Genomic DNA, 288,358 nt, shown 5'->3' on the forward strand with positions numbered 1-288,358 from the left:
CCATCTATCATAAAAGGACCAACCTTGGTGCCTTAGACCCATTGGTATGGTGAGAAACTCACCTCTCATGAATGTAGAACTAACAAGCTAAGATTAGCTAATCCTCCATGTGATGATCCAAATCAACAACCTATAATCATCACGTGATTAACTCGTCAAAATCCCATAGACACCCTTAATGTCAACCCTGGTCAACATTCAAGGTCGACAGTCCATGTTGACCTCTACTCGTCGAGTGCATCCAACAAATCATCAAGTTTTCTGAGTAATTCCTCTACTCGTTGAGTTACCTACGTAACTCACCGATTCCTTCCAAAAACTCATGAATACCGAACCAAAAACTCATGAAGCCGAAAACCCATGACAACCGAAAACTCATGAAACCGAAAACGGGTAAACTCTATTCGACTCGTTCAGTCTCCTTCAAGTTCAGCCCTTTCCAGTGGTATCTAAGATCCCAAACTCCAGATCCAAAATCTCCTAGTGCAGATACCACGTAGAGTTGCAAACTTTATGTGCATGCAAGGTCCACCAAGGCTATAACTTCAAAACTAGGCTTCCTACAAGGTTCTCATGCATGGAAAGAGGTTAAGCTAGATAAAGTGAGTGACTTTATGTCCTTGGGGACCTAGAGAAGTTCAGATCTAGAACCATTTCCTTGTGATAAGTTTGACCCCATTTTGCACTCAAAAGTGACCACATTCAACCATGAAATAAGACCTAAGTAATTAGAGATCAAGGTGGTAACTTTTTACGTTTAATGAATGCTCACAACCTGTACGAAACATCAACTTAACTCGAAGTTTCGAGAAATAGCAAGGGGGGTTTCAAAAATTAACGGGTTGCACAACAACCTAAAAACCTAACGAAAAAGCGGCCAAGGCGATGAAGAAATACTTCACGAAGCGTTGCAGTTTTACTATGAGGAAGTCGGAAAACCATTCAAGTGGCACGATTGTTTGAAACTATTGGTCCGAAGTCCTAGGTGGAAAAAATATGAGCGTGATTTTATTTTTGGAGTCCAACAATCAAAGAGCACGAAAACAGGCTCTAGTGGTTACACAACCTCCTCCGATGCTTGGGTCGGTCAAGATTTAAATCAGGACGACGAACTCGAGCTAGAAGAAATTGAACGCCCAATGGGTAGGGACAAAGCGAAGAGAAGGGGAAAAGGGACTAGTTCGAGTGCATCTGATTTCAGCGTGGGCATTGATGAAATGTGGAAGATAACATTGTCGTTTGATCGATATAATCTAAATTTCTCCGAACGTTTGGTTTTCGACAAAGAAAAAGAAGAAACATGGAAAAAGGAGCGGATGGAGAGACAAGAAATGGAAGACATGAAGTTTTTGATGGAAAACGTCGATCATCTCTTGGGACTGGCTCTCGAGCTCGTAATGAAGAAGACAGAAAAAATTTTGAAAAAATATTTTCTGTAGGTCGTTGGTGGTTTGTTTGATTTTTAGTTTATGTGTGTTTTTTTTATTTTCTACTTTTTTATAATTTAGGTTTAATGTAAGTTTTATTTAAATTAAAAATTATAATTCATAACAAAAAAATTAATTTTATTTAAAAAAAAAAAGAAAAGTGAGGGAAGGGCTTCCCTTCCACTCCTTGGCTTTTAGGTGAGGGAAAGGAGAGTGAGGGAAAGAAGGGTATGGCCCACCAAAAGTGAGGGAACCTTCCTTCCCACTCCTTCCAGTCTAATACATTGGTCCATGCAATTATCCAATGGTTAACCGAACTTTGACTTGTATTCCCCCCTCCCCCCCAAAGAGTATGAAAACATGAAAAATAGTAGGGTATGAAGCTCACCTTGGGGGTTTCAAGATGTAGATGAGGAAGATGAAGAATTTTTGAATCCTAGCTTGATCTTGGAAGGGATCTCGAAATAGTGGTTGTTCTAAGCTCCATATTCATGAAAATGGAGTTGTAAGAAAGATAATCTTAGTATAATTTAGAAATAAAAATATTGAGTTTAATATAAACTTACCAAGGAGCCTTGAATCGATGTTTGATGGTGAAGAACTTTGAAAATTCTTGAGAGAATCACTAGAGATCTTGAGAAGAAATGAGATGGAAGGAAGTTTTGAAGTAAAAGTGGTGGGGAGATATGGTGGTGGTTTGGCCTAGATAAGGGAAGAAGAGAGAGGAGATAAAGATTTTACATGTTGGGTATTCACTACTTGCATGGAAGCATGTAGGGTAATTAGCCTAAGTATTTGTATTGTAATAATGATGTGTCAACACAAGTCAACCCTATCTAATTTGTTTTTTTTCTTTTTTTTTTTATTATGAAAATTCGACCGGGTTTATGTAAAAAGAAAGAAATTGGGCTTGTTTTGGAAGGGTACCTGAAAACACATTGGCCCAATAAGGATTTTTCGACCCATGATGGACCATATATGGGTTTTTGGTTCAAGGAGGTTAAATGGCAAGCTTTTCGACCCAAGAAGGTCAAGTGAAGGAGTTTTCGGCCCAAAAGGGGCTCATTAGTGGTTTTCGGTCTTGGGAGGCCCGTTAGAGGGTTTTCGGCCCAAAATGATATCTAATGGAGGTATTTGGCCCACTTTGGTCTAAGAAAGATGATCACGACACAATAAGGCCCAATAAGAGTCTTACAGCCCATAAGGATCATGTTGAGGGGTTATTGGACCATTAAGGCCCAATAGGAGGGTCTTGGTCCATTAAGAGGTTTGGACCGAGAAAACTTGGGTTAAGGCCCAAAGTTGAGTGAAGATAGTTTATTGGGTTAGAATTTAGGCTTACACGAGGAAATTTTGATTTGAAACAAAATTTCGGATGTATAAACTTGTATAGTATTGAAATTTGGCCTATACCAAAATCAGGGTTACAAGATTACACATAGAAATTGTCTTATACAAAGATAGAGATCCTAGCCCTAAATTTCTAGTGGTGACAAGCTGGAGAGGATCAGGGGAGAGAACGCCCGATTTGTGCACGATAGTCGGGGATTATTGACCCGATGCGGTAGCGTAGGGGTGTAAATGAGCCGAGCCGAGCCCGAGCTTGACCAAGCTCGAGCTCGGCTCGTTTAATTTTGAGGAAGCTTGATTCGAGCTCGAGCTCGATTCGAGCCTTAAAATGAAGCTTGGGCTCGGCTCGTGAACAATTTAGTGGGCACGCGAGCCTAATCGAGCCTAAACAAGCCTCCATATATATATATATATATATATATATATATATATATATATGTGCGTGTGTGTGTGTATATATGTGTGTGTGTATGAATGTATGTATGTATGTATATATATATATATATATATATATATATATATATATATATATATATATATATATATATATATAGGCTCGTTTAAGCTCGTTTAGGCTCGCGAGTCCACTAACTGAACCTCGGCTCGAGCTCGTTTAATAAACGAGCCTCATATTTAGGCTCGAGCTCGGCTCAGGCTCATTTAATTCGATCTCGAGTCGAGCTTTTAACGAGTCGATCCCGAGTAGCTCACGAGTAGCTCGGCTCACTTACACCCCTACGGTCGGGTATGGGTTCCGATGTCTGGTGGGGCCAGACAAACGGTTATGGAGGAGGCTCATAAGTGTCACTTCTCTATTCACCTGGGAGACACTAAGATGTACTGGGATTTGAGTTTGAGCTACTGGTGGCCGTGTATGAAGCGAAAAATCACTTGGTACATCGAGATGTGATTGACCTGCAGGATGGTCATGCCCGAGCATCAAAGGCTACATGGCAAGCTGCAACCTCTAGAGATTCCCATGTGGTAATGGGAATAGATCACGATGGACTTCATGACCAAGTTGCCAAGGACGGCGAAGGGATTTGATGCCATATGATTCATCGTGGATCGATTAACCAAGAGTGCCCATTGCTTGGCAATATGGGAGAGCTCATCGGCCGAGAAGTTGGCCAACGTGTATGTCCGCGGGTTCGTTGCTCGCCACAGAGTTCCGGTCTCTATTGTTTTCGACCGTGATGTTAGATTCACCTCCCACTTTTGGCAGAAGTTCCACGAGGAGTTGGGCACGCGACTGCACTTTAGTACAACTTATCATCCGCAGACCGATAGCCAGAGTAAGCGGACCATATAAACCCTCAAGGAAATGTTGAGGGCTTGTGTCATTGACTTCGGTGGGAGCTGGGATTCCCATATACCCCTTGAAGAGTTCTCCTACAACAATATCTATCATTCCAACATTAGCGCCCAACCTTTTGAGTTGCTGTACGGGCGGAGATGTCGTACCCCGGTCTGTTGGGGTGAGGTTGGTCATAGAGTGATGGGATGAACAGAGGTAGTATTAATAACTACTGAAAAGATTCAGTAGATTAGACAGAAATTGCAGACCGTTCAGAGTTAATAGTAGAGTTACACCGAAAAACGCTGATCTGAGTTGGAGTTTCAAGTCAGTGACATGGTACTCCTGAAGGTCTCGCCCTGGAAGGGTGTGTTCCACTTCAAGAAGAGGGGGAAATTGGGTCCCCAATACATCGGGCCGTTCAGGATCATTGCTAGCGCTAGCATGGTGACGTATAGATTAGAGCTACCAGAGGAGCTAAGTCAGATCCACAACACTTTCCATGTGTCTCAATTGCGAAAGTGAGTATTAGATGAGGAAGTGGTGGTGTCATTGGATGACATACAGGTCGAAGAGCGCCTGAACTACGTAGAGAAGCCAGTGGCCATTTTGGAGAGAAAATTGAAAGTTCTACGGAACAAGGAAGTTCCTTTGGTAAAGGTACAATGGGAACACCAGAGGGGATCTGAGTGGACTTGGGAGCCGGAGGCTGAGATGCGGGAGCATTACCTAGAGTTGTTGACCGCAACGAACTTCGAGGACAAAGTCTAGTTCATGTGGGGGAGAATTGTAATACCCCGACTCTCAGGTATAAACTTTACACTTTTTATTTTCATTTTAAAAGGTTAACTTGACGAGTTGGATGTCATGACTCATTGAGTAGGAATGAATTTAGCCGTGTGTTGTAAGAGACTAACTTGACGAGTCGGAGGAAACGAATCGACGAGTTGGAGTTAGAGGATGAAACCCTAAATTTCCAAGGTTTTGCACCCTATTTAAAGGATCATTTTCCCCCTTAGCCTCCCTTACAACCATCGCTTGAGTCTAGAAACCCTAAATAGTTGCTTACTCTCCATTTGTGTGATTTTTAAGCTTTGAAGGTGGCTGTGGAAGTAAGATCTTGAAGCTCTAAAGCTTGGAATAAGAAAAAGGTTGTGGATCCGAGTCCTACTTCATCTTAGAATCGTTTTTGAGGTAAAAAGTCATTACCTTGACCTTCTTCTAACTAGATCTATTCATGTTTGAGATTTAGGGCTATTTTAGCAATGTTGATGATTCATTTTGGGTAATAGGTATGATTTGAAGTTGCAACTTTAGATCTAGGCTCATCTTGGCTCTTGAAGTCATAAAGCTTTAGTCTTTAATAAGTTAAAGCCTTTTCCTCACTTAGAACCTCATCTTTAGCTTGATTTTGACCCTTAGCACCTTGCATGTATGTAAAGTTTTCCACTTTACGTAAAAAGTATGCCCTAGGAGCTTAGATCTACAATATGGAGCTTTGGGGTGGCTTATAAGAATCTGAATGAAGAAAGGACAGAAGGGACTCGGCGAGTTGCATGGCCAACTTGGCAAGTTTGATGAAGATTAACCTTGATGACTTCTGCATGGAGTCGGCAAGTCAACGAGATGACTCAACGAGTCAAGAAGGGTTTTCCCTGACATTTGGACACGCATGAACTCGACGAGTTGCCTAGGAACTCGACGAGTTAACTAGGGTCTTTATGATTTCTTCGAGTCTGGAAGGACTCGACGAGTCAGTGAACTGCACTCAACGAGTGGGTCAACATGGACTGTTGACCTTGACCGTTGACTCTAACTTTGACCAATGGTTGACCAGGTTGACTTCTGGGGCTATTTTGGTAATTTAGTAATTTATGGAATTGGATCATTTATGGGTGTAGGTTCCGGTGTTAGAGTTGTATTTGGAGGAGGTTGATACTATCACTTCGGACTACTTGCGAGGTGAGTTGTCTTTGCTATACTAGCAGGGTCGAAGGCACCAACGCCGACCCTTTACGGATTTGTATCCGGGTTATTGCATGATATGATTATTGATTTACATCCTAGTAATTAGGATGATGATATGCTTAGTGACCTGGTTAGGTCGATATCCTGGTATATAGGATGATGCTTTGTTAGTAACCAATTAGGTCTGTATCCTGGTTATAGGATGTTGCTATGATTACTGATCTATTAGATCGGTTTGACTGTTATATATGCTAGCGTATGATATATATGTGCACATGTTTGTTTGATTGGAGGTTGGGTTGAGGCAGTTAAGCTTTGTGCTGAAGGCCAACATACCCATGGCGGTCCGGATAAATGAAGGCCCAACAAAGGGATTCAATTAGACTGAAGGCCAAGCGAGCGATTCGGATAGGTTGTAGGCCCTGTGAGGCGGTCCAGACTTGCCGAAGGCTCGGAGAGCGCTCCAGATAGGCTGAAGGCCTGTGAGGCGCTCCAGTCAGGCTGAAGGCTCATTATGCATGGTTTTTGCTTATATGTTATGTATATGTTTTATGACGTTGGTATTTTGGGGTTAACTCACTAAGCCTTCGAGCTTACATTGATGATTGATTCTGGGATACTCCGACATTATACTATTTTGGAAACATGTTTTGTAATAATCATTGGTTTTGAAAATGTTTTAAAAAGTTCAAATTTGGCATGATTTTTATGGATGTTACAAATAGTGCACCGTACCCCATACAAACAGTGCCTCCAAATCTTGAGGGAAAACACCACTCCCCCCAATTCCACGTCGTGAGTGGGGTAATTCGCCTTGTAAGGCTTCAACTGCCTCAAGGCGTAAGGTATCACATGCCTTCTCTACATCAGTACCGTGCCTAACCCTGAAATCGATGCATCAATAGTACACCACCAAATTATCTAACACCTCTGGTAGTACTAGAATCGGCGCCTCGCATATTCTCCGTATCAGGGTCTCAAAAGCCATCTACTGATCCATGCCCCACCGAAATGTCACATTCCTATTGGTCAAGTGAGCCAGAGGCACTTTAATCTTCGAGAAATCCTGAATGAATCTCCGATAATAGCCTGCTAGACCCAAAAATATACGGATCTCGAAAGCATTTTTCGGTACTTCCCACCGCATCACTACCTCAACCTTGGCTAGATCAACCGAAAAGCCCTCCTAGTTGATGATGCACCCCAAAAATTGTACTTCTCATAGCCAAATATCACACTTGGAGAAATTGGCATACAACCTCTCCGCCCTCAGGGTCTCCAATACCTCTCTTAAATGCTGCTCATGCTGCTCCTTGGTCTTAGAATAGACTAGGATATCATCAATTAAAACGATCACCGACTGATCCAACATCGGTCTACACACTCTGTTAATGAGATCCATGAACACTGCTGGGGCATTGGTGAGCCTAAATGGCATCAACACAAACTCATAGTGCCCATAACGAGTCGTGAAAGCTGTCTTTGGTATATCCTCATCCCGAATCCTCATATGATGGTATCCCGACCGAAGATCAATCTTGGAAAACCAAGACGCACCCTACAGCTGATCGAACAAATCATCGATCCTCGGTAACGGATAACGGTTCTTCACCGTTAGTTTGTTCAGCTCTCGATAATCAATGCACATTATGTGTGATCCATATTTCTTTTTCACAAACAAGATTGGAGCTCCCCACTGGGAACTACTCGGTTGGATAAACCCTCGGTCTAGCAGCTCCTGGAGCTGCATAAATGTCACACCCCAAAACCAAGAACGGCGGAAACGTTCTGGGGTGGAGAACGTCATATGAAGTATCATAACAGTGTAAAGTAGTAAACAAGCAACAACATCATCCATTGCATTAGATGTAAAGTTTTAATACATGTGTGTTCTTTCATAATGTACAACAATAAAATGAATAATCAAAGTAAGACGAGTCTTGACTGTGCTCCGTCTTCTCAAAAACCTGGCCACCGTACCTATCTAACCGATGACTTGAGAATACAAGTTATTTTGAAAGCGAGTATCAGCCTAAAGCTGGTGAATTCATAAGTATTTAGGTGTTATTGTCTTGTTTTGGAATGCTGTTATGAATGTCATGTAAATCTTTAAATGGAACAGTTGATATAAGTATGAAATATAGTCTTCTACCAAGACCCGAATGTTTTTGTAAGTAAAAATGATAGCTTTTCCTTCTTTTTGACTATTACAAACAGTAGTTTGTCTAACTCATCGTTTATGTGAACGTATCACAAAATAAAGTAAAATAGGAAAAGATATGATAGTCTTCTACCAAGACCCACATGTTTTGCTATGAAAATGATGGTTTTTCCTCTTATTTGACTATTACAAACAGTAAATAATCTTCTCATCGTTTATGTGAATGTATCACAAAATAAAGTAAATAGGAAAAAGTACTAATGTAAGTGTTATCACTGGGTACTAGGACTAACACACCATCGCAATAAGCAAAAAGTTTAACCTAATAAACATCCGAAGATTTTACAAAAAAAGTACTAATGTAAGTATTATCACTGGGTACTAGGACTAACACAACATCGCAATAAGCGAAAAGTATAACGTAATGAACCTCCGAAGATTGTCCAGAAAAAGTACTAATGTAAGTGTTATCACTGGGTACTCGGACTAACACAACATCGCAATAAGCGAAAAGTATAACCTAATGAACATCCGAAGATTGTCCAGAAAAAGTACTAATGTAAATGTTATCACTGTGTACTAGGACTAACACAACATCGCAATAAGCGAAAAGTATAACCTAATGAACATCTGAAGATTGTCCACTTATCCTCTGTAGCAGAAGCAGGGGGCAGGAAGGGTTAGTCCCGTAATCGATCTACCTAGTATAAGTATTAACCTTAGACCTCCGTAGATGGTCATCAACCACTGGTGCTAATCAGTTGGGATTCGGAATGGTTAGTCCCGCCTAGATATCCCGTTGAACTGGGATAGAAAAGACAATTTACACAGAAAGTACTAATAAAATCATCCTCGCAAGCCGAGATATAAGTATTCATGTAAGCGTGTTCATGTATCATGTAAGCATATGTAAACATACTCATGTATCAGGTAAGTATATGTATACATACTCATGTATTAGGTAATGTACTGGTATAGACTCATGAATGAACTGACTCTTGTGTGGTTCCTTGTAATAGGAATAATGTTTTGTTTCTTCTAACTATCCCTATGATAATTAACTGGAAAGTAATTTGTTGTTCACGTAGATTTATGCACCTTCGTTACACCAGGGTGTGGGAAACTGAACGAAGGATGAAAACTATAACATCAATACATATATAAGAACATATGCGTATAAGTGTAGTTTTGCTCAAGAAGGTAAAAAATAATGGTTTTGCAAGATATCTAAGAGTTTTGAAACAATAATAAAAGTGACTTGATGTCATTTTATATAAACCTTTCAAAACTAATACATTTGATAACCAAGTATTTGTAAGATATAAAACCATTTCATGCATCACATTTTGTAGTATGTGAAATCTGCTGGATGAAAACACAGTTATAAAATACATATGAGTGATTTAATAACATGCTGTTGTCTACTTGTATTCCCCCCATTAAAGCATTTAAAAACATTTAAAATATTCATTTAGGGGTATGAACTCACCTGTTGTGGGTCATACAGATGAACTGATGAGGTAGGACTGCTAGGTGTGAATTGGAGACTTTAGACACACACAATGGTCCTAATTACATATGAAGACATATGTATATAAACAATTAGTGATTAATACACTAGTTAAACATGTATAAACATCCTAATGCGAGGAAAACATTTTTGGTCAAGTGCTAGGAGGCTAATGGGTTGCAACATAGGAGTACAAGACCTCTAATGGGAGTTTATGGCCAAATGACCATATGTTTTGGAGTTTACGGAACACGGGAGTAAACTCCTGGCCGTAAACTCTCAATAAAATCCCTAAATGAAGCCTAACATTTATACAACTCATGTGGTGAATTGCTTCTAGGCTTAAACAAGTGTTTGGGCCTCTTTTTAACTCCATTTAGGAGTTCACGGCCTTGGGACCACTCCCCCATGAGTTTATGGCCGTAAAATCATGGTAAGGAGTACCATTTGATGTTTTGAGGTTCCTAACACTTCAAGGATATGAGCTATGTTGGGTTCTAGGCATAAGGAAGGAGTTAGGGTGCCATTTGTCCCATCTATAGGGGTTTACGGCCCAAGAACTTGTCTTGGCCGTAAACTCCTTTATCCTTGTGATTCCTTATGGTTTCTAGGTTATAAACACCTTAGGGTACATGTCTAGATTAGTCTCTTGGCTTAAGGAAGGTTTTTAAGGCTTTAAGGCACTTAAACATGGAGTTCACGGCCCAAGAACTTCCTTGACCGTGAACTCAATTTCATCCTTGTTTCTAATTGATTTTGGTGTTCTAAACATGCAATGGTAGTCCCTAGGTTGAGTTCCAAGGCTTTGAGGGACATTGGGACTATTTTGGCCCTTAAAATGGAGTTTACTCTCCAAGTGTTCTTGGGCGGTAAACTCCCAAATCTTGGGGTTTTGGTCCGATTTTGATGTTATATAACACAATCTAAGCTATATAATGTAACTAGATCGAAGTACTCATGATTTAGGATAAAAACCCGAAGATCCGTGAGAGAGAATTTGGCTTTTCTCTAATTGGAAATGTAACTAATGAATTATTTGGTTCAGATTTCTATATATAGTCCTGAGATTTTTGGGCAGAAAATATTTTATTCCCGGATGAACTCTAATATCCTAGAGTATTGGAATTACAGTGTTGCACAAAACCCTAGTGCATGCACTCTCCTGATATCTCCTTAAGTGTAAATCCTAAAAAACTCAAACTTATACCCAAAGTTTGGAATTTTACTGAAACTGTTCTAACTTCTATTGGCTTGATATGGTTTATTCAGAATGGAAATTTCGGGTTGTCACATCATCCCCCTGTTAAAGGGAATTTCGTCCTGAAATTAGAATTTAGGCGAGGAAGTAAGTAGAAGTGATCGAGTTGTTAGGTGAATTTCCTAATCGATTGGTTCTGGCGCTCTTAAGTGAAACCGGGTTCTCGGTTGGTATCCCAACAAACCTTCACTAACGGGCGACAACGTTGCTTCGTCCGCTTGACCACTCGGTCGAGGGTCACTACGGTTTTGATACGAAGGTGAGGATCTCATAAATCTCGATCTCGTCGAGAGGGCTTACAAAAGTCCTAAATGGATAGGTACTGTTTCAAGTTCGAGATACGAAGGGCAAGATGTATGTTACTGAGTTTGCGGAGTAGGCCTAGTTTGTGAGATACAGGACCGATTCTGGTAAGAATCTCGGAGGTCCTAACTATATTGGATTTAGCTTTCCACGCTTTACGAAGCGTATTTAAACCATTCCTAGAGTGAGGTTTCTTAAAGAATTTGGTCTCTCACTTGGAATTCCAAAAGGTTCTTTCTATATTAACTTCCCAGTCAAGGGGCACCCCTCGCTGGGTCAAAGTCAAAAGGGTTTCTGTAATTTGCGAGGAGTTCTGGATGGACTATGATAGTAGGTCTGTAAGACCTAAGATTTGGCGAATTTTCCGTCGGTGACTACGGTGCCGACAAATTCCCAACGGTTTTGGATAACTTGCCAGAGTACTCAAAAATTTCCACATCACTAATAGTGTGTCTCAGGAAATTTGACTCTTTAATTCCAAAACTCATGTTCAGAGAACTTTGCGAAAAGTATCTCCGAGGGTAATGTTTCCATGGGATCTTTCTTACTACGAGGGTAGATAAGTAAGTCATTACATGGAGAAATGACGAACTGATCCTAGTAAGAAAGACGTACTCCACTCATTTAGTTAACGAAAACTATGGGCATATTAGTCCTATCCGAGGGGTATCACTACGGACTCGAAGTGTCCGCATCGAGTTCGGAGGGTAGTCTTTAGGACATCCTTCCCTAACACTCGAACTGGTCATATTCAGATCTCAGATCCATTTCGGAAAGTAACTCTTTCCCTGTGTTTGTTCAATCAACTCATCTATGCGAGGCAGAGACAACGATTTCTAAAGGAAATCTTAATGAAGTCTCCAGTCGTTGAGGTACATATGATGCACTCCGTCGACTTCTGGTAAGAATAAGACCGGAGCTCCTAAGGGTGAGAAGTCTGGTCTTCTAATTCTATCGTTGAGTAGTTCGCTGTGTTGTCTGGGCTGTTCTTGTATCTCCATAGGTGTTTAGACTATAAGGCGAGCTGGTTATAAGAATCATACTGGGTTCTAAGTTTGTTCCTATGCCAATGCAATTAGTCATACTCTCGGACAGTCTCCGTCCTGAAGTTCATATTAGAATTCATACCTGGTTCAATGATCACAATCTCGTGTATACGAGTCGTATATAATTAAGATTGAAAAGGTAGTCGAATAACTGATTCTTCCTTAATCTCACATCCCATCGAGGGAAAAGAAGTTAAAGTGGAATCATCAATTCTAAACCTGTAGAACATTGGTTATATATCACTCTCATGTATACATTCTTCAGTGATAGATCAACCATATGAATCCTTGAATTGAACTTGACATACTGCACGAGTAATACTGTGGGGATTCCTTCGGAAAGGAAAAGAACTATAAGGTACTCCATGCACGAGTACCTCGGTGTTCTGATATGACGGCTTCGCTAAAAGACGTCTACTGAGAAAGAGATGTACTTATGAAGCTGGTATTGCGAGGATCGAATTTACTCGAGTCATATGATAAAGTCGGAATCATATGGAAACTAAAGACATTAGATTTGAACATAAGGCGTTACAGACAAAACACAACAGTGCAACCATTAACAGAGTTACTGTACTTTTAGATTTACTACAAGACTATTGCTGCGAACAAGGTATACTACAAAAGACAAGTATACGCAGCACGAGCATCCCTAAACGGACGGGATCCCGCAAAAGATAAGACTCTGGTTGCACTTGTTTTGGGATGGTTCATAAGTTTGTTACAACGTAACGCCTAAATTACGTTAACGTGGGTCCGGAGTAGATTCTCCTGCGGCGGTGGTCGGTAGCATACTGCCGTCTGTGCCAGCATCTGCTGCCTCTGGGCAGTTCCTTCTGTAGTGACCTATCTTGCCACAACCGTAGCAAGCTTGGTTTACACTAGTGCTTGGCACCTGGGTGGGCTGAGTTGTTGGAGTCTTGCAGTAACGGGCTGTATGCCCCTTCCTGTTGCAGTTAGAGCACTGCATCTCCTTGCAAGGTTCGTGGTGGTGGAAGCTGCATTTGTTGCACTTCGGGAGAGTTCCAACATAAAGTTTGGCTGGTTTAGGGACAATTGGGATGCCCGAAGGGATGGTAGTAGGAGGTACTGATGTCGTGGCTGTGAAGGTTGTTACTAATGGTTGTTTCCTATTCGCCCTTCGAAGCGACTTGTCCTTAGAATTAGTCACCGTTTGTTACTCTTGGTCTTAGGACTCGAGGTTTCATGGTAGTTTGTTGTTCGTTGCGGTGCTGGATTGTTACTTGGATTGGAATTGTTGTTAACAATCCCGCTAACACTTGCGTTGTTAGCGCTCAGGTGGGTCAGAATAGCTGACACGGCAGCCGAGACTGCAACTTGAAAGGTAGCTGCATCAATCTGAAGAGTTGGTGTTTGGTTGATGGGCTGATCGTTTTTCTTGGGCGACATGATTCTGTTATACTGAAAGAAAATGAATTTGTGAGCGAAAATGGTTGAACCTATACGTAGTTCGATCGCTCATGCAAAGAATGGAAGTATGTTCTCTAAGGTTCGACCTACATCCCTATGATGCAGTCCTATTACCGAATGGAAGTATGTTCACGAAGGTTTGACCTACATCCCTATGATGCAGTCCTAGAAAAGATCGGAAGTAAGTGCGTACAATGGTCTCAAGATGTTTGTTGTTCGAGCCGAGGTATGGTTGGTTGGTGAATAATATGATCCAACCATCTAAAAGAGACTTGGAGATGTCTCCGGAGTCATATTGCTATAGTCTGATGACTTGACTAGAGCATGTTTCAAATAGACTCTGATGAAAGTATGATAAGGGTATTTGAATAAAGAATGACACAATAGTTAGCCGATTGTCAATATCTTTGATATTCATGACGTACAAGTTCGGGAAAATGACCTTGTAAAAAGGTCTTACATCATATCCAACGAAGATAGTTCTTGACAACATAAAGAACTAACCAAAAGTACTTACAGTACAAGATAGTTTTATAGAAAATGCCACGTTAGGCATAGACAGAAACACGATTCCTTTCTAGCAAGGAATATAAAGTAAAGTATCTACTACTAGCGACGGTCATCCCTCTGGTGAAATCTCAGTTCAGCCAGTTGGCGTTCCACATCAAGTAGGTGTCTTTCGTACACCCTCTGGCGTACTCGAAGTTCTATGACTTCGGCTCGTGATTCAGCCAGTGCTTGCAGCAAGGTCTCATGGTCTCTCTCAGACCTCTCATGAGCATGTTCAAGGCGATTGGTGCGAAGCATATGCATTCCTCCATTTGTATCCAGACATTCCACCCATGGAGGCGTCGGACCATGAAAAGCCGGACGTGGGTTAGGAATTGGAAAGGGAGCTGCCTGGGGTAGGTTCTCAACCTCAGGTTCGGAGATAGCACCGTCTGAAAGGTCGTTAGCATGGTGATCATTCAGAGGGATCGGATGATTATTATCTGGTTCTTCTCCAAACCACCCAGCAATAACCTCGTTCGGAAGGAACAGGTTGCCGTGGGGATGGAATCCAGCCATGTTATCTACGCGAGAATTTGGGGTAAGGAAATAATTATTAGACGAATTATCTAGATAATTATTTAGGAACTCTTCTTTAGTTACATCGCTATTTGTAAAGTGCATACCAGTTATATGTAATCAACACAGGATAGGCCTTCGAATAAGTGACCTTAACTCCAAATTCACAAGGAATAGGGGTAAAGCAAAAATTTCACTGATTCTAAGTCTATAACATCCTAGTTACATATAACTTTAGTGTATCCACTTAGCAACTATCAACTTGGTAATGAAGATCCCGCTTTAGTTCTCAAGTATAAAGTACTTATAGTAACACAAAACACCCTATGGTATTTCAGACTTAGGTTCTGTTATAATGTTCTCATTGTGGTAATGTTGGTAAGTTTTTAGACTTGTTGCCATATCACAACCATTCTTGGGCATGTGCTAATCACTCCTAGGAGCAACATAGTTGATCAGGCTATGCCACTCCCAAGACTGACCATACATCCCCGAGCTTACCTGTGATATTCAACAATCGCAATACTTTTGTTCTTGTCATTGTGACACAGATTTTAGTATGAATGCAGGCACGTATACTTTGTTAAATATTTTATTATTTAAAAGTATATTCTCTTAGACAAAGTGTTTTAATCCCAATGTATTTATAGTTAGTATATCTTTTATGGGTCGATATACTATATTCACTATAAACAATGCTCTGATACCAATCTGTCACACCCCCAAACCAAGAACGGCGGAAACGTTCTGGGGTAGAGGACGTCATGTGAAGTATCATAACAGTGTAAAGTAGTAAACAAGCAACAACAACATCCATTGCATTAGAGGTAAAGTTTTAATACATGTGTGTTCTTTCATAATGTACAACAATAAAATGAATAATCAAAGTAAGACGAGTCTTGACTGTATTCCATCTTCTCAAAAACCTAGCCACCGTACCTGTCTAACTGATGACCTGAGAATACAAGTTATTTTGAAAGCGAGTATCAGCCTAAAGCTGGTGAATTCATAAGTATTTAGGTGTTATTGTCTTGTTTTGGAATGCTGTTATGAATGTCATGTAAATCTTTAAATGGAACAGTTGATATAAGTATGAAATATAGTCTTCTACCAAGACCCGAATGTTTTTGTAAGTAAAAATGATAGCTTTTCCTTCTTTTTGACTATTACAAACAGTAGTTTGTCTAACTCATCGTTTATGTGAACGTATCACAAAATAAAGTAAAATAGGAAAAAAATATGATAGTCTTCTACCAAGACCCACATGTTTTGCTATGAAAATGATGGTTTTTCCTCTTATTTGACTATTACAAACAGTAAATAATCTTCTCATCGTTTATGTGAATGTATCACAAAATAAAGTAAACAGGAAAAAGTACTAATATAAGTGTTATCACTGGGTACTAGGACTAACACAACATCGCAATAAGCGAAAAGTTTAACCTAATAAACATCCGAAGACTTTCCAGAAAAAGTACTAATGTAAGTGTTATCACTGGGTACTAGGACTAACACAACATCGCAATAAGCGAAAAGTATAACCTAATGAACATCCAAAGATTGTCCAGAAAAAGTACTAATGTAAGTGTTATCACTGGGTACTAGGACTAACACAACATCTCAATAAGCAAAAAGTATAACCTAATGAACATCCAAAGATTGTCCAGAAAAAGTACTAATGTAAGTGTTATCATTGGGTACTAGGACTAACACAACATCACAATAAGCGAAAAGTATAACCTAATGAACCTCCGAAGATTGTCCACTTATCCTCTGTAGCAGCAGCAGGCGGCAGGAAGGGTTAGTCCCATAATCGATCTACCTAGTATAAGTATTAACCTTAGACCTCCGTAGATGGTCATCAACCACTGGTGCTAATCAGTTGCGTTTCGGAATTGTTACACCCGCCTAGATATCCCGTTGAACTGGGATAGAAAAGACAATTTACACAGAAAGTACTAATAAATCATCCTCGCAAGCCAAGATACAAGTATTCATGTAAGCGTGTTCATGTATCATGTAAGCATATGTAAACATACTCATGTATCAGGTAAGTATATGTATACGTACTCATGTATTAGGTAATGTACTGGTATAGACTCATGAATGAACTGACTCTTGTGTGATTCCTTGTAATAGGAATAATGTTTTGTTTCTTCTAACTATCCCTATGATAATTAACTGGAAAGTAATTTGTTGTTCACGTAGATTTATGCACCTTCGTTACACCAGGGTGTGGGAAACTGAACGAAGGATGAAAACTATAACATCAATACATATATAAGAACATATGCGTATAAGTGTAGTTTTGCTCAAGAAGGTAAAAATAATGGTTTTGCAAGATATCTAAGATTTTTGAAACAATAATAAAAGTGACTTGATGTCATTTTATATAAACCTTTCAAAAGTAATACATTTGATAACCAAGTATTTGTAAGATATAAAACCATTTCATGCATCACATTTTGTAGTATGTGAAATCTGCTGGATGAAAACACAGTTATAAAATACATATGAGTGATTTAATAACATGCTGTTTTCTAATGGGAGTTTATGGCCAAATGACCATATGTTTTGGAGTTTACGGCCCAGGGGAGTAAAATCCTGTCCGTAAACTGTCAATAAAGTCCCTAAATGAAGCCTAACATTTATACAACTCATGTGGTGAATTGCTTCTAGGCTTAAATAAGTGTTTAGGCCTCTTTTTAACTCCATTTAGGAGTTCACGGCCTTGGGACCACTCCCCCATGAGTTTACGGCCGTAAATCATGGTAAGGAGTACCATTTGATGTTTTGAGGTTCCTAACACTTCAAGGATATGAGCTATGTTGGGTTCTAGGCATAAGGAAGGAGTTAGGGTGCCATTTGTCCCATCTATAGGGGTTTACGGCCCAAGAACTTGTCTTGGCCGTAAACTCCTTTATCCTTGTGATTCCTTATGGTTTCTAGGTTATAAACACCTTAGGGTACATGTCTAGATTAGTCTCTTGGCTTAAGGAAGGTTTTTAAGGCTTTAAGGCACTTAAACATGGAGTTCACGGCCCAAGAACTTCCTTGACCGTGAACTCAATTTCATCCTTGTTTCTAATTGATTTTGGTGTTCTAAACATGCAATGGTAGTCCCTAGGTTGAGTTCCAAGGCTTTGAGGGACATTGGGACCCTTTTGGCCCTTAAAATGGATTTTACTCTCCAAGTGTTCTTGGGCGGTAAACTCCCAAATCTTGGGGTTTTGGTCCGATTTTGATGTTATATAACACAATCTAAGCTATATAATGTAACTAGATCGAAGTACTCACGATTTGGGATAAAAACCCGAAGATCCGTGAGAGAGAATTTGGCTTTTCTCTAATTGGAAATGTAACTAATGAATTATTTGGTTCAGATTTCTATATATAGTCCTGAGATTTTTGGGTAGAAAATATTTTATTCCCGGAATGAACTCTAATATCCTATAGTATTGGAATTACAGTGTTGCACAAAACCCTAGTGCATGCACTCTCCTGATATCTCCTTAAGTGTAAATCCTGAAAAACTCAAACTTATACCCAAAGTTTGGAATTTTACTGAAATTATTCTAACTTCTATTGGCTTGATATGGTTTGTTCAGAATGGAAATTTCAGGTTGTCACAGTAAATTACTCCTGCATCTTGGTTGGTGCTAGCCGGTACGGTGGCTTTGCTATCGGAGCGGCACCCTCCATCAAGTCAATACGAAACTCCACTTGCCTCTCCGGAGGCACTCTTGGTAAATCCTCGGGAAAGACATCCCGAAACTCCTGTACAACCGGCACACTTCCCACATCTGTCATGGTCTCGGCGCCTGCGATTTCCACTCTCCATGAATAACCAGTTCTCCCTACTTGGGGTTTGAAAACTTACTAACTGGCACTCTCAATCGATCATGGCCCCATTAAACACCAACTATTCCATTCTGACAATCACCTTCAGCCCTCACAACGGTATCGGGACTAGTTCAACCCGAAACCTCTCTCCAAGCACGCTCAAGACACAGTCCCGATACACCCTCACAACACTCACAGTGCGGTCATATGCAATCTCAACCTCGAGCGGGGAATCCAAAGTTTTCAGCACATCTTGAAACTTTTTGATAAGCATAAGAGACACAAATGATTGGGTAGCTCCCGAGTCGAACAAAACGTGAGCCAGCATACCATTGACCAAAAAGGTCCCTATACATATGCACAATGTACACATAATCAATGAAATTGAATATAGAGTAGAGAAGAATAAACACGTACCAGCCACAATGTCAGGTGCTTCCTGAGCCTCCTCGATAGTCAACTAAAATGTGCGGCTCTTCACCGCTGGAGCATTCGCCTTAGCAGCGCGGCCATCAGTAGTCCATATCGTGGCAGGCGTAGGCATCGCCACTGCTCCTCCCCCTCCCTACAACCTTGGACAATCGGCCCGCTTATGGTTGGTCTGGTTGCAATGAAAACAAATCAAGCCATTTTTGGGGAAATCCTTACTTAGGTGGCCCTATTGGCCACATGCCTAGCATCCCGAGCCTATTATCCAACAAGCTCCACCAAGCGGCTTACCTCACTTGGAACATTGGCCACGACACCGTTGTCCCATACTGGATGAATCCGAGGTCTTAGGCTTTTTAGCCTGACCTACTGCTGTCTGTGCCTGCTCAGGCTTCCGCTGGGTGCGAAAGTCCAACTCCATGTCCCGTTCACGGGCCTTCTCCACCATCTCATTCAGGGTTTCGCAACCTGTGAAGCTCACAAAATCCCGAATATCATCCCTCAACATGGAATGATACCGTGTCCTCCTCATGTCTTCATCGGTAACTTACTGTGTGATCAACAATGCTCGTTCTCGAAACATGGCGGTGATCTTCGCCACAGTATCGGTAGTATGCTGGAGCTCCTGGAACTCTCTCATCATCCTCTGCATCTCAGTGGGTAGTGCAAACTCCAAATCAAATTGTAACGACCGGAAAATACAACCAATTTTAAATTTTTCAAAAACAGCTCGATTCCATTAAATCTTTACAAAAAGGTTTTCATTACAAAACATTTAACGTATTCCTGGAATCACATTACTACAAAATCATGAGGAGCGGTACGATCACGCCTTCGCCTTGCCACGGTCTCCTGAAGAACCTGAAAAACATAAAACCACACCTGTAAGCCCGAAAGCTTAGTGAGATATCCCCAAAATTCCAACCACATACACCATACACGCATAACATGCCACAACATATCAGATCACAGAACAACCATGCACTTCGGGTCTATTGTGTGACTGGTCCGCCGCACCGGCCTACAGTCCACCTGGTCCACCCTCTGAGTCTAGCCACATACATCGAGTCTACAGTGTGATTGGTCCGCCCGCATCGGGCCTTCAATCCACCTGGTCCACTCTCCATATACATCGAGTCTGTAGTGTGATTGGTCCTCCCGCACCGGGCCTTCAATCCACCTGGTCCACTCTCTGAGTCTACAGTATGACTGGTCCACCCACACCGGACCTTCAGTCTGCCTGGTCCACTCTCCGAGCCTCGGCATGTCTCGTTTGCCCTCTTGGGGCCTACAGCCTATCCGAACCGCTCGCTGGGCCTTCGGGACAACCGGTCCACCCTGGGTATCTTGGCCTACAGTACAAAGCAGGACCCGCCTCAACCCAACTCCAGTCCAAACAACCATGTGCACATATACATACAATCATATAGAAATTCACAGTCAACAAACAGATCAAACAGATCACATAACATATCATCATCCTAACCAGGATACCGACCTAACAGGTCACTAGCATAACATCTCCCTATCTCTCAGGATACCGATCTCAATCAGGTCTCTAACATATACCACCCTAGCTCTCAGGATGCAAACATATCACAACAACAACATAACAACAACTACCCAGATCTTAATCTGATAAGGGCCGGCCTTGGTGCCTTAGACCCTGTTGATATAGTGAGGATAGCTCACCTCGAAACTGCCGGCTGAAAGGATAAGATCCCGTTGCTCCAAGCTCCGACACGAACTCCTCCACTGAACACCAACACACTCAACTCAATAGATACCCTTAATTACCAAAATACCTCTGAAAGACAACTGGTCAACCTTTGGACAAGGTCAAAGTCAACCCCTGACTGATTCTACTCGCCGAGTCAACCCGATGACTCGCCGAGTCCCCATACTCAGAACTTCCCTCAATCCGCGACCTAACTCGCCGAGTCACCCCGAGACTCGTCGAGTCCAACAACTCTGAGTCCACTCGCCCACAACTTACCGAGTCATCCCTTGACTCGCCGATTGTCGACTCAACCAGAAAATATTGGGACTCTTCGACAAGACTTGCCGAGTCCAAGAACAGACTCGCCGAGTCTAAGGCTATCTTCAACCTACTCGCCGAGTTGTTCATACAACTCGCCGAGTTCCAGGCCATCTTCATCCAACTCGCCGAGTTGTTCTTCCAACTCGTTGAGTTCCAGCTCATCTTCAAGCAACTCGTCGAGTCCACCCATGTGACTCGCCGAGTACCATCGGTATGAATCCATACAGAAGCACTCCAGGCCATGCAATTTATCCAAAACATAGATCTAGCCTCCTACAACCCATCCATCATGTAAAGTGGCAAACTTTACGTGAATCCAAAGAGATCTAGGCCTTTAACACTTCAGGGCTAGGGTTTGGGACATGATAGCCTCACTACACACTTGAACATAGGGACTTTCAGGCATTCCAACCCTTCTCCATTCCAGATCTAAGGTAGCAACCTCAGATCTAACGTCTAAACTCCAAAACACCAAAAGATGAACTCCCCACAAACCCCATAATGAAGAATCCATAAGACTAATAGCCCAAGGACGAGATATTACCTCAAAAGAACGCCCCAACTGCAATGGAACTCGAATCCAAGCAAAGCCCCTTGCACCAAGCCTCTTCTTCTTCAAGATCTCTTCAACAACATCCTCTCCAAGCTCCAATTCACTCAACAATGGGGTTTCTCCATGAAATTAGGGTTTTTGGGACTCAAGGGGGTGATAAGGAGGCTGGGGAGGAAACATAATGTTCCTTATATAGGGATCAACTTCCGGATTTAGGGTTTTCTCCATTCAGCGCCTACTCGCCGAGTCCAATACACTGACTCGCCGAGTCGGCCACTTAACATGCGACCAAGTCGCGACTCTACTCGCCGAGTCCACCCATGGACTCGCCGAGTCTATCTTTCCCATTTTACTCTTTTAGCCCTTCAACTTTACTCTTGCTATTCCGGGATGTTACAATTCTCCCCCACTTACATTAGGCTTCGTCCTCGAAGCCTGCAACAACTCAACTCCCAGCAATACTCCTGCCATGCACCACCTGGCATTAATCCAACTAGGTTTCTCAATACACAACCATAGAACCAGAAACTTGTTTTCTCCTTCCTTACGGTGTCCTGACCACCGTCTCGAGCCGGGCACCGGATGTACCCTCTGATAATCACACTCAATCAATCGAGAATTACCCATCATGCATCACTGCTCCAAATCTCAACAATCACTAGACCATATGGGCTAGAAAACCATGAACCATCGGATCCCCGATCCGAATCTCACTCTATCCATTCCATGTTGACGAAAAGACCCATCCTTCAATCTCAGAGCAACTCCCACGAGTTCTTATCTTGCAATCACATACACATGCTGAACTAGCTCTAGCACCCTCAGGTTGGGAAAACCCGATACACTGATGATATCCTCAAACATCCCCCAGGATGAACCACTAATACATACCCAATACCTTGATCAGAATCACACTAAGAGCCCAAGACTCTCTCCCTGCATCCCTTCCGAGCCTCTTGGCTCTACACCTGCGGAATTCCCTCCGCGACCTCAACAGACATCCCAAACCGTATGAGCTTCTATTCTACTGCCGCAAACATGCTGCTCGATAACCATACTCGAATCACTCTAACCATAACTCTGCTCTGCCGCTTTCACTTTCGTGAACTTGCACTCCCTCTCGGAGTTACACACCTCTCTCTTTTCCTTACCAAGGAATCCACTTGGCCACATTGTCACTCCGACAAGTGTCACGGTGCTTGCCCAACGCTACACCACCCTTTTTTAGCGTATCCGCTATCCATGCAACACACATGCTCTGAATCTGCTCACAAGGACTCTCGAGTCCATGCAGCATCTCCACTAATCAAGATCAATACCCGGGGCCAGACCTCCTGATGCTAACACATCGCAACATACTCAATCCATCTCCTCAACCGGACTAGTAATACCTGCAGAGACTTCAGCATGACTGGACCGCCTCACCAGGTCTTCAGCCAATCTGGACCACTCTCAGAACCTTCAGCCAATCTGGACCGCTCTCAGTGCCTTCAGTTTGGCTGGACCGTTCTCCGAGGCTTTGGGCTGACTGGTACGCCTACCGACCTTCAGTCTATCCGGACCGCTCAACTAGCACTCATCATTCCGAGTTATCACTCCCGGAAACCCTCCTATGCGCACTGTTCTAGCCCTTTAAGGGTTCTGAACTCTGTCTCAATCACAAATGCTCGATCCCGACCTGCTCCCAGGCCCTCCACAATATAATGCCCTAGGTCTGTATCCCGCCCCGCATGCCCGACACTTGCTCCTATCAGCCTATACTCTGGGCTGACAGAACACTGCTGAATCCCAACAGCTAAGCACCCTCAAATACTCATCGGTCTCCCGGAGAATTCTCTAATTCTCCCCCACTTGTAGCACTGATTAACAACCATCGGTCGCCATCACCGACCTCCAAGAACAACTCTGCACAAAGAAAACACTTACATGCGGACTGCTTCCCACAAGCATAAACAACCTTAACAAGATCCCACATCAACACTGATTATCTCGCTCGAAAGAAATTCAATCTGCATCTAACTACTCCTCAGAAAGAAGATGCTACCCGGCCTTCAAACCAATGCCAGGCTCCCACTAATAACTCTCATGGATGATAACCAATGAAATTCCCAAAACAATAACCCATAACCAAACCACAACCCTCGAAACGACGAATACCACATCGAAAACCAAACAAAATACTAGCACATAAACAATACACAACAATAATCACAAGATTACAAGAAAGAAACATACCCGCAGCTGCATCCGGCACTGCTCTGACCTCCTCTGCCGCAAGCTGATAAGCACGACCCTGAGCCCTTGGGGGCTCTGCTCCACCCTGACCTCCACCAGTGATCCTCAAAGTGGCCGGTGGTGGAGCTTGCACCGGTCCTGCAGCAAGCTGTGGACAGTTGACCCTCAAGTGTCCAATCTGATGACAATGATAACAGATCCTCAAATCCCGAATCGGCGCTGACTGCCGACAATCCCTCGCATAGTGCCCCTCCTTTCTGCACTTGCGGCATGCACCACCGGACCTACAAACTCCGGTGTGACTCCTCCCACACTTCCCACAAGTGTGGCTGCTCAGATCCCCCACTCCAACATCAATGGTCTTGGACCGTTTCGGCGCCGGCTGCGACTGCACCGGAGCCTGCCTCAGCTCACGCAACTGCAACTCAATCTCTAACTCACGCCGCCTAGCGGCCTCCTGCAACTCCAACAAGGTCTCGCACCTCTGGGCAGACACAAACTGTCTGATGTCCCTCTTGAGCATGCTCGGATATCGAGACATCTGAGCCTGCTCCGAAGCGAACTCTGGGCAAAACATCGCCCTCTCAGTGAACATCCTGGTGATCTCAGTCACCGACTCCGAACCCTGCTTCAGCTCAAGGAACTCCTGAGCCAATCTCTCCCTCTCAACTTGCGGAACATAACGAGTACTGAACATCTCCCTGAACTGATCCCATGAAACCGCAGCCCTCTGCGCATCCGAATATGACCCCGTGGTCAATCTCCACCAATCCTTCGCCCCAAGCCTCAATAGGTTCAGAGCACACATCACCCTCTGATCAGCAGGGCATGAACACGTGAAGAAACACCCCTCCACGTCTGATAACCACCTCATAGCAACAATCGGGTCCTGAACTCCATCGAAGGTGGGAGGTTCGTATTATCGAAGTCCCGATACTGAAAGCCCCGACCAGCTCCTCCCCCTGCCGCCGCTACAGCCGCTGTAGCCGCCGCGACATCTGTCTCTGCGAGAGCCGCATAACGCTCATCAAAATACTCAACCATGGCGGTCTTGATCGACCCAAACAGCTCCGGCAACTCAGCCCGGATCAACTCAGCAATCTCATCACGCAGGATCTCACGAATCCTCGCATCCAACTCACACGTGCTCATTTGACCGATAACCTTAGGCGGTACTGATCCGCCCGGAACTCTCTCTCCTGCTCCTGATCCTGATCTGGATCCACTCTCATCATGCCTCGGAATCTCCATACTGAAAAACACCACACAAAATCTCAGACTCTTCCCACTATCCTGGGATCCAACTCTCTCAACCCAACCCTAGAGATCATGGTTTCCCTGATACGCGTATGGGTCCTGTGCTTTCAGTAGTACGGGCCCATACTACCTTCCACACCTACCCATATTTGTATGAAGTACTACCACAACACCCTAGAGAAACATGCATAACAACGCTCAACCCTCACCACTAGAGGAACACTGAAAATCTCCCATAAGGGACCCTAGGCTACAAGCATCACAAATCAGGCAACATTATCATGAAATCCTGAAGATCCCTAGCCTATCACTAGCATGCTGTTCTATCAAGCTCAAAAACAAATAACATGCATGGTATTTTGGGGTTACTTACTGGCTCCGGCTGATCGTACCTCCGCGTCCTCCCTTACTCATTTTGAAAACCATTTTAAATAATCTTTTGCAAACTCTCCTCGATTTGAGACTGGAGTCACACGAATGTTCTTCCAATTCACTCAAACCAAGGCTCTGATACCAACTTGTAACGACCGGAAAATACAACCAATTTTAAAATTTTGAAAAACAGCTCGATTCCATTAAATATTTACAAAAAAGGTTTTCATTACAAAACATTTAACGTATTCCTAGAATCACATTACTACAAAATCATGAGGAGCGGTACGATCACGCCTTCGCCTTGCCACGGTCTCCTGAAGAACCTGAAAAACATAAAACCACACCTGTAAGCCCGAAAGCTTAGTGAGATATCTCCAAAATTCCAACCACATACACCATACACGCATAACATGCCACAACATATCAGATCACAGAACAACCATGCACTTCGGGTCTATTGTGTGACTGGTCCGCCGCACCGGCCTACAGTCCACCTGGTCCACCCTCTGAGTCTAGCCACATACATCGAGTCTACAGTGTGATTGGTCCGCCCGCATCGGGCCTTCAATCCACCTGGTCCACTCTCCATATACATTGAGTCTGTAGTGTGATTGGTCCTCCCGCACCGGGCCTTCAATCCACCTGGTCCACTCTCTGAGTCTACAGTATGACTGGTCCGCCCACACCGGGCCTTCAGTCTGCCTGGTCCACTCTCCGAGCCTCGGCACGTCTGGTCCGCCCTCTTGGGGCCTACAGCCTATCCGGACCGCTCGTTGGGCCTTCGGGACAACCGATCCGCCCTGGGTATCTTGGCTTACAGTACAAAGCAGGACCCGCCTCAACCCAACTCCGGTTCAAACAACCATGTGCACATATACATACAATCATATAGAAATTCACAATCAACAAACAGATCAAGTAGATCACATAACATATCATCATCCTAACCAGGGTACCGACCTAACAGGTCACTAGCGTAGCATCTCCCTATCTCTCAGGATATCGATCTCAATCAGGTCTCTAATATATATATATCATCCTAGCTCTCAGGATGGAAACATATCACAGCAACAACATAACAACAACTACCTGGATCTCAATCCGATAAGGGTCGGCCTTGGTGCCTTAGACCCTGTTGATATAGTGAGGATAACTCACCTTGAAACTGTCGGCTGAAAGGATAAGATCCCGCTGCTCCAAGCTCCGACACGAACTCCTCCACTGAACACCAACACACTCAACTCAATAAATACCCTTAATTACCAAAATACCTCTGAAAGACAACTGGTCAACCTTTGGACAAGGTCAAAGTCAACCCCTGACTGACTCTACTCGCCGAGTCCCCATACTCAGAGCTTCCCTCAATCCGCGACCTAACTCACCGAGTCACCCCGAGACTCGTCGAGTCCAACAACTCTGAGTCCACTCGCCCACAACTTACCGAGTCATCCCTTGACTCGCCGATTCTCGACTCAACCAGAAAATATTGGGACTCTTCGACAAGACTCGCCGAGTCCAAGAACAGACTCGCCGAGTCTAAGGCTATCTTCAACCTACTCGCCGAGTTGTTCATACAACTCGCCGAGTTCCAGGCCATCTTCATCCAACTCGCCGAGTTGTTCTTCCAACTCGTCGAGTTCCAGCTCATCTTCAAGCAACTCGTCGAGTCCACCCATGTGACTCGCCGAGTACCATCGGTATGAATCCATACAGAAGCACTCCAGGCCATGCAATTTATCCAAAACATAGATCTAGCCTCCTACAACCCATCCATCACGTAAAGTGGCAAACTTTACGTGAATCCAAAGAGATCTAGGCCTTTAACACTTTAGGGCTAGGGTTTGGGACATGATAGATTCACTACACACTTGAACACAAGGACTTTCAGGCATTCCAACCCTTCTCCATTCCAGATCTGAGGTAGCAACCTCAGATCTAACGTCTAAACTCCAAAACACCAAAAGATAAACTCCCCACAAACCCCATAATGAAGAATCCATAAGACTAATAGCCCAAGGACGAGATATTACCTCAAAAGAATGGCCCAACTGCAATGGAACTCGAATCCAAGCAAAGCCCCTTGCACCAAGCCTCTTCTTCTTCAAGATCTCTTCAATAACCACCTCTCCAAGCTCCAATTCACTCAACAATAGGGTTTCTCCACGAAATTAGGGTTTCTGGGACTCAAGGGGGTGATAAGGAGGCTGGGGAGGAAACATAATGTTCCTTATATAGGGCTCAACTTCCGGATTTAGGGTTTTATTCAGCGGCTACTCGCCGAGTCCAATACACTGACTCGCCGAGTCGGCCACTTAACACGCGACCAAGTCGTGAATCTACTCGCCGAGTCCACCCATGGACTCGCCGAGTCTATATTTCCCATTTGACTCTTTTAGCCCTTCAACTTTACTCTTGCTATTCCGGGATGTTACACAAATTGTCGAACAAACTCAGCCCACGTCATCTCAGCCACACCGGCTGCTCTCACCTGGCTAGTAACCTCCCCCACCAGTCTTGGACTCTGTCTCTCAGCATACATGAAGCAAAACCCACCTTTTCCGCATTCGGGCAAAAACTCGTGCGTTGGGCATTCTCGATATGCGCCAACCAACATCAAATCACAATGGGGTCCCTGACCCCGAAAAACTCTGGCACTCCGCATACCTTGAACTCCCGAAATGAAGGAACTCGGGCGCTAACTTGGCCTGCAACAATCTCGACTCTAAATTCCCTGAGCCTTTCCTCCATAATCTCCATCATACCCTCCTTGACCGTCCAAAAGATAACTGGGGTAGCATTAAGGATGCCCCTAGTAACCTCTGCAGCAATAAGCTTACGCAACCTCTCGTCGATGACCTCGGTAATGTCACCTGACCTGACCTGGCCCCGGATCCAGATCCCGATCCTAACCCCCCTACTCCAAATCGTGTCATCACCATACTGAACTGCAATGCTGTAAGCCATAATGATCAGTATGCCCAAATAGGGGATCTTTCCATACCGTTCCTCCTCAGAGCTTTCAGATTTAACATTGGTTTGGATACAGGTCCTGTGCTTTCAGTAGTATGGGCCAGATACTACCTTCCACACCTATTTGTACCTTCTACAAAGCTCTACCTTATAACTCCAATTCGTCCCAAAACAAATCATATCCTATAGACTATCGCATATCTCAAATCCTAGGTGATCCTAAGATTTGCTCTACTCATATCAATCCCATCAATCATAACAGGTTGCCTTTATGCATGCAAATTATACACAGAAAATGATCAAATTGACTTTCGAATAATAGATTCTACCCTAGGACCACAACCAGACGAGGAACATGAAATAAGGCCAAATTAACCATTCTAAGGCTATAAGCTCCTAACCATATACAACTTTAAGAGCATACACATCGCAAGTTCCATACGATTATCATAACACAAATATCAGTATAACATGGCTAACATATTGGGGAAACTACTTACTTAGCTCGACCGATCACGCGCATTGCACTCTCCTATTTTCCATTCTTTAAAAGTGTTAACTTTCATTTTATTTTTGAAAATAATTTTACCATTTCCTTAGTTTGAGTCCTGACACACCCAATGGTGTGCCTGAATCTCTCAAACCAAGGCTCTGATACCAACTAGTAACAACCTAATTTTCAAAATAAAATTTTCATTTTTAATTAACCAAAATATCTCCACAAACCATGAAGTTTCTAAATAAAATTGTTTCCAAATTTCATAACGATTACAATATTATTTCAAATCATCAGAGTGTCCCATAAAATGTCTGAGAGAGAGTGCATGCCGTGCCATCAAACCTTGCCTTGCCCTTGGGATCAGATGTACCTGAAACAAATCTACAAACTGTAAGCTAATGCTTAGTGAGTTCCCTAGATCATACCCCACACATGATCCTCATAACGCATATCATATTAGCTATAAAATCTATCTCTACCACATAAGCCATGCATACTAACATACAAGGATGCCGTGGGCTCCTCCCATGATCTTACTCCAGGATGCCATGGGCTCCCCACATGGTCTTACACCTAAGTGCCATGGGCTCCCCTCATGGTCTTTAGCTGAAAAGTGATGGGCTCCCTTACATGGTATTACATCCAAGTGTCATGGGCTCCCCCATGGTCTTAGCTGGAAATATATGGGCTCCCTAACATGGTCTTACATCCAAGTGCCATGGGCTCCCCCATGGTCTTTCCCTGCAATTATCATATATATATATATATATATATATATATATATATATATATATATATAGCTAGCATATTACCAAACATATCTAACTATCATACCACATATCTCTACACAACAAGTATACCATCTATCATAAATTGGGTGTACCTTGGTTCTTTATACCCATTGGTATGGTGAGAAAACTCACCTCTCGTGAATGTAGAACTTACAAGCTAAGACTGGCTAATCCTCCACGTGATGCTCCAAATCAACAACCTATAATCATCATGTGATTAACTCGTTAAAATCCCGTAGACACCCTTAAAGTCAACCCTAGTCAACAATCAAGGTCGACAGTCCATGTTGACCTCTACTCGTCGAGTGCATTTAGCAACTCGTCGAGTTTTTGGAGTAATTCCTCCACTCATCGAGTCCCTCCAAAAACTCATGAATACCGAACCAAAAACTCGTGAAACTAAATACTCATGACAACCGAAAACCCATGACAACCAAAAACTCATGAAACCGAAAACGGGTAAACCCGATTCGACTCGTCGAGTTAGCTAAGGGAAACGAAGAGTTCCTTCAGTCTCCTTCAAGTTCAACCCTTTCCATTGGGATCTAAGGTCCCTAACTCCAAATCCAAATTCTCCTAGTGCAGATACCACATAAAGTTGCAAACTTTACGTGCATGCAAGGTCCTCAAAGGCTATAACTTCAAAACTAAGCTTCCTACAAGGTTCTCATGCATGGAAAGGGGTTAAGATGGATAAAGTGAGTGACTTTATGTCCTTGGGGACCTAGAGAAGTCGATATCTAGAACCATTTCCTTGTGATAAGTCCAGATCTGAGTTTGACCCCATTTTGCACCCAAAAGTGACCACATTCTACCATGAAATGAGATCTAAGTAATTAGAGATGAAGGTGGTAACTTTTTACCTTTAAATGAATGCTCACAACCTATAGATGCTGGATCCTAAGCTTTCTTCCTCATTCCAGCTCTTCTATCTACAAGTTTCCTTCTTCAAAGGCACAAATTTCATTCTCTCAGGTTCAGACACTGTGACAACTCGAACCTTTTTTAGTCAACGATAGTCAAATCCCGTTAAATAAAATTTTGAATTTTATTTGTTTTGTTAAATTCTTGTGGGTTAGAAAATCATGTAAATTATATAAATACAATTTATATAAGAGTCCGAACCAAAAACACGCAAAAAATCGGGTTTTCCTTCAAAAATCAGCAAAAATCCCGTCAGCGTTGCATTTACGGCCATAAACCCTTAGCCGTAAACCCTGGGCGGTAAACCCGTTTACGGCCGAGAAATTATTTCCGACCGTAAACCCAACCGGTATAAAGGTTTTTCCCAGAGAGATTTATCATTTTTCATCTTTTTCACCAAAAACACCAAGAACACCAAGAACAGCCTTCAAATCTTCAAAGGATGCAAACAGTTCACGGCCGCAAACAATTCCCTGCCGAAAACTCGTTCACGGCCGTAAACCCTAGATTCCAACCGAAAACAACCTTGGAACCGTGAACCTTGGCTGAAAACCCACCTTTCCCATTTCAAACAAGTCTCGGTAACATTCCTAAACCAAAAGCAAGTGTTTTCCAACACTATAATTAATGGTTTCACTAACTAAATACAATTATGTGTTTAATTATCATTAGGATACTGTTAATCCCGCATTCTACAACTCGAGGGTCATCTTTCCGATATTGCTGTCGAGCACGTGCACATAATCAACTGTGAGTTCATACCCCTATGCTTTTACTATTTTTAACACTTTCAAAGGGCGGGGGGGGGGGGGGGGGGGGGAATACAAACCAAACACAAATAATTTTTGTGATCTTATACAAAGGATTTCAATAGAATTAAAACTTATGCAATTGATATAACCAAGATATCACTACAGTTTATAAAATATTTAGATATTTATCCCTTTTGTAACATGCTGAGCATAAGAGAAGTTTACAACTTACAATCATAATTGCATAGTTTTTCAAAACAATACATGAACCAAGTACATAACATGCATGCAAACTATAAAAGGTATAGTTTGGGATTTCAATACACAGTTTTACCAATTTCAGAGCTTATACATTAACAAACATATAGACTACGTAGATATAGTTTATGGTATACATTACTACTTTCTGAACACAAGAGTACAACACTTAATAATTATTTAAGTATAATTATTTTTACTCTACAAGTATACATACAGTTTCAAGTACAAGAGAACAATACAACACTACACGTAAACTAGTTAATACAGGGTTGTGAGGTACTACTTCAATTGTACCCCTTTGGGGTGCGGGCTAAATCCTACCATAGTGTAACGAGAGTCTCCTGGAGTGAGAGCGTGAGATTTGTGAATAGATCTATTTGGGACTAACAATCCCACACCTAAACTGCTAGCTAAAGTTAGGTAGGCATGCCCGGGGTGACAAATATCATACCATTCTGACACCTGAAGAACGTCGCAGAGGTCACTAGTCATATCAAGCATGGTTATACCAAACTCACAACAATATAACTAACCTTTGTTTACGGGATTTCATTCTTCATTAGTTTTATTTTAATTAATAGAACTACTATACACTACACTGGAGGATTTAAGAGGATACAATACATGGTTTTATTTTAATTAATAAAACTACTATACATTACTGGTGATATCCAAGGTTTTCAAACAATGGTTTCTCATACGAAATAACTTTATACAATACCGCTGGTGGTAACAAGGCATACAAACAGTCATTTTCATATGCTATTACAGAATACAGTAACAAACATACATTTTGGTCTTAGGGTTTAAGACTACTTTTCATTACTATAGAAAATATTGGATTTTCTTGAGAAACATACAAACATTTTTCAGATTCAATGACACATTTTCATTAACAAGAACATTCTTATAAACTCACCAACTTATATGTTGACACACTTTCAAAATCGGTTGTATTCTCAAGAAATCAATAGACAGGTATTTCCACAAGCTTTTGAGAAGACGGAGCACATAGAGAAATGTCTTTTACTCTTTTGTTATATTTTGTTGTATACAAACTTTGTATCAAACAAATGTATATATCTTATTTATTTAACATAATGGTTGTATTTAATTTGATTACTATGATGCAATTGTTATGATCCTGTACATGATGTCCTCCGCCCCCGAACGTTTCCACCGTTTCGGTTTGGGGGTGGGACATATTGGTATCAGAGCTATTGTTTATAGTGAACTAATTATGTTGAACCTTACATGGTATACAACTATAAATGCTAAGGGGCTGAAGTGCTCTGAACTAAAAATATACTTTTAGAAATCTAAGCATTTTATAAGAATTATACAAGTATATATACATACCAGAAATAGTATCACAGGTAGAACAAAAAAAAAGTATTTGGATGTAGGACACTACAGTTAAACCTGAATAGTTATCTAATCATGTTTGGAATAAATATTGCCTGATCAACTATATTTATTGGAGACACGACCAAAATGTGTTTGGGAGTGATGTTGGTGTTACAGCAAGCTTAAAACTTACCAAACTCTATACAAAAAGGGAACAATAGAACAGAACACACAACTTAAAATATTGTAGGAGTATTCTATATAGAGCCGAGCACAGTGTAGAGATTCATTCTAAGTGTTGCTACTTATTTCTTTGCTAGCGATAATTTACTTGTAATGGTAGCCTTCCCTTGTATATCGCTTAGTAGAACACTGTATCTATCAGTTTGAGATATATCTTGTGGAATATTACCTGACTCTGAATTTTAGAGGACTTACCATCCTCTTCTCCTTGATTATTTTAGAGAAAGATGCCTCCGAAGAAGACAGCCAGCAGAAAGAACAACAACCCTCCAACAAATTCGCCGCTGCCACCTCCTCAGTACGATCCATGTGTTTTTCAAGCAGTAGTGACAGCCGACGTGGCTGCCGCTATGTCCCAAATTAATACAAGTGGTACAAGTGGGGCGGGTAGTGGTGCCCCTACATAAATTCTTGGTGACAGTCATGGTCACACAAGGGAGTGCACGTACAAGGATTTTACAAATGGCAAACCATGGTCTTTCGATGGCACTGGAGGTGTCATTGTTTAACCCGATGGTTCGAGAAGACCGAACCTATCTTCGAGATGCTTGCCCTGATTCCAGCAAGGTGAAGTTTGCAATGTGCACCTGTTGGAATAGTGTCTAAGGCTACAACTATATTAGGCAAGTATTTGACCCGGTTGTGCATGGTCCTTTTGGGTTGCCTTCACCATAGCAACTTGATAGGATGATTTATTAAGAGAGAATAAATATTATTAATATATTATGAGAATAATATAAAGAATAATAATATTGTTATTTGATTAATATAAGTCATAGAATTAATTAGAATTAATTTGGTGACTTAAAGAGATTAAATTAATAAGAGGGTATAAACTGTCAATTGTTTGATAGTTAAACTTTAGACTTTAAATCCATATTGGATAGGGGTTGGACGAATTCTAGAAGCTAAGGATAGCTTAAAATCGTCCAAGGCTATCTAAGGAATGGATTTGGATTGCTTTAAGAGAAGATTATCCAACTAGGGTTTAAGTTGTAACCCTTAAGGAGTCTACAAGTATAAATAGACCCTATGGCAAAGGGAAATCGGCACTTCATCTAAAGTAGAGAACCCCTGGCCAAATTCCCTCCCCTCTCCTCTCTCCCAAATCATCCTCCTTTCTATTTGGTGTTTGTAAGCCATTAGAGGAGTGACAATTGTGACTCTAGAGCTCCAAGACAACAAGATCAAACAAGAGATTCAAAGGTATGATTCTAGATCTGATTTAGTATTGTTCTTATACCTAATTAGTCATTAGAAGTCTTGGATTCAAAGCATGTTTAACTAGAAAGCCTAGATCCAAGCATTAGGGTTTTGCATGCGCACATAGGAAAGTTCTTATGGCTAAAACCCATCAGTGGTATTAGAGCCTAGCTTGGTTTTCATTAAATTGTTGCTTGTTTGTTTGAAACTTAACTGAAAAATTCGATTTTTGTGTTTCTGAGTCATGGACTCGGCGAGTTCCATAGTGGACTCGGCGAGTTGGCCTGACTCGGCGAGTCCCTTGGTGCACTCGGCGAGTCCAAGCGTCAGGAATGGCCAGATTCGGGATTTCTTCATGATTATCTTATGGAAACTTACCTTAATCATATTAGATCAACCCTAATCCGATTTTTTGATATATATGACTATAATCTTGATCTAATTAAAGATATTTATCAACTAATAAAATATTTAATTTCCTTATATGATAATTAATTAATTATTTTGATTATTTTGGTAATTATCTTGAAAGAAATCTTGAATAAATCAAATATAGATAATTAGGAAATTAATTGTTAATTAAAATTATTTGTTATTTGATCCTCCATGTTTTAAATGTTTAAAACTTGTCCTCAAGTTTTGAAATTTATATTTTGTGATTAAAAGTTTTAATTTAGACAATTTAAATTTCAAACCCTAGATTTTAAAAGGTTTAAAATACAACCCTATACTAATATAATATTACAAGAATATTTTGTATATATATATATATATATATATATATATATATATATATATATATATATATATGTATGTATAACTAAAATGCTAGCCTTACAGTTAGTAGGCCCCATTCACGAAGCCGATCTATAAGGTGGGTATAAGGTTGCGGCCTATAAAATGGCGCTTAATGGGTGTACACTCACACCCACCGTTTGCTGGATCGGCGGAGGGTCGTTAGCCGAACGGGTAAGATAGGGCAACCTCATCCTCTCATTAAAAGTATAATAAGTAATACAAAGTAACTACACATTTTAAAAAAATTTCCCAATCTTAGTTACTTTAGGAAAAGTGAATTGATGCAATCCCATGAAATTACACTTTGCACCCTTGCTAAGAAGTTAGTGGAGCGTGTGTGGTTTACCGACACACTAATTGGTTCTAAGCAAAGGTGGCAAAGGGTGATTCATTGTTTATCATAGTTCGATGGAGCGTGTGTGGTTTACCGGCACATCGAATAGGTGATCGTTACAATGAAGGCACCATGTGAATTTGCATGGTAATTCACACCCGCTTTGTGATCCTCGGTATCCCAGTCACAAACTAGAGGGGCATATCGAGATTTAAACATGCCATTGAATAGTTTCAATGAATCTCATCCGAACCTAGGAATTCTCAATACATTTAAGTCTTATAGTTAGTTTTTTTTATGGTGGAGAATTAGTGAATCGTCATTCACTTACCTTCAATTTATTTGCATGTTAGATTACGGCATCCCTTTTCTAATATGTAAATATTGTTGTTGGATCCTAGCCCTAATTTTTCTTATTGGGTGATAATTAGGGATTCATATTCTAATCTATCTTTGTCCTTTCTATTTGTAGATGTCGAACGCAAACAACGTTGCTGCTAGTTCTTTCACATTGATGAGCGTTTGCCAAAAGGTCACTTTCGATGGAACGAACTTTAGCGAATGGATAAGATACATTCGCACCATTGCTCGCTATGAGGATAAGGAGTATGTCCTCGATGAGAAGCTCGAGAAAATCAACCCTGAAATCGCTACTCCGGCTGAAATGACCACTTTTGAAACTCATGAGCGCGATGCAACGAAGGTACATTGCATCATGATAGCCACCATGAACTCCGAATACCAAAAGTCCTACGAGGACATGTACCCGTACGAGATGCATCAAGACTTATTGGAGAGATACCACCAAAACGCGATACAAGAGCGTTATGAGATTTTCACTAACATGATTTCCACTAAGATGGGTCATGGAGAGTCTCTTACCGTGCACCTGCAAAAGATGCAAAGGTATGTCGACCGCCTTCGCAAGTTAAATGTTGACTTTGGGGAAGACTTGGTGATCGACATGGTGCTTCGCTCTTTGCCTCCGATGTACAATTAATTTAGGATGACCTACCACATGAACAAAGAGGAGGTCGCCCTAAGCAAACTCCAAGGTCTCTTGAGGGTCGCTGAGAGCAACTTTAAAGACAAGTCTGTTGCACCAACTCCCAATCCACCCGCTGCTCCTTTCTTGGCTATTGGTCAAGGAAAGGGAAAGAAGAGGAAGGCTTCGTCTAAGAACTATCGCAAGGTTAAAGCCCGAGATGGTGCCTCTTCTAGTGGGACCAAAGTTGATCCCGCTAAGCCCTGCCCTAACCCTAAGGAGGCAGAGTGCCACCACTGCCACAAGATAGGACATTGGAAGAGAAGCTGCCCAGAGTACCTGCAAGCCATCAAGGAAGGAAAGATCAAGCCATCTTTCGCAGGTTTATACACAATTAAATCTAACGATTCTAATCATGCTATTTCTTGGGTTCTTGATACCGGTTGTGGTTATCACATTTGTTCTAATGTGCAGGGACTAAGAAGAAGTAGGGATGTGGAGCAAGGAAGGATCAATCTAATCATGGGGAACAGAAGATCGTCGCCTGTGACCAAGATTGGAGTGTATTCTTTAGTGCTTAGGAATAATTTATGTTTAGATTTGAACAATTGTTGCTATTTTCCAGAAATGGCTAGAAACATCATTTCATTTCATGGTTTGTTTAGTTTTAGATTTTCTTTTAATAATGAGAATGGTTCTATTTTGGCTTATCTAAATGGTGTCTTTTACTTTGAAGCTATACCATGTAATGGAATATATGAAACTGTTATGATTGTTGATAACTTAGGAAATGATGTTTTAAACATAGATTCTTCCACTAGTATGGATAAAGCATCCTTGTGGCATTGTCGTCTTGGACATGTCAATAAGAAACGCATAGCCCAACTCCAAAAGGATGGAGTGTTGGAGTCATTCGACCTTAGGGAAGATGACACGTGCGAATCTTTGTTGCTTGGAAAGATGACTAAATCACCCTTCACGAGTACGTGTGAAAGGGGTGAGGGTCTATTGGACCTAATACATACCGATGTATGTGGACCGTTTAGATCAACCACGAAGGATGGGAACCGCTTCTACGTGACTTTTACCGATGATTATAGTAGATATGGGTATATCTATTTAATCAAGCAAAAGTCAGAAACCTTTGAAAAGTTCAAAGAGTTCAAGAATGAAGTGGAGAATCAATTGGGCAGGAAAATCAAGATGCTTCGATCCGATCGAGGAGGAGAGTACCTAAGTCTTGAATTCCACGATTATCTCAAGGAGTGTGGAATAGTTTCACAATTGACGCCTCCTAGGACACCGCAGTTGAATGGTGTGGCAGAAAGGCGTAATCAAACCTTATTGGATATGGTTCGCTCTATGATGAGTCGTGCTTCACTACCTATCTCTTTTTCGGGGTATGCCTTAGAGACTGCCGCCCATATCCTTAACCAAGTCCCTACTAAGAAGGTTGCCAAAAAACCTCACAAGATGTGGACAGGGAAAGCTCCCTCGTTGGCACATATCAAGGTTTGGGGTTGCGAGGCTTTTGTAAGACGAGATACTCACAACAAGCTCGAACCATGAAGTGAGCGATGTATTTTCATCGGCTACCCACAAAAATCCTTTGGATATCTCTTCTATAGACCGAAGGACAATGTTGTCTTTGTTGCGAGGAGAGGAGTTTTCCGAGAGCGAGAACTCATAGGCCAAGGAGACAGTGGGAGGAAAATCGAGCTTGAAGGGATTCAAGAGTCGATAGATGAAGGAACCTCTACCACTGGCACTCAACCCGAGGAGGAAACTCCGGTTGAACCGATTGACGAGTCCTTACCTCTTAGACGTTCCGATAGAGTTAGAGTTCATCCCCAGTTTTATGGTTTTCATATTACTACCGAAGGGGACATGTATATTAGTGATGGTACACTAATAAATCTTGATGAACCTAATAGCTATAAGGAAGCCATGGCAGGTCCGGAGTCTGCGAAATGGAAAGAGGCAATGGATAGAGAGATCCAATCCATGTATGATAACCAAGTTTGGAATTTGGTTGATAATGTGCCCGGACGTAACACCGTTGGGTGCAAATGGATCTTCAAGAAGAAGACCGACGTGGATGGAAACGTACACACATATAAAACGCGATTGGTTGCGAAGGGCTTTACTCAAACTCCCAGAGTTGACTATGATGAGACCTTCTCACCAGTTGTGAAGATAAAATCTATTAGAGTGATGCTAGTAATTGCCGCATTTCATGATTATGAGATTTGGCAAATGGATGTCCAGACCGCTTTCCTTAATGGAAAGTTGGCTGAGGATGTTTACATGGCTCAGCCAGAGGGGTTTGTGGATCCGAAGCATCCTAATAGAGTGTGTAAGCTTGAGAAGTCCATTTATGGACTTAAACAAGCGTCTCCCAAATGGAATCTTTGCTTCGATGAGAAAGTCAAAGAGTTTGGATTTGTACGAAGCAAAGATGAATCATGTGTATATGTCAAAGCCAGTGGGAGTATAGTTAGCTTCCTCGTTCTATATGTCGATGACATATTACTCATAGGAAACGACATCCCGACTCTGCAGGAAGTTAAGTCCTGGCTCGGGAAGTGCTTCGCTATGAAGGACCTCGGAGAGGCTTCTTACATTTTGGGAATAAGGATAGTTAGAGAAAGAAGTAAGAGACTAATAGGACTTAGTCAGAACACTTACTTAGAGAAGGTACTAAAACGTTTTAGTATGGAAAACTCAAAGAAGGGAGAATTACCGATACAAAGTAATGCCAAGTTGAGTAAGACTCAAAGTCCGAGTACCGAAGCTGAAATAGCAGAAATGAGCCGAGTACCATACGCTTCCGCAGTTGGCTCAATCATGTACGCTATGACTTGTACTCGCCCTGATGTAGCCTTCGCTTTGAGCATGGTTAGCAGATATCAAGGGAATCCTGGCAGAGCCCATTGGATTGCGGTGAAGAATATCCTTAAGTACCTTCGGAGGACGAAGGAATGGTTCTTAGTCCTTGGAGGGAGTGATGACTTGAAGGTGCGAGGGTATAGTGATGCCAGTTTACAGACCGACAGGGACAAGTACCGTTCGCAGTCGGGCTGGTTCTTTACCCAGAATGGAGTAGCAGTGACATGGAAGAGTTCCAAGCAGGAAACTGTAGCTGATTTAATGTGCGAATCAGAGTACATTGCAGCGAGCGAAGCGTCGAAGGAGGCAATATGGCTGAAGAACTTCATTGGTGACCTTGGAGTTGTACCTACCATAAAGGAGCCCATGGAGATTTTCTGTGATAACGAAGGAGCGGTTGCCTTGACCAAGGAACCAAGGGATCATGGTAGATCTAGACATATCGACAGAAAATATCACTTTATTAGACATCGTGTAGAAGAAGGACAACTCGTAGTGAAGAGGAAATCATCAGAAGATAACCCAGTAGATCCGCTTACAAAGGGACTGAGTAGGGTTAAACACTTGCAGCATGCTAGGAGTATTGGGCTGAAGGATGATATTAGCATAGATTAGATAGTATTAGAAACGTATAATAGATAAATGTAATTAAATTTTGATGATTAAATAAAGGAGTTTTATTTATGAGTAATGTTACTGTCTTATGTTAATTGTTTAGCTATTGTTTCACTTTGCATGTTTTGACTTCCAGAATAATTGAGTTTATTAGGAATAATCGAATTATTCAAATTGTCCACAATCGTTCATATGTTGGAAGTAGATATGAATGAAGATTGTCATGAATTGGTATATAGATTGTCTAAATGGTATTAGACATAGCAAAGGGTTGCTGCAATGTTCATGAGTGCTTATGAACTAGTTTTGAGCATTGGAACAAACCCGCGCTTGTTGGAATCACCTTATGGAATATGATATAAAAGGGTGATCGCAAGACGATAATATCATATAGTCTTAAAACCTAGATATATGGTTTGTTATTTGTTAATTGATTATACATTGATAATGCGAAAACGCATCAGTAACTCGGTGCTATAAAACGCATTGTTGTGTATAGTTGGTTAATGAATAAGTAAATGCATATAAGTCGAAGTTTATCTGTAACTTTTATCTAAGAAGGTAAAAGCGATATCTCGGCCGCTCGATGATTTGATTTGACTTATGTGCCGGGCCCGGTCAGAACTGAATTGATGTGTTCGATTAAGTTCTATGTCAAATAAATCAGAGATCTAGAAACCTAAATGCTTGACTAATCATTCCATATAATTGTCAGCATGATATCTAACAGAGGACTGTACGATCCCTTATCTAAAGGACAAGATTGATTAGATCAGATTTTGACAGCGTCTTTGAGAGCTACGATTGCAAATCGAATTATACTTGTGCATATAGTTACTAGACTTATCCAAGTGGGAGACTGTTGGAATAGTGTCTAAGGCTGCAACTATATTAGGCAAGTATTTGTGTAACATCCTGGAATAGCAAGAGTAAAGTTGAAGGGTTAAAAGAGTAAAATGGGAAAGATAGACTCGACGAGTCCATGGGTGGACTCGGCGAGTAGAGTCGCGACTTGGTCGCGTGTTAAGTGGCTGACTCAGCGAGTCAGTGTATTGGACTCGGCGAGTAGGCGCTGAATGGAGAAAACCCTAAATCCGGAAGTTGAGCCCTATATAAGGAACATTATGTTTCCTCCCCAGCCTCCTTACCACCCCTTGAGTCCCAGAAACCCTAATTTCGTGGAGAAACCCCATTGTTGAGTGAATTGGAGCTTGGAGAGGTGGTTGTTGAAGAAATCTTGAAGAAGAAGAGGCTTGGAGCAAGGGGCTTTGCTTGGATTCGAGTTCCATTGCAGTTGGGGCGTTCTATTGAGGTAATATCTTGTCCTTGGGCTGTTATTCTTATGGATTCTTCATTATGGGGTTTGTGGGGAGCTTATCTTTTAGTGTTTTGGAGTTTAGAGGTTAGATCTGAGGTTGCTACCTCAGATCTGGAATGGAGAAGGGTTGGAATGCCTGAAAGTCCCTGTGTTGAAGTGTGTAGTGAAGCTATCATGTCCCAAACCCTAGACCTAAAGTGTTAAAGGCCTAGATCTCTTTGGATTCACATAAAGTTTGCTACTTTACGTGATGGATGGGTTGTAGGAGGCTAGATCTATGTTTTGGATCAATTGCATGGCTTGGGGTGCTTCTGTATGGATTCAGACCGGTGGTACTCGGCGAGTCACATGGGTGGACTCGACGAGTTGCTTGAAGATGAGCTGGAACTCGACGAGTTGGAAGAACAACTTGGCGAGTTGGATGAAGATGGCCTGGAACTCGACGAGTTGTATGAACAACTCGGCGAGTAGATTGAAGATAGCCTTAGACTCGGCGAGTCTGTTCTTGGACTCGACGAGTCTTGTCGAAGAGTCCCAATATTTCCTGGTTGAGTCGAGAATCGGTGAGTCAAGGGATGACTCGGTGAATTGTATGCGAGTGGAATCAGAGTTGTTGGACTCGACGAGTCTCGGGTTGACTCGGCGAGTTAGGTCGCAGATTGAGGGAAGTTCTGAGCATGGGAACACGGCGAGTCATCGGGTTGACTCGGCGAGTAGAGTCAGTCCGGGGTTGACTTTGACCTTGTCCAAAGGTTGACCAGTTGTCTTTCAGGGGTATTTTGGTATTTAAGGGTATTTATTGAGTTGAGTGTGTTGGTGTTCAGTGGAGGAGTTCATGTCGGAGCTTGGAGCAGCGGGATCTTATCCTTTCAGCCGGCAGCTTCGAGGTGAGTTATCCTCACTATATCAACAGGGTCTAAGGCACCAAGGCCGGCCCTTATCGGATTGAGATCCAGGTAGTTGTTGTTATGTTGTTGCTGTGATATGTTTGCATCCTGAGAGCTAGGATGGTATATGTTAGATACCTGATTGAGATCAGTATCCTAAGAGATAGGGAGATGCTATGCTAGTGACCTGTTAGGTCGGTATCCTGGTTAGGATGATGATATGTTATGTGATCTGTTTGATCTGCCTGTTGACTGTAAATTGCTATATGATTGTATGTATATGTTCACATGGTTGTTTGGACTGGAGTTGGGTTGAGGCGGGTCCTGCTTTGTGCTGTAGGCCAAGATACCCAGGGCGGACCAGGTGGATTGAAGGCCCGATGCGGGCGGACCAATCACACTGCAGACTCGATGTACCTGGAGAGTGGACCAGGTGGATTGAAGGCCCGGAGCGGGTGGACCAATCACACTGTAGACTCGAGGTTTATGGCTAGACTCAGATGGTGGACCAGGTGGACTGTAGGCCAGTGCGGTGGACCAGTCACACAGTAGACCCGAAGTGCATGGCTGTTCTGTGATCTGATATGTTGTGGCATGTTATGCGTGTATGGTACATGTGGTTGGTATTTTGGGGATATCTCACTAAGCTTTCGGTCTTACAGTTGTGGTTTTATGTTTTTCAGGTTCTTTAGGAGACCGTGGCAAGGCGAAGGCGTGATCGTACCGCTCCTCATGATTTTGTAGTAATATGATTCTGGGAATACGTTAAATGTTTTGTATTGAAAACCTTTTTGTAAAGATTTAATGGAATCGAGCTGTTTTTGAAAAATTTAAAATTGGTTGTGTTTTCCGGTCATTACAAGTTGGTATCAGAGCCTTGGTTTGAGTGAATTGGAGGAACATTCGTGTGACTCCAGTCTCAAATCGAGGAGAGTTTTCAAAAGAGTATTTAAAATGGTTTTCAAAATGAGTAAGGGAGGATGCGGAGGTACGATCAGCCGGAGCCAGTAAGTAACCCCAAAATACCATGCATGTTATTTTTTTTGAGCTTTGATAGAACAACATGCTAGTGATAGGCTAGGGATTTTCAGGATTTCATGATAATGTTGCCTGATTTGTGATGCCTGTAGCCTAGGGTCCCTTATGGGAGATTTTCAGTGTTCCTCTAGTGGTGAGGGTTAAGCGTTTTTATGCATGTTTCTCTAGGGTGTTGTGGTAGTACTTCATACAAATATGGGTAGGTGTGGAAGGTAGTATGGGCCCGTACTACTGAAAGCACAGGACCCATACGCGTATCAGGGGAACCATGATCTCTAGGGTTGGGTTGAGAGAGTTGGATCCCAGGTTAATGGGAAGAGTCTGAGTTTTTGTGTGGTGTTTTTCAGTATGGAGATTCCGAGGCATGATGAGAGTGGATCCAGATCATGAGAGGGAGTTCCGGGTGGATCGATACCGCCCGAGGTTATCGGTCAGATGAGCACGTGCGAGTTGGATGCAAGGATTCGTGAGATCCTGCGTGATGAGATTGCTAAGTTGTTCCGGGCTGAGTTGCCGGAGCTGTTTGGGTCGATCAAGATCGCCATGGTTGAGTATTTTGATGAGCGCTATGCGGCTCTCGCAGAAACGGCTGCCACGACGGCTATAGCGGCTGTAGCGGCGACAGGGGGAGGAGCTGGTCATGGCTTTCAGTATCGGGACTTCGATAATACGAAGCCTCCCACCTTCGATGGAGTTCAGGACCCGATTGTTGCTATGAGGTGGTTATCAGACGTGGAGGGGTGTTTCTTCATGTGTTCATGCCCTGCTGATCAGAGGGTGAGTGTGCTCTGAACCTGTTGAGGCTCGGGGCGAAGGATTGGTGGAGATTGACCACGGGGTCATATTCGGATGCGTAGAGGGCTGCGGTTTCATGGGATCAGTTTAGGGAGATATTTAGTACTCTTATGTTCTGCAAGTTGAGAGGGAGAGATTGGCTCAGGAGATCCTTGAGCTGAAGCAGGGTTCGGAGTCGGTGACTGAGATCACCAGGATGTTCACTGAGAGGGTGATGTTTTGCCCAGAGTTCGCTTCAGAGCAGGCTCAGATGTCTCGATATCTGAGCATGCTCAAGAGGGACATCAGACAGTTTGTGTCTGCCCAGAGGTGAGAGACCTTGTTGGAGTTACAGGAGGCCGCTAGGCGGCGTGAGTTAGAGATTGAGTTGTAGTTGCGTGAGCTGAGGCAGGCTCCGGTGCAGTCACAGCCAGCGCCGAAACGGTCCAAGACCGTTGATGTTAGAGTGGGGAATCTGAGCAAGTGTGGGAGGGGTCACACCGGAGTTTGTAGGTCTGGTGGTGCATGCCGCAAGTGCGGAAAGGAGGGGCACTACGCGAGGGATTGTCGGCAGTCAGCGCCGGTTCGGGATTTGAGGATCTGTTATCATTGTCATCAGATTGGACACTTGAGGGTCAACTGTCCACAGCTTGCTGCAGGACCGGTGCAGGCTCCAGCACCGGCCACTTTGAGGATCACAGGTGGAGGTCAGGGTGGAGCGGAGCCCCCAAGGGCTCAGGGTCGTGCTTATCAGCTTGCGGCAGAGGAGGTCAGAGCAGTGCCGGATGCAGCTGCGGGTATGTTTCTTTCTTGATATCTTGTTATCTTGTGATTATTGTGGTATATTGTTTATGAGCTGGTATTTTTGTTTGGTTTTCGATGTGGTATTCGTTGTTTTGGGAATTTCGTTGGTTATCATCCATGAGAGTTATTAGTGGGAACCTGGCATTGGTTTGAAGGCCGGGTAGTATCTGCTTTCTGAGGAGTGGTTAGATGCAGGTTGAATTTCTTTCGAGCGGGATAATCAGTGTTGATGTGGGATCTTGTTAAGATTGTTTATGCTTGTGGGAAGCAGTCCGCGTGTAAGTGTTTTCTTTGTGCAGAGTTGCTCTGGGAGGTCGGTGATGGCGACCGATGGTTGTTAATCAGTGCTACAAGTGGGGGAGAATTGGAGAATTCTCCGGGAGATCGATGAGTATTTGAGGGTGCTTAGCTGTTGGGATTCAGCAGTGTTCTGTCAGCCCAGAGTATAGGCTGATAGGAGCAAGTGACGGGCATGCGGGGCGGGATACAGACCTAGGGCATTTGATTGTGGAAGGCCTGGGAGCAGGCCGGGATCGAGCATTTGTGATTGAGACAGAGTTCGGAACCCTTAAAGGGCTAGAACAGTGCGCATAGGAGGATTTCCGGGAGTGATAGCTCGGAATGATGAGTGCTAGTTGAGCGGTCCGGATAGGCCGGTAGGCGTACCAGTCAGGCCGAAGGCTCGGAGAATGGTCCAGCCAAACTGAAGGCACTGAGAGCGGTCCAGATTGGCTGAAGGTTCTGAGAGTGGTTCAGATTGGCTGAAGGCCTGGTGAGGCGGTCCAGTCATGCTGTAGACTCTGCAGGTATTGCTAGTCTGATTGAGGAGATGGATTGAGTATGTTGCGATGTGTTAGCATCAAGAGGTCTGGCCCCGGGTATTGATCTTGACTAGTGGAGATGGTGCATGGACTCGAGAGTCCTTGCAAGCAGATTCAGAGAATGTGTGTTGCATGGATAGCGGATACGCTATAAAAAGGTGGTGTAGCGTTGGGCGAGCACTGTGACACTTGTCGGAGTGACAATGTAGCCAAGTGGATTCCTTGGTAAAAGAAAAGAGGGAGGTGTGTAACTCCGAGAGTGAGTGCAAGTTCACCGAAAGCGGCAGAGCAGAGTTATGATTAGAGTAATTCGAGTATGGTTATCGAGCAGCGTGTTTGCGGCAGGGGAATAGAAGCTCATCCGGTTTGGGATGTCTGCTGAGGTCGCGGAGGGAATTCCGCAGGTGTAGAGCCAAGAGGCTCGGAAGGGATGCAGGGAGAGAGTCTTGGGCTCTCAGTGTGATTTTGATTAGGGTATTGGGTATGTATTAGTGGTTCATCCTAAGGGATGTTTGAGGATATCATCAGTGTATCGGGTTTTCCCAACCTGAGGGTGCTAGAGCTAGTTCAGCATGTGTATGTGATTGCAGGAGGAGAACTCGTGGGAGTTGCTTTGAGATTGAAGAATGGGCCTTTCCATCAGCATGGAATGGATAGAGTGGGATTCGGATCGGGGATCCGATGGTTCATGGTTTTCTAGCTCATATGGGACGAGTGATTGTTGAGATTTGGAGCAGTGATGCTTCGTGGGAAATTCTCGGTTGATTGAGTGTGATTATCAGAGGGTACAGCCGGTGCCCGGCTCGAGACGGTGGTCAGGACACCGTAAGACGATAATATCATATAGTCTTAAAACCTAGATATATGGTTTGTTATTTGTTAATTGATTGTACATTGATAATGCGAAAACGCATCAATAACTCGGTGCTATAAAACGCATTGTTGTGTATAGTTGGTTAATGAATAAGTAAATGCATATAAGTCGAAGTTTATCTGTAACTTTTATCTAAGAAGGTAAAAGCGATATCTCGGCCGCTCGATGATTTGATTTGACTTATGTGCCGGGCCCGGTCAGAACTGAATTGATGTGTTCGATTAAGTTCTATGTCAAATAAATCAGAGATCGAGAAACCTAAATGCTTGACTAATCATTCCATATAATTGTCAGCATGATATCTAACAGAGGACTGTACGATCCCTTATCTAAAGGACAAGATTGATTAGATCAGAGTTTGATAGCGTCTTTGAGAGCTACGATTGCAAATCGAATTATACTTGTGCATATAGTTACTAGACTTATCCAAGTGGGAGACTATTGGAATAGTGTCTAAGGCTGCAACTATATTAGGCAAGTATTTGTGTAACAACCCGGAATAGCAAGAGTAAAGTTGAAGGGTTAAAAGAGTAAAATGGAAAAGATAGACTTGGCGAGTCCATGGGTGGACTCGACGAGTAGAGTCGCGACTTGGTCGCGTGTTAAGTGGCCGACTCAGCGAGTCAGTGTATTGGACTCGGCGAGTAGGTGCTGAATGGAGAAAACCCTAAATCCGGAAGTTGAGCCCTATGTAAGGAACATTATGTTTCCTCCCCAGCCTCCTTATCACCCCTTGAGTCCCAGAAACCCTAATTTCATGGAGAAACCCCATTGTTGAGTGAATTGGAGCTTGGAGAGGTGGTTGTTGGAGAAATCTTGAAGAAGAAAAGGCTTGGAGCAAGGGGCTTTGCTTGGATTCGAGTTCCATTGCAGTTGGGGCGTTCTTTTGAGGTAATATCTTGTCCTTGGGATGTTATTCTTATGGATTCTTCATTATGGGGTTTGTGGGGAGCTTATCTTTTGGTGTTTTGGAGTTTAGAGGTTAGATCTGAGGTTGCCACCTCAGATCTAGAATGGAGAAGGTTTGGAATGCCTGAAAGTCCCTGTGTTCAAGTGTGTAGTGAAGCTATCATGTCCCAAACCCTAGCCCTAAAGTGTTAAAGGCCTAGATCTCTTTGGATTCACGTAAAGTTTGCTACTTTACGTGATGGATGGGTTGTATGAGGCTAGATCTATGTTTTGGATCAATTGCATGGCCTGGGGTGCTTCTGTATGGATTCAGATCGGTGGTACTCGGCGAGTCACATGGGTGGACTCGACGAGTTGCTTGAAGATGAGATGGAACTCGACGAGTTGGAAGAACAACTCGGCGAGTTGGATGAAGATGGCCTGGAACTCGGCGAGTTGTATGAACAACTCGGCGAGTAGGTTGAAGATAGCCTTAAACTCAACGAGTCTTGTCGAAGAGTCCCAATATTTCCTGGTTGAGTCGAGAATCGGTGAGTCAAGGGATGACTCGGTGAATTGTGTGCGAGTGGAATCAGAGTTGTTGGACTCGACGAGTCTCGGGTTGACTCGGCGAGTTAGGTCGCGGATTGAGGGAAGTTCTGAGCATGGGAACACGACGAGTCATCGGGTTGACTCGGCGAGTAGAGTCAGTCAGGGGTTGACTTTGACCTTGTCCAAAGGTTGACCAGTTGTCTTTCAGGGGTATTTTGGTATTTAAGGGTATTTATTGAGTTGAGTGTGTTGGTGTTCAGTGGAGGAGTTCGTGTCGGAGCTTGGAGCAGCGGGATCTTATCCTTTCAGCCGGCAGCTTCGAGGTGAGTTATCCTCACTATATCAACAGGGTCTAAGGCACCAAGGCCGACCCTTATCGGATTGAGATCCAGGTAGTTGTTGTTATGTTGTTGCTGTGATATGTTTGCATCCTGAGAGCTAGGATGGTATATGTTAGATACCTGATTGAGATCGGTATCCTGAGAGATAAGGAGATGCTATGCTAGTGACCTGTTAGGTCGGTATCCTGGTTAGGATGATGATATGTTATGTGATCTGTTTGATCTGCCTGTTGACTGTAAATTGCTATATGATTGTATGTATATGTGCACATGGTTGTTTGGACTAGAGTTGGGTTGAGGTGGGTCCTACTTTGTGCTGTAGGCCAAGATACCCAGGGCGGACCAGGTGGATTGAAGGCCCGGTGCGGGCGGACCAATCACACTGCAGACTCGATGTATGTAGAGAGTGGACCAGGTGGATTGAAGGCCCGTTGCGGGCGGACCAATCACACTGTAGACTCGAGGTTTATGGCTAGACTCAGAGGGTGGACCAGGTGGACTGTAGGCCAGTGCGGCGGACCAGTCACACAGTAGACCCGAAATGCATGGCTGTTCTGTGATCTGATATGTTGCGGCATGTTATGCGTGTATGGTGCATGTGGTTGGTATTTTGGGGATATCTCACTAAGTTTTCGGGCTTACAGTTGTGGTTTTATGTTTTTCAGGTTCTTCAGGAGACTGTGGCAAGGCGAAGGCGTGATCGTACCGCTCCTCATGATTTTGTAGTAATGTGATTCTGGGAATACGTTAAATGTTTTGTATTGAAAACCTTTTTGTAAAGATTTAATGGAATCGAGCTGTTTTTGAAAAATTTAAAATTGGTTGTATTTTCCGGTCATTACAATTTGACCCGGTTGTGCATGGTCCTTTTGGGTTGCCTTCACCATAGCAACTTGATAGGATGATTTATTAAGAGAGAATAAATATTATTAATATATTATGAGAATAATATAAAGAATAATAATATTGTTAATTGATTAATATAAGTCATAGAATTAATTAGAATTAATTTGGTGACTTAAAGAGATTAATTAAATAAGAGGGTATAAACTTTCAATTGTTTGATAGTTAAACTTTAGACTGTAAATCCATATTGGATAGGGGTTGGACGAATTCTAGAAGCTAAGGATAGCTTAAAATCGTCCAAGGCTATCTAAGGAATGGATTTGGATTGCTTTAAGAGAAGATTATCCAACTAGGGTTTAAGCTGTAACCCTTAAGGAGTCTACATGTAAAAATAGACCCTATGGCAAAGGGAAATCGACACTTCATCTAAAGTAGAGAACCCCTGGCCAAATTCCCTCCCCTATCCTCTCTCTCAAATCATCCTCCTTGCTATTTGGTGTTTGTAAGCCATTAGAGGAGTGACAATTGTGACTCTAGAGCTCCAAGACAACAAGATCAAACAAGAGATTCAAAGGTATAATTCTAGATCTGATTTAGTATTGTTCTTATACCTAATTAGTCATTAGAAGTCTTGGATTCAAAGCATGTTTAATTAGAAAGCCTAGATCCAAGCATTAGGGTTTTGCATGCGCACATAGGAAAGTTCTTATGGCTAAAACCCATCAGCACCTTCATCGACAGACCACTAACTTGGTGGAATGGACACGTCAAATCCCTAACTCTTCCGGTAGCTAATGCCATGAGTTGGGAGGACCTGAAGGAACTAATGCTCGCTGAGTAGTACCCATGGGGTGAGACGCAGAAGCTAGATCATGAGCTCTGGAACCTAAAGATGAAGGGCTCATACATTGTTGCTTACACTGAGAGGTTCATTGATCTTGCTCTGCTCTGACCGGGGATGGTCACCCCGGAGAGTAAGAAGATAGAGAGATTCATATGGGGGTTAACTCCCCCAACACAAGGAAATCTCCTGGTTGCTAACCCGCTGACGTTCGATAGTGCCAAACGATTGGCACAAACTTTGATTAACCATGAGGATCGCCAGAATCCCGTACCAGCAACCCACGAGCCACCCAAGGAGAGCGGTGGAAATAAAAAGTTCTGGAACAAGCAAAAGGGAAAATCTGAAGGGTTTTAGGCATTCTGAAACTCCTAAGGTTTACATGCAACCCTAGAAACCTTGGATCTATGTTTTACTAAGATACATGCAAAAATGATTTTCAAAGGTTCTTAACTTTACTAGCATTGCATGGGGAACTTTAAAACATAAATGCTAGTAGAAGAACATACCTTTTAGTTGGTTGGATTCCTTGAGAACCTTGTGAGCCTATCACCCCAAGTGTGTGATGCCTCAAATGTCTCACACAACACCACAACACTTGGAAAAACTTTGAGAGAAGTACACTTACACCTCAAAATCAGATAGCCCTCTATTACTTGCTTGTAGTACCGATTTTGGTCATCCATGGGGTCTTTATATAGCTGTGTCACAAATAGGGATACACCATTTAAACCCTAATTGTCATGGCTTTTCAAATTCCATGATCCATGGGTTTGTAACCTCCATGGACTATCCATGGAGAACCTTATGGATTTTAACCCAATCTATACAAACCATGGATCGTTAGCCCAACTATACAAGAATAGATGATTTACACAATCAACCCCATATATTTAATTAGTCTCTTTTTGATCACTTAGTTAATTAATTCCAAATTAATTCTTTGATCAATACTAATTAAATAATATTATTACTATATTAGAACTTATAATATATTAATAATTCCTAAGTGTCCTTTCTCTTATTTAGTCTATACAAGTGTTGCAATGCCATGCAACCCAAATGGACCATGCTAACCGGGTGAAGTACATTCTAGGAAATAGTTATGAACTTAGACACCTAATACAACAGTCTCCCACTTGGATAAGTCTAATTACTATATCTGCAAGAATGACCTCAGGAACCGATCAACAATCGTAGCTCTTTCAAGGTCTCGCAAAACTGAGATGATGATGATACAGCATTTAATATAAGTGATCATGTAATCCTCTATTCTAGATATCAGCCAGTCAAATACATGGAACAATGTCTTACTTTTTGTCCAATAGTTGTTTCCCGATTTCCGATTTGTTTGACATAGAACTTAATCAAACACATCAATTAAGTTTTGAACGAGCCCGGTACATAGTTCAAAACAAAATCATCTAGGGGCCCATATATCGCTTCTAATACAACAAGGAATAGATAAACTTCGACTCATATGCTTGTTCTACTACTTGTTGAATCATACACAAAGGTACGTTTTATAACATCGAGTTACCAATGCGTTTTCATACAATCAATGTATAATCAACTCATAGTCAACAACTCATACCTCTAGGCTTGAAGACTTATATGATATTATCGTCTCACGATTAGTAGAGATAAATTCCATGAAGTGATACAAGTAAGCGTGGGTTGAATCTAATACTCATAACTTATGAGCACTAATGAGTGTTGTAGCACCTCTTACTATGTCCAACAACTTAGACATCTACAAGACAAATCATGACAGTCTTGATTCATATCTACTTCCAACGTATGACTGACTGTGGAGAATTTGAATAAATGATATACCATAACATAATTTTTCTAGAAGTTAAAACATGCAAAATGAAATAATAATAAGTGATTGACAAAAGATAGGAACACTTATACTTATAAATAAACAACAACTTTTATTTATCATCAAATGTCAAATACATTTTACTAATTTCAAAGCTATCTAACTACTAAAACTAATATCATCCTTCAGCCCTATGCACCTCGCATGCTGGAGATGCTTAACCCTACCCAGTCCCTTCGTGAGGGATCTGCTGGGTTCTTATCCGATGATACCCTCTTTGCCACGAGGAGTCCTTCTTCTATTCGATGTCTGATGAAATGATATTTTCTGTCAGTGTGTCTAGATCTCCCGTGATCCCTTGGTTCCTTGACTAAGGCAACTACACTTTCATTATCACAGAAAATTTCCATAGGCTCCTTTATAGCTGGTACAAATCAAAGGTCTCCAATGAAGTTCTTTAGCCATATAGCCTCATTTGCTGCCTCGCTTGCTTTTATATACTCTGATTTGTAGGTTGAATCAGCCGCTGTCTCCTGCTTGGAACTTTTCCAAATTATTGCTCCTCCGTTTAAGGTAAAGATCTAGCCTGGCTGAGAGCGGAAAGTATACCTATCAGTATGGAAGCTAGCATCAGTATACCCTACTACTCTCAAGTCATAATTCCCATCGAGGGTAAGGACCCAGTCCTTAGTCCTCCGCAGGTACTTGAGAATGTTCTTTACTGCAGTCCAGTGAGCGTTGCCAGGGTTCCCCTAATATCTGCTGACCATGCTCAATGCGAAGGCCACATCAGGATGAGTACAAGTCATATCATACATGATCGAGCCTACAACAGAAGCATACAGTACTCGACTCATCTCAACTATCTCAGCCTCTGTACTCGAGCTCTAAGTCTTACTCAATCTGGCGTTACTCTGGATCGGTAACTCTCCTTTCTTGGAATCTTGCATGCTGAACCTATTCAGCACCTTATCCAAGTAGGTACTCTGACTAAGTCTGATTAGTCTTTTACTCCTGTCTCTCAAAATCCTTATCCCTAGGATATAGGCAACGTCTCCATGGTCCTTCATAACGAAACACTTCCCAAGCCAGGACTTAACCTCCTGCAAGGTTGGGTTGTCATTTCCCATGAGTAGTATGTCATCCACATACAATACCAAAAAGCTAACTATACTCCCACTAGCCTTTACATATATAAAAGATTCATCTTCACTCCTCGAAAAGCCAAACTCTTTGGCTTTCTCATCGAAACAAAGATTCCATCTGTGAGGTTCTTGTTTCAATCCATAAATGGATTTCTCAAGATTACACATTTTATTAGGGTACTCTATGTTAACAAAACCCTCTGGCCGATTCATGTAGACATCCTCAACCAACTTTCCATTAAGGAAAGTGGTTTTGACATCCATTTTCCATATTTCATAATCATAAGGTGCAGTAATGGTTAACATAACCATAATAGACATAATCTTCGCTATTGGTGAAAAGGTCTCATCATAATCAACTCCCCGAGTTTGAGAAATGCCCTTTTCAACCAGTCGCACCTTATAAGTGTGTACATTACCATTCATGTCGGTCTTCTTCTTTAAGATCCATTTGCACCTGACTGTCTTACGACCTGGTACATTGTCAACCAAGTTCCAAACTTGATTATCATACATGTACTGTATCTCACTGTCCATAGCCTCTTTCCACTTAGCAGCCTCAAGGCCTGCCATGGCTTCCGTGTAGCTGTTAGGTTCATCCAGACCTATAAATGTGTTATCACTGATAAGTTTATCACCTTCCACAGTAATATGGAAACCATATTAATGCTCAGGTGAATTCCTAACTCTTGTGGAACGCCTCAGAGGTACAAACTCATCAGTCGGATGAACAGGAGTTTCCTCCTCAGGTTGATTGCTAGGGTTTGAGGTTCCTTCACCACTTGACTCTTGAATTTCTTCAAGGTCAATTTTATCCCCACAGTTTCCTTGGCTTGTGAACTCTCTCTCACGAAAGACTCCCCTCCTTGCTACAAAGACCACATAATCATTGGGTCTGTAGAAGAGGTAACCAAAGGATTTTTATGGGTAGCCGATGAAAATACACCTCTCACTTCAGGGTTCGAGCTTATCGTGAGTCTCGCACCTCACGAAAGCCTTGTAACCCACAATATTGATGTGGTCCAAATTGTGAATTTTCCGGTCCACATCTCATGAGGTGTTTTGGCAACCTTTTTAGTAGGGACTAGATTAAGAATATGTGCAGCATTCTCTAAGGCATACCCCCAGAATAAGATTGGTAGCGAAGCTCGACTCATCATGGAACAAACCATATCCAATAAGGTTCGATTACGCCTCTCAGCCACACCATTAAGTTGGGGTGTCCCGGGAGATGTCAATTGTGAGACAATCCCACATTCCATAAGATTGTCAAGGAACTATGTACTAAGATACTCACCACCTCGATCGGATCGAAGCATCTTAATGTTCCTGCCCAATTGATTTTCCACCTCCTACTTAAACACTTTGAACTTTTCAAAGGTTTCTGACTTATGCTTGATTAAGTAGACATATCCATATCTACGATAATCATTAGTAAAAGTCACATAAAAGCAGTTAGCATCCCTTGTGGCGGTTCTGAAGGGTCCACACACATTAGTGTGTACTAGATCCAACAAACCTTCAACCCTAGCACAAGAACCAGTGACGGGTGATTTTATCGTTTTTCCAAGTAAACAAGATTCACAAATATCATCCGACTTTAGGTCAAATGACTCTAAGACTCCATCCTTTTGGAGTTGGCCTATGCGTTTCTTGCTTACATGTCCAAGACGACAATGCCATAGTGATGCTTTATCCAAGTTAGTTGAAGAATCAATACACAATACATTATTTCATAGGTTATCTACAACCGATATAGATTCATACACACCATCACAAGGCAATGCTTTAAAATAAAGAACATCATTAAAGAAAGCATTAATACTGCCATATTCATTATTAAAAGAAAGGGTAAACCCTTGTTTGTACAAAGCATGAAAAGAAATAATATTCCTCGCCATTTCAGATGAGTAACAACACTTATTCAAATCTAATGTTAACCCACTACTTAGCAACAAGGTATAAACTCCAATCTTGGTGACATATGATGCTTTCCTATTCCCCATGATTAAGCTTATCTTCCCATGCTCCACATCCTTACTTCTTCTTAGTCCCAACAAATAAGAACAAATATGAATACCACAACCGGTATCAAGGACCTAAGAATTAGAATAGGGTGAGTTATTAGACAATATAGTGTGAATACCTGCATGGTTGGGTTTCACTTTCCCATCCTTCACATCTTGCAGATACTTTGGGCAGTTTCGCTTCCAGTGCGACTTTTCATGGCAATAGAAGCATTCAGCCTCTTTAGGATTGGCAGAAGGAGTGACGGAACCTTTCTTGGTTCTAATTGAAGAGGATCCATCAAGGGACTTTCCCTTGCTACCCTTCGAAGGGCTTTTCCTCTTCTTCCCTTTGCCTTGCCCGATTGCCAAGACAGGGGCCGCGATAGGAGTAGGAGTGGTAACAACCGATTTACCCTTAAGACCACTTTCGGCGGTTTTCAAGAGTCCTTGAAGTTTGCTGAGTGTAACTTCCTCATTTTTCATGTGGTATGTCATTCGGAATTTATCAAAACTAGAAGGTAAGGAGTGCAAAATGATGTCAATTGCCAACTCCTTGGGGAAGTTCACATTTAGTTTCAGCAAACGGTCCACATACCATTGAATTTTCTGTAAGTGGCCTGTGATGGGTTCACCATCCTTCATCTGGGTTGTTATCATGGAGCAGATGATGTCATACCCCTCTTGGCGAGTACTTTGATGGTAGCAGTCCATCAAGTCCTAGTGCATCTCAAAAGGGTAATAGTCCTCGTAGGACTTTTGGAGTTTGGCTATCATGGTGGCCAACATGATACATGCCACTTTCGTGGCATCTCTTTCATGAGTCTGGAATTTAGCAATCTCCTCAGGAGTAGCAGATGACTCATTAAGTTCCTTTAGCTCCTTGTCGAGACATATTCCTTGTCCTCATAACGAGTGACCATCCTGATGTTCCGGATCCAATCCATAAAGTTGGAACCATCGAAGATGACTCTCCTACAAAGGTTCATGAGAGAGAAGGAGCCGATAGGGTTTAAGCCAGAAGCAGTATTGTTGGATGACATCTGAAAAAGAAATACAAGTTTAGATTAGATATAAGGACAATCCTTAATAAGACACCCAAATGTAATATTAAGGCTATGACCCAACATAATATCTTATAACTTAGAAGAGGGATGCCGTAATACAAGTTATAAAATATTTGAAGGTAGATGAATGACGATTCACCAATTTCCACCATGAAAAACAAAATAAATTATTAGGTTTTAATTGGTTTTGAAACTCCTAGATTCTTTGAGATTCATTGAACTTTTCAATGACATATTTCAATCCCGAGTGTGCCCTTCAAGTTTTGTGACCGGGATGCCGAGGATCACAAAACAAGGTGTGAAGTAACCATGCAAATTACTTGGTGCCCTTAATGTTTATCACTCAATCGGTGTGCCGGTTAACCACACACGCTCCACCGACCTATGATACCTTAAATCATCCTTTTCCTACCTTGTTAAGTCCAAGTTAGTATGCCGATTAACCACACACACTCCATTAATGACTTAAACAAAGTGCAAAGTGTAATTTCATGGGTTAGCACCTTATTCACATTTTCCTAAAGTAACTAAGATTGGGAATTTATAAAAGCATTTAGTTACTTTAGTATCATTATACTTTTAATGAGGATTAAAGTCATTGTCCTACCCGTTCAGCTAATGACCCTCCACCAGTCAAGGAAGCGGTGGGTGAGAATGGACACCCATTAAGCTGCCATTTTATAGGCAACAACCTTATACCCCCTTATAGACCGGCTTCGTGAATGAGGCCTACTAACGGTAAAACGACTTTTTTGTAAGGGTTGAATCTTAAATTTTTAAAATTCTAGGGGTTGCAATTAAAGTTTTTAAAGTGACTGTACATGTTCCAAAACTTGAGGGCAAGTTTTATAACTTTCAAAAAAATTTCATCTTTCATAACTTATGAGTTAATGGTTTATTAAAATGAGAGACTTTTCATTTTATGTAACCTATGTGTTTCATAAAGGACTTTAAAAGTGTGACTTTTGGTAATCCATAACCTGAGGACAAATTATGGATTCCATTAAAACACATCAAGATAAAGAATTAAACTACCAAGCAAGTTACAAATAATTCCTATGATCTTCTAAATTCATAAGTTCATGAATGTTCATATCAATGATTTCAAGAATCATAAATAAACCATACAAAACTTGAAATTTTGATATTAACCATTGAAAATGGATTAGCATAACCATTACACCATCTAAAACAAGTTTTACAAGACCAAAATAGTTTACAGTAATGTTTCCAGTCCATTTCTAGCAGCAAAACTCGAAAATCTGCAATCAGGGGCTCCTACTCATCGAGTGCATGAACCTACTCGACGAGTAGGATGATATTACACATGAACTCGTCGAGTCCCCCCATGGACTCGGCGAGTTCACTCAGCAGATATCGCATTTTTGAGTTTTTCCAACAAGTTTGCATTAAGTATCAAGTAAACAAACCTAGGCTCTTATACCACTGAAGGGTTTTAGGCATTCTAACACTCCTAAGGTGTACATGCAACCCTAGAAACCTTGGATATATGTTTTACTAAGATACATGCAAAAATGATTTTCCAAGGTTCTTAACTTAACTAGCATGGCATGGGGAACTTTAAAACATATATGCTAGTAGAAGAACATACCTTTTAGTTGTTTGGATTCCTTGAGAACCTTGTGAGCCTAGCACCCCAAGTGTGATGCCTCAAATGTCTCACACAACACCACAACACTTGGAAAAACTTTGAGAGAAGTACACTTAATTACACCTCAAAATTAGCTAGCCCTCTATTACTTGCTTGTAGTACCGATTCTGTTCATCCATGGGTTCTTTATATAATTGTGTCACAAGTAGGGTTACACCATGTAAACCCTAATTGTCATGGCTTGTCATATTCTCTGATCCATGGGTTTGTAACCTCCATGGACTATCCATGGAGCACCTTATGAGTTTTAACCCAATCCATACAAACCATGGATCATTAGCCCAACTATACAAGAATAAATGATTTACACAATCAACCCCATATATTTAATTAGTCTCTTTTTGATCACTTAATTAATTCCAAATTAATTCTTTGATCAATACTAATTAAATAATATTATTAATATATTAGAACTTATAATATATTAATAATTCCTAAGTGTCCTTTCTCTTATTTAGTCTATCCAAGTGTTGCAATGCAATGCAACCCAAATGGACCATGCTAACCGTGTTAAGTACATTCCATAAATAGTTATGAGCTTAGACACCTAATCCAACAAAAAGAAAGAATGCACTAACGGCATATTCATAGGCTGTACCCTTACCCTGAACGATTATTCCTTTCCCATCGATCTTATGCCGGTCTCCATTAAGAGCTTCAATGTCATCATCGACATGGACTGGATAAGTCTTCATCATGCAGATATTCTTTGTTTCGAAAAAGCCATTTGTCTCAATCTACCAAATGGCAAAGCCCTCATCATCTATGGCGATAAACTCAACACAAACCTTCATATCATTTCGTGCATACCAGCCCAAAAATATATGTGAAAGGAGTGTCATGCAACCTTCCTGATATCTTCCCTAAATTTCTTTTAGGAGTTCCTCCCGAACGCCAAGTCGAGTTCTGTGACAATCGTCAATTTTCGGTTAAGTCAAAGTCAAATAAAGTCAGCATGTCAAACTGGTTAACTCAATTAACCCTTGTATACTAGGGTTTACATCGTGTTTACTATTCTACAACACACTATCTTTATGCAAAAGTATCAGTTTGAGTCTTCACAAGTTAAAAAAATCTAAGCCCTAATCAGGGTAAGTGATGAAAGTACTCGATAAAACATTATTACATACCCCTCGGGGGTGTATAACATTCATAACGAGGCTTAAACGGGGTTTACAAACCTTTCGTTGCGAAGCTAAACATCCAAAAAGGTCACAAATGAAGTCCCTATCAATATCTATTTATCAATCTCTCTCTCTCTCTCTCTCTCTCCCAAATCTCTCTCATAACCTTCCTCAACTTTTTATAATCATTTGGGATATCCCGACCCTTATCGGAGCCAAAAACCGCGCAAAACGGGAAGTTCATTCGAAAAACAGCCATTTAGGGCCGAACCCTCTTAGAGGTGAACCCTGCTAAGAACCGAAACCATGGGAACCGAAGATGTCAGAACCAAAACTGATTGTACCGAAGCTCTAGTGAACCGAACCACCGAGAATGAAACCGAAGTTCGCTTCTCACGCCTTTTCCTCGCTTCTCTTCCAGCTTTCTCCTTCGCTTCTCGTATACCCCACTTGCAGTCCCTCTGACGTCTCGCTTGTGAGATTTCTCGGCCGAACCACCTCTCGGTTCTCATCAGTGCCCGAAGCTCCCTTCGTTTCTAAGCAAGTTAGGACCAAACTTCGGTCCTGAGCTCCGAATTTTGCAGATTTCGCTTCTTGATCCCGGTTTTCGAGTATTTTCGCGTTTTAAGCCCGTTTTTCATGATTTTGACGTAGGATTTTCACCCAAACTCATATTTTGGCATGAGACCCTAAATATTCATAATTTAAACACACTTTAAGGGAAATCCATGTCTAACAATAATATCTAGTGGGTAAAATATTGAGGTGGAGTGTTGACTTTGCCTTAAATTTATGACACAAGCAACATCCCATACCCACTCTATGACCACTCTCAGTCACTATTCATGCTTTATGTCACCAACCCCATCATCCCTAGTCTCTTCCTTGTCCCCTCACACCTTTCCCCAACAAGTTATCTTGAACAAAGGCTGAGAGTTCTTTATCTCACCTCCAAGAAGCCCTTTCTTACACCTAAGGATAACACATTTCTCTCTCACTTTTTCTCTCCAGAATTCGAAATTCCCAGGAAGATCTTGAGCTTTTCCTTCACTTTTGGTAAGTATATTCATCCTACACTTAGGTATTCTACAATCCTTATTCCAAATCATAGATTTCTTATATAATAATCAACATATTTGTTCCTAGATCTTCAAATCATCGAATATATTCCAAGTGTTCTTGACTTGGAAACTACTTTTCTTCATCATCCATATTAGGGAATTACTCAAGGTGAGTTCATAACCCCACATTTTCATGTTTTAATCAAGTTTTAGGGGGAGAATACAAGTTAAAATACCAACAACATAACTAAACTCAAACATCAGCTTTCAACAGAAAAGTTAATGTTCATTCACGAACCGTTTTGAACATATTACACTTTTTAGTTTTAAAATTGTATTAGGTGAAAATAGTTCAGGTTTATACCTTTAAAATGGCTACTTTCAAATGTTCATACCATTTGTCTACAATTTATGGTGATTTTTTACAAAACCGTCTATCACTGTGGCTATGAATTCGGACCAGTTTGTAAATATGAACATTTTCAGACAAGTTAGATATGTCTAAAAATCATAATAAGAATTATGAACAAACTAGACACATTTTACAAACTCTAAATGTTTACGGAATCAGTTTTCGTCTTCGTATGATTTTTTTGTGATTTTTCCAAAATAGTGCAGAAAAGTTAAAAACTAGTTAACAGCTTACAACTTTCATAACATCGGGTGTACCGCCCCTTCCTAGACAAGTTTGTGATAGTATTCTTAGATGATATACCTGTTTATTATCATAGTAAGAAAGATCATAGACAACACATGAGGCAAGTTCTTGAAACTTTAAGGGCGGAGAAGTTATGTGCAAAATTTGCAAAGTGCAAATTCTGGATCAGAAAGGTAACTTTCCTCGGTCACATAGTTAGCGAAGAAGGCATACACGTGGGCCCATCTAAAATTAAGGTGATCGAGAATTGGTCAGCACCAAAGACGCCCACAGAAATCCGTCAATTCTTTGGTCTTGCTGGCTACTATCGCCGGTTTATCCAGAACTTCTCCAGGATTGCTAAGCCTCTTACCACCGTGGCTTAGAAAGGTGTAGCCTTTAAATGGGGAAAGAAACAAGACACTACGTTCCAAACATTGAAGCAGGCCTTATGCAGCGCACCTATCTTGTCTTTTCCAGAAAGGACGGAGGACTTCGTTGTCTACTGTGACACATCCAATCAAGGCCTAGGTTGTGTGCTCATGCATCGAGGAAATGTTATTACTTATACCTCAAGACAGCTGAAGGCACACAAATTCAATTATACAACTCATGATCTGGAGTTGGGAGCAGTGGTCTTCGCATTAAAGATATGGAGAGATTAACTCTACGGAACCAAGTGCAGTGTCTTCACCGACCATAAAAGTCTACAACACATTTTAGATCAGAAGAAGCTGAACATGAGGCAACGACGATTGGTAGAGCTACTCGATGATTATGAGTTTGAGATACGCTATCATCCTAGTAAGGCCAATGTGGTAGCGGATGCCCTCAGCCGGAAAGAGTACTCAGGTCGCAAAGTGAAGGCACTAACAATGACCATCCATTCCCATCTGTCCGCCCAAATCATAGAGGCTCAGCTGGAATCCTTGAAACCATAGAACATGTCGGATGAAGCTTTCAGGGGAATGGAAAAGAACTTAGAGATCAAGGGAGACAGAGTTTACTATTTCATGAACCAGATCTGGACCACGAAGTTCGGTGGTTACATGGAGGTTGTCATGAACGAAGCTCACAGGACTCGATACTCCATTCACCCAGGTTCAGATAAGATGTATCTGGATCTCAAAAAGCTCTATTGGTGGCCAAACATGAAAGCAGAAATTGCTACCATCGTGGGCAAGTTCCTGAATTACGCCAAGGTGAAGGTGGAATATCAAAATCCCTCAGGTCTACTTCAACAGCCAGAAATACCTGAGTGGAAGTGGGAACGGATTACGATGGACTTTATCACTAAATTGCCCAAGACCTCGAGTTACTATGACACTATCTGGGTAATCATCGATAGATTGACTAAGTCCGCCCACTTCTTGCCAATCAAATAAATATACAAGATAGAGAGACTGACCCGAACCTACATCTAAGAGATAGTTTGTCTATACGCGGTGCCCGTATCCATTATCTCTGATCGGGATAGCAGATTAACCTCAAGATTTTGGCAGTCACTGCAGAAGGCTCTTGGAACTAATCTGGATATGAGCACAACTTACCATCCACAAACTGATGGGCAGAGTGAGAGAACAATTCAAACGCTAAAGGATATGCTGAGAGCATGTGTTATCGATTTTGGCAAGTTGTGGGACACCCATTTGCCCAGGCCGATTTTTCCTACAACAACAACTATCATACCAGTATCAAGGCTGCTCCATTTGAAGCCTTTTATAGACATAAGTGCAGATCCCCTCTGTGCTGGGTTGAAGTTGGTGACACGCAGCTAGCTAACAGACAAGTCCCCGATGACACTCTCACTGGCCCGGGAATCTTTCGAGAAACCACAAAAAAGATCGTGCAAATCCGAGAACGAATAAAAGCCTCTAGAGATGGACAACAGAGCTACGCCGACCAAAGACGAAAACTGTAACGACGTGATTTTTCAAAACAATTTTTCATTTTTAAAACATAACATATCTCATAAAGAAATCCTAAAACTCAAATGTTACAAATTATATCTCAGAAAACATATCCCAGAATCTCAAAATACATAACACATAACGCTCAATCAGTGTGTACAGATCATGCCGACGCCTTCTCGCGATCCTCGCTGGTACCTGACACACATAACACATAACACGGTAAGCATAAATGCTTAGTGAGTTCCCCAAAATACCACATACAGCACATAAGCCACTCGAGGCTATAACTCGGTTTGACCCTCTAGTCAATGTGTCTCAGCGGGACCCTCCAGTCCCGTAGCTTGTTGGACCCTCTGGTCCGGTCTAGCTCGTTAGACCCTCCGGTCCGGTCTAAATCGTTGGACCCTTCAGTTCGGTCTGATCGATGACCCTCTGGCCTCATGAGTCGTTGGACCCTTTGGTCCGGTCTATATAACACATACCATACATATAACACAATGCACATAAATCTCAAACATACACAAACACATAAGACCCTCCGGTCTGTACATAGATACCACTCTTGGTAATGTATAGTGAGAAGACTCACCTCGTAAGATGTCTAGAAAACTCTCGTGCTCGAATCCCTTATCTAGCCTCCGCCTATCAAATGATAACATCTCTAATTAATACTCTCTTTATTTTCTCATCTCTAAAGAATGGGTAGAAGACCATTCTACCCCTCCATGGCCTTTCTTGAATCAGTTGACCAAAACCCTAAGATAAGTGGAAGTCAACTCCAGTCAACGGTCCATCTTTGATCAGACTCGTCGAGTGCACTCGAGTGACTCGACGAGTCCATGCGTGTTCTCAGAATCCTCCTAAGGCCTCACTTGACTCGTCGAGTTAGCCTCTCAACTCAATGGGTTACCACTGGTCACGAATCGCGGGGTAACCCGATTCGACTCGTCGAGTTCCCTTATGGACTCGGCGAGTTTCCTCCATGGCAACACTCATTTGACCTTCTGAGGTCAGATCTGTTTATCTAACGTATAGATCCGTCCTTCTAAAATCCAAAAGCCATGTAAAGGTTCAATCTTTATGTCCATGCACCATACATCAAGCTCTATTTGATGAAATAGCTCTTAAAATGACAACCTAGATTCCAAACTCCAATGGGATTGCATAAAGCTAGATGATTTGGACTCTCTGGACCTAGAAGGGTCCATATCTATAACTCAAACTTGCAAGAGGGGTTTGAGGCATTCAAAACCCCAAAAAATGAAGTGATCCAAGCCCTAACCCGAAAAATGGAACCTACACAATAGAGAAGAAGAAGGGTTCGATTTGGTACCTCAGAGTAAAGCTTCTTGTCTGGTTATGGACTCGGGGCATGGACACCAATCCAACTATCTTTCAAATCTTAATTATATACGATCTGTATGCACGAGGAAAGGACAGATGGACCAAGCATGAATCCTACCACGAACTCCAAGACAGAGCTACCCAGGACTACAAACGAACATTCTACCATTCAAAACAACCTAGTCATGCAATCCGAACTCATACACTCCCTATCAATCTAAAAAGCATACGCAACGACAAAAACCCGTTGGAGCGACAATCGGGGACCAGAAATCCATTTAAAGGGAGAAGCAAGAAACCACGTTCCAAGAACTAACACAGATCGTGTGTAAAGCTCTGATTATACCCCTACCAGAAGGAACCGAAGACTTTGTGGCCTGCAACGATGCATCAAACTAGGGATTATGGACTATTCATTTTTTCCACGGGATACATGTGTTAATACAACGAGTAAAGGCCTTCTTTTATGCCACGGGAAAGTTAAGGACGTACGGGGTTGGCTACGTCACTCATAACCTTGAATTAGGAGCAATACTAGTCACCTTAGAAACCTAGATGCCCTATCTCTACGTCACGAAATGTACAATTTTCATCGACCATAAGAACCCAGAAGGCAAGAGTGGCAGGGCACGTTATTCTATGAACCAGATCCAGACGCCAAAGTTGGTAGACTCAGAGACATCATCACAAACGAAGCACACAAGAACTCGCTACTCCGTTCATCCAGGCTAGACAAAAGTGCGGCCTACCACCTACAAACCGACGAACAGAGGGAAAGAGCTGTTCAAACCTTGGAGGCATGCCAAGAGCTTGTGTGATTGACTTCGGTAAAAGAGTGGGATACCCACTTACCATTCATTGAATTCTCATACAATGACAACTATCACCCTAACATTTAGGATGCTCCATTTGAAGCTCCTTACAACCGCAAGTACAGATCCCCTCTGTGCTAGGCCAAAATGGGTGTCATCCGGTTAGCTAAGGGACACATCCCTAACGGTACCCCCCATTGGCCGGGGAAATCATAAGAGAAACTAAATAGAATATTGACCATATCCGAGGGCAATTAAAGGCTTCCAGAGACAGACAAAAGAGTTATACGGACAACCGACGAAAGCCTTTGAAATACCAGGTCGAAGATCGATTAATATTAGATGTCTCGCCCTAGAAAGGCTTGTTAAATTTCGGTAAACGTAGGAAATTGAATCCAAGGTATATTGGGCCGTTCAGGATCCTCGATAGGGTGGGCCCGGTAGCATAACAAACTTCGAATACCTCAAGAACTCAAAAAAAGCACACCCTACATTCTATGTGTCAAACGAAAGAAGAAATTGTTCGACGAAAGTTTCCACTTCGTGGGGAAACCGATAGAAATCAAGTTGCATCCCTATTGTGAAGTTCCATTGGAACGTAAAACGAGGACCCGAGTTCACCTAGGAATGCGAAGACCAGATGGAACAAAAATACTTGCATCTTTCCCCAACCTTCGAAGTCCCAGTCAAAGTGCTAATTTTGGGACGAAATTCCTTCTAACGGGGGGATGATGTGACAACCGTTAATTTCCGGTTAAGTCAAAGTCAAATAAAGTCAACATGTCAAGCTGGTCAACTCAATTAACCCTTGTATATTATGGTTTACATCGTGTTTACTATTGTACAACACTATCTTTATGCTAAAGTATCACTTTGAGTCTTCACATGTTCAGAAAATCTAAGCCCTAATCAGGTTAAGTGATGAAACTACTCGATAAAACATTATTACATACCCCTCGGGGCATATAACATTCATAACGAGGCTTAAACGGGGTTTACAAACCTTTCGTTGCGAAGCTAAACATCCAAAAAGATCACAAAAAAGTCCCTCTCAATCGCTCTTTATCAATCTCTCTCATAACCTCCCTCAACTTTTTATAATCATTTGGGACATCCCGACCCTTATCGGAGCCAAAAAGCGCGCAAAACGAGAAGTTCATTTGAAAAACAACCATTTAGGGTTGAACCCTCTTAGAGGCGAACCCTGCTAAGAACCGAAACCATGGGAACCGACGATTTCAAAACTGAAACTGATTGGACTGAACCTCTAGCGAACCGAACCACCGAGACCGAAACCGAAGCTCGCTTCTCACGCCTTCGCCTTGTTTCTCTTACTGCTTTCGCCTTCGCTTCTCGCATACCCCGCTTGCGGTCCCTCTGACGTCTCGCCTGCGAGATTTCTCGGCCGAACCACCTCTCGGTTCTCATCAGCTCCCAAAGCTCCCTTCGGTTCTAAGCAAGTTAGGACCGAACTTCGGTCCTGAGCTCTGAATTTCACAGATTTCGCTTCTTGATCCCGGTTTTCGAGTAGTTTCACGATTTAAGCCTGTTTTTCATGATTTTGATGTAGGATTTTCACCCAAACTCATATTTTGGCATATGAGACCCTAAATATTCATAATTTAAATAGATTTTAAAGGAAATCCATGTCTATGAATAATATCTAGTGGGTAAGATATTGAGGTGGAGTGTTGACTTTGTCTTAAATTTATGACACAAGCAACCTCCCATACCCACTCTATGACCACTCTCAGTCACTATTCATGCTTTATGTCACCAACCCATCATCCCTAGTCTCTTCCTTGTCCCCTCACACCCTTCCCCAACAAGTTATCTTGAACAAAGGCTGAGAATTCTTTATCTCACCTCAAAGAAGCCCTTTCTTACACCTAAGGATAACACATTTCTCTCTCAATTTCTCTCTCCAGAATTTGGAATTACTAGGAAGATCTTGAGTTCCTCCACTTTTGGTAAGTATATTCATCCTACACTTAGGTATTCTACAATCCTTCATCCAAATCCTGGATTTCTTATATAATAATCATCATATTTGTTCCTAGATCTTCAAACCATCGAATATATTCCAAGTGTTCTTGACTTGGAAACTACTTTTCTTCATAATCCATCTCAGGGAATCACTCAGGGTGATTTCATACCCCCACATTTTCATGTTTTCTTCATGTTTTAGGGGAGAATACAAGTTAAAACACCAACAACATAACTAAACTCAAACATCAGCTTTCAATAGAAAAGTTAATGTTCATTCACGAACTGTTTTGAACATATTACACTTTTTATTTTTAAAAATTGTATTAGGTGCAAATAGTTCATGTTTATACCTTTAAAATGACTACTTGCAAATGTTCATACCATTTTTCTACAATTTATGGTGATTTTTACAAAACCGTCTATCACTGTGGCTATGAATTCGGACCAGTCTGTAAATATGAACATTTTCAGACACGTTAGATATGTCTAAAAATCATAATAAAAATTATGAACAAACTAGACACATTTTACAAACTCCCAGAGTTTACGGAATCAGTTTTCGTCCTCGTATGATTTTTTTGTGATTTTTCCAAAACAGTGTAGAAAAGTTAAAAACTAGTTAACAGCTTACAACTTTCATAACACTTTGTAACTTGTTGAGCAAAGTGTATATCTTTGATGACTTCATATTTTGTATATGTTTTCTGTTGTGGTACATTTAAATAACATAAAACTTCTCACTGATTTTGAATTTTATTTGTTCCGTTAAATTCTTATGGGTTAGAAAATCATTTAAATTATATAAATAAAATTTATATAAGAGTCGGAACCAAAAACACGCGAAAAATCGGGTTTTCCTTCAAAAATCAGCAAAAATCTCATCAGCGTTTGCGTTTACGGCCATAAACCCTTAGCCGTAAACCCCTGGCCGTAAACCTTGGTCGGTAAACCCATTTATGGTCGAGAACTTATTTCCGACTGTAAACCCAACCGGTATAAAGGTTTTTCCCGGAGAGATTTCTCATTTTTCATCTTTTTCACACAAAAACTCTCCCAAGTGCTCCCAAGAACCTCCCAAGAACATTGATATCATCAAGATCAAACTTTCAAATCTTCAAGTTTTTCACCAAGAACACCAAAAACACCAAGAACAACCTTCAAATCTTCAAAGGCTATAAACAGTTCACGACCGCAAACAGTTCCCAGCCGAAAACTCGTTCACGACTGTAAACCCCGTTCACGGTCGTAAACCCGAGATTCCAACTGAAAACAACCTTTGAAATGTGAACCTTGTCTAAAAACCCACCTTTCCCATTTCAAACAAGTTTCGGTAAAAGCAAGTGTTTTCCAACACTATAATTAATGGTTTCACTAATTAAAATACAATTATGTGTTTAATTATCATTAGGATACTGTTAATCCCGCGTTCTACAACTTGGGGGTCATCTTTCCGATATTGTTGTCGAGCACGTGCACATAATCAACTGTGAGTTCATACCCCTATGCTTTTACTGTTTTAAACATTTTTAGGGATGGGGGGAATTCAAATCAAACACAAATAATTTTTGTGAACTTATACAAAGGATTTCAGCAGAATTAAAACTTATGCAATTGATATAACCAAGAGATCACTACATTTTATAAAATATTTAGATATTTTATCCCTTTTGTAACATGCTGAGCATAAGGGAAGTTTACAACTTACAACCATAATTGCATAGTTTTTCAGAACAATACATGAACCGAGTACATAACAAGCATGCAAACTATAATATGTATAGTTTGGGATTTCAATACACAGTTTTACCAATTTCAGAGCTTATACATTAACAAACATATAAACTATAGTAGATATAGTTTATGGTATACATTACTTCTTTATGGACATAAGAGTACAACACTAAATAATTATTTAAGTATAATTATTTTTAATCTACAAGTATACATACGGTTTCAAGTACAAGAGAACAATAAAACACTACATGTAAACTAGTTAATACAGGGTTATGAGGCACTACTTCAATTGTACCATTTTCAGGGTACGAGCTAAATCCTACCACAGTATAACTAGAGTCTACTGGAGGGAGAGCGTGAATTGTGAATAGATCTATTTGGGACTGACAATCCCACACCTAAACTGCTAGCTACAGTAGGCAGGCATGCATGGGTGACAAATATCATACCATTCTAACGCCTAAATAATGTCGCAGAGGTCACTAGTCATATCAAGCATGGTTATACCAAACTCACAACAATATAACTAACCTTAGTTTACGGGATTTCATTCTTCATTAGTTTTATTTTAATTAATAGAACTACTATACACTACACTGGAGGATTCCATGGGATACAACACATGGTTTTATTTTAAGTAATAAAACTACTATACATTACTGGTGATAGCCAGGGTTTTCATATAATGGTTTTTCATACGAAAGAACTTTATACAATGCAGCTTGTGGTAGCCAGGCATACAAACAATCATTTTCATATGCTATTATAGAATACAGTAACGAACATACATTTTGGTCTTAGGGTTTAAGACTACTTTTCATTACTAAAGAAAATATTGGATTTTCTTGAGAAACATACAAACATTTTTCAGATTCAATGACATGTTTTCATTACCAAAAACATTCTTATGAACTCCCTAACTTAAATGTTGATACACTTTCAAAATCGCTTGTATTCTCAGGAAATCAGTAGACAGGTACTTCTATGAGCTTTTGAGAAGACAGAACACATAGAGTCACGTCTTTTACTCTTTTGTTATATTTTGATGTATACAAATTTTGTATCAAACATATGTATATACCTTTATTTATTCAATGTAATGGTTGTGTTTACTTTGATTACTATGATGCAATTGTTGTGATAGTGTACATGATCTCCTCCACCCCTGAACATTTCCGCCGTTTCGGTTTGGGGGTGTGACACACATACTCAAAGAAGCTCAAATATGCGGCTAGGGTTTCTTTCTGGACCAAAAGGGAGGCTACAATGAACTATAAGTCCTTTAAATAGGTACTAGCCCCTAAAATTTAGGGTTTTCCTCTACAACACGTACTTTTCAAGTCGGCCTTCCGACTCATCAAGTTGGGTCGAAATGCTGCGTCCATCAAAATGTCTCTACTCAACGAGTTGGTCTCCCAACTTGTCGAGTCCATGCACAAAACCCTAAAACTTAATTAAGTAGTACCTGGAACATGTGTTATAGATTTACATGTGAATTTAATGGTGGTAAATAGGTAAATTAAAGATTGGAAAATTGTTATGAGTCGAATACTACATATGTAGATATGAAAATTCAAGATTGGGATTGGAATTGAAATCGGAATGTGAAATTTTGGTAGGGCGGAATGGATTTCAATACTAAAAATGAAATCTTTATTTATATTTAAATATTTTTTTGTTTATTGTAAATGCATAAAACAATTTTTTTTTATTTTTATTAATTTTTGTATATGCAATGAGAGCATTTTGGTCTTTAATAAAAAAGAAAAAATGAAAATATTGAGTACCTTTGATGGAAGTAATCATGGCCATGAAAGTCTATTGCACATTGGTGGAATCTTTTGAACCAGTTTCAGGAAATGAATTCCAAGTTCAATTAACTAGAAATAAAGAACAAAAAAATTAAATATAGAAATTACTTTTTCTTTGTGTAATTCAAGTGCTCAAAAGTTGTTATACTGTGAACAAAAATAATTCAAGTTAATCATTATACATAATGATGAAGTGGTAAATCTTTATGTTCTAACAAATGCCTGAGAAAAGATCATTTGAGATGATAATATGAGTATATGATCGTCATCTAAAAAATTTTATATAAAAATATGGAGTTTTATAATGAAAATGAGTGATTCTAAAATGTTGACCTCAAACAAAATGTCTATTCTATTTTATGTGGATTAAAAAGGGTGATTTATCCTAAAAAATCACATAACGCCCAAACATAATGAAGATACTGCTATATATGCCATCTCTAGATCTATAAAAACTTATATCTTAATTTCAACAAATGTATAAGCCTTTGAATCCATTCTAAATTTCAATCGCAAGGTTATATTTAATTCATATATAGACCTTGAAATCGAACATATTTTCTATCAACTTCAGATATTATATTCAAAATTAATGTATGTTCCATTAAATTTTAGGTCACGATGTAGAGAATTGCCAAATGCCAATCTGCCAAGTTATTTTACTTATCAGAAAAACACAAATGAATTAACTAGATGAAATCATGTTTTGTTAAATAAACAAGCATCAAAGTTTTCACACACAAAAAAAATCAAATATCTATAACAATAGAATTCAATTCCGATGACGGATAGTTGAACATGAAATTACAGTGATTATTTGCAATTTATCAAGATTCACTATCATTTCGTTTTATTTTTGAACATTTTATGCTTATTACAGTGATTATTTGCAAGGTTCATCTATGATGTGGTTTTAATGTGTAAATATTTACTTGGTGAACAATACTAGAAAAGCATGTTGTCAAAAGCATGTTATCCCCATTTCAGAAAGGAAAAGCGTTCATCATTGTGTTGAAATTCAAGGTACATGTTTGATTGAACAACAATTGCACTTCTTGAAACATCAACTTCAACTGAATGGTCAATCACAAGGTCTACTGACACCTGGGAAATATGAAGATTTGAAATAATTAAAAGCTATTGATGCTTTAAAAAAATATGTGAAGTGGATAATTAGAATATTACCTACCAATGAGTTGATCATCTTAGAGTCACCACTGAGTCTGTTCATAGCATCTCATATACAAGCAAGGTCAAATACAACTAGAACTCCAGGAAAATCCTAAGAAAATATCATGGATTATTATAAATGAACAAAGGAATGCAAAGTTGTATACTTGTATTAAGCCAATATACCTTGATATTAAAGCAAAGCAACTAAATCTGGTTCATGACTTTCGTCGAGAAACTTGTGTGCACTTCAGAAAACCTGGCACTTTAAATACAAATTGACTATATTTTCACCAGACGGGTCTATGTTAAAGCAAACAACAATATTCATAAGGCCACACATGTAGGAAAAGAGCACTAGAATTTTATATTTTCACAAAAATGTTCTTCTTAATAAGAAACCTTCTAAACTCTAAGTAATTTTAATATCACGTACTGTATTGAATCCGATAACTAACTCATACGAACAAGCATATAGGTTGTCAACTGAATTTTGGTAATGCAGAAAAGAAAAAGTGAAATCTGATCTAAAAAACCGAAGAATTGCAGAAAAATAAAAACGTTTGTTTAGACAACTTCTAGTGGAGGAAAATTGAGACCGAGATCGAGAGTTAAGGATCATCTTCTTCGTTCAGGCCTTCAATCCATATAGGAGGCCGAGATGAAGTCGGCGATTATAGTGTACTTCGGGGAACGAATTGATGGAGGATAAAATGATTCAAAATTGCATCTGTGTGTGTGTGTGAGAGAGAGAAAGATATATATATATATATATATATATATATATAGAGAGAGAGAGAGAGAGAGAGAGAGAGAGGATATATACGTATGTTTGGAAGTCAGTTTTTACATTCCTAAATTGCCTTTTGTTTGATTTATTTAACATGTCACTTCTCTTTAGTTTTTAACTTATTTACAAAAACTCCACCTTGCATCTTGATCATTTTTTTTGATCTAGTGGTTTAAAATTAATTTTCACGTTTTCAGGAAACTATAGGTTCTCAAATGATCCTATATATATATATATATATATATATATATATATATATATATATATATATATATATATACAGGGGCGAAGCCAAGAATTTTTTTTAGGGTGTTCCTCATAAATTATAAAACATCCTAACATATATAAATTACAACATCCACAAAAACATATATCTTGATTAGCAACATCTACAAACATATATAAATTACAAATTTACTAAGGCCATCGACGAGTTTTCATTTTATCAAACATATTGCTGATATCCTGATTAGCAACATCCGTAAAAACCTCCTTTTCAATATAAGTAACCAAGTTATCATTTATCCATTGATCTCCCATTTTATTACGTTTCCTGTTCTTCACAATCTTCATAGTGAAAAACGATCTCTCAACTGTTGCTGTTGAAACCGGTAACGTCAACGCTAATTTGATGAGCAAGTAAACCATAGAGTACACTTTATCCCTTTTTGTTTCAACCATCTTCTGTGCAAGTATCACCAATTCCATTTAGATTCAAAAACTATGACGAATTCAACATATCAAGAATATATGTTTCAAGTTGATCATCAAGCATCTCCAAGTCTATATCTAAAAAAATCATTTGGATATAAACGAGCTAGTTGAATCAATTTGTTTTTGTTAAAAGCTACAAAAGAGTTGTTTGGATTGAGACATGCCATGAAAAGAAGTAATTTGGTGCCAGTCTCACTAAAACGACTCTCTAGTTCCATGTGTTGCAAATCAATGACATCATAAAATAACTCTACATGATAGTAATGTAAGTTTGTCATCTTTGGATATTTTCGTCATGACCGTCCACGAAGTAAGAACATTGCATCCATGTTGCAAACATCAATCTCGTGTTTTTCACCAAACAATGTAGTCTGAGTGAGCATAGAATCCCATCCAATATCCCTCAAATTTTGCATTTGCATCTTGCAAATTCTAACCAAGTTCATTGCATTTACAATATCTTGGTGTTTCCTTTGCAATGCTTGGGACAACTCATTAGTAATACCCAATAATTTTTTCATGAAATGTAGAGAAAATATGAAATCAAAGGTCTCCAAGGAGTTAATTAGCATATCAGCTTCACATTTTTGTTCTGGGGTTGCTCCATCTTCTGCAATAATCTCAAGCACATCTAAAACAAATGGAAACAATGAAATTATACTTATCAAAGTACAAAAATGGGATCCCTAACGTGTCTCCCGATTTGATAAGAGATGTTTCTTGATTGAGGCCTTGACCGCTTATGATTTCACCTAAACCAAGTGCGTCGATAACTTTGGAAGCTTGCTGTTCTCGAAGACGGTCAAGACGCTTGCAAGAACCTCCAACAACATTCACAACATTGGTTAGCAACACAAACAAAGAAACTATTTTCGAATTATTTTTCGCCATGGCTACAAGAGTAAGTTGAAGCTGATGAGCAAAACAATGAATATAATATGCACTTGCATTTTCATTCAAAATCAGAGTTTTAAGACCACCAAGTTCACCTTTCATATTACTGGCCCATCATAACCTTGTCCGCGCAAACTGGAGATGCTCAACCCATGTCTTGAAAATAAATTATCGAGTGTCTCTTTAAGTGTAATAGCTGTAGTATTTGGGACATGCTCAATACCTAAAAAGCATTCAATTACACGACCTTCCATATCTACATACCGCAACACAACACTCATTTGTTCTTTAATGGAAATGTCACAAGATTCATCCACAAGGAGAGAGAAAAAAAGATTCACCAATATCATTTATAATGATCTTCGTTGTTTCAATTGCAGCTGCATGAACAATGTCCTTTTGGATATCTAGTGAAGTCAATTTCATATTCGAAGGAGCGTTATTGAAAGTAACAACTTTAATGCTTTGATTATGATCAGCTAGAAATTGCAACAACTCTATGAAGTTCCCTCTGTTATTTGAAGTTTCACTTTCATCATGGCCTCTAAATGCAAACCCCTGTCTTAAGAGAAACGAAATACAACCAATTGATGCATCCAACCGTATATCATAGTCTATTGCACTTTGTGTTGAATGCTTTGCGAAAGCAACATCAACGCATTGTTTGTTGTTTAATAAATCCTTGCACTTGGCCCAAGCTTGGTTGTGGACACTGTTGAAACCTCCAATATGACTAGTTAATTTTTCCTTATGTGCCCAATTTTGGAATCCCATACCAACAAACGTTTCACCGCCTCCTTGTGCTCCAACATATGGTTTGAACAAATAACAACATAAGCAATATGCATCATTTTGATTTATACTATATTCTAGCCATGTTGAATATTCTTTAACATTAAACCAAGCAACATTTAATCTTCGTGTTTTTTTTCCAAAAAGAATGTAAGGAAACTCGTGTGACTTAGGTTGGCAAGGCCCTTTTAAGAAGTATGCTCTTCGAACCTCGTCCCGGACATTAGGATCATAATCTAAAATCCTATTCCTCTTTCCAGGGTCTGAGGGAAGATCTTCTAAATTGATTTTCACATGGCTATGTTTAGAAAAATCAGCATTAATGTCTCTGATGAATCCGTAAGTTTTCTCTTTGTTAAATATTTTTCCATGCCTGTTAAATGATAAGTAATCAATAAATAATTAGCATTGATTCTTATAATATACACAATAATAAATAATAAACATTGCTCTTTAAAGTAAACAGAAAACAAAAAGAGAAGATGGGGTTGGATAAAAAAGAAAGATATTAAAGTAAATAATAAACATTGCTTTTTGATGTTTCTGTTACTTCTGTATGCTTGCAGAATTAAAAAATATATATATAAATAATATATATATTGAATAGAAAATAAGACTGTCATTTTATCCTTTTATTACTATTAAAAAAAAGGTAAGGATTCTGCATCTTTTCCCAATCTCCACAATGGAATTCTAAATAAACTAAGAAAAAAAGACTTTCTTGCCCACTTGGAGACAAGAAACATATGAATGCATATCCTATTTACTCTTACTTTCTTGCCCACTTGGAGACAAAAACATATGAATGCATATTCTATTTACTCTTACCTGTGTCTACCTAAATGAAAACAATTATTTAACTATGGAGTATCTCACATGGCTTATATAAAACAAAATATAATAATAATTGGTAAGCAAATACCCTGGTACCTACGTCCCTAATTTTTGTTAATAATACAAATTATTAAGATCAATAACCTGATTGCTTGCTGCCTTGCTCCAATCTCCAACTCTTGCTGCCGGTGCAAAGTTCAATTAAGCGATTAGAACGAGGACGATGTCAGAACTCTTCCTCGCTCCACCCTTCTGATTTGGCGCTGATTTGAGAAAAGGGGATTATTGGTTTCCGATTAATTAATTTGGTATTAAAAGGTGGGCCTGGGCTAGTAAAAAAAATCATAATTTCAGGGTCGACATAGGCTCACTCTGGTTCTAACGTGGCTCCGCCAATATATATATATATATATATATATATATATATATATATATATATATATATATATATATATATATATATATATATATATATATATATATATATATATATGATCTTCAAATCGAATCATTTTTCTCTTTGTATTGATTGAAAAACATTTACCTAACATCTTAACAAAAAGTAGTTTACGATTCAATTCATCTCGTTAAAGTTGTCGAAAGTTATGCTTGAATGTTTTGTGTGAAATGATCGTACCTGTCCCATCAAATAATGTCAATTCACAATCCACTAACACATTTACAACTTCATTCTCTTAACTATTGTTACTTTGTCCCATCAAATAATGTCTTAGACATATTTCCACATCATTTAAGCATATGTATTGGTTAATCTGACTTATTATTTAGCATATCAATTTTTTCAGTAACTTTTATTTAATAAAAAGTTTTAGTAAATAAATTTTCTTTAATATCTTAAAAAGTTTTTTTTTTTTCAATTTTAAGTAATTTATCATTTATCTATATTAAAATTTTTATTAAACCGTTTGTATCATTGTCGTTTTTTTTTTTCTGAAACTATAAAAAATTATAAAACTATAAAAACGATAAAATATTATGTAACCATGATATTTTATAATATTTGATATTTTTAATATTTACAATTTTGACAACTCTTTTTAAATTATATAACTTTTTTTATAAAATATATTTATTTTTGTTTTTCGTTATATAAATTGGCTGATAAATAAAAAAGAATATCTAAATATCATTGAGATATAAAATATAATCATGAAAAATATTAAACAATTAATAGATAATAAATGTTTGGAGTGACTTTAGGAAAAAAAAATTATTCTCTAAGACTGAAGGGATTGGTAACATTTGATAGCATGTGCTAAAGCATTGTCATATTATCTTTTTTTTTTGGACACCTAAGCATAATATGATGATACGAAGTACTGATGTTTTTTTCTTTAATCAAATAAATGTTTATTTAAATAATATAAACTTTAAAATAAAATACAAGTTGCTAAGCTGGAAGTACAACCAGCTGGAATAAATTAAAAGCTCAAATGGGACCACCTTTCTTCCTCTTACTGTTCTCTTTCTTCTGGTCAAGGGGATAGCGTACCAATTTTAACCTAGAAGCATAGCGACCATGTAAATGTGTAGTAGCGAGGATGCCACATAGGCTCAACAAAGGTTGTGGCGATGCCACTCCCTCAAGCCTAATAATAAAAATATTTTCAAAAAACTTTTTAAAATAGTAAAAAACTTAATAAAGCTACCATAGAAATACTCAAACTCGCCCAATCTTCTCTGCAAAATGTCGACATGCCCTTTTGTAATAAAAAAACTTAAAATTAATTTTGTTTGGAAAGGATGAATAATATAATATATAAAAAGAGGCACATGTAGCAAGGAGCTAGATGAGGCAAACAACAAGGTTTACCAAAAGAATTTTACAAAATAAGGAAATGGGAAAAACACAAACCACTTCACATACATGAATTATACTTTCCACTATGCTTGCACCAGGTGTACACCAACGAGTTTACACCACGATAGTATGAGATTGTACTATCTTGGGCAATTGCCCAAATTAACACAAAAATAATGTAGCAATAACTTATGGTCTCTTATGGCGTATTTAGAAGGTGAAATTAAAATGATAAAATCAGATGTAATAAAACCTTTTATTCATATTTATTGTTTATTATACATTACATATGATCAATAACTTGATTTTTAATGGACAAACTTCATTTCGTTTCTAAATAATATTTTAATAACTAAATCATGCATTAGTTTTTATTTATTTATTTATTTTTTAAATAAGCCAATAACCTGGTAAAACATATATCAATTACTTCCTCGTAATTGTTCCCTTTCTCTAAACTCTCACTTATATTTTTCACATTTGGTGTGTGAGAAATATGAAGACTCCTAGGCACTCTCATTTCTAAGTAGCTTAGGTAGCTAGTGTTTGTTTTCTAAGCAGCTTAGGTAGTGTTTGTTTGGAGATAACTGGATTAAACAAAATGTTAAAATTATCAAATTACCCTAGAAGTTTGCATTACTTTTTTTTATCATAAAATAATTGTAAATAAATAGACATCACATATAAAATATTAATAATTATAACTGTATATTTGTATATGAAAAAGTTAAAACATAATTTAGATGTATATTTTTATTACATACATAAATAAATATACTAAAGCGAACAAAAACAAAGACTTCAAGACATCCCCATGTGTTTCCATCATTTCTTTCCACTCATCATATCCATGTCCACCCACACACAGGAAGTACGAATCTGCTATATAAGTGTTTTCTTTGTCAATCGATATCTCCAACAACGTTACCCTTCGATACCTCCTTTCTAGCATCACCACCTATCTCCGACGTTTGTTGCAACACTGTAGAGGCTATTTCCGGCGACTAAATCGCGACTCTTTCTACTCATCAGAATAAAGAAATGAGGAAAAAATCCAATTCCCATTCCACCATCAGTCCTCCTTCAACCTTAAACCTTTCTTTATTCTTCGCTTCTATGATCGTATCTCATCTTCCTTCATCTTCTCGGGTTTCCATCTTGTAATTATCGGGTTCGCTACTCTTTATTCTCTTGATCTAAACTTAAGTTCTACATATCCTATTGAATGATGTTTGTTTTGAATTTATCAATCTATCGTTACACTCGCACACAAGTAATTTTGATTGTATTTTGATCGAATCTAGGAAAACAAGTTCATCTTCCCCGTTTTTGGTTTGATTGTTGGTTGTTTGTTATTTGTAAGTTTCACTCGTAAACTTTGGCACCTACTGAAACTGTTCACAGATCTTATTATATAGTGCATTTCAATGCAACGTTGGAATGTATTTTTTGAGTTTTAATAACACAACCCTTTTTTATATGAAAACTTGTTCGATTTAGCCTCTTAGGATGAATCACCAAATATTGCTAGCTCTTGATAGGTTTATGCATAATCTGATGGGTGTTTGATCAATGTGGGTTAACTGTAGTGGAAATGAGATGAAAAACAGTTTATTATTTTGCCAAAAGTTGTAATATTTTTTTCAACCATTATAGTCTTTTAGACAAATGATGCCATAATCATGGTTTTTCACTTTTTCTACAGTTCGACTTATGCATTTGAGAAAGCTCATAAGTTGGATCCGACTTCAAAACTGCCCTTCTTTAGCAGCTTGAAAGGGTAAGCATTCTCACTCTTTAATGGTGTTTTGCCCTCTCTTTTATGTTTTTAGCATTTCAATCAATGAAGAATCCTATTTCATTTTGATCAAGAACATGATGCTGATAAGGCTGTTGACAGGTGAGTCTTTTAAGATGCATCATTTACATTATGTTTATTCTCAGTTTCTGTACTTATTCCCATTTTACTTACCTCTAAAGAGCCCTACAATTTACAATATAGTAAATCTTTTATTTATATGACCAAAACCATTTTAAAGGCATGACCCATGGTTGTGGCCTTGAGACCTATTATGTAGAAATAAAAAGGAAGATGGTGATTAATAGAATACAAAAGCATAGAAAAAGGATTTCGTATTGCATGTTAAAAGTTAAAACTAATAAAGGATAAATTCACTTTCTCCTATCATCTTATAAGTTGAAGAAAGAACAAAGGGAGACCTAAATCAAAGTCCCATGTAACATTTGCTCTTTTGTTTTACACCATAGTAATCAGCATAAAAAACTTGTATCTCATGTTATTTTCGAAACATCTAACACAGAAAGTCTATTTTGTTTTCATATTTATTTGTTTTTTTGGGGGATTAAAGATAAAACAATTATATGGTGTCTGAGAAGCAAAATAACAGGGGGTTTTCTATAATTTGGTACAAACATGGGCTTTCTTGAAGCTACATGCAACATACCTGCAGATTGACTTGCCGCCTATATATAACTTCTAAAATGCCACGCGGTGACCAAACTTCCACATAAATTAAATGTAATCTCTAATCCTTGCAAAATAAAACATATTAAGCATCACCTTGCATAAATTGGTTTTTTTGATAATTAGGATGAGGAGGGCATCCACGTCTTTTCCAGAGACAGGTACCACCCCTTTCCGGACATAAAATTGTAGTTGTCTTATTAACAATCACTGACATGGAGATATGGTTGCAAAAGGTCTAGAGATTGACATGCATACCAATTTCCTTCACTGATGGGGAATCCTTGATGAAAAATGTGTGAAGTGAAGTTCATTAACAATTCTCTAGAAAATGAATTTAAATACAATAATAATGATTGGTTTTTGGTGCGTAGGCTTCACAAGCATATCAAGAAAAATGAATGGAAAAAAGTAGGGTTATAAACAAATCGAACAAGCAGTGGGTTTGTGTTTGTTTATGTTTGTTTAGTTGATAAACGATTATAAATGAACATAAACAAACACAAAAATGAACGAACTTAGAAGAACACAATTGAATATTAAAGAACATAAACGAATAAACAAACAAACTTAAACGAACATAAACAAACAAACTAAAACCAGCACAAATAAACTTAAACGAACTAACACATACAAACCCGTGTAGTATAATATATGTATAATAAAATAAATGAACAAATAGAAACAAACGAACGAACGTAAATGAACATAAAAGAACAAACGTTCACGTACATAAACAAACCAACGAGAGCATTGTTCGTGTCGTTCGTTTAGCTAAATGAATGACATATCTTGTTCATGTTCGTTCGTTTATTAAAAAAACAAATATAAACGAACTTCCCGCCGAAAGGTTCACAAATTGTGAAATTAAATGTTCCGTTTGTTTACAGCCATAGAAAATCAGATTCAATGTTCCAAACTATAATGGTGAAGATTCATAGGGAAAAGCCAAAACTATAAGCTCTTACAAGAATTTGAATTGCTATTTAAATTGTTGGATAATAGTAGCGGTGACAACATAGCTTTCTTGACTTTCAAGATCTTATTTGACACAATAAGATCTTACAAAATCTCATATTGTGGATGCTATTAGATGATGAAGGGACCAAAACATGAAAAAATCGATATAGGGATTAAAGTTACAACCTGATTTCTATAGGGAGAAAAATAAAGAAAGTCAAAATTGGAGAGCAAAATTGTAAGTCATATGTGTGTCTCGCACCTACTCAGTAACCACTCACTAAGTCCAAATTAAAAGAGAGCTAGTAAACCCTCACAAATTACTTATTAGATTAAAAAATGTCAACCTTTCTTTAAACCTTAAGCATTATTTCTTTCTTCTTTTATTCGAATGGCATATTTGTTTTGGTAACAATTACTTTTGCAGACAAATGTCTAGTCATTGTTTGGCTGACAATTGCAGACAATTATGCTTTTAAGAACATCCCCAGTTTCGCGTTTACAAAAGGCATTTTACGTTCTCTTGTATTACCAACTAGATTTGAGGGTCTTTTATAGGATAAAGGTGGTTGTGGTTTCAATCGGTACGATTATTGGTGGTGTCACATGTGATTACATCAGTGGTGAAATGGAGTGCCAAGACAAATCCTATAAACAACCCGCTACGAATATTGTTCTCAAATATCAATATAATCACCAAGGGGCTTGCAATACTATTATGTCGACCTCTCTGTAGGCTTCAACTATCCAATGCTTATGGAGACGACCGATAGGTTCTAGCCCACATAGTTGTCCAAAGACGGGTTGCATTGATGATTCAGTGCTGTCCATTAAAGCTTACTTTGAGTTGGGAGAAGGATGTAAAAACTTTTGCACACTAATTTCAAAATCTTCATGCCAATTAAAAAATGTGTTCGAATCGGCATGTTCGAGAAATTACTACACCAAGATTGACGAGCATTTTATGTGTCGTATACTATCCAACTATACAATAACAATTTGCCATGGCTTTATCCACTATTCAATTTAGTGAAATCAGCTAAAGTAATTCCCCCCCTTTGCTATTTAACATTTAACATTGGGGTTTTCTTATTGTGAAAGTAGCAAATATGTAGGAATTTAGTACACTGAAAGACATGTAATCTAGGAAGATATGGGTAGCGAATCCAAAACACCCATTATTTCGACATATTCCTTACAAACTTCACTCACAACAAAGAGAGGGGGAGGATAAAAGAGTTTAAAAATTTACAAAATATAAGACCTCAAATCCTTGAGGATGAAGAAACAAATGCTCCTCATAGAGCTATCAGCAATCGAACAAAAAATCAACTTGTATGAACAAGTAACAACGGTCACCGATGTACCGAAAAGCGAAAGCTTAGCAACAAAGGCTATTCCAGTGCAAACGACACCTGGTAAAGAAACAACAAATTCATTGAAAAAGCTGATGCTTTGCTAAAAAGCATAATAAAGGAGACAACTACTCCTCTTCCACATGGAAAAACTAGCTTGTTGGTTAATTCCAACCCTTGTACTGAAGGAATCAGTAAAATGACAATTTTGTCACCTACTAACAAATCTGTGCAAGGGCTCAAACCAGATTACAAAAAGGCTCTTAACAAAGAAGCTGAAATATTCTGTGTAATCTACAAAGGGCCACACGCCGGAATACATACAGACTGGGGAATTACAGAGACCTTTTGCAAAGTCGATAAAGTAACATGCAAGAAGTTCAGAAATGAAACAAGTGCACGACTTAGTTTTGCCACCTTCAATGACGAAGCCAATCAAACCAAAAAACCTCTTTTAAAGCCGAAAGTCCAGAAGATCAAAGAAGAGCACAAAGATCAAAGATTTGACATCCCAAATGACGTCGAATATGAAGTCCACAACCCTGCAATCTCCTTTGAAGATTTCAGAACAATCTGGAGTAAAGCTAGAGCGGCATGCCCAGAAGATCTTATCTACGAAAGATTTTTCACAACAGATAAGAAAACCAAAAGTTTGTACAACTTCCTAGAAGTAGCAGATCTAAGATTAATCCAACAAGCCTTTTCGGCAGGATTAATAGACAATATCATCCAAGCTGCAATTTACAAGAACTAAAATTCTTCCCAACCAGTATGATAGAAACCATTAAGAATTTCCGAAAGAAAGTTGTCAAAGAAAAAGATGATCCAATTTACATCAGAGTCATCTCCTCTCTTCCAGAATAGATTCAAGAAGAAAGAATTGCCCCTTATCACTATCTAGAAATTGGCTTAGCAAAAGCTAAAAAAGACATCGAACAATCTCGACCCACGAAAGACAAAGATCTCTCGTTCGAAGAAATCCTTCATCAAAATCATATCAACGGCCTTAGAAGAATTTCTGAAAAGATCATTGAGATAATCTCTGGATCAAAGAAAAAAGTTACAAATTCACACTGTATAATCACTAGCTGGAGCTATGGCAACACCAGTAACAAAGACCTTGAACGAGCATCAAAATTCGGAGAACAGTTCATGAACAACAACTTTGATGCATCTACCACTACAAGACAAATCTTATGTAGGCATGCAGAGTAGTTGTTTGAAGACCATCATTGCAACTACTACAAAAGCAGTAATTCCTCGACAAATGAGGGTCCCTCCTCTGAAGATGACAAATCTTGATCATCTTAAAGAAAGATGCTTCACGCGTCCCCAGTCACTCAAGAAAATAATGCCTCCTACATTATTAAAAAAGATGCTCCGACATCAAAACGATGATAAAATCTTCGATCTAAAAGCAGCTAGCTTTTCCAGCTGTCCATAATAATGTAATCGTAAGTGGATAGAAACGTCATACCTGACGTAATAAGCAATTATCATACCCTCTCAATGTGTTTATAAATTAAGAGTTATGTTTTCATTAGGGGACATCACAACTACGAGTGCAACAAAAACACTCTCTATCCTGTAAATTTTCAAATTAATGTCTTGTGAGTAAAATCTCCCTTAGAAGGGAGAAGATGTAAAATATTGTAAGAGTACTCCCTTTTTGGGAACTCTTTTATCAATAAATCCACGTTTTGTTATACTTGAGTGTTCATACAAAAATAGAGTCATGAAACCTGTAAGTGACAGAGTGTCAGGTCGACGATGGTCAACAGTACCGCATACATGAAAGCAACAGGGAAAGCAACCACACAGACCAAAGGATGACACAGGGTTGCTTGAATAGTTTCTATCTATGTAAGTATAACACCCACTCCAAAACACTTATTGATTAATGAGTTTTCTCTTCACAAATTTTGCATCTATTCCCTTATGATTAAAAAAATCGCACACTACCCAAACTGGTATCAAATCCTTGTTAAAAATGGCATTACATAATAATAAAACACTTTACAATGAAGTTTTTGAAGGAATTCATAATATCGAGATTGAAAATTCTCATCATAAAGAAATAATTTTCAATAATAAGAAAAATTTAGTGCATATAAATTTCAGAATTCTACAAGCACAAAATAAACACACTCATGAATATATACCAACCATGGTTACTATACGTAAGTATCTCCTTCATAAGCAAAAAATACATCAAGAACACCTTGATAAAGCTTTAAACTCAGTTTCAGAACACAGAAAAAGGATTTTAACTTGTTAACAATTCTTAAAATGAATAAAGAAATTTTCAACAATTCTGAAGAAAATAATTCAGAAGAAAAACAAATCTTAACTTATGTTGAAGATGAAGACGACTTTCATGCAAACCTTTTAATAAAACAAGACATTCTCTCTCAAGTTAAGAAAACAGATTTAAAAATAAAGAAAGAAAACATTTTCAAAAATGTTTCTTTTAAACTTAGTATTTAAAACCTCTATAGAGGAAAAATGAAATTTTCTACTTTGTTAGTACTAAAAAAATGTCTGTAGACATAAAAGACACAATAGGAGCTGTTTTTCTACCCCTTTTGACTAAGGAGCAAATAAACAATAACTTGAAAAGTATTCCAGTTGAGATTAGATCAAAAATAAGAATGGTCCAGATCGGAGCTGTAAAATTTTTGATAAAATCCCAAATCCAAGCAGGAATAAATTCTCCCATAAAAATGGCCTTAATTGACAATAGAATCACTGACCGACAGGACTGCATCTTAGGTGCTGCTAAATTAAACCTTGCTTACCAAAAGTTTTTGTGTTCAGTCTATCCAAAGTTTTCTCTGGATTTGAAATCTGCAAATATAGATAAAACCTTATCTTTTATACATCACTTTGATAGAAGTGACCTTATGAGTCCAGGTGAGAAACCATTTACTATAACCTATCTCATAGCATATGCCCTGATCAATAGTCACCATAGCATAGACTACAAGAAAGACGAGTACATCGAACTTGACGACGTCATCTCAGAAATTGGCAATGTCAAAGATAAGCAATTCTGCGAGATAAATCCTCAAGAAAACTCTTGGGTTTTAAACATAGCTAGAAATCGATATTCTGATGTAGACTATCAATTTTTAAACACAAGTTTCTTATTAAGTTACTATCTTTTCTTTCTGAGCTTTCTCCTATGTGGAGTGAATCCATAGAAATTATTGGTCTAAGAGTTTCTCCTAGAGCTTTTTTCTTTCTAGCTATGTTTAAAACCCAAGAGTATTCTTGAGGATTTATGTCGCATAATTGTTTATCTTTGACATGACCAATTTCTGAGAAGACGTCGTCAATTTTGATGTACTCGTCTTTCTTTTAGTCTATGCTATGGTGATTATTGGTCAGGGTATTTTTTCCTATTTGGACATTCATTAGCGTAGTGTCCTTCTTCGTTGCAGATCCAACATCTAATTTTTTTCTTTCCTTGTGGGCAGGAAGTATTCTTTTTAGGTGTTTCTTTCAAAGATTTTTTGAAGTATTTTCCTGGAGAAAATCTTCTCTTTTTCTTCTTCCAAAAAGATTTGTATTTCTTTTTATCTTTATACTTGTTTTTAGTATAGGTTTTCCTTCTGATATCAAAATCTTTGAAGTCAGACAGAATGTTACAACAATCTTTGCTTATAGTTTTAAGTTTTTGTTGTTTATATCTGTCTTGACATATTCTGTCAATTTCTTCTTTTGCAATTTTTGTTGCATAAGAAAGACTGGTTTGCTGAATTCCTCCAATGGCTTCTTTTTTTCCATCTTTCAGTACATATTTCTCCAATGATTGGTATTTTCATAAGATAAGCAGATATCCATTGTCAATATTCACTTCTCTGTGGAATATCATAAATATATGATTCATATCTACATGTGTATTTGTCAAGGAGACAAATATCATGTAACTGGAGTTTTGTCATTGAGACTCTTGCTATGTCGACTTTCTTATTTATAGTGAAGTCTTTATTGGAGACATAATATAGTCCTAAGAAGGTAGTGTAAATGACATTTATAATACTATCAAAAAGGTCTAATCCATGTAATTCCTCATTCCAATTATTATTTCTAAGGAATTTTTGCACAATTCCATCAGTCTTATGTTCTAACAGTAGGAGAACATTTTTTGCATTTCCAAATTCATCTGGGTTTGTTTGTAAGATTAGTGAAATCTCAGTAACCCATTTTTCTATAACTCTTTCTCTGAGTTTTAAGTATTTGATACAATCAATATTGAGTACATTGATCGTATTGCGTCCTTTACCACTTATTGGAATACCATTGCGGACAGGCATTTTGAACTCATACTTCTTTTTCTTCTTTCTCTCACCTCTGTTTGTGGCCATATATGAAGATTCTGCTTCCATTTCTTCGTTGCTATCCGAGTATTCGAACTTGACAGCGTTTATGTTAGGATTGTCTTCCTGTTCTGATTCGGTATCAGGTTCATTTACTTTGTCTACTTTAAAGCATTGATCAAAAAGTTGTGGCTCTTTTTGATATAGTTCTTCACATTCTTCAGTTTCCAAGGATAAAAGCTGAATGAGTTTTTGGTCAGGTTTATCATAGTCTTCATACTGAAGATTAAATAAATATTTCTCGAGTTGCTCGGAGACTTTTTGTTTCATTTTTTCTCCTTCCTAAAGATATCAATCTTCTGGGAGTCTTTTGAGCTACCTAAGTCTGGGTTTCCAAAACTAGGATTGGGAGGTGAGTATTTCTTAAGACCTGAATATTTTCCAGGTTTGGTTTTTTGCTCTATGATGGAAATATTCTTGATGTGTTCAATAATGTCTTTATTACAAGGGCAAAAATCAATCTTTTCAGGTAACTCTTTAGTAATGTCTGCAATAATTTTTGCAGATGCAACTTCTAACTGGGTAGTGGTTACGTATTTATTGACTGTTAAGTCAAAGTTTATGATCATCCCAACTATTTTTTCTTCAAGGAGGTTGATCGATCTATTGAGCTCGGCTAGCGAGGTCATCCTATCAGTTGTTTTAACTGGTCTTGTATATTAGTGATCTTAAGGTTGGTTTCCTTAAGAGTGCCTTCAATATTTTCCCTTTTTGCAACTTCTTCCACAAACTGATTATTTTTTAAAGAGTTTTCTAGGAGGATAGAATGTTTATCAATAGATTTGGTTAATTTAATAGTCAACCTATTTTGATTTTCGATTGTTTCGGATAATTTTTCAAAATCTTTTTTGGCAAAATCATTTTTAAGGGAAGCTAAATCACTTTTAAATTGATTAAAAGGTTTTTTATTTTTTGAAATATCTGTAGAAATATCTTTTGAAACACCAAGGTAATGACTTATTTTTGAAGTCTTTAAAAGACATCTTGCAATGATCTGGTTGAGATTATTGCAATGATTTACAATTGTTTGAATACCAACTTTTCCAGAAGTAGAGAAAACGTATTCTTTCTTTTCAGTATTGTCGTCAAGAGTTTTAATTTTAATTGTTTTACCTTTTTTATAAAAATGAGGAAAATCTATTTTATTACTCATTTATGATCTTAGTGATTTGTTTGATATTCTGACGTAGACTATCAATTTTTAAAGACATGTTTCTTATTAAGTTACTATCTTTTCTTTCTGAGCTTTCTCCTATGTGGAGTGAATCCATAGAAATTCTTGGTCTAAGAGTTTCTCCTAGAGCTTTTTTATTTCTAGCTATATTTAAAACCCAAGAGTTTTCTTGAGGATTTATGTCGCAGAATTGCTTATCTTTGACATGACCAATTTTTTAGAAGACGTCGTCAAGTTCGATGTACTCGTCTTTCTTGTAGTCTATGCTATGGTGACTATTGGCCAGGGCATATTCTATGAGATAGGTTACATTAAATGGTTTATCATCTGGACTCATAAGGTCACTTCTCTCAAAGTGATGTATAAAAGATAAGGTTTTATCTATATTTGTAGATTTCAAATCCAGAGCAAGCTTTGGATTGACTGAAAACATAAACTTTTCGTAAGAAAGGTTTCCTTTAGCAGCACCTAAGATGCAGTCCTGTCGGTCAGTGATTATGTGGTCAATTAAGGCCATTTTTATGGGAGAATTTATTCCTGCTTGGAATTGAGATTTTATCAAAAATTTTACAGCTCCGATCTGGACCATTCTTATTTTTGATCTAATCTCAACTGGAATACTTTTCAAGTTATTGTTTATTTGCTCCTTGGTCAAAAGGGGTAGAAAAACAGCTCTTATTGTGTCTTTTATGTCTACAGACATTTCTGTAGTACTAACAGAGTAGAAAATATTATTTTTCCTCTTGAGAGGATTTAAAATACTAAGTTTAGAAGGAACATTTTTGAAATTGTTTTCTTTCTTTATTTTTAAATTTGTTTTCTTAACTCGAGAGAGAAGATCTTGTTTTATTAAAAGGTTTCCATGAAAGCCGTCTTCATCTTCAACATAAGTTAAGATTTGTTTTTCTTATGAATTATTTTCTTCAGAATTGTTGAAAATTTCATTATTCATTTTAAGAATTGTTAAAAAGTTAAAATCCTTTTTCTGAGTTCTGAAACTGAGTTTAAGGCTCTATCAAGGTGTTCTTGTTGTATTTTTTGCTTATGAAGGAGATACTTACGTATAGTAACCATGGTTGGTATATATTCGTGAGTATGTTTATTTTGTGCTTGTAGAATTCTGAAATTTATATGGACTAGATTTTTCTTATTATTGAAAATTATTTCTTGATGATGAGAATTTTCAACCTTGATATTATGAATTCCTTCAAAAACTTCATTGTAAAGTGTTTTATTATAATGTAATGCCATTTTTAACAAGGCTTTGATACCAGTTTGGGTAGTGTGCGATTTTTTTAATAAGAAGGGAATAGATGCAAAATTTGTGAAGAGAAAACTCATTAATCAATAAGTGTTTTGGAGTGGGTGTTATACTTACATAGATAGAAACTATTCAAGCCAACCTGTGTCATCCTTTGGTCTGTGTGGTTGCTTTCACTGTTGCTTTCATGTATGCGGTACTGTTGACCATCGTCGACCTGACACTTTGTCACTTACAGGTTTCATGACTCTATTTTTGTATGGACACTCAAGTATAACAAAACATGGATTTATTGATAAAAGAGTTCCTAAAAAGGGAGTACTCTTACAATATTTTACATCTTTTCCCTTCTAAGGGAGATTTTACTCACAAGACATTAATTTGAAAATTTACAGGATAGAGAGTGTTTTTGTTGCACTCGTAGTTGTGATGTCCCTTAATGAAAACATAACTCTCAATTTATAAACACATTGAGAGGGTCTGATAATTGCTTATTACGTCAGGCATGACGTTTCTATCCACTTACGATTACATTATTGTGGACAGCTGGATAAGCTAGCTGCTCTTAGATCGAAGATTTTATCATCGTTTTGATTTCGGAGCATCTTTTTTAATAATGTAGGAGACATTATTTTGTTGAGTGGCTGGGGCTTCGTGAAGCATCTTTCTTTAAGATGATGAAGATTTGTCATCTTCAGAGGAGGGACCCTCATTTGTCGTGGAATCACTGCTTTTGCAGTAGTTGCAATGATGGTCTTCAAACAACTACTCTGCATGCCTACATAAGATTTGTCTTGTAGTGGTAGATGCATCAAAGTTGTTGTTCATGAACTGTTCTCTGAATTTGGATGCTCGTTCAAGGTCTTCGTTACTGGTGTTGCCATAGCTCCAGCTGGTGATTATATAGTGTGAATTTGTATAATTAACTTTTTTCTTTATCCTGAGATTATCTCAATGATCTTTTCATAAATTCTTCTAAGGCCGTTGATACGCTTTTGATGAACGATTTCTTTGAACGGGAGATCTTTTTCTTTCGTGGGTCGATATTGTTTGATGTCTTTTTTAGCTTTTGCTAAGCCAATTTCTAGATAATGATAAGGGGCAAGTGTTGCTTCTTGAATCCATTCTGGAAGAGAGGAGATGACTCTGATGTAAATTGGATCATCTTTTGCTTTGAGAACTTTCTTTCGGAAATTCTTAATGGTTTCTATCATACTGGTTGGGAAGAATTTTAGTTCTTGCAAATTGCAGCTTGGATAGATATTGTCTATTAATCCTGCCGAAAAAGCTTGTTGGATTAATCTTGGATCTACTCCTTCTAGGAAGTTGTACAGAATTTTGATTTTCTTATCTGTTGTGAAACGTTCTGGATGGAGGACGTCTCGTATAGTATCACAACACAGTAAAAAAGTAAATAACATCATCCATTGCATTAAATATATAATTTAATACAAGTGTGTTATGTAGTATATAAGACACCAAAACATAAATCAAAATATAAGATGAGTCTTGAATGTGCTCCATCTTCTCAAAAGCTAGCATCGGTACCTGTCTACTGTTGACTTAAGAATACAAGTTATTTTGAAAGAGTTTATCAACATTAAAGCTGGTGAGTTCATAAGTATTTAGTTTCAATGTTTGTATCAAAATGTTTGAATTTTTGTTTGAAGTATGAGTTTGTCAACGTTTGTAGTAAAAGTATGTGAATGTTTGTAAGTGTTTGTAAAAGTTTGTAACTCCTAGAAAATCCTATATTTTCTACTAAAAGTAGCCTTCTACCTAGGCACAACTGTTTTGTATGTTCGTTTCTTGTAAAAGTGTGTAATTTTCCCAAGTGTAACTATCATTATCAAAATATAGTTTGTACATTAATGTTTAAGTGAAGTAATCACCAAATAAATGTAAAGGGTAAATTAATTTAGTACTATAGTGTTGTATTATAGGAACTACTGATGTACTAACTACCTTAAACCGGATTTATATCAAGGTATTATGTGATTAATTGTACCATACTATCGACTGGAAAACATGACAATGTAAGTCGTCAAAAGGTATGACATTTGGCACCCGCAGACCTGCAGGTCCGGCTGTTGCTAGCATCAAGGTGTAGGATAGTCAATCTAGTATAGATCTATACGCAAACTCATGCTCTCCCTCCAGGAGATTCTATTTACAACTCGGGCCATGACAATGAAGGCATGCTCCGATACAGTGGATCACATTTATGTTATCGTATACTTGTATATGTTCTCATTATATATTGTTGTATATGTTCTCATCATAGTATAGCTGTATATGTTCATAGTATTGTTGTATATGTTCTCATAGTAATATGTAATGACTCATGAATGAACTGATTCTTGTATGCTTCATTGAACTAGAAGTAGTAAGTAGTATAACTCTAAACTATACCTATTATAGTTTATTAGTACTCTTGTTTGTATGATTGAATGTATTGAACTGAGATAAAAGTCTTTATATCTATACATATATACATAATATATAACTAAGGGTTCAACGACACTCGGACAAACAACCGGGTACTTTAAGACCACAACCAAACAAGGATAGGAAGTAAAGTGGGTTATCTTTCCTAAGTCCTTCAAACCTTATTTATATAACTATATATGTAATAGACATGGTTTTAACAATATATAAGTTTGAAAACTGTAAAAGAAAGGTTTAGTATTCAAAAGTGAATTTGATAAAGAGTTTGATGTGTAAAATAGTTTGATAAACAGTTTGAAGTCATTTGTTTGGTAAAACAGTTTAAAGTATGTAAAATCCATTTGTATGCTAGTTATTAATCACATGTGATTGATCTAATAACTAACATGGTTTAACTTGTATCCCCCATAAAGCATTTAAAAACATTTAAAAAGCATTTCAAAGGTTAATTAAGGGGTAGTAGTGAGTGGTTTGTTCGGAAGTGTCGGACAAGGTGCTAGGTGTCAAGTGAGGACTTGAACACACACTATGGTCCTAGTTAACATATAATAATTATATATGTATCTAATTAGTCAATTAACAACTAATTAATGAAGTTAAGACACCCTAGGACATGGAAATACTTTGATTCAAGTGCTATAGGTACCAAAGGGTTGCATCTAAGGGTTGTATGGCATGGCATTGGAGTTTATGGCCCAAGGACCACTCCTTATGGAGTTTACGGCCCATGAACATTTCCCCATGAGTTTATGGCCGTAAACTCATGGTACTAAGTGTCATATTGTGTTTTGAAGTCTTATAAGTCATGATTGCACATCCAATGATCAAGTCCAAGCCTTAGGAAAGCATTAGGGGCACATTAAGGCTACATTGTGGAGTTTACGGCCAAAGGACCATATCCTTAGGTGTTCACGACTGTAAACTCTCATGGGGACTTGTTTTGATTGGTTTTTAAGGTCTTAAACACTTCTAGGAAGGATCAAGGTTGGCATCCAAGGCTTAGGAAAGGACTAAGGTCCATTTAACCACCTTAAGAGGGGTTTACGGCCCAAGAACATCCTTGGACATAAACTCCTTTGTTCTTATGATTCTTGATGATTTTCAAGTGTTATCAAGTTCATATTAATCACACAAGAAGCTAGGGCAAGTGTACTTACAAGATAGAGGCTTGATTTGGTGTTTAAGGTCCAAGAACACTAGTGTGTGTTATTGGTGTTCTTGGTGTTTTGAAGAACACTTGAAGATCTAGCTAACAATCAAATATGAATGGATGAAAGGATGTATAACAAGTTGATGTTAGGTTATAACAACAAATCAAGTTGAGAAACACTTACGTTTTCGGAAGATCGGGTGAAGAACGTGATGATAGTTGAGAGAGAATGGGGAGTAAACTTGAGGGTGGAAGTAAGAAATGAGGAGTTTGGGGAGTAAACTCATGTCTAAGCCATGAGTTCACGGCCACTAGGGAGTTTACGGCCCAAACTATAAAAGTTTGGTCGTGAACTCCTTATTAGGGTGGTATGTGTGGTTTTGTAACTCCAAGACCCGAGACGGTACTTCCTTTCCTTCGTTCGTTTAAAGAATAAACACTAAAAACACTCAAACGGACTTTTAAATTGGCTAAAAATTATTAGAAATGTAATTGAATTTTAATTGAAGTGATTGACTTTAGAGTTTGTCCGAATGAAAATTTCGGGTTGTCACATCATCCTCCCGTTAAAGGGAATTTCGTCCCGGAATTTAAGTTTAAGCAAATAAAATAGTTACAAATAACTAAGCGAATAGATGAGGATATTTCAATTTCATTTGATCCTCGCGCTCCCATGTGAATTCCGATCCTTGCTTGGCGTTCTAACAAACCTTCACAATCGGGATACGACTTTGTTTCATCTGCTTGACCTCACGGTCCATGATCTTTACATGTTCTTCCACGAAGTTGAGGCTCTCGTTGATCTCGATCTCGTCGAGTGGGATTACAGGAGTCTCGTTGGACAGACACTTTTTCAAGTTTGAGACGTGGAATGTAGAATGTACGTTACTAAGTTCGTTGGGTAGATTGAGTTTGTAAGCTACAGGGCTGATTCTAGCGAGAATCTCGAAAGGCCCTATGTACCTTGGATTGAGCTTCCCACACTTTCCGAAGCGTATCAAGCCCTTCCAGGGTGAGACTTTCAAAAGAACGCGCTTTCCCACCTGGAATTCCAAAGGTTTCCTGCATTTGTCGGCGTAGCTCTTCTGTCGGTCTCTAGAGGCTTTCAATCATTCACGAATTTGAACGATCTTCTCTGTTGTTTCCCGAATGATTTCCGGACCTGTGAGAGTGCTGTCAGGAACTCGTCCTTTAGCCAACTGGGTGTCACCCACCTCAGCCCAACATAGAGGGGATCTGCACTTCCGGCCATTGAGGGCTTCGAATGGAGCAGCCTTGATGCTCGTGTGATAACTGTTATTGTAGGAAAATTCGACAAGGGGTAAGTGAGTATCCCATGCCTTCCCAAAGTCGATCACATAGGCTCTCAACATATCTTCCAGTGTTTGGATGGTTCTCTCACTTTGTTCGTCGGTCTGAGGATGGTAGGCTGTACTCATGTCTAGCCTCGTTCCTAGGGAACTTTGTAGTGACTGCCAGAACCTCGAAGTGAACCTACTATCTCTATCGGAGATAATGGATATAGGAACACCATGCAGTCGTACGATTTCCCTAATGTATGTTCTCGTAAGCTTCTCCATCTTGTCAGTCTCTTTGATAGGTAGAAAGTGTGCAGACTTGATCAATCTATCGACGATGACCCATATGGTATCAAGTCCACCCGTTGTCTTGGGCAACTTGGTTATGAAATCCATAGTGATCCGCTCCCACTTCCATTCTGGTATCCCCGGTTGTTGTAGAAGACCGGAGGGTTTCTAGTATTCGACCTTAACCTTTGCGCAAGTAAGGCATTTACTCACGAAGGTAGCAATCTCTGCTTTCATGTTAGGCCACCAGTATAACTTTTTAAGATCCAGATACATCTTATCTGAACCTGGGTGGATGGAATACCGAGTGTTGTGCGCCTCGGTCATAACCAAGTCTCAGAAGCCACCATGTTTCGGTGTCCAGATCCGGTCCATGAAATATAAGGCTCCGCCACCCTTGGCTTTTAAGTTCTTATCCATTCCTCTAAGGGATTCACCCGCCACATTCTCAGGTTTTAAGGCTTCAAGTTGAGCCTTCTGAATTTGTGTAGACAAGTGTGAATGGATAGTCATTGTCAACGATCAGACTCTTCGACCAGAATATTCTTTCCGACTTAGGGCGTCTGATACTATGTTGGCTTTACCTGGATGATAACGAATTTCGCATTCGTAGTCATTGAGTAGCTCGACCCACCGTCGTTGTCTCATGTTGAGCTCCTTCTGATTGAGTATGTGTTGTAAGCTCTTGTGGTCTGTAAAGATGATGCTCTTCGTACCATACAGATAGTGTCTACAGATCTTCAGGGCAAACACAATTGCCCCCAGCTCAAGATCGTGTGTGGTGTAGTTGACTTTGTGTGTCTTCAGCTGTCATAAGGCATAGGCGATGACCTTACCTCGTTGCATCAGAACACAACCGAGCCCTTGGTTGGATGCATCACATTATAAAACGAAGTCTTCTATTCCTTCGGGGAGGGATAGTATCGGTGCGGTGCATAAGGATCGTTTCAGCGTTTGAAACGCTCTTTCTTGTTTCTCTTCCCAGTCAAAGGCCACTCCTTTCTGGGTCAGTGTAGTAAGAGGCTTCGCAATCCGGGAGAAGTTCTGTATGAACCTGCGTTAGTAGCCAATGAGACCTAAAAATTGACGAATTTTTGTAGGCGTCTTCGGTGCTGACCAGTTCTCAATGGCCTTAATTGTGGATGGGTCCACATGGATTCCCTCTTCGCTAACCATGTGTCCTAAGAATTTGACTCTTGGGATCCAAAATTCACATTTAGAGAACTTCGCATAGAGCTTCTCCGTTCGTAAAGTTCCTAGAACTTGTCGTAGGTGATCACCATGTTCTTCCTTACTTCAAGAGTAGATCAGGATGTCATCAATGAAAACGATGACGAACTGATCCAAGTAAGGACGACATACTCTATTCATTAAGTCCATGAACACTGCGGGCGCATTGGTCAATCCGAATGGCATCACCACGAACTCGTAGTGTCCGTAACGAGTTCGGAAGGCTGTTTTTGGAACATCCTCCTCTAGCACTCGTAACCGGTGATATCCAGATCTTAGATCAATTTTTGAAAAAGGAACTCGCCCCTTGCAGTTGGTCAAATAAATCGTCTATGCGAGGCAGAGGGTAACGATTTTTGACCGTCAGTTTGTTGAGTTCTCTGTAGTCGATACACATACGGAATGATCCATCTTTCTTCTTAACGAACAAAACCGGTGCTCCCCAGGGTGAGAAGCTTGGTCTAATAAAGCCCTTGCTGAGTAGTTCGTTAATTTGACCATATAGTTCCTACATTTCTGTTGGTGCTAAGAGGTAGGGCGATTTGGCTAGTTGGGTAGCTCCTAGGACTAAGTCGATTTTGAACTCGACCTGTCGTTGCGGAGGTAATCCTGGTAGTTCTTCTGGAAAGATGTCGGGAAAGTCGCTCACTACCGGAATGTTCTTTAGTTCCTTCGTTTCTAGTCTCGTATCGACAAAGTGAGAAAGGAATGCACAATATTCCTTACGTAGATACTTCCGTGCTTGAATACTTGAGATGATACGAAGACTCGTTCTGGGTTTGTCGCCGTAGATGATGAGAGTTTCGTTAGCCGGGAGGTTTAGATAGACTGCTTTCTTGTAGCACATGATGTCGGCACGATGAAGACTCAACCAATCCATGCCGTTGATGACGTCGAAGCTTTTAATCGAGACCGGCATAAGGTCGATTGGAAATGAATGGCTATTTAGAGTTAGGGTACATCCTATGTATATGCTATTTGTGCTCTCAGTTTTTGATGGGTTTTGAGCATTCTAACACTTCCTAAGTGTACATGCAACCCTAATAACCTTGGATCTATGTTTGTCTAATTATCATGCAAAGTTGAATTTCCAAGGTTATATTCCTATCTAGCATACATGGGGAACAATTTAACTTGAATAACAGATAGAATAACTTACCTTGTTGTTGCTTGTGTTCCTTGAAACCTTGTGAGCCTAGCACCCCAAGTGTGATGCCTCAAATGCTTCACACAACACCAAATGCTCTTGGAAAAACTTATGAGAGAATACACACTTCTTAAACTCGGCCAAGCCCTCTAGTTTCTTAGTCTAGCCGATTTTGGTGGAGAATATGATTCTTATATAGTGTTGACACATCTAGGGTTACACCATGTAAACCCTAATGTGTCATGACTCTTCATTTCCATGACCCATGGGTTTGTAACTCCCATGGAGCATCCATGGAGCATCCTATGGGTAGAACCCAACTTGATAATCCATGGAGCCTCTTAGCCCACTATACAAGATATGGATGATTTACATAATCAACCCATATATTTAATTAGTTCTCTTTTGACCACTTAATTAATTCTGAATTAATTATTGATCAAACTAATCAAATAATATTATTAATATATTAGAACTTATAATATATTAATAATCTCCAAGTGTTATTTCTCTCATTCAGTCTATCCAATTGCATGGTGCCATGCAACCCAAATGGACCATGCCGGGTCGGGTCAAGTACATACCAGAAATAGTTATGGACTTAGACACCTTATCCAACAGTCTCCCACTTGGATAAGTCTAATAACTATTACTGCAAGTATGACTTCAGGAACCGATCGGCAATCGGAGCTCTTTTCAAGGTTTCTCGGAACTGAGAAGATGATGGTACGCCATTTAAGATAAGTGATCATATAATCCTCTGTTCTAGATATCAGCCGGACAAATACATGGAACATTGTCTTGCTTATTGTCCAGCATTTGTTTCCCGATTTCCGATTTGTTTGACATAGAACTTAATTGAACACATCAACTTAGTTCTGACCGGGCCCGGTACATGGGACAAAACAAAATCATCGAGGGGCCCACATATCAACTTCTAATCCAAGAAGGAACAGATAAACTTCGACTCATATGTTTGTTCTACCACTCATTGATTACACACAAGAGCACGATTTATAACATCGAGTTACTAATGCGTTTTCGTACAATCAATGCATAACCAACTTGTAAGTAACAAATCATATCTCTAGGTTTGAAGACTTATACGATATTACCGTCTCATGATCACTTGAGATAGAATTCCATGAAGTGATTCCAGTGAGCGTGGGTTGAGTCCAATGCTCAGAACTTATGAGCACTCATGATTGTTGTAGCCTTGTCCAAGACCTCTACAACCAAACATGACAGTCTTGATTCATACCTACTTCCGACATATGACTGACTGTGGGGATTCGAATAATATGTTATACCAAACAAAATTATTCTGGAAGTCAAAACATGCAAAAGAAATATAGTAAACGATCGACAAGAGATAGCAACACTTTACTCATAAATAAAACATTTTATTCATCATCAAATGTCAATTACACTTTACAAATTTCGAGGTTATCTAACTTCTAAATCTAATATCATCCTTCAGCCCTATGCTCCGAGCATGCTGAAGATGTTTAATCCGAGTCAGTCCCTTTGTGAGGGGATCTGCCGGATTCTCACCTGATGATACCCTCTTTGCCACGAGAAGTCCTTCTTCGATCCGATGTCTGATGAAATGGTATTTTCTGTCGATGTGTCTGGATCTCCCGTGATCCCTTGGTTCCTTGGCTAAGGCAACAACACTTTCACTATCACAGAAAATTTCCATTGGCTCTTTAATAGCTGGTACAACTCCAAGGTCTCCAATGAAGTTCTTCAGCCATATCGCCTCCTTTGCTGCCTCACTAGCTGCAATATACTCTGATTCACAAGTAGAATCTGCCACTGTCTCTTGCTTGGAACTCTTCCAAGAAATTGCTCCTCCATTTAGGGTAAAGACCCAGCCTGACTGAGAGCGGAAATTATCCCTATCAGTCTGGAAGCTAGCATCACTATACCCTATTACTCTCAAGTCATCACTCCCACCGAGGGTAAGGACCCAGTCCTTAGTCCTTCGTAGGTACTTGAGAATATTCTTTACCGCAGTCCAGTGTGCCTTGCCAGGGTTCCCCTGAAACCTGCTAACCATGCTCAAGGCAAAGGCTACATCAGGTCGAGTACACGTCATAGCATACATGATCGATCCTACAGCCGAAGCATAAGGTGTTCGTCTCATCTCTGCTATCTCAGCCTCAGTGCTAGGGCTTTGTGTCTTACTCAATCTGGTGGTACTCTGGATGGGTAACTCTCCTTTCTTGGAGTCTTGCATGCTGAATCTCTTCAGCACCTTATCCAAGTAGGTACTCTGACTAAGTCCAATTAGTCTTTTACTCCGATCTCTCAAGATCCTTATCCCTAAAACATAGGCAGCTTCACCAAGGTCCTTCATAGCGAAACACTTCCCAAGCCAGGGCTTTACTTCCTGCAGGGTTGGAATGTCGTTTCCTATGAGTAGTATGTCATCCACATACAATACCAAAAAGCTAACTATACTCCCACTAGCCTTGACATACACACAAGATTCATCTTCACTCCTAGTAAAGCCAAATTCCTTGACCTTCTCATTAAAGCAAAGATTCCATCTGCGAGGTGCTTGCTTTAATCCATAGATGGATTTCTCAAGCTTACACACTCTATTAGGGTACTTGCTGCTGACAAAACCTTCTGGCTGACTCATGTAAACATCTTCAGCCAACTTTCCATTAAGGAAAGCGGTTTTGACATCCATCTTCCATATTTCATAGTCATGAAATGCAGCTATGGCTAACAGAACCCGAATAGACTTAATCTTGGCTACCGGAGAAAAGGTCTCATCATAATCCACTCCAGGAATTTGAGAGAAGCCCTTTGCAACCAGTCTAGCCTTATAAGTGTGTACTTTACCATCCATGTCGGTCTTCTTCTTGAAGACCCATTTGCACCCTACTGTCTTACGACCTGGTACATTTTCAACCAAGTTCCAAACTTGATTGTCATACATGGATTGTATCTCGCTATCCATAGCCTCTTTCCATTTAGCAGACTCGGGGCCCTGCCATGGCTTCCTCGTAGCTGTTAGGGTCATCTTGACTTACTAGTGTCCCGTCACTAATAAGTGTCTCACCTTCTGCAGTAATATGGAATCCATAGTAATGCTCAGGTGCACTCCTAACTCTCGTGGAACGCCTCAGAGGTACAGATTTGTCAATTGGCTCAACAGGAATTTCCTCCTCAAGTTGAGGGCTAGAGTTTGAAGTTCCTTCACCACTTGATTCTTGAATTTCTTCAAGATCAATTTGCCTCCCACTGTTTCCTTGGCTTATAAACTCTCTTTCTCGAAAGACACCTCTTCTTGCTACAAAAACCACATTGTCACTAGGTCTGTAGAAGAGGTAACCAAAGGATTGCTGTGGGTAGCCGATGAAAATACACCTCTCGCTTCGAGGTTCGAGCTTATCATGAGTCTCGCGTCTCACGAAAGCCTCGCAACCCCAAATCTTGATGTGGTCTAGTTTAGGTACTTTACCAGTCCACATCTCGTGAGGAGTTTTGGCAACTTTCTTTGTAGGGACTAGATTAAGAATATGGGCGGCAGTCTCTAAGGCATACCCCCAGAATGAGATTGGTAGCGTAGCTCGACTCATCATGGAACGAACCATATCCAACAAGGTTTGATTACGCCTCTCAGCCACACCATTCAACTGTGGTGTCCTGGGAGGTGTCAATTGTGAGACAATCCCACATTCCCTAAGATAGTCGAGGAACTCTGAACTAAGATACTCTCCTCCTCGATCGGATCGAAGCATATAATGTTCCTGCCCAATTGATTCTCGACTTCCTGTTTAAATTCCTTAAACCTCTCGAAAGTCTCTGACTTATGCTTGATTAAGTAGACATATCCATATCTACTGTTATCATCAGTAAAAGTCAAATAATAACGATTAGCATCCCTTGTGGCATGTTTGAATGGTCCACACACATCCGTGTGTACAAGGTCCAACAAACCTTCACCCCTCTCACATGTGCCTGTGAAGGGTGACTTTGTCATTTTTCCAAGTAAGCATGATTCGCAACTATCATCTGACTTTAGGTCAAACGACTCCAAGACTCCATCCTTTTGGAGTTGGCCTATGCGCTTCTTGCTTATATGTCCAAGACGACAATGCCATAATGATGCTTTATCCAAGTTATTATTAGTAGTAGAATCAATACACAAAACATTATTTCCTAAGTTATCTACAACAGACACAGCTTCATACACACCATTACAAGGTAATGCTTTAAAATAAAGAACATTATTAAAGAAAGCATCAATAGAACCAACTTCATTATTAAACGAAAAGGTAAACCCTTGTTTGTACAAAGCATGAAAGGAAATAATATTTCTTGCCATTCCTGGCGAGTAACAACATTTATTCAAATCTAAACTAAACCCACTACTTAGCGATAAAGTATAAACTCCAATCTTGGTGACAAGTGAAGCTTTCCTATTCCCCATGATCAAGTTTATTCTTCCTTGCTCCACATCCTCACTTCTTCTTAGTCCCTGCAAGTCACAACAAATATGAATACCACAACCGGTATCAAGGACCCAAGATTTAGAATGGGGTGAGTTATTAGAAATGATAGTGTAAATACCTGCATGGTTGGGTTTGACTTTCCCATCCTTCACATCCTGCTGGTATTTTGGGCAGTTTCGCTTCCAATGAGCCTTTTCATGGCAATAGAAGCATTCAGCCTCTTTTGGGTCAGAAGAAGGAGTAATGAAACCTTTCTTGGTTCCACTTGAAGAAGAGCCATCAAGGGTCCGAGCCTTGGTACCCTTCGAAGATCTCTTTCTCTTCCTCCCTCGACTTTTCCCGATTGCCAAAACCGGAGTTGAGTTTAGAGTAGGAGTGATAGCAACCGACTTCCCCTTAAGACCTGTTTCTGCAGTCTTGAGAAGTCCCTGGAGTTTGCTGAGGGTGACTTCTTCCTTGTTCATGTGATATGTCATGCGGAATTGATCATAGCACGATGGTAAGGAGTGCGAAATGATATCTATTGCAAGCTCCTCAGGGAAGTTCACATTAAGCTTCAGCAAACGATCCACATACCTTTGCATTTTCTGCATGTGGCTCGTGACGGATTCCCCGTCCTTCATCATGGTTGTTATCATGGAGCAGATGATTTCATACCTTTCTTGTCTTGCACTTTGATGGTATCTTTCCATCAAATCTTGGTGCATTTCATAAGGGTAGAAATCCTCATAAGACTTTTGGAGTTCCGCTGTCATCGTGGCCATCATGATGCAAGCCACTTTCGTAGCATCCCTTTCATGTGCCCGAAAGTCAGCGATCTCCTGAGGAGTTGCAGTGGTCTCATCAATCTCCTTAAGCTCCTTGTCAAGGACATATTCTTTGTCCTCGTAGCGGGTAATCATTCTGATGTTTCTGATCCACTCATTGAAGTTGGATCCATCAAAGGTGACTTTCCCACACAAGTTCATGAGGGTAAAGGAGCCATTGGGATTAGAGCCAGAAGCATTGTTGGAAGACATCTGAAGAGAAGAGAACAAGATTAGTTTAGATATAAAAGAGTCCTTAATAAAACACCCAAATGTAATATTAAGGCTAGGACCCAATCAAAATATAATATAACTTAGAAGAGGTATGCCGTAATCTAAGCTATACCATATTTGAAAGGTAGGTGAATGACGATTCACCAATTTCCACCACGAAAACCGCAATATTTAAGTATTAGATTTTTTGATTGGTTCTTAGAAATTCCTAGATACTTTGAGATTCAATGAACTTTTCAAAGGCATGTTTCAATCTCGAGTGTGCCCTCCAAGTTTTGTGACTGGGATACCGAGGATCACAAAACGAGGTGTGAAGTAACCATGCAAATCACTTGGTACCCTTAAAGTTTATCACTCAATCGATGTGCCGGTAAACCACACACGGTCCATCGATACTATAATAAACCCTAAGTCACCCGTTACCTACCTTGTTAAGTCCAAGTTAGTGTGCCGGTTAACCACACACGCTCCACCAACAACTTAATCAAAGTGTAAAGTGTAATTTCGTGGAATAGCACCTTATTCACATTTTTCCTAAAGTAACTAAGATTGGGAATTTAATAAAACATTTAGTTACTTTATAATATTCATCATACTTTGAATGAGAATTTGTAAGTCCTTGTCTTACCCGTTCGGCTAACGACCCTCCACCGGTCAAGCAAGCGGTGGGTGAGAGTGGACACCCATTAAGTCACCATTTTATAGGCAACAACCTTATACCCACCTTATAGACCGGCTTCGTGAATGAGGCGTACTAGCGGTAAGACGACTTTGTTCTTATACATATATATAATTATTAAATAATAATATAAGTATAAGGATTGGTTTTTAACTTTTAAAACTCTAAGGGTTGGAACTAAAGTTTTAACTTAACTTTACTTGTTCCAAAACTTGAGGGCAAGTTTTTGTAAACTTTCAAAACTTTTCATATCTTGTAACTTATGAGTTTAATAGAGTAATAAAATGAAGACTCTTCACTTTTCTAACTCTTGTGTTCTTTTAATGGTATTTTAATCCAAGAGACTTTTGGTTTTCCATAACTTGAGGACAAGTTATGGACTCCATTAAAACACATTATGATCAAGAATTAAACTACCAAATAGGTTACAAATAATTCCTATGATCATCTAAACATCATAAGAACAAGAATATGAATATGAACATCTTCAAGAATCAAAATCACATTAAACTTTGTAATTTTTGATAACTAGTTGTTGTAAATGAGTTAGCAAATACATTACACCATCTAAAACAAGTTTTCAAGTACCAAAACAATTTAGGGTAATGTATCCAATCCATTTCCAGCAACTGAAGTCGAAATTCTGCACTCTGTCGACCCTACTCGCCGAGTGCATGAACCTACTCGCCGAGTAGGTTGAAGATACAAGTGAACTCGACGAGTCCCCCCGTGGACTCGACGAGTCCATTCATTAGACAACAAGATTTTCGACTTTTTTCAACTTTTAAGCACAAATAAAAAGCAAACAAGCTTAGGCTCTGATACCACTGATGGGTTTTGAGCATTCTAACACTTCCTAAGTGTACATGCAACCCTAATAACCTTGGATCTATGTTTGTCTAATTATCATGCAAAGTTGAATTTCCAAGGTTATATTCCTATCTAGCATACATGGGGAACAATTTAACTTGAATAACAGATAGAATAACTTACCTTGTTGTTGCTTGTGTTCCTTGAAACCTTGTGAGCCTAGCACCCCAAGTGTGATGCCTCAAATGCTTCACACAACACCAAATGCTCTTGGAAAAACTTATGAGAGAATACACACTTCTTAAACTCGGCCTAGCCCTCTAGTTTCTTAGTCTAGCCGATTTTGGTGGAGAATATGATTCTTATATAGTGTTGACACATCTAGGGTTACACCATGTAAACCCTAATGTGTCATGACTCTTCATTTCCATGACCCATGGGTTTGTAACTCCCATGGAGCATCCATGGAGCATCCTATGGGTAGAACCCAACTTGATAATCCATGGAGCCTCTTAGCCCACTATACAAGATATGGATGATTTACATAATCAACCCATATATTTAATTAGTTCTCTTTTGACCACTTAATTAATTCTGAATTAATTATTGATCAAACTAATCAAATAATATTATTAATATATTAGAACTTATAATATATTAATAATCTCCAAGTGTTATTTCTCTCATTCAGTCTATCCAATTGCATGGTGCCATGCAACCCAAATGGACCATGCCGGGTCGGGTCAAGTACATACCAGAAATAGTTATGGACTTAGACACCTTATCCAACAGTTTTCCCATTAGCCATTTCTATAGTGAATGGTTCCTTAAGTGTGCGTGGTTTTTGTTTAAATAGGCAAGCAAATTTATGATTCACGAAGCTTCTCTCTGCTCTGCTATCAAATAGTATGCATTCATAAGAGTTATCGAGGAGAAACGTACCAGTCACCACCGTAGGGTCAACAACTGCTTCCCTGTGGCCTAGAGCCTGAACTCTTCCCGCTCCACTGACATTTCTTGCTTTGGGGCAGTCCCTTTTGTAGTGGCCCACCTCACCACATCCGTAGCAAGCCTGGCCCATACCAGCGCCCGGGACTTAGGTGATCGGTCTTGCCGAAGATTTGCAGAAACGGACAATGTCTCCTTTCTTGTTGCAGTTAGAGCACTGCATTTCACGGCAGGGTCCGTTGTAGCGGAAGTTACATTTGTTGCACTTTGGCAAACTTCCAACATACTTCCTTATTGGAGTAGCTGCGGTAGGTTCGATCGCAACATGAACCGCCACGACTCTCTGCTTTTTAGTAGCTCGTTGTTTCTTCTTGTCATCCCAGAACTTCCGCTTATTGTTAGCGGGTTTGGAGGGTTCTGAGATGGCCAGGGTTGTTGTTGATGATGGGGATTGGACTCCATGATCGATGAGTCGTTGTGCCAATCGTTTGGCACTGTCGAAGGTAGCAGGGTGTGAAGCTAAGGCATTTCCCTGATACGGAGGCACCAGCCCCCAGATGTACCTCTTGATCTTTTTCCTTTAGGTGGGAACCATGTTGGGACAGAGGGCCACCGGTTCACTGAAACTGGTGGTATACACGACTATGTTGGAGCCCCTAATGGTTAGGCTCCACAGCTCCTATTCCAATTTATGGATCTCGCCCCTCGGGCAGTACTCCTCAATCATGAGGTCTTTCATAGTTTCCCAGCCCATGTCGTTTGCCACTACAAGAGTGAGTGACTTGACATGGCTGTTCGACCATGTCAGGGCTTTCTCCTCACAGGTGCAAGCGGCAAACTTGACCTTATTTGCGGCAGGGCAGGAACAAATTTCGAAGACCGAATCCGTCTTCTCGAACCATTGCGAGAGGGCAATGACTCCGTCAGTCCCCTTGAAGGACTTTGGCTTGCAGTTAGTGAAGTCCTTGTAGGAGCACTCTCTCGAGCGCACAAGGAGTTCACCTTGAGTAGAGTTAACAGGACTTCCACCTCTGCTGGCATCAGTGGAGTGATATTGAGCCATGGTAGTTGCCACTGCCGCAGCTACTACAGCATTCAGAGCTGCGGTATCGATTGCCGAAGGAGGTGGTGATGGAGGAGGTGGAGGATTATGCCTTGTTGGTTTGCGAGGAGGCATCTTTCAACTATAAGTTTATAAAGATGAATGGAATAGTTAGAGTCAATTGTAAGCATAATGAGAGTGTTCCATGGGCTAAATCGCCACAGTCCAATAGTTGAATGAGTGTACATTTTGAAATATCAGTATAGCAGAAGAGTAGGAAAAACACAAGAGTGCAAATTTTTCCAACATATTAGATAAATGCCAATATTACTGGTATTACTGATGTAAACGAGTTCGGGAAAAACGACATAACAGTAGGTCTTACATCAAACCATATGAGGGAATATGTTTGATAGCTTAGTAGACCAGATAGTGTACTGAAAGATAGGAATATTTTACAGACAAGTGCTTCATAGAGCACAAATACGAAAGGCTATTCCTTAATCAAAAGAAAAGATGTGCTAGACATCTTTTAACAGCGATGGGAATTCCTCGGGCGAACCCTAAGGTCTTCCATCTGACGGACCACTTCTTGGAGGTGTCGTTCATGAGCCCTCTGGCGAACTCCAAGTTCTGTGACTTCAGCTCAGGAGGCAGCTAGCTGTTGCTGCAGAGTCTCATTAGTCCTTCTGGTCCTTTCCATCGCCACTTCGAGATGGCGAATGCGGACCGTGTTGACACCAGTGTTGGCATCAATCTCCACTACTCGGCCGATGGCTACTCGACTTTGCTCCACATTCCGAGCAATTCTACGGGCCATGATGGGTAGGGCTCGATCAGCCGAGCCACCCTCGCTTATGTTTTAGAAGCTTCGGTCCCCGTTGTAGGGTAAGGGTTGACCATGTTCGTCGCTCCAGCGATTCAAGTTTGTTGCCCACAAGAGTGTGGGTCCCTGAAATGTTGGTCGGGGGTTGTTAATTGGGGCTTGACCTACTTGAGGTAAGTTGTTGACTTCGGGCTCGGAGTCAGATCCATCCGAGAAGCCTTCAGTGTGATGATCATCCAAAGGTATTTGATGCTCATCATCAGACTTTGCTTCAAGCCATCCAGCATTGCCGTGGGGTGGAAAGTACGGGTCGCCATAATGATGGAATCCAGCCATGATATCTACGCGAGAAAAGGGGTATAAGAATCTTATATAAATAGACTTACTACTTAAGATAATTATTAGATGATCTTTATCAGTTATGTCAATACTTGTGTAGTGTATACCAGTTATATGAAATCGAAGTAGGATAGACCTTCGAATAAGTGACCCTAACTCCAAATCCACAACCAAACAAGGACAGGAAGTGAAGCAAAGTGTGACAACCCAAGTTGTCCCGTTACATTTCCCCGTTACCGTTAACGGAATATTCCACTGTATAAAAGTTCCGTTAATTAGAAGGCATCAATTTAATAAACATTCCATTTGATTACCTTTAACATGCCGTTAAGTCGTGATAAAAGGAAATAAAAATACAGGACACACATTTTCATTCATTTAGAAAATGTCAAGTTTTATTATTACGACCACTAAATCGGGTGCGACCAAAAGCCCCGTTTAACGGCAGTATCGGGTAAAATTCCACGGAGCCCCGACTGTGAAACCTATATATGGGTGAGTGGAGTCAAATGGGAGACTTTTTACACTCTCTCTCTATACTCTCTCTCTAGACCCGTTTTCGCTCCGAATTCGCAACCAAACGCTTCCAATTTGTAAGTCCGCTTACCCTAACTTATTCTAAGCGTATTGATTTATGTTTAAAGCCCAAAAATCATCCAAGAAGGCATAAGATAAGGAGTTTACGGCCCAGGAACATTCTAGGGCCGTAAACCCCTAAAAAGGTTCTAAAAATGCCTTTAAACTTGTCCGTAAGCTTGGAAATAATTATGGGATATAGCCTAGGGGTGTTTAAACATTAAAATGCATGATTTTAGGACTCAAACAAGAGTTTACAGCCCAAGCACAAGCTTAGGCCGTAAACTCCTCAAAATCATGTCAAAAGTGCCCCAAAACACTCCCAAACTCATCCTAGGGCTTATTACATAATTTAGGGACTTATCCTCTTGAGTTTAGACCCTTGAAACACACCAAAATGAATTAAAGAAAAGAGTTTACGGCCCATGAATAGTCAAGGCCGTAAACTCCGAAAAATCATGCTCAAAGGTGTGATTTTGCCCCCCTAATGACCTTAGACATTTACCATAAACTACTAGGAGGGGATCTAAGGACTTAAACCCAAGAAAATGAGACATTTCTTGGAGTTTACGGCCCAAGCATTATCTAGGCCGTAAACTCCCCAAAACCCCCTCAAATGTTGGTTTTAATCCTCCAAAATAGCATCACACTTCATTATAAATCACTAGAAAGGCATTAGAGGCTTAAAACTTCACTAAACTCAAAGATTGAGAGTTTACGGCCGTAAACTCCCTTGGGAGAGTTCCTAGGCTGTAAACTCCTATAAAGTACCCTTAGAAGCCTCAAATCCAATCATGCCTTTGAGGAAAAGTGCTTAGAATAATTCTATGAACAAGCTAGAAGCATCAAACACCCAAGAAATTGACCTTGGGAGTTTACGGCCGTAAACTCCCTTAGGTTGGGCCGTAAACTCCTTGTTTGGTCCATTTTGGTGTTTTAAATCCATTTACACACTTGATATGTGAGTATAGCAAAGTCCCACAACTAATAGGAGACCCTTAGCACCCTTAAACGCTACCCGGGACCCTAAACACTCAACCAAAAGTGTTTTCCACTCCTTTGAGTGTGTATAACTGTTTAATTAGTATATTATATGCTAATTGTATGTGAAAATATGTTATCATATGTTAAAATAGGTCCTTGTGTGTGTTAAAGTCCTTGCGTGACCCCGAACGCCCAAACGGCACTTCCGTCGGACCTACTTACACCAGGTGAGTTCATACCCCTGAATGAACCTTTTAAATGCTTTCAAATGTTTTATAGGGGGGGGGGGATTACAAGTTAAACATGCCAGTTATCATATCAATCACATGTGATTGATAACCCGCATGCACTAGATTTTTGCCAATATACACTGTTTTTACGGAGTTGGACGTTATAACGCTTTTCAGTTGTTTTAAAACTCTTACTTATACCTTTTAAACTAAATTCATTCTAAACTGGTTGGTGAAAGATTTTCCAAGATTTTCAAACATATTTTACAAAAGAATACAATGTGTGAAATTTTCTATTCGTAAAGGCTTTTCATTAAGATTCCTTTTCACGCATATACTTACTTTAAGTTACTGCCACTTCGCTTATACTTATTTTATACTCTTACTCAGTAATGCTTTCACTTCCTGAAGTCACTTATACCTGATGACACTTATACTTATTCACACTCTTACTTAGTGATACGAGTCTACTTCACTTATACTTGATACGCTCTTCCTTCGCTTGTGGTCATCTCCACTTCGCGATGCGCTTATACTCATTCGACACATATACTTCACTTGTGACCGCTCTTACTTCACTTAGTGCCGTCTCTACTTCGCGATGCGCTTATACTTATTCGACACTTATACTTCACTTGTGACCACTCTTACTTCACTTGTTAGACACTCCTACTTCACGAGAATCACTTTTACTTGATACCCACTCGAGCATAGTTAGATGTATGTCTGTGCTTGTATAGAAGCATATAAATAATGGTTGAAGGACTTAGGAAGGTTTGCCCGCCCTATTTCCTTTTCTTCGTTGAGATGTGGTCTGGTGGGATCGGATATCCATCCGAAGGTCGTTTGATTCATTAGTTATATACTATGTATACAAGCTTAGACATATGGGTTACTTCAGTCAATTCAGTTAAGAGTCTCTACCTCTATTTTATACTTTCATTAGCAACCCACTATTGGGAAGTCTCTACCTCTATTTCAGCACTTTCATTAGAAACCCACTATTTGGGATGCATCTTCAGGACACGACCTTCTCCGTCGTCTAGTTGGTAACCAGAGTCTCCTGTAGGGAGAGCGGACATTGTGTGTATAGATCTATACGGGATTGACAACCCCGCACCCTGACTGCTAGCTACAGTCCACGGCCCACCAAGCCAAGGGGTGACAAATGTCACATTCTATAGATGCTTGTAGGGCGTCTGGAACTCTAGTCAGTATGGTTACGAGTATCCTGGGTTGCCTTATAATTCATGGCTTTAAGGTAACGGCATGTCGTCAGCAATTTACACTGTATGATGATGTCACTTCTCAGGTTCACACTGTTACGACCTTGCTAGCTGTATCTTTCATTTGATACTGTCTGGGGTCTATAGTCTCTGTTTCGACCTTGCTAGCTGTATCTTTCATTTGATACTGTCTGGGGTCTATAGTCTCTGTTTCGACCTTGCTAGCTGTATCTTTCATTTGATACTGTCTGGGGTCTGTAGTCTTTGTTCTGACCTTGTGAGAGATACCTTTCATTTGGTATCGTCTTCGGTCTATATTCGCTGTTTTAGACCTTACCCGCCGTACCTTTCATTTGGTACCTTCTGGGGTCTATGTCTCCCCTTTGTTAGACTGAACCAGGCGTGTCGTCAGTTCGATACCCTCCTGGAGTCTATGATTCTTTGCCTTAGTCAGCAGTCCTCACTGCTGAGGCATATGTTATTCCCTGACGTCTCCTGCCTTCTTTAATAATCAAATTCAGTATTTGATAATAATAGCAATTAAGGGAAAACTAACTCTTACCACAATGCACTGAAACAGTCTTGGTAGAAGGCTGCCTTATTAAAAGAAAATATAGGATTTTCTGGAAAGGACACTGAAGCGCTGAAAACACTTAAACTACTACTTATTAAAGTTATTTGACTAAATGACACTAAATACTTATGAACTCACCAGCATTTGTAAAAATGCTGATACTCGCTTTTCAAATAACTTGTAATCTCAGGTCAGCAATTAGACAGGTACATCCCCGGAGCTGCTGATGAAGATGGCTTAAGTACCTTGCTGCACTTTATATAAGTTGCTTGTATTACTTTGATACTATGTAATGTAACCATGTAAAATTATTCTATTAATGCAATGTTTTGTTGTACTTTGATTACTATATGCATGTGTTGTGATACTTGACATGACGTCATCCACCCCAGAACGTTTCCGCCGTCCCGGTTTTGGGGTGTGACAGATTGGTATCAGAGCATTGTTTATAGTGAGCTAAGTATATCAATTCATAAAAGATATACAGCCTATAAATACAATGGGATAGAACACTCTGACCAAGAATTATACTTTAAAATATAACCATATTTTACCAAAGTATAATGACATCCAGAAATCTAAACACTCGAACAAAAGTATCATAAGAAGGACAATAATAAAAGTCTTCGGATGTTGAGCACTACCGTCAAACCTGGGCAGTTATGTAATCGTAAGCTGGGATAAATGTAACCTGATCAACTACATTTATCCGAGATGCGATGAACGTGTGCTCGGGAGTGATAGTGGTGTACAACAGGTCTGAAACTTACCAACTAGGAATGCTAGAGCCAAACATAAAGTTAAAATACTATAGGAGTATTTTAGAACGCTAAAAGATCCACACTAATCCCAGAATCATAATCAGAAGATAAGACTCAATCAAGAATTAAAATACCATGGGGGTATTTTAGAATCTATAAACAACCTTGCGTGAATAACTAAAAAGATCCTTGTTGATATACCTACAACTACAGAGGGTATACTTCGAAGATTTTATATAATAAGGATCCCATAGGCTAAGAATGTGTGGTTTCGCTCTGTTTTCTTTTCCTCGTTGGGATGTGGTCCTAGAGTAGTATCACATATTCGAAGGCCTATCGGATCTAAGCTATATAGGATTTGTATACCCTGTGTAATCGTAGCAGGACTCGATATGGATCATACAGTGAAATGTTAATAATCCCTTAGGATTCTTTAGACATTTCCATTCTCGCGCGAACCCTATAGAAAACCCTACCCACTTCAGTGCTTGACAGAAGAGTTGATTACGACCCCGAGGAGATTCATTGAGAAGATTCCCTGTTTGGAAATGAATGAACTGGGTCGAGACTATTGAATGCAGCAAGTGCCCATATTCTCTTAGGGACAGTGGTGAGAGATTCGCCTAAACTTCGGAGATTCCCAGTCACCCATCCTGAAGTGATGACACCCACAGTTGGAATCAGAAGGAAGGCGGAGTAGAAATTCGATATGTCCATATGAGAAGAGAACCCTAGGAAACTACCCCAAAGGAAGCCAACGCCGATTCTAGTCAAAGATACGAGGCAGACCGAGGGAGCCAGTGCATGGAAACCCGGGAATTGTCTTTTCCTCGTGTTCGTCACACTAATAAACCCTTAAAATAATGCAATTAGGTGAGTTAGTGGCTACACTAATCACGCTATGTGTTAGGTAAATCGTCGTTTCCCGTTGCCAGATACACGATTAGGGCGGATCCCCACACCTTTATTGAGAGTGCTTAGCCATAAATTTTCATGAGCCTCTCTTTCCATGATTTCGTTCCGAACCGTTCTCAATTCTCCCCAGGCCGGAGAGTGAAACCTTTCCAAGTATAAAGGTAACTTAGTAGGAACGAATCGCATCTTATGGCCTTTTCCGATACTCATACTCTTACCTTGATTACCAGGACTACATCATAGGGATGTAGGTCGACACTCAGACAACCAGTACCCGAGGCAAGGGAAAAATTTATGCCCAATACGTTCAAGACAGAAATGTCTAGGGTTAGCCATCGACTCTCATTACCTTGTATTCTTTTCCGTGAAGGAAAACCATGCCACCGAAGAAGCGTAACCAGCCCTCAAGCAAGAAACCTACTCTCTTATTCGATGAAGCTACGTTCCAAGCTGTAGTCTCAGCAACCGTAGCAGCTGTCATGGCTCACCTGAATGCTAACACCGCCAATGTTAGGAAGGGCCCTGTCGGGATTTCCAATCCTGGCGATAGACAGCAGCAGCCAACACTTCCACACTCAGCCACCCAAGAACCTCCACTGAACCCACTAAAGAGAAAACTCAAGATAGAGGAGGGAAGTACCTCGGCTCCAGGATCTTCCGAAGGGCAACGAGCTGAGGCAGTCGATACCCCTATAAATCCTTCCCTCCCGACCTTAAGAAGACCATACCTAGGAGACCTTCCCCACTGCAGCAAGTGCAGCTACCATCATCATGGTACCAGCCGGGAACTCTATTGTGCTAGGTGCCACATGTTGGGGCATACTGCTCGTGTCTGCAGAACCCCGGTTGAGTTCATTTCACCAACCACCAATGTGGCGACCCGTATAGTTTGCCACCTATGTGGTAAAATGGGACACTTTAAGAGGGACTGCCCAACTGAAGAGAAAGACAAAGACACAGAAGGATCCTGACACTACTGCTTAGGAAGAAGCAGCAAGGAAACTCGTTAGATTTTTGGTACGTCTCTCGATCCCGAATAACTAAGCTAAGAACAATAAAAGACTAATTGAAGTATAAATTCTTTCCAGTAAGGCGAAAGTCGCAGCACTATTATAAAATTTAAAATTCATTAGGTAAAACTATGATGGCTAAACATATACGTTACGGCCATGTATATTTGAGATGGACAGACCTAGAGTGAGCGAATGCCGCCTCATTTCCTGTTCCTCGTTTGGTTGTGGATTTAGGGCGGGGTCGCTCAGTCAACAGTCCTCCCCACCTTAAATATACATGACTAGTATATGTGAGGCGATTGTAGAAATGCCTCGTGAGAATCCATTCAAGAAAAGATACTCTATTCGGAAGCACTCAGAACTCTCTATAGTTCCGCGTCGACTCTAATCGGTCCAAGTATCCGCAGTAGTGATACATAGGACGAAACCCTGAGATGCCTAGAACTTGTGTGCCTGTTCGGCACATGACTCTATCGATCTTCACTTTATATCATGTCGAAGTGTGCCAACTTCGACGACTCTATTGATCATGGTTTGACTTCGTGCAACCATGTGTACATTCTTAGTGCTGTGAGCTTTCTCCATAGCCATATCGGCAAATAAAGGTTCCTCCGAACCCGAACCTAACACAAATAATCGCATCTAATGCAATCCGTCAATCGTCCCTCTTATCTCAAACCTTCCGAAGTACTCAAGTGAGGGTACCCCACGCCGTCGATCGACCCCTCGTAGTCAAATGAACACCAAAGTGAAAGGCACTGCAAATACCTCAGAAAACGACAACCATCCGAGGCATACCCCGTAGATTCCCCTAGGTGACCCTCCTCACCTCACACATCAGGTTCGTGAACCCAGAGAATAGAACTCATGAGGCTGACCACTATAACCAGGTATACTGCTGGCATCCATCAAGTATTGGCAGTTAAGCCAATCATGAACTCTACCACGAACCTCTTCGCAAAACGCTTTCACCCTATTTCATAACATAGGAGCCGGAGTCGAGAGAAACACTGCGGGATGAACTAGTAAAGTCCCGAGTGATGAAGAACCTATACCCACTAGATTTGACTTAAGCCGAGAAAACTTAGAACCTTCGGAAGAGTAGTTGCAACTGATGCTCTAACTACTTAGGCACCTTGTCCACCCAGTTATAGACAAGTGGTGCTTATCATCCTCCACCCTCTCGCAAGGAGGAAATCGTCGTCGCCCTATAGACGATGAATTATATTTTCTGAAGTAAACACTAGGATACCGAGAACCACAGGATAACCTTCGCAGTCAAGAATACTTGGTCAAGTGTGAAGGTAGCTGCGTTAAATCTCATGACCCGGATCCCGAAGAGATTATAGACTCGACACCAGCCTTGGTGTTAGTCGAGGGGTTATGCAAGAGCACGCACTCTCCACACTAGAATAAACCACAGTCTTAGAGATTCCTTGGGCTAATAGGTGTTCCACGAATACTATCTCAAGCAGAGATAGTAGAACCACCTCCCGAGATAGTCCAACACTCGTCTGGAGAAACCTTATCTCCCCGACCCCCAGAGTTTCCGTATCTCAAGGTTCGTTAGTGCAGGTCCATTTTGCACAATGCTTGAGATGGACACTCTACAGCAAACCGATAACCATAGTCACGCAACCCACTCAACGATCTAGAAAGCCTCTATTAGCCAGTTGGTAGAAAACACGAAACTGAAGACCACTTGAGATTCCTAAGAACCAACTCGAAGGACTACACTACCAGTACGAGAGTGAACGTTAGGAACTTCGGAATGGCGATCACGCCAGTGATGATCTTGCCATAGAAGTACACTATGTTCTAAGTACTGAAAGGCTCTACCCTTCCGAGAGCATAGGACCATCCGAGAATACTCATGGAGACATGGTCCAACCCTTTTCAGGACGCTCCTACCTTCGGATATGCCACAAGATTCACACCCGATCGACCCACTTCTTAGACTTGATATGTGATTTCCCGACAACACCCTTCGTTCCTCACTCACCTTGATAGAATCCATCGAGAACCCTGACTTCATAGATACACCAGTTGGAACCCGCTAGCTACACTAGACGGAATGCGCATCCCGTATGTGAAGGTCTGTGAGAATGACAAACACAGACTAGAAATCACTTGGGAATGCGAGGGCAACCGTATAGGAAGTACTCCCTTACCTCCACTCGGAAATTCATACCTACTTCCTTGCCAAGACCTGAATTTCGGGACGAAATTCCCTCTAACGGGGGGATGATGTGACAACCCAAGTTGTCCCGTTACATTTCCCCGTTACCGTTAACGGAATATTCCACTGTATAAAAGTTCCGTTATTTAGAGGGCATCAATTTAATAAACATTCCATTTGATTACCTTTAACATGCCGTTAAGTCGTGATAAAAGGAAATAAAAACACAGGACACACATTTTCATTCATTTAGAAAATGTCAAGTTTTATTATTACGACCACTAAATCGGGTGCGACCAAAAGCCCCGTTTAACGGCAGTATCGGGTAAAATTCCACGGAGCCCCGACTGTGAAACCTATATATGGGTGAGTGGAGTCAAATGGGAGACTTTTTACACTCTCTCTCTATACTCTCTCTCTCTAGACCCGTTTTCGCTCCGAATTCGCAACCAAACGCTTCCAATTTGTAAGTCCGCTTACCCTAACTTATTCTAAGCGTATTGATTTATGTTTAAAGCCCAAAAATCATCCAAGAAGGCATAAGATAAGGAGTTTACGGCCCATGAACATTCTAGGGCCGTAAACCCCTAAAAAGGTGCTAAAAATGCCTTTAAACTTGTCCATAAGCTTGGAAATAATTATGGGATATATCCTAGGGGTGTTTAAACATTAAAATGCATGATTTTAGGACTCAAACAAGAGTTTACGGCCCAAGCACAAGCTTAGGCCGTAAACTCCTCAAAATCATGTCAAAAGTGCCCCAAAACACTCCCAAACTCATCCTAGGGCTTATTACATAATTTAGGGACTTATCCTCTTGAGTTTAGACCCTTGAAACACTCCAAAATGAATTAAAGAAAAGAGTTTACGGCCCATGAATAGTCAAGGCCGTAAACTCCCAAAAATCATGCTCAAAGGTGTGATTTTTCCCCCCTAATGACCTTAGACATTTACCATAAACTACTAGGAGGGGATCTAAGGACTTAAACCCAAGAAAATGAGACATTTCTTGGAGTTTACGGCACAAGCATTATCTAGGCCGTAAACTCCCCAAAACCCCCTCAAATGTTGGTTTTAATCCTCCAAAATAGCATCACACTTCATTATAAATCACTAGAAAGGCATTAGAGGCTTAAAACTTCACTAAACTCAAAGATTGAGAGTTTACGGCCGTAAACTCCCTTGGGAGAGTTCCTAGGCTGTAAACTCCTATAAAGTACCCTTAGAAGCCTCAAATCCAATCATGCCTTTGAGGAAAAGTGCTTAGAATAATTCTATGAACAAGCTAGAAGCATCAAACACCCAAGAAATTGACCTTGGGAGTTTACGGCCGTAAACTCCCTTAGGTTGGGCCGTAAACTCCTTGTTTGGTCCATTTTGGTGTTTTAAATCCATTTACACACTTGATATGTGAGTATAGCAAAGTCCCACAACTAATAGGAGACCCTTAGCACCCTTAAACGCTACCCGGGACCCTAAACACTCAACCAAAAGTGTTTTCCACTCCTTTGAGTGTGTATAACTGTTTAATTAGTATATTATATGCTAATTGTATGTGAAAATATGTTATCATATGTTAAAATAGGTCCTTGTGTGTGTTAAAGTCCTTGCGTGACCCCGAACGCCCAAACGGCACTTCCGTCGGACCTACTTACACCAGGTGAGTTCATACCCCTGAATGAACCTTTTAAATGCTTTCAAATGTTTTATAGGGGGGGGATTACAAGTTAAACATGCCAGTTATCATATCAATCACATGTGATTGATAACCCGCATGCACTAGATTTTTGCCAATATACACTGTTTTTACGGAGTTGGACGTTATAACGCTTTTCAGTTGTTTTAAAACTCTTACTTATACCTTTTAAACTAAATTCATTCTAAACTGGTTGGTGAAAGATTTTCCAAGATTTTCAAACATATTTTACAAAAGAATACAATGTGTGAAATTTTCTATTCGTAAAGGCTTTTCATTAAGATTCCTTTTCACGCATATACTTACTTTAAGTTACTGCCACTTCGCTTATACTTATTTTATACTCTTACTCAGTAATGCTTTCACTTATGCCTGAAGTCACTTATACCTGATGACACTTATACTTATTCACACTCTTACTTAGTGATACGAGTCTACTTCACTTATACTTGATACGCTCTTCCTTCGCTTGTGGTCATCTCCACTTCGCGATGCGCTTATACTCATTCGACACATATACTTCACTTGTGACCGCTCTTACTTCACTTAGTGCCGTCTCTACTTCGCGATGCGCTTATACTTATTCGACACTTATACTTCACTTGTGACCACTCTTACTTCACTTGTTAGACACTCCTACTTCACGAGAATCACTTTTACTTGATACCCACTCGAGCATAGTTAGATGTATGTCTGTGCTTGTATAGAAGCATATAAATAATGGTTGAAGGACTTAGGAAGGTTTGCCCGCCCTATTTCCTTTTCTTCGTTGAGATGTGGTCTGGTGGGATCGGATATCCATCCGAAGGTCGTTTGATTCATTAGTTATATACTATGTATACAAGCTTAGACATATGGGTTACTTCAGTCAATTCAGTTAAGAGTCTCTACCTCTATTTTATACTTTCATTAGCAACCCACTATTGGGAAGTCTCTACCTCTATTTCAGCACTTTCATTAGAAACCCACTATTTGGGATGCATCTTCAGGACACGACCTTCTCCGTCGTCTAGTTGGTAACCAGAGTCTCCTGTAGGGAGAGCGGACATTGTGTGTATAGATCTATACGGGATTGACAACCCCGCACCCTGACTGCTAGCTACAGTCCACGGCCCACCAAGCCAAGGGGTGACAAATGTCACATTCTATAGATGCTTGTAGGGCGTCTGGAACTCTAGTCAGTATGGTTACGAGTATCCTGGGTTGCCTTATAATTCATGGCTTTAAGGTAACGGCATGTCGTCAGCAATTTACACTGTATGATGATGTCACTTCTCAGGTTCACACTGTTACGACCTTGCTAGCTGTATCTTTCATTTGATACTGTCTGGGGTCTATAGTCTCTGTTTCGACCTTGCTAGCTGTATCTTTCATTTGATACTGTCTGGGGTCTATAGTCTCTGTTTCGACCTTGCTAGCTGTATCTTTCATTTGATATTGTCTGGGGTCTGTAGTCTTTGTTCTGACCTTGTGAGAGATACCTTTCATTTGGTATCGTCTTCGGTCTATATTCGCTGTTTTAGACCTTACCCGCCGTACCTTTCATTTGGTACCTTCTGGGGTCTATGTCTCCCCTTTGTTAGACTGAACCAGGCGTGTCGTCAGTTCGATACCCTCCTGGAGCCTATGATTCTTTGCCTTAGTCAGCAGTCCTCACTGCTGAGGCATATGTTATTCCCTGACGTCTCCTGCCTTCTTTAATAATCAAATTCAGTATTTGATAATAATAGCAATTAAGGGAAAACTAACTCTTACCACAATGCACTGAAACAGTCTTGGTAGAAGGCTGCCTTATTAAAAGAAAATATAGGATTTTCTGGAAAGGACACTGAAGCGCTGAAAACACTTAAACTACTACTTATTAAAGTTATTTGACTAAATGACACTAAATACTTATGAACTCACCAGCATTTGTAAAAATGCTGATACTCACTTTTCAAATAACTTGTAATCTCAAGTCAGCAATTAGATAGGTACATCCCCGGAGCTGCTGATGAAGATGGCTTAAGTACCTTGCTGCACTTTATATAAGTTGCTTGTATTACTTTGATACTATGTAATGTAACCATGTAAAATTATTCTATTAATGCAATGTTTTGTTGTACTTTGATTACTATATGCATGTGTTGTGATACTTGACATGACGTCATCCACCCCAGAACGTTTCCGCCGTCCCGGTTTTGGGGTGTGACACAAAGATCACAGATTCTGAGTCTAAAACACCTGAATTTCATATAACCTTTGCGTATCCACTTAACGACTATTGACCCACTTGATAGAGACCTTTTTAGTTCTCATATATGTGATTATAGTAACACAAAATACTCCTATAGTATTTTAAACTTATGTTCTGTTCTAGTGCTTTCATTGTAGTAGTGTTGGTAAGTTTTTTTTAGACTTGTTGCCATATCACAACCATTGTATGGCATATGCTAATCACTCCTCGGACCACCATAGTTGATCAGACTATGCCACTCCCAGGACTGACCATACATCCCCGAGCTTGCCTGTGATATTCAACAATCGTAATACTTTTGTATTTGTCATTGTGACACTCGTTTTAGTATGAATGCAGACTTGTATAATTAGTTAAATATTTTATTATTTAAAAGTATAGACTCTTGGTCAGAGTGTTTTAGTCCCATTGTGTTTATAGTTAGTATATCTTTTATGGGTTGATATACTTAATTCACTATAAACAATGCTCTAATACCAATCTGTCACACCTTAAAACCGAGAACGGCGGAAACGTTTTGGGACGGAGGACGTCATGTATAGTATCACAACACAGTATAATAGTAAACAAGTAAACAACATCATCCATTGGATTAAATATATAATTTAATACAAGTGTGTTCTGTAGTATATAAGACACCAAAACATAAATCAAAATATAAGATGAGTCTTGAATGTGCTCCATCTTCTCAAAAGCTGGCATCGGTACCTGTCTACTGATGACCTGAGAATACAAGTTATTTTGAAAGAATTTATCAGCATTAAACCTGGTGAATTCATAAGTATTTAGTGTCAATGTTTGTATCAAAGTGTTTGAATCGTTATTTGAAGTACAAGTTTGTAAACGTTTGTAGTAAAAGTATGTGAATGTTTGTAAGTGTTTGTAACTCCTAGAAAATCCTATATTTTCTACTAAAAGTAGCCTTCTACCAAGGCACAACTGTTTTGTATGTTCGTTTCTTGTAAAAGTGTGTAATTTTCCTAAGTGTAACTATCATTATCAAAATATAGTTTATACATTAATGTTTAAGTGAAGTAATCACCAAATAAATGTAAAGGGTAAATTAATGTAGTAATGTAGTGTTGTATTATAGGAACTACTTATGTACTAACTACCTTAAACCGGATTTATATCAAGGTATTATGTGATTAATTGTACCATACTATCGACTGGAAAACACGACAATGTAAGTCGTCAAAAGGTATGGCATTTGGCACCCGCAGACCTGCAGGTCCTGCTGTAGCTAGCAGCAAGGTGTAGGATAGTCAATCTAGTATAGATCTATACGCAAACTCACGCTCTCCCTCCAGGAGACTCTAGTTACAACTCGGGCCATGACAATGAAGGCATGCTCCGATACAATGGATCACATTTATGTTATCGTATACTTGTATATGGTCTCATTATAGTATAGTTGTATATGTTATCATCATAGTATAGTTGTATATGTTCTCATCATAGTATAGTTGTATATGTTCTCATAGTAATAAGTAATGACTCATGAATGAAATGATTCTTGTATGCTTCATTGAACTAGAAGTAGTAAGTAGTATAACTCTAAACTATACCTATTATAGTTTATTAGTAAACTTGTTTGTATGATTGAAACCAACAGGGAAAGCAACCACACAGACCAACGGATGACACAGGCTGGCTTGAATAGTTTTGATCTATGTAAGTATAACACCCACTCCAAAACACTTATTGATTAATAAGTTTTCTCTTTACAAATTTTACATCTATTCCCGTCTCATTAAAAAACTCGCACACTACCCAAACTGGTATCAAAGCCTTGTTAAAAATGGCATTACATTATAATAAAACACTTTACAATGAAGTTTTTGAAGGAATTCGTAATATCAAGGTTGAAATTTATCATCATAAAGAAATAATATTCAATAATAAGAAAAATTTAGTGCATATAAATTTCAGAATTACAAGCACAAAATAAACATACTCACGAATATATACCAACCATGGTTACTATACGTAAGTATCTCCTTCATAAGCAAAAAATACATCAAGAACACCTTGATAAAGCTTTAAACTCAATTTCAGAAGTCAGAAAAAGGGTTTTAACTTGTTAACAATTCTTAAAATGAATAAAGAAATTTTCAACAACTCTGAAGAAAATAATTCAGAAGAAAAACAAATCTTAACTTATGTTGAAGATGAAGACGGCTTTCATGCAAACCTTTTAATAAAACAATACCTTCTCTCTCGAGTTAAGAAAACAGATTTAAAAATAAAGAAAGAAAACATTTTCAAAAATGTTCCTTCTAAACTTAGTATTTTAAACCCTCTCAAGAGGAAAAATGAAATTTTCTACTTTGTTAGTACTAAAGAAATGTATGTAGACATAAAAGACACAATAGGAGCTGTTTTTCTACCCCTTTTGACTAAGGAGCAAATAAACAATAACTTGAAAAGTATTCCAGTTGAGATTAGATCAAAAATAAGAATGGTCCATATCGGAGCTGTAAAATTTTTGATAAAATCTCAATTCCAAGCAGGAATAAATTCTCCCATAAAAATGGCCTTAATTGACAACAAAATCACTGACCGACAGGACTGCATCTTAGGTGCTGCTAAAGGAAACCTTGCTTACCAAAAGTTTATGTTTTCAGTCTATCCAAAGTTTACTCTGGATTTGAAATCTGCAAATATAGATAAAACCTTATCTTTTATACATCACCTTGAGAGAAGTGACCTTATGAGTCCAGGTGATAAACCATTTACTATAACCTATCTCATAGGATATGCCCTGACCAATAGTCACCATAGCGTAGACTACAAGAAAGACGAGTACATCGAACTTGACGACGTCTTCTCAGAAATTGGCCATGTCAAAGATAAGCAATTCTGCGACATAAATCCTCAAGAAAACTCTTGGGTTTTAAACATAGCTAGAAATAAAAAAGCTCTAGGAGAAACTCTTAGACCAAGAATTTCTATGGATTCACTCCATGTAGGAGAAAGCTCAGAAATAAGAGATAGTAACTTAATTAGAAACATGTCTTTAAAAATTGATAGTCTATGTCAGAATATCAAACAAATCACTGAGATCATAAATGAGTAATAAAATAGATTTTCCTTATTTTTATAAATAAAGGTAAAATAGTCAAAATTAAAACTCTTGACGACAATACTAAAAAGAAAGAATATGTTTTCTCTACTTTTTGAAAAGCTGGTGTTCAAACAATTGTAAATCATTGAAATAATCTCAACCAGATCATTGCAAGATGTCTTTTAAAGACTTCAAAAATAAGCCATTACCTTGGTGTTTCAAAAGATATTTCTATAGATCATTCAAAAAATAAAAAACCTTTTAATCAATTTAAAAGTGATTTAGCTTCCCTTAAAAATGATTTTGCTAAAAAAGATTTTGAAAAATTATCTGAAACAATCGAAAAACAAAATAGGCTTACTATTAATTTAACCCAATCTATTGATAAACATTCTATCCTCCTAGAAAACTCTTTAAAAAATAATCAGTTTGTGGAAGAAGTTGCCAAAAGGGAAAATATTGAAGGCACTCTTAAGGAAACCAACCTTAAGATCACTAATATACAATACCAGTTAAAGCAACTAATAGGATAACCTCAATAGCCGAGCCCAATAGATCGATCAACCACCTTGAAGAAAAAAGAGCTGAGCTGATCATAAGCTTTGACTTAACAGTCAATAAATACGTAACCACTACCCAGTTAGAAGTTGCATCTGCAAAAATTATTGTAGACATTACTAAAGAGTTATCAGAAAAGATTGATTCTTGTCCTTGTAACAAAGACATTCTTAAATACACCAAGAATATTTCCATCATAGAGCAAAAAACCAAACCTGGAAAATATTAAGGTCTTAAGAAATACTCACCTCCCAATCCTAGTATTGGAAACCCATACTTAGGTGGCTCAAAAGACTCCTAGAAGATTGATATCTTTAGGAAGGAGAAAAAATGAAACAAAAAGTCTCCGAGCAACTCGAGAAATATTTATTTAATCTTCAGTATGAAGACTATGATAAACCTGACCAAAAACTCATTCAACTTTTATCCTTGCAAACTGAAGAATGCGAAGAACTATATCAAAAAGAGCCACAACTTTTTGATCAATACTTTAAAGTAGCCAAAGTAAATGAACCTGATACTGAATCAGAACAGGAAGACAATCCTAACATAAACGCTGTCAAGTTCGAATACTTAGATAGAAACGAAGAATTGGAAGTAGAATCTTCATATATGACCACAAACAGAGGCGAGAGAAAAAAGAAAAAGAAGTATGATTTCAAAATGCCTGTCCACAATGGTATTCCAAATAGTGGTAAAGGACCCAATACGATCAATGTACTCAATATTGATTGTATCCAAGACTTAAAACGCAGAGAAAGAGTTATAGAAAAATGGTTTACTGAGATTTCACTAATCTTACAAACAAATCCAGATGAATTTGGAAATGCAAAAAAATGTTCTCCTACTTTTAGAACATAAGACTGATGGAATTGTGCAAAAATTCCTTAGAAATAATAATTGGAATGAGGAATTACATGGATTAGACCCTTTTGATAGTCTTATAAATGTCATTTACACTACCTTCTTAGGACTAGATTATGTCTCCAATAAAGACTTCACTATAAATAAGAAAGTCGACATAGCAAGACTCTCAATGAAAAAACTCCAGTTACATGATATTTGTCTCCTTGACAAATAAACATGTAGATATGAATCATATCTTTATGATATTCCACAGAGAAGTGAATATTCAAAATGGATATCTGCTTATCTTATGAAAATACCAATCATTGGAGAAATCTGTACTGAAAGATGGAAAAAAAGAAGCCATTAGAGAAATTCAGCAAACCAGTCTTTCTTATGCAACAAAAATTGCAAAAGAGGAAATTGACAGAATATGTCAAGACAGATATAAACAACAAAAACTTAAAACTATAAGCAAAGATTGTTGTAACATTCTGTCTGATTTCAAAGATTTTGATATCGGAAGGAAAACCTATACTAAGAAGAAGTATAAAGATAAAAAGAAATACAAATCTTTTTGGAAGAAGAAAAAGAGAAGATTTTCTCCAGGAAAATACTTAAAAAAATCTTTGAAAGAAACACCCAAAAAGAATACTTCCTGGCCACAAGGAAAGAAAAAATGTAGATGTTGGATTTGCAACGAAGAAGGAAACTACGCTAATGAATGTCCAAATAGGAAAAAGTACCTTGACAAGGTCAAGGAATTACAAACTGCTAATAATGGAGGCTATGAAGCTCTTGAAGAAGAATACGATGGTATACAACATGTTTTTATTCTACATGTTGATACTAATTCCTCGTCATCCTCAGAAGAAGATGAATCAACTACTGATGACTCAGAATAGCCTTAAACAGACTCCACCTTTTAAGAAGGGAGAGGTTAACTATTTTTTTTGCAAACCTCTAGAAAAATAATGATTCTCTCTTGAATCTCACTAATCCAAACTCTATTTATGTTTATACTTTCCTTAACTTCAAAGGATATAAGAAATTTAGGGTACACTGCTTTGTAGACACAGGTGCATCCTTATGTCTTGCAAGCAAGTTCATCATTCCAGACGAACTATGGGAAAATGCACCCAAAGAAATTATCGCCACTATTGCAAATGGTGACACCATAAAAAATTAATAAAGTTTTCAGAAACATTAATCTCGAACTTGCAGGTGAACATTTCAACGTTCCCACTATTTATCAACAAGACTCAGGAATTGATGTTGTAATTGGCAACAACTTCTGTCAAGTCTATAGACCATTCATACAATAGATAGATAGAATTGCCTTTCATCTTAACAACGATATGGTAATTGTAAAAATGGTTACTGAAGCTTTTAGTAAAGGAAAACTAGGTTTTCTTGAAACCCGGAAAAAGGGTTCTAAAGAAAAACAAATTCCAGGTACCAATATAACCCAAGAAGGAATTATTGGAGAAATGATTGTTTCTGTCCAAACCACCATTTTCAAACATATAGAAGATCTTCTTGAAAAAGTTTGTTCTGAAAATCCTATTGATCCAAAAAAAAAAAACAAATGATGGATGAAGGCTTCAATCAAGCTCATTAATCCTAAAACAATTGTCAGTGGAAAACCTATACTTCATTCTCCACAAGATAAAGAAGAATTCTCCAAACAAATCAAAGAATTACTTGATATGAGATTAATCAAAGAATCAAAATCTCCTCATATGTCCCCTGCTTTTCTTGTTAACAAAGAAGCAGAGAAAAGAAGAGGAAAGAAACACATGGTTGTCAACTACAAGGCAATCAATGATGCAACCATTCGAGATTCGCATAATCTCCCTAATATGCATGAGCTCTTAACTCTACTATGGGGAAAAATATTTATTCAAGTTTCGACTGCAAATCTGGGTTCTAGCAAGTCCTACTTGATGAAGAATCGCAGCTACTCACTGCTTTTACATGTCCTGATGGGCTCTTTCAATGGAAGGTACTACCCTTTGGGCTTAAACAAGCTCCTAGTATTTTTCAAAGACACATGCAGAACGCCCTTCAAGGTCTTGAAAGTTTATGTACTGTATACATTGATGACATCATGGTCTTCAGCAAAAATGAACAAGAACACTATGTTCATGTTACCCAGGTTCTCAAAACCATTTTAAAATATAGAATAATACTTTCACAAAAGAAAGCTCATCTTTTCAAAACAAAAATCAATTTTTTGTGCTTAGAAATAAATGAAGGCACTCATTGTCCTCAAAAACATATTCTTGAACATTTACATGATTTTCCAAATGTTTTAGAAGATAAAAAACAATTGCAAAGATTTCTTGGTGTCTTAACTTATGCTAAAACATATATTGAAAAACTTGCAGCCATGAGAAAGCCCTTACAGGCAAAATTAAAAAAAGATGTCATTTGGAATTGGTCAAACACTAATAAAGATTACATCTAAAAGATAAAGAAAATTTTAATCAATTTTCCAAAGCTTTATCTTCCGAACATTGAAGATAGTTTAATTATTGAAACTGATGCTTCTGATGAATTTTGGGGAGGAGTTTTAAAAGCCAAAAATTCCAAAAACGAAGAACAAATTTGCAAGTACACCTCTGGCAGTTTCAAAGAAGCCGAGAAAAACTATCATAGCAATGAAAAAGAATTACTCGCTGTAAAAAGAGTTATTACAAAATTTGTTGTATATTTAACACCGGTAAAATTCCTGGTCCGTATAGATAATAAAACTTTTACTTATTTTCTCTGCACTAAGATTGCAGGAGACAACAAATTAGGCCGACTAATACGTTGGCAAGAGTGGTTCTCTCGATATATTTTTAGTGTAGAATATCTTGCAGGAGATAAAAATGTACTGGCAGACTGTCTCACCCATGACTTCAGGTATGTCTTACATCATCCATGATCTTACTTGCTCCTCTCGAGCCCTATAAAAGGATATGATCCCCACGACATATTCCTTACAAAATTCACTCACAAAAAAGAGAGGGGGAGGATAAAAGTGTTTAAAAATTTATGAAATGGAAGACCTCAAATCCTCGAGGATGAAGAAACAAATGCTCCTCATAGAGCTATCAGCAATCGAACAAAAAATCAACTTGTATGAACAAGTAACAACAGTCAACAATGTACTGGAAAGTGAAAGCTTAGAAACAAAGGTTATTACAGTGCAAACGGCACCTGGTAAAGAAACAACAAATCCGTTGAAAGCTGGTGCTTTGCTAAAAAGCATAATAAAGGAGACAACTACTCCTCTTCCACATGGAAAAACTAGCTTGTTGGTTAGTTCCAACTCTTGTACTGAAAGAATCAGTAAAATGACAATTTTGTCACCTACTAACAAATCTATGCAAGAGCTCAAACCAGATTACAAAAAGTCTCTTAACAAAGAAGCTGAAAGATTCAATGTAATCTACAAAGGGCCACACATCGGAATACATATAGACTGGGGAATTACAGAGACCTTTTGCAAAGTCGATAAAGTAACATGCAAGAAGTTCAGAAATGAAACAAGTACACGACTTAGTTTTTCCACCTTCAATGACGAAGCCAATCAAACCAAAAAACCTCTTCTAAAGCAGAAAGTCCAGAAGATCAAAGAAGATCACAGAGATCAAAGATTTGACATCCCAAATGACGTTGAATATGAAGTCAACAACCTTGCATTCTCCTTTGAAGATTTTAGAACAATCTGGAGTAAAGCTAGAGCGGCATGCCCAAAGGATCTTATCCACGAAAGATTTTTCACGACATATAAGAAAACCAAAAGTTTGTACAACTTCCTAGAAAGAGCAGATCGAAGATTAATCCAACAAGCCTTTTCGGCTGGATTAATAGACAATATCTATCCAAGCTGCAATTTGCGAGAACTAAAATTCTTTCCAACCAGTATGATAGAAACTATTAAGAATTTCCGAAAGAAAGTTCTCAAAGCAAAAGATGATCCAATTTACAACAGAGTCATCTCTTCTCTTCCAGAATGGACTCAAGAAGCAACACTTGCCCCTTATCACTATCTAGAAATTGGCTTAGCAAAAGCTAAAAAAGACATCGAACAATCTTGACCCACGGAAGACAAAGATCTCCCTTTCGAAGATATCCTTCATCAAAATCGTATCAACGGCCTTAGAAGAATTTCTGAAAAGATCATTGAGATAATCTCAGGATCAAAGAAAAAAGTTAATTATACAAATTCACACTGTATAATCACTAGCTGGAGCTATGGCAACACCAGTAACAAAGACCATGAACGAGCATCCAAATTTGGAGAACAGTTCATGAACAACAACTTTGGTGAATCTAACACTACAAGACAAATCTTCTGTAGGCATGCAGAGCAGTTGTTTAAAGACCATCATTGCAACTACCGCAAAAGCAGTGATTCCACGACAAAGGAGGGTCCCTCCTCTGAAGATGAAAAATCTTCATCATCTTAAAGAAAGATGCTTCACGCGGCCCCGACCACTCAAGAAAATAATGCCTCCTACATTATTAAAAAAGATGATCCGACATCAAAATGATGATTAAATCTTCGATCTAAAAGTAGCTAGCTTTTCCAGCTGTCCACAATAATGTAAGCGTAAGTGGATAGAAACGTCATGCCTGACGTAATAAGCAATTATCAGACACTCTCAATGTGTTTATAAACTGAGAGTTATGTTTTCATTAGGGGACATCACAACTACGAGTGCAAGAAAAACACTCTCTATCCTGTAAATTTTCAAATAATCTCCCTTAGAAGGGAGAAGATGTAAAATATTGTAAGAGTACTCCCTTTTTGGGAACTCTTTTATCAATAAAGCCATGTAAGTGTGAGAGTGTCAGGTCGACGATGGTCAACAGTACCGCAGGCATGAAACCAATAGGGAAAGCAACCACACAGACCAAAGGATGACACAGGATGGCTTGAATAGTTTTTATCTATGTAAGTATAACACCCAATCCAAAACACTTATTGATTAATGAGGTTTTTTTTACAAATTTTGCATCTATTCCCTTCTCATTAAAAAACTCGCACACTACCCAAACTGGTAAAATTTGGGTACTATGCGATTTATTTAATGAGAAGTGAATAGATGCAAAATTTGTAAAAAGAAAACTCATTAATCTAGAAGTGTTTTGGAGTGGGTGTTATACTTACATAGATAGAAACTATTCAAGCCAACCTGTGTCATCCTTTGTTTTGTGTGGTTGCTTTCACCGTTGCTTTCATGTATGCGGTACTGTTGACCATCGTCGACCTGACACTCTGTCACTTATAGGTTTCATGACTCTATTTTTGTATGGACACTCAAGTATAACAAAACATGGATTTATTGATAAAAGAGTTCCTAAAAAGGGAGTACTCTTACAATATTTTACATCTTCTCCCTTCTAAGGGAGATTTTACTCACAAGACATTAATTTGAAAATTTACAGGATAGAGAGTGTTTTTGTTGCACTCGTAGTTGTGATGTCCCCTAATGAAAACATAACTCTCAATTTATAAACACATTGAGAGGGTCTGATAATTGCTTATTACGTCAGGCATGACGTTTCTATCCACTTACGATTACATTATTGTGGACAGCTGGATAAGCTAGCTGCTCTTAGATCGAAGATTTTATCATCGTTTTGATTTCGGAGCATCTTTTTTAATAATGTAGGAGGCATTATTTTCTTGAGTGACTGCGGCCGCATGAAGCATCTTTCTTTAAGATGATCAAGATTTGTCATCTTCAGAGGAGGAACCCTCCTTTTTCGTGGAATCACTGCTTTTGCCGTAGTTGCAATGATGGTCTTCAAACAACTGCTCCACATGCCTACAGAAGATTTGTCTTGTAGTGGTAGATGCATCAAAGTTGTTGTTCATGAACTGTTCTCCGAATTTGGCTGCTCGTTCAAGGTCTTTGTTACTGGTGTTGCCATAGCTCCAGCTAGTGATTATACAGTGTGAATTTGTAACTTTTTTCTTTGATCCTGAGATTATCTCAATGATCTTTTCAGAAATTCTTCTAAGGCCGCTGATATGATTTTGATGAAGGATTTCTTCGAATGGGAGATCTTTCTCTTCTGTGGGTCGAGATTGTTTGATGTCTTTTTTAGCTTTTGCTAAGCCAATTTCTAGATAGTGATAAGGGGCAAGTGTTGCTTCTTGAATCCATTCTGGAAGAGAGGAGATGACTCTAATGTAAATTGGATCATCTTTTGCTTTGAGAACTTTCTTTCGGAAATTCTTAATGGTTTCTATCATACTGGTTGGAAAGAATTTTAGTTCTTGCAAATTGCAGCTTTGATAGATATTGTCGATTAATCCTGCCGAAAAGGCTTGTTGAATTAATCTTGGATCTATGCTTTCTAGGAAGTTGTACAAACTTTTGGTTTTCTTATCTGTTGTGAAAAATCTTTCGTGGATAAGATCCTTTGGGCATGCCGCTCTAGCTTTACTCCAGATTGTTCTGAAATCTTCAAAGGAGATTGCAAGGTTGTTGACTTCATATTCGACGTCATTTGGGATGTCAAATCTTTGATCTCTGTGATCTTCTTTGATCTTCTGGACTTTCGGCTTTAGAAGAGGTTTTTTGGTTTGATTGGCTTCGTCATTGAAGGTCGAAAAACTAAGTCGTGCACTTGTTTCATTTCTGAACTTCTTGCATATTACTTTATCGACTTTGCAAAAGGTCTCTGTAATTCCCCAGTCTATATGTATTCCGATGTGTGGCCCTTTGTAGATTACATTGAATCTTTCAGCTTCTTTGTTAAGAGACTTTTTGTAATCTGGTTTGAGCTCTTGCATAGATTTGTTAGTAGGTGACAAAATTTTTATTTTACTGATTCCTTCAGTACAAGAGTTGGAATTAACCAACAAGCTAGTTTTTCCATGTGGAAGATGAGTAGTTGTCTCCTTTATTATGCTTTTTAGCAAAGCATCAGCTTTCAACGGATTCGTTGTTTCTTTACCAGGTGCCGTTTGCACTGGAATAACCTTTGTTTCTAAGCTTTCACTTTCCGGTACATCGGTGACTGTTGTTACTTGTTCATACAAGTTGATTTTTTGTTCAATTGCTGATAGCTCTATGAGGAGCATTTGTTTCTTCATCCTCGAGGATTTGAGGTCTTCCATTTCATAAATTTTTAAACTCTTTTATCCCCCCCCCCCTCTCTTTTTTGTGAGTGAAGTTTGTAAGGAATATGTCGTGGGGATCATATCCTTTTATAGGGCTCGAGAGGAGCAAGTAAGATCATGGATGATGTAAGACATACCTGAAGTCATAGGTGAGACAGTCTGCCAGTACATTTTTATCTCCTGCAAGATATTCTACACTAAAAGTATATCGAGAGAACCACTCTTGCCAATGTATTAGTCGGCCTAATTTGTTGTCTCCTGCAATCTTAGTTCGGAGAAAATAAGTAAAATTTTTATTATCTGTACGGACTAGGAATATACAACAAATTTTGTAATAACTCTTTTTACAGCGAGTAATTCTTTTTCATTGCTATGATAGTTTTTCTCAGCTGCTTTGAAACTGCCATAGGTGTACTTGCAAATTTGTTCTTCGTTTTTGGAATTTTTGGCTTTTAAAACTCCTCCCCAAAATTCATCAGAAGCATCAGTTTCAATAATTAAACTATCTTCAATGTTCGGAAGATAAAGCTTTGGAAAATTGATTAAAATTTTCTTTATCTTTTAGATGTAATCTTTATTAGTGTTTGACCAATTCCAAATGACATCTTTTTTTAATTTTGCCTGTAAGGGCTTTCTCATGGCTGCAAGTTTTTCAATATATGTTTTAGCATAAGTTAAGACACCAAGAAATCTTTGCAATTGTTTTTTATCTTCTAAAACATTTGGAAAATCATGTAAATGTTCAAGAATATGTTTTTGAGGACAATGAGTGCCTTCATTTATTTCTAAGCACAAAAAATTGATTTTTGTTTTGGAAAGATGAGCTTTCTTTTGTGAAAGTATTATTCTATATTTTAAAATGGTTTTGAGAACCTGGGTAACATGAACATAGTGTTCTTCTTCATTTTTGCTGAAGACCATGATGTCATCAACGTATACAGTACATAAAATTTCAAGACCTCGAAGGGCGTTCTGCATGTGTCTTTGAAAAATACTAGGAGCTTGTTTAAGCCCAAAGGGTAGTACCTTCCATTGAAAGATCCCATCAGGACATGTAACAGCAGTGAGTAGCTGCGATTCTTCATCAAGTAGGACTTGCCAGAACCCAGATTTGCAGTCGAAACTTGAATAAATATTTTTCCCCGTAGTAGAGTTAAGAGCTCATGCATATTAGGGAGATTATGCGAATCTCGAATGGTTGCATCATTGATTGCCTTGTAGTTGACAACCATGTGTTTCTTTCCTCTTCTTTTCTCTGCTTCTTTGTTAACAAGAAAAGCAGGGGACATATGAGGAGATTTTGATTCTTTGATTAATCTCATATCAAGTAATTCTTTGATTTGTTTGGAGAATTCTTCTTTATCTTGTGGAGAATGAAGTATAGGTTTTCCACTGACAATTGTTTTAGGATTAATGAGCTTGATTGAAGCCTTCATCCATCATTTGTTTTTTTTTTTTGGATCAATAGGATTTTCAGAACAAACTTTTTCAAGAAGATCTTCTATATGTTTGAAAATGGTGGTTTGGACAGAAACAATCATTTCTCCAATAATTCCTTCTTGGGTTATATTGGTACCTGGAATTTGTTTTTCTTTAGAACCCTTTTTTCGGGATTCAAGAAAACCTAGTTTTCCTTTACTAAAAGCTTCAGTAACCATTTTTACAATTACCATATCGTTGTTAAAATGAAAGGCAATTCTATCTATCTATTGTATGAATGGTCTATAGACTTGACAGAAGTTGTTGCCAATTACAACATCAATTCCTGAGTCTTGTTGATAAATAGTGGGAACGTTGAAATGTTCACCTGCAAGTTCGAGATTAATGTTTCTGAAAACTTTATTAATTTTTTATGGTGTCACCATTTTCAATAGTGGCGATAATTTCTTTGGGGGGCATTTTCCCATAGTTCGTCTGGAATGATGAACTTGCTTGCAAGACATAAGGATGCACCTGTGTCTACAAAGCAGTGTACCCTAAATTTCTTATATCCTTTGAAGTTAAGGAAAGTAGAAACATAAATAGAGTTTGGATTAGTGAGATTCAAGAGAGAATCATTATTTTTCTAGAGGTTTGCAAAAAAATGGTTAACCTCTCCCTTCTTAAAAGGTAGAGTCTGTTTAAGGCAATTCTGAGTCATCAGTAGTTGATTCATCTTCTTCTGAGGATGACGAGGAATTAGTATCAACATGTAGAATGAAAACATGTTGTATATCATCGTATTTTTCTTCAAGAGCTTCATAGCCTCCGTTATTAACAGTTTGTAATTCCTTGACCTTGTCAAGGTACTTTTTCCTATTTGGACATTCATTAGCATAGTTTCCTTCTTCGTTGCAGATCCAACATCTGTATTTTTTCTTTCCTTGTGGCCAGGAAGTATTCTTTTTAGGTGTTTCTTTCGAAGATTTTTTGAAGTATTTTCCTGGAGAAAATCTTCTCTTTTTCTTCTTCCAAAAAGATTTGTATTTCTTTTTATCTTTATACTTCTTCTTAGTATAGGTTTTCCTTCCGATATCAAAATCTTTGAAATAAGACAGAATGTTACAACAATCTTTGCTTATAGTTTTAAGTTTTTGTTGTTTATATCTGTCTTGACATATTCTGTCAATTTCCTCTTTTGCAATTTTTGTTGCATAAGAAAGACTGGTTTGCTGAATTTCTCTAATGGCTTCTTTTTTTCCATCTTTCAGTACAGATTTCTCCAATGATTGGTATTTTCATAAGATAAGCAGATATCCATTATGAATATTCACTTCTCTGTGGAATATCATAAAGATATGATTCATATCTACATGTTTATTTGTCAAGGAGACAAATATCATGTAACTGGAGTTTTTTCATTGAGAGTCTTGTTATGTCGACTTTATTATTTATAGTGAAGTCTTTATTGGAGACATAATCTAGTCCTAAGAAGGTAGTGTATATGACATTTATAAGACTATCAAAAAGGTCTAATCCAATTATTATTTCTATGGAATTTTTGCACAATTCCATCAGTCTTATGTTCTAAAAGTAGGAGAACATTTTTTGCATTTCCAAATTCATCTGGGTTTGTTTGTAAGATTAGTGAAATCTCGGTAAACCATTTTTCTATAACTCTTTCTCTGCGCTTTAAGTCTTGGATACAATCAATATTGAGTACATTGATCGTATTGGGTCCTTTACCACTATTTGGAATACCATTGTGGACAGGCATTTTGAAATCATACTTCTTTTTCTTTTTTCTCTCGCCTCTGTTTGTGGTCATATATGAAGATTCTACTTCCATTTCTTCGTTTCTATCTAAGTATTCGAACTTGACAACGTTTATGTTAGGATTGTCTTCCTATTCTGATTCGGTATTAGGTTCATTTACTTTGGCTACTTTAAAGTATTGATCAAAAAGTTGTGGCTCTTTTTGATATAGTTCTTCGCATTCTTCAGTTTGCAAGGATAAAAGCTGAATGAGTTTTTGGTCAGGTTTATCATAGTCTTCATACTGAAGATTAAATAAATATTTCTCGAGTTGCTCGGAGACTTTTTGTTTCATTTTTTCTCCTTCCTAAAGATATCAATCTTCTGGGAGTCTTTTGAGCAACCTAAGTATGGGTTTCCAATACTAGGATTGGGAGTTGAGTATTTCTTAAAACCTGAATATTTTCCAGGTTTGGTTTTTTGTTCTATGATGGAAATATTCTTGATGTATTTAAGAATGTCTTTGTTACAAGGGGAAGAATCAATCTTTTTTGATAACTCTTTAGTAATGTCTACAATAATTTTTGCAGATGCAACTTCTAACTGGGTAGTGGTTACGTATTTATTGACTGTTAAGTCAATGTTTATGATCAGCCCAACTCTTTTTTCTTCAAGGAGGTTGATCGATCTATTGGACTCGGCTATTGAGGTTATCCTATCAGTTGCTTTAACTGGTATTGTATATTAGTGATCTTAAGGTTGGTTTGCTTAAGAGTGCCTTCAATATTTTCCCTTTTGGCAACTTCTTCCACAAAATGATTATTTTTTAAAGAGTTTTCTAGGAGGATAGAATGTTTATCAATAGATTGGGTTAATTTAATAGTAAACCTATTTTGTTTTTCGATTGTTTCGAATAATTTTTCAAAATCTTTTTTAGCAAAATCATTTTTAAGGGAAGCTAAATCACTTTTAAATTGATAAAAAGGTTTTTTATTTTTTGAAATATCTGTAGAAATATCTTTTGAAACACCAAGGTAATGGCTTATTTTTGAAGTCTTTAAAAGACATCTTGCAATGATCTGGTTAAGATTATTGCAATGATTTACAATTGTTTGAACACCAGCTTTTCCAAAAGTAGAGAAAACGTATTCTTTCTTTTTAGAAATATAAAGAACACTAAAATCCGAATTATAACAAAGAAGTTATGACCAACCTAAGATTCACCACAAAACCGTCAATACGATTAAACGTAAAACGCGAAGTTTTAATAAAATACTTTTTAACCTTAAGTATCTTAATGAAAATCGTAGATATCATTAAACCGTGAACATACATAAAAAGAATGCCCAAATCTGACTTCGTATTGGGAAGTTATGATTTTTCGAAGTTTCGGATGTAGTAGTAGATAGCTAAAATCTTGAAATAGAGATCGAGGGATTTTTGACCGAAACAATCTAAATGAGAATCGAAGACCTCAACAACGGTAGTACAATGGTAAAAAGTCTGTCGAAAACAGACATCGGATAAAGAAGTTACGGATTTTTAATGGACCTTTCGTGTCCCGGCCGGTTAAAAATAATATAGTTAAAAATAAATTCAAAATTAGCCAACGAAGTCTAAATGAAAGTTGTAGAATACATTCTCACCTACGCGAGCATATAAATAACGTCAGAAACAGAGCTCTTATGCGAAAGTTACGGAATTTACAAGTTCGAGGTGCACAAACCGGGACGAGTTACGCCCAGCGTATCCTCGTACGCCCATCGTACTCGGGTGCTAGGCTTCAGATCCTCCATGTCGCCCCTCTACGCCTCTATGCCCCGTCCCATCCTAAGTCCGACAAACGAGGATGCGGTCATGCATGACGTCTGGTACGTCCTACGTAACCCGGAGTTACGCCCCGCGTACCGAGGGTTTCCAGCCCCGCGTACCGAGGGTTCCGGGTATAATTGCTCATTTTCTCTCATTCTATTGCGTTTTTACCCCTTTTTGCGTGAAAGAAATATCCCGAAGCCCTGGTCTTCGCATTCAAGTCCCGAAGGAAGTTTTTACACTCCCGAGATTCCCGAGAAATCCGTTTTCTCCTGTCGAAGTTATGCTCGGTTTTCATCTCACCTCTTCACTCTATCAAGTGAGTTTATACCCCTATAACTACGTTTTCAATTGCTTTGTAAATGAATTTATACACTTTTAAGAGGGGGGGATACAAGTAAACACACGATTATCCTCGTGTGAAAAACATCAATCTCTTGCTATACTTTTTGTTATAATCAATCTTATGTGATTTATAACTACCATACAAAAACATTCTCATACAACGTATCATGATAACACTTTGTCTTTTGGAATGAAACATATCATTATATAAATATCAAACACTTTATTTATATTCTGGGTATGAATGTTGAATAATGTTGTACTTTATATACAAAGTCGACACTACTCTAGGGTTTACCATACAAACAAAACATACTTTTGGAAAAACTATAATAGGTATAGTTTACTAGATATTCATGAGATTTTACATACTATAAGTACTATATCAAGTAAATACTTTCATATACAAGAACAAATGGACTTTTCATACGTAAATCTATTTGATACTAAGTTTTGTGAGACATTCAACTTCACATACTTTCAATTATGCAGTTAAAGTCATGTATTATATACCATAATCTCTTGTTGGGAGAGCGTGATATTTGTGTATAGATCTATACGTGATTGACAATCCCGCACCTAAACTGTTAGCTACAGTTAGACCGGCAGGTCTGGGGTGACAAACGTCATAACATTCCAACGCCTGAAGAACGTTGTTACACCCAGTCTAGGTCAATAGCATGGAAATAAAACTCACATGGAGTATTAAAAACATGATGATTTACGGGGTTATCAAATGTCTTAGTAATTTTATACATACTTAAATCTGTTATTCTAGACATGAAAAACTACTAATGCATTACAGTTTTAGAACTTTTAAACTACCACACACTCATTGAAAAATATTGGATTTTTCGAAAATAAACTCAGTGATTTTATACCAAACTTACAAATTTTATACATAAACGCTAATGAACTCACCAACTTAATTGTTAACACTCTTTCAAAACTACTTGTATTTCTCAGGGATTCAGTAATACAGGTAAACCCCAGCTTTTGGAGAAGGAACGCTAAGGCGTTAGTTTAAAACTCATTTTTGTCATCATATTGTAATTTATTTTGAACCAACATCATTCAACATTGTAACTTTTAAATTATATATATGATGGTTGTTTTACTTTCTTTACTATGTATACAACTGTTACGATACTACATGAAGTCATCCGCCCTCGAACGATTCCGCCGTTCTGGTTTGGGGGTGTGACAGATTGGTATCAGAGCATTGTTTATAGTGAACTAAGTATATCGAACCACATAAGATATACAAACTATAAATACATAGTGTGACATCCCCAAAATCACGGCCAGAAAAGACCGGTTTGTTTATGCTTTGTTTAAAAATCAGAGTAACATTTTAAATAAAAGTGTTGCGGAATTTGTCCCAAAACAATAATATGATAAAGATTTATCAAAAGCATTTCCATAGAAATGTATTTCATTAAAAGACTCGGGATGTCATGTTCGTACAGATCAAAAGCATAAACAGTACAATACAAGCCTTACTACATTATTTCATATCTACAGGCCTATATCCGTAATCCCTCGTCCAAACATCATATATATGCTCAAGCGCCACTACCTGTAATACATAAAACTGAGTGGGTCAGGCTTGGGAGCCTGGTGAGCACATAGGGTTTTCAACCCACAATAAATAGTTTATTAATTTCATCAATCAACAATAACCCGATTACCCGTTCCCGTTATCCTCACTTTACGTCCCTAAACACCTATCATAAGGGACCTAGCCTAAGGATCATCATCGGGACGGACACTACTACTAAGGGGATTCCTCAGCAATAAATGTCCTAATAGGCAACCATGTGGGGGATGGAGTACATCTGGTGAGCACACAGTTCAAATAAACACACAGTTCAAATAAACACCTACAGGTTGCGAGCCTGCTAGTGTTCCACTGGACTGTCTAGAATAGTCCGTGGTCGTCATCTATACTCCGCTAGATGACTGGATCATCAATAACATCTATAACGAGGCCTCTCATTATTTTATTTTGTCACACAGCAACTATTACATCTACCCATGTTTTACCCAACACATTTTGTAGATATAAAATACATATACAGTTTAAATCTTTGAAAACATGTATAAAACGTTCATCCAACATAGATAGCAAGTATTCAGATAATATGCACAAATAGCACGTAATTTATATTAAATACTTCATATCTATGTGTAAGTTGAAAGTAAATATGCACTCACCTGAAAAGGTGGTGATTCCGAACTCAGACAGCGCTTCGCTTCTTAAAAAGAATTTTCTTCGACGAAACCTAGTATTATTACCACTAGAGTTTAGTTTATTATTCGTCGAGACTAATTAATAGTCTAGCTATTATTATTATTATTATATAAGCGTCAAAAAAATACTTATATAACCCATAATAATAGCCCAAGTATTTATTATAAGTTCCTAATAACGTTACTATAATTAAATAAAAGCTATATTAAAAATAGCGTAGGCGTAGCTCACTTACAGCGGGTTTTATAGAAAACCGGGCTTTGCTTGGAGCAGCGTTCCCGAGCCGAAAAGCTCTTCTTCTCGGAGCCTTCGAGCACTCCGGGGCTTCCGCCTCGTGCTAGGGAGGTTCCCTAGGCTTTTCGGGGGATTTCGGGGCTAGAGAGAGGTTCTAGAGAGAGAGAGAGTAAAGAGAAGAAAGAATGGGAAAGGTGTGAAGAAAATGAGGGTGGGAGAGGTGATATTTATAGGGTGAAATGTGGCTGAACTTGGTGCCACATGTCACCATCTGGTGGCAAGCCTTGGGGAGAAAGCAATGGCCAAGATTGTGCCACATCACCCATTTTCGCACAGCACACTTCCGACTTCTAAAATCCGTAACTTTCACATACGACCTCCGTTTTTGACGTTCTTTATATCCACGCGTAGGTAATAATAAGATCTACAACTTTCATTTTGACACCGTCAGCGAATTCTCGATCGATCTTAAATTTAACAGTACAAGGAGATTATACTGTTAAACGTCTGCGTAAAATTAATAACTTCTACATATGGACTCTGTTTTTGTCTGTCTTTTTACCGTTGATTTCCTATTAATGAGATCTTCAACTCTCATTTACGTTGCGTAAGCCAAAAACCGCTCGAACTAAAATTCGAGTTTCAGGCCGTGCACTGCTAAGCCGAATCTTAGAAAAATCATAACTTCTTCATACGAAGTCAGATTTGGGCGTTCTTTTTATCGATGTTCTTAGTTTAACATATTCTACGACTTTTGTTTAGATTGATAAGGCTAAAAAGTCTTCTATCGTAAATTCACTATTTACGTCTCCCGGTGTCGTGCCGGTTTTGCCGTAAAACTTCGGCGGGCCATAACTTCTTCGTTATAGCTCGGATTTCGGCATTCTTTATATGTACGGAAACCTTGAGACGTATTCTACAACTTTATGTAGAGATATCAGGATTATCTCACACTTTAATTTTGACGCTCATTTTTATTCTTTATTAATTATACATTTATAATTAAATAATAAACACATAAACACACATAATTCACATAATACTCAAATATTTTATATTTATTACTTCAAAAAGAGTTACAATAGTTGATCTAGACTATTACATTGACAAAAATGCTTAGCCCTGAAAACCCGGGCGTTACACATAGGGACTAAAACTCTCTGAAAAAACATTTTTACACTTAAACTGCATTTCATTTAGCTTAAGTTATTTGGGACGTAAAAGCACAAATACATGCATACAACGAGTCATTTTCATAGTTAGAACTATACAAGAAGTATTAAGACAAGTTGGACACTACGACTAGGCCTCGGAATATGTAATTGGATTTGGGACGAATATAGTCTGATCAACTATATTTATCCGAGATCGGACTAATGTATGTCGAGGAATGGTCGTAGTGAGAAACAAATCAAAACTTACCAAATTAACACTAGTATCAAACATACAAACTTAAATACTATAGGAGTATTTGGTAAATACAATAGTTTAACTTACGTATTTAGATGTACATGTTTTAAATTCTAGACAATTCTCATATCTCTATTCTCGCACAGACACAATGGCTGGATTCCACCCACCAGGGGACCCCTACTACCCGAATCAGGGCAATGGAGGATGGGTAGAGGAGGACCCCGGAGAGGACAAAGAACCCATAGAGTTGGAGGAAGGGGATGACTCTGGGACAGACTCAGAACCAGAAGTAATCAACCCACCAGTTGCCCAACCTCCCGTAGTTAGGAGGAGCTTTCAAGGACCAACTCCAATTTGGGGAAGTCACCTTCACCATTGGAGCCAACAGCAAGGAGTACGTCCTCCCTACGGTATGTGTCGGGACTTTTACGACGTCAGGGATGGAGGTTCAACCGACCGAGCACTCCCAGCCATGGTAGGCAAACTAGCCAACCAGTCCTATCAATCCGGGGTCCAAGCAAACTGGATTCGTGAAGTCAACGTGGAAGTACAAGTTCACACTTCCGACATCCATCGACTGGACAAGTTGCAGGATGACGCCCAAATCTGCGCCGACACATTCCAAGCACAACTGATTGCAACCCTCTCTGAGATAAGGGAACAGCAAGCCGCCTTCGATAGGCGCCTTATGGAAGCAAAGCAATCAGACACGGATTCGAGCTCCAAGCGCAACCTACGTCGCAAGTAGGACTTGCCCGAATCCCAAAATTTTGTGATAGAATAGGAACTCGGCTAAAAGTATTACTTTTCTTTAACTTCTGTATCGAAGATCCTTAGAAGGGTCGAAATTTTCCTAACTTCAAATGTAACTCAACGTATGTTTAATATATATGAAGAAATTCCTTTGTGTGTTAATTCTTTGAATACCACTCAGATTCATAAGTTTATCTATCATTATGAAAACTTTTGTTATGAGTCAAGTTCTAAAACCTTGGGTAGGACTGTCGCATTTATAAATTGATAACATAACAAATGTATTAACGCACAACTTCCAATCATTAAAAACTTACGTTCTTCATTCTATTTCTTTAGCAACACGATGCCGCCTCGTAGATCTACACGCCGTGTCAACAACGCAACACCACCACCACCACCACCACCTCCATCAACGGATAATGCCGCCTTGATAGCTGCTGTAACAGCTGTAGTGACAGCAGTAATGGCACAGATGAGTAATAATGGGTCCGGAAGTGGAGTAAATAGCTCTATGAATGGCCAACACCAGGGTCGTTCAGGGGATTGCAGTTTCAAGGACTTCACCAATAGCAAGCCCATAACTTTTAACATATCTGGAGGGATAATGGATCTATCACAATGGATAGAGAAAACAAAAGCGGTTTTCGAGATCTGTGCATGTCTGGAAGTGAGCAAGGTAAAATTTGCCGCTTGTACATTCTCCGAGAGAGCTCTGACATGGTGGAATGGCCACGTCAAGTCACTAACTCAGGTAGTGGCAAATTCTATGGGCTGGGAGAATCTAAAGCAAATGTTAATGCAAGAGTACTGTCCAAGGGGCGAAGTACAAAAGCTAGAACAGGAACTTTGGGGCCTTACTATGGTAGGCTCGGACATCACGACCTATACCAATAAGTTTAGTGATTTAGCAATCCTTTGCCCAGGAATGGTTGCGATAGAGAGCAAGAAGATCGAAAGATACATCTGGGGACTGTCGCCCCAGATTCGAGGAAGTGTACTAGCTTCCAAACCAGTCACGTTCGATAGCGCCAAACAGTTGGCACAAGCTCTCGTTGACCATGGAATCTGTACAGGCTTCGTAACTGCTGTCCCGGAGCAGACCATAGGAAACAACAACAACAACATCAGTACCAACAACAACAGCAAGAAGAAGTTTTGGAACAAGAGGAAGAGTCAGTTTTCACAGGAACCTTCTAAGAAGCAACAAATAGTGGCAGTCCATGCCGCTACTACCCCCACTGCTGCTCCTGTTACCTCTGCACCAGCAAGGCAATACGCTGGGAACCTACCGAAGTTCATCAAATGTAATTTCCATCACGACGAAAATTGTCGGGAGATGCATTGCAACAACTGCAACAAGAAAGGGTACACTGCCCGTTTCTGTAAGACACCGGCACGACCAATCACCAAAGTCCCTGGAGTCGGTGTAGGTCAGGCGTGTTATGGGTGTGGGGAGGCTGGACACTACAAGAGGGACTGCCCTAAGGCAAGGAAGGCTGGCGACATGGGAAGAGTGCTGGCAATAGGGCAGAACGAAGCAATAGCTGATCCCACGGTGGTTATGAGTACGTTTCTCCTCAATAACGCTTATGCATGCATACTCTTTGATTGTGCTGCGGAGAGGAGTTTCGTGAGTCGTAAATTCAAACACATACTAAAACAGAATCTGCAATCACTCAATAAGATATTTACAGTAGAAATAGAAAACGGTAGAACAGAAAGCACAAACGATATGTACATAGGTTGCACGCTAACTCTAAATGAACATTCATTTCAAATCGATCTAATGTCGATCACTATATAGAGCTTTGATGTCATCATCGGTATGGATTGGTTAAGCCTACACCATGCCAATATACTCTGTCACGAAAGGTTCGTTCGCCTAAATCTGCCAAACGGCGAAACTCTTGTCATTTATGGTGACAAACCCGGTAAGAATTTACAAATCATCTCTTGCGTCAAAGCCCAAAAATACCTGCGTAAGGAGTACCATGCCTTCTTAGCCCACGTAGTAGATAAGGAGAAAGAAGAGAAAGACCTCAAAGACATTCCAAAGGTCTCCGATTGTCCCGATGTCTTCCCTAAAGATCTTCTAGGACTCCCACCAGAACGACAAGTCGAGTTCAGAATTGATTTAATCCCCGGAGCTACCCCAGTAGCTAAGTTGCCGTATCATCTAGCGCCAGCTGAGATGCAAGAATTATCCAGCCAATTAAATGAACTACTCAACAAAGGATTCATCAGACCGAGCTTTTCACCCTGGGGAGCACCATTTATGTTTGTAAAGAAGAAAGATGGATCTTTCTGCATGTGCATCGACTACCGAGAACTCAACAAGCTCACTATCAAGAACCGATATCCCCTACCACGCATTGACGACTTGTTCGACCAACTCCAAGGAGCGAGTTATTTCTCAAAGATTGATTTGAGATCCAGGTATCATCAGCTACGAGTCTTGGAAGGAGATGTTCCCAAAACAACCTTTCGAACTCGTTATGGTCACTACGAGTTTGTAGTGATGCCCTGTGGATTAACAAAGGCACTGGCGGTGTTCATGGACTTAATGAACTGAGTGTGTTGTTCATTCCTGGAAAAATTTGTGATCGTGTTCATAGACGATATACTCATTTATTCAAAGAGTAGATAGGAACATGTTCAACACCTCCGACAAATCTTGGAAACTCTAAGAAAAGAGAAGCTATACGCAAAATTTTCAAAGTGCGAATTTTGGATATGGAGAGTAGATTTCCTAGGTCATGTGGTTAGCAAAGACAGGATACACGTGGACCCTTCCAAACTCAAGGCAATAGAGAACTGGTCAGCACCAAGAACCCTAACGGAAATCCGACAATTCTTGGGCCTTGCTGGCTATTACCAAAGATTTATACAAAACTTCTCGAAGATTGCTAAACCACTTACCACCTTGACGCAGAAGGGTGTAATTTTCAATTGGGAAGAAAGAAAAGAAGTTTCATTCCAAACACTGAAGCAGGCACTATGTAGCGCGCCTATATTATCCTTTCCAGAAGGAACAGAAGACTTCGTGGTCTACTGTGATGCATCTAATCAAGGTCTTGGATGTGTTCTAATGCAATGAGGAAAGGTCATCGCCTATGCCTCGAGACAACTCAAGACGCATGAGGTCAACTACACTACACGCAACCTCGAACCGGGGGCAGTCGTTTTCTCCTTAAAGATTTGGAGACACTATCTCTACGGCACAAAATGCACAATCTTTACTGATCACAAGAGCCTTCAGCACATCCTCAATCAAAAGGAACTCAACATGAGATAAAGACGATGGGACGAACTGTTGAATGACTACGAATGTGAAATTTCTTATCATCTAGGAAAAGTGAATGTGGTGGCTGATGCTCTTAGTCGAAAGGAATACTCAGGCCGCCGAGTGAAATCCTTAACCATGACGATCCATTCACACCTGTCCACGAAAATCAAGGAAGCTCAGATGGAAGCCTTAAAATCAAAAAATGTGACGAGTGAAGCCTTAAGGGGAATGGATAAGAATCTTGAGGTTAAGGGCGATGGAGTTTGTTACTTCGTGGATCGGATCTGGACACCGAAGTTTGGTGGATTCAGAGACGTTGTCATGAACGAAACTCATAAAACTCGATACTCAGTGCATCCAGGGTTGGACAAGATGTATCTGGACCTCAAGAAACTGTATTGGTGGCCGAACATGAAAGCAGAGATCGCTACCTATGCGGGCAAGTGTCTGACTTACACCAAAGTCAAGTTCGAGTACCAAAAGCCATCCAGATTACTACAACAACCTGAAATACCCGAGTGGAAGTGGGAGTGAATAACCATGGATTTCATAACCAAATTACCCAAAACAGCAGGTGGTCTAGACACCATCTGGGTAATCGTCGATAGATTAACAAAATCCGCACACTTCCTACCCATAAAGGAAACCGACAAGATGGAGAAGCTAGCTTGAACATACATCCGAGAGATTGTACGACTACACGGTGTACCAATATCCATCATCTCCGACAGAGATAGTAGGTTCACCTCGCGATTCTGGCAGTCGCTGCAAAAGTCTCTAGGAACTAGGCTAGACATGAGTACCGTCTACCATCCACAAACCGACAGTCAAAGTGAGAGGACCATACAAACCTTGGAAGATATGCTAAAATCTTGTGTAATCGATTTTAGTAAGGCATGGGATACCCATTTACCACTAGTCGAATTCTCATACAACAATAGCTATCACTCTAGCATTAAAGTTGCTCCATTCGAATCCCTTTATGGCCGCAAGTGCAGATCACCACTGTGTTGGGCTGAAGTGGGCGACACACAACTAGCCGAGGGACAAGTACCCGAAAACGCTCTTACAGGACCGGAAATCATAAGAGAAACAAATGAGAAGATTGTTCAGATTCGGGAATGACTAAAGGCTTCAAGAGACAGACAAAAGAGTTATGCGGACAAAAGACAGAAGCCCTTGGAATTTCAGGTCGGGGACCGAGTGCTATTAAAGGTCTCACCCTGGAAAGGGTTAATATGCTTCGGAAAACGTGGGAAACTAAACCCAAGGTATATCGGACCATTCGAGATCCTTGCAAGGATCGGTCCGGTAGCATACAAACTTCGACTACCGCAGGAACTCAATAACGTACATCCTATTTTTCACGTGTCAAACTTGAAGAAATATTTGTCTGATGAGATCCTCGTCGTCCCACTAGACAAAATTGAAATCAACGAGAGTCTCCACTTTATAGAGGAACCAATTGAGGTCATGGATACGAAAATTAAAAGAACAAAGCAAAGTCACATATCCATTGTGAATGTCCACTGGAATGCAAAACGAGGACCTGAATACACTTGGGAGCACGAAGATCAAATAAAAAAAAAGTATCCGCATCTCTTTCCCTAATCCACAAATATTTATCTTACATTAAATTTCGGGACGAAATTCCCTCTAACGGGGGGACAATGTGACAACCCGATACTACGAATGTAACACCCATAAATTTACGCGAAATTTAAACTTTTAATACTAACAAAAGAGTCAAATAGTATTTGTTTTTACAAAACATTTCCAATTCATTTATCATCAGAGTGTCCCAAAATAGATCATGAGGATGAGGAGCGGTACGGTCACGCCTTCGCCTTCCCTCGCTCTCCTGAAGTACCTGAAACAATAAACTGAAAACTGTAAGCCCGAGGGCTTAGTGAGCTATCCCCAAAATACCAATACCACACTGGCAGAAACCATAGCCATACGAACATCAAACAACATACATACTGGGCCATCGGCCGGACTGGTCCGCCCTACTAGGCCTACAGTCTATCTGAATCTATCCTGAGCCTTCGGCATGACTGGTCCGCCGCGTGGGCCTACAGTTTCCCCGGACCGGTCAGAGGGTGTGTTGGCCTTCAGCACAAAGCAGGACCTCCTTAACCCAGCCAACAAGTAACTAACCATGTACGCATACTATCATATACTGGCATGTACACATAGCAAACATATATATCTCATTGACCATCAATCATAGAGTTTCACTCATAGCTAGAGTATCGACCTAACAGGTCACTAACATACCAATCCTCACGGGCCATAAAAGCATAACATACTATCTATCCTGATTCCAATCCAATAGATCAGAATCTTATGCAACATACCATAACTACCGATCTTTAGTATAACAACCATCCTAAGCAGGATAAATTCTAGCAAAGCAATAACATAACACCCATCCTAAACCAGGATGAAATCTAACATGGCAATAACAAAGCAACCATCCTAACCCAGGATGTAAACCATAAAGGGCCGGCCTTGGTGCCGTAGACCCTATCGATATAGTGAGGATAACTCACCTCGCAGATGTCGATAGAAATGCGAACCCCAACTATCGGATCACTTGACACCAGCTCCACCACCTATAACCATAGCACAATATACTCATAAGTTCTTACTCTTATGAGACACCCCATAACCTACTAGTCAATCCCTGATCAAGGTCAGAGTCCTTGGTAAAGGTCAACAGTTCATGTTGACCTCAACTCGTCGAGTACACTCGGCGGCTTGCCGAGTCTTTGAAGCACATACCAACTCGCCGAGTCATCGGGGTGACTCGTCGAGTTCCTTCGAATCCTGATCAAGTCTCAAGGTCGCCCGTCGAGTTTCCTCCTTGCAACTCGATGGGTATACATGCAAACATATCCTTGGCTAAAACTCATACAACTCGCCGAGTTGTTCTTCAACTCATCGAGTTTCATGACCATGTTCATCTAACTCGCCGAGTTGTTCAACCAACTCGTCGAGTTCACGGCTTCCTTCAACTGACTCGCCGAGTTGTTCATCCAACTTGCCGGGTCTAATGCATATCTTCATATGACTCGCCGAGTCGGCTTTGCGACTCGCCGAGTTCCTTCAGTTAATTTAACATGCAGACGTCTATAAGCCATGGCAAGGTACCAAATTGTAGATCTACACTACAAGAAAAAGACCCTTTTACGACGCGCAAACTACGACACTCGCTGATTTATGTTACGCAAAAGAGAGTGACATTAAAAAAGCGTCATCTCTTCAAAAAATTTAAGAATTTAGGTCACGCATTATTGCATGCCCTTCAATTAGTGTCTCATGTAAAAAAATTAAAAACACGGAGGGCACTTGTGCATCCTCTGTGAATGTTGTTTTATATATTTTTTTAAGAAACGCGCTCCTTAGAGGGAAAATGAAATCCCCAAATTTTTTCAACCCCCGCCTTCTTCTCCCTCGTCTCTACCCCTCTGTGAATGTCGATTGTAGCGTCGATCGACAACTACGACTCATCAGCCGTCAATCGAAGCTACCAGATAAACAACCCCTCCACCTTCTCGTTTCTCCTTTCCACCAGGTTTTCTTTAATCGTTATCCTCCACCTTCCTCGATTGCAGAGGCATCGTTTTATAATTCTTTTACCAAAAGCGCATCCACTATCCTCAATTACAAAAGACGTCCAAATCTAGGGCTTTTTTCATAAAATCTCATTCCACCTCACCTCACACGCACCTCTACACAATCGACTGTCACCATCATTCCTACCATCCACTGCCGCCCTGCCATCTCTTCCATCACCACCACTTTCATATGGAAAACTTTCAAGAAGCCTCGTCTTCCATATGAAGAGGAACGACCAGATGCACTATGGAGGGTTACCACCAAGTCAACCCATATTCACTCTTAAACCTCTTTAGTTTACATTTCAGGTCTCTCTCTCTCTCTCTCTCTCTCCCTTTCTTTCTCTCTCCCCCATCTTCAAACCACCAGAGAATTGATTGATGCGATCTGTGTTTCTTGTTGAACTTTGAGGTTTTTCTTCAATCTGTAGGGCTGTAGGCTCACATAGAGGAAAACGTTCATGCTTATAATTCCTTTACAATTTTTTCCTGTTGAGACTTGAAAATTTAGGAAATCGTTTGTAAATCTGGTGTGTTTTAAAATTAATTGAATTCACTATGTCACTAGACTTATAGAGGCCGAGTTCAGATGGTTATATTAGGTGGACTTCCTTTCTTACAAGAGATAAAGAGGAAGGAGAAGAAGACATAGGCGTGATCTACAACCACCTGCTCCAGCGGTGACTCCCACTCCACCTCCCGTCTACCATAACTAGGAAATCCTAGAAATTAGAAAACCCTTCTTTGGGAGATTTAGGGTTTAGACTTCATTCCATCTCTCACTCTCCGCCATTTTTGTCCACGAGTGCTGCAACACCGTTGTCACCATCTATTCCATCACCCACCACAGTTGAAATTGATGAAACCCTACCTTCTCCTACTTTCAATGCCTCAAAATGGGTTGTACATGTCGACGTTTCTTGTTTTATTATCCGATTTCTCTCAAAATCAAATCGACCCAAAACCCTAGTTCTTGTTGCTTAAATCAATTTCAAAGGCGAACCTCCGACTTCATTGCTTCTGTGAAACAGTTGATCCCTGAAACTACTGATGAACTATGCATACACTATTGAGGTATTTTCATCACTTTTAAAACATGATTTAGCTTATTGCATATAGATATTGTTGGACCTGCTATTCCACACGCATATAGATTTTGTTGGACCTCCTACCCCAGTTTGTTGATCTTTGAATTATATGTTTATGGATTGCAGAACGGTGTTTAAATAGCCATCCAAAGCAACATCCTACAATGGCTGAGGTTATGGTCGGACTCAATTCTATACTATTTTTACAAGAGAAAACCAATAATACATTGCACCTTGCAAGCATGACCATATTCGGTAGAAAGATGCCAATGTTTCTCTTCCATTCAAATGGGGAAAACCAAGGTATGATTCTATTTTCATCATTAACATATTCAGTTTATATATCTGCAATTACCAGGGTTTATATATCTGCAATTACCAGGGTTGAAGTAGGCCACTCAGATAGTGCTAGTGCAGTTTACCGTTTTTTTATATCTACAATTCCAAGTTGTACTTTTACACATCTTTATTTATTCTTTGTATTTTGTTCTGGATCCTTATTTCCTTACACATATATGATTGCTTCCTCTGCTTTTATTCATGTAAACAAGACTAAAAGACTTCTTGCTAGGATTGATTGTTACATACCTTTCTCATACTCCCTAAACAAAATTGGGATATTAATGTTATGAACTGGGTTATAACAACAGATTCAATAACACAAAAAGCAACAACAACTTCAAATATTGATTGATAACCTCAAATATACCCCAAAGATTACAAGAACAATGATAGTTTAGCTTATTCGAGATAGCCAATCTCCCAAGGAATAAATTCCAGATTTCACAAAAAGATTGATACCTCCCTTTCTATCCCACTACCCTCTTATACTATCTGTCATAACAACTAAACAATATAAAATACCCATAATGCCCCTATACTAACAAGATGCTCTTTATTTGATGATTTCCCCAAACTACCCCTATCTAACTTATTTGCCTAATATCAGAAGTATAACAATACCCCACCCCAAAAGAACCACCTTGTCCTCAAGGTGGATAAAATTAATGCATAACACCCAAATTCTCTCGGGTGGCCTCTTTTTCTTGACTTCAGCCTTGCCATGATCTACAACCACCACATATATTCCACCCACTTGTTCCATTGCACTTATGATCATCATAACAGCTTCCTCATCAGCCTTGCAAGCTGTAGTCTCAACATTGCCAATATGCAAATTCTTGAGCTCTTCATGTTCAACTTGATTCTTTCCTCTTCGTATGGTCACCGCTTGAAAATACCACCCCCCAACTCCAAACTTCTCTAGGAACTCCACATTCGTCCTCATACTTTGTTTTTCCATGGCTAAAGAGTTAGTACCCTCTTTCCCTGGCCAAATTTTAGTAGCCGCACCCTTAGAAATAGTTCCAACATTGTCAATCATGTCACCCAATATAAAAACTTTTCCTTTCCCATTGCAAGTTAAGTTCATCACCTCAGCCACATTCCGTCTACAACCCTTTTTTTTTATTAATTTCCAAAGGTGCACCAGATAACTTTTTGGCAAAAGCACTCGCCCTAGCAACTCCACCAACATCAGGTGACAACATTACCAATTCATGTGAGCAAATTGACTTGCTGGCAAGATAATCAAGGATACCATGCTGACAGTAAACATGGTCAACTGAAATATCAAAATAACCCATTGACTGCCCAGAATGAAAATCACAAGCAAGAACACGAACTGCACCTTCTTCCATCATGAGATTGCATACTTGTTTTATAGCAATAGATTCGTGCCATTGAGTCTTTCTATCTGCTTCAACATATCCAAAATAAGGGGTAACTGCTGTTATGTTTTTGGCTAATGCCCTTCTACTGACATCAATTGTTACTAGAAGCGTCATGAGAATTTCATATGCAACTGATCCCATATCTATTTTAGCTAATTCTTTTATACACAACCAGAAATTATCTTGCACTATCTTCTCAACCATTTCAAACGCCAAGTGTACAACGTTTTTATGGTTATCATAAGTTGTTGCTATGAAGACTCTGATCATGTTTTTTAATCCGGACTTGACATTTTTGACATGAGACTGAACCATTTTAAAGACACCTCTGTTGTTCAATTCTCTAATTATAACAGTAGCAACATCACAAACAGACCAAGGAAAGTAAGAATTAGGCATGGATTTTTTATCTTTTGCTCGGAGGGCATTTACTAGCCCCTTTTCCTTATAATCCCATTGCATTTCTCTGCCTTCCCTCACAAAGGATGATTGGATTTTAACTCTCAAGTAGTCGCTGTTTTGAGAGAAGTAAATATCTGGTGCAGTTGGTTCTATTAAGAACCGCTTACAGAATGCAACCCACTTCCTTGCAGACTTGGTAATTTTATCAAGAGATCCCAATAGAGCGTCGCCCTTCAGCTCTTCAGCTCTTCAGCTCCTCCCAATCTCGTATGGGCCGCCTCCTATGCTCCCATTCATACCACAGTAGAGCGTCGCCCTCCAAAGCCTCCACCTCCGCTTCCATTGTTTCTTCATTGTTATAACAAGAGAATGACTTTTCCAGTTGAAGAATCCACTCATCTGGGTTTATGCCATCAAATGAGAGCACCTCATGTTTGTGAAATCTCCGGCTGGTCGCTCCTCCATTGAGATATGTTCCCTCATTCTTTCCTTCCATTTCTGGTGGAGGTGTTTGTGGAGACAGGTGGCTGGAACGGCTGAAATCTTCTTCCTCCTCAGCTGAAGAATGGTTATTCTCTAACTCTAATTCTTCTGAATTTGATGAACGGAGACTTCTACGTTCCTTCCCTGTCTTTGTCATCTTCTCTATAATACGCGAGATTTCTTCATTGAAATTTTGTTGCATCTTTGCCATGGAAGACTGCAGTTCTTTAACCAAGGAAAATTGCATTTCTTTCAATCTTTCTTCTACTTCTTCTTCCCTTCTAGGATCCATGCTCTGATACCAATTGTTATGAACTAGGTTATAACAACAGATTCAATAACACAAAAAGCAACAACAGCTTCAAATATTGATTGATAACCTCAAATATACCCCAAAGATTACAAGAACAATGATAGTTTAGCTGATTCGAGATAGCCAATCTCCCAAGGAATAAATTCCAGATTTCACAAAAAGATTGATACCTCCCTTTCTATCCCACTACCCTCTTATACTATCTGTCATAACAACTAAACAATATAAAATACCCATAATGCTCCTATACTAACAAGATGCTCTTTATTTGATGATTTCCCCAAACTACCCCTATCTAACTTATTTGCCTAATATCAGAGGTATAACAATAAATTGGTCGCATTGTAAAAAGGTTAAGTAGATAAAGACGTTTGGTTGACCTTTCAACAATTAATCATCTAATTGTTGGGTATCTTGTCATGTGAATAAAATTTCCAGTGCCATTTTATTTTGACACAGAGTATATTGAATATTCCCTCCCAGATAAGAAACCCCAATTGATGAACATGTGTTCAGAAAATTGACTATAATTTATTGTTGATCAAGGCATTGGTGGATGATAGTCATATACTTGTCTGAACCAGTGTTTATATAAAGTGTTTGGGGAGTATTGACAAACCCTTTGACATTGCTCCATTTGCAAAACCTTTTTTTTGTGTACATAATTATTTAAAGTTAACCTTTGTTTTTCTTTGCTTCTAGTTATATCAAAACCTATTTTATCAACTTATTCATACATAGAAATGCTTTCAGGGTTTTCTCTTCTTGTAGCTATCTATTGTACATCACTAATAAGGAATTTTTTTTATCAGTAAGTAAATATTATAATTATATTAGCTATGTATATTAAAATATATTTTAATCTTGTTATGCTGTTGTACAGGTGACATTGGTGACTGGATTCTTCATTTTGTTAAATAAACTTTAGAAAGGTATGAACACATCACCCTGCAAACAATGTTGGTATTCCGTCTTTCAGAAAAACTTCATCCCTCTTATGTTGCTCTAGTTGTGACTTAGATGTCATAGACTATATACATTATTATAATTTATACCAAAACAACTTAAGTATGCTTACTTACTGTCACAACTGGAAATTTTGTGCCATGTAATCTATACATTCAAGCTAATGTGAATCAAAAACTTAAGAACATGATTGACACCTACTATTATGACATCAAAAACTTCAATCAAATACATCATACAAGTACTACAAATAGTCATCTAACAATTGGAGACCCTAGAAGTCCTTGTTTAAGTCCATTTTGGACTAGGACTCCCTTATTGGATCCAAATGGACCAATAAGCTTCCAATCAGACTATCATGGGCTTAGAACCCTAATTGGGCTCTAATTGGACCCACTAATTTATTTCAAACATTTTGGGCCATGTTGGGCCTAGAATGAAATGAATTAAAAGCCTTGATACATGAATAACCTAAACTAGTCCAATAAAAATATAAAAATTCTACCACATTCTTTTAGACTTAAAACATACCCAAGATTAACTCTAATATTGGGCTTAGGGGCAAAGGCCCAAATTTTTCCTTTTCCCTTCCAAATTCTCTGCCCAATGCCCAAGCCCAAGAGGAAATGGAAGAGTTGACTTAATGCATGCCACCTCATTATTAACCAAAGGGTATCTATGCATGGAACTCATACTTCCAAGCACATATCACTTCAAAATCACTTCTCTTCTCTCCTCTCTCTCACTCTCGGCCACATTCAAACACACACACAAAAATTTACTCATTCTTCTCTTAAGAAAACTCCTCCCTCTCCACTTAAAGATCTCGAAATTTAGGAAGCATTCAAGAGGAAATTTCCACAAATTCTTCATCTAAGGTAAGATTATGCTTGGATCTTTGACTTAGATTCTTTTTGTTATCAAAATCTTTTCCTAATCTATGCAAAAATCGTGATCTTACATCCTAGAAACACCTCAAACTCGAGATCTTCAAGGAAAGAGTGCTAAGGCCAAAAATCACCAAGTTTTCTTCCATCTTTTCTTCAAAAACCGAAATCACACACCAAGGTGAGCTTCATACCCCCTATTTTCTGTTTTTATGAGTTTTGTGGGGGGGGAGGGGAATACAAGTGAAAGTGTAGATCTATATGTGTTTTGTATGCCTTGTATGATTTCCATGCTTATATGTGTGCTTTTGTGTGTTATAATGTTGGATCTAGCCATAAAACCCCTCAAAACCAAGATATACCTTATGTTAAACGATTTTAGCATCAAATATATTTCTACATACAAAGTGTTTCTAGAAAAATAGCTATATGGCTTAGTAACAATTTCTTTGGGCAAAAAAACACAATTTTTGGACCCAAAATGTGAAAAATACAAAAGTAAGGGCCCAAATTGACATATCACGAATTCTGATTGATGAGGTGTGTCAAAACAGTTTCAATAAAACAATTTCTGGAAATATACTCATTTGGAGGATTAAAAACATAAATTTCAAGCTTAATGGGCTAAAAATGACATTTTCGGCCCAATGAGGCCCATTATGCGAGATTTTCTGTTTTGGAGGGCCAAAACTGTGTTTTTCTGTAAAACAGTGGACTATAAGTGTTCCAAGTCCTTTTCAAAGGTTTAAAATGCTTTTTAAATTTAAAAAGGACCAAAGTTGCAAAAATTTTACAATTTGGGCCAAAATTGTCAAAGTTGCAAAAAAGAAGGGTTATAACCGAGAAAACTGCATTTTCAGGGACTTAAACTGTTTTCTATGAAAAATATGCTGAAAACTATTAATTTCAATAATTTTTGGTGTTAAAATGTCAAGAACATTGATTTAAGGACAAAACCGGAAAGCATTCAATTAAAGGGTTGAAAAAGTAAATTTTACAAACAATGAGGGGCTGAAAACAAAAAACTTTCGAGGCTAATTCAATACACGCAATTTGATCAAATAATGGCACCGCGACTATCGACGAAATACAATACACTACAATACCAAAAGTCGTTGTGAAACGAATTGGTTCGGTCTCGAACCAATAAAAACCCGAAACTACTAACACGACGACACTACGATTCATACAAGTAACGTTTGGGAATTCAATATACATGCGAGTGTGCACAGACGTCTACGCATCATCTTTGGGCCCCAAAAGTGTAAAATCTTGTTTGTTGGGCCTAGCTAGCCCAATGACCTGATCTTAAGGCCCGAAGACCTTTATCTTACGAAGTGTTGGGTTTTACCAACCTGGCACAACGTAAAAGGACTTTCAATGGCTTGTATACTACTGGTCCCCAAGGGTCCTTTGGTATTGCTAGTAAAGTCTACATTTCATGTGAGGCGGGTCTGGGACCCCTCGTACATTTTTATCCCCAACCGGTTAATGGAGTCATCGAGGTCTTCGTGTCCTCTTTTTCTTCGGATGTGGGACTACACATAGTCAGGGCGATTGGATAACGTGATTAATACGGACGACGCCTGCGGGATCGTTAGTATAGCTATAAACTGGTCGTTTGTGTAATGCGTGTTTGTAGCAAATAATCATGCTAAAAAATAATCCAACGTCGCCTGGGACTGACACTACGCGCTATACAATGGTTTCAATGTGACTTCATGGAATTCAAGGAATTAGGAAAACATCGGGTTTTCCTAGGGTTTTCAATACACACAAATTCGAAATGCATACAACTCTAATGAACAATTTTTACAAGTATAGAAACAAACAAGCATACCTATGGATCTTCACAAACGTTTTCAAAAGCTTTACTTTTCAGAAAATATCGGATTTTCTGGTGGTTTTCAAACGATACGAAACATTGTTTTTATTCAAATACCGCTTATGAACTCACCAACATTTCACATGTTGACGTTTTTCAAAATACTTGTATTCTCAGGGAACCAGTGAATTCAAGGAAATCATACTCAGTGATGGCTTGCAGTTTATTTATTAACGAACTGAACAATTTATTTTTGGGAATGTAATGTTTAAACAATGTATTACATGTAAACTCTACTGGTTGTACTATATTAGTGCATGGTGACGAATGTTGTTACGTTTCATATATATTCAATGTTATGGTATTCAATTGAGTCACGACAGCCCCCGAACGTTTCCGCCACCTGGTTCGAGGGTGTGACATGTTGGTATCAGAGCTTTGTTTATAGTGAACTAGCATGTCGAGCCACACATTGATATGCAACTATAAACCAAAAAGAGGGACTAACATAACTCTGAACAAAACAAGTAAATAAAACACACTTGCTTGCATTAGGAATAAGGACCTAACGCCGCATCAAACACAATAATGCTAGTATCTCGGTTAATTCGAGACTGTTCTTAGTGATACCAAGGAGTGAATGTAGCCTGATCAACTACATTCTCTCCAAAGTAAAACTAACACACGTCTTGATGAGATCGGGATAGCTAGGGAACCTAAAACTGTACCCTTATCACCAAAAAGAGGACGTTCGCTTAGTCTGTACAATAGTCATAGCACCTAGGAATAATGTTAGCATATTTACATACTCGCGCAGACAGCATGGCTGGTTTTCATCACCCTGGAGACCCCTATTTCCCTAATCAGGGAAACAACGAGTGGCTAGAGGAGGAGGAGCCTGAGGAAGAGCCTGAAGAGGAACCTGAGGAAGACCCCGAAGAGGAATCTGACGGGGAACCGGAGGCAGAAGTCGAGGGCGAGCCTGCTGAACCCGAAGAAGACGAAGAGCATTTCGAAGAGGAGCTCGATGACAGCGAAGGGGGTGATTCGGACGCAGAGTCCGAGGTCATCGACCCCCTTACCCGATCAGGGTGCCTGCTTATCGTGTGGGCCCCACTGGACCTACCCCTCCTTGGGGCATTGATCTTTGGAGATGGAGCAGACATCAGGGACAACGACCCCCGTTTGGCATGTCACGTGAGTTCTTTGACTTGAGGGACGGAGGACCGGCCGATCGAGCCCTACCAGTCATGGTGAGACGATTACGGGACACCGGCGACCTTGCTCAGGGCACTGCTGATCAAGTACGCCAGTTGTGGACTAGGGCCGAGCGTGCGGAGCAGGAGACGCGTGACATCCTCCGGGAGTTTCACATGAGGCAGGTAAGGTGGGAGTCTCGACTTCACGACGCAGAACGCCTAGTGGCTCGTCTTCAGGGAGCATCCACATCCTCGGCACCACCCCCAGACGCAGCTCATCGCGGTTAGGGATAGACTTATCTTAGTAGGTCATTAGGAACTATGTTATGTACTTCGACTCTATGTTTAAGTGACTACACTACTCATGGAGCCGTTATGCTGTCGGATTAGTGTCACTTATATATGCTCTTACGAGCAAATTTTCTTTTATTAAATGCGGATAATATTAATGAACTTTTGTGTGATATTACCAATTGTTATGCGTTGAGACGTTATGATTGTATGCCCGATGGTAGTAATGTTTAGGCTCGTACCATACACCTAGTTAGTAGGATCACAACCTCACAGAAACCACATACAATCAACATCTTTCCGTTTCCTGACAGAAAGATGCCTCGCCGAGCTACTCGCGGAAATCCCGAACCAACTCCGCCCGAAGTCGACACCACTGCTTTCCAGGCAGCCGTGTCTGCTGCGGTCACAGCAGCTATGGCACAACTTCACCGAGGGAACAACGGAGGAGGCAACGGGCAAGGATCCGGAAGTTCGAACAACGGGACGAATCAAGGACCCACTAAAACGTGCACCTACAAGGACTTCACAAACGCTAAACCACGGACTTTCAACGGTACTGGAGGAGTGATCACTCTGAAGCGATGGATCGAGAAGGTAGAGTCGGTATTCGAGATATGCGATTGTCCCGAGCAGATGAAGGTGAAGTTTGCGGCCTGTACTTTTGTGGACCAAGCACTCACTTGGTGGAACGGACACGTGGAAGCTATGACGCTCCCTGTCGCCAACTCTATACCACGGGCAGAAATGAAAGAAATGTTAATGACTGAGTACTGCCCGCGAGGCGAAATACAGAAGATGGAGCAAGAGTTATGGAATCTCACTGTGCAGAATGCGAACATCGATGCCTACATATCGAGATTTAGCGAACTATCTCTGTTGTGCCCGGGTATGATCACATCAGAAGGAAAGAAGATTGAACGATTCATCTGGGGACTGACATCCCCCATTCAAGGGAATGTGATAGCTGCGAACCCTGCAACGTTTGACAGTGCGAAGAGATTGGCGAAGAGGTTGTATGATCATAACAACAAAAGGGCGAGAAGCCAGTGGAGGCTGAGAAGAAAAAGGAGGGTGATGGCAAGAAAGGGAGGAACAACAAGAGAAAGGGGCGTCAGGGCCCCGAGACCTCTAAAAAGCAGCAGACGGTGGCAGTTAACGCCGTCACCGCACCGGTTCCAGCCACACCACATGCTCCAGCCTCAGCTACTTCAAATGCTTCAAGACCCTATTCCGATAATTTTCCCAAGTGCAACAAGTGCGGTTTCCATCACCATGGAGAATGTAAGGAGTTCCATTGCACCAGTTGCAACCGAAGGGGACACACTGCAAGGTTCTGCAGGACTTATCCTCCCCAGAATCAAAATCAGGGAAACAACCACAACAACAACAACCACCGCAATAGCAATAACACCAATGTCGGCAGCAACAATGCAGGGCCTAGCCACACCTGCTTCGGGTGTGGAAGGACGGGGCACTTCCGTCGAGATTGCCCTAACAACAACAATCCAGGAAACAGAGGAGCAGGAAGGATGCTGACTATCGGTCAGAGTGATGCAGTTCAGGACCCCGCAGTTGTGACCGGTATGTTTCTCCTAAACCACACTTATGCATGCATCTTATTTGACACCGGAGCGGAGCGAAGTTTCGTAAGCGAAAAGTTTAGACATTTATTAAAACAACAACCCCAGAAGCTAAATGAAACCTATACGGTGGAGATGGCCAATGGGAAAACCGAATCCACTAGGGAGATCTATATCGGATGTACCCTAACCCTCAACCAACACGTTTTTCGAATAGACCTAATGCCAGTATCAATTAGGAGTTTCGATGTGATTATCGGCATGGATTGGTTAAGCCCCCACCATGCTGAGATTATGTGCCACGAGAAGGCCGTTCGCCTTCGTCTCCCAAATCACGAAACCCTAGTAATTTACGGGGACAAACCTAGCACGAATCTTCGTCTCATCTCGTGCATCAAAGCACAAAAACATCTGTGAAAGAACAATTTGGCGTCCTTGGCTCACATAGTGGACAAGACCAAAGAAGAAACTAACATCCAAGATATTCCGGTAGCGTGTGAATTTCCAGACGTGTTTCCTGAAGATCTTCCAGGAGTACCCCCAGAGAGACAGGTTGAGTTCCGAATCGACCTCGTTCCAGGAGCAACTCCTCTCGCTAAATCACCATATCGGTTGGCTCCTGCTGAAATGCAGGAATTGTCCAGCCAACTCAGTGAGCTTCTGGACAAGGGATTTATCCGACCTAGCTACTCGCCATGGGGAGCTCCGGTGCTCTTTGTCAAAAAGAAAGACGGATCTTTCAGAATGTGCATCGATTACAGAGAGTTAAATAAACTAACTGTTAAAAACCGCTACCCACTCCCACGAATCGATGATCTATTCGACCAGCTCCAAGGAGCTAGTTATTTTTCTAAAATAGATCTACGGTCCGGATACCATCAACTCAAAGTCCGAGAAGAGGATATTCCTAAAACCGCTTTCCGAACCCACTACGGACATTATGAATTCGTCGTAATGCCCTTCGGTCTAACAAATGCACCTGCCGCATTTATGGACCTAATGAATCGAATCTGTCGACCGTTCCTTGACAATTTCGTCATTGTGTTTATCGATGACATCCTCGTCTATTCTCGAAGCAAAGAGGAGCATGGCCAACATCTCCGACAAGTCCTAGAAACTCTGCGAACGGAAAAGCTTTACGCCAAACTCTCCAAGTGCGAGTTCTGGCTCCGGAGTGTGAATTTCCTAGGCCACGTAGTTAGCCAAGACGGAATTCATGTGGATCCCTCTAAGGTCAAAGTCGTGGAAGGATGGGCAACTCCGACTACGCCCACAAAAATTCGTCAGTTCTTAGGCCTAGCAGGCTACTATAGGAGATTCACCCAAAACTTCTCTAAGATCGCCAAGCCGCTTACCTTGCTTACGCAAAAGGGCGTGCCATTCAAGTGGACAGACCGACAAGAGATTGCGTTTCGAACCTTGAAGCAAGCTCTCTGTAGCGCTCATGTACTATCTCTACCTGAAGGAACGGAAGATTTTGTAGTCTACTGTGACGCGTCGAATCAGGGCTTAGGTTGCGTTCTCATGCAACGTGGAAGAGTGATAGCATATGCGTCCCGCCAACTAAAGACGCACGAAGTAAATTACACGACCCATGACCTAGAACTGGGAGCCGTGGTCTTCGCTCTGAAAATTTGGAGGCACTACCTGTACGGTACAAAGTGCACCATCTTCACGGACCACAAGAGTCTCCAGCACATCTTGAACCAGAAGGAGCTGAACATGAGACAACGAAGATGGGTTGAATTGCTAAACGACTACGAGTGCGAAATCAAGTACCACCCAGGCAAGGCCAACGTGGTAGCTGATGCATTAAGTCGGAAGGAGTACTCTAATCGCCGTACGAAAACACACTCGATAACCATTCAATCTCATCTGGCCACTCAAATTGCATCAGTCCAGTCGGAGGCTATGAAAACGGAAAATAGAATTAGTGAGGCATTGCGCGGGATGGAAAAGAACCTAGAAGCAAGAGAGAATGGGGTACACTACTTCATGAACCGTATTTGGGTCCCAAAAATCGGAGGATTTAGGGAGACCGTTATGAAGGAAGCCCACAAGACACGATACTCCATTCATCCCGGTTCGGACAAGATGTATTTGGACATTAAACAACACTATTGGTGGCCTAACATGAAGGCGGAAATCGCGACCTATGTTAGTAAGTGCCTTACGTGCGCCAAAGTAAAGGTGGAGTACCAGAAACCTTCCGGATTGTTACAGCAACCGGCAATCCCTGAGTGGAAATGGGAGGGGATTTCTATAGATTTCGTGACCAAGCTGTCCAAGACGTCGGACGGACTGGACACCATATGGGTAATAATCGACCGACTGACGAAATCTGCCCATTTCTTGCCAATCAAAGAATCCTACAAGATGGAGAGACTGACACGTTTGTACCTACGAGAAATCGTAAGACTCCATGGAGTGCCGAAATCTATTATCTCGGATAGGGACAGTAGGTTCACATCGCGCTTTTGGCAATCACTCCACAAGGCAATGGGAACTCATCTCGATATGAGCACCGCATATCACCCACAAACGGACGGTCAAAGTGAACAAACCATTCAAACGCTTGAAGACATGCTTCGTGCATGTGTGATACACTTTGGGAAGTCTTGGGATACCCACCTACCATTGATCGAGTTCTCATATAACAATAGTTACCATTCAAGCATCAAGGTGGCTCCTTTCGAAGCACTGTACGGGCGTAAATGTAGATCACCGTTATGTTGGGCTGAAGTAGGTGACACCCAGCTAGCAAGGACACATACGTCGGATAGGGCACTAACGGGACCGGAGATCATTCGCGAAACCACAGAAAAGATCGTCCAGATCAGAGCTCGATTACAAGCATCGCGTGACCGACAAAAGAGCTACGCCGACAAACGGCGAAAGCCCTTAGAATTTCAGGTCGGTGATCGAGTACTGTTGAAAGTCTCACCCTGGAAAGGGGTTATACGTTTCGGAAAACGGGGAAAGCTGAACCCGCGATACATTGGGCCTTTCGAAATCGTCGCCCGAATAGGTCCGATAGCCTACAGACTACAACTACCCGCGGAGCTAAACGGTGTACACCCCGTGTCTCATGTCTCTAATCTGAAGAAGTGCCTATCAGATGAAACCCTTGTCATTCCTCTTGACGAAATCGAAATCAATGAGAATCTCATGTTCGTCGAAGAACCAATCGAAATCATGGACAGGGAGGTGAAGAGTACTAAGAAGAGTCGCATCCCGATCGTGAAGGTACGGTGGAACGCAAAGCGTGGGCCAGAATTCACGTGGGAACGCGAAGATCAAATGAAGCAAAAGTACCCTCACCTATTCTAGCATTCTCAAATCTAGCTTTCAAACAGAATTTCGGGACGAAATTCCCTCTAACGGGGGGATGATGTCACAACTGGAAATTTTGTGCCATGTAATCTATACATACAAGCTAATGTGAATCAAAAACTTAAGAACATGATTGACACCTACTATTATGACATCAAAAACTTCAATCAAATACATCATACAAGTACTACAAATAGTCATCAAACAATTGGAGACCCTAGAAGTCCTTGTTTAATTCCATTTTGGACTAGGACTCCCTTATTGGATCCAAATGGACCAATAAGCTTCCAATCAGACTATCATGGGCTTAGAACCCTAATTGGGCTCTAATTGGACCCACTAATTTATTTCAAACATTTTGGGCCATGTTGGGCCTAGAATGAAATGAATTAAAAGCCTTGATACATGAATAACCTAAACTAGTCCAATAAAAATATAAAAATTCTACCACATTCTTTTAGACTTAAAACATACCCAAGATTAACTCTAATATTGGGCTTAGGGGCAAAGGCCCAAATTTTTCCTTTTCCCTTCCAAATTCTCGGCCCAATGCCCAAGCCCAAGAGGAAATGGAAGAGTTGACTTAATGCATGCCACCTCATTATTAACCAAAGGGTATCTATGCATGGAACTCATACTTCCAAGCACATATCACTTCAAAATCACTTCTCTTCTCTCCTCTCTCTCACTCTCGGCCACATTCAAACACACACACAAAAATTTACTCATTCTTCTCTCAAGAAAACTCCTCCCTCTCCACTTAAAGATCTCGAAATTTAGGAAGCATTCAAGAGGAAATTTCCACAAATTCTTCATCTAAGGTAAGATTATGCTTGGATCTATGACTTAGACTCTTTTTGTTATCAAAATCTTTTCCTAATCTATGCAAAAATCATGATCTTGCATCCTAGAAACACCTCAAACTCGAGATCTTCAAGGAAAGAGTGCTAAGGCCAAAAATCACCAAGTTTTCTTCCATCTTTTCTTCAAAAACCGAAATCACACACCAAGGTGAGCTTCATACCCCCTATTTTCTGTTTTTATGAGTTTTGTGGGGGGGAGGGGAATACAAGTGAAAGTGTAGATCTATATGTGTTTTGTATGCCTTGTATGATTTCCATGCTTATATGTGTGCTTTTGTGTGTTATAATGTTGGATCTAGCCATAAAACCCCTCAAAACCAAGATATACCTTATGTTAAACGATTTTAGCATCAAATATATTTCTACATACAAAGTGTTTCTAGAAAAATAGCTATATGGCTTAGTAACAATTTCTTTGGGCAAAAAAACACAATTTTTGGACCCAAAATGTGAAAAATACAAAAGTAAGGGCCCAAATTGACATATCACGAATTCTGATGGATGAGGTGTGTCAAAACAGTTTCAATAAAACAATTTCTGGAAATATACTCATTTGGAGGATTAAAAACATAAATTTCAAGCTTAATGGGCTAAAAATGACATTTTCGGCCCAATGAGGCCCATTATGCGAGATTTTCTGTTTTGGAGGGCCAAAACTGTGTTTTTCTGTAAAACAGTGGACTATAAGTGTTCCAAGTCCTTTTCAAAGGTTTAAAATGCTTTTTAAATTTAAAAAGGACCAAAGTTGCAAAAATTTTACAATTTGGGCCAAAATTGTCAAAGTTGCGAAAAAGAAGGTTATAACCGAGAAAACTGCATTTTCAGGGACTTACACTGTTTTCTATGAAAAATATGCTGAAAAATATTAATTTCAATCATTTTTGGTGTTAAAATGTCAAGAACATTGATTTAAGGACCAAACCGGAAAGTATTCAATTAAAGGGTTGAAAAAGTAAATTTTACAAACAATGAGGGGCTGAAAACAGAAAACTTTCGAGGCTAATTCAATACACGCAATTTGATCAAATAATGGCACCGCGACTATCGACGAAATACAATACAGTACAATACCAAAAGTTGTTGTGAAACGAATTGGTTCAGTCTCGAACCAATAAAAACCCGAAACTACTAACACGACGACACTACGACACTACGATTCATACAAGTAACGTTTGGGAATTCAATATACATGCGAGTGTGCACAGACGTCTACGCACCATCTTTGGGCCCCAAAAGTGTAAAATCTTGTTTGTTGGGCCTAGCTAGCCTAATGACCTGATCTTAAGGCCCGAAGACCTTTATCTTACGAAGTGTTGGGTTTTACCGACCTGGCACAACGTAAAAGGACTTTCAATGGCTTGTATACTACTGGTCCCCAAGGGTCCTTTGGTATTGCTAGTAAAGTCTACATTTCATGCGAGGCGGGTCTGGGACCCCTCGTACATTTTTATCCCCAACCGGTTAATGGAGTCATCGAGGTCTTCGTGTCCTCTTTCTCTTCGGATGTGGGACTACACATAGTCAGGGCGATTGGATAACGTGATTAATACGGACGACGCCTACGGGATCGTTAGTATAGCTATAAACTGGTCGTTTGTGTAATGCGTGTTTGTAGCAAATAATCATGCTCAAAAATAATCCAACGTCGCCTGGGACTGACACTACGCGCTATACAATGGTTTCAATGTGACTTCATGGAATTCAAGGAATTAGGAAAACATCGGGTTTTCCTAGGGTTTTCAATACATACAAATTCGAAATGCATACAACTCTAATGAACAATTTTTACAAGTATAGAAACAAACAAGCATACCTATGGATCTTCACAAACGTTTTCAAAAGCTTTACTTTTCAGAAAATATCGGATTTTCTGGTGGTTTTCAAACGATACGAAACATTGTTTTTATTCAAATACCGCTTATGAACTCACCAACATTTCACATGTTGACGTTTTTCAAAATACTTGTATTCTCAGGGAACCAGTGAATTCAAGGAAAACATACTCAGTGATGGCTTGCAGTTTATTTATTAACGAACTGAACAATTTATTTTTGGGAATGTAATGTTTAAACAATGTATTACATGTAAACTCTACTGGTTGTACTATATTAGTGCATGGTGACGAATGTTGTTACGTTTCATATATATTCAATGTTATGGTATTCAATTGAGTCACGACAGCCCCCGAACGTTTCCGCCACCTGGTTCGGGGGTGTGACACTTACAGACATAGAAAATGTAATACTTCCAATTTCTGTTTCTCCTGCAAAAATATATAATGAAATATTTTGGCTCTGGGCCCGTCTCTCCTGATAGTGTTCATTGTATTTGGTGGCTATTACGTGAATGTTGATAATACCCCTATCATTTTTCGACGGATTCCTCGTGTTTCTCTTATAATTTGTTTCTAATTTTTGTAGGTGTACCCAAAGGAAATATATGCATTTGGACTAATTGCATAGACAGGGAATGATGTGTTAAATAGAAGGTATGTTAATTTCATTGACATCCTACACGACATATATCATATATCATATACTATATTCTGTTAATGTTACTTCAGCCTAAAAGTGACCTTCACAACCTTTGGTGTTACTTTAGCCTACATGACACATATCATATATCAATAGTTCCAATTATTTGTTGATTTTAAGGATGAATTGCACAAAAAAGAGTACATAGTATGTACTTCAAATTTTGTTTCAGTTTATAATTCATAGTCATTTGAATGAATATTATATTCTTTACATTATTATTGCAAATATTTCAACTCTTTATACTTTTTACTTTCAATTTTAACACTTATGACTTTTAGACTATGAATAATGAGATAATTAATATTGACTCCAACTATGTCTTATTTCATTTTTTTTCAAACTTTTTATTACTAATTTATCATTTTCTTCAACAACTTACGTAGGAAAAGCTAATAACCAGTTAATTTCACATATTATCATTTTATTCAACAACTCACAGTAAGTTTTGCTTGTTTGATTGATATTCGTTAAAAGCACTCGAGTTTAGTTTTATATGAAATTTCTGATAACATGTCATGGGTGTTCAATTTTAGGAGAACAAAGGATATGGTTGTTCAATCTAAAGGAAGCCTTCTGCTTGAACTGCAACAAAGATCCACAAAATTTGATTCTATAATTGAAAAGCACCAGAATATAAGGTATGGAACTGTGGATAGTAATTTTGATAATTTAAAAGATTGAATTGAAGTAATTAGTAATGGTATATGAAGGTCTGCACTGGTTGAAAGGATGCCAGTTCTTGAAGAAGCAAGTTTCAGTGGAAGGAGGAATGGTTCTACTTCTATTCCTTCAACTTAAATGGGAAGTAGTGTTCCTAATGGAGTTATTAAAACAACCTCTGCTCCTTTAGTGGACTTGCTTGATTTAGGAGGAGGAGAAGAACCTCCTCCACCAAATACAAATAGCATGATGACAGGTGGCAACTTTCTTCAAGGTCTTCTTGATGTTGGCATGTCCCCATCTTCATCACAACCAGGTTAGCTTTAGATTCAAATCATATCATCTTGTTGAAAATTGAAATCGTATTCTTGTGTGTGTGTGTGTGTGTATATATATATATATATATATATATATATATATATATATATATATATATGTCATAAGTAACATATGGCCTTTTTACTTTTGTTTGTTTCAAATTCAGTTACAAATGCAAACCAGGCTCAAAAAAGTGGCATAGATGTTCTGCTGCTGAATCTACTGTCAATCGGATCACCTCCTCATCAAAGTGGTTCATCTATGCTTAGCAACCGAAATCTTGAAAGGTTATTAATCTGGTCTGTTTTTTTTTTTCTTTGACAAACAAAACAGGTGGATGCATTTACTGATATGATGTTTAAAGGAAATCTGGCGGTTGTGTGTTGGTTAGAGGGCATAAAAAATATGATAAATGGTTGCGGTCAGTTGCGGCTGAAGAACCCTAGATTCCATCTCAGATGGTTCACTCCTGTAGCTGAGGTTACCATCAGTTTGAATTTCTTCTATATATTATCACCTTTATTTATATGTTTGTTTAGGTTACCATCAGTCTGAATTTCCATCTCAGATGTTCTATGTGTTGTTTCTAACACAAGATTTTTTTGTTTTAGGTGACAATGGATCACAGGCCTCCACACCTCACACTTGGGGTACCAGCTACCTTCTAAAGGGTTGTACCTTTAACTTCTAACATAAACCCAATCAAGATTTTGCTTGTTTAGTTGATTCTTTTTCTTAGGGATTCTTGACTCGTCTTGGATTAAAGCATTGTTATCTTATCTACAAGTAATTACTTTCTAGCCACCCCCGGTGGCCAACCGCCCATGACACGAAGTTCAACATTTTTATGTGGTACACCAGGTGGCAAACCAATGACATGAAGGATCGGGTTATATAGTGAGAGATGTAGTATCAGGTTATATAGTTAGGGAAACCCCCTTAATAACAATTTACTATCAGATTGATATGAATGTATTTTAATTTTTGATAACTTGTTTGACATGATGTTATTGGATCAAATTGATTATTTTGCTATATATTTGTTTCCATATTTATGCAATGGATTCTGTTTTTTGTATATGATATTTTATTTTCTATTATGAAACATTAAATACAAATTTAATTTGAAAATAAGTAAATCTATAAATAATATTTTCTTTAAACATTTAAAATTATGATACGCAAAAATGTGTGTCATCTTCATTTATGACATGGCCTTTCTTGACAGGGGCTTTCTTGATACGCATTGCGTGTCATTAGCACGCGCGTCGTAAGGTTACGACACGCGAATGCGTGTCGTCTTCCTTTATGATAGGGCCTTCCTTGATACGCATTGTGTGTCGTAAACGCGCGTCGTAATTGCGCGTCGTAAATGAGCGTCGTAAATGCGCGTCGTCTATAGACGACGCGCAAAAGCGTGTCGTCTCTCTTTATGACAGGGCCTTCCTTGACGCGCATTTGCGCGTCATCTGAGCCTTTTACGACGCGCAATGAGCGTCGTAAAAGGCTATTTTTCTAGTAGTGCTAGCTTCCTTAAGCCTACTTATCACATAAAGTTTCAAACTTTACGTGCATGCATTTCCTTACAAGCTCCAAATGCCAAAACCAAGCTCTTAATGGGTGCTCATGGACCAAGGAGACCTTACACTCGACTAAAGCTAGAACTTTATGCTCGAATAATCCAAAGAGGGTCCAGATCTGAAGTTACAACTTCAGATCTAGCCCATAGATTGCGATACCAACTGGATCCCCTTTCAAAAACCCTAAAACTCATTCAAAAATGAGGTCTAACTGAAATAACTGAGGGAAATAGTCAATTACCTTCCCAAGAGATGCCCACAAAAGAAGAAATCGGATCTCTTCCCAGCTCCTTGCCAAAATCACTTGATTAACCAAACTTTTCCACCAAAAATCCTCTCTCAAACTTCAACACACAAAGGGCACACACACACAAGATACAGATGCAAAGGGGGCTGCAAAAGAACTGAAAGAGGCTTGAGCTTCTTTAAATAGGGGTGCAAACCCCAGAACTTAGGGTCTCACTCTCCAGCTCCTACTCGCCGAGTCCAACAAAGGACTCGCCGAGTAGGCCACTTAATTCGCGATCTGACCTGCTGCTACTCGACGAGTAGGGAAACCAACTCGGCGAGTAGGGCCAATATCCCAAAAATATTTTTATTTAAATTATTACCTGAGAATCTAGGCGTTACATCGAATTAATGTAAAGACCCAAAAAGTCAAGAATTGTAACCCCTTTTAATATAATGAAATTATTGTCGAAAATAAAACGTTCAAAAGTCATCTACTGGATTTCATAAATGATTGTTATCATGTCAAGGTTTTCAAAAATATAAAGAACACTAAAATCCGAGTTATAATGAAGAAGTTATGACCAACCTAAAATTCACCACAAACTGTCAATACGATTAAACGTAAAACACGAAGTTTAATAAAATAACTTTTAACCTTAAGTATCTAAATGAAAATCGTAGATATCATTAAATCGTGAACATACATAAAAAGAACGCCCAAATCTGACTTCGTATTGGGAAGTTATGATTTTTCGAAGTTTCGGATGTAGCAGTAGATAGCTAAAAACTGGAAATAGAGATCGAGGGATTTTTTACCGAAACAATCTAAATGAGAATCGAAGACCTCAACAATGGTAGTACTGTTGGAATAGTGTCTAAGGCTGTAACTATGTCCGGTTGTGCATGGTCCTTTTGGGTTGCCTTCACCATAACAACTTGATAGGATGATTTAATAAGATAGAGTAAATATTATTAATATATTATGGGAATAATATAATGAATAATATATTGTTATTTGATTAATATAAGTCATAGAATTAATTAGAATTAATTTGGTGACTTAAAGAGATTAATTAAATAAAGGGGTATAAACTGTCAATTGTTTGATAGTTAAGCTTTAGACTGTAAATCCATTTGGATATACTTTGGACGGATTCTAAGAGCTTTAGGATAGCTAAAGTCGTCCATATGCTTATCTAGGAATGGATTTGGATAGCCTTAAGAGAAGATTATCTGATAGGGACTTATCTGTAATCCTTAAGGAGTCTATAAGTATAAATAGACCCCATGGCATAAGGAATTCGTGTGATAACCTTAAGTAAGGAACCTCTGGTCGAATTCCTCCCCTCTCCTCTCTCCTAAATCATCCTCCTTGCTATTGGTGTTTCTAAGCCATCAGAGGAGTGACATTTGTGACTCTAGAAGCTCCAAGACCTCAAGATCAACAAAGAACTCAAAGGTATGGTTCTAGATCTATTTCAATGTTGTTATTTAGCCTAATTAGTTATTAGAAGTCTTGGATTCAAAGCATGTTTATTAGAAAGCCTAGATCCGAGCATTAGGGTTTTGCATGCGCACATAGGAAAGTTCTTATGGCTAAAACCCATCAGTGGTATTAGAGCCTAGCTTGGTTTTCTGTAATTGTTGCTTGATTAACTGAAACAAACCTGCAAAATTCGATTTTTAGGTTTCTGAGTCATGGACTCGGCGAGTCTCAAAGTGGACTCGGCGAGTAGGCCTGACTCGGCGAGTCCCTTTGTGCACTCGGCGAGTCCAGGCGTCAGGAATGGCCAGATTCGGGATTTCTTTGTGTTTATCTTATCTAAACTTACCATAAACTAATTAGATCAATATTAATTTGTTTTTCTGATAAATATAACTGTTATCTTGATCTAGTTAAAGGTAATTATCAACTAATTAAATATTTAATTTCCTTATATGATAATTAATTAATTATTTTGATTATTTTGGTAATTATCTTAAAAGAAATCTTGAATAAATCAAATATAGATAATTAGGATATTAATTGTTAATTGGAATTATTTGTTATTTGATCCTCCATGTTTTAAATGTTTAAAACTTGCCCTCAAGTTTTTGAAATTTATATTTGTGATTAAAAGTTTTAATTTAGACAACTTATATTTCAAAAACCCTAGATTTTAAAAGGTTTAAAATACAACCCTATACTAATATGATATTACTAGTATAATATATATATATATATATATATATATATATATATATATATATATATATATGTATAACTAAATGCTAGTCTTACCGTTAGTACGCCTCATTCACGAAGCCAATCTATAAGGTGGGTATAAGGTTGCGGCCTATAAAATGGCGCTTAATGGGTGTACACTCACACCCACCGCTTGCTTGATTGGTGGAGGGTCGTTAGCCGAACGGGTAGGATAGGGCAACCTCATCCTCTCATTAAAAGTATAATAAGAAATATAAAGTAACTACATTTTAAAATTCCCAATCTTAGTTACTTTAGGAAAAGTAAATTGATGCAATCCCATGAAATTACACTTTGCACCTTGCTAAGAAGTTAGTGGAGCGTGTGTGGTTTACCGGCACACTAATTGGTTCTAAGCGAAGGTGGCAAAGGGTGATTCATTGTATATCATAGTTCGATGGAGTGTGTGTGGTTTACCGGCACATCGAATAGGTGATCGTCACAATGAAGGCACCATGTGAATTTGCATGGTTATTCACACCCGCTTTGTGATCCTCGGTATCCCAGTCACAAACAAGAGGGGCATATCGAGATTTAAACATGCCATTGAATAGTTTCAATGAATCTCATCCGAACCTAGGAATTCTCAAAACCACTTAGGACTAATAGTTTAGGTTTTTGTGATGGAGAATTAGTGAATCGTCATTCACTTACCTTCAATGTATTTGCATGTTAGATTACGGCATCCCTTTTCTAATATGTAAATGTCATTGTTGGATCCTAGCCCTAATTTGTCTTATTGGGTGATAATTAGGGATTCTTATTCTAATCTATCTTTGTCCTTTTCTAATTATAGATGTCGAACGCAAACAACGCTGCTGCTAGTTCTTTCACATTGATGAGCCTTTGCCAAAAGGTCACCTTCGATGGAACGAACTTTAGCGAATGGATAGGATACATTCGCACCATTGCTCGCTATGAGGACAAGGAGTATGTCCTTGATGAGAAGCTCGAGAAAATCAACACCGAAATCGCTACTCCAGCCGAAATCACCGCCTTTGAAACTCATGAGCGAGATGCAACGAAGGTACATTGCATCATGATCGCTACCATGAACTCCGAATTCCAAAAGTCCTACGAGGACATGTACCCGTACGAGATGCACCAAGACTTATTGGAGAGGTACCACCAAAACGCGAGACAAGAGCGGTATGAGATTTTCACTAACATGATTTCCGCGAAGATGGGTCATGGAGAATCTCTTACCATGCACTTGCAAAAGATGCAAAGGTATGTCGACCGCCTTCGCAAGTTAAATGTTGACTTCGGGGAAGACTTGGCGATCAACATGGTGCTTCACTCTTTGCCTCCGATGTACAACCAATTTAGGATGACCTACCACATGAACAAAGAGGAGGTCACCCTAAGCAAACTCCAAGGTCTCTTGAGAGTCGCTGAGAGCAACTTCAAGGACAAGTCTGTTGCACCTACTCCCAATCCGCCCGCTGCTCCTGTCTTGGCTATTGGTCAAGGAAAGGGAAAGAAGAGGAAAGCTTCATCGAAGAACTATCGCAAGGCGAAAGCCCGAGATGGTGCCTCTTCTAGTCGGACCAAAGTTGATCCCGCTAAGCCCTGTCCTAACCCGAAGGAGGCAGAGTGCCACCACTGCCACAAGATAGGACATTGGAAGAGAAGCTGCCCAGAGTACCTGCAAGCAATCAAAGAAGGAAAGATCAAGCCATCTTTCGCAGGTATATACACAATCAAATCTAACGATTCTAATCATGCTATTTCTTGGGTCCTTGATACCGGTTGTGGTTACCACATTTGTTCTAATGTGCAGGGACTAAGAAGAAGTAGGGATGTGGAGCAAGGAAGGATAAATCTAATCATGGGGAACAGAAGATCGTCGCCTGTGACCAAGATTGGAGTGTATTCTTTAGTGCTTAAGAATAGTTTAGTTTTAGATTTGAACAATTGTTGCTATTCGCCAGAAATGGCTAGAAACATCATTTCATTTCATGGTTTGTATAGACAAGGATTTAGATTTTCTTTTAATAATGAGAATGGTTCTATTTTAGCTTATCTAAATGGTGTCTTTTACTTTGAAGCTATACCATGTAATGGAATATATGAAGCCGTTATGATTGTTGATAACTTAGGAAATGATGTTTTGAATATTGATTCTTCCACTAGTATGGATAAAGCATCCTTGTGGCATTGTCGTCTTGGACATGTCAATAAGAAACGCATAGCCCAACTCCAAAAGGATGGAGTGTTGGAGTCATTCGACCTTAGGGAAGATGACACATTCGAATCTTGTTTACTTGGAAAGATGACTAAGTCACCCTTCACGAGTACATGTGAAAGGGGCGAGGGTCTATTGGACCTAATACATACCGATGTATGTGGACCATTTAGATCAACCACGAAGGATGGGAACCGCTTCTACGTGACTTTTACCGATGACTATAGTAGATATGGGTATATCTACTTAATCAAGCAAAAGTCAGATACCTTTGAAAAGTTCAAAGAGTTCAAGAATGAAGTGGAGAATCAATTGGGCAGGAAAATCAAGATGCTTCGATCCGATCGAGGAGGAGAGTACCTAAGTCTTGAATTCCACGATTATCTCAAGGAGTGTGGAATAGTTTCGCAATTGACGCCTCCTAGGACACCGCAGTTGAATGGTGTGGCAGAAAGGCGTAATCGAACCTTATTGGATATGGTTCGCTCTATGATGAGTCGTGCTTCACTACCTATTTCTTTCTGGGGGTATGCCTTAGAGACTGCCGCCCATATCCTTAACCGAGTCCCTACCAAGAAGGTTGCCAAAACACCTCACGAGATGTGGACAGGGAAAGCTCCCTCGTTGGCACATATCAAGGTTTGGGGTTGCGAGGCTTTCGTAAGACGAGATACTCACGAAAAGCTTGAACCTCGAAGTGAGCGATGTATTTTCATCGGCTACCCGCAGACATCTTTTGGATATCTCTTCTATAGACCGAATGACAATGTGGTCTTCGTTGCGAGGAGAGGAGTTTTCCGAGAGCGAGAACTCATAAGCCAAGGAGACAGTGGGAGGAAAATCGAGCTTGAAGAGATTCAAGAGTCGATAGATGAAGGAACCTCTACCGCTGGCACTCAACCCGAGGAGGAAACTCCGGTTGAACCGATTGACGAGTCCTTACCTCTTAGACGTTCCGATAGAGTTAGAGTTCTACCCCAGTTTTATGGTTTTCATATTACTACCGAAGGGGACACGTATATTAGTGATGGTACACTAATAAATCTTGATGAACCTAATAGCTATAAGGAAGCCATGGCAGGCCCAGAGTCTGCAAAATGGAAAGAGGCAATGGATAGAGAGATCCAATCCATGTATGATAACTAAGTTTGGAATTTGGTTGATTATGTGCCCGGACGTAAGACCGTTGGGTGCAAATGGATCTTCAAGAAGAAGACCGACGTGGATGGAAACGTGCACACATATAAAGCGCGATTGGTTGCGAAGGGCTTTACTCAAACTCCTGGAGTTGACTATGATGAGACCTTCTCACCAGTTGCGAAGATTAAATCTATTAGAGTGATGCTAGCTATTGCCGCATTTCATGATTATGAGATTTGGCAAATGGATGTCAAGACCGCTTTCCTTAATGGGAAGTTGGCTGAGGATGTTTACATGGCTCAGCCCGAGGGGTTTGTGGATCCTAAGCATCCGAATAGAGTGTGTAATCTTGAGAAGTCCATTTATGGACTTAAGCAAGCGTCTCGCAGATGGAATCTTTGCTTCGATGAGAAAGTCAAAGAGTTTGGATTTGTACGAAGCGAAGACGAGTCTTGTGTATATGTCAAAGCCAGTGGGAGTATAGTAAGCTTTCTCGTTCTATATGTCGATGACATATTACTCATAGGAAACGACATCCCGACTCTGCAGGAAGTTAAGTCCTGGCTCGGGAAGTGCTTCGCTATGAAGGACCTCGGAGAAGCCTCTTACATTTTGGGAATAAGGATAGTGAGAGAAAGAAGTAAGAGACTAATTGGACTTAGTCAGAACACTTACTTGGAGAAGGTACTAAAACGTTTTAGTATGGAAAACTCAAAGAAGGGAGAATTACCAATACAAAGTAATGCCAAGTTGAGTAAGACTCAAAGTCCGAGTACCGAAGCTGAGATAGCAGAAATGAGCCGAGTACCATACGCTTCCGCAGTTGGCTCAATCATGTACGCTATGACTTGTACTCGCCCTGATGTAGCATTCGCTTTGAGCATGGTTAGCAGATATCAAGGGAATCCTGGCAAAGCACATTGGATTGCGGTGAAGAATATCCTTAAGTACCTTCGAAAGACGAAGGAATGGTTCTTAGTCCTCGGAGGGAGTGATGACTTGAAGGTGCGAGGGTATAGTGACGCCAGTTTTCAGACCGACAGGGACAACTACCGTTCGCAGTCGGGCTGGGTCTTTACCTTAAATGGAGGAGCAGTGACATGGAAGAGTTCCAAGCAAGAAACCGTAGCTGATTCAACGTGCGAATCAGAGTACATTGCAGTGAGCGAAGCGTCGAAGGAGGTAATATGGCTAAAGAACTTCATCGGTGATCTTGGAGTCGTACCTGCCATAAAGGAGCCCATGGAGATTTTCTGTGATAACGAAGGTGCGGTTGCCTTAACCAAGGAACTGAGGGATCATGGTAGATCAAGACACATCGACAGAAAATATCACTTCATTAGACATCATGTAGAAGAAGGACAACTCGTAGTGAAGAGGATATCATCAGAAGATAACCCAGTAGATCCGCTTACGAAGGGACTGAGTAGGGTTAAGCACTTGCAGCATGCTAGGAGCATTGGGCTGAAGGATGATATTAGCATAGATTAGATAGTATTAGAAACGTGTAATAGATAAATGTAATTAACATTTGATGATTAAATAAAGGAGTTTTATTTATGAGTAATGTTACTATCTTATGTTAATCGTTTAACTATTGTTTCACTTTGCATGTTTTGACTCCCAGAATAATTGAAATTATTAGGAATAATAGAATTGTTCAAATTGTCCACAATCGTTCATATGTTGGAAGTAGATATGAATGAAGATTGTCATGAATTGGTGTGTAGAATGTCTAAATGGTGTTAGACATAGCAAAGGGTTGCTGCAACGTTCATGAGTGCTTATGAACTAGTTTTGAGCATTGGAACAAACCCGCGCTTGCTGGAATCGCCTTATGGAATAAGATATAAAAGGGTGATCGCAAGACGATAATATCATATAGTCTTAAAACCTAGATATATGGTTTGTTATTTGTTAATTGGTTGTACATTGATAATGCGAAAACGCATCAGTAACTCGGTGTTATAAAACGCATTGTTGTGTATAGTTGGTTAATGAATAAGTAAATGCATATAAGTCGAAGTTTATCTGTAACTTTTATCCAAGAAGGTAAAAGTGATATCTCGGCCGCTCGATGATTTGATTTGACTTATGTGCCGGGCCCGGTCAGAACTGAATTGATGTGTTCGATTAAGTTCTATGTCAAATAAATCAGAGATCGAGAAACCTAAATGCTTGACTAACCATTCCATAGGATTGTCGGCATGATATCTAATAGAGGACTGTACGATCCCTTATCTAAAGGACAAGATTGATTAGATCAGAGTTTGACAGCGTCTTTGAGAGCTATGATTGCAAACCGAATTGTACTTGTATAGTTACTAGACTTATCCAAGTGGGATACTGTTGGAATAGTGTCTAAGGCTGTAACTATGTCCGGTTGTGCATGGTCCTTTTGGGTTGCCTTCACCATAGCAACTTGATAGGATGATTTAATAAGAGAGAGTAAATATTATTAATATATTATGGGAATAATATAATGAATAATATATTGTTATTTGATTAATATAAGTCATAGAATTAATTAGAATTAATTTGGTGACTTAAAGAGATTAATTAAATAAAGGGGTATAAACTGTCAATTGTTTGATAGTTAAGCTTTAGACTGTAAATCCATTTGGATATACTTTGGACGGATTCTAAGAGCTTTAGGATAGCTAAAGTCGTCCATATGCTTATCTAGGAATGGATTTGGATAGCCTTAAGAGAAGATTATCTGATAGGGACTTATCTGTAATCCTTAAGGAGTCTATAAGTATAAATAGACCCCATGGCATAAGGAATTCGTGTGATAACCTTAAGTAAGGAACCTCTGGTCGAATTCCTCCCCTCTCCTCTCTCCTAAATCATCCTCCTTGCTATTGGTGTTTCTAAGCCATCAGAGGAGTGACATTTGTGACTCTAGAAGCTCCAAGACCTCAAGATCAACAAAGAACTCAAAGGTATGGTTCTAGATCTATTTCAATGTTGTTATTTAGCCTAATTGGTTATTAGAAGTCTTGGATTCAAAGCATGTTTATTAGAAAGCCTAGATCCGAGCATTAGGGTTTTGCATGCGCACATAGGAAAGTTCTTATGGCTAAAACCCATCAAGTACAACGGTAAAAAGCCTGTCGAAAACAGACATTGGATAAAGAAGTTATGGATTTTTAACGGACCTTTCGTGTCCCGGCCTGTTAAAAATAATATAATTAAAAATAAATTCAAAATCAGCTGACGAAGTCTAAATGAAAGTTGTAGAATACATTCTCACCTACGGGTGCATATAAAGAACGTCATAAACGAAGCTCGTATGCGAAAGTTACGGATTTTACAAGTTCGTGGCGCACAAACCGGGACGAGTTACGCCCAGCGTACTCGGGTGCTTGGCTTCAGATCGTCCACATAGCCCCTCTACGCCTCTATGCCCCGTCCCATCCGAAGTCCAGTAGACGAGGATGCGGTCATGCATGACGTCCGGTACGCCCCGCGTAACCCGGAGTTACGCCCTGTGTACCGAGGGTTTCCAGCCCCTATAAAAGGGAGGCGAGGGTTCCGGGTATAATTGCTCATTTTCTCTCCTTCTCTTGCGTTTTTACCCCGTTTTGTGTGCAAGAAATATCCCGAAGTCCCGATCTTCGCATCCAAGTCCCGAAGGAAGGTTTTACACTCCCGAGATTCCCGAGATTCGTGAGAAATCCGTTTTCTCCTGTCGAAGTTATGCTCGGTTTTCATCTCACCATCTTCACTCTATCAAGTGAGTTCATACCCCTATAACTACGTTTTCAATTGCTTTGTAAATGCATTTATACACTTTTAGGGGGGGGATACAAGTAAACACATGATTATCCTCGTGTGAAAAACATCAATCTCTTGCTATACTTTTTGTTATAATCAATCTTATGTGATTTATAACTACCATACGAAAACATTCTCATACAACGTATCATGATAACACTTTGTCTTTTGGAATGAAACATGTCGTTATATAAATATCAAACACTTTATTTATATTTTGGGTATAAATGTTGAATAATGTTATACTTTATATACAAAGTCGACACTACAATAGGGTTTACCATACAAACGAAACATACTTTTAGTAAAACTATAATAGATTTAGTTTACTAGATATTCATGAGATTTTACATACTATAAGTACTATATCAAGGAAATACTTTTATATACAAGAACAAATGGACTTTTCATACGTAAATCTATTTGATACTAAGTTTTGTGAGACATTCAACTTCACGTACTTTCAAGTATGCAGTTAAAGTCCTGTATTATATACCATAATCTCTTGTAGGGAGAGCGTGATATTTTTGTATAGATCTATACGGGATTGACAATCCCGCACCTAAACTATTAGCTACAGTTAGACCGGCAGGTCTAGGGTGACAAATGTCATAACATTCCAACGCCTGAAAAACATTGTTACAGGCAGTCTAGGTCAATAGCATGGAAATAAAACTCACATGGAGTATTAAAAACACGATGATTTACGGGGTTATCAAATGTCTTAGTAATTTTATACATACTTAAATCTGTTATTCTAGACATGAAAAACTACTAATGCATTATAGTTTGGAACTTTTAAACTATCACACACTCATGGAAAAATATGGGATTTTTCGGAAAAAACTCAAGTGATTTTATACGAAACTTACAAAATTTAATACATAAACTGTAACACCGTAAATTTCAAAACAATTTTTCGCATTTTATAAAAACATAATTCATTTAATATTCATAAAAACATCAATGTTTGAAACTCAATCCATGCCATATAAAAATCCCAAGATCTCATAACATAAAAATCCCGTGTGTGTGTACTGATCAAGTCAGCGCCTTCCCACGGTCATCACTAGTACCTGAAACAAATAACACCAAACACTGTAAGCACAAAGCTTAGTGAGTTCCTCAAAATACCACACATAGCACATATTAGCCACTCGAGGCTATAACTCTGTGGGTCCGTGGACCCCACTCTGTGAACCCTCTGGTTCTAACTCTGTGAACCTTCCGGTTCCAACTCTATAAGCATGCACAACATAAATCACATAGAAATAATGCAGTACAACACATAACATACATATAGCAGACAAATACTCTGTCACACAACTCTGATTACCTACTCAAGGTAAAGTATAGTGAGAAGACTCACCTCGCATATCTCGATAACTCGCAAATACCTGAAATCACTCGTGCTCGATCCCCCGAGCTATAATCCTCCTATAATACAATATATTTCTAATTAACACTTTCACAACTAAGGTTGACTAACCCAATAAAGTCAACATAGGTCAACTCTGGTCAATGGTCAACAGTCAACTTTGACCAGACTCGGCGAGTGCACCAGAGCGACTCGGCGAGTCTATACGTGTTCACTGACTCCCTTGGATCCTCTCTTGACACGTCGAGTACTTCCCTAACTCGACGAGTTCTACCTGGCATGAATCGCGGGGCCACCACGACTTAACTCGACGAGTCTCAAGAACAACTCGACGAGTTCCGGCTTGACTCAGCCGCCCCCCCCCCCCCCCCCCACTTTGACTCTCCCTGACTCACTGGGACATCCCCCAACCCGGCGAGTCTACTCGCTGAACAATTTACGTGAAACCCAAATCCTACTCGCCGAGTCTCAAGAACAACTCGGCAAGTTCATGCCATGCACAAACTCTATTGACCTCCTGAGGTCAGATCTGTTTCCCCAAACCATAGATCTGGCCTTCCCAAGCATGAATGTCACGTAAAGTTCGAAACTTGATGCTTGTATAACCACAAGAAGGCATCAAAAGGATATTTGGTCCCAAAAATGACAACCTAAGTCCAATAACTCCATACTAACCCAAAAAGCTCCAAGGGTTAAGGTCTCTGGACCTCTTTGAGTCCAGATCCTAGGCACAAACTCGAAGAGGGACCATTTGCTTCACATAATCACTCTACAAAGGGGTTAGAAAACCCTAACTCTAAAGATTAACCCTAAAACTGAAGGAGATTCGAACTATTACCTTAAAATGAAGCCTCTGGACTCTGGATCTGCTTGAATCTCACCTCCTCCTTGCTCTTGTCACCCTCTTCTTTCTAAACAAAGGATACAAAGATCCAAAAGTGACTTCTTCTCTCTCAAAGCGATTTAGCTCTCTTAGGGTTCTCTCAAGGGACTGGTAGCCGCAATGGGAGGCTATAAGTGCCCTTAAATAGGCTCCAAACCCGGGGAATTAGGGTTTCACTAAACAACGTGGACTCGCCGAGTCCACTTTTGGACTCGCCGAGTCCAGACGCGAACCCGTGCCCAAAACCACGATCCTACTCGGCGAGTTTGGGCTCCAACTCGCTGAGTCTCCTCACAAACCACCAAAAATACAAGAATAAATAATACCTGGGAATCCGGGGTGTTACAATTCTCCCCTACTAGAACTATACTTCGCCCTCGAAGTCTCGCTCTGCAAATAACTCTGGATGCTGCTCAGGCTCCGACTCCCAAGTCATCTCGGACCCCTTCCGATGCTGCCACTGAACGAAAACCAAGGGTACCTCCTTGTTCCTCAAAACCTTGATTTTCCGATCTCTGATTGCCACCGGTCTCTTAGCATAATTCAGGCTTGCATCCACCTAAATATCCTCTAATGGTGCCACTGCCGACTCATCGGCTATACACTTCCGCAATTGCGACACGTGGAAAGTGTCGTGAATCTGCCCCAACTCTGCTGGCAACTCCAAACGATAGGCTACCCTGCCTACCCTCGCGACCACCCGGAATGGACCAATATATCGGGGCCCCAACTTGCCCCTCTTCCTGAATCGAATCACTCATTTCCAAGGAGAGACCTTCAGGAGCACAAAGTCGCCGACCTGAAACTCAAGCTCGGACCGGCGTCAGTCCGCATAACTCTTCTGACGACTCTAAGCAGTCAACAACCTCTGTCTGACCTGCTGGATCTGCTCTGTCGTCTGAAGCACGATCTCTGTACTGCCCATCACACGTTGTCTGACCTCTCCCCAACAAATGGGGGTCCGACACCTCCTCCCATACAACAGCTTAAAGGGTGGCATACCAATGCTCGAATGATGGATGTTGTTGTAGGAAAACTCTGCTAAGGGAAAATACGTATCCCAACTCCCCCCGAAATCAAACACACATGCCCGGAGCATGTCCTCGAGCGTCTGAATCGTCCGCTCACTCTGTCCGTCTGTCTGGGGGTGATATGCGGTACTAAAATGTATCTTAGTACCCAACTCCTCGTGAAACTTCTTCCAGAATCTGGAAGTGAAACGTACATCCCGATCTGAAACAATCAAGATCGGCACCCCATGCCGAGATACTACTTCCCTCACGTACATCTCTGCTAACTTCTCTGCGGAGGAGCTCTCACTGATAGCAAGGAAGTGGGCGCTCTTTGTCAATCTGTCCATAATCACCCAAATTGCATCGACTCCCCTAGCAGTCCTTGGCAATTTGGTGATAAAATCCATGGTAATATGTTCCCACTTCCATTCGGGAACCTCCAACGGCTGCAACTTACCATGCGGTCTCTGGTGCTCGGCCTTAACCCTACGGCAGGTTAATCACCTCTCAACAAACCACGCAACATCCCTCTTCATACAGGGCCACTAATACTCCCTCCTCAGGTCCAAATACATCTTAGTGGCCCCAGGATGGATCGAGAATTTCGACCGATGAGCCTCTTCCATCAAAATGGTATGCATCCCTCCCACAAACGCATATACGCCCCTGAAATGTCATAAGCCCCCGACCATCGGTAACGAACTCCGATACCAACCCAACAACTCGCTCTCTCTTCTGGTTCTCCGATCTCACTGCCTCAGCCTGTGCTCCACGAATGGTGTCTAACACTGGAGCCATCACGGTCAATCGCAAACATACATATCGCAATGGGGTGCTCTCCGCCCTGCGACTCAGGGCGTCGGCTACCACATTAGCCTTGCCCAGATGGTACAGGATCTCACAATCATAAGCCTTAACCACATCCAACCACCTCCTCTGCCGCATATTTAGGTTGGGCTGATTCATCAAATACTTCAGGCTCTTATGGTCCGTGTATATCGTACACCGAACCCCATACAGATAGTGACGCCAAATTTTGAGGGTGAACACCACTGCCCCCAACTCTAGATCATGGGTGGGATACCTCGTCTCATGTGGCTTCAGCTGCCTCGATGCGTATGCTATCACATGCCCCCTCTGCATCAGCACCGCTCCCAACCCCAAGATCGACGCATCACAGTATACCACAAAGTCCTCCATCCCCTCTGGGAGGGCTAACACCGGGGCCTTGCATAACCTTTGGCGAAGCGTCTCAAAGGAGGCCTGCTGCTCGGGGCCCCATGAAAAAGTGACACCCTTCCGGGTCAATCTGGTGAGTGGCACTGCAATCTTAGAGAAATCCTTGATAAATCTCCGATAATAACCTGTCAACCCTAAGAAACTCCTAATCTCGGAGGGTGACCTCGGCACCTCCCAACTCATCACCGCCTCAACCTTGGCCGGGTCGACCAATATCCCTTTCTGGTTAACGAGATGACCCAGGAACTGGACCTCTCGTAACCAGAAATCACACTTGGAGAATTTGGCATAAAGCCTCTCCGATCTCAAAACTCCGAGGATCTCCCTCAAATGCTCCACATGCTGCTCCCTAGATCTCGAATATACCAAAATGTCGTCGATGAATATAATCACCGACTGATCCAGCATCGGCCTGCACACTCGGTTTATGAGATCCATGAACACTGCCGGGGCATTGGTGAGCCCGAAAGGCATCACCACAAACTCGTAATGCCCATAACGCGTCCTGAACGCTGTCTTCTGGATGTCCTCATCTCGCACCCTCACCTGATGATATCCAGACCTCAAATCGATCTTGGAGAACCAAGATGCTCCCTGTAACTGATCGAACAAATCGTCGATCCTCGGCAATGGGTAACGGTTCTTGACTGTCAGCTTGTTCAACTCCCGGTAATCAATGCACATCCGGTGTGAACCATCCTTCTTCTTGACAAAAAGGATAGGCGCTCCCCACGGCGAGCTGCTCGGCTGAATAAACCCCTTTCCCAGTAGCTCCTGAAGCTGCGAGGACAACTCTTGCATCTCTGGAGGTGCAAGATGATAAGGCACCTTGGCGATAAGCACGGCCCCTGGAACCAAATCGATACTGAACTCCACTTGCCTCACGGGAGGCACACCCGACAACTCCTCTGGAAATACATCCGGGAACTCAAGAACTATCAGAACCTCCTCAACTGACCTCGGCCTCTCAGAATCAACCCGTGTATCCATCACATACGCCACAAAACCCTTACAGCCCTGCTGTAGACACTGCCTCACCCTAGCGGCCGAACAAAACGCTGACCCAGAACGTGTACCCTCTCCGTAAACCATAAGAACTCCCCCACTAGGGTCTCGTATGGTCACCAGCTATCGGTCGCAGTCGATAACCGCACCAAATCTGCTCAACCAGTCCATGCCCACAATGACACAGACATCACCCATCGCAATAGGAACCAAATCAATCGGGAATTCAACACCGAAAATCTCGAATATGTACCCGCGGATCACCTCTGTGGCATATATCACCCTCTCTTCAGCTATGGAAACTCTCAGAGGCCGACTCAGCGCCTCACGACTAACACTGATATGCTGACTAAAAGCCAAAGATACAAAAGACCGACTCGCACCCGAGTCAAATAACACCAAGGGAGGTACAGAACTCACAAGAAAAGTACCTACGCATAACATAATATAAGCATAATATCTCAAAATCAAAATAAATACACGAAAGAATACATACCAGCCACGACATCGGGCGCTGCACGGACCTCCTCTGCGGTCAACTGAAAAGCTCTCCCTCGTGCCCTCGGCGCCTCGGCCTTCACTGGCCGACTCTCGGTAGCTCTGATGGCGGGAGGGGAAGATCCCTGAGGTGCTCCCTGAGCTGATCCCCGAAACTGCGGACACTCCGCCTTCCGGTGTCCGGTCTGGTTGCAGTGAAAACACACTACAAACCCCTTGGGGCAGTCCCTTGCCATATGCCCCTCCTTGCCACACTTGTAGCAAGATCCAGCTCTACAAACTCCATCATGACCCTTGCCGCACTTTCCACAAGTGCGGCCCTTCTGGCTCCCAGATTTGGGATTAGCGGGCTTGGCCTGCTTGGCTGCCGGTTGGGACTGTGCCGGTCGCCGATCCCTCCCCTGAGACTCCGCCTCCTCCCTGGCCTAAGTCTCTAGCTCAATCTCCCTCTTCCGGGCATTTTCCTGAAGCTCGGCAAATGTCTGGTACGAGGAGTTCGCCACGAACTCCCGAATGTCTCGCCTCAAGATACTCAAATATCGGCTCATACGTGCCTGCTCAGTGGACACGTGCTCAGGGTAGAACATCGCCCTCTCATGGAACATCCTGGTAATCACCGTAACAGACTCAGTACCCTGCTTGAGGGTCAGAAACTCCTGAGCCAAACGCTCCCTCTCCACCTGGGGAACTTACTCATCTCGGAACATGGCAATGAACCTTTCCCAGGTCACTACCTCAAGCTCAACAGGCGTAAAGTGCACTGTCACAAACTTCCACCAGTCCTTCGCTCCCAAGCGAAGCTGGTTCAGCGCGAACCGAACTCTCAAATGCTTAGGAGATGAGCAAGTGAAGAAACACCCCTCTATGTCTGAAATCCATCTCATAGCCGCCACCGGGTCCTAGGTCCCATCAAACTCCGGCGGTTTTGTGTTGCTGAACTCTCGGAACAGCAACGCATCACCACCCTGCAGCCTCGCGGCAGCAATAGCTGCAGTGGCCGTTGCAACAGCAGCCTCAAAAAGAGCAGCATCCCGCTCGTCGAAGGTCTCAATCAACGTGGTCTTAACAGACCCGAACATCTCTGGTATCTCTGCCCTGATGGCCGCAGCCACCTCCTCATGGATGATCCAGTAGATCTCCTCATCACTGGCCCCACTGCTCTCAGGCATAAGACGTGTCCTCACCATGATCTACCTCTGAAATACAACATACGATAAATTAGAATCCATTCGATCATACTCACACTCGACAACTCATTCCTCCTTGATCCTTGGCATTCCAAAGATTCTTACTTGGGCTGTACACCGCCCCGGTGCTTTCAGTAGTACGGGCCTAATACTACTGTCCGCACCGTATCAGAATACACCCCAAGTCCTCCTCTTCGGATCCCAAGTTCCAAGTACTCTATTAGGCATAAACCACTCTCTAACAGATCTCTCATAAGCTCCTCGCTGCTACTTACTCACTCTCAAGCATCTCATAGCAGCTCACTTCTCCCTAGGCTAAGGCATCACAATTCAGGCCACTCTAGTCCTAATAGGAGTACCTAGCCTACTCTAGCATGAGAATACATCATATCAATGTCATAACACTTATCATGAGGGTATCTTGGGAAATCACCGTTTGGGCGCGGACTGATCGTACACACAACTCTGCTCTACGTTTTTCCAAAACTCTTTTACCCTTTTTTTTCTTTTCTTTTTTATGAAAATATTTCTCAAATCCTCAGTTTGAGTTCAAATACGCCCGAAGGTGTACTCGAATCCCTCAAACCAAGGCTCTGATACCAACTTGTAACACCGTAAATTTCAAAACAATTTTTCGCATTTTATAAAAACATAATTCATTTAATATTCATAAAAACATCAATGTTTGAAACTCAATCCATGCCATATAAAAATCCCAAGATCTCATAACATAAAAATCCCGTGTGTGTGTACTGATCAAGCTGGCGCCTTCCCATGGTCATCACTAGTACCTGAAACAAATAACACCAAACACTGTAAGCACAAAGCTTAGTGAGTTCCCCAAAATACCACACATAGCACATATTAGCCACTCGAGGCTATAACTCTATGGGTCCGTGGACCCCACTCTGTGAACCCTCTGGTTCTAACTCTGTGAACCTTCCGGTTCCAACTCTATAAGCATGCACAACATAAATCACATAGAAATAATGCAGTACAACACATAACATACATATCGCATACAAATACTCTGTCACACAACTCTGATTACCTACTCAAGGTAAAGTATAGTGAGAAGACTCACCTCGCGTATCTCGATAACTCGCAAATCCCTGAAATCACTCGTGCTCGATCCCCCGAGCTATAATCCTCCTATAATACAATATATTTCTAATTAACACTTTCACAACTAAGGTTGACTAACCCTATCAAGTCAACACAGGTCAACTCTGGTCAATGGTCAACAGTCAACTTTGACCGGACTCGGCGAGTGCACCAGAGCGACTTGGCGAGTCTATACGTGTTCACTGACTCCCTCGGATCCTCTCTTGACACGTCGAGTACTTCCCTAACTCGACGAGTTCCACCTAGCATGAATCGCGGGGCCACCACGACTTAACTCGCCGAGTCTCAAGAACAACTCGACGAGTTCCGGCTTGACTCAGCCCCCCCCCCCCCACTTTGACTCTCCCTGACTCACTGGGTCATCCCCCAACTCGGCGAGTCTACTCGCTGAACAATTTACGTGAAACCCAAATCCTACTCGCCGAGTCTCAAGAACAACTCGGCGAGTTCATGCCATGCACAAACTCTATTGACCTCCTAAGGTCAGATCTGTTTCCCCAAACCATAGATCTGGCCTTCCCAAGCATGAATGTCACGTAAAGTTCAAAACTTGATGCTTGTATAACCACAACAAGGCATCAAAAGGATATTTGGTCCCAAAAATGACAACCTAAGTCCAATAACTCCATACTAACCCAAAAATCTCCAAGGGTTAAGGTCTCTGGACCTCTTTGAGTCCAGATCCAAGGCACAAACTCGAAAAGGGACCATTTGCTTCACATAATCACTCTCCAAAGGGGTTAGAAAACCCTCACTCTAAAGATCAACCCTAAAACTGAAGGAGATTCGAACTATTACCTCAAAATGAAGCCTCTGGACTCTGGATCTGCTTGAATCTCACCTCCTCCTTGCTCTTGTCACCCTCTTCTTTCTAAACAAAGGATACAAAGATCCAAAAGTGACTTCTTCTCTCTCAAAGCGATTTAGCTCTCTTAGGGTTCTCTCAAGGGACTGGTAGCCGCAATGGGAGGCTATAAGTGCCCTTAAATAGGCTCCAAACCCGGGGAATTAGGGTTTCACTAAACAGCATGGACTCGCCGAGTCCAGACGTGAACCCGTGCCCAAAACCACGATCCTACTCGGCGAGTTTGGGCTCCAACTCGCCGAGTCTCCTCACAAACCACCAAAAATACAAGAATAAATAATACCTGGGAATCCGAGGTGTTACATAAACGCTTATGAACTCACCAACTTAATTGTTGACACTCTTTCAAAACTACTTGTATTTCTCAGGGATTCACTAATACAGGTAAACCCCAGCTTTTGGAGAAGGAACACTAAGGCGTTAGTTTAAAACTCATTTTTGTCATCATATTGTAATTTATTTTGAACCAGCATCATTCAACAATGTAACTTTTAAATTATATATATGATGGTTGTTTTACTTTCTTTACTATGTATACAACTGTTACGATACTACATGAAGTCACACCTGGTTCTTGGTACGTATTCTCTTATTTATATTTTTGCATTTTGGCCTTGGACTCGGCGAGTTGAAGGACCAACTCGCCAAGTAGAAGCATGATGAGGTGAGGGGTTTAAGCTGTGGAATCGACGATCCGGGTCTCGGACTCGGCGAGTAGGCCCTGTATGGACAAAAACCCTAACCCGAGGGTTTGCACCCTATTTAAACACCTTAACTCGGCCTCCTTCGTCCCATTTGCTCCCAGAAGACCCCCATAGCAAACCCTAGCCGGTATTGAAGCAATCTAAGGCATTTGGAGTGATTTTGGTGCTTTTGTGACCCTAGGAAGGAAGGAGAAGCTTGAAGGATCAAGAGGAGGCTAGAAGGATCCGAGTTTGAGCATCATTTGCAGTCTACAGAAGGTATAAAGTCTATACCTTGTTTTCTCTTTTGATAGATCTCATTTTGTGGAGTTTTAGGGCTTTTCTAAGCCATTTTGGTCACCCACCATGATTGAAAGCATGGTTTGGAGTTGGTGTTTCGGATCTAGGTCCTTAGAGGGGTTACAAGGCAGAAAGGAGTGGCTATTGCACTCAAAGAAGGCCCCGTGCATTAAAAGAACTTGTTTAAGGGCCTTTTGAGCTCAAAGTCCCATGCAAGCACGTAAAGGTTGTAACTTTACGTGCTAGATCGATTGTATAAGCATAGATCTATCTTTTGATCAAGGGTTGTACATCAGAAATCGAAGATTTAGTGAGTGGTTGTCACCAACTCAACGAGTCCATTCTTGGACTCGGAAAGTCTAAGGTTTTGTCCCATATCAGTTGAGGTTCATAAGGACCCAGTTGAGTATGGAAAGGTTTTAAGGGGGTCCCGGGGAGTGACCCAACGTTCTGGACTAAGCCATTGTTCTGGAAGTTCATGGGACTCGTCGAGTGCATGAGCAGACTCGGCGAGTCCAAGGCAAACTTCTTAAGGATGAAAATGAACTCAACGAATTGTTCATACAACTCGGCGAGTCAAGGACAAGACCTGTGTATCACTTGAAGATGAACTCGACGAGTTGTTCATACAACTCGGCGAGTCGGATGAGGATTCAGTCTATGTTCATTTAGAAGGAAAACTCATCGAGTCATCACCTAACTCGATGAGTAGAGACGAGTATAAGGTCAAATGGAAGGATAGGGACTCGGCGAGTTGGCGAGCCTACTCGGCGAGTCAGGTCACTAGAAGTTGACTTTGACCTTGTTTTAGTCAGGGGTAAAATGGTCATTTTACCCTAAGAACAGTTAGCAGTGTATGACTCAGTGTTTTGTGGGAATTATAGCTGGAGGATTTCCGGAGCAGCAGCGGCAGCAGTCAGAGGATTCCCGCACAGATCAACAGCTACTACAAGGTGAGTTACCTTCCAGTAGCGATGGGTCTACGGCCACAATGCCGACCCACCAGTAGGAGTTGTATGATTAGATGATTGTCTTTGTGATATCATCTAGGTTTGTTGCTACCTGATATGTTATATGCTGGCATGATATGTTATATGTGATGGTAGTAGAATTCGGTTGTTAGGATCGAAGGGTAGGTCAGACACCCCAGATACGTCTGATAATATGTGTTGATATGTTATACGCTGCATGATATGTTATATGTGATAGTAGTAGAGTTTGGTTGTTAGGACCGAAGGGTAGGTCAGCACCCCAGAATGGCTTGACATGGGTAGGACGGCACCCCAGAATGGCCGCATGGGTAGGTCGGCACCCCAGAATGGTCGTACCGGGTAGGTCGGGCACCCCAGAATTGCCCATCAGTATGTATGTTATGAGATTGTATGGAATGTGGTACGATGGGGGAACTCACTAAGCTTCGTGTTTACAGTTTATAGTTTTGGTTTCAGGTACCTCTTCAGCAAAGGGGAAGGAGCTGGCGCGGTAGCGGCACATCATACACACACTCTTTGTTTTCCGCACGATGAGTTATTCTGTGATTTGTACAATGACATTATTATGTTTTTACGATTCGGTTTTTAGATACGATACATGTTTTTATTAGATGATATGATCGGATGATATTTAGTTACAAATGTTTTGTAAATCACTTAATCAAAGATGAAATTTTTGGACGTGAAAATTGGGTCGTTACACATCCGCCCTCGAATGATTCCGCCGTTCTGGTTTGGGGGTGTGACAAAGAATGATTCTCTCATGAATCTCACTAATCCAAACTCTATTTATGTTTCTTCTTTCCTTAACTTCAAAGGATATAAGAATTTAGGGTACACTGCTTTGTAGACACAGGTGCATCCTTATGTCTTGCAAGCAAGTTCATCATTCCAGACGAACTATAGGAAAATGCTCCCAAAGAAATTATCGCTACTGTTGCAAATGGTGACACCATAAAAATTAATAAAGTTTGCAGAAACATTAATCTCGAACTTGTAGGTGAACATTTCAACGTTCCCACTATTTATCAACAAGACTCAGGAATTGATGTTGTAATCGGCAACAACTTCTGTGAAGTCTATGGACCATTCATACAATGGATAGATAGAATTGTCTTTCATCTTAACAACGATATGATAATTGTGAAAAAGGTTATTGAAGCTTTTAGTAAAGGAAAACCAGGTTTTCTTGAAACCCAGAAAAAGGGTTCTAAAGAAAAACAAATTTCGGGTATGTTAGGGTCTAAATGTTGTAATATGTCGAAGTGTTAGTTACGTTGTTACGAAGTATCTTTAGTCTTCGTAAGAAGTGTATTTGGATGTAATGTTATTTTTTACTAAGGCATTATAATGAATAGTCTAAATGTCTAGTCCTTAGTATTTTGTTATGCTTTTGTTCTCCTATATATAGGGGTCTGTACTAAGTGAGTAGAAGAACTTTCACTCAGTCTTTACAGAATATTCTTTGTACTTTGTAAAATCAAGAGCATAATACGAGCTGAACCAATATTATATTTACTCTCGTGTTCATCATTTTTCTTCTTTCTGAATTCTTAATTGAATTGATCTTAAACTCGATTTCAAATATCATCAATTGGTATCAGAGCAGGAATCCTTTCTGTGATCTGATTTTCATACGATCAAAAAGGTTTTTGAATCTACTGTTTGATTCAAAAAGTTTCCGTCCTTTTTGAATTGAAAAATTCTTCTTGATCCCAATCTAGGATTTGATTCTGCAAAAATATTTGTAAATCGAGTGTTTGTTGTGTGATTCTGAATTGAATTATACAATTTGATTTCAATATTCTCAAAAGTTTTTGTATCATCTTGAAGTTTTTGTCCGTACAACAATGGCATCATTCAATCTGAATTTGATGACATCATTTTCTCATTTGCTTGGATCATCCACAAAAATTCCAATGCTTATTCCAGAATATTATGATCAGTGGGTAGATAGGATGGAAGATTACTTGAACGGATTAGATGAAGAATTATGGAAATGCATCACATGAGAAGTCAATCAACCTGCACAAGTTCAGCCAAATTGAATGTCTTCAAGTAGTTCAGAAGTTGATAATCAAACCGATCATTTAAAACATCTGGAGAAGAAATGCATGAGGGAATTAAGAGGTGCGTTGCCTCCTGTTGTGTACAATTATGTCAGAACATGCAAAACAGCTAAAGAAATCTGGAACAATCTCAAAGACAAATTTCAAGGAAGTGAAAAGACGAAGATCACATCTGTGAAACAATGCCTGGTGGAACTCAAAGATTTAAGACAAAAAGAAAATGAGTCTATTGAAACATACTATGATAGGTTCAATGAGCTAATCTATTGTTGTAACCGTTATAGTATAATAAGGTCATCAATGGAGTACAATTTGATATTTGTAATGGGACTTCGAAAGGAGTGGAGGAGTGTGAGTATGATGGTGAAAAATCAACAGAGATTTGATACTTCGACTTTGAATGACTTGTACAATCAATTAAAATCTCATGAAAATGAAGTTAATGAAATAGCTGAGGAAGCGAAAGCTAGTCTTGGTGGACCATTGGCACTAGTTTCGAAGGTTTCAGAAAGAGAGAATGAAAAATCGAATTCTGATGAAGAAGAAGGTTTTCTAATGAATTCTGATGATGAGGCTGTTGCATTTTACTCAAACAATAGAGTAAAGAAATTTTTTAAGAAACCTTTTAATCCAAAGAAGTCATCAGATTCGAAGGGTAGTTTTGAGAACAAAAACAAACTGGATGAAAAGAAGCAAGAAATGAAGGCAGATTCGAAGAATGAGATGGAGCAAATGAAGATGATGTTGAAAGGTGATACAGGGATTAATTGCCATTATTGCTATGGAGCAAATCATTTGGCAGTAGATTGCTTGTTGAGGAAGAAGGAAGAAAAGAAAAATAAAACAAAGGATGAAGCATACTACACTGAGAAACTGGAGGAAGTAAAGAAGAAAGCAAAGAATTTGTCATTGGTGGCTCATGGAGAAACTGAATCAGATGGCACATATCAAATATGGTCTTCGGGTTCAGATGATGAAGAGATGAAAAATCCAACTCATGGAGCTATGTATGCAAAGATGGAAGAGGATTCAGATGATGAACATACTGACGAAGTGTGTGGGCAATGCTTCGTTTCGAAGTCTACTGACAGGTTGCCCATGACTACCAAGGTACGTAACATTCTTGAATCTTTTAACATTCCAGTTTCTGCATATAATTCTGAGTTAGTATCTTTTGATGAAACAGTTACTTACTTTGATTCAATCGTTGTGTCTGCTAGCAATGAAGCGAAAAAGTTAAGTGATCAATTACTAGAGACAAGAAAAATGTTGGACTCAAAAGTCACTAGGATTGATTACTTAGAATTGCAAGTTTCAAATATTATGGAGGATAGAGAAAAATTAGCAAAAGAAATAAACTTGTTGTTAGCACAAAGAAATATTTTCTGTAATTCGGCAAAAAGATTGTATGGAAAATTAACTGAGTTACATCATTCGTGTGAAATAAGTAAGGAACAACATAGAAAATTACTACCATTTTTAGCTTATGATAGGGCTAAGGTAGATAGTATTTCATATGATTGTGAAAAGGAAATTTCTGATTTCAACAAAGTTCCAGATGATAGGTTTAGATTTGGAATTGCTAAAGTCGAAGATTATCTTGATGCTAATGATTTAGTAAAAATTGTAAATGAGACATTATCTAAATCAGAACAACTTCGAATTTTGAAAAAGACTGAGAATTCTACATCTAATTGTGAAACTAATATTGCTGATATTGAAGATAATTCTGATAATATTAGTGAAATTAGTGATTTAGAAGATGTAGATTGTTCTCAATTGACTGTCATAAATGTAGCAAATTCATTTAAAGGGAAAGAAAAATGTGAATATTTATTAATAAAAATTGAAACTTATAAACCCTCAACTTCGAAAGTTTGTGATATGGAGTTTGTGGAAATACATAAGAGTCAAACCGATGATAGTGACAATGAGGAAGAAAATACAAATTCGAAGCCAATTCAAAGGTCGAAAGAAATTGAAATTCCTCGAGTGGTTGTTGATCAAGTCTATTTGGATACACAAGAATTTGAGAAAATTCTTAGTGAAAAAGGTGCTCATTATCTTGAATCGAATACTGTTGTTTATCCAATCTTCAAATGCACTGATGATATTGTGTTCCCAAATCAAGTCTTCATAACAAAAGGTAATGTTGAAAATATAAAGCCTGAATTCAAAAAGATGATTGAGGAAGACAATATGCAAACTTCAAATGAAGGATTCTTTTCAAATCAAAGTACAGTTGAAAACAATCTTACAAAGAATTCATATAAATTTCAACATCAAAAACCAAAAAGAGTATGGGTTGAAAAGTCAAAAGTTGAAAAGAAGAAAGTTAACCCAACTGAAAATGTGTTTACAAAGCACGAAGGTGTTAAAACAGATGTTAAAACTATCAACAAAGCAATAAAATTAAATTCAAAAGAATTTAAAGCTCAAGTTGAAAATTTTTCAAAGGAAAATAATATTTCGAAACGTCAAGCGAGAAAAACAATTTTTTGGCAAACTGTTGAGTCATCAAAAATGATATCAACAAATTTTTCAAAAAGAAGAAAAGTTTTTAAAGAAAAATCAAAGTCTCAAATTTTTGAAAAGAAAAATGCTTCGTTTTCAAATAATGAAACAAAAGTTTCAAAAGGAACAAAAACAACAATACCAAGGAAAAATTTTCAGAAAAAGGTTGAAACACAGACTTCAAAGTTACAAATCAAGACATCTTATCATGAATCATATCTTTCAAAACCAAAAGTTGATTATGTTCCAAATTCGGCAAAATGTTATAATCCTTTGAAGAAACAAGTTGACAAAGTCTCACATGCGAAGGGTATAACAACGAAAAGAAATATTGATCATTGGTTGGAAGGAAAAGGAAAAATGTATCAATCAAGTAAGTTTTCGAAAGAACAGATACATGAGGCGTATGACAAGTATGCTAATCCTTCAACGAATGGTAATTCATCATCCAAAGAGTCAAATATATCAGTTAAAGTTTGGCAGCCGGTCACAAAATCAAAAAGTGAAAAATCACAAACTCAAGATGCGAAGGGTGTAATTAGTGAAACTTTGAAAATAATAAAAACTCATATATCTGACCCTTCGAATGAAAATGTTAACTTTATTGACAGTTTCAAAACCAAAGTTTGTGATTGGGTTAATGGTTGTACTTTACAATTGAAACACAAACCTAATATGAATGGACCCAACAAAGCTTGGGTACCTAAATTTTTCCAATGATCGCAGGTACTTTGTGACGAGCAATATGATAACAAATGGTATATTGATAGCGGTTGCTCACGTCACATGACTGGGAAGAAGGAAAACTTGCGTGATTTTCGAAGCTTAGAAAATGGAGGAGTGGTTAAGTTTGGCAATAATCACAAATGCAAAGTCAAGGGTTATGGAAAGATAACGAATGGAAATTTCACTATCAACAGAGTTGCATTTGTTGAAGGTTTACAACACAATTTGATAAGTGTTTCACAACTTGTTGTGGGCACTGGAAATCAAGTTCTTTTTAATGAAGAAGGAAGTGTCATTTCGAATGTTAAGACAAAGGAAGTTTTACTTAAGTCAAATAGAAAAGGTGATATGTTTACATTGGATATTGTTCCTATTGTAGGCAAACCTGCTGTGTGTTTACTTTCGAAGGCTGCTGCGATGTTAGCTGGTTATGGCACAGGAGATTATCACATCTCAATTTTCGAAACATCAACAAACTTGTCATACAAGATCTGGTAAGAGGTTTACCCATTCTTAAATATGATACTGACAGTTTGTGTGCAGCTTGTGAAGTAGGAAAACAACACAAACAAGGTCATCCTATCACAATAGATTCGAAGATTGTTGAACCCCTCGAACTCTTGCATATTGATTTATGTGGTCCTTCAACAGTTGCTACTCTTAACAAGAAAAGGTACATTTTGGTAATTGTAGATGATTTTTCAAGATTTACGTGGGTTTATTTTCTCAGGTTAAAATCCGAAGTTCCACAAATGATGATTGATTTTATCAAGAAAATGGAAGTTTCATTGAAGAAGTCAGTTCGAAAAATTAAAAGTGATCATGGAACTGAATTCAAAAATCGTGTCTTTGATTCATTTCTGGTGGAAAAAGGAATTTCGCATAATTTTTCATCTCCTTATACACCACAAAAAAATGGTGTAGTTGAGAGAAGAAATCGATCATTATGTGAAGCTGCAAGAACAATGTTGGCTTATTTGAATTTACCTCAATATCTTTGGGCTGAAGTTGTTTCAACTGCTTGTTTTACTCAAAATCGATCATTCATTCATAGACGGTTTAATGTTACTCCTTATGAAATAATCAATAATCGAAAACCTAATGTCAAATTTTTTCATGTTTTTGGATGCAGGTGTTTCATAATGAATCTTAAGGATAATCTTTCGAAGTTTCAAACAAAAGCAGATGAAGGAATTTTCTTGGGATATTCACACAATTCAGTTGCTTATAGAGTGTTAAATAAGCGAACTCGCAAAGTGGAAGAAACTTTTAATTTGACATTTGATGATCATTACATTAAAAAGTCTAATCATAAATTTGCGAATTATTCTATTTTGCAAAATTCTTCAAATATAGATGATTCAATTGAAATGGATGATGTTAATTATGATTCGATTTTTGGTATTTCAGATCAAGCAATTGATGCAGAAAGAAATGCAACCGATAATCAAACATCAGAAAATTCGAAGCATAACAATGATTCAATTTCGATTTTGACTCTAAACACAAATGAACAAGCTGATGATCCAGTGGAGGGGGAGCACTTGGATTCAAATAGTTTTGTTGAGGGGGAGCGTTATAGTGAAAAAGATAACATGTCAACAAATGTTAATGTCGAAGACGAGCCAATTCTTGAAGAAGAGTCGATCAGTGAACCAGAGCAAAATATCGAAACGGAGTCAATCATCGAGGGGGAGCCCATACTTGAGAAGGATCCAATTCTTGATGAGATTCAAGAACACCCGCTCTGATACCAATTGATTTGGTGTTGATTATGATGGCATGTGCGGAATTAGAAAAGATCTAGTGATTCATCATACAAATTCAAGAACACAAGGAGTAAATAAATCTGTGTAAGCTCTTATTAGATCTAGAAAGATTATACAAATGGGTTTGTATACAATTTCTCTCTCTAGTCTAACACTCCAAATGATTCCTTACATAATGGGAGTCACTCACTTCCTATTTATAGGAAAAGACTCAACCCATTTACACATACAAAGAGGAAAGCCTAAAACATTACATCCAAGCATGACTTTGCACCCTAACAGGGTACCAATATAACCCAAGAAGGAATTATTGGAGAAAAGATTGTCTCTGTCCAAACCACCATTTTCAAACAGATAGAAGATCTTCTTGAAAAAGTTTGTTCTGAAAAACTCAATAGCCAAAAAATTCAAAATAAATACTTATAGATGAGACAAAAATCTGAAAAATTACAGAACTTATTCAAGTACAAAATGTTGATGCCACATAAATTGTCATAGAATTTGGCACTGTTTGGTATTTTATTCATATTTTTCATTTAACTAGGGCATGAATTTACAAAACTGGGGCCTAGGGCTCAAGAGCACAAACCAATATTTTTCTCTGCTTGGGAAACATTGTAAGAACCTGTGAAAATTAAATTGGGAATTTTTGCAACTGTTTTCTATTTATTTAGAATTTTTCCTATTATTTAGACCTAAATTGCAAATAAATAACTAATGGCCTTCAAAAATTCCTATAAAATTTCAAGGCACTCATAACCTCTATTAGAACTAGAATATAATTTGTTACAATTTTTGGAGTTCATTTTCATGCCTTTATAGATTTTTGAACACAAGGCACCATGAATTCGATAATACCGATAATAAATCGTACACACTTTGGGCACTTTTACGACACCACTAGTTGGATAGGTAGTTATTAGATAATGGATTAGTGAATTGTATCTCACCAGAAACTATTCGTTCCATAGGGAACTAGTACAAATCGATCTCTACAACACCGAACTGCAAAGCTCGAACCGCAAACTCTCCCTAGTGAATATTCACAGCCCCCTTTTTACTGTTTTCATGTTTTGGGGAGGAAAGCATGCTACTGTTTTATGAGCTATCCTCACTATATTAATGAACATGGAATGATCTTTTTTTAAGAACTTAATGAACTTGGAATGATCTTATTTTATGAACTTAATGAACTTGAAATGATCTTGTTTTATGAACTTAATGAACTTGGAACGGTATGGTTTTATGAACTTAATGAATTTGGAACGATATGGTTTTATGAACTTGATAAACTTGGAGCGATACTATTTTATGAACTTTTTGTTATGAACTTGTGCTATGAACTTTATACGATGAACTCTTGATATGAACTTTGTGATATGAATTTGTTATGAACTTTGTATGTTAAGTCCTCGAGAACCAAACTACAACCTATTAACTCGTATTTCGAGCCGATGGTCCTGTGGATAACACTATTTGGGGTAGACAACCCCCACTCACCCAGAACCATGAGTGCATATTTCCGTGAACTGGCATCATGGCAACCATGGACATGATGGAATGGGGCAAGAACAGTCGTTAAGCTTGGTTGTGAACGGAGTGCTTTGGCATTCAACACTCATTTTGGGTTTGAACATTTGTGAACAAATCTATATTTTCTTACTGAAATGATGTACCTATATAAACCTGTGAACTCACCAACTATTTGATAGTTGACCCTCGTTTTTGCATGCTTTTCAGGGAACGGTCAGTGATCTAAATTAGACATCAACAAGAATTTTGTAGCACCTGGTTCCTGGTACGTAAATCTTATTTGAGTATTTTCCATTTTTAGCCTTGGACTCGGCGAGTCATAGGTCCGCCTTGCCGAGTAGAGACGGGACCCGGGACACATTTAAGTTGGCGACTCGGCGAGTCCCTATCCTGGACTCGGCGAGTCACCGCTGTTGGATGAAACCCTAAGTTTCAGGGGTTTACACCCTATTTAATCACTCATTTCCGCCCCAAGCCAGCCCCCATTCACCCTCAGAGCCCCCAACCCTCGTCCAAAGCTTATTTCCTTGAGAACTTGAGGCATTATTGTGTGTTTTGAAGATTTGGAGAAGGGAGAAGAGTGGATCAAGAAGAAGAAGAGGAGGCCAGCCATCTTGGAACAATCTCAGAGCTTCCCTTGAGGTAAAACTCCTTTTCCCTCTGTTTCCATGCCTATTCCTCCATTAAAGTCTTTCTTGAGCTCTTCCCCAAGCTTGGTTGTGCATTGTTGGTTGATTCAAGTTGATTAGCCTTTAGATCTGGACCCTATTCAGTCCCTGGAACTTGGATCTACCGCCTTTATGGACCCATGTTGCTTGTACACCCTAGATCTACCCCTTTTGGTGCATTTTGAACCCTAAAACTTTCATTGAGGAATATTTACACGTAAAGTTGGAAACTTTACGTGTTATTCATGCTCTAGGAACCCAGATCTGTGAATGGCATGGACTGGAATCGAGCAACATCACGTATATAGTGAGTGCATGGTAACGACTCGGCGAGTCGTTCATCTGACTCGGTGAGTCTGCTCGCAAGTCTCCGAGTTGTCTCCTTTTCGTTGTGTTGAGTGAGAGCAGTGAGTCACGAGGTGTGACTTAGTAAGTCGGAAGCCGAACTCACCCATGAAGGAACTCGGCGAGTTCAAGGCAATCTCCTTAGACCAAGAACAGACTCGGCGAGTTGTTCAAACAACTCGGCGAGTCGCAGCATAAGTGTTCATCGGATAAAGATAAACTCGACGAGTTGTTCATACAACTCGGCGAGTAGGATGAAGGACTTGAACCTCAGTTTAGAAGGAGAACTCGTTAAGTCAACGTCTAACTCGACGAGTAGCGACGGGATCCAGGACAATCGATTGGATAGGGACTCGGCGAGTTGGCGAGCCAACTCGGCGAGTCGGGCCAACTGAAAGTTGACTCTGACTTTGACTTATGACATGATCAGGGGTAAAATGGTCATTTTACCCAAAGGACAGCTAGCAGTGATTGATTGAGTATGCTATGGGAATTACAGCCGGAGGATTTTCGGAGCAGCAGCAGCAGCAGTAGACAGTCAGTTCCCGATCAGATCAGCAGCTACTTCGAGGTGAGTTACCTTCCAGTAGCGGTGGGTCTAAGGCCACAATGCCGGCCCACCAGTAGGAGTTGTATGTAGATGATTGTCTCTGTGATATTCATCTAAGGGATTACTACTACCTGTGTTGTATTTATGTGCTAGTAGGGGGAGGTAGTCCCCAAGATATCCGGTCGGTAGGGCCGAAGGGCTAGTCATACTCAGTCATGTTAGATAGATTCTGATATTGTGATGCATGTTATATGGCAGTAGTAGAGGGGAGAAATGGTTCCCCAGAATCCGGTCGAAAGGACCGAAGGGGAGGCCAGCACCCAGATATGCTAGGCAATATCCGGTCAAGAGGACCGAAGGGGAGGCCAGCACCAAGATATGCTAGGCAGTATCCGGTCGAGAGGACCGAAGGGGAGGCCATCACCCAGATATGCTAGGCAGTATCCGGTCGAGAGGACCGAAGGGGAGGCCAACACCCAGATATGCTAGGCAGTATCCGGTCGAGAGGACCGAAGGGGAGGCCAGCACCTAGATATACTAAGCAGTATCCGGTCGAGAGGACCGAAGGGGTAGGTCGGGCACCCAGATATGCCTGACGATTTATGTATGTTATGTGATTATATGGTATGTGGTACAGTGGGGGAACTCACTAAGCTTCGTGCTTACAGTTTTCAGTTTTGGTTTCAGGTACCTCTTCAGCTAAGGGAAAGGAGCAGGCACGGTAGCAGCATATCACACACACTCTTGGTTCTGCAATTATGAGTTTATTCTAGGATTGATACTCTAATGTTTTGGTTGTTTACATGTTGTGGATTTCAAATTTGGGTTTTCAATGTGAAATGGTTTAATTAAACAATGTTTTAATCATTAATGTTTTCTAAGTAATGTTTTAAAAACGAAAATTTTGAGCGTGAAAATTGGGTTGTTACAAGTTGGTATCAGAGCCCTGGTTTGAGGGATTCGGACACACCTTCGGGGATGTCTGAACTCAAATCGAGGGATTAATAGATTTTCTAAAAGAAAATGTTTTCTAAAATTGAGGAAAGATTTTTGAGGAAGAACGAAGTGTGTGATGTGCGCGACCGGTCGAGCTCAAGTAAGTATTCCCCAAAGTACCCATACAAGTTTATGTTATGTTTATCAGCTTTTGTAGAACAGCATGCTAGAATGGGACTAAGGATCTAGGAGTGATGCCTTATGTGCCTGCTATATGTGTTCCAGTTGTATGAGAATTACATGCTAGTATTAAATAGACAGCGAGTAGGATAACCTGATTAGGTTATGCCTGGTAATATGAGCTTAGCATAGTATGCTAGTACAGTTCCTATAAGCAGATAGAGTTGATTGAGATTATTACCCTTGTCTGAATGTTGCTTGCTTCATGCTTTGTAGGACTCTGAATAATGGGAGTTAGCCACTAGGCGAATACGTCACGCCACATGTGATCAGGGTTGAATAATCTTAGAGTGCCAGATTTGATCCCACTGCGTAGCTCTTGTTTGAGTCCAACCGTTGTAGGGACGAGTCGGATACTCGAAGGATTATCTGAGCCTCATCACATGTGATGGTATTCGGGTGGTGGCTAATTGGCATTACAACGAGGCCTGCAGAAGCTGAGGACTGGATAGAGTAGAGTCGGAGATTTCCCTAGGGCAAGCCTAGGATGAGTATAGCAGTGATCAGGAATAGTGAAAGGGATCTGGTGGAGTCAAGGCATTCCTTGAAGAAGGTACGGATAGATGTGGAAGGTAGTATGGGCCCGTACTACTGAAAGTAGAGGATCCGTACCCGAACCAAGGGAGGCCAAGATGAGACCAGGGAACTTGTGGTAGATATGATCCCTCAAGAAGTATCAATATCACAAATGATTGTTATTTATGTATTGCAGAATGGTGGTACTACGATCGAGGCCGATAGATGGCGGTTCAGGAGAGGGGTCAGGTTCGGGATCAGGTTCCGAGCCAGTGGATGGGGGACTACGCGAGTTCATCGTGTCAAAGATCACCAGGGGTATCCTTGAGTCGACCCCCATTATCTTCGGGTCGATCAAGGAGGGGATCATCGAGTTGATGGAAGATCGCCTTCGGGCGTTCAGGAGCGACATGGCATCTGGCCAGTCGGGACCTCGCACACTGTCCTTTAAGGACTCCAGGGGCAGTGGTGCGTCGGATTACCATGGGGTGAAGGGCCCCATTGCTGCCAGGCGATGGATTGCAGACATCGAGTCTGCACAGTTGACTAGCTTCTGCCCTGAGGGGTCGAAGGTGAGGTATGCAGCAGGGTGTTTGCGAGACCGAGCTCGAGATTGGTGGGAGTCAGTGGGTGACTCGTTGGGAGCCTCAGCTATCGAGGCTATGACCTGGTCGGATTTTGTGACCAGGTTCAGGGCGGAGTTTGTGCCGGCTGTCGAGCTTCAGCAGCTGGCCAGGGAGTTTTTAGAAATGAGACAGACGACGGAGACCGTGGCGGAAATCACCGCCAAGTTCCGGGAGAGGGCACTGTTGGTGCCCCAGTATGCGGGCGATGAGGACATGAGGAGGACCCGCTATCATGACATGCTCCGGGCTGATATCCGGGAGCACGTTAGTATTTCAGCTTGCCCCACCTTGGACTCCATGATTGCCAGGGCGAGGGAGAGGGAGATAGATTTGGAGCATATCCGGAAACGGAAGTCAGAGGAGGGACAGACAGGAGGGGCTTCGGTGAAGAAGCCTAAGGGATCAGATGTGGGGCCGAAAGGCCAACAGGGACGGGGATGCTGCAGGAAATGCGGCAAGGCGCACGAGGGGGCGTGCAGGTTGGGATCATCAGGCTGCTACAAGTGCGGTAAGTCTGGGCACTATAACAGGGATTGCACTGCTCCGGCAGTAGTTATTCAGACGTCTGAGTTGTTGTGTTTCCACTGCAACCAGAAGGGCCACAAGAAGGCCAATTGCCCCCAGTTGACAGTTTCAGCGCCAGTGAAGGCGCCAGCTCCAGCAACCCTGCGGATCACGGATGGCCGGCAGGGCAAGGCAGCGGCTCCAGTAGTGAGGAGCCAGGCATTTCAGCTGACTACCGAGGAGGCACGCGCCGCACCCGATGTGGTGATGGGTATGATTCTTTCCCTCTATTTTTATTTTATGATGTTATGATATTGATATGTGCTCGGTATGTGTGTGTGTGTGTGTTAGGATCGTTCCATGTGAACGGTATCCCAGTTCAGGTGTTGTTCGACTCGGGTGCTACCCGATCATTTGTTTCTCATGCGCTTAGCAAGAATTTCACTGAGTCTTCGGGCATGTTGGATTGCCCTTTGGAGGTAAAGATTGCTGATGATCGATCGGTGCGAGCATCGATGGTGTTTCGGGATTGTGTATTGCGTTTGTTTGAGGAGCGCTACTTGGTAGACCTGGTTCCCATTCCGCTGCGTGGGAACAAGGTGATTATAGGCATGGATTGGTTGAGCCCTAATGGGGCAGTGATAGATTGCGCGCAGCAGCTAGTGCGAGTCAGGACCCCCAGTGGGGGAGAGTTAGTGATTCATGGCGAGAGGCCGTAGTGTGGACCCGTAGTATGTTCAGCAGCGAGGGCTAGACGCTGCCTTCAACAGGGATGCGCAGGTTATGTCGCGTACGTGATGGATACCCGGGAGGCGGGTAAGGCGACGGTGAGCGAGGTTCCGGTGGTGCGAGATTTCGCAGATGTTTTTCCAGAGGAGCTTCCTGGGATACCTCCGGAGTGTCAGGTGGAGTTCAGGATTGACCTCGTTCCTGGTGCAGCTCCGATAGCCAAGGCACCGTATCGGTTGGCCCCTCATGAGATGCAGGAGTTGTCTACACAGCTGCAGGAGCTGTTAGACAAGGGATTCATTCGACCGAGCAGTTCACCCTGGGGAGCCCCGATTCTGTTTGTGAAGAAGAAAGACGGTTCGCATCGGATGTGTATAGATTATCGGGAGCTGAACAAGGTAACGGTGAAGAACCGTTACCCACTCCCGAGGATTGATGATCTCTTTGACCAGCTTCAGGGAGCATCTTGGTTCTCCAAGATTGATTTGCATTCGGGTTACCATCAGATGAGGGTCAGGGAAGAGGATACGCAGAAGACTAGGTTTTGGACGCGCTATGGCCATTATGAGTTCGTAGTGATGCCGTTTGGGCTCACCAATGCTCCTGCTGCGTTCATGGACCTCATGAACCGTGTATGCAGACCGATGCTGGATCGGTCTGTGATAGTCTTTATCGATGACATCTTGGTTTATTCCAAGACACAGGAGGAGCATGAGGAGCATCTGAGAGAGGTATTGGAGACCCTGAGGAGGGAGAGCTTGTATGCCAAGTTCTATAAGTGTGAGTTTTAGTTGCGCGAGGTGCAATTTCTCGGACACCTTGTCAACCAGAACGGGATTCTGGTCGACCCGGCCAAGGTCGAGGCCGTGATGAGATGGGAGGTTCCGAAGTCTCCATCTGAGATTCGGAGTTTCCTAGGATTGGCGGGCTATTATCGGAGATTCATTCAGGACTTCTCCAAGATAGTCGTACCCCTGACGCGGATGACGAAGAAAGTCGTGGTCTTTCAGTGGGGACCCGAGCAGCAGGCTGCATTTGAGACACTGAGACAGAGATTGTGCAAGGCGCCAATCTTAGTCCGGCTAGAGGGCGTAGAGGATTTTGTGGTTTATTGCGACGCGTCCATTTCAGGGTTGGGTGCGGTACTGATGAAGAGGGGGCATGCCATCGCCTACGCTTCGAGGCAGCTCAAGCCTCACGAGGCGAACTACCCGACGCATGATTTGGAGTTGGGGGCGGTGGTTTTTGCCCTCAAGATTTGGCGACATTACCTCTACGGGGTTCGGTGTACCATCTACACGGACCACAAAAGTTTGAGGTACCTCATGGATCAGCCGAATCTGAACATGAGGCAGCGTCGGTGGTTGGACGTGGTAAAGGATTATGATTGTGAGATCCTCTACCACCCGGGGAAGGCTAATGTGGTGGCCGATGCGCTTAGCCGCAAGGCGGCGCCGATCAGGGACGTTTGCGTGAGGATGACCGTAGTGACTCCCCTGTTGGAGCGAATTCGGGAGGCTCAATAGGAGGCTATCAAGGAGGAACATCGGAAGAACGAGCGTGTGGTGGGTCAGGTTTCCTCCTTCGATTATGATAGCTGAGGACTATTGACACTACACCGTAGGGTGTGGGTCCCGTATCACGGAGGCGTACGCCAGATCTTGATGGAGGAGGCGCACAAGTCCCGATTCTCTATTCATCCCGGGGCGACGAAGATGTATAGGGATCTTCGTCCCGATTATTGGTGGCCCTGCATGAAGCGGGATGTGGCATGGTACGTCGAGCGGTGCTTGACCTGCAGGAAGGTCAAGGCCGAACATCAGAGACCGCATGGCAAGATGCAGCCGTTGGATATTCCACTGTGGAAATGGGAAGATATCACAATGGATTTTATCATTAAGCTTCCCAGGACGGCGCGTGGAGTAGATTCGATTTGGGTCATTGGGGATCGATTGACCAAGAGTGCTCACTTTATCCCGATTCAGGAGAGCATATCGGCCGAGAAGTTGGCCGATATCTATATCAGGGAGATAGTGGCGCGGCACGGGGTGCCAGTGTCAGTGATATCAGATCAAGATGTGCGGTGCACTTCCAGGTTTTGGAAGAGATTTCATGATGAGTTGGGCACTCGTTTGCATTTTAGCACATTCTTTCACCCGCAAACGGATGGTCAGAGCGAGCGGACCATCGAAACTTTGGAGGATATGTTGCGGGCGTGCGTGTTAGATTTTGATGGTAGCTGGGATACCTATCTTCCCTTGGCTGAGTTCTCATACAACAACAGCTACCACGCGAGTATTGACCGTCCCCCATTTAAGATGTTGTACGGTTGGAGGCGCAGGACCCCGATATGCTGGGGAGAGGTTGGCCAGAGAGTCATGGGGAGCACCGAGGTGGTGCTCAAGATGACCGAGAGGATCCAGCAGGTTCGGAGCAGGCTTCACACTGCTCAGAGTCGGCAAAAAAATTTACGCTGACAAGCGCCGATCCGACCTGGAGTTCCAGGTTGGGGATATGGTTCTCCTGAAGGTGTCGCCTTGGAAGGGCGTCATTCGATTCAAGAAGCGGGGCAAGTTGGGTCTGAGGTTTATTGGGCCATTCAGGGTTGTAGCCTGGGTGGGCAAGGTGGCGTATAGGCTGGATCTGCCAGTCGAGCTCAGCTAGATCCATAGCACTTTCCATGTTTCTCAGCTGCGGAAGTGCCTAGTGGACGATTCTGCAGTAGTGTCGTTAGAAGATATTCAGGTTGATGACAGCCTGAATTACATTAAGCGCCCAGTCGCAATCCTCGACAGGAGGTCGAAGGATTTTAGGAACAAGAGGGAGGAGCTAGTGAAGGTGCAATGGAAGCACCGCAAGGGTTCAGAATGGACTTGGGAGCCGGTGGAAGAGATGATGGAGCATTACCCCGAGCTGTTTCAGGATCGAGCAGCAAACTTCGAGGATGAAGTCTAAAATAAGTGGGGGAGATTTGTAGCACCTGGTTCCTGGTACGTAAATCTTATTTGAGTATTTTCCTAGCCTTGGACTCGGCGAGTCATAGGTCCGACTCGCCGAGTAGAGACGGGACCCGAGACACGTTTAAGTTGGCGACTCGGCGAGTCCATATCCTGGACTCGACGAGTCACCGCTGTTGGATGAAACCCTAAGTTTTAGGGGTTTACACCCTATTTAATCACTCATTTCCGCCCCAAGCCAGCCCCCATTCACCCTCAAAGCCCCCAACCCTCGTCCAAAGCTTATTTCCTTGAGAACTTGAGGCATTCTTGTGTGTTTGAAGATTTGGAGAAGGGAGAAGAGTGTATCAAGATGAAAAAGAGGAGGCCAACCATCTTGGAACAATCTCAGAGCTTCCCTTGAAGTAAAACTCGTTTTCCCTCTGTTTCCATGCTTATTCCTCCATTAAAGTCTTTCTTGAGCTCTTCCCTAAGCTTGGTTGTGCATTGTTGGTTGATTCAAGTTGATTAGCCTTTAGATCTGGACCCTATTCAGTCCCTGGAACTTGGATCTACCGCCTTTATGGACCCATGTTGCTTGTACACCCTAGATCTACCCCTTTTGGTGAATTTTGAACCCTAAAACTTTCATTGAGGAATATTTACACGTAAAGTTGGAAACTTTATGTGTTATTCATGCTCTAGGAACCCAGATCTGTGAATGGCATGGAGTGGAATCGAGCAACATCACGTATATAGTGAGTGCATGGTAACGACTCGGCAAGTCGTTCATCTGACTCGACGAGTCTGCTCGCGAGTCTCCGAGTTGTCCCCTTTTCGTTGTGTCGAGTGAGAGCAGTGAGTCACGGGGTGTGACTCAGTAACTCGGAAGCCGAACTCACCCATGAAGGAACTCAGCGAGTCATTGCCATGACTCGGCGAGTTCAAGGCAATCTCCTTAGATCAAGAACAGACTCGGCGAGTTGTTCAAACAACTCGGCGAGTCGCAGCATAAGTGTTCATCAGATGAAGATGAACTCGACAAGTTGTTCATACAACTCAGCAAGTAGGATGAAGGACTTGAACCTCAGTTTAGAAGGAGAACTCGTTAAGTTAACGTCTAACTCAACGAGTAGGGACGGGATCCAGGACAATCGATTGGATAGGGACTCGGCGAGTTGGCGAGCCAACTCGGCGAGTCGGGTCAACTGAAAGTTGACTCTGACTTTGACTTATGACATGATCAGGGGTAAAATGGTCATTTTACCCAAAGGACAGCTAGCAGTGATTGATTGAGTATGTTGTGGGAATTACAGCCGGAGGATTTTTGGAGCAGCAGCAGCAGCAGTAGACAGTCAGTTCCCGATCAGATCAGCAGCTACTTCGAGGTGAGTTACCTTCCAGTAACGGTGGGTCTAAGGCCACAATGCCGGCCCACCAGTAGGAGTTGTATGTAGATGATTGTCTCTGTGATATTCATCTAAGGGATTACTACTACCTGTGTTGTATTTATGTGCTAGTAGGGGGGGTAGTCCCCAAGATATCCGGTCGGTAGGGCCGAAGGGGTAGCCATACTCAGTCATGTTAGATAGATTCTGATATTGTGATGCATGTTATGTGGTAGTAGTAGAGGGGAGAAATGGTTCTCCAGAATCCGGTCGAGAGGACCGAAGGGGAGGCCAGCACCAAGATATGCTAGGCAGTATCCGGTCGAGAGGACCGAAGGGGAGGCCAGCACCTAGATATGCTAGGCAGTATCCGGTCGAGAGGACCGAAGGGGAGGCCAGCACCCAGATATGATAGGCAGTATCCGGTCGAGAGGACCGAAGGGGAGGCCAGCACCCAGATATGATAGGCAGTATCCGGTCGAGAGGACCGAAGGGGAGGCCAGCACCCAGATATGCTAGGCAGTATCCGGTCGAGAGGATCGAAGGGGAGGCCAGCACCTAGATATGCTAGGCAGTATCCGGTCGAGAGGACCGAACGGGTAGGTCGCGCACCCAGATATGCCTGACGATTTCTGTATGTTATGTGATTATATGGTATGTGGTACAGTGGGGGAACTCACTAAGCTTCGTGCTTACAGTTTTCAGTTTTGGTTTCAAGTACCTCTTCAGCTAAGGGAAAGGAGCCGGCGCGGTAGCAGCATATCACACACACTCTTGTTTCCGCAGTTATGAGTTTATTCTGGGATTGATACTCTGATGTTTTGGTTGTTTACATGTTATGGATTTCAAATTTGGGTTTTCGATGTGAAATGGTTTAGTTAAACAATGTTTTAATCATTAATGTTTTCTAAGTAATGTTTGAAAAACGAAATTTTTGAGCGTGAAAATTGGGTTGTTACAAATTTGCACCTGATGTTTCTTTTGTTATGTATTAGACTTTATACTAGGGAACTAAAATGTAATTTTGCTTCGAACATGATGTAAACTTAAAATTCTCAATGATTATGGTCGGTAATCCTATGTACCTTGTCTTATGAGACCTTAGCCTGTCATCTTTCGTGTTTACGCGTTAACGGGGTGTGACAGATTTGGTCTCAGAGCCAAAGGTTATAGAGAATATCGGTTTTCCCTTCCCTTGGGAAAGCCTAAACTATAACCAACGAGTTAATAATCATACCATCTACTATAACTAAATTGGGCAGTGTACTACTGGACCCTAATTACACATAGCCTGATCACCTATGTATAATTAAGGAAGAGCAAGTACAAAACCGGAAGTGGTTATAGTGAGTGGTATGAATAACCTAGGATCTTCTTAGACACTTAACAAAAATAGAAACCCTTATTATACATATCCATCAAGTTACATTAGGCTACTGAGATGATTCTAAACAGAAGGATTCCTTATGTGAAGTTTAGTTAGGTTGAACTCTATATCTCGTGCTCACGGATCGGGCGACGCATGAGGATACATTACCGGATGCCCATTAGTAACCTATCTAGTACTAAGTCGTAAAAGGAACCCTCTATGGGACTGGAGTCCTGAGAAGAGGTTACTAGTTAGTAATCTATCCAGGAGACATGTGCACTAGTCAGCTATGTCATCTAATTCTTAGGTCGACATCTTCACCGTGCTGCACCGCATACCTAACCGACGGGCCAGGTAAAATCACTAGTCTCCCTAGGATGCTATAAGGGCGTAGCTCCAGTTGTCTTGTAGTGCGCTGCTAGCATAAGAATAAGTATCTCCTAAATTTAGAAACCCCTCGAGATACGTGGAATATCACGTAATGCATATAATGAAAACGCCTTGTGAGCTTCCGGAGCTAAATACAAGATATATATATATATATATATATATATATATATATATATATATATATATATATTTAAAAATGACATACAAGAACATCTCTTATTTCTACGAGCTTTTACCTCAATCCCTAAGGTCGGATCCCTTCCAACATTGTTCCAGTTGAAAGGGTGTAATGTGGAGGGAAATCGACCCAATACGACATCATTCGAGATCTGGAAGAGATTTTACCTCTCGAAAGTCATTAATGAGAACTACTTTACGGTGGAAGGTACCGCCATAGCATAGTCTTCTTATCCTATTTTGGGGACATATCTGAAACTCGCTTGACACCTATACAACCACATTTGGAACATGTATGACCATTATGATTTGTTATTCTAAACAACCTTATAAATACCCTTCATGTACCATGGCAGCTAATCGACACCATCCCAATGTTGTCTCCTTGGATTATACATAAAGTGAATCGCTACTCCCAATGTAAGGGGAATCTTTGGTCTAGTACATATTGTCGTATATATTCTGTTGCCAACTAATAATTTGAAAAAGGCCTTGGCCACTCCTCCTAGGTCATTCTCTCTATTTAGATATTGATTCTTTAAAAGTCATAAGTGACTTCTTAAACGTATATGTCTGGGCTTGCTCTTATCCATAAGAACTTCTTAGGAATTTTCTAACATACTTCTTTCGAGCGACATTTAGAATAACATCAACTATATTTCTCTCTATGCCCGTTCCTAATATTTTCATAGAAATCCTTAGGTCTTTCTCCTCAACCAATCTAGAGAACTATTTTTCCAACTTGTTAATTCCCAACATGTAGACCCAAAAAGCAACATGTTAGATATCTTGCCTTTGACCCAAAAATAATTCTAGAGGATTTATCTAGACTTTCCATGCCTAGACAGGTTGAATTCAAATTGACCTAATTTATGGAGACACGCCTATAACTAAAGCGTCGTACCACTTAGCACCCTTCCGAAATAAGAGTTGTCTGGTCAACTCCAGAAACCCCTCGAAAAAGGTTTCATTCGCCTAAATTCTTCATGGGATGCAATGACGTTATCTATTAAAGAGAAAGATGGATCGATCGATTGTACATTGGTTCTAAAGAACGGAATAAGTTAACGATCAAACAATGATAATCTCCTCCCCAAATCAATGATTTGTTTGACTAATTAGAAAATGCTCGTACTTCTCTAGGATCGCCCAACCCCTAAATACAGTGACCCAAAAGTTAGGAAGCTCTTTTGGATGAAAACAATAAGAAGATGTATCCAAATTGGTAGAACACAAGTAGTACAACACGTCGTCCCTGATTGTACCAAAGTGCGTTTACAATGCCATAAAATATTGTGACACATCGCACCAATCCTACAATTGTGCATTGATGCAAAAGGATGAGGTTATTGCGTACACTTTGAGGAAATCAATGGAGCATGAGTAGAAGTATACCACACATGACCTAGAGTTAGGAATGTTAGTATTTTTCCCTTAAAATCTAGAGACAATACTTATATGAAACCAAATGCACTATCTATACTGACCACAAAGGCCTTCAACATATCCCAGAGAGAGGATGCTCAAACATGAGGAAAATGAAATGAGTAGCTTGCAAAGGCAGTATAGCTCATTAGAAGATTGCAGACTCGAGTGAATCACTTGACTCCTCCTATTGATACAAATGAGACTTCAAGCATTGCTAATACGTACTCACTATTCGAAACCGTATCCTTGGCTTCATTCATGCTCATTCCATTAGCATTGGATTTCCATTTTAGTATTCACATATGCTTAGTAAAGGCATAATAATCATCTTTTCCATTTTAACGATTTTCTCATTTAGGTTTTCCACTTTTCCTAAATATTATTTCTCGAGTTTGAGCATGTCATTTCAGAACCTTTCGGTCATAATATGTTTATATTACATTACCAGGACATTGATTTCAAAACATCTCTTATTTCAGTCATTTATGCCACTTCTCGTATTATAAATCATAAAAATTTCCAAAACTAAAAAAAAATTAAAACTTTGATATTTTTTTTTCTTTTCTTTCATAGATTTACTACCATTATGCTCTTAACTATTTTTAATTGACACGTGAAGTGTATATTATCTCTTTTTCTAAGTATCTTTATAAGTCAAGCTTAAATTTTGAATGATGAACACAGATTTTTTTTTTGACATTATACATTTAAATTCATGACACAAGCCTCTTATTTCTTTCCCTTGATGCAATTTTCTTTGTAACAAGCAAAACAAAGTATCAAACTTTGGTTCATTTTCAAGATATTCACTTTCCGATTTAAGAACAACTTAATTCGTTTCCTTATGAAATTTCTAGCATCGTTCTTGTCAAACTATAAGTGTTTACTTCCATTGATGTTCTTGCATCCTTATCAACCCTTTATGACTCATTCTCTCTATGTAGTAAAGTATTCTTACTCCATCCATTAAGATCAACTTCGTCATTGGCACATACTTTAGAACTAGAAGCTTCCTCCATATAGAGCATACCCTTTTTATGATCTCTAGAAACCACTAAATTTATTTATGTTGCTTTACATGGCTAACCACCATAAATAGCTTGGTGACCCTCACCGTCGAGTTCATATACCTTTATCGGCATTCTCTTAAGGACTGGAAAGAACTTGACTTCCTGCCAGTTCTAAATTGGTACCAAAGGTTGCTTTGGGGACAGCATCCCCAATGAGAATGATACCTTAGCTCATATTGTGTGCTACTCAAACTATCCCATTGTAGTTCTTTGGATTCTTTATGAAACTAACATAATGACTAGAAGGAAGCGACACCCCATGTCCTATTAGTTAGAACTCTGTTGAGGCATTACTACAATAAACAAGAGCATCATCATGAGAATTGTTTGCAACATTCACCTCTTTCGTACTCTTACATCAGAAGCTCTGTTCATCGTTAGGTTCCAACATGAGATGTCTTTCCCATTGTTCAGTTAACATCTCCTCCCGACATGGATGTTTCCATTGGAACTCTATCTATACATGTCCTTATCAAGGATGCAATCATGAATGTTGTAAATATTTAGCTATCCAACCCTAATGGAGTTGCTAACTATTACCCTGGTACTAGACAAACTATCAAGTAAATGATAATAGTAGCAATAACAAGACTACGCCTTTTAACCCAATGGCAACAAAGGCCAGTCTTGAGGTAAATGAGTTGTGTTTATTCTCATGAATTGTCACAAAGCTACCCTTTCACAATCATGTTCCATAGCCAACGAATAAAATGCACAATGTTTGCAGTAGAGGATGTTTCAAGCGTTTTGGACAATGCTCATATAAAATTGTGGCTTTTCTCTATACTGGCAAGGATGTATTCACATCCTTCACCATTAATTATTTTAGGACTCTAAGTGCTTGTTGGTCCAGATGGTGCCGATCCTTTTGGGATTCATATGAGGTATTCAAACCACCAGGATGGTAGATATAATTTATTTTAATGGAGTTTGACAAGGACTGCTAAAGGAAACGATCCGATTTGGATAGAGGTGGATCTATTGGCATAATCTTCACACTTCCTTCCCATTCAAGAAGATTATCGAATGGAAAATCTTGCTTGGATTTACATAGATGAGATCATAGTACGTCATGGGGTACCTATTTCCATTATTTTGGATAGGGAGTCTCTTTGTGTCACAAATATGGTAGTCACTTTAGAAAGCCTTTGTACACGATTAAACATAAGTACTACCTACCATCCTCAGATATGGAGAAGCGAATGAACTATCCACACTTTGGAAAACATGCTCCAAGCCCATATGATCAGTTTAGGAGGTAGTTGGAACACCCAATTACGATTATTTGAGTTTTCCTATAACAACAACTGTCACGCCAATGTTAAATGTGCTCCCCTATGAAGCACTATACATGCTTAAGTGTGGATCACCACCTTGTTGGTTAGAAATTGGCGATACCAATTAATAAGGCTTGATATAGATTAAGAAACCACCAATAAAATCATGATAATACATGATAGACTGGAAGGTGTTTGGGATCGTAAGAAGAGTTATGCTGACAAGCAAAGAAACCCTTGGTATTCAACTGGGAGATAAAGTAATCTAAAAAAAGTACCGCCAGGGAAATGAATTGTATGATTTGGAAAAAGAGAAAACTAATTCCTGGCTATGTAGGACCCTTCGAGATTATTGAAATGATCAGCCCAGTGACATATAAGCTCAAGATACCAGAAGAACTTAGTGCGATACACGACATATTCCTTGTGTCGAACCTAAAAAAAAGTGCTTGGCGGAGGAATCCCTGAACGTACCTCTCGATGACCTCCAAATTAATAATCGCCTAAAATTCATGGATGAACCTATAGAAATCATCAATCGGGAATTTAAGCAAATTAGAATCCCAATTGTGAAAGTTCATTGGAATTCTAAGCACGTACCTGAGTTACATGGGAACGGGAGGATTTCATGAAGAACAAATATCCTCAACTATTTTCTACGTATGAACCAATGGTACTACTAGTTGAATTTCGGGATGAAATTCCCACAACTGGGGGAGACTGTGACAACTGTCAAAACTCAGGTTAGGACTCTTCTAGAACCTTACCATTTCCTTGTGTGCACTTAACTTTTCTTTAGAGTTACAAGTTGAACTAGGTTCGCAACTTAATAGATCCTTCGGAACAATTAGTGTATCTTAGCTTGTATGGAACAATCACATTGACATGTGAATGAACCAACTATGTGGTAAAGTGCCAAAGTTCAACCTTAAATCTAAACACAAAACTATGTTCGATAGATCACAACTCAAGGGTATGCAATCAACCCAAATTTCCATATTGGAACAATCAAATGCTTAACAAGGTTAAGTATTCTAAGCAAATATAAAACTAAATCATAATAATAACTAATTACAAATTTGAGACAATGTTCATGAAATTCAAAATTTCATTTATGAATCAAAAGTACAATTCAAGGAATGTCTAATCCTATGTTCTTATATTATGAACCCTTAGTACGTTTACATGAACTATATATTTGATTTTTTTTTAGAAAATAAAAATCACAAAATAATTAATTCCTATAATTATAAATTAAAATGCAAGTCTATGAATTTATTTAAAAAAAGTAATTGAATGAAAACCAAGAAATAAACTCATGGAAGTTTATATAATATATCTAGAACTTTTATAAAACTAAAGATAATTTTTAGAAAATTTGAAATGGGGCCATATTTATAAATTTCACCACTTTTCAACAAGCCTTTAATCCCTTTTCTCCTCCCAAAATTCATTCATAGGCTCTTCCATTCCTTCTCTCTCTTTCTCTCTCTCTCTCTCTCTCTCTCTCTCCCTCCCTCTCTCTCACTCACTCATTATTACTCATTTATGCAAAATCCCGAAGTCAGATTTTGCATGTCAATGTGAGAGGGCAAAACTGACATTAGAGGAATTTTCTGTGGGAGAGATTTTTCCAATTCATTTTTCAGATGTTAACCAACATTTTTGGAGTTTTGTGGCCGATTTTAATGAAGTATAGACCCAAAGAGATGGCAAGAGAGATGGTCTATCCAGAGAGACAGAATCTGAATTTCTCTCATCCTTCTCTCTAGAAACATCACTTTCTCTCTCTAAAAATCAGCCCCTCAATCACGAACTTTCAGCCTTATTTTGGGTGTTCTTTAAGCTTCATATCAAAGCGTAGGTTCTTTTCATACACCTCTTGAAGATCCATAACAAATTTTACAAGTTCTACTCACTTTCTCCTTCAAATTTTGGATTTCAAAGGCATGTTCTTGCTAAGAACCTTGGTTTGATCTTGATGTTTATAGATCACCACCAGAAACATGTTGCATGTTCTGTAAATGGTGTTGATCCATGATCAAACCAAATTTAAGAGCAAAGGTGAGCACATCCAAGCCTTATCTAGCACCAAAAACCGAATTTTCAAAAGTTTAGTCTTATCTAGCTTGGTTGCATGTAAGATCAAATGGTTAGAAACAAGTATTTCTACAGAATATCTTTAACATAGTGTTTTTATATCTCAATCTAAGCAAAAGAAAATGATATCATTAGGTAAAATAGAAGTTTGAACTATGTTTTCATGAGTTTTACTCTTCAACATTCTCTCAAATTTGTTTACTCAACTTTTAAAGGGCATAACTCACTCATTTCTTGACCAAATCACGATATTCTTTTTCTGAGGACTAGTTCCATGAGTTAAATTTCAAACCCAGTTGGCCTTACTGTGAAACATTAGAAATATGATTTTTGACGATTTTTACAAAACAGTTGCACAAACAACACTTTTTCTGTGATCACTAGTTTTGCACAACATGATTAAGGCCCTTAAACCCCACAATAAATATGTGGAAAATTATTTTTGAAACTTAATACATCTTTCTCAAAAGACCTAAAGTTTCATGAACAAAAACGTTATATAAGTTTGTACAAAAATTGTTGAACATCCAGCTATATTTGGAACTCATGCACTAGTTAGTGCTACATTTCTAAACTTGTTGGGGTTGAATACCCCATTTAGCTCCAAAATAATTTTTAACCAAATTGTTTTATGTAAGCTCATGATTTCAAGAGATGAACTATAAAACCCCAAGTGCAAGAGCATAATCTTTGTTTTTTCTACAAAAATAAGGATTTAATGGCCAAAAATTCAAAATAAATACTTACATATGAGATAAAAATCTGAAAAATTACAAAACTTATTCAAGTACAAAATGTTGGTTCCACATAAATGTTCATACAGTTTGGTCAATGTTTGTTATTTTATTCATATTTTTCATTTCATTAGGGCATGGATTTACAAAACCGGGTCTTAGGGCTCAAAAGCACAAACCAATATTTTTCTCTGCTTGGGGAATATTGTAAGAACCCGTGGAAATTAAACTGGGAATTTTTGTACCTGTTTTCTATTTATTTAGAATTTTCCTATCATTTAGACATAAATTGAAAATAAATAACTAATAGCCTTCACCTATAAAATTTCAAGACACTCATAACCTGTGTTAGAACTAGAATATAATTTGTTACAATTTTGGAGTTCATTTTCATGCCTTTATAGATTTTTGAACACAAGGCACCGTGAATTCGATAATACCGATAATGAATCGTACACACTTTGGGCACTTTTACGACACCACTAGTTGGACAAGTAGTTATTAGATAATGGATTAGTGAATTGTATCTCACCAGAAACTATTTGTTCCATATGGAACTAGTAGAAATCGATCTCTACAACACCAAACTGCGAAGCTCAAACCGCAAACTCTCCCAAGTAAGTATTCACATCCACCTTTTTACTATTTTCATGTTTTGGGGTGGAAAGCATACTACTGTTTTGTGAGCTATTCGTACTATATTAATGAACTTGGAATGATCTTGTTTTATGACCTTAATGAACTTGGAATGATCTTGTTTTATGAACTTAATGAACTTGAAATGATCTTGTTTTATGAACTTAATGAACTTGGAACGGTATGGTTTTATGAACTTAATGAATTTGGAACGATATTGTTTTATGAACTTGATGAACTTGGAGCGATACTATTTTATGAACTTTCTGTTATGAACTCGTGCTATGAACTTTATACGATGAACTCTTGATATGAACTTTGTGATATGAATTTGTTATGAACTTTGTATGTTAAGTCCCCGAGAACCGAACTACAACCTATTAACATGTAATTCGAGCCGACAGTCCTATGGATAGCGCTATTTGGGGTAGACAGCCCCCACTCACACAGAACCCATGAGTGCATATTTCTATGAACTGGCATCATGGAAACCATGGACACGGTGGAATGAGGCAAGAACAGTCGTTAGGCTTGATTGTGAACGGAGTGCTTTGGCATTCAACACTCATGTTGAGTTTGAACTTTTGTGAACAAATCTATATTTTCTCACTGAAATGATGTACATATATAAACCTGTGAACTCACCAACTATTTTATAGTTGACCCTTGTTTTTGCATGCTTTTCAGGGAATAGTCAGTGATCTAAATTAGACATCAACAAGAATTTGCACCTGATGTTTCTTTTGTTATGCATTAGACTTTGTACTAGGGACTAAAATGTAATTTTGCTTCGAACATGATGTAAACTTAAAATTCTCAATGATTATGGTTGGTAATCCTATATACCTTGTCTTATGAGACCTTAGCCTATCATTGTAACACCGTAATTTTTTAAAACAAAATTTTCATTTAAATTGCTTATTTCTTAAAATCCTTTTTTGTAAAAATATCATTTTTGTTTAAATTACAATACATAACTCTCTATTCAAACAATTAATAATCCAAGATCCTCAAAACATAACTTTTCCTTTGGTGTGTACAATCAAGTCGATGTCGTCCCGTGATCCTGAGAAAAACTTGAAACACATAACATGGTAAGCACGAAGCTTAGTGAGTTCCCCAAAATACCACATATAACACATATTAGCCACTCGAGGCTATAACTCTGTGGATCCTCTGGTCCTAACTCTATGGAACCCTTGGTCCTAACTCTATGAACCTTCCAGTTCTAACTCTGTAAACTTTGAAACATACATAGCATAAATCACATAGAAATCATGCAGTGTATCACATCAAATAACATGCAAAATACTCTGTCATATAACTCTAAGTACCACTCTAGGTAAAGTATAGTGAGAAGGCTCACCTGACATGAAGAACCAACCTCTAGTCACGCTGCTGCTAAACACCGACCTATAACTCTGTCTCAAATCCCATAATTAACCCAATTAGGAACTAAGTCCAACCTCTCGCTGACTAGGTCTAAAGACAGACCATCTACCGACCCATCAATGCCCTAAACCAATTGGGCCCACCAAGGCCCAATAATAATTGGGCTTTCCCCAAGGCCAAACCTCACCCTACAAAACAAGCCCAACATAAGGCCCAAGATATCAATTAATTCTCTGCTCACAGGCTCAACTACGCAGGCCCAAGGATTCCGGCCCAACACTTAAGGCCCAAATATCAAGTCTAGTCCAAAAGCCCATAGAGGGGTTACGCAGGGCGTACCTCCTTGGTACGCTCAGCGTACACAAACGCCCAAGGAACTAATCGGGGACCTCAACCCAGTACGCGGGGCGTACTGGAATTACGCGGCGCGTAACTTCAGTTTTGCTTAATCCATTTTCTGGGTCTTAACCCGTCAAGACCTTGACTCATCTCTTGAATTCGGACCTCCTAACATGTCACACCCCAAAACCGAGAACGGCGGAAACGTTCTGGGGCGGAGGACGTCATGTAATGTATCACAACAATGCTAAGTAGTAAACAAGCGACAACATCATCCATTGCATTAATAGTATAATTGTAATTACATTTGAGTTCTTTCATAGTATAATTCTACAAAAATGAATATTCAGAAATAAAAGACGAGTCTTGATCGCTCCGTCTTCACAGAACCTGGTAGTCGTACCTGTCTATTCGTATCCTAGGAATACAAGTTATTTTGAAAACGAGTATCAGCAATAATGTTGGTGAGTTCATAAATATTTATGTGACTTTGAGTTGTAAAGCTGTAAAGAAAGACATGTAATTGTTTGAAAGAAAGTTTGTACCAACGAATATGTTTGTAAGTAATTGTAAACGTTTGAAACTTCTAGAAAAATCCCATATTTTCTACTAGTATAAAGTGTAGCCTTCTTCCAAGGCTCGACTGTTTTAAATGTTTGTTTCAAAAATCCAATATTTGTTCATAAGTAGATGGTACATTAAAAGTCCCAAAATGAAACTACCATGATGTTTTTCATGTCTAAAATAGTAGCTTTGTGTACAGTTATAACTGCTAAGATATATGAAAACTCCGTAAATCAATGTGTTTTTAATACCCCATGTGAGTTTTATAACCATGCTAATGACACTGATGGCCTGTAACAACGTTCTTCAGGCGTTGGAACTGTTATGACATTTGTCACCCCAGGCCTGCCGGCCTAGCTGTAGCTAACGGCTTAGGTGTGGGATTGTCAATCCCGTATAGATCTATACACAAGTATCACGCTCCCCCTACAAGGGATTATGGTATATAATACAGGACTTAATAATGCATACTCGAACGTACGTGAAGCTGTCTCACACCCCAGTATAAAAACTGATTTACGTATGAAAATGTCCATTTGTTTTTATATGAAAATACCTTCTTGATATGGTACTTGTAGTATATAAAACGTTATGAATATCTAGTATACTATCTCATGTAATTGTGTTCCTTGAAATGGTATGTCTCGAAGTTGTATGCTTTTGTAATTGTATGTAATTGTACTTCTTCGCATAGTATGTAATGTATTTGCATTGACTCATGAATAGACTACGTCTTGTATGATTCCTGGTACTTGGAATGGTAAATAGTATGTCTTAACTATACCTATTATAGTTATTGATAATGTGCGTGTATAATTCGAAATATGCCTTTGCTACTCAAAGGTACTGAACGAACTGACGGAAACTTTTATGTCTATATATGTACATATATATAACTAATATTTAGACGACATTCGGACGAATAACCGATGCCCTAAGGCCACATCCCAACCAGGAAAAGGAAATAAAGCGAGCTAGCCGTCCTAAGTCTTTCAAACATTACTTATATAAGTATACATATATAGGCGAGCACAAAATATAAAAGAAGTTTTGTAAAACCTTTTGAAAAGTTTAATAAATAAGAATTGATGACTTGATGTCAGTTTATAAAATGATTTGAAAGCAGTTTGTTTGATAAGCACAGTTTTAAATATAGGAAGACCTTTGTTAGCAACATGATTCTAACAGCGTTTGAAAAGAATCCTAAAGTATGTAAGATAGTTTGATAAAGAGTTTTTAACATGTATAAATGTTTGTCGTAAACTATTATAGTTTTTCCAAAAGTTCGTTTTGTTTGTATAGTAACCCTAGTGTAATGCTCACTTGTTATGAAATGTGTAACTTTTTGTGGTGACATAATGAACACTTAAACTCGAGGTATAAATAAACTGTTTGATTCGTATACGTATAACAACATATTTAATTTCGATATATATATCAGACGCTATCGTGTTATGTTTTCTGTATGAAAGATTCCACATAATGGTTGTGAATCACATATGATTTACTTGATAAAAATGAGTATTTAGTGAATCTTTGAGTTACACACAATAATAATCGTGCGTTTACTTGTATTCCCCCCCTCAAAAGTGTATATTAAAACAATATTGATAAAAATGTAGATTATAGGGGTATGAACTCACTCGTTAAGTTTGAAGAGAGAGGCTAGGTTTGAGTAGAACTTCGACCGTGGATGGTTGCGTCGTCGGGCTCTTCGAGGGTCTCTGCAGCGTATATCTTTCGTCGGGGCTCGAGTGCGGAAACTAAGGTAAGAAAAGGGTCTCTGGAGCTGGGAGAATGGCTGAGAAATGGTGAAGGTGTGCCTAAACTCGAAGCTTATGCCTTCTATTTATAGGGCTGGAAAACCCCGTACGCGGCGCGTACTTCCGGAGTACGCGGGGCGTAAAATGGCGTCATGGCTTACGACTCGGGTCTAGCTAGCGTAGCTTGGGCGGGTCGATGGGACTCCTGGGTCTAGCCGAGTGTAGCTTGGGCGGGCCAATGAGACTCGACTCTGGGTCTAGTACGCGGGGCGTACTCCTAGAGTACGCGGGGCATAATCCCTGCTTCCGACTTCTAAATTCCGTAACTTTCGCGTACGAGCTCCGTTTTTCGCGTTCTTTATATCCACGCGTAGGTGAGATTATGCTCTACAACTTTCATTTAGACTCCGTCGGCTAGTTTTGACTTTATTTTTAATGATATATTTTTAATAGGTCGGGCCTCCTAAAGTTCGTTAAAAAATCCGTAACTTCTTTATTCGACGTCCATTTTCGTCAGACTTTTTATTGTTATACTCCTATTTTCGGGCTCTCCAACTTTCGTTTAGGTTGTGTCGGCTAAAAATTATTGTATCGAAACTTTGCGTTTTACGTCTACCAGCGTTGCCGGTTCTCGCCGTGAATTTTTGATTGGTCATAACTTCTTCGTTATAACCCGGATTTTAGTGTTCTTTATATGTACGAAAACCTTGATACGAGCCCTACCACTTTATTTAACCCAATATGATTTTAGGAAAGTTAAGTTTTGGCTTAAATTTGACTGGCGTTACATTTTATCATCTCAAAATATCGGGTTGTCACATCATCCCCCTGTTAGAGGGAATTTCGTCCCGAAATTCGAGTTTTAAGTAAGGCTTAATTATTATGTTACGGATAGAAGTTTCATTTGCTTCTCGTGTTCGTAAGTGAACTCAGGTTCTCGCTTGGCATTTCAGCGAACCTTTCACTATCGGGATACGACTTTGCTTCTTTCGTTTGACTTTGCTGGTATGATATCCTTTCCTTGTCGAATGTGTGTTGTGTGTTTCCATGTTCGGTGAGAGTATTACACCTTGTAGCCTACAAGTAGTGTCTCCAGATCTTCAGAGCAATCAACGCTGCTCCTGAATCAAGGTCATGTGTTGAACAATCAAATTCTTGGGTCTTAAACTGTCTTGAGGTATAGGTAGTGATCTTTCCTCTTGCATAAGAACACAACCAAGGCCTTGGTTAGATGTATCGCATTACACCATGCAATATTCTATCCTCTTTTTGGTAGGGATAATATTGGTGCGATGCATCAGACTTACTTTAGTGTTTGGAACACTCTTTCTTATTTATAGACAATTACGATGCTCTTCCACGTGAGAAACTTGTCCTAAGGAATCCCCTTCTGAGGAGTTTGTTAAGTTTGTTAGGAAGTTCTTGCACCTCGGTTGGAGCTAGAGAATAAGGTGATTTGGTTACTGGAACTAAGTCGACTCTGAATTTAACTTGACGCCGTGTTGGTAGTCTCGGTTGTCCTTTCGGAAAGGTGTTGGGAAAAGCCGCGTACTTCTTGGATGTTCTGAATGTCCTTCACTTTTCGGCACGTCTCGGCGATGTGTGCAAGGAATACATGATATTCCTTTCGTAAGCATTTCTGAGTATGCATACACGAAAAGATGAGAGGGTTCATACTTGGTTTGTCGCGGTAAATAACTAGGGATTTGTTGTTTTAGGGAGGTTAGGGAAAATTGCTTTATCAAGACACCTGATGTCGGCTCGATGTAGACTTAACCAACTCCTACTGATTATGATGACAAAACTTTGGGGTGGATTAGCTATCGTGAAGACCTAAAAGAACGTATAACTACTCATGAATTAGGAAAAAGGGTAGGTATTTCTGAGTTTATTCTCGCTGATGCACGATCACTCGTAGTCTTGGGTAGTCTCCGTCCCGAAGTTCATAGTAGAACTCATACCTGGTCCATCCATCACAGACTCGGGTATACGAGTCGTATATAATTAAGATTGAAAAGGTAGTCGAATAAATGATTCCTCTTTAAGCTCACATCCCAACGAGGAAAAGAAGTTAAAGTGGAATCATCAATTCTAAACCTGTAGAATCTTGATTATATACCACCCCTATGTATACATTCTTCAGCGATAGATCGACCGTATGGGTCTTTAGATTGAACCTGATGTACTGTACGAGTGATACTTCGGGGAGGTTTGCTGAGGTTTCTTTGGAAAGGATAAGAAACATGAGGTACTCCATGCATGAGTACTTCGGTGTTTTGGAATGACGGTTTCGCTAGTAAGACGTTTCCGGAGAAGGAGAAGTGCGCACGAAACTGATATTGCGAGGATCGAATTTGAGTCAAATTGTATAAGGATATCGGACTTACTTGGGAATAACGTATTATATTTGATCCTAAGGGTGTTACAGACAAAACGCAACAGTACAACTTTTAACAGAGTTGCAGTACTTTGGTTTTACCACTAGACTATTGTTGCGAACAAGGTATACCACTAAAAGGCAAGTATACGCAACACGAGGGTCCCTTATACTGACGGGATCTCTCAAAAGGTAAGACTCGAGTTGCACTAGTTTTAAGCGAGTTTAACGACATATTTAATGCTGACGATTGGGAGTGAGCCCCTATTATAGTCAGGTCCTTTATTGCCTTTTTCCATTCTGAGGTCAAACTCCTCTTGTTCCCCTGTCGTTCTTCTCTGTTGGGCAATCCCTCTTGAAGTGTCTCTTGAAACCACATAGATGGCATATCCGAGAAACTTCGACATTGGTGTATGAAGTAATGTGTTTGACCCAAGTCCTGCAGAAGCGGGTAGTGTGTCCATTCTTGTTGCAGGTCTTGCAGTGTAACAGATGACAACTACCTAGGTGATGGAAGTTGCACTTATTGCAATTCGGTAGGTTTCCAACATACTGCCGGTCCGGGTTAGGGATGATTGGGATACTTGTAGTGTTGATGGTAGGAGTTATAGATGTCGTGGCTGCGAAGGCTGCCACCGGTGATGGTTTCTTGTTTGTCCCTTGAGGTGATTTGCCTTTAACTCTATCCCAAAATTTTTGTTTGTTGTTCTTTGGTTTGAGGTCCAGAGTGTCGTGGTAGTTTGTTACTCGTGGGTGTACTTGGTTGTCACTTAGGATGAATTTATTGAAAACCATCCCGCTAACATTTGCGTTGTTAGCATTAAGGTAATTCATAACAGCTGTTACGGCAGCTGAGACTGCAGCTTGAAAGGTAGCTGTATAAATCTGAAGAGTTGGTGTGGGGCTGATGAGTGGATTATTTTTTATTGGCGGCATGATTCTGTAACACGAAGGAAAAAGGAGTTTATGAGATATTATGGTTGAACCTAGATGTATTTCGATCGCTTTAAGTAAAGAGTAAGAGTATGTTCTCGAAAGTTTGACCTACATCCCTATGATGCAGTCCTAGTACAGTGTAGAAGTATGTTTGTTGTTTAAGCCGTTAGTTGGTGAATAACATGATCCAACCACTAAAAGAGACTTGGAAATGTCTCCGGAGTTATAGTCCAATGACTTGACTAAAGCATATTATCGAGGGTATGATGAGGGTTTTTGAACCAAAGGTGACACGGGAGTCAGCCGATTGTCAATATCCTCGATGCTTTACGATGTAATAAGCTTAGGAAAAATTTGACTTTGAAGAAGGTCTTACATCATATCCAGAGTAGGAAGGTTTTAGCAGCATAAAGGCCCAGCTTACAGTACAAGATAGTTTCATAGAAAATGCTGCATCGGGCATAGACAGAAAAATAGTCCATTTAAACAAGGTAGGGAAACAAAGCCTTTCTTTCTGGCGGCGGTCATCCTTCTGGTGAACTCTCAGTTAGCCAATTAATGTTCCATTATTATTAAGAAGGTGTCCTTCGTACACTCTCTGGCGTACTCGTTTCTCTATGACTTCGGCTCGTGTTTTAGTTAGTGCTTGCAGCAGGGTCTCATGGTCTCTCTCAGATCTCTCACGAGTGTTTTCAATATGATTGGTGTAGATGGTATGCATTCTTGCGTTGGTATTTAACCTCTTTGATACAATGGAGAGTCGTACTGCCTTGAATTTCGTTCCGACCCACTCTGCGGATCAGGTTTGTTAGGACTTTGTCTGCTGAGCTCCCCTTCGCTTAAGTTGTAGCAGCTTCGGTCTCCTTTTTATGAGATAGGTTGATCTTGCTCTGCGCTATATGCTTCCAAGTATTCTTCCCAAGGAGGCGTCGGGCCATGAAGAGCTAGACGAGGGTTAGGGTTTGAATTGGGAGCCACCAGGGGTAGGTTCTTATCCTCAAGTTCGGATTTATCATCATCCGAAGGGTCTTCAGTATGGTGATCATTCAAAAAGGGATTGGATGATCATTCTTTGGTTCTTCTCTGAACCATCTAGCATTGCCTTTGTTCGGGAAGTACGGGTCGTCGTGGGGATGGGGTCTAGCTATGTTATCTATATGGTAATTGGGGTATAAGAATCTAACACATAAGTAGTTTATAGTAATACACAAAATACTCCTATAGTATTTTAGGTTTATGTTCTATTGTTCTCATTGTGGTATTGTGGGTAAGTTTTTAGACTTGTTGCAACTCATAACCACACTTAGGCACATGCTAGTCAACCCTTGGAAAATATAGTTGATCAGGCTATATCATCCCAGTTTTGACTATATGTCTCTAAGTCTACATGTGCTGCCCAACGATCGTAATACTTTTGTTCTGTCTTAGTGACACTGATTTTTGTATGAATGCAGACATGTATACTTAAATATTTTATTATCTAAAAGTATAGACTCTTTATCAGAGTATTTTAATCCCTATTGTATTTATAGTTTGTATATCTTTTATGGGTTGATATACTTGATTCACTATAAACAATGCTCTGATACCAATCTGTCACACCCCAAAACCGAGAACGGCGGAAACGTTCTGGGGCGGAGGACGTCATGTAATGTATCACAACAATGCTAAGTAGTAAACAAGCGACAACATCATCCATTGCATTAATAGTATAATTGTGATTACATTTGAGTTCTTTCATAGTATAATTCTACAAAAATGAATATTCAGAAATAAAAAACGAGTCTTGATCGCTCCGTCTTCACAGAACCTGGTAGTCGTACCTGTCTATTCGTATCCTGGGAATACAAGTTATTTTGAAAACGAGTATCAGCAATAATGCTGGTGAGTTCATAAATATTTATGTGACTTTGATTTGTAAAGCTGTAAAGAAAGACATGTAATTGTTTGAAAGAAAGTTTGTACCAACGAATATGTTTGTAAGTAATTGTAAACGTTTGAAACTTCTAGAAAAATCCCATATTTTCTACTAGTATAAAGTGTAGCCTTCTTCCAAGGCTCGACTGTTTTAAATGTTTGTTTCAAAAATCCAATATTTGTTCGTAAGTAGATGGTACATTAAAAGTCCCAAAATGAAACTACCATGATGTTTTTCATGTCTAAAATAGTAGCTTTGTGTACAGTTATAACTGCTAAGATATATGAAAACTCCGTAAATCAATGTGTTTTTAATACCCCATGTGAGTTTTATAACCATGCTAATGACACTGATGGCCTGTAACAACGTTCTTCAGGCGTTGGAACTATTATGACATTTGTCACCCCAGGCCTGCCGGCCTAGCTGTAGCTAATGGCTTAGGTGTGGGATTGTCAATCCCGTATAGATCTATACACAAGTATCACGCTCCCCCTACAAGGGATTATGGTATATAATACAGGACTTAATAATGCATACTCGAACGTACGTGAAGCTGTCTCACACCCCAGTATAAAAACTGATTTACGTATGAAAATGTCCATTTGTTTTTATATGAAAATACCTTCTTGATATGGTACTTGTAGTATATAAAACGTTATGAATATCTAGTATACTATCTCATGTAATTGTGTTCCTTGAAATGGTATGTCTCGAAGTTGTATGCTTTTGTAATTGTATGTAATTGTACTTCTTCGCATAGTATGTAATGTATTTGCATTGACTCATGAATAGACTACGTCTTGTATGATTCCTGGTACTTGGAATGGTAAATAGTATGTCTTAACTATACCTATTATAGTTATTGATAATGTGCGTGTATAATTCGAAATATGCCTTTGCTACTCAAAGGTACTGAACGAACTGACGGAAACTTTTATGTCTATATATGTACATATATATAACTAATATTTAGACGACATTCGGACGAATAACCGATGCCCTAAGGCCACATCCCAACCAGGAAAAGGAAATAAAGCGAGCTAGCCGTCCTAAGTCTTTCAAACATTACTTATATAAGTATACATATATAGGCGAGCACAAAATATAAAAGAAGTTTTGTAAAACCTTTTGAAAAGTTTAATAAATAAGAATTGATGACTTGATGTCAGTTTATAAAATGATTTGAAAGCAGTTTGTTTGATAAGCACAGTTTTAAATATAGGAAGACCTTTGTTAGCAACATGATTCTAACAGCGTTTGAAAAGAATCCTAAAGTATGTAAGATAGTTTGATAAAGAGTTTTTAACATGTATAAATGTTTGTCGTAAACTATTATAGTTTTTCCAAAAGTTCGTTTTGTTTGTATAGTAACCCTAGTGTAATGCTCACTTGTTATGAAATGTGTAACTTTTTGTGGTGACATAATGAACACTTAAACTCGAGGTATAAATAAACTGTTTGATTCGTATACGTATAACAACATATTTAATTTCGATATATATATCAGACGCTATCGTGTTATGTAACACCGAGATTTCCAAAAATAAAATTTTTATTTAAATAATCAATTTAATATTAAAACACTTGTTTAAAAGCTTATTCACATTCGAATTACAAAACATAGTTTCATTTTCGTTATAATAGAAGACCAGGATCCTCCAAAACACAACTCTTCCTTCGGTGTGTACAATCGAACCGTTGCCATCCCGCGTTACTGTAAGAACCTGAAACAACATAACATAAACGACGTAAGCACGAAGCTTAGTGAGTTCCCCAATATACCTTACGCACATACGCCTTTCCAGGCCCGACCTTTCGGTCCATGTGTCTCAGGGGACTTCCGTCCCTGCTGGGTAAACCTTCCGGCCTTACCCACGCCGACCTTCCGGTCCATCACACATCATATCGCCTTCCGGCCCATAATATAATCGCCTTCCGGCCCATAACATACATAGCACACATAACAAATAACTTACCACATATAGCATACATATCACATATCATATCCGACCTTCCGGTCACACAGTCAAACCCTTCCGGGTACAATATAGTGAGAAGACTCACCTTGCGGACACTGGAAGATAGCAACTCCTGAAATCCCTTGCACTTGATCCTCCGAGCTACAAGCTCCCTGTAACACCATATATCCCTTATTAATACTTCTATCTCCCACGTTAATTGACCCTAAGAAATCACATCGGTCAACTCTGGTCAACAGCCCATTGTCAGCTCGACTGGACTCGGCGAGTTCCCTGGCGACTCGGCGAGTCTGGTCGTCCTTCAATCCTCTAAGAGTCCCCTTCTACTCGTCGAGTATCCTCTTTGACTCGACGAGTTACTCCTGGAAGAATCGCGGGGCCACCCCGACTCTACTCGCCGAGTCTGAAGAACAAACTCGGCGAGTCCCAGTAAATCTTCAAGCTACTCGCCGAGTCTGCTCATCCGACTCGGCGAGTCCACGCCATGCAGTCGATCGAACTGCTTCCTGAGATACATATATTCCCGAATATACAAACATGGGACCTTCTGGACCTCTAAGGGTCCTAATACAAGGTTATAAACATTGGATAACGACACAACAATCCATCTAATCTCCAAATGGGTTTCATAAACCCTAAATTCGTGTGCACATCAAAATAACAGGAATGATCCGAAACATAACCTGAAAACGTACTCTCTGTGTCCTCAAACCTCAGAACTCGATCCCCTTGATCTTCCTTTGGCCAAAATCCTTCCTCTTCTTGCACCACAATTCCTTCAAAGTCAATAATGGCCTTCAAGCTTGCTCTAGATGCCACAGTCGTTTAGGGTTCTCCTCAATCGGCCAAAAGACGAACAATGACGGCATAAGATCCCTTATATACGTCCCAAACTGAACGGCTAGGGTTTTCTACTGAACAGCGTCGACTCGCCGAGTCCATACCTGGACTCGTCGAGTCCAGTCGCGAACCCGCGACCCAAGCTGCGACCCCACTCGGCGAGTCTGGCTCCAACTCGCCGAGTCTCCCCTTTAAAACACCCCAAAATGCAATTAGATAATACTTGAGATTTTGGGCTGTTACAATTCTCCCCCACTAGAATTAGACTTCGCCCTCGAAGTCTCACTCTGAAAATAGTTCTGGCTGCTGCTCCCGCATCTCACGTTTCGGCTTCCCTAGACACTACCGATCTCTCCCGAGGCCGTTACTGAACCAATACCAGAGGTACCTCCTTGTTCCTCAGAACCTTGATCTTCCGATCTCCGACGGCCACTGGCCTCTCGACGTAACACAGGCTCGTATCCACCTAATCGTTCTCTAGTAGAACCACTGCTGACTTATCCGCTATACACCTCTTCAATTGCGACACATACAAGTGTCATGGATCCGTCCCAATTCCGTTGACAGCTCCAACGATAGGTCACCCTTCCTACCTTCGTACCTTCACGAAAAGACCCAACATACCGGGGCCCCCCATTTACCCCTCTTCCTAAATTGAAACACCCCGACAGAAATACGAGGTCGCCGACCGGAATCACATGCTCGTAACGGCGTCTGACTGCATAACCTTCCTGTTAACTCTAGACAATCACTAACTCTCTTTAACCTGCTGAGTCTGCCCTGTCAACTAAAGTACGAACTCTGAACTGCTCATCACTCTCTATAATCGGAAATTACCCAATATGCACTCTGCTCCAAATCTCAACGATCACTCAACCCATAAGGGTTAGGAAACCCTGAACCACCGGATCCCCGATCCAAAGCCCACCTCGCCCATTCCGGACCGACTGAGAGATCCATTCTCCCTCTCAGATCAACTCTCACAAGTTCCCTCTTGCCATCACATACACCTACTGAACTAGTCCCAACACTCGCAGGTTGAAAAACCCGATACACTGATGATATCCTCGAACATCTCCCAAGACGAACCACTAATATCCGTCCTATACCCTGATCAGAATCGCACTGAGAATTCAAGATTCTCTATTCTCTTGCATCCTTTCTGAGTCTCGTCAGTCATCCCAACCCGGATGGTTCCTACTTCACTGCCGCATACACGATGCTCGAAACCATACTTGAAATACTCTAACCATAACTCTGCTCTGCAGCTTTCACTTTCGTGAACTTGCACCCCTTCGGAGTTACACACCTTCCTCTTTTCCTTTTTCCAAGGAACCCTCTTGGCCATAATGCCACTCCAACCGGTGCCACGGTGCTCGCCCCAAGTGACACCACCCTTTCTGCGTAACCGCTATCCACATGCTCTGGTTCTCATTGCAGGGCTCTGAATCTCATGCACTCCCTCCACTCATCCAGATCACTGCCTCAGCTAAACAAGATCACTAACCCGGGGCCAGACCTTCCAATGCAATCACACTGCAACATACACAATCCGCAATCTCAAACTGATCCAGCAATACCAACAGAGTCTCCAGCATGACTGGACCGACTCTCATAACACATACTAGCCACTCGAGGCTATGTCTCTGTGGGTCCGTACACCCAACTCTGCGAACCCTCAGGTTCTAACTCTGGAACCTTCCGGTTCCAGCTCTAGAAACATGCACAACATAATCTCGGTTACTTACTCAAGCTTGATCCCGGCCTGCTCTCAGGCCTCCACAATCGAATGCCCTAGGTCTGTACCCCGCCCCGCATACCCGGCACTCGCTCTCGTCGGCCTATACTCTGCGCTGACAAACACTGTTGAATCCCAACAGCTAAGCACCCTCACATACTCATCGATCTCCCGGAGAATTTTCTAATTCTCCCCCACTAAAACACTGACTAACTGCCACCGATCGTCATTAACGACCTTACCGAACAATCCTGTACAAAGAGAACATTTACACACTGACTGCTTCCCACAAGCACAAGCAACCCTCAGCAAAACACACTTCCTCCCTGATCAACCCACTCACAAGAATCTAGTCCTTCAATCATCCACTCCACGACTGTAGATGCTACCCGACAATCAACCTAGTGCCGCATCCCCCTAACAACCCCCACGGACGATAACCAAAGGAATCTGCGACAATAACCCATAACCAAACCCACAATCTGCCCAAAGGATGAACACCACATCGAAAACCGCACAAGACTACTAACACTAAAACACCAATTATAACCATACCCAACCATCAGGGAACAACGAATGCCAAAGCGAAAACCTGAAGCACCAATCCATAACCATGCCAGACCCGCGAAACAACGAATACCGCATCGAAATCCATACAAGATACCAGCACAAACAATACGCCAAATCAATGCAAGACAATTATGACATCATGAAAACATCATACCCGCAGCTGCCTCCGGCACTGCTCCGTCTCCCTCTGTCGTACGCAGATAAACACGACCCTGAGCCCTCTGGGGCTCCGCTCCATCCTGTCCTCCTCAAGTCCCGAATTGGCACTGACTGCCAACAATCCCGTGCACAGTGCCCCTCCTTTCCGCACTTGCGGCATGCACCACCGGACCCGCAAGCTCCGATGTAACCCCTTTTTACTTGATCATCGACACCTATGGTCTCATGCTTTCCTACTGCATCTATATACTCCCCTTATTACTACTCCTGACAATTCTTGCTTTCTTACGTACTGCACCCGGTTCTCCCCCACTAGGGTTCGAACCAGCACCAATTAGTATACAATCAACCCACGACTATCTTTCACCAATGAAATCGTACCTGCCCCAGTAAGGTGCTGAGCAACACCCGATAGTCCCTCCCTTTATGAAGTCAATCAATCCCCTATACCCTGAACCTCTAGCTAACTCTTCAAGAACTTCTCATCACGGCTGCCTCTAATCGTTCCAAATCCCATACTGATCTAATACTAAGCACCTGCACTGCTCGATAACATATCTGGCTCGTAGAATGCACCGCAGCATCATCGTTCCTCTCATCTCAACTCATCAATCCGTATCCAACGCCGGATTTGTCCCAAGAACAGGGACTTACTCTCAACATAGACGACAACTCTCTACACTGCAAAACTCGTCTGAACTCTTCACTGCTACCACTATAACCCAACCTGTTATTCTCAATTAGATGTGGTGTGGTTCTCGGCTACCTCAGCCCCAACTGACTGTCTGTTCACGGTAAATCTCCGTCTCGCGGTACACCCGCTACCTGATGCTCTGAGGGAAGTCATTATCGATAACTACCTGCAGGGTGTACTCCCAAATCCAGAACTGAAACACCAGACCTCTCGCGTCTTGCACACGAGCATCAATGACACCACCCACCCAAAAGGTGACCTCTCCTCTGTCGTCTGATTGCTCAACTCAACTGAAATTTTCCCCTGTCTTTGACTCTTACCCAAAATACTCTGATAAGCACTCGCCTTTCCCCTCGAGGAATGCCTCTCCGTACTCAATCATGGTCTACAGGCTTGAAACCCATAGCGTCCAATCTCTACCTCATCGGTCATAACCGGATAACAAGATAGCCACAAGCATCATCCACTACGAACCATGGTACTCATCCCATGACATCCCTCCTCAACATGCTTCGGTGTATGGTACCTGAACCATAGCACCACTCCCCAATCTGCTCCAACGTATAGCACTCGGACCACAACATCTATCTCAATCTGTTCCGATGTATGGTGCCCGGACCATAACATCACTCTGTATCCGCTCCGATGTATGGTATCCGAACCATAACATCACCCCTCAATCTGTTCCTTAGGACCTTTAGGATGCTCCCTGTATCAAGTATGGGTCCTCTGCTTTCAGTAGTACGGGCCCATACTACCTGCCACATCTACCCATACTTTCCACACGGACCATCCCAGAGTTCCTAAATAGCTGATCGACCTACTCTTTTTCACCAATCCCATCTTGCATGCTCGCTCCCCAGCGAAATCCTCTACTCTACCCGCGCACCCATCTTGGCTAGGTTTAATCTCTAGCCCATTCCGCCGTCCTCCCACTTCTTTGCTATCAGCTGCTGAAGAGCTCCTGATGATGCCAAACATCTACCTCCTGAGTATCGTCATACTCACTTAGTAGCTGTCTCCCATCATCGAGAACTCCACAAAGCACGAAGCAAGCAGCATTCGAGCATCGAAGCATACATAGGACTCCTTAGCTGTGATAGCTCCACCTTCTCGGCTCATCCTCGGAAGTACCACTGTACTCTGTAGCTCTACCCCTCGTGCGTTCTAGCTAGATACCCTCACTCATCACATACACACAAAAGCATAACGCACATATAACAGCAAACCCTAGACTAAGGCATCACAAATCAGGCCACTCTAGTCCTAAGATGTGAAATACCTAGCCTGTCTCTAGCATGCAATAATGTCTCATAAAGTGCATAATAGATATTTCATAATACAAAAGTAAAGGTATTTTGGGAAATCACCGTTTGGCTCTGGCTGATTGTACACACTGCTCTTTCTTGCTTTCTCTTTGAACTCTTATTCACTTTTAGAAAACTATTTATTTGAAAACCTTTTCTTAATTCCTCAGTTTGAGTCCAGACTCACCCGTAGGCGCGTCCGAATCCCTCAAACCAAGGCTCTGATACCAATTTGTAACACCGAGATTTCCAAAAATAAAATTTTTATTTAAATAATCAATTTAATATTAAAACACTTGTTTAAAATCTTATTCACATTCGAATTACAAAACATAGTTTCATTTTCGTTATAATAGAAGACCAGGATCCTCCAAAACACAACTCTTCCTTCGGTGTGTACAATCGAACCGTTGCCATCCCGCGTTACTGTAAGAACCTGAAACAACATAACATAAACGACGTAAGCACGAAGCTTAGTGAGTTCCCCAATATACCTTACGCACATACGCCTTTCCAGGCCCGACCTTTCGGTCCATGTGTCTCAGGGGACTTCCGTCCCTGCTGGGTAAACCTTCCGGCCTTACCCACGCCGACCTTCCGGTCCATCACACATCATATCGCCTTCCGGCCCATAATATAATCGCCTTCCGGCCCATAACATACATAGCACACATAACAAATAACTTACCACATATAGCATACATATCACATATCATATCCGACCTTCCGGTCACACAGTCAAACCCTTCCGGGTACAGTATAGTGAGAAGACTCACCTTGCGGACACTGGAAGATAGCAACTCCTGAAATCCCTTGCACTTGATCCTCCGAGCTACAAGCTCCCTGTAACACCATATATCCCTTATTAATACTTCTATCTCCCACGTTAACTGACCCTAAGAAATCACATCGGTCAACTCTGGTCAACAGCCCATTGTCAGCTCGACTGGACTCGGCGAGTTCCCTGGCGACTCGGCGAGTCTGGTCGTCCTTCAATCCTCTAAGAGTCCCCTTCTACTCGTCGAGTATCCTCTTTGACTCGACGAGTTACTCCTGGAAGAATCGCGGGGCCACCCCGACTCTACTCGCCGAGTCTGAAGAACAAACTCGGCGAGTCCCAGTAAATCTTCAAGCTACTCGCCGAGTCTGCTCATCCGACTCGGCGAGTCCACGCCATGCAGTCGATCGAACTGCTTCCTGAGATACATATATTCCCGAATATACAAACATGGGACCTTCTGGACCTCTAAGGGTCCTAATACAAGGTTATAAACATTGGATAACGACACAACAATCCATCTAATCTCCAAATGGGTTTCATAAACCCTAAATTCGTGTACACATCAAAATAACAGGAATGATCCGAAACATAACCTGAAAACGTACTCTCTGTGTCCCCAAACCTCAGAACTCGATCCCCTTGATCTTCCTTTGGCCAAAATCCTTCCTCTTCTTGCACCACAATTCCTTCAAAGTCAATAATGGCCTTCAAGCTTGCTCTAGATGCCACAGTCGTTTAGGGTTCTCCTCAATCGGCCAAAAGACGAACAATGACGGCATAAGATCCCTTATATACGTCCCAAACTGAACGGCTAGGGTTTTCCACTGAACAGCGTCGACTCGCCGAGTCCATACCTGGACTCGTCGAGTCCAATCGCGAACCCGCGACCCAAGCTGCGACCCCACTCGGCGAGTCTGGCTCCAACTCGCCGAGTCTCCCCTTTAAAACACCCCAAAATGCAATTAGATAATACTTGAGATTTTGGGCTGTTACATGTTATGTTTTCCGTATGAAAGATTCCACATAATGGTTGTGAATCACATATGATTTACTTGATAAAAATGAGTATTTAGTGAATCTTTGAGTTACACACAATAATAATCGTGCGTTTACTTGTATTCCCCCCCTCAAAAGTGTATATTAAAACAATATTGATAAAAATGTAGATTATAGGGGTATGAACTCACTCGTTAAGTTTGAAGAGAGAGGCTAGGTTTGAGTAGAACTTCGACCGTGGATGGTTGCGTCGTCGGGCTCTTCGAGGGTCTCTGCAGCGTATATCTTTCGTCGAGGCTCGAGTGCGGAAACTAAGGTAAGAAAAGGGTCTCTGGAGCTGGGAGAATGGCTGAGAAATGGTGAAGGTGTGCCTAAACTCGAAGCTTATGCCTTCTATTTATAGGGCTGGAAAACCCCGTACGCGGTGCGTACTTCCGGAGTACGCGGGGCGTAAAATGGCGTCATGGCTTACGACTCGGGTCTAGCTAGCGTAGCTTGGGCGGGTCGATGGGACTCCTGGGTCTAGCCGAGTGTAGCTTGGGCGGGCCGATGAGACTCGACTCTGGGTCTAGTACGCGGGGCGTACTCCCAGAGTACGCGGGGCATAATCCCTGCTTCCGACTTCTAAATTCCGTAACTTTCGCGTACGAGCTCCGTTTTTCGCGTTCTTTATATCCACGCGTAGGTGAGATTATGCTCTACAACTTTCATTTAGACTCCGTCGGCTAGTTTTGATTTTATTTTTAATGATATATTTTTAATAGGCCAGGCCTCTTAAAGTTCGTTAAAAAATCCGTAACTTCTTTATCCGACGTCCATTTTCGTCAGACTTTTTATTGTTATACTCCTATTGTCGGGCTCTCCAACTTTCGTTTAGGTTGTGTCGGCTAAAAATTATTGTATCGAAACTTTGCGTTTTACGTCTACCAGCGTTGCCGGTTCTCGCCGTGAATTTTTGATTGGTCATAACTTCTTCGTTATAACCCGGATTTTAGTGTTCTTTATATGTACGAAAACCTTGATACGAGCCCTACCACTTTATTTAACCCAATATGATTTTAGGAAAGTTAAGTTTTGGCTTAAATTTGACTGGCGTTACATTTTATCATCTCAAAATATCGGGTTGTCACATCATCCCCCTGTTAGAGGGAATTTCGTCCCGAAATTCGAGTTTTAAGTAAGGCTTAATTATTATGTTACGGATAGAAGTTTCATTTGCTTCTCGTGTTCGTAAGTGAACTCAGGTTCTCGCTTGGCATTTCAGCGAACCTTTCACTATCGGGATACGACTTTGCTTCTTTCGTTTGACTTTGCTGGTATGATATCCTTTCCTTGTCGAATGTGTGTTGTGTGTTTCCATGTTCGGTGAGAGTATTACACCTTGTAGCCTACAAGTAGTGTCTCCAGATCTTCAGAGCAATCAATGCTGCTCCTGAATCAAGGTCATGTGTTGAACAATCAAATTCTTGGGTCTTAAACTGTCTTGAGGTATAGGTAGTGATCTTTCCTCTTGCATAAGAACACAACCAAGGCCTTGGTTAGATGTATCGCATTACACCATGCAATATTCTATCCTCTTTTTGGTAGGGATAATATTGGTGCGATGCATCAGACTTACTTTAGTGTTTGGAACACTCTTTCTTATTTATAGACAATTACGATGCTCTTCCACGTGAGAAACTTGTCCTAAGGAATCCCCTTCTGAGGAGTTTGTTAAGTTTGTTAGGAAGTTCTTGCACCTCGGTTGGAGCTAGAGAATAAGGTGATTTGGTTACTGAAACTAAGTCGACTCTGAATTTAACTTGACGCCGTGTTGGTAGTCTCGGTTGTCCTTTCGGAAAGGTGTTGGGAAAAGCCGCGTACTTCTTGGATGTTCTGAATGTCCTTCACTTTTCGGCACGTCTCGGCGATGTGTGCAAGGAATACATGATATTCCTTTCGTAAGCATTTCTGAGTATGCATACACGAAAAGATGAGAGGGTTCATACTTGGTTTGTCGCGGTAAATAACTAGGGATTTGTTGTTTTAGGGAGGTTAGGGAAAATTGCTTTATCAAGACACCTGATGTCGGCTCGATGTAGACTTAACCAACTCCTACTGATTATGATGACAAAACTTTGGGGTGGATTAGCTGTCATGAAGACCTAAAAGAACGTATAACTACTCATGAATTAGGAAAAAGGGTAGGTATTTCTGAGTTTATTCTCGCTGATGCACGATCACTCGTAGTCTTGGGTAGTCTCCGTCCTGAAGTTCATAGTAGAACTCATACCTGGTCCATCCATCACAGACTCGGGTATACGAGTCGTATATAATTAAGATTGAAAAGGTAGTCGAATAAATGATTCCTCTTTAAGCTCACATCCCAACGAGGAAAAGAAGTTAAAGTGGAATCATCAATTCTAAACTTGTAGAATCTTGATTATATACCACCCCTATGTATACATTCTTCAGCGATAGATCGACCGTATGGGTCTTTAGATTGAACCTGATGTACTGTACGAGTGATACTTCGGGGAGGTTTGCTGAAGTTTCTTTGGAAAGGATAAGAAACATGAGGTACTCCATGCATGAGTACTTCGGTGTTTTGGAATGACGGTTTCGCTAGTAAGACGTTTCCGGAGAAGGAGAAGTGCGCACGAAACTGATATTGCGAGGATCGAATTTGAGTCAAATTGTATAAGGATATCGGACTTACTTGGGAATAACGTATTATATTTGATCATAAGGGTGTTACAGACAAAACGCAACAGTACAACTTTTAACAGAGTTGCAGTACTTTGGTTTTACCACTAGACTATTGTTGCGAACAAGGTATACTACTAAAAGGCAAGTATACGCAACACGAGGGTCCCTTATACTGACGGGATCTCTCAAAAGGTAAGACTCGAGTTGCACTAGTTTTAAGCGAGTTTAACGACATATTTAATGCTGACGATTGGGAGTGAGCCCCTATTATAGTCAGGTCCTTTATTGCCTTTTTCCATTCTGAGGTCAAACTCCTCTTGTTCCCCTGTCGTTCTTCTCTGTTGGGCAATCCCTCTTGAAGTGTCTCTTTAAACCACATAGATGGCATATCCGAGAAACTTCGACATTGGTGTTGGAAGTAATGTGTTTGACCCGAGTCCTGCAGAAGCGGGTAGTGTGTCCGTTCTTGTTGTAGGTCTTGCAGTGTAACAGATGACAACTACCTAGGTGATGGAAGTTGCACTTATTGCAATTCGGTAGGTTTCCAACATACTGCCGGTCCGGGTTAGGGATGATTGGGATACTTGTAGTGTTGATGGTAGGAGTTATAGATGTCGTGGCTACGAAGGCTGCCACCGGTGATGGTTTCTTGTTTGTCCCTTGAGGTGATTTGCCTTTAACTCTATCCCAAAATTTTTGTTTGTTGTTCTTTGGTTTGAGGTCCAGAGTGTCGTGGTAGTTTGTTACTCGTGGGTGTACTTGGTTGTCACTTAGGATGAATTTATTGAAAACCATCCCGCTAACATTTGCGTTGTTAGCATTAAGGTAATTCATAACAGCTGTTACGGCAGCTGAGACTGCAGCTTGAAAGGTAGCTGTATAAATCTGAAGAGTTGGTGTGGGGCTGATGAGTGGATTATTTTTTATTGGCGGCATGATTCTGTAACACGAAGGAAAAAGGAGTTTATGAGATATTATGGTTGAACCTAGATGTATTTCGATCGCTTTAAGTAAAGAGTAAGAGTATGTTCTCGAAAGTTTGACCTACATCCCTATGATGCAGTCCTAGTACAGTGTAGAAGTATGTTTGTTGTTCAAGCCGTTAGTTGGTGAATAACATGATCCAACCACTAAAAGAGACTTGGAAATGTCTCCGGAGTTATAGTCCAATGACTTGACTAAAGCATATTATCGAGGGTATGATGAGGGTTTTTGAACCAAAGGTGACACGGGAGTCAGCCGATTGTCAATATCCTCGATGCTTTACGATGTAATAAGCTTAGGAAAAATTTGACTTTGAAGAAGGTCTTACATCATATCCAGAGTAGGAAGGTTTTAGCAGCATAAAGGCCCAGCTTACAGTACAAGATAGTTTCATAGAAAATGCTGCATCGGGCATAGACAGAAAAATAGTCCATTTAAACAAGGTAGGGAAACAAAGCCTTTCTTTCTGGCGGCGGTCATCCTTCTGGTGAACTCTCAGTTAGCCAATTAATGTTCCATTATTATTAAGAAGGTGTCCTTCGTACACTCTCTGGCGTACTCGTTTCTCTATGACTTCGGCTCGTGTTTTAGTTAGTGCTTGCAGCAGGGTCTCATGGTCTCTCTCAGATCTCTCACGAGTGTTTTCAATATGATTGGTGTAGATGGTATGCATTCTTGCGTTGGTATTTAACCTCTTTGATACAATGGAGAGTCGTACTGCCTTGAATTTCGTTCCGACCCACTCTGCGGATCAGGTTTGTTAGGACTTTGTCTGCTGAGCTCCCCTTCGCTTAAGTTGTAGCAGCTTCGGTCTCCTTTTTATGAGATAGGTTGATCTTGCTCTGCGCTATATGCTTCCAAGTATTCTTCCCAAGGAGGCGTCGGGCCATGAAGAGCTAGACGAGGGTTAGGGTTTGAATTGGGAGCCACCGGGGGTAGGTTCTTATCCTCAAGTTCGGATTTATCATCATCCGAAGGGTCTTCAGTATGGTGATCATTCAAAAAGGGATTGGATGATCATTCTTTGGTTCTTCTCTGAACCATCTAGCATTGCCTTTGTTCGGGAAGTACGGGTCGTCGTGGGGATGGGGTCTAGCTATGTTATCTATATGGTAATTGGGGTATAAGAATCTAACACATAAGTAGTTTATAGTAATACACAAAATACTCCTATAGTATTTTAGGTTTATGTTCTATTGTTCTCATTGTGGTATTGTGGGTAAGTTTTTAGACTTGTTGCAACTCATAACCACACTTAGGCACATGCTAGTCAACCCTTGGAAAATATAGTTGATCAGGCTATATCATCCCAGTTTTGACTATATGTCTCTAAGTCTACATGTGCTGCCCAACGATCGTAATACTTTTGTTCTGTCTTAGTGACACTGATTTTTGTATGAATGCAGACATGTATACTTAAATATTTTATTATCTAAAAGTATAGACTCTTTATCAGAGTATTTTAATCCCTATTGTATTTATAGTTTGTATATCTTTTATGGGTTGATATACTTGATTCACTATAAACAATGCTCTGATACCAATCTGTCACACCCCAAAACCGAGAACGGCGGAAACGTTCTGGGGCGGAGGACGTCATGTAATGTATCACAACAATGCTAAGTAGTAAACAAGCGACAACATCATCCATTGCATTAATAGTATAATTGTAATTACATTTGAGTTCTTTCATAGTATAATTCTACAAAAATGAATATTCAGAAATAAAAGACGAGTCTTGATCGCTCCGTCTTCACAGAACCTGGTAGTCGTACCTGTCTATTCGTATCCTGGGAATACAAGTTATTTTGAAAACGAGTATCAGCAATAATGCTGGTGAGTTCATAAATATTTATGTGACTTTGATTTGTAAAGCTGTAAAGAAAGACATGTAATTGTTTGAAAGAAAGTTTGTACCAACGAATATGTTTGTAAGTAATTGTAAACGTTTGAAACTTCTAGAAAAATCCCATATTTTCTACTAGTATAAAGTGTAGCCTTCTTCCAAGGCTCGACTGTTTTAAATGTTTGTTTCAAAAATCCAATATTTGTTCGTAAGTAGATGGTACATTAAAAGTCCCAAAATGAAACTACCATGATGTTTTTCATGTCTAAAATAGTAGCTTTGTGTACAGTTATAACTGCTAAGATATATGAAAACTCCGTAAATCAATGTGTTTTTAATACCCCATGTGAGTTTTATAACCATGCTAATGACACTGATGGCCTGTAACAACGTTCTTCAGGCGTTGGAACTGTTATGACATTTGTCACCCCAGGCCTGCCGGCCTAGCTGTAGCTAACGGCTTAGGTGTGGGATTGTCAATCCCGTATAGATCTATACACAAGTATCACGCTCCCGCTACAAGGGATTATGGTATATAATACAGGACTTAATAATGCATACTCGAACGTACGTGAAGCTGTCTCACACCCCAATATAAAAACTGATTTACGTATGAAAATGTCCATTTGTTTTTATATGAAAATACCTTCTTGATATGGTACTTGTAGTATATAAAACGTTATGAATATCTAGTATACTATCTCATGTAATTGTGTTCCTTGAAATGGTATGTCTCGAAGTTGTATGCTTTTGTAATTGTATGTAATTGTACTTCTTCGCATAGTATGTAATGTATTTGCATTGACTCATGAATAGACTACGTCTTGTATGATTCCTGGTACTTGGAATGGTAAATAGTATGTCTTAACTATACCTATTATAGTTATTGATAATGTGCGTGTATAACTCGAAATATGCCTTTGCTACTCAAAGGTACTGAACGAACTGACGGAAACTTTTATGTCTATATATGTACATATATATATATATATATAACTAATATTTAGACGACATTCGGACGAATAACCGATGCCCTAAGGCCACATCCCAACGAGGAAAAGGAAATAAAGCGAGCTAGCCGTCCTAAGTCTTTCAAACATTACTTATATAAGTATACATATATAGGCGAGCACAAAATATAAAAGAAGTTTTGTAAAACCTTTTGAAAAGTTTAATAAATAAGAATTGATGACTTGATGTCAGTTTATAAAATGATTTGAAAGCAGTTTGTTTGATAAGCACAGTTTTAAATATAGGAAGACCTTTGTTAGCAACATGATTCTAACACCGTTTGAAAAGAATCCTAAAGTATGTAAGATAGTTTGATAAAGAGTTTTTAACATGTATAAATGTTTGTCGTAAACTATTATAGTTTTTCCAAAAGTTCGTTTTGTTTGTATAGTAACCCTAGTGTAATGCTCACTTGTTATGAAATGTGTAACTTTTTGTGGTGACATAATGAACACTTAAACTCGAGGTATAAATAAACTGTTTGATTCGTATACGTATAACAACATATTTAATTTCGATATATATATCAGACGCTATCGTGTTATGTTTTCCGTATGAAAGATTCCACATAATGGTTGTGAATCACATATGATTTACTTGATAAAAATGAGTATTTAGTGAATCTTTGAGTTACACACAATAATAATCGTGCGTTTACTTGTATTCCCCCCCTCAAAAGTGTATATTAAAACAATATTGATAAAAATGTAGATTATAGGGGTATGAACTCACTCGTTAAGTTTGAAGAGAGAGGCTAGGTTTGAGCAGAACTTCGACCGCGTCGGGCTCGTCGAGGGTCTCTGCAGCGTAAATCTTTCGTCGGGGCTCGAGTGCGGAAACTAAGGTAAGAAAAGGGTCTCTGGAGCTGGGAGAATGGATGAGAAATGGTGAAGGTGTGCCTAAACTCGAAGCTTATGCCTTCTATTTATAGGGCTGGAAAACCCCGTACGCAGCGCGTACTTCCGGAGTACGCAGGGCGTAAAATGGCGTCATGGCTTACGACTCGGGTCTAGCTAGCGTAGCTTGGGCGGGTCGATGGGACTCCTGGGTCTAGCCGAGTGTAGCTTGGGCGGGCCGATGAGACTCAACTCTGGGTCTAGTACGCGGGGCGTACTCCCAGAGTACACGGGGCGTAATCCCTGCTTCCGACTTCTAAATTTCGTAACTTTCGCGTACGAGCTCCGTTTTTCGCGTTCTTTATATCCACGCGTAGGTGAGATTATGCTCTACAACTTTCATTTAGACTCCGTCGGCTAGTTTTGACTTTATTTTTAATGATATATTTTTAATAGGCCGGGCCTCCTAAAGTTCGTTAAAAAATCCGTAACTTCTTTATCCGACGTCCATTTTCGTTAGACTTTTTATTGTTATACTCCTACTGCCGGGCTCTCCAACTTTCGTTTAGGTTGTGTCGGCTAAAAATTATTGTATCGAAACTTTGCGTTTTACGTCTACCAGCGTTGCCGGTTCTCGCCGTGAATTTTTGATTGGTCATAACTTCTTCGTTATAACCCGGATTTTAGTGTTCTTTATATGTACGAAAACCTTGATACGAGCCCTACCACTTTATTTAACCCAATATGATTTTAGGAAAGTTAAGTTTTGGCTTAAATTTGACTGGCGTTACATTTTATCATCTCAAAATATCGGGTTGTCACATAACATCTCTTACTGCATAAAGTTAACGACTTTAGGCCTTTGCATGGCTGATAAGGTCACAACACATAAAAACTCTTACTTCCTTAACTTAAAATGCTCAAAACTCATGCATGGGTTGATTCTCACGATCAAGACCTCATTTTTATGGTTCCTTACCACAAGAAGCACTTGAAAGGATAGGTTATTAAGCTCTGGAGTGCATCAACTCATAAAGCCTCAAGCTTTGGGACCAAAACCCTAAAATGGACCCTAATATGCACAAAACAAAAGAAAGGGAAAGCTTGGAACTTTATACCTTCAAATGTTGCTCTACCCCCAGGAAAGCTCAGATCCAAAGCCTAGACTTCAACTCCATTCTCTTCCATGCTCCTTCTTAACTCCCAAAAGTCCACAAGAACACATATAAGCTCAACAAGGCCATAACAAGCTCAAGAACGGGTATATAAGGGTTTGAGAGGGTTGTTAACTGAAGAATGCGGCTGAAAATGAGACCCTCTCATTCTTTATATAGGGAACCTCTCTTAATTAGGGTTTCATTATATGCCTGGTACGCCCAGCGTACCCTCTAGTACGCCCAGCATACCCTTTGGTACGCCCCGCGTACCGGGTAGCTCTTGCTTAAGGAATACGCGCTTTTGTACGCTAAGCGTATGCATATGTACGCCCAGCGTACTTCGCTGCCAAACTTCTCAACTTTAAGGACTTATCTTGCCAAGTCTCCAAACTTTCATAGCTTTAGTGATAAGACTTTGATTCCACAAATCCTCATACCTACAGAAAGGTAATGAGATCCCCTACGTTTCTAGCAACTCGCCTCAATCCGAGACCTTCTCGTGCATGACTCGTGGCCCACCAACCCTAATCATGGACAATCCGAAACATGATGTTACAATTCTCCCCTACTTAATTAGATTTCGCCCTCGAAATCGCTTATTATCAATACTCAGGTTGAAACCAATAATCCCAGAAGCACCATCATAAGAACCTCACAACATGCAATAATCCCATTCAAATACACTAGATCCCAACATGGAAATTCGATCTCGAAAAGGACAGGCTCAACTACCAATGCAATACTCGATCTGACACTCCAATGCAATACCCGATCTCGAAAAGGACAGGCTCAACTGCCAATGCAATACCAGAAACACCATCCTGCTAATTTCCCGCCGACTGATAGATTCTGTGAACACTTTTTCAACCCTCTTTAGACCCAGCAGATGAACCCAAAGTTACTCTTTCCATCTCCAGAAGGTCACATCAATTCCCGCTACAGTAATTATCTTAAATTATTATGACACACTAGTCACGAATTTCGCTCTTCTTCAAGCGAACACTACGATCCTAACTGAAAATCGGCTCACCCTCGACCTCTGTCGCTTACTGCTCACCAGATCCATGCATCTCGTGATCTAAGACATCAAATGACAATACCACCCCTCAACACGGAGCCCACCTCAGAATTCATAATCTTATCTCGCCTCCCCATCGCACTGCTAGAGCCAAACTCAACTCGAGAGTTTTGTCTAACCCAGAGTTGGAACCACTCGTCCCAAAGAAACACTCACTCATGACTCATAACTTGCAACCCGTGCGTATACCACTTCTCCAATTCCCTTGGTCGTAATAATCGCAATTCAATCAGAATATAACAATTCCCAACGCATACGGTGACCCTAGTCTCGCCCTTGGTTCGACCACCAGGCTCCCAAAACTCAAATATTAGGACTACCTAAGCCTAACACTCTTCTGCGTCATGCTCTGTTCAGAGAGTACTTATCACAACAACCTTTTGATGTCTAATAAGTACTACGGCTCCCTACCGTATCATCACAACCCTTCACTAATTAGTGAGTACTACGGCTCCCCGTAGCATCACAACAGCCTCTCACTGACTAGTGAGTACAATGGCTCCCCGTAGCATCTCAACAATCTCTCTCTGACTAGTGAGTACTACGGCTCCCTGTATCATCACAACACCCCCTCTCTGACTAGTGAATACTACGGCTCCCCGTAGCATCACAACAACCTCTTCTATTGGCGAATACCATGGCCTCCCGCAACATTGCCACACCATCTTGCTATCCGGTGGATACTACGGCTCCCCGTAGTACCACCACACCCTTTTTCCCTAAGTCATTGAAACTGCAGCCCCCGCAGTCTCACCACACTAGCTCTTACCACTTCACAATCTCATCCTCAGGTCGACGCCACACTGCGCTTATTAACTCATGCCCTGCAGATTATCATAGATAGCTACACACTTGTTCCAAATATGCATCACATATTATGACGGCAACCGCCATAACAAGATACCTTTCCCTGTTGAATTCCACATTCTTAAATAATCTCTCCTGACGGCAATACCCGAAGGCTCACACTGGAACCATAGATACTTGATACACCACTAGTCGTCTCAAACTCAAGATTCTAAAATAACTCCAAAATCAGGATATTATACCCGGATACCTTGGAACACCATTAGAAAACATCACAATGTCCTGCCTCAGCCACTGATCTCCTACTCCCAGCATCATACAGGTATAACAATACATTCCCCCTGAACCGCATAACTAATTCTTCATTTTACCCAATGCACAACTTCAGTGTATCCAAACACTCAATTGGAACACAGAGAAAGCGCTAACGCTTCAGAACACGCTGATGATCTTCCGAAACTCTTTCCTCTACTGCTCAAAATCCAAGCAAGAATACACATACCGGCCCGGGAGTTGGCTGCTCGATCATCTTTTGTCTACCTAAAGGGGCATACACAATCAATACTTTGACTTAGAAGTTCTCAACTGCCAATACCATCCTTACGAGCCATCCACTTAGAACAGCCCTGACCACCACCAGGTTCCTGAACATTGGCCACCTGTCGTGGAGACACTCATCCTTTCTCAGACACGCACCACATGCATCAACTTGATCTGCACCTCTCCTTGATCACCAATAACTCTGGTCTCATGAATTCATACCGCAGGTCTCTAAATTCCACCTCCTAACTTCTCTTTCAACAAATCTCTGTTCCCTTTAATAAGATACCCGGCTCTCCCCCACTTAAGGTTCAAACCATTACCCATTGGTGCACTAACGATCCATCCCACATACTGTTTTCACTAGCAACATCGTACTTGCTCCTGGAAGGTGTTACACAACGCCTGATAATCTCCTTTAAAGAGATCAAGCAACCCCAAATACTCTGAATCTCTGATGAAATCCTCAGTAACTTCTCATCACAACTGCCTCTAGTCGTTCAAAGTCTCGTACCATCCCAATACCGAACATCTCAACTGCCCAGTAATATCACTGACTCTTAGATCGAAACAATAAATCATCATACTCCTCAACCTCGACTTCTCAACCAATGTTCCAACACATGAATCATCACAAGAACAGGGAGCCACTCCTATAATCAACACCCATCATAGGCAGAAGAGTCACCGCCCTGATATACTTGACTAGATTACCCGCTGATACCGCTACCATACGCCCTACTATACTCAAATAGGGTGTAACGTGGTCCTTGACCATCTCAGTCCCAACAGACTACCTGCTCATGGTAAATCATTACCTCACGACAAACATGCTGCCTGATACTCTGGTGGAAAATCGTCATCAATGTCAACCCGCATGGTTTACTCCTAAACCCAAACCTGAAATCTCATGCCTCCCATGTTTCCCACAAGAAACATAAACAACACCACTCAGGTCACAGCAGGTGACATCTCCTCTGTCGGCTGATTGCTCAACTCAGACCGCAATCCCCCATAAACGCCAACTCTACTTATCCTTGAGTCTCATGACCACATCTGACATCTTACAAAAATACTCTGAAATTCTCTCGACCTCCCTCTCAAGGGATGCCTCTTCGGACTCAATTATGGCCCTCCGGCCTAAAACCTCATCGTGTCTAATCTCCACCTAATCAATCATGTCCGGATAACCGGAGATCCACGAGCATCATTTGCTACGAACCATGGCACTCAGCCCATGACATCACTTCTCAATCCGCTACAATGCATGGTATTCAAACCATGACGTCACTCCTCAGTATGCTCCGATGCATGGTACTCGAACCATGACCTTACTCCTCAATCTGCTCCGATGCATGTTACTCGAACCATGACATCACTCCTCCATCTGCTACTTAGAACCTTTAGAATACTCCATGTATCGAGTATGGGTCCTCTGCTTTCGGTAGTACGGGCCCATACTACCCGCCACATCTAACTATACTTTCCACACGGACCATCCCAGAGCTCCTAAGTAGCTACTCAACCTTCTCGTTCACCAATTCCGTCACGTGTGCTCGCTCCTCAGCGAAATACTCTACTCTGCCAGCGTACTCATCTGACTAAGGTTACTCCCTAGGCTCTTCCTAGGTTCTCACACTTCTCCACCATCAACTGCTAAAGAATTCCTAATGATGCCAGCCATCTACCTCCTGAATATCGTCATATTCACTTAGTAGCTGTCTCCCATCATCGAGAGTTCCACAAAGCACGAAGCAAGCATCATTCGGGCATCGAAGCATCTCCTTCAGCACGTAAAAACCTCCTTAGGTTATTATCCACTCACTTTCCTCATACTCGAAGGATATCATCGAACTCAAACAACTTCACCCCACGTGGGCATCTAGCTACCCTCTCGGCAGGCTCCTCATATGCTCATATAGATATCCCTTCTATATTACTCCTCTATTTGAACCCCCCAAAAGGGTTCCTGCTAGATACTCTCACTTAGCACGTACTCGAAAGCACATCACAAATAATAGCAACTCCTAGGCTAACGCATCACAAATCAGGCCACTCTAGTCCTAAAATGTAAAATACATAGCCTGTACCTAGCACGCATAATATCTCATAAATATCTCATAACACAAAAGTAAGGGTATTTTGGGAAATCACCGTTCGGGCTCTGGCTGATTGTACACACTGCTCTTTCTCGTTTTCTCTTTGAACTCTTATTCGTTTTTAGAAAAATCATTTCTTTGGAAATTTTTCCTCAATCCTCAGTTTGAGTCTAGATTTACCCGAAGGTGCATCCGAATCCCTCAAACCAAGGCTCTGATACCAACTTGTAACACCGTAATTTTTCAAAACAAAATTTTCATTTAAAATTGCTTATTTATTAAAATCCTTTTTCGTAAAAATCTCATTTTTGTTTAAATTACAATACATAACTACCTATTCAAACAATTAATAATCCAGGATCCTCAAAACATAACTCTTCCTCTTGTGTGTACAATCGAGCTGGTGCCGTCCCGTGATCCTGAGAAAAACCTGAAACACATAACACGGTAAGCATGAAGCTTAGTGAGTTCCCCAAAATACCAAATATAACACATATTAGCACTTGAGGCTATAACTCTATGGACCCTCTGGTCCTAACTCTGTGGACCCTTTGGTCCTAACTCTGTGAACCTTCCGGTTCTAACTCTGTAAACTCTGAAACATACATAGCATAAATCACATAGAAATCATGCAGTGTATCACATCAAATAACATGCAACATACTCTGTCACATAACTCTAAGTACCACTCTAGGTAAAGTATAGTGAGAAGACTCACATAACATGAAGAATCAACCTCTAGTCACGCTGCTGCTAAACACCGACCTCTAACTCTGTGTCAAATCCCACAATTAACCCAATTAGGAACTAAGTCCAACCTCTCGCTAACTAGGTCTAAAGATAGACCATCTACCGGCCCATCAATGCCCTAAACCCATTGGGCCCACCAAGGCCCAATAGTAATTGGGCTTTCCCCAAGGCCCAACCTCATGTGACATCCCCATTTTCACGGCCAGAAAAGACCGATTTTGTTTATGCTTTATAAAAATCAGAGTACTTCTTTTCATAAAAATGTTGCGGAATTTGTTCCCAGAAAAATACGATAAATATGTTATCAAAACAGTTTCGAAGAAACGTATTTTATTCATTTTAAAACGTTTGGGATGTCATCGTCAATACAGGAACATAAGTATAAACGGAACTTACATTTATTCACACTAGTGATCTACATATCTTTAATCTCTCAGTGTAATGTCACTTCATATCGACATCTGTGATATAAATAAACTGAGTGGGTCAGGTTGGGAAACCTGGTGAGTACATAGGGTTTTCAACCCACAATAATATAATTATTATGTTTAATCATCAAACAGTTAACCCAATTACCCATCCCCATTATTTTCTTTATTCTTAAGGATCTACCCTAAGAATCAGTTATTTCTTGTTCATTCATTCCTAAGGAGTATCCTAAGGAATAGGTGTGAATTCCATCGTTGTAAATGACACATCTGTCAAGCACAATTGCTAGTTCTGTCACTTAGGTGCAAGTGCCAAAACTGTGACATTCTCTATGGGGCGCATCTGCTGGAATAGTCCTTTAGGCGCATCTGCCGGGGTTATGAGGTTCTCTATTAGGCGCTTCTGCCGGTAGAGTCCTTTAGGCGCATCTGCCATGGTTTTATTGACAGTATCGTTTTCGAGAGTCCACTCGCAATACATATCAATGGGTTTTTAGAGTACACCGATGAACACATCGTTCATAACACCTATAGGTTGCGAGCCTGCTAGTGTTCCACTGGACCGTCTAGAATAGTCCGTGGTTGTCATCCATACTCTGCTGAATGACGGGGCCATCATTTGGGAAAAAGGCTTCTCACATCGTCCACCTCTCACCCTCACCTCACGGTCTATTTCACCTCTCAACTCATCATCCAACTCATATTTCATCTATTACATCTACCCATGTCTTAACCCAACATTTTCGTAGATATAAAATACATATACAGTTTAAATCATTTAAAATGTGTATATAATCGTTCATCCAGCATAGACAGCAAGTACTCATGTAATATGCACACATAGCACGTAATTTATATAAAATACTTCATATCTATGTGTAAGATGAAAGTAACTATGCACTCACTTGATTAGGTGGTGATTCCGAACTCAGAAAACACTTCGTTATCTCAAAACAATTTTCCTCGACAAAACCTAGTATCAATACCACTAGGGTTTAGTTTTTAACGTTAACCACGACTAATTAATAGTCTAGCTATTATTACTATTATATAAGCATTAAATAACACATAATATAACTCATAATAATAGCTCTAATAATTATTTTAAGGTCCTAATAATGTTACTATAATTCAATAAAAGCTATATTAAATATAGTATAGGCGTAGCTCACTTACAGCGAGTTTTTATTAAAAACCGGGATTCGCTGGAGCAGCGTTTCCGAGCCGAAAGCTTTTCTTCTCGGAGCCGTTGGGCGCTCCGGGGCTTTCTTCTCGTGCTAGGGAGGTTCCCTAGACTTGGGAGGGGTTTAGGAAGGCTAGAGAGAATTTAAAGAGAGAAAGAGATGCTTATGGTGTGAAGGAATAATGAAGGGTTCACCATTTATTTATAGGGATTTTATAGTAAAGTAGCCGCTAAGTTTCGTCCGTATCTTCCGCGTACGAGCTCCGTTTTCTACGTTCTTTATATCCACGCATTGGTATTTACGAGGACTACAACTTTCATTTAGACATTGTCGGCTAATTCTCCTTCTATCTCAGATTTACAAAAACTGTATCGTATTTATCGCGCTCGAAGAGTAGCGACTAAGCTTCGTCCATATCTTTCGCATACGAGCTCCGTTTCCGACTTTATTTATATCCACGTGTTGGTATTTACGAATACTACAACTTTCATTTAGACCCCGTTGACTAATTCTCATTCAATCTCGGATTCATAAAACTGTATCGAATTTACCGCGCTCAAAAAGTAGAGACGAAGCTTCGTCCATAACTTTCGCATACGAGCTCCATTTTTTACTGTCTTTTTATCGTTTAACTCCTATTAACGATATCTTCATTTCTCGTTTAGATTATTTTGGCTGAAAATCGACCGATCTAAAGTTCGAATTTTCGGGTTGTGCACTAAAATCATAGAAAAATCATAACTTCTTCATACGAAGTCAGATTTGGATGTTCTTTTTATGCACACTCTCGGTTTAACATATACTACAACTTTTGTTTAGATCGCTAAGGCTAAATCTCGCTCTATCGTAAATTCACTATTTACGCCTCCCGGTATCGTGTCGGTTCCGTTGCGAAACTTCGACGAGTCATAACTTCTTCGTTATAACTCGGATTTCGACGCTCTTTATATGTATGGAAACCTTGTAACATATACTACAACTTGGTTGAGATTATTTATTCTTAATGATCTTTTGTCGAAAAGTTGTTTTCAACCCCTATTGCCTCTAAATTGACTAGCCCGGATCTAAAGGCGTTACACCTCACCCTACAAAACAAGCCCAACATGAGGCCCAAGACATCAATTAATTCTATGCTCATAGGCTCAACTACGCAGGCCCAAGGATTCCGGCCCAACACTTAAGGCCCAAATATCAAGTCTAGTCCAAAAGCCCACAGAGGGGTTTTGCGGGGGCGTACCTCCTTGGTACGCTCAGCATACACAAACGCCCAAGGAACTAATCGGGGACCTCAACCAAGTACGCGGGGCGTACTAGAATTACGCGGCGCGTAACTTCAGTTTTGCTTAATCCGTTTTCTGGGTCTTAACCCGTCAAGACCTTGACTCATCTCTTGAATCTGGACCTCCTAACATCTCTTACTCCATAAAGTTAACGACTTTAGGCCTTTGCGTGGCTGATAAGGTCACAACACGTAAAAACTCTTACTTCCTTAACTCAAAATGCTCAAAACTCATGTATGGGTTGATTCTCACGATCAAGACCTCCTTTTTATGGTTCCTTACCACAATAAGCACTTGAAAGGACAGGTTATTAAGCTCTGGAGTGCATCAACTCATAAAGCCTAAAGCTTTGGGACCAAAACCCTAAAATGGACCCTAATATGCACAAAACAAAAGAAAGGGAAAGCTTGGAACTTTATACCTTCAAATGGTGCTCTACCCCCAGGAAAGCTCAGATCCAAAGCCTAGACTTCAACTCCATTCTCTTCCATGCTCCTTCTTAACTCCCAAGAGTCCACAAGAACACATATAAGCTCAACAAGGCCATAACAAGCTCAAGAACGGGTATATAAGGGTTTGAGAGGTTGTTAATTGAAGAATACGGCTAAAAATGAGACCCTCTCATTCTTTATATAGGGGAACCTCTCTTAATAAGGGTTTCATTATATGCCTGGTACGCCCCATGTACTGGGTAGCTCTTGCTTAAGGAATACGCACTTTTGTATGCTAAGCGTACGCATATGTACGCCCAACGTACTTCGCTGCCAAACTTCTCAACTTTAAGGACTTATCTTGCCAAGTCTCCAAACTTTCATAGCTTCAGTGATAAGACTTTGATTCCATAAATCCTCATACCTACAGAAAGGTAATGAGACCCCCTACATTTCTAGCAACTCGCCTCAACCTGAGACCTTCTCGTTCCCGAATCGTGGCCCACCAACCCTAATCATGGACAATCCGAAACAGGATTTTACAGTCACCCTTTGTGTTTCCGCATTAACGGGGTGTGACACCATCAAACATCTGCCAGCAACTTCAGAGCCTTCTTCCTTCGCAGCAAATGCTTTGCCATGTGTGGGGTTGAAAACTTCTTCATCTTCCGAGTTAGTAGACCAAATTTCTACTCCACCAAACTCATCATCAGCTACATTTTCCTGCACAATTAGAGCAGGCGTTTATTTGTCATTAGTTTTCTTTTTCTTGATCTCCTCCAGCTTACGCATGTGGTAATCTTCATCATCTTCTCCCTCTTTCTTCTCATTCAGGTTTTGCAACATGCAATCCTTCACCAAATGATTATGCTCGTGACAGTAGTAGCAATCATACCCAGAGTTACCAACTAACTTTCCTTCCTTATTATGTTCTTCCTTCTGAGGTGTAATTTTATTCTCCTCTTTCGCCTTCTCAGAACTGTAACTTCCTTGCCAGTTTCGGTTCTTGGCAGATGGGAATTTCTTCCTTGCGAACCGCTTAGGGTTAGACACCATTAGAGCTTACTCTTCACTAGTCAAATCACACTCAGAAAGATCTGACTCTACTTCTTCTTCAACCACATTCTTACCCTTTGAGATAAGGGCCAAGGATCCTATGCCCGAGACTACTTTTGCTTCTTTTGTCATGACATTTTCATGTGACTTGAGTATCCCCACGATCTTTGACAAAGAGTAAGCCTTGAACTGTTCATGATTTTTAATAGTTGAAACCACCGCCATCAATTCGGGCCTTAGACCATTCACAAAAGTAACCTTTTGCTCGATCACCTCTCTGCCAATTCGTGCTTAATCATCTTACTGAGAAGATGGTTGTAGCGATTGAATGTTTGAACAAGACTTTCATCGGGTTTTTGTTTGAAGTCACCAAACTCCGAAAGTAGAAGAGTTTGGATGGAATGCTCGAGATCCTCATCGGTGGAATATAACTCCTTAAGCCTATCCCAGATTTCCTTTGTAGTAGTGCACGAACTCACCAAATGAAAGGTATCAGATTGTAAAGCAAATATGACCATCCTCATTGCTTTTACATTGCAAATTAGTTTGTCCTTCTCATCTTGAGGGACTTCTTTCACATCTATCATTAGCTTATTGTACTCTTTCTGTGTCTTGATGGTTCTGTTGGTTCCGGAGTGAACAAAAAGGACCCAAAGTAATAACCTCCCAGATCAAATACCCGTTATCTTCTGAGCCGAGAACATAGTCTTCAAAATGAAGAGCCCATACTTCATATTCGTGAGTATATAGGATCAAAATCATTGTGGTCGAGCCAATGCTGTTAGAGATGTTGATGTAATTTGTTTGAAACGCGTCGTGAGACATGACGACTTGATATGCTTACCTGTCAAGAATCAAACTTGTAAAAATTTAGTTAGGGTAAAATCAAAATCAAGGAGTAACGTCAATAAAGTGATGACGGGTCCAACAGATTCGATAATAGCGGAAACCCTAAAATTTTTCTTCAACAGAAGAGATGCATATGAATTACACAGTCTCCTGCTCTGATACCAATTGATAAGACTAAAAATACTTTAAGATCGATAATATTCTTAACAAGCAAACCAAAAACGTAAATTAAATAAGAACACAAAATGAATCAAACTGATGTCGAATGATTAATAAGCCACAACCTCAGAAGAACTATATGAAGAATTGCTACTGTAGAGGTGTGGTAGGGTTACAATAATAATTAGAACGATAAAATCAACAGTTAACCTAATACGGTGCATGCATGCACCATATATATACACACTATAACCCTAATAATAAACGGCTGGACATGCCCAAAACCGTATACATACTGGACTAATGCAAAAAGCCCAATGACGCAATCTTCTATACTCAACACCTATCAATTTCGTAGAAAAAAAAACTCAAAATAGCAGTTGAAATGGAGAGGAAATCACAAATGAGCTTAGTCCATCTGCAATTTTAAGCATATAAAAGGGGTATTTATACAGCAAAAAAAACCATCTGCGAACATACAAGTCGTTAAAGTACGTCTGTGCTTTAGCGACTTATACGTTCGCAGATAGACTTAATCCAACAGCGATTTTAATGGCTAAAAATGTAATTTGAGTTTTTTTTTCCATAACTTAATTAAGATATTTGGCTAAATTTTTAATTTTCTATAAATTATTTTACAATATTTAATTTCTAAAATAAAACGTTTTTATATAGTCTTCTATAGAATTAGAAACCATTATTTTATATAAATTATGAAAATTGAAACATCATTAAACAGATGCGTATGTAATTAATTTTTTCCAAGACAAATCCGATGTAACTAGAGCTGAGCATGTTGTTCGTTTATTCGGTAAAAAGATTTGGTTCGAGTTAATCTCCAAAAATTGATTTTGAAAACTAATGACGTAAACAATCTAAGAATGAAAATGTGAGGCGCAGCCCAGTTTGACCTGGGTCAAGATTATGGTGTCCAAAAACGTCCAAGTTCAATGAACCCCACTCCACTCCACTCACCAAATCATCTTTCTCAAACAAATTTTGCTTTCGCGTCGTCTACTACTTACAACACGCGCCTAACAGCTACGCGCCCTCACTCATGTACCAGTGCCCCTCCAACAAGCCCATAGGACACATTTTCCAATTTCCTCCCAAGATTCTCTCCTTTTTTTTTTTAATAAAAAACATGTTTTTATTTTTAATAGAAAAATATATTTCTTCTAGTTTTCTAGTTTGGTGTTATATACAAAATAAATTGAAAAGATAAACATATAAAAAGCCAATAATGACAAAAAAAAAAAAACGATTGATATCATAAATATTTGTTATATTTTTTCTTAAATATAAGTGCAGTTAATATTATAAATAAAATGTTATATTTTTTTCTAAGTGACTTTTGTAAAAATATGTAAATTAGTTTCGGACTTAAACATTTACATCATCTTCTTTGTTCTTGATATATTTTGCTTTATTTCTTCAATGTTGGGAGAGGTCTAGGAATAACATATACTCCTTTTTATATTTTCTTTTTGTTTAGAGCATATGGTATGGACAACTTGAAATGATGTTATAACAAGAAGCAACAACAAGAGGGGGCAGTGTTCATGGTGTTATAACACCATGTTAAGAGGAGAGAGGGAGGGAGAGAGAGAATTTGGGCAACCAATAGAAAATCATGTTGCATCTAGTCATGACCACAACAAGAAGCAACACAACTAGATACAACAAGAAGGGGGGGGGGGTGTTAATGCTTCTTAACGGCATTAAGGATGCTCCATCTCAGCAACAACGATATGCAACATGACCCATCCCTTATACTCTTAGAATGACACATAATTACATATTCGTCAAGACTGTATTTTATTGTATAAACTAAAATAAATAAAACATATTTCATAAATAAATATTAAATCTTCTTATAATTTTAGTATTCGAGAAAACTAGGGATGCTATTTGTTTTCATAATGTTTGGTATAATGTAACCAAATAAAAAAAATAAAAGGTTTATTATATTCAAATAATTGTTAAAAGGATCCATGTCCTTATGTTTCGTTAAACTTTGTTGCTTAGGCTTGAGATATTTTTATATCGTCATAGAAAATCATAGAAAATATATATAAAAAAAATTATATTATAACATGTTTCTATCTATTAAATTTTTTATAACAAAATTTATTTTCTAAAATTAAACTTTTATTTAGAAATTAATTTTACATGATGATGTTTAAGTTTTTATTGTGATGAACTTTCAGTTTTGTAAATAATAATCTTCACAACTATAGTTAAATAATAAACTGCTAAAATCTTTTTATAAATAATACATAAGAATCATGTAATAGTATTTTTCATTCTTCCATGCCAATAAAAAGAGTGTTGCTATGGTGAAGACTACTTTGATTTATTAAAAACAAAACCATATAGAAATATAAATTTTTCAATCCAATCAAATATCACATCTTAACATATACATACTTCCCTATTATATAATAGAAAATGGAAAATCATTGTCCTATCAAAATTAAATAAAAATTTAGAATTTTATTTTTGTATGTTTAGATGCTACTTTATTTCTATCATTATATATTATTGATTTTATAAAACATAAAACATACATAATAAAATGTATCTTATAAACGGAACAAATCATGTCATATTTATGTTCATTTAATTAATGCATAGATAGAGTGAAAAAAGTAGACACATTATCCTTTTGTTTAATTGTTTTGCCAAAAATTATGTTCATAAATACTAACCGAGTTATTAGATTTTTTTTTAAAAAACTATATAAGAACTTTAATTATACATTTTCTTATTTTGTATATATACGAAAGTTTTAATTATACTAATCAAGTGTAATATCTACATTTCAATGTAATTTTTCTCAAAATGTGATATGTATTAAATATAATTATACATAAAATATAATATTTGTTATGTTATTAGAGATTTAATAGCATATACCAAAAACAGTCTATTTTTAAGTTGCATACATTAACGTTTTTGGCCTAGAGTAATATTATAGATAACTAAAAAAAATACACATAATTAAGATAAAGCTTTGTTATTTAAACATTTTAGAGAGTAATTATATTAAAATGGTTAATTTATGGGTTGCTTCTTAAAATAAATAGTTTTTTTTTAAAAAAAATTTTTACAACATGGATTACCTTTTTAACTTATAATTTTGAAAAATAAATAATAAAAATTAAGATAAAGTATAATTATTTAGTAAGAGAAAAGTAAAAAAGAAAAAGTACAAGTGAAAATAAAAGAAAATAACATATTTAAAGTAGTATCAATGAAAATGAAAATTAATATTTGTATAATTACGGTTAACACATCTAAGTTCTCAAAAAAATAAATGTTTGCAAATATATTATTATCTCTAAGGCTTTAAATTTGTTTCAGGTGTCCTAGATGGTATTTATTTTTATTATATTTCTGTTATATTTAGATTTTCGTATATTAATGTTATTTTAATGACTGATTTTGTTTTTTACGCTCTATTAAAATTTTTATTATGTTCTATAAATCATAATTATATTAAATGTCATTACATATATAATATATATCGGATATTCAAATAAATATATATAGTAACTTTAAATAATAAATATAAAAGTCTAAAAAATCCTTATATTTATTAGTTTAATAATCGTTTATAAATCTTTTACTCGTAATTTCTATGGGGTTATAACCTAACTTTTTATATTCAATAATTGTTAAATATTTATTATTAGTTTTATTTTAAAATTATATTGCCGAGATTCTTTATATTACAAACGCTATATACATAAAAACACATAAAATACAAAGCTTATAAATATAATAAAATAATCAAGATTAATTAAAAATAAATGTATTATTTAAATAAATTAATAAGATATAAAAATAAAACATTAAAAACGAAAACAACAATTATATGGTGCCAATAAAAAAATATACGATGCCAACAAAAATAAAACATTAAAAAACAAAAACAACAATTATATGGTGCCAATCAAAAAAATATACCATGCCAACAAAAATTGCCTTAATAAAAAATACAATAAAAGATACTAGTAATTTCAACCAAACGTACCCTTAAAAATATAGGCGAGTAAGAAACGGACGATAAAATGAAGCGCGTGAAACTATTCATACGAAATGTGCTCGTGAGTGGCACGTGACATGGCACAATACAGAGAGGTTTGAAAGAACCACAGTCGCCTTTCACTAACCACCCGATTCAATATCAGCTTGCCCATTAAATTCTCGCTTTCTATAAACCCTAGCTTTTATTCTCATTCAATCGGACATTTCTATCTGTTCCGATGTCGACAGCCGCGGCGTCATCGATCGGAGCTGCAAACACATCGCTGGTGAAGGATTCTAAGCTTCAATTGAAAACTTTTAATGGATTCAGGAAAAACACGAGCTACTCGTCTACTTATTCGCTTCTGTTGGACACACGCATACATCCATTCACATCCATATCTTCCTCCACTTCTCCTGCCGTCATCAGAGCTGTTTCAACGGTAATTATCATATTCTACTGTTTCTGGATTCTGTCTTTGTTCTGCAACATTGATTCATTCTTGCTTTACGATTTCAGATTTAGCATCAGAAATGTAAATAGTAGTCGTGTAAGATCTAACGTTAATTGAAGTGTGAAAATGATTTTTGCTTCCATGGCTCTAGCATGAGCTTTAGCAGTATGATTAAGTTGTGTTATTGTTAGAAAAAACAGGGGAAATGAGTTCTTTTTGAGTGGTGATTTGGATTCAAATAACACATTCGTATGTAATATTGTTTCCCTTTCATTACGGGAATGGATGCATGGCATTTGGATCTTCCGATGTTCATAAATTCGGAAAGTTTCTGCTAATCTCAATTTGCGTCATGTATTTTCATATAACAGAAATTATTTTACTTTACAAAGCATATGCATTTCATTTCTATTTTCTAGTTCAGAAGCAGTGTTCCATTACAGAAATCAATCAACTTAATTGCTTACGAGTCAATCTCTCTTTTTTCAATAAACCGAGCCTGTAAATCAAACTCACTTCTCAAATTAAGTATTTGAAACAGACCACCTTCTTATGATATGTTTTAAAATCTCCAAGTTGCATCATTATAACTAATGAAGATATTTGTCTCTAATTTTCTATTACGTGTTTGCAGCCAGTGAAGCAGGAAACTGCAGTTGAGACTAAGAGAAGCAAGGTTGAAATATTCAAGGAACAAAGCAACTTCATTCGATACCCTCTCAATGAAGAGTTGTTAACTGATGCACCTAACATAAACGAGGCTGCTACTCAACTAATCAAGTTCCATGGAAGCTACCAACAATATAACAGAGATGAAAGAGGTGCCAAATCATATTCATTCATGCTTCGTACAAAGAACCCATGTGGAAAAGTTTCCAATCAACTCTACCTTGCAATGGATGATCTTGCTGATCAATTTGGAATTGGAACTCTTCGGTTAACAACCCGACAGACATTTCAACTCCATGGAGTCATAAAGAAGGACCTCAAAACTGTAATGAGCACAATCATCAAAAACATGGGATCAACACTTGGTGCATGTGGTGATCTCAATAGAAATGTTCTTGCTCCTGCTGCCCCTTTTGTGAGGAAAGATTACCTTTTTGCCCAACAAACAGCAGACAACATTGCTGCTCTTTTAACCCCACAATCTGGATTTTATTATGATATGTGGGTAGATGGGGAGCAGTTTATGACTGCAGAACCTCCTGAAGTTGTGAAAGCTCGCAATGACAACTCTCATGGGACAAATTTTCCTGATTCTGCTGAGCCTATTTATGGAACTCAGTTCTTGCCAAGAAAGTTTAAAGTTGCAGTCACTGTGCCTACAGATAACTCGGTTGATCTTTTGACAAATGACATTGGTGTTGTGGTTGTTACTGATGATAATGGAGAACCCCAGGGTTTCAATCTATACGTATGACATTTTTAAACATGCATTATTATTGTTTGTTTTCTGTTTTAGAAATATGAAAATCAAGCTCATATTTTTTTTTTTTTTCAGGTTGGTGGTGGGATGGGAAGAACACATAGGATGGAATCCACTTTCCCTCGCTTAGCAGAGCCATTGGGTTATGTCCCTAAAGAGGATATTTTGTATGCAGTGAAAGCCATTGTTGTTACACAAAGAGAAAATGGAAGAAGAGATGACCGAAGATACAGTAGAATGAAATACCTGATAGATTCATGGGGAATCGATAAGTTTAGATCAGTTGTTGAAGAGTACTATGGAAAGAAGTTTCAACCTCCAAAGGAGTTACCCGAATGGGAATTCAAAAGCCACCTGGGGTGGAATGAACAGGTTAGTTTCATCAAAATCTACCCAATTATATCATTCCACTTTGATACTTTGAATCTTTTTCTTAAAAAGACATTACTTTGTTTTTCTTACATTTAATTTGTTGTGGCAGGGTGATGGGCGTTTATTTTGTGGGCTCCATGTTGATAGTGGTAGGGTTAAGGGGATAATGAAGAAGACATTAAGAGAAATAATTGAGAAGTATAACTTGAATGTGAGGATCACACCAAACCAAAACATTGTCCTTTGTGATATTCGCCCTTCTTGGAAACGTCCGATCACTGTAGCTTTAGCACAAGGTGGTCTTTTGGTAAGTCATCTGTATTCATCTACCTTTTACAAGTAATAGCAACATACTTTCATTAACCTTTTATATTATCATACTTTCATTTCTTCAAAACAAAATGCGTTAATAAGAAAAAAAGATTGAAAATAGTCAAAAACTCAAAATACAAAGAAATGTACATAAGAAGATGCTATAATAAACTGATAAACAAAAGTATATTGCTATTTCTTGCATCTAGTCCTTTAATTAAAGATTTATTTAATTATCTTCAATAGTTACTTATATTATTTATTGGAAATTGTTATTTTTTTTCCAGCCTCCTACTTATGTGGATCCTCTTAACATAACTGCAATGGCATGCCCTGCTCTTCCACTTTGTCCTCTTGCAATTACTGAAGCTGAACGAGGAATTCCTGACCTTCTTAAACGGGTTCGAGCTGTATTTGAGAAGGTATTTATTGAATTAATTTCATTATTTCATTAAATAGTAACCAACTTTCATTATTATTTATTTCCACCTAAATATCTCAAACTTCTTGTCAACTCTCAAATTTGTACTTTTTTGTTGACATGGATTAGTTTTAGTGAAACTTTGTTACTATTTAATGAAATTGTTTCCATTAGTCTGCCACATCTTATAACTTGTGCCACGTCATCAATAAATGCAAAATTTTATAACAATGGAACAAAAAGAAAATACAAACTTTATTGAAGTATAAGTTAACATGATCATTGACTTTCTATTAGAAAGCTTGCCACATCACTATTGCCATGTCATCTATCCGAGTAGTTGTGTTAGTTAGTTTGTTGTGAAAAGAGGCTTGTAAGTTGCAACAAACAAACCAACACAACTACTCGGATAGATGACATGGCAATAGTGACGTGGCAGGCTTTCTAACAGAAAGTCAATGATCATGTTGACTTATACTCCAATAAAGTTTCACTACAAATTTGATAGTTGAGTGGTTAAATTTGTTGAAAAAAGTTTCAGGTACCTAGTTGGAATGAGTAAGAAACTTAAAAAAAAAAATTAAGTTTTCATGTGATTTTTATTAAGAAGCATGAGATTGTGATGTCAGGTTGGTCTTCCGTATAATGAATCCATAGTAGTAAGAGTTACTGGTTGCCCTAATGGATGTGCTCGACCCTACATGGCTGAACTTGGATTGGTTGGTGATGGTCCTAATAGCTATCAGGTACTTTTCACTTCTTTTTCTTACACAGTACAGAACTGTACTGAACAGAACAGAACAGAACAGGTTGTACTATATCTGACATACATGTAACTTGAGACTGATGTCAACAGGACAAAACCTGAAAGCTTTTGTCCTACCTAAAAACGTGTGGACAAAGATTGATGTGAATGAGAAAAAAGTTGCAATTTTTTTGGATTCACTTTTGATCATGTGTGAAAAGACGTGAATGCCCTTTGTGTGACATTGTTCTTTTTTGTAGCTATGGCTTGGGGGAACACCAGGTCAAACTGCATTAGCCAGAACTTTCATGAACAAGGTTAAGATCCAAGACCTTGAGAAAGTCTTTGAACCCTTGTTCCACAGCTGGAAATCCAAGAGGAAATCTAAAGAATCATTTGGCGACTTCACAAATCGCGTCGTAAGATTCCTTCATATCCATATTAAAAGACCAAAATACCCTTGTTATATGTTGAAATAAGTAAAAACAATAAGTTCAATTATATATTTATATGTATTTATGATGAATAAATAAATATTTTAATAAAACTAAAATGAAAAAAGTAATTTAGCTTTTTATTTGAGTAAATTACACGAATGGTCCCTATGGTTTAGGGTAATTTGCGCGTTTGGTCCCTAACTTATTTTTTTAACTCGGAAGGTCACTACTGTATGTGCTTGGTCTCTGTCTTACCTAAAAAGACTATTTTGCCCTTGATTTTTTAATTTATTTTAATAAACACACCCCCAACCCCACCCTCTCATCTTACCTTACCTACCCTATCATTTTTCTTTATTTAAATAATATTCTTTTTTAGGTAAGACAGGGACCAAACGCGTAACAAAAACAAACAGTTGGGTCCAAGTGCGTAACAAAAACAAGAGTAAATTACACGATTGTTCCCTATGGTTTGGGGTAATTTGTGCGTTTGGTCCCTAACTTATTTTTTTAACTCGGAAAGTCCCTACTGTTTGTTTTTGTTATACGCTTGGTCCCTACTGTTTGTTTTTGTTACGCGCTTGGTCCCTACTGTTTGTTTTTGTTACGCGCTTGGTCACTGTCTTACCTAAAAAGACTAGTATTTAAATAAGGGAAAAATGGTGGGGTAGGTAAGGTAAGGTGAAGGGGGTAGGGTTGGGGGTGTGTTTATTTAAATAAATTAAAAAATCAAGGGCAAAATAGTCTTTTTAGGTAAGATAGAGACCAAACACGCAACAAAAAAAAGTAGGGACCTTCCGAGTTAAAAAAAAAAAGTTAGTGACAAAACGCACAAATTACTCTAAACCATAGGGACTATTCGTGTAATTTACTCCAAAAACAAACAATATCGACCTTCCGAGTTAAAAAAAATAAGTTAGGGACCAAGTGTGCAAATTATCCCAAACCATAGGGACCATTCGTGTAATTTACTCTTTTAATTATTGAATAACAATTATTTTCTTTGTTCTTTCAAGGGATTTGAGAAACTTCAAGAAATAGTGGACAAATGGGAAGGAGTACCAAAATCATCATCACGTTACTACTTAAAGCTTTTCACTGATAAGGAAACATTTGAAGCTGTGGATGCACTTGCAAGGGTTGAGAACAAGAGTGCTCATCAATTGGCAATGGAAGTCATCCGTAATTTTGCTGCTTCACAGCAAAATGGCAAAAGCCAGTAAGTAACATAATCTGAAATTGAAGAGAGGAATAAGAGTATGTTTTGCAAGTCTGTATTATATATGATGCTCTAATGTGTTTCAATTTAGGTGTTGATTCCATTTCTAAATCAAGGTTTGTTTCGAGACTTACGTTTTTTGTTTATTGAGAGTAGTAGTGTTTGATCTCTGATTGCTTCTGTTTATGTATGTGTTTCAGTTTTGAATTTTGATGTAGTCTTAAGTAGTTTGATATTGTCATCTATTTCCTGATGTTTTATATCAATAAGTTTTTGGTTATTATGTAGCATGGATTATTGTTGCACTTAACAAATTCTCATATTGCTCATCTGATTCTTAAACCTCTTCAGGTTTCAAGAAGTTAAAATTTAAAATTTAGCATTCCATATCAACAATTGATCCCAAGGTTGACGTGAGGTTGAGAATCACATTATGACCTTAAATGCAAAATAAACCGGAAGCTACAAGGGTTTCAATTGACCTAAAACTATGCCACCATTTCACCAAAAGCAATTCAATTTTCTTGTAACACAACTTCTTGAAGACTAGGTTCTTTTCATCTGTCAACAACCATGACAACAAAATCATACCACTTATACATTTTGTGAGTAGATCATGATTAGAGTGATATCCACAAAGTTTATTTGGTCTCAACAAAATTTAACCGCACACTTTAGTATAGTGTTGAAAGTTGAATTCAATGAGAAAAGTTTGCAACTTGAGATTGGAGCACGTGTGACACATCATCGTAATTGGGTATGTTTTCGTACATGGAAGTAACCATAAAGGTAAATATTTAGAAGTCAAATAACTAAATTTAATGTATGTCCGATTGATTTTTACATGTTCTTTTAAGACTACGATGATGATGAAACGCCGTATAAAAAAACTAACACATGGTCTTGTTTGAGTTGAAGTTAACAAAATGTTAATTAGTATATGTGTCGCTTCCAATACATTTGCATTTTTTCATAAAAAAATTTATGTGACCGATATATTTACAAAAAGTTGACATAGATTTAAACATAAAAATATTTGTTTAAAGCCAATACAGATTCAATTACAACCTTTCTTTAACTTAAATATAAGAACCTTTCATATATATATATATATATATATATATATATATATATATATATATATATATATATATATATATATATATATATATATATATATATATATATATATATATATATAGAGAGAGAGAGAGAGAGAGAGAGGTTCAAGTATTCTAACTAATTATTGTACATCTATTGTACGCTATGAGAATAATAAAAAAAAAACATATTGTTTGATAATATAAATACATTCAATCTTACATAAATATTGTCATTAACACACATTCTTATTAATTCATTCTTACTAATTAAATCGTCTATAAGGTTATTATACACTTATTATTATTATTCTTATTTCTGTTATAATGTTTTATTGGGTCGTATTCTGTTAGAATAAAAATGAGTGAAAAACGATAATTAAAAAAAAATAATAATAATAATTAACGAGAATGCATGAAAATGACGATATTTTTGTAAGGTTGAACGTAATACAATAACCTAAGCCTATATATATATATATATATATATATATATATATATATATATATATATATATATATATATATATATATATATATATATATATATATATATATATATACACACACATTGATTTATTATATATATAGAAACATTTTTCCAATATTGAATAGTAAAGTTTCTGTCATTTTGATTTTCGCCACAACATTTTTCCAATATTGCTCTCCCAATTTTTGTGCTTTAGTCCATCAAAAGTTTATTTGGTCATTTTGACATTTTTGGTCATTGTAATCAAAACTTTTATATTTTGGTAAAAAAAAACACAAAAAAAAAACTTTAGATTTTTGACACAATTTTTTAAGCACATGAAAGTTAGGAATTGTAAAGTTTATGTGATTTTGATTTTGGCCACAACATTTTTCCAATATTGCTTCCAAATTTTGCGCTTTAGTCCCTCCCTTACAATCAAAACTTTTATATTTTGGTAAAAAAACACAAAAAAACTTTAGATTTTTGCCATAATTTTTTAGACACTTTGACACTTTTAGTCCTTATCGTAAAAAATTATATATTTTTGGCACGATATACACAAAAAACATTTAGGTTTTTGCCACAATATTTTAGCCACTTTGACACTCTTGGTCCTTGCAGTAAAAAATCTACTCTCTCAATCTCTCTCTTACCATTCCACCGGACCTTCTCCGTCACCTCGGATTGATTTCATTTGCATTTTTTCCATTTTATTAATTGATTGAACTCTCGCTTCTATTACCAATACCACTGAAACCTCACTTCACTTATCACTCCCATTGCAACCTCATGAACCCACATCCTTCAATTTTGTATCGCACACAAAAAGAAGATAAAATTGAGACTTCGAGTCGATTTCTCATACATGAATGACAATTACTGACTATAGCTAACATTTTGTTCTCTTTTCTTTTTTAACATAAGATAAGTTAATTTTATTATTTTTTTTGGTTTAATTTGTTCGGCAATCAATAAATCATCATCACTTAACATTATTTGTTTCTTTTTTCAATTCACGTGTAATTGTTGTGATTTATCTTCAACCTAAATATTCTTTATGTGTTGAAAGTCATCTACATTTTAAATAACAATTAGATAAAAATTATAACATTTAATTTCGACTCCAGATAAACCCATTCAAACCCGCGCCAATGGCGCGGGAAGATTCCACTAGTTAATATATATATATATATATATATATATATATATATATATATATATATATATATATATATATATATATATATATATAGAGGTAAGTTAAATTGAGAAAAAATAAAAGGTTGAGAATGGGGGAATCATTCTCAGCCAATCATTTTATATATTTAAAACACATTTAGATTAAGTCATTAAAGACACGCTGTTTTTCTGAATCGTTCATTCGTTCTTCATCAACAACATCTGTTATTCATTCATCTGGATTGTTCCTCTGTTCTTCATCAACATCATATCTTCTCCATCAACATCATCTGTTCTTCATCAACGTCATCTGTTCTTCATCAAAAAAACATCAACGTCACCTGGTCATTATAAAAAAACATCAACACTTCATAAAACATCAATTCTTCATCAAATATCTTCGTTATTTCATCAAAATGTTGTGATTCATCATCAAAAACATTTATTCGTACTATTAAGTGTAAGTCGTGATTCAATTTTGTCCAGTTTCATTGATGTCAAGCAAAATCGATAAACATAATCCATATTTATCGATGTCACATCATTTTGCAATCACCAGTCATCGAAACTTCATCAATCAAACTTTCACCAATATAAAAAAACAGATAGCAATCGAAAGTGCATCAAGATAACCATATATTTGAAGATTTTCTTTTTAAATCGACTTTCAGGCTTGAAAAACTTCGTTTTTCATAAAAAAATTCACAATTTTTGATCTAAACCTACTGATTATTGATCAATTTTGATAGGATTTGATTTGTGTTGTAATTATTGGCTTCAATTGTTAATTTTTTTACCATAATTATATAAGTTAATTTATTTGCACGCCAACTGTTCGATGAAATGCATAAACTAAATATATCACGTAATATTCACAAGTGAATATGTCTTTACACGAGAATCAATATATGTCTTTTAAAAATACAGAGTAACTATGTAATTCATATGTGAATAACATATAAAAATTATTATCACATGCGAATACATGTAATATTCACAAATGAATACAGGTAATATTCATAAATGATAATGTATTTTTTTCGAAAAAAAAAACATTGTTTTGAGGTCCTAAACAAGTTTGTAATTCATATGTGAATAACATATAAAAATTATATCTGCGTGTGAACATATGTAATATTCACAAATGAATATATATGTAATAATCAAATGTGAATATATATGTATTATTCACAAATGAATAAAACTGTCAATAAAACCGAGGACTACAAAATATATAAAGTTAAAGGTAAAAAAAAGTATTTGATAAGAATATATATTTATTCACATACAACTAATCTTTTTAGGTTAATAAAATAATTATATAAGCATATATATTTTTATTAATGTTATATTCATTTGTGAATAAATGATAACTTTTTTTCGGAAAATTATAAAAATAAAAAAAGTCATTTTGAGGCCTTAAACAGTCCCGAATGGCCGAAAAACACCGTACGTCACGGCAAAGCGGTGAGTTTTGTAAATCGCACCATTTTACATCAAATATGCGAATTTCGTCCAATTCCGAGACTAAAGTTCATTGCGGCAAATTGTTTTGATGATGTCACTAAATTTTCATTCCTACTAGTGATGACATCATCATGACATGCTATGTATTCATATATGAATAAAGTTTAAAAATCATTACGACATATTTATTGTTGATGTTACTAACTTCCATCCCACTAGTAAAAACATCATTGTAATCTGTTATTTGTATTTATGTGAATAAACTATACATGTATATTTATTTATTTTGTGAATACAACCTTTATATGTAAAAATAAACAATACACTATAAGAATTGGTTTGTGAATAGTTTTTTTTTTTTTTTTTTTTTGTATATTGTAACAATATTATTTTACATGTAAAATCAACCTTATACTAAGACAAACAACATTATATTGGTTAATGAATATCATTTGCATTTGAATTTGAATTTAACACGATCAAAATGAAGAATATATTAAATTGTATAACATTTACACGTGAATATAAAAACATATTGTCTTCGTCAATGATATCTTCTCAATTACGTCAACCAATCGTCAACCACCAGGATATGAACAAACCATTGATTGAAATGTTATTCTTTTATTGAGTTATAACGATACCTGAAAAACATGTGAATACACATAAAAAAATGTTAAAAATATACTTTTAGTTCATAATAATAGCGATTTATCACATGATATATTCACACATGAATGTATAATCATATGTGAATATTATATGATATATGTTGTTTATATTGTATATTTACATGTGATATTACATGGTATATTCATAAATGAATATTACATAGTATATTCACATATGAATATTATATGGTAGATTTACATGTGAATATTATATAGTATATTTACTTGTGAATATTACACATTCTAGTCACATCTAAATATTGCATGGTATATTCATTCATTAATATTACACAGTATATTCACATATGAATAATATATAGTATATACACTTATGAATATGATACAATATATTCATATTTAAATATTAAACGATGCATTCACTTGTGAATATTACATAGTATTATCAATTGTAAGTATTAGATAATATATTCACTTATGAATATTAGATGATATATTCATATGTGAATATTATACAGTTTATTCACATATGAATACTACACAGGATATTAACATATGAATATTACAAGGTATATTCACAAATATATATAATTTTTATATGTTATTCACATATGAATAACATATAAAATTATATATTTGTTTTGTGTTTTAATAATCATATACTGATTAAGGTGCGAAAATATATTCATATGTGAATATAACGTGGTAATTTAGTTTATGCATTTCATCAAACAGTTGGAGTGTATACAAGTAAGCTTTTTCAAAAATGCTAAAAACATGATACTTTGACTATTTAAAACTTACAAAATAGTAGATTGATAGAGAATTATATGAAATTTTTCAAAAAAAAAATTGATTTGATGTTTTTCTAACCTTAATTTCGAAATTTTGTTTGATGATCGATGATGAATGAATGATATGAAGTGAAGCTGTTGTTGATTATCGATGATGTTGATCTAATGACACTAGGAGTATAATTAATAGTAGATGTTGAAGATATGCTCGTATTCAAACAAAATTGAAGGTTGGATTGAAAGAACAAAAAACGAATTTTTTTGTCTACTGTTGAATGACGTTGATGAACGTGTTTTTGACGAAGATGGATGATTGATTAACACTGGATGATGTTGATCGAGGATTTAATTGAAGAAATCTGGATGATCGTTGAAGTTTGGAGAAGAAATTTGGATGATGAACAATCGAGTAGTAATGAATTTGAATTGTTATCAAATTATCCACAGTTACGTATCTGTGATTGAAGGATATCATATCATATTTACAAGTTTGCCATTGTGTATTTTATGTTAAGGTGCTAATTAAATGATTGGCTGAGAATGATTCCCCCATTCTTAATATTTTTTTTTCTCAATTGAACCCTCCTCTCTTTCTCTCTCTCTCCCTCTCTCTCTCTCTCTCTCTATATATATATATATATATATATATATATATATATATATATATATATATATATATATATATACGGTATTCAAATTTGGGTATGTGATATAGAGAAACGCAACTGAAATAAAGGTATATTTAACAATATTTTAACACACTTTTTATAAAAATTAACTTTTGGGTCCCAAACTGTGACGAAATCCCGGTTGTCACCTACCTTTCTTCTTTATCGGGTGACCCTCCAAATAATATATCATCTCCAACCTACATTATTTTTAACACCTAAAAATACATACCATACAATACTTTTTTAATTTATTTATATAGGTTGTCAAAAATACCTTTCAACTTATTAGATTTTTACTTATTTATTTGCATCTTTTTTATAAAAACTCCATAAAATATATTATTTTTAAAACTATAACCAAATTAATTATTTGTATATTATTAATTATAATTAGGTGTTATATATATATATATATATATATATATATATATATATATATATATATATATATATATATATATATATATATATAGGATGGTTCACTTGAGATTAAAAAAAAATAGAGATCTTGAGATTTAACCTCAGTCACATATTTTGTCATTTGTCGTTTTAATGCTCCATCGTACTTAGGGGTGTCATAAAAAACGAAAACCGAATAACCAAACCGAACCAAATGAAGTTTGGTTCATTTGGTTCGGGTTATTTGGTTTTCGGTTAATTTGGTTTGGTTAACCGAATAAGGATACCTTATTTGGTTTGGTTTTGGTTAAATTTTCATTGTTTTGGTTAAACCGAAAAAACCGAATATATATATATATATATATATATATATATATATATATATATATATATATATATCAACATTTTATATATAAATTTATTGATTAGTTACTAAGATTTCCATGACTTTCTCAATTATTAACCAATAAAAAGTTATAATTGTTTTATATTTTGTATTAAAAAGCAAAAGCAAATTAATCAAATAACTTTTAGTTGTTTCTTTCATTTTCATATACGATTAAAGTTAAATTAACTTATCTCTACAACTTGAATATAATATTTTATATATTAATGTAGTTTCTTTGTTTGGTAATAGTTAAATAAGTTTTTTTTTCTTTTAGTTTAATATTTATTTTTACGTGTTGAATTTTATTCAGTTTAACCGTTAAACTGAACCGAATAAACCATAACCGAATAAACCGAAACCGATTAAACCGGACCTTATTTGGTTTGGTTATGGTTAGATTTAAAATGTAAAAAAACTGATAAAACCGAACCGTATTAACCGAAAACCAAAAAACCAAACCGATTAACACCCCTAAGCGTACTAGCAGCAACGTGGTATGCCTAATCATATATGTTTATATGGAAGAGAGGTATAATCATATATGATTATACATGTTTATACGTATATGCCTAATCATAAATGATTATACATATATGTCTGATCATAGATTGAGTAATCATAAATGATTATGATAGTTGGTGGCAGAAAAGATGGTGTTGACAGAAATGGCGGTGGTATAAGTAATGGGGTTACATTGGTGGGGTCGACTGGTGTCAGAGGTGGTGGTAGTGGTGGTGGCAGTGACAGTTATGGTGGTAGTGTTGGTGGCAGTGACAGTTATGGTGGTAGAGATGGTGGCGGAGGAGAAAAGAACGGCTGACGCTGTGTAATCATTTATGATTACATTAGGCTTGCCGTGCCGGTACACCGGAGGGTTAGAGCGGCAAATGTGAAAGACGTGGTTGAGGTTGAATCTCAAGATCTCTATTTTATTTTTAATCTCAACGGAACCTACCTCTCTCTCTCTCTCTCTCTATATATATATATATATATATATATATATATATATATATATATATATAACAATATGTTTTAAATATAGTTTTCTTATTTATATATATATATATATATATATATATATATATATTTTATGATTAATCATTATCAATTTAATATATGTATGTAATAGTATAATGAATAATTACTATATTTAGGGTATACATATTATGCTTAATTGGTCTCTAACTTTTTGTTGTAACTGAGACCATCATTCTAAGTTGATTTTGGTTCCTAGCTAACTTAAAATGTCCAAGTCACCCTTAATAGATTTTTTATTAGGTATTTTAGTAAGCAAAACTGTTTTAGAAATTTTATGGGTCCCACCCATCACTTTAAATCACACCCATTTTTCCTAATGGGTACCCTCTTTTAGTGTGCTCTCCTAAGATCACCATATTCCCTTTCCTTCCCCGTCTATCACTGGAAATTGCCTTCATTGGAAAAGGCCCCACTCTCACTGTACTCTCTTACAGTACCCTGTTTTTCTCTAGGTCTTTACCGTAGAATTGGTAGATTCAATCTTGTGGCTTCTTCTTGAACAACCTCGCTGGAATGTCGAGTTTTCGGGGAATAAAAATTTCACCCATTTTTCTTGTCCTATCCGTTCGGAACCCCGACTAATAGAAGTCTTGCCTACAAATACGCCCAAAAATCTCACCCATTATTCTTTCTCTCACACTCTCCCCCCCCCCCCCCCCTCTTTAACGATAGTGATCCAGAAAAAAAATGGGTTTTAATCTATGAACGAACGGTATCGACGAGCTTTCCGACAAGAAACCAGTTAGCATGGTTTTGATTTGCATGGAGAAACTAGAAGAAATGAGTTACAATGGTAATGTTTTTGGAAGCATAAGTAAGGAGAAATAAGGAAAGTAAATCAATCTTTTTAACTCTTCTCCCTAAATCCGCAATCAATTGATATGTTTTATATAAGCACATAAAGATAAAGACATGGATACAAATGGTTGATGTCATGGAAAATGTTCTTGAGTTAGGTTTTATCAGAGAATAAACTTTGTTTGATAAATATGATTGTATAAGAATGCTAAGAACGATTTGTTTACAAATAATTATGGCTTGATAAATGTGGTTGTGGTTGATAAGGAAAGAGAGTGATTGTGGGACCTACTTTTTTTTTTAATGATAGTACTAAAAAAGAAACAGAGTAGGGAAATATAGTCTTTTAATGTTTGGTAGGGACTGAATTCGAAACAAAAAAAAACTATAAGACGGTCTAAGTTAAAAAAAGGGACCGCCAAAATCAAAGGGACCATTCATGTAATTTATCATATATATTATAAACTAGAATAGAATAAATAGTTATTGTCATGAAAAGCTCATAAAGTTTGACTTTTAGGTTTAAATGGTCACTGAATTAAACTTTTTCTTTTTAGACTATTAAAGTGGGAAATGACTTGTTGATTAGGGGATAATCAACATGTAGAAACAATTTAAAATATTGAATTATTGTGGCGGTCATAGTGGGTGATCGTGTCGATCATAATGGGTAGGGCTCATCGGAGGGTAAATTAGTGCTAATACATAAGATTCTGAGGTGGGTGGATAATGTCTTAATAATAATATGCTAATTATACAAAAAAATGATGATAAGGGTGTTTTGTCATTTTAACTTGGGGATAATGACTTGAAAGGGTAACGAACTTTCGACTTTTGTCACATTTAGTCACTAAACTTTTTTCCGTTATCTATTTGCCATTGAACTATTGAAACTGTTCATATTTTACCCTTATGACCGGTTGTTACCGGTCATAAGGGTAAAATGTGAACAGTTTCAATAGTTTAGTGGCAAATGGATAACGAAAAAAAGTTTAGTGACTAAATGTAAACAAAATCGAAAGTTCGTTTCCCTCTAAAAAGTTCAATGACTAAATGTGAACGAACTTCCTATTGTATTATGTTTTAGCAAATTATTTATTTTTGTTTAATTGTAACAACATTTGTTGATGAAGAAATCTATGAAATAAAAAAATGAAATGTAACATCCGGATTTCCAGGTATCATAATTTAAGTATTTTTCTTTTGAGTTAAGAAGAGAGACTCGACGAGTTGACGCCTCAACTCGTCGAGTAAGGTCGCGACTGATGACTCGGATTAATGAATCGACTCGACGAGTCCGCATTGTTGGCAGAAACCCTAAATCTTTGGGCCCGAGCCATATTTAAAGGCACTTATGGCCTTCAATTGCGACTACCTTTCCCATAAGTGAGAACCCTAGCGAGCTTGAGTATGTAGAGTGAAAGGAAGAGTTATCTTGAGCTTTTTGGTGTGATAGATCTGGACCCTTCTAGGTCCAGAGAGCCAAGAATATGAAGCTTTAGTAGAGTAAACCTTGGGGTTCGAAGTTAGGAAGCATTTATGGGATTTTTATGGTATATATAGTTATTTTCATCTTACACATAGATATGAAGTATTTTATGTAAATTACGTGCTATGTGTGCATATTATTTGAATACTTGCTGTCTATGCTGGATGAACGATTTTATACATGTTTTAAAAGATTTAAACGGTATATTTATTTTATATCTACAAATATGTTGCGGATGAAACATGGGTAGATGAAATAGTTGGTGTGTGATGAAATAAAATGATGAGAGATAGGTGATGATAGAAAGGTGATGATAATTAGGTAACTCGATGATGATGAATATGTGATGTAGGATGAAAGGAGATACCATAACCCTAACCGACAATGTGACGATGTAGTCATCTACCAGAGTATAGATGGCGACCACAGACTATTCTAGACAACCCAGTGGAAACACCGGCAGGACCATAACCTGTAGGTGTTGAATTACGAGTTCAGGTGATGTTGTAACTACGTATTCATGCGCTGATACTCTAACCCCTTACTATGAATTACGAGTTCAGACGATGTTGTAACTACATATGCATGGGATGTCACAAATTCCGCATGCCAAACTAATGGTCATAATTCACATCAGTGAGAATGATTCATTTTTTTGTAAAACCAAAATCAGATTGGACATTTTGATTTTTTATTTTGGAAAATGTCAAACCATTGGTTTTTTATTTTGGTTTTGGTTTTTTGTTTGTTTTTAAATATATTTTCTGGGTTCTGTTTTTTTTTTTATTTTTTTTTAATTTCATAGATTTATTTATCAACAAATGTTACTACAATTTAACAAAAATAAATAATTTGCTAAAACATAATACAAGAGAAAGTTTGTTCACATTTAGTCATTGAACTTTTTAGAGGGAAACGAACTTTCGATTTTGTTCATATTTAGTTACTAATCTTTTTTTCGTTATCTATTTGTCATTGAACTATTGAAACTGTTCACATTTTACCTTTATGACCGGCAACAGCCGGTCATAAGGGTAAAATGTGAACAGTTTTAATAGTTCAATGACAAATAGATAACGAAAAAAAGTTTAGTGACTAAATGTGACAAAAGTCAAAAGTTCGTTACCCTTTCAAGTCATTATCCCTTTTAACTTGACATGTGATCAAATTCCAAACAAAAACATACAAATTACTTACTACAATGACCATTCTTGTAGTTTTCTTTTTGCCAATAAACAAGAAAACACATGTTTTTTTCGTTGTTAAATGAAATTAATATATTAATTTTGAAATATTAGACCAACTAATAATCATTTGCAACAAATACCATTATTTTGAAACTTTTAACACTCTCTTTTCCTTCTTGGAAAGTGATGCGCCAAAACTAGAGAAATATATGTGGTGTAAATGTAAATATTACATCTTCAAGGGTGGAAACTGACATTATCCTTCAATAAAGCAATCAGTGGGGCTGTTGAAATATTGGGCTTCATCACAATTCGAACTACTTGTTCACAAACACACTTTACAAAACAGCAAAGCATTAGCACAAGCGCATCAAGTAGATCGAGGTACGTTTTTGTTGAAAGATTTTCTCTTTGTTAAAGAATCACCTGTCTTAGTTGTTTTTGTTGTGGATCTGTCGATCCTTGAGTATATATCTGGAAAAAAAATGTTTTCGTGGATTGTTTGTGAATGCTCTACGGATAAATTCAACTAAATGTTTAAATGGATAACTATGTCTCCTCGATTTCCTTCTTTTGATTATTAAACAATGTTTGAGGAATGGTTTGGAGGGATATTTCTATGTAGATATCAGTTCTAGCCCTAATAAATCCCCTATTTTTCGAGGCACGCTGTTTCTTCCTCATCTTTTTCAATTTTACATGATGGTGAAATTAACAATCTATTCTTGCTTTGAATCAATTTAAAGAAAACAAAGGGACAAGGGAAGACAAACATCATATTCACTGTGAATTTACATACACATTAATTTACCTATTAAATCCTGAAGGCAATTTCTATAATGTTAATTATCTATGAGTTATACATGATATTTGAAAAAAGATAGTTCTGCAAATTAATATTGAAAATATCCATGGATTTTGTATAATGAGTACAACTTTTAACAATTTCATCCCTTTTTTATATCTGTTGCATGGTTTGGTTTGCAGGTCTATGTAAAAGCTAGAATATTGAAAGATGGAGTATGTATCCGCAATCATTAATCCTATTGTTGAATAATTAATGATTCCTGTCAAAAAACAAATCCTATTGTTGAATCATTTATGGTTCCTATCAAAAAACAGCTAGATTATCTATTTTCCTCCACAAAACATGTTAGAAACATGAATATTGAAAGATGGGGTTTGTATCTGCAATCATTAGTCCTATTGTTGAATCATTAATGGTTCCTGTCAAAAAACAGCTAGATTATCTCTTTTCCTCCACAAAACATGTTAGGAGCACGAATATTGAAAGATGGAGTTTGTATCTGCAATCATTAGTCCTATTGTTGAATCATTAATGATTCCTGTCAAAAAACAGCTAGGTTATCTCTTTTCCTCCACAAAACATGTTAGGAGCATGAATATTGAAAGATGGAGTTTGTATCTGCAATCATTAGTCCTATTGTTGAATCATTAATGGTTATTGTCAAAAAACAACTAGATTATCTTTTTTCCTCCACAAAACATGTTAGGAACATGAATACCAGAACGAAGCAACCGGATTGTACCAGTTGTGATGTCAAAAATCACATGGAAACAAACAACATAAGAAATCTGGAGATTCATGTTCGTGCTCGTGTAACAGGGTGGTTAAAAGATGTGGAAAAGATTAAGGAAGATGCTCAAATCATTTTAAGTACAGGGAATGGATGTTTTAACTTGAAAATGAGGTATCAAACAAGAAGGAATACATTCAGGATTAAAGAGGAGATGGGAAGTCTTATTGAAGAAAACAGTAAGATAATTTTGAATGATGCTCAAAAACCTCTTGGAAAAGTTAATTCTCAAAATGCATATGCTTCAACATTGTGGGATGGTGATGCCCAAAATTACTTCAAATTTAGAGAGAAATTTTAAGGATGCACTCAAGTTCCTTCAACAAGATAACACGAGCCAAGTGATAGCCCTATATGGAATGGGAGGTGCGGGGAAAACCACAATGACGGAACAATTGAAAAAGGCTGCAGAAGATAATAAACTGTTTGAGCAAGCTGTTGCAAAAAACATTGGTCAACCTCTAAAAGAAACGAGTATAACAGCAACGGTTGGTCGTATTCATATAAGGTTTGGGAAGATGTTTGAAGGGCAAAAAAAGGTTTTAGTGATATTAGATGGTTTTCTTCCTCTTGCAGTTAAACTCATTGAGTTAAGCTATACCTATTTAAAAGAAGAGGAGGAGAAAAGGATTTTTCTGCCTTGTGGTTTGTTTCCTGATGACTTTTATATTCCAATCGAGGAAATCACAAGAGACTTATCTCCATACATAAGTCTATCTCCATACATAAGCAAGCAAAGATCATGCATTTTTAACACACCCAATGTAATTGCTATCGATCAACAAATTTGCATTTTTAAGATTCTGCACAAATGTTTTTGTCCTGTCTCTCTCATCTCCCACAGCAAAAACATCATTTAACATACGATTGTTAAATGATGTTTCTGTTGTGGGAGATGAAAGAGACATGACAAAAACATGTGTGCAGAATCTTAAAAATGCAAATTTATTGATCGATAGCAATTATATTGGGTGTGTTAAAATGCATGATCTTTGCTTGCTTTTGTGTTGGGTAGAGTTGCTAAAGGTGACCTTTCATGGATAATCAACCACGGTGATATTTCAAAGTGGAGTAGAGCTGAAATGAAAGTCTTGCAAAACAATTTCTATTACTTGCATGGGTATGTGTGAGTTTCCTAGTGACTCTAAGTACCCAAACCTATCACTTTTGAGACTTATGTATGGAGATAAGTCTCTTAGGTTTACTGAAGAGTTTTATGAAAAAATGGAAAATCTTTCAGTTTTAGCATATGAAAAATTTCTCAGTTTTGCTCATTGTGGTAGCAGAAAGTTACCGGCCACAATTGGAAAATTGAAGAAGCTAAAGTTTCTATGTTTGGATAGTCTACCAAAGTTGACAGGTCTTTGCAACACTGCTAATATAATTTAGTTACCACAGCTTGTGGAGTTGATACTTGATGGCTTTCCTGATTTCACTACAAGATTGGAAAAGTAGGCTAGATTTCCCACATTGCTAAGTGTGGAACTCTTTTAACCTTCATATTATTATTTTTACATATTTATAGGCAAGTTTTTTTGGTTACTTCTCTACACCTATGGGCTTGTGTGTTATATTTAACAGTTGTAACTTCATTTATTATTATTTTATTAAGATTTAAGAGCGACTACAAATAATCATTTTTACACATTTCCACTAAATGCAAAGATTCTACATATTAGTTCTATTGATCAAATGAGTGATAACTCAAAGCTATTTATGTATGGTAAAGGATAAACCAGGTTACAAATTTGTTTCCTGTGTTTACATTGTTTCATAAAATTTCTTTGCAGTTTAAGTACTTAACCCATGTTTTCTTAGCATTTTTAGTCCTTACGTCAAATTTAACATCTTGCATCGACCCCCACTTGTCCTACAACTTTTTCACTTAAGTTTCACATTTCACTCATCTCGAAAAGTATAAATTCTTTTGGAAACAAGTTTTCTAGTTTTCGATTGAGACACCATGTTGTATGCATTGCATTGTTCTATTTTGGAGGGTGTTGGTTTTGTTAACAATACAAAATATAAAAATTCTATCATACAAGAAGGGTTGAGTAAAGACTGCTAATAGCAAAAACTAATAAGGAACTTGAGGAAGATTGTGAAATGGGAAAGAGGTGGATGGTGGTGGGCCCTAGAGATAGTTATAAAGATGATTAATAATACAAAATATAAAAAGGCAAAATAGACATTTAATAAGGCTTCAGAATCTTAAATTAACGGTGTGAGTTCCATGAAGCAGGGACTAAAATTGAAAAATAATTTAATGGACCTAAACCAAAAAAACCAGAAAAGCACATAAACACACAGACCTTCCATGATCTGTTCAAGGTATCATATTCTTTTAATATTCTATTATTTCTTTATTTCTTTTACTTTATTTTTCTCTTTTCCATAAATAACTCCATAAACTAATTCTTCTGAAGTTGGAAAGGCCAAATAATTAACTACATACCTAATTTTTTTAGTTTATTCATTTGCATAGATCATTAAAGTGATTTATGATAAGGGTGGTTATAAATTATATCAAATGCGGATTTTATTGTGTTTTAGTTAAATTAACTAAAATGGATGGTGGATTAGACCGGATTGTGAGGGAAAGAAAAAAATTTGATTGATAGATGTACATAAGTCATATCAACTTATTCTTAATTTTTTGTTACGTAATATGAAAATGGAAAAAGTTATTTTATTGATGTCTTTTTTGTTAACGAATTCTTTTCATTGCCTAGTTTGCTAGTTTGGTTTACTAAAATTCGGTTTGTTGTTTAAAAGAATTTTTTTTTCTGACATGAAACCAAAGAATATGAAACTTTACCTAACTATATGTAGTGTGCCAACTAAAAATATATAAATACTATTATATGTGGCAAAAAATCCCATTCACAAATTTTTTTTTGGTGACAGAAGTGTTCTATTTGAAAATAATAAATTGAAGACATTAAACAATCATAGAGTCAAACGTCAAGATTGTCGGTTATGGGAAAATCTTGGCAAGTAAAATTCAGAGTCGAAAGTACAATGCTATAATTGTGTGGATATTCAAAGTACAGACAAGTAAAACTCATAGTTATAAATCTAGGTGAAATATTTGTATATTTTATGGTTTATATCATGCTTATATTTGTTTATATCTCATATTTATTGCCTTTTTTAGTTTCAAAGATGAGACTAACCATCATCATGACCACCATGTCCACTTCCAGTGTCATACTTTGATTTTGCACGAGACATGCGTGAAATATATGTTGATTGAGAAGCGGAAGATGACGAGGGTAATTTGGTCATTTGACAAATCTTCTGCATTATCCTGTAGCAGTTGTGTAGATTGAGAAGCGAAAGATAACAGACTCATCACTCGCATGTGACTTTAATGGAGTCCAAACACTAAGATCTGATTTTTCTTTTTTCCTAGACATTTTATCCATTTTTTACCATAAAATCCACCATGAACTTTATCTTGTAAACCATTTGAATCCTTCAAAAGTGGCCCCACATTTTGCAGCCTAGGTGGTCTTCTATCCTTTTCCTGATTCTGTTCCGAAGTATGCTTCCTATGATCCTCCCACTTGCCTCATATTATTGATTCTACAAAAGTTGGCAAACATTACTTTGCTTCAATTGCTCAACCTAACAATATCGGAAATCTATATATGACTGTGAAGTTTTAGAATATATATATTCACAAGTTGCACACTTGAAAGCCTCAAGCAACTAAATGAATTGACTGTGAAAGAATGAAAAACAATGCAAGTGATTGTGAAGGAAGATACAAAGCACACAGAAACATCTAAAACTATAGCAGATTTACCTGATCTCAAGGGTTTGAGTTCCGGTTGCCAATATTAGAAAAGGTTAAGATTTATGTTTCTAAAGAGGATATTTTGTATGCAGTGAACGCAATTGTTGTTACACAAAGAGAAAATGGAAGCAGAGATGACCGAAGATACAGTAGAATGAAATACTTAGATTCATGGGGAATTGATAAGTTTAGATAAGTTGTTAAAGAGTACTATGGAAAGAAGTTAAAACCTCCCAAGAAGTTACCCGAATGGGAATTCAAAAGCCACCTTGGATGGAATGAACAGGTTAGTTTCATCAAAATCTACCAAATTATATCATTCTACTTTGATACTTTGAATCTTTTTCTTAAAAAGACATTACTTTATTTTTCTTACATTTATTTTTTAGTGGCAAGGTGATGGGCGTTTATTTTGTGGGCTCCATGTTGATAGTGGGAGGGTTAAGGGGATAATGAAGAAGACATTAAGGGAAATAATTGAGAAGTATAACTTGAATGTGAGGATCACACCAAACCAAAACATTGTCCTTTGTGATATTCGCCCTCTTGGAAACGCCCTATCACTGTAGCTCTAGCACAAGGAGGTCTTTTGGTAAGTCATTTAGCTTCTACAAGAAATATCAACGTACTTTTGCTAGGTTTTTTTATATCATCCTACTTTCATTTCTTCAAAGTATAATTTCTTTAATAAGAAAAAAGATAGAGAATAGTCAAAATAAAAAGAAATGAAAATAACATGATCTTCTATAGGTTTTCTATCGTTGTTACTTATATAATGTTATTTTTGGTAGCCTCCTACTTATGTGGACCCCCTTAACATAACTGCAATGGCATGCCCTGCTCTTCCCCTTTGTCCTCTTGCAATCACTAAAGTTGAACGAGGAATTTCTGACCTTCTTAAGAGGGTTCGAGCTGTATTTGAGAAGGTATTTATCAAATTAATTTCATTACTTTACTAATATTGTGTTTGGTGTGCCACAACTAACTTACTTTTCGAGTTTTTCTAAGTTGTCATGTTTGACAAGCCAAAAAGTAGCTCATACGCTAGCGTTTTAATGCGCTACTATGTTTGATGTACTAGCTGAAAAGCTAGTTGTTAACTGAAAAACTAGTTGATATCTGAAAAGCTAGCTGTTAAATAAAAAGCTAGCTGATAGTTAAAAAGCTAGCCGATAAAAAACAGTGTTTGGTAAGACTAGCTAAAAGATATAAAATGACATGAAAGGACATTTAAAATAATATATTTCTATAATTAATTAAGGGGTATATTTGGAAAATTAAAAAAAAAAACTCCTAAAAAGCTACTCTAAATAGCTTTTTAAAAAGCTAGTTAATAAGCTAACTTATAAACTACTTTTTAGCTTGTCAAACATGACAACCTAAAAAAGCTCGAAAAACAAGCTAACTTATCAGCTAGCTGTGGCGCGCCAAACACAACCTTAGACTAGCTTTTTAGGAGCTTTTTAAAAATTTTAAAATATACCCTTAATTAATTATAAAAAACATATTCTTTTAAATGTCTATTTATGTCGTTTATATATTTCAGCTAGCTTTACCAAACATTATTTTTTATCAGCTGATTTTTTAGCTATCAACTAGCTTTTTAGCTAGTACACCAAACATAACTTAAATAACAACAAAATTTCATGATTATTCCACTTAAATATCTCAAACTTTGTGTCAACTCTCAAATTTGCACCTTTTGTTGACATGGCTTAGTTTTAGTGAAACTTGTTTACTATTTAATGAAATTGTTTCCATTAATATGCCACATCTTATAAGTTGTGCCATGTCATCAAAAGATACAAAATTTCATAACAATGGACCAATAAATAGTTTCCCCATACATTTGAAAGTTGAAGGGTTAAACATGTTGAAAAAAGTTGGAGGTACCTAGGTGGAACAAGTGTGAAACTTGGTTGTTTTTGTAAAGAATTTGCATGTGATTTTAATTGTGATGTCAGGTTGGTCTTCCGTATAATGAATCAATAGTAGTAAGAGTTACTGGTTGCCCTAATGGCTATGCTCGACCCTACATGGCTGAACTTGGATTATTTGGTGATGGTCCTAATAGCTATCAGGTACTTTTTACTTCTTTTTCTTACACAGTTCAAAACAGAACAGAACAGGTTGTACTACATCTGACATACATTCAACTGAGACTGATGTCAACAGGACAACTTTTGTCCTGCCTAAAAAGGTGTGGACAAAGATCGATGTGAATGAAAAAAAAGTTGCAATTTTTTGGATTCACTTTTGATCATTTGTGAAAAGATGTGAACGCCCTTTGTGTGACATTGGTTTTGTTTTGTAGCTATGGCTTGGGGGAACACCAGCTCAAACTACATTAGCCAGAACTTTCATGAATAAGGTTAAGATCTAGGACTTTGAGAAAGTGTTTGAACCGCTGTTACACAACTGGAAATCCAAGAGGAAATCTAAAGAATCATTTGGCGACTTTACAAATCACGTTGTAAGATTCCTTCTTATCCATATTAAAAGACCAAAAATACCCTTATGATATGTTGAAATAAATAAAAACAATAAGTTCAATTATATGTATTTATGATAAATAAATAAATTTTTGAATAAAACTAAAATTAAAAAAAGTAATTTAGCTTTTTGTTAGAGTAAATTACACGAATGGTCCCTATGGTTTAGGGTAATTTGCGCGTTTTTCCAAACTATTTTTTTTTTAACCCGGAAAGTCCCTACTATTTGTTTTTGTTACGCGCTTGGTCCCTGTCTTACCTATAAAGACTATTTTGCCATTGATTTTTTAATTTATTTAAATAAACACACCCCCAACCCCACCCCCTCATCTTACCTTACCTACCCCCATCATTTTTCCCTATTTAAATTATAGTCTTTTTTAGGTCAGACAAGGACCAAGCGCGTAACGAAAACAAATAGTAGGGTCCAAGTACGTAACAAAAACAAGAGTAAATTACACGAATGGTCCCTATGGTTTGGGGTAATTTGCGCCTTTGGTCCCTAAATTATTTTTTTAACTCGGAAAGTCCCTACTGTTTGTTTTTGTTACGCGCTTGGTTCCTACTGTTTGTTTTTGTTACGTGCTTGATCCCCGTCTTACCTAAAAAGACTAGTATTTAAATAGGGAAAAATGATGGGGTTGGTAAGGTAAGGTGAGGGGGTAGGGTTGGGGGTGTGTTTATTTAAATAAATTAAGAAAATCAAGGGCAAAATAGTCTTTTTAGGTAAGATAGGGATCAAGCGCGCAAAAAAAAAACAGTAGGGACCTTCTGAGTTAAAAAAATAAGTTAGTGACAAAACGCGCAAATTACCCGAAACCATAGGGACTATTCGTGTAATTTACTCCAAAAACAAACAATATCGACCTTCCGAGTTAAAAAAAATAAATTAGGGACCAAATGTGCAAATTACCCCAAACCATAGGGACCATTCGTGTAATTTACTCTTTTAATTATCAATAACAATTATTTTCTTTATTCTTTCAAGGGATTTAAGAAACTTCAAGAAATAGTGGACAAATGGGAAGGTGTACCAAAATCATCATCACGATACTACTTAAAGCTTTTCACTGATAAGGAAACATTTGAAGCTGTGGATGCACTTGCAAGGGTTGAGAACAAGAGTGCTCATCAATTGGCAATGGAAGTCATCTGTAATTTTGTTGCTTCACAACAAAATGGCAAAAGCCAGTAAGTAACATAATCTGAAATTGAAGAGAGGAATAAGAGTATGTTTTGCAAGTCTGTATTATATATGATGCTCTAATGTGTTTCAATTTAGGTGTTGATTCCAAGTCAAGGTTTGTTTCCAGACTTAGTTTTTCTGTTTATTGAGAGTAGTGTTTGATCTCTGATTGGTTCTGTTTATGTATGTGTTTCAATTTTGAATTTTGATGTAGTCTTAAGTAGTTTGATATTGTCATCTATCTCCTGATGTTTTATATCAATAAGTTTTTAGTTATTATGTAGTGTGGATTGTTGTAACACAACTTCTTGATCTTCCATTCTAAAAGAGATTTTGTCTCTTTGATGACTGATTCTTTTCATAGGTCCACAACCATGACAACAAGAGCATATTTACTTATACATTTTTGTCCATTTTGTGAGTAGATCATGAATAGAGTGATATCCACAAAGTTTATCCGGTCTCAACTAAATTTAGCAAACCACTTTATAAACAGTTTAGCTAGAGACTTAGTGCACATGTCTATGGTGGTAGGGATGAGATTTCAAATACTCTTCTAGCATGGTGTTAGAAGTTGAATTCAATGAGGAAAGTTTGTAACTAGAGATTGGAGAACATATGACACATCATCCTAATTAGGTATGTCTTCGTACATGTAAGTGATCGTAAAGGTGAATATTTACCTTCTTATAGTTCTTTTGAAGAAAAATACAAATGCATGCATGTTTACAAACTACCTATGTAAGTAGACAATATAGATGCTTCAAGAAGCTTGGACTTGGTTCTGTATACACTCATGAATGGATAGTGACACACAACTTGTAATCCTTCAAAGGTTGAATCCATAGACTATTTTTGTTCTTTGAGACATTTTCATTTATGCATAAATATAGTTGTTATCTTTATATCCAATACACGAATTTCTAATAGACTATTTGCTAAGCATGATGAATATAAATCATCCAAATTAAATAAGATTACTATTTTCGTTGTCTTGTTCAAATTTCTATGGTTGTTGTTTTTATATAGAAAGTCAAATACAATACTTACAAAAAAAATGCATCTTTACAAGATAGAATTCAACATAGAGACAAAACATAACATTTACAATGATACAATTTAATCAGTTAAGGAAAATACGTGTGGTTGGCATAGTAACACATACATGTCCATACTTCTTTTTGGCACCAAGGAATACAACGGACATTGTTATGGATGCCATTGGATGGAATTGTTGGTGTATGGTGGAGATGAAATGGATATATATACATGGGGTGTAGAAAAAGGAAGGGTTCACGAATGTAAATATGTTACCCATTCTCTTATCCAAAACGTAGGGCCATCTCAAACGGCTTGTTGCCACGTGTCATTTGATACAAATATGAATTCCTTTATTGTCTTCTAACCGATTAACTCATGTTCAAATGAACTTGATGGTAGAATAAAATATGAATGTTCCACAAGTATTGCAACGTTTATGATTGAAGTCTATATACTATTTCTAATAAAAGTAGATACAATGATAACAATTGTAGATACAAAGATCTAAATGGAATATTATATTTAAGATATTACATGCTCTAATCAAATATCCCATTAGTCAAATAAATATATAGGTTATGTAACACACAGTTCATGTAATCATCTTATTAATTTATTAACCAGATTTTGGGCTTAAACCTAGGTCATGGCATGAGCACTTGTGTGTCACGATGTGACATGGCCTCTCGAAATCGCACATGACTTTAGGAGTCACGACGTTAAATCTGCTGCGAGCCAAACCCTAATTTTGGGGATTTCCCCTATTCAAAGAAAGTGAGGGCTAGGGTTAGTCCACCCTCAACATCGATCACCTCTAACACTTTCCCTTGAAACCCTAATCCTCCATAGTTGATTTTGAGCTCCACTTGGGTGTTTTCTAGCCAAGAAGAAGGAGAGATAGAGATTGGTGCATCAACTCAACATTCAAGCTTCACCACCATCCATTTTCATACCTTCTGGACCCTTATGAGTTTCCAAGTTCAATTCTTTATGAGTCTATAAGTTTATATCTAGGTTTTTATGTACTATCTTTCATGTTTAGGCTTGATATAGTGATGAGGGTCCATAAAGTTGTCAACTTTATGGATCTCCAGTGTCCATTTGCTGAGGTAAGTGTTGGATCTGAAGTATGGTTAGGTATTGGGACTCTATCATGATCTGAAGTATGGTTATCCCATTCTTTCCTTATTGTTCCCTAGCTTGTGAGTGGGACATGCATGTCCAAATAGCTACGAACTTTATGGTGTTCTAAGATAGAGGAAGCCTTCTGGAAGGTCTAAATTGCAAAGCTTAAAGGATTAAGAGCTTAAAGGTCATTTCTGTCATGCTTCCTGGCTGATTCTGCAGCCAGTTCTAGATCTGGGATCCCTATATGTGGCGGGCAGTTTGTTACGAGGTTGTCCCGACCCTATGGGTTAATAGTTCCCGACATTACTCGCTCCATGACTCGCATGGACGGTAATTAGTTTACCATAGGTTACTTGGAAACTATGCGTGTGGTCCGGAATTGTGGAACACATTGGGAGATTATTGATTCAGATGTTGATGATGGGGAACAACCGGTTGATCAGTATGGATCCAACCGAGGCCAAGGAGAAACGTGAGAAGCAGAGGGGCGAGGGGACAGTCGGTGTGCCAGCCAGCACCCATTGTAGGAGCCGACTTTGGAGGAGACATGACGGGGTATTTCGACCAGCTAGCTTTCGTTAAGTGTTAACTGGATTGGCGGGACGGTGGAGAATCTGGTGCAACATTTTTAGGTTGACTAGCCTCCTCATCTTGGGTATCACTACCCAACATGCCCTGGGATAAGCGAGTACAGATGACAGGGAGGAGATGATGCTGGCACAAGTGGAGCGAGAGGAGATGAGGAGGATGACTGATTGAGTGTTTTATTTTTATTTTTAGTTATTTTTAGTCACTAGTTTTAGTTTGGTTTGGTTTTTAGTTTATTTTGAACAATTTGTATGGATTGATGAACGATTGGTTTTTTTATTATGTTACCTTTATTCGTTTTGTTTGTTGCCCACAACTTGCTAAGGAGTCTTGGGAAGGGAGTCAAGTCGAGTCAAGGGTCGTAATAGTCAAGTCAAGGTCGTTGTGTGTCTATAGTTAAGAGTCGAGACCCAATATTAAAAATAAGTGTTGGGTGGGTCGTTAGAGAGGATATAGTTATAAGAACCGTTCAGCAATTTGCGTTTAGAAGGGTCTTAATTCATTAAGACATTGGAATAGTCAAGGTGATGAGAAGAATGGACGGTTTCAGTTTTCAATCAACCAGTTTTCACAATGTGAGAATATATAATTCACGTCGTGAATGGGGTAATCCAAGATTTCACACTGCGCATTCCTGCAACTTCATGACGTGAGTCTCCTTTATTCACGACGTGAATTCCACATTTTTCACTAAATTTGGCGCTTTTATGATGAGCATTCTGGTTGTTTCCTCCACTGAATAATGTGGCGTATGCTTTCCCACATTATTCTATACCTTTTGAAGACTTACACCATTTTTATGAAGATTGAAGTTTTGGTTCGCTTTGTGGTTCATTCTTTTTATTTTTTTCGCGAGTTCCAATCCAAGTTTCCTTTCCATGTTCGAGATGCAAATTCTTACCACACGTTTTGGAATTCTATCTTGCCACTTCTATCCCAGGGGAGTCTGTTCCTTTTTCTCCCTTTATTGCTTTTAAATTATTTTATGCATACAATGAGAGCATTGTATGAAATAAGTGTGGGGTAGGGGGTAGAAAAAGTAAAAATTAATTGCTAGAAATTATAGTAAATTGAAATTTTTTTAGAAATTAATAGGTTTGAAATAATAATCTAATATTAGTTTTAGCAATAAAAAAATTGAACTCTAGTTGCTAGTGTTGCATTGGGAGGATTTGATAAGAGCTCAAATGTTTAGTTGATCCAAGTGCATTTGTGGCCTCCTTTATTCTAGTGAAATCATGGAACAAAAACACAACCTTGCTTAGTTTGAGGGATGCAATATGTTTGGTAACCTAAACCTGAAATGTATCCAGGGAAGCTTTCATAGTCATTGCACATAGATTAATTCCTTAACCAATAAGGGTTGAAGTAAAGCGCCCCTGCTTAAGCATGTAGGTTTTGAGTGATATAAAAAAGTGAATACATGTTAAAAAAAAGAGAGAGAGAAGTTACTAAAAAGTAGAAAAAATTGAAGAATTCTTGGAGCATAAAAGTATCAAAGATCAAAAATTCTGAAGTTGCAAAAAGTTAAAGATACAAAGATCACAAGAAAAGTGGTGAATTCAAATCAAATATCAAAGAAGTGAAGAATTCAAGAGCTCCATATTGTGGTATCTTAAAATTGCAATTCTCTAGTTTATGTATGCTTGGGTAGCTTTACAAAAATACCTTGAGGTTAAGAAGGCTTTCTGAGGATGGATTCGGAGGGTTGCATAAAATGAGCATTGTTCAAAAGAAGTGGGCTAGTGTTTATGAGGATTGTGAGTATTTAGAATTGAGGGGGGCTACTTAGGAAAAAATTTAGACACAAATGCATGCGTTGAGGGCTTGGCATAATGGCTGAGTTTGAGTTGGATTGTTCTATGTGATATTGTTGATGAAGGTTCGATTTAATAATTGGATTTGCTTGAGGGCAAGCAAAGAACAAGTGTGGGGTATTTTGATATTGCCATATTTATACACGTTTTTTAGGAAATATTTATTTATATTTCTATTAATATTTTGGTGATTTGCATAGATTTATGATACTTACAAAGATAAATTGTTAATTGCAGCCAAAAGAGTGCATTTTCGAAGAAAGGGACTAGAAGTGACAAAAACTTGGAACTTTGGAGGCTTGAAAGAAAGAAGGATGAAAAACCCACCAAAAAGACATGTTCACGACGTGAATGTCTTGCCATTCACGACATGAGTGGAGTGTTCCAGACGATATGTACGCGGGTGATAGAGTCCTTGTCGAATACGTAAAAGACCATATTCACGACGTGAATCTTTATGACTCACGACGTGAACTCGAATTTTCAGAATATTATATAAACTCTTGCCCATTACGACTTGGCGAGTTTCTTGGCCAACTTGGAGGTTTCCTGGAGTCGAACCTGAGC

The 288,358-nt window shown here is 39.1% G+C and overlaps 4 protein-coding genes, 1 long non-coding RNA gene and 1 pseudogene across 37 annotated transcripts; 4 read left to right on the top strand and 2 right to left on the bottom strand.

The window, feature by feature from the left end:
• Window positions 1-71,259: 71,259 nt before the first annotated feature.
• Window positions 71,260-77,823, bottom strand: LOC111909109 (uncharacterized). Its single transcript, XM_023904896.1, has 10 exons — window positions 77,711-77,823; window positions 76,995-77,091; window positions 75,570-75,585; window positions 75,476-75,485; window positions 74,197-75,020; window positions 73,963-74,111; window positions 73,699-73,873; window positions 73,300-73,592; window positions 72,737-72,931; window positions 71,260-71,391 (listed from the first exon to the last, which is right to left on the bottom strand). Exons 1-10 carry the CDS (start codon window positions 77,821-77,823, stop codon window positions 71,260-71,262), a joined length of 2,004 nt encoding a protein of 667 aa, XP_023760664.1.
• Window positions 77,824-78,137: 314 nt separating this feature from the next.
• Window positions 78,138-194,767, top strand: LOC111909126 (uncharacterized). 33 transcript variants are annotated; one of them, XM_052768353.1, is made up of 9 exons: window positions 78,146-78,463; window positions 79,009-79,083; window positions 79,176-79,203; window positions 120,643-120,701; window positions 140,006-148,601; window positions 148,742-148,918; window positions 152,430-152,478; window positions 186,734-187,327; window positions 188,797-194,767. In XM_052768353.1, the coding sequence occupies exon 9, from the start codon at window positions 190,389-190,391 to the stop codon at window positions 193,641-193,643; it is 3,255 nt and encodes a 1,084-aa protein (XP_052624313.1). In that variant the 5' UTR covers window positions 78,146-78,463; window positions 79,009-79,083; window positions 79,176-79,203; window positions 120,643-120,701; window positions 140,006-148,601; window positions 148,742-148,918; window positions 152,430-152,478; window positions 186,734-187,327; window positions 188,797-190,388; the 3' UTR covers window positions 193,644-194,767. The 33 variants fall into 33 exon arrangements, 27 of the variants coding, with proteins under 27 accessions (XP_052624319.1, XP_052624322.1, XP_052624315.1 ...); XM_052768347.1 differs by having other exon boundaries at window positions 78,147-78,463; window positions 79,176-79,949; XM_052768340.1 differs by adding an exon at window positions 152,300-152,357 and having other exon boundaries at window positions 78,148-78,463; window positions 79,009-79,949.
• LOC128132188 (uncharacterized) lies at window positions 137,379-138,645 on the bottom strand. The gene is made up of 3 exons (XR_008230191.1): window positions 138,451-138,645; window positions 138,179-138,246; window positions 137,379-137,540 (listed from the first exon to the last, which is right to left on the bottom strand). It is a non-coding gene; the product is annotated as an uncharacterized LOC128132188 (long non-coding RNA).
• Window positions 194,768-257,274: 62,507 nt separating the features above from the next.
• Window positions 257,275-262,808, top strand: LOC111909124 (sulfite reductase [ferredoxin], chloroplastic). Its single transcript, XM_023904912.2, has 8 exons — window positions 257,275-257,581; window positions 258,228-259,010; window positions 259,098-259,394; window positions 259,504-259,701; window positions 259,994-260,128; window positions 260,757-260,873; window positions 261,133-261,291; window positions 262,326-262,808. Exons 1-8 carry the CDS (start codon window positions 257,378-257,380, stop codon window positions 262,530-262,532), a joined length of 2,100 nt encoding a protein of 699 aa, XP_023760680.1. The 5' UTR covers window positions 257,275-257,377; the 3' UTR covers window positions 262,533-262,808.
• An 11,637-nt stretch (window positions 262,809-274,445) lies between these two features.
• On the top strand, window positions 274,446-277,382 carry LOC122196450 (uncharacterized). The gene is made up of 2 exons (XM_042899098.1): window positions 274,446-274,523; window positions 275,127-277,382. The coding sequence occupies exon 2, from the start codon at window positions 275,932-275,934 to the stop codon at window positions 276,595-276,597; it is 666 nt and encodes a 221-aa protein (XP_042755032.1). The 5' UTR covers window positions 274,446-274,523; window positions 275,127-275,931; the 3' UTR covers window positions 276,598-277,382.
• Window positions 277,383-279,552: 2,170 nt separating this feature from the next.
• Window positions 279,553-283,365, top strand: LOC111909104 (sulfite reductase 1 [ferredoxin], chloroplastic-like; annotated as a pseudogene).
• Window positions 283,366-288,358: the final 4,993 nt, after the last annotated feature.

The sequence above is a fragment of the Lactuca sativa genome, chromosome 2 (genome assembly GCF_002870075.4).
Source record: "Lactuca sativa cultivar Salinas chromosome 2, Lsat_Salinas_v11, whole genome shotgun sequence".
Classification (NCBI taxonomy): Eukaryota; Viridiplantae; Streptophyta; class Magnoliopsida; order Asterales; family Asteraceae; genus Lactuca; species Lactuca sativa.

Bases quoted from the DNA above. Each gene is read 5' to 3' on its own strand.
- LOC111909126 (XM_052768359.1), top strand. From the start codon at position 190,389: ATGTCTTCAAGTAGTTCAGAAGTTGATAATCAAACCGATCATTTAAAA.
- LOC111909109 (XM_023904896.1), bottom strand. From the start codon at position 77,823: ATGAGAGTGCCTAGGAGTCTTCATATTTCTCACACACCAAATGTGAAA. The intron at 74,112-74,196 runs GTGAATCTTTTT...TGCGGTATGTAG, and splicing joins GATCATTATAAATGATATTG to ATATGGAAGGTCGTGTAATT. The intron at 72,932-73,299 runs GTTTGCAACATG...ATACTTGCACAG, and splicing joins GTGAAAAACACGAGATTGAT to AAGATGGTTGAAACAAAAAG.
- LOC111909124 (XM_023904912.2), top strand. From the start codon at position 257,378: ATGTCGACAGCCGCGGCGTCATCGATCGGAGCTGCAAACACATCGCTG. The intron at 259,011-259,097 runs GTATGACATTTT...TTTTTTTTTCAG, and splicing joins CCCAGGGTTTCAATCTATAC to GTTGGTGGTGGGATGGGAAG. The intron at 259,702-259,993 runs GTAAGTCATCTG...TTTTTTTTCCAG, and splicing joins TAGCACAAGGTGGTCTTTTG to CCTCCTACTTATGTGGATCC.
- LOC122196450 (XM_042899098.1), top strand. From the start codon at position 275,932: ATGATGCTCAAAAACCTCTTGGAAAAGTTAATTCTCAAAATGCATATG.